The following is a 243793-nucleotide window of genomic DNA, read 5'->3' on the forward strand; positions in this document are numbered from 1 at the left end:
CTCTGGAGTCATCTTACCTTATCAAGTCACAAGCCCCTGAGTCACCTCCAGTCCTGGGGCCAGCTCCTTGGCTTCCCCACCACACTTCCCGTGGCCCTCCGCCCGCCCACCCCACATTGTTCCCTGCCCCGCCACATTCAGGGAGTTTTGTCTCCCCGGGTCTGGCGACTGCGAGCCGCTGGGAACAGGAACTGCTGAGAGGCCCCTGACCATTTCCAGGAAGTGCACCAGGATGGAAGGGAACGTGTCAGGCGGCAGGACTCTCTGCCCAGCCTGGACTCCAGCTTCCAGCCACTTTACAGCCCGTCCCCTGCACCCCCGCCCACCCATGAGAGAGGGCAATAACAAGATGAGAATTGCCCACCCAGCCTCGGGGCCCCTCCTGGGCCTTTTATAGTCACAATGTTCACCCACTATTCTAGCAGGGTCCTGGATATGCTGTTAAGGTTTCTGGACATGGGAAGGTCCAGGGGCTGGGGAGGGGCCAGCTAGTCTGAGTACCAGAGAGGAGAGAGGGGCACGGATACCAGTTATTTAAAACACCAGTGTAAGTGCATTAGTATTTTAACTGTTCTTATGGTCATGCCCAATGCATGCCAGCTAAAGGTCAGCCCTGCACGCTCAGCCCCCTCCACCTATTAGGGGTATCACCCCTTTCAGGAAGCCCTGCTTGTCCCCATAAGCTAGGATCAGGGACCCTTTCCAGTGGCAATGTTTACCCCTGTCATATCACTTGTCAGACCACGATCTCCAATATCTGTCCCTTATCTGTCTTTCCACTGAGATATTCTGGGGAGAGGGGCCTGGGCTGCCTCTACCATCTCTCCCTCCGTGAAAGAGGTTGTACTTTTTGTTAAATGAATAAAGGGTTTTATATATGTTCAGAACCAGTCAGACCTGAGTTCAAATGTCTGCCTTCCCTCTCACAGTTACGTGGTCTTTGCTGTATTTATAAACCCCCTTGTGTCTCAGTTTCCTTCTATGACAAATAAACTAACAATGGCTGTCTAAAGTGTCATTGGAACCATTTAGACAAGTGTCTTCCCTCTCTTTTCACTAACCCTTAGATGTAGCTTGAGCCACCAAGTGCCAAAGGCCCAGAGAAAGGGGTAGCTTTTGGCTTTCTGTTGGAGGGGGAAAGATCTCAGAGACCTTTCCCTCTGAACTTGGCTGCTGCCCAACCCCTCCTAATTCTGCTAAGTGCAAGGCCCATCCCCCCTTCTTAACTATCAGGCCTTGAACTGTGCACGTGCTACATAGGAAAGGGTCACTGTCATCCTAACGGGAACAACATACATTGACCAGCAGCCCCCTGTAACAGCGATAGTGGGTGCATCTTTGTGCAGAGTTGGTTCTGGAGACCCACAACACACTCGCTGCTGGTGGGGTTTCAGGCAGCTGCCACTGTGCTGGAGTGGAAGAGGGAATTGAGGAGTGGGACAGGGGCTTTCCCCAGGCTTTTGAAACTTGATCCCACAGGTGACCACGCCTCCTCTACCCACAGTTAGACCTGGAAAAGCAAACAAGCCCTGTGCTCTTGCTGACTCCTTGGCCATGGGAGGACCCAGGGAGAAACTTGGCCCCGACAATATACCACACTGGCTCTCCACCCTTCATTTTTATAAGTTCAGGCAAAAGAAAAGGCCAGGAGAAAATCTGCTACTAATAAGGAAATCAATTAGTTGGTGTGCATGTCACGAAATGCTTCAATAAAGATCTGCCTTTCGGGGATTTTTTCCTCTCCCTTTAATTTTTTTCCCAAAGAGACCTGGCTGGGGCCAGGAGGCATTTCCAGCATCCTCCCGTGGAGCGGGGAGGGGGGCACGCAGCTGCGTCTGGAGCAGATTAGCAGGGGGATGTGCTCGCCTACCCTGCTGGCACTGTGGGCAGCTATGCCTGGCAGGGCCACACCCATGGGGGGTCAGGGAGGAGGGGTCGTGCCCACCCCAGGTCCCAATAACCAGGCTGCAAAGAGGCTTCACGGCCCTCCCCACACAGTCACTACAAATCACCCACATATAACCTCACACACACGTCCACAAACACATATAATCTCTCACAAGAACATACAGGCAGCTCACATACATGCACACACAATTACACATATACACTCACCCCAAACACACATATACAAGATCACCCTTCTCCACACACATATATAAGCACACACACACTAATCATACATATTTACACATATACAATGATTCACTCATAATCCACATACGTATACTCTTACACACGTAATTACGCTCCATACTCACCACCCCCCACATAGAACCACACACCTAATCATACAGCCACTGACATGACCACATACCTAATTCCCTGCAATTGTACATATACACGTGATGTGGAAACTCGAGACTACCTGAGCTAGGATGGATCTTCGAGTCTTCCCCTCCAACCCCTCCTCACCCGACCAGTGAGGAGACTGAGGCCCAGAGAGAAGGCATGACCTGCATCACTGGCACCTCTCTATCCCAACCTGCTCAGGGAAAGACATTTTGGAATGAAACACAGTGACCAGCAGGTCGGGGTGGAGAAAAGGTGGGAGAGAAACTCCTCTGGAGCCCGGCCACCAAAGAACTTCAGCCATATCTCTTCTAATAAGGAAATATAAAAGTAATAATCAGGAAGGACTCCGCAGAGCCCTGTAACTCCCCCGCCCCTGCGCAGCCTTGAGAACAGTCTAACTGCAGAGACTGTGGCCTAACTGGGGAGACAGATCAGGCTTTCCTGAAACTTGGCTTTGCCTCTCACATGCTGGGCGAGCTAGGGCAAGGTACTTCAACTCTCTGAACCTCTGTTTTCTCAGCTATAAAATGGGAGTCAAACGGACCTCACAGGATTGCGGGGAGGGAGAGCGAGTCCATGTCTTCAGAGCACCCAGCCCTGTGCCCAGCGGGTGGCAGGCACTCAGGGAATCCTGCTCCCTCTCCCCTCAGTCCCTTACATGCAGGTCGCAGTTTTGTCATGTGAGCTGTGTGAGTCCCTTCCCTCTCTAGTTTCTGGCTTCCCCATCTAAAGAGATCCCTATAGCCGTCTAGCGATTGAACTTCTTGGCTGAGGGCTGGTGTGCAAAGTGGGCCCAGGTGGTAACTAAAGCGATGGCCTGGAATTTGCCCCGGAGACCCCAGGCCTCCAGGTTCGAGGGGAACAGGGCCACTGCTCTTTGGAGAAACAGCTTTTAGGGGAACTCAGCCTTTGTCAGCTCCTGCCTGGCGAGGCTGGTATTTGAAATATTCTTCTGAGTGGTTGAGAGACGCTGGGAGGTCTCAGGGCAAGCTGGGAGGAGGGATGCAGTTGCCTAGGAAACCATGTGTTTCCACTTTTCTGAGAGGGGGAGCCTGAAAAGGAAGGGCCTGGGGTGCATGCAAGGGGAGGAGAGTGGGGGGAGTGTGTGCCCTTGGGGGGCAGGGTGAGGGGGAAGGGAGGCAGCCAGCCAGGAAGGGGCTCAGTGAGAGGCTTAAGGGAAGTTTATGGTCCCCAAATGACTGAGGACAAACAGCAGGCTCAGAACCACCAAAATGCTTGCCAAAACTACAGATTCCTAGGCCCTGCCTGGGACCCACAAGTGGGAGGGTAGGAGACTGGGCATGAGGATGAAAATCTGTTATTAACCAGCTCCTGGCCTGGGAACACTGGGAAGGACAGCAGCCGTGTCAAACAGGAAGAAGGAAAATGAGATGAAGCCTGGCCCCTCTTGGGACGTAGGTGTCTTCATCCATAAAAAGATGGTGACAGCGGAGTGGAACGAATGGCACCGAAGGCCTCCCCACGGCTCCATTCCCTGGAGGCTGCGCAGGAAGGCTGCGTTCAGCCTGGGCTTCTGCGACAGGACGGTCTGGGCTCAAATTCCAGTTCTCCCAGTTACTGGCACAGTCTTGGCCAAGGCATCTCCCGGACCCTGAGTCTGCTTAGTAGTAAGATGGGTATAACACCTGTTATTATTATTTATCATTTCATTAATGTGGTAAAGTAACATGTAATATGAAACCTGTTCTTCTGTCCTTGCCTTGAAGTTTAAGAGCTTCTCAATCTGGCCCCAGCTTCCCTTTTATCTCCACCTCCCCCAAACACCCTACGTCCTTCTGCTGTACCCCACATTCTCACAAGGATCCCCTGGCCTCTGCCCATCTGGGTTCTCCACCTTCTTCCTTCTAACCACCCAGACCAGCTCAAACATCCCCTCCTGGGTGTGCCCTGGCTTCTCTCCTCACCCAGGACGCCCCAGTGCCTGCCCCATCCCCGCCCAAGCTCTTTGCCACTGCCTCTCAGTTCAGCAGCCCCCAGCCTACACAAGGCACTGGCAGAGGGCAGAGTGGGGCTTGTGGAGGGGGGCGGGGGTGTATATGTTGGGGTGGGGAGGCCATTTGGTGGCAGCACACCTCTGGGCTCAGACTCATCTGCAGGTGTCCCCTGCAGGGCTGACCCACCTTACAGCCCCAAAGAGCAAGTTACACCACCTGCCCCTATCCCAAATGTCTTCACCTGTAACCACCTGGGTTACTTCAGACCACCTGCAGCTGGGAGGAAGCGAAGGGGTGGCTTTTGTCCTTTTCAAGTGTATGGCTTCTAGCCCGCCCTCCCCCCATCACCTACAGGCTGAAGGTGGTCTTTGGGTGGCACCTTAGAGAGAGAGGATTCCCATAAGCTGAAGTGAGGAGGGTACTTGCCCTAAGCAGAGGGAACAACGAGAGCAAAGGGGGTCAGTGTGGTTTAGAATCGGGAGACAAAGATAGGAAAGGGGACTTGGCTGACTCCATCCCTCTTGCAAAGGAACCCAGTCATTGTTGCTGGATCAGGGCCTGAGCCCCCACAGGCCTCACTAGAGGTTGGCACCTTCTAGGGCTCAGCTGGTCGCTGCCTCTGCCACTGGCACCCAGGCTCTGGGAAAGAAAAGCCTTCTACACCCAGGATGGGGAAGAGCTTGACAGGCGGTTGGGAGAGGGGGTGACTTTGGCCAGTTATGTCCTTCTCTGGGTCCCAAGTATCTTTTCTATAAAAGGGGGATGGGGCAATCACCCACAAAGGTCCTCCCGGTTCCAAGTTGGCCAGTTCCTCCCACATCAGCTGCCAAGGGGGTGATTAGAGCCTCCTACCCTTTGGAGGGCCTTCTGGGGGGAGGCCTTCCACCCACCAGCAGCCCCACCCTCTCCCACAACCTCCCCAGGCCCAAGGGACTGGGGGCAGGCCTCCTCTCTGCTCTGCAGGACACTCCCACCCCAGCTTTGCCCTGGGGGAGACCAGAGGGACCAGCCCGCCAGTGTGGAGCCTGAGCCGGAGCGGGTGTGGGGAGAGGCCAGCCCGCCGGGGAGGCCGCCGGCAGGAGACAGCACGGAGACAGGAGCGATAAGCTGGCGGCTCGGCAGGCTGCCCCTCCCGTCCCGCTGGGTCACAAAAAATGAACTCCAACTTCCGGCAGGCGGCACAGGGAGGGGGGACACACTCTGGTGGGTGGGGTGCATGAGACTCCCTTCATGGTTTTACCCTGTGTAGGACACTGCCCCCCCTGCTCCAGGAAGCTGGGGGGCTGGGGAGGTCAACCCTACTGTACCCCACTCTGACAGGCTGTGGACCAGGGGCTCCCCGCCCTGCTCTTACCCTTGGAGGCTGTGGGGTCCAGGAACTTGGGCAGTCAGGGGCTGCTCTGAACTTGGAATGGAACATCCTGGAGCCACAGGATGCTACCCCACTGCCAGTAGGCTTTTCTTGTCCTGTCTGGAGAGTCTTTCCATCAGGGTGGGGTCAGGAGTGGGTGCTTCCTGCCCTGGGGGACCACCCATTCTGAGTTGCTGGTGCGCAGGACTTAACCCCCTGCCCAACAGGAGCTGCACTTTGAGACTCCCGAAGGGGGTGAGGTCTAGGTGTCATCACTTACTGATCACACACCGTACTGTATACCTAACAATAACCATTATTATCCTGTAAAATAGACTGAGACTGGCTCAGCTTGGCTAAGGCCCCTGACCCCTCCACGTATCACACTCTACTTTTTACAACCTCTCACTCAAACCTCTCAATAGCCTGCACTTTCTCCATGCAGGTCCTTTAATCCTACTGCGTCTGTGTTTTCATTCATTAGCATGTACTCATTCATTAAAATTCACTAGGCCCTTACTCAAGGCCAGGCACCAAGCCTGGTGTTGCAATTTATGGTTGCAAGCCTCTGCCCCTCACAATACTTCATATTCTAAAGGGAAAGATAAAGAGCACAATTAAAAATTTATTGACAGCTGTGGGAAGTATTCTGTAGTGGGTACAGTGTGTACAAAACAAATTTTGTGGAATGTGTATTGGCGAGGGGGGTGGTGATTAGGGACCTTCCTTTACAAGGCAGTTTGCCCAGTGATCTAAAAGCAGGGTAGAACCAGGTGAAGGGGGTGAGGGTGTGGGTCGTGGGGTATCCCATGTGGAGGTACTAAGGCCAGAGGGGATTTTTGTAGGTCAGAGAAGCTTCAAGCAGGTGTCTTGTTCAGAGCAGGGGCCCAAAATATGAATGGGAATGGGGCAGAGGCCAAAAGGTATCGAGAGTGGTGGTCCACAGCAAAGATGGCTGTGGGAAGGTAAGAGAGCACTAGACCTGGGTGCACGGTGACCCAAGTGTGCTTTTAAAGGCCCCACAGCCACTGTGTGGTGAACGGACTCTGGGGTTGAGGACAAAGCAAGAGACCAGAAGATAAGAGGATGTGGCAGCTGCTGCATGAAAGAGATGCCGGAGGTTTGGCCTCATCTGGTGACCTGCATTTGACAGGTTGATCAGGGATCTCCATGTAACCAAATCCACATGATCCTGTGTGCTGTTGGACCAGCTGGCTGCTCTCTCACTAAACCGTTCCTGTCCTGGCATCTTGAGGCCCATACTCTCCAGTCCCTCCCCGCTGCACATTCTGACCACTTCTGCTCGGGTTCCCAAAGAAGATCCTGTCCTTCCACACTGCCCCTAGTGTCAGGACACACTGGCTTCAGGCTTACCTTTCTGTCCTCACTCTCTCAGACAGACTCATCCACCCTCACAGATTCAACCACTACCTGCACGCAGGTGACTTTCAAATATCTTCCCCCTCTGCTCCAAGCACCTTCGTCTACTGCACTTGACACCCCACCCAGCTTTTCTTGGGCTCCCTGAGAGTATCCTGCCCCCAAAGGACATGTTTAGAGTCCCCTGCACTCCCCCAGGCAGAAACACAGAGCCCTCCTCAACCCCTCCCACTCTCTCACATACCCGGCCCCACCTGTCTCCCTTCATACCTCAAACTTATCCCCACTTCTCCCTCCCCATACAACTGCTTTTCTAAAACAGATCTGTCCTCAGCTCCCCTCCATGCTGCTTCTCTGGTTCTCGATGAGCCTCAGAACAAGCCCAGGGTTCCTAGCACAGTTTCCATGGCCTCCAAAGTCCAGGATTTAGGGTTTCATCTCCCAGCAGCCCTCCTGCCTCACACTGCCATTCTCTAGACACACTTTTTCCTCCCCCTTTTCTTGACAGAGAGGGAGAGAGAGATCAATTTGTCGTCCCACTTATTTATGCATTCACTGGTTGATTCTTGCATGTGCCCTGACGGGGGAGCAAGCCTACAGCCCTGGCATAATGGGATGACGCTCAGCCAACCGAGCGACCTGGCCGAGGCCCAGGCACCGTTTTGCACAAGCTATTTCTTCTGCCTGGCCACCTGCAGACTCTGCACAGAAATTCTCTCCTCCAGGGAACCTCCTTGATTCCTAGTCTGCTTGTCCCCTGTATTTCTCCTACTTGGTGTGGTAATAGGTGGTAAAGACAGACTTTGCCCTTCCTATGTGATCAGAACTACCTGGGGAAGAGACCTGGCCTAGCATTCCTGGCTCCAGCAGTCACAGCCACGGAAAAATAGGACATCGGGGACACAGAAAGCCCCAGGCTAGATCAGCAGAACAATTGCAGGGGAGCCTATTTAAAGATGGGAAGACCCCTTAGGCCTGGAACCCTTCATACCAACTGGACTTGGCTCACATGAACATAGTCTCAAGAAGGCCTCAGGAAGACATCCGACAGGGCCCGTCTCCCATCCTTAAAATCCCCTTAGATTTCTACTCCTTTCTGATAAGCATTATCCTCCCATCTTCTCTGGCCAACTACAAATACTCCAAGAAGGGCTATATACATTGAACAGCCACTTCTTGCTAGATCTCCTTTAGAGATCAACCATCCAAACCTGATAAGCCAGCAGCAGTGCAAGCCTGTATTATAGCAGGGTACTTTTATGTTTCAACACTGTGTACACAGAAGCAGGACCCTGATAAACTCTCTGTTCACAAACACATATTAGAGGGATTTCCTAGGAGGCTGTTTCCCAGAGTGGGTGGCCTACTTTGCTCTATTGATAGCTCAGTGGATAAGTTATTTGAAATTCCTAACATTATAGAGACATGGGCTAATTTGAGGTGCCTTCAACTCTGCCCCCACTGTGTGGCTGACTCAACACTTGAAAACAGGACCATTTGGGTAGGAAGGGTCCTCAGAGCTCACCTGGCACAACCCCTTATTGACAGATGGAGAAACTGAGTCTCAGAAGGAAAGGGTTTGCTCAGGGCTACAGAGCAGGGCAATAGGTCAGAGTTCAAGATTCCTGATTCCCGAGGCAGTGCTCGCCCTGCTGCCTCAGGGCCTAGGCATGAAAACGTGCCAAATTTAGTGGGAACTGTGTTTTCTAAAGAGGCCAGTGACTTTACAGTGTGCTCTGGGGAGGGAAGCCTGAGGAGCCTGTCTTAATATGTTTTGGAGTCAGGCTGCTGCTTAAAGAACAGCACAGCTGGCTTGGGGCAGGGTGTACAGAGCTGCCTAGAGACAGAGCTACATGCATTCCTTGTGATTAGTTAAAAATCAATACAACACACTTACACATACAAACTCATACAAAACTCCTGTTTTCATTTAGCTGAATTTGCAACACAAGTATTCCATAGTCACTGAAGACAAATTAGGAAATACAGATAAACAAAAATCAAGTAATGTAATTCATCCACAAATCTACTTTGAGCAAGGAAGAGGCGGTTTTGCCAAATGGTCAGAAGTCCAGGTACAAGACCACCTAAACCTGAATCCAGTTCTGATTGTACTGCTTAGCAGCTGTGTGACCTTCGACAGGTTGCTTCACTGCCCAGAGCCACAGTTTCCTCATTCACTGGATGAACATATTCTACAAGTGGAGCGTTGGCCTTATGCTGCACGTTAACAGCTAAAAAACAAAAGGCAGTTATATGGCGTGTGGCCTTCCAGAAACCACGCCCATTCTCAAGGACAAATGTAGAAAAAGTAATGCACAGAGCTGGGCTGCATCTCCTCTGTGTGCCCACCCCCCCCAACACACACCCCTGGCTTCAGCTTCGACAATTCTAGCACATTGAAAATGCGCCCTGGGGCAGGGGCTTTTTAAAAAAATCCTCACCCAAGGACACGTGTACTGATTTTTTATTTTATTTTTTTAGAGAAAGAGAAAGAGAAACATCTACAGGTGAGAGAAATACTTACAAGAGAGAAACATCAGTTGGTTGCCTCCTGTCCACACCCAAACCAGGAATTGAACCTGCAACTTATGTATGTGCGCTGGCCAGGGATCGAACCTGCAACCTTTTGGTTCACAGGACAATGCTCCAGCCAACCAAGGCACCAGGCCAGGGCTGCAGGGGCCTTTTTTTTTTTTTTGCCTCTAGGCCTCAGTTTCCCTGTCTGTATTCTAAGCTCAGGGCTGGAACAGCTATTCTCAGGAGTTATTTCTGACTGCTGGCCAGGCCTGGTGGCCTCTATCTCTGTGCCCTGGCCCCTAGAGATATGCAGATGGCCAGGAGGCTGGCCTAGGTGGCTGGTGACTCTGGCAGCCGAACGCAGGTCAGAATCTACAGACCACAGCAAGCCTTCCTTATCCCGCTCCCCCAGACTAAGGCAGCATCGTGCACTGTGACAGGCTGAACAGGCCAAATGAGCGGGTACCTGTGCTTTGTCCAGCCTTCCCAGCTGAGCCACATCAAATACTAACTGTAGGCTAATTACACCAAGAGTCTGACACAGACTGTAGAGAAGGCATTCCAGGCCACTGACTCTTAGGGGTCTGGAAGGAGGCCACATGCGTAGGGGTGTGGAAGGAGGTACACAGAGATTCATCTACTCATTGACTCACTTATTCACTGGTTTGTTCATTCAATAAACTCACAGGGCATTGTCTAAAGGTCATGCATTGTGCTAGTGTGGAGGATTTAGATTGAACAAAACAATCTTAGGTTGCTCCTGGGCCAGCAAGGACATAATTCCCAGAGGTGCTGTTGAGATGCAAGCACTGTAAAGTGAGGTCCAGAATAAAGCATGAGCCCTTCTCGTCCGCGAGATCAGGGAAGACTTTCCAGAAGCAGTGGCCTTTGAAGCAGGCCTTAAAGGAAGGAGGGTGGGAGTGGGCCAGGCAGAAAAGAGAAGTAGGACATTCTGGCAGAAGGTACAGTGTGAACAGAAGCTGTGACTGGTGAGTTACCCATGGAAATCACAGAATGAACACTGGAAAAATCCAACGAGATCAACTTGTCCCATCCCCTCATACTACAAAGCTGGAGACTGTGGCCTGGGCAGAGCCCAAGTGCAGCTAGCAATGCCTTGCAGGAGGAGGGACCTGAAAACTTTGCTGTAGGTGATAGGAGTCACCAGGCTTAGCTGTCCAAAGGCTTGAGGTTCAGGTGCAACTGAAGACAGAGGTCCCAGGCAAAGGCTGTCTATTGTCAAAAAACCTGCAAGGAGTTGTTTGTGTGCTTGTTTTTTGGGCCGACCTTTATTTGGTTAGTTATCATTACTATCACAAGCAGCCAAGAACCTGGAGCTCTTTCTACTCCCTGGAGTTCTTTCTACTTTTAGGTGGCACAAAGAGCAGGCTAATACACACTTAAGCTTCTGCCAGAGTTTTAGAGTAGATGTGAGGAAGTACATTCTGAGGGCGGACCAAGTTGGGCATAGGAACTAAGGCCAGAGAAAAAGCCCCATAGTATACCCAGTTTTCTCCTAGCTTGGAGCTCTCTCTCCTGTCCCGCACTGGCACCCACCCTCGTACTCCCTAAGGAGCTAGCTGTGTGTCTTCCATGAGAAGGGCCCTGAGCTCTGGGGGCTATTAGAGACCTGCAGAAGTTCTGATTTGGGGCGTGGATCTATTTGGGAGTCTAACAAAGACTGTCGATCTGTCCCCAAAAAACTCTCCACCTGTCCAGATTTTGCCTATAGTCTCAGCAGTTCTCAGAGCCTCGAGGCCTGTCTGCAGTCTCCAGTGTGGTGCGAGGAGGCTCCGACACCCGACAGGTCCGAGCTCTATGGCAGGCCCACAACTCACCAGACATGTGACCTTGAGTCACTTTACAGCTCTGGGCCTCGATTTCCCCACTGCGAAAAGGAGGAAATGACTACCCTTTCCACAGAGTTGGGCAGGAAATTGATTAATGCATGGAAAGCAGTGAGTACAGCTCTGGGCTCTGAGAGAGAATAGGGATACGTTTGTGTGCCCTTCCCTCACTGCTGAAGGGCAGGCTCATCCCAGATAGCGGGAGATACAAATTCAAGAGACAAAACCTCCTTCACAAATTCCCTCCGAAGTGGAAGACAGGGGTGTCTACTCACTTCTCAAGGCTTTCCAACCTTTCTACAAAGAAGGCACATGATTTGTATATAAAAAGGACATTCTAGGGAAAAACAGGACCAAAGAGGAGGTATGAATGAATAAGGTTGCCCTGTGAAGATGCACAGGGGTCCTCGGACCCCCCCACCTTCTCTCCAGGGCACCGTCCCACTCACAGATCTCAGACACACTCTGCATCTGCGTTCAGGTGGTTTCCTCTACCTGGCACTGGCTTCTGCTCTTTTCCACCTAAGAAACTCCTAGCCATCCATCAAAGACCACCTGAAATGTCCCCTCTTCTCTAAACTGGACAAGCTTGCCACCGTACCGAGCCTGCCCACAGGGCTTTGGTCTCACATCTAGCATAGGCTTGTCGCATCCCCCGCCCCCTCTTTGTCCTGGCTATTGGATGACAGCTGGGGCCCAGGTTGTCATTTCCCACCTTGCACCCTGCACTGAGAGGTAGTTTTGTGACCTTGGGCAAATGTCAAATGAATGAATTTTCCTATGTCAAAACCTGGGGGATCCCACCAACCATTCTCAGGAATTTTATTATTTTATTATTTTATTTTATAGAGAGGGAAAGGGATGGAGAAAGGGAGAGAAACATCAATATACAGTTTCCTCTTGAATGACCCCTACTGGGGACCTGGCCTGCAACCCAGGTATGTGCCCTAGACTGGGAATTGAACCTGCCACCCTTTGGTTTGCAGGCCAGTCAGTGTTCAATCCACTGAGCCACACCAGCCAGGGCATTCTCAGGAGTTTCTGAGATGAGCATTACCTCATTCTTGATCTTACTATAAAGCCTATGGCAGGTGGGGCCAGCCAGAGAGGCAAGGGAAAGGCTGTGCAGAGGGATGAACTGAGCTCTAACTCAAGAGCAGTGATTCTCAAACTTTTGTCTAAATGTCATGCTTGTACCCCACCCCACCCCACCCCACCCCTGACCCCGCCATGAGCCTTTAGAGACAGTTTTTTTCCTACTCACTCCCCAGTACAAAAGTCTAATACCCCAGGTATACTATAAATCTATTTAAGTTCTATGTGTATATCCATGACTTAAGATTTTGTTGATGCTTCCTCCCTGAACCAATTTTTGCCCCTTGTGGGGCAATGGCGCCCCACAAGAATGCCTGCTCTAAGCTAACGTATCACCTCCATTGTTTCCTCCAGCCTTCAAACCAGCCCGTGAGGCAGGCGCCATTGTCCCCTTGTACAGGTTTGTAAATGGAGGCACAGGTAGTAGTAAACTTGTCCAGCTAGTGAGTGGCAAGGCTGGGATGCACAGCCGGCACTTTCAGAACACGGGTCCCTTGACTTGCCAGTTCCTTGACGGAGACAACAGGCAGCTCTGTGCGATGGGGATGGAGTCCTAAACTAGGAGACGGGCCCTTCCTGCTTCTGGGCTTCCGTTTCCATTCTCCTAGTGTGAGGAGGGGGCCTCGGTGTTCCCTAAGTGCCCTAAGTACCCCAAGGCTTCAGGCCTCTGAAAGGAGGCTTTGGTGGCCTCCCTGTGCTGGGAAAGGGGCTGACCACCAGGCCCGAGTTGCTGGGGTCAGGTGGAAGGAGGGGAGGGCTGAGCCGCCAGCCCCAGAGACTAAAACGTCTGCTCCTAGCTGGCGGCCTCCCAGGGGTGCTCGGCTGGGAGCCTGGCTGGCCCCGGCTTTCCCCAGGGCCTGATAAACCAGAAAAAAGAAAGCGCGCTGCGAAGGGAAGGAAGCACCAGCAGACAAAGGAGGGAAGGGCACACTGATTCCATCGGCTCCAAGCCTCAGCCGCCCTGGCGGGCTGGGCAGGGCAGGACGTGCAGACGGGTAGCCTGGGGAACTGGCGGCAGGATGCTGGGAGCCAGCTACCCAGCGATCACGGTGCCTGCCTATCCTGGTGCCCAGGCTGGCTGGGGTGGGGACTGGGACCAGGCCAGCGGGGACAGGCTCCACGTAGCACAGGTTCTCACTGGAGCCTCCCCACAATTCTCCCCATGTATAGGGGTGTCTTGGAGCCCCTGACGAGGCCAAAGTCACGCAGCCAGTCACTGGTGAAGCCAGGTCGGGACCTGGGTCTCTGGTTCCAAACTCCAGGCTCTATCTCACCCCACACCTCACTCTGTCTGCCAAAGCCTGAATCTGTTGTCTGAGAAAGCAAGGAACTACTCAGAACAGAGAATGTGAACAGACCCAGTTCATGATGTACTGGGCATTGGCTTAATCTCACAAGGGTCCTGCAAGGTTGGCTATGTTATTGTTCCTACTTTACAAATGAGGAAACTGAGGCCTAGTGAGGTTGCCCATGGAACTGAGCTTGGAATCAGAGCCCATGTTCCTAATGGCTGGGCCTCTGCAAGGCCCTCTTAGGGCAGCCAGCTTTCCCCTTGTCTGGGGTAGGGACAGGGGTGCTCCAGGCCCCTGAGATGCAGGAAGGTAGCCTCTTAGGTCCCTGCCCTGGAGCTACCAGGCCTTCCCTGAGGACAGGGGAGGGGTAAGGGAGGGAGTCTCACTCCCATCTGAGAGATGGGAAAGAACAGCTAGATTTTTTCCATTAAATTAGGAGCCAGAAAAGATACTCTAAAACTTGCAAACAGACAGAGAAAGTGAAGCCTTGCTTGGCCCTAGCCTTTCCCTAGGGTCCCAATGGGATGACTGATGCCTGAGTGGACCAGGAATTTGCAAGTGGGGGTTCAGCACCCAGCTCGGGTGTTCCATCTGGCCGCTCCATCCATAAGACAGGGCTGTGCACCCCTAGCTCTCAGGTCTTAGGGAGGGAGTAGAGAGTCTGGGCGGAGGCTCTCCGCAGGGCTGGGCTTTCCCTCAGGCCCCAGCTCCAGGCCACTGGGCTTGGCCTGAGGTGCTCAGGCGTGCTAGCTACAGCTCACACACTGACTGTGATCTCTGAGGGCCTTTTCCGAAGACTCTGGCCTCTCCCAGATGTCCTCCAAATTCAGAAATGAGGACTGGGATGAGTGGAACAGGGGAGGAAGGAAAGTCAACCTAAGGGTATTACTGAGGTAGCCACAGCTGTGAACAACTGGGGTTGCATCCTGCTGGGCCCCAGGAGGAGCTGTGTAGAAAGCACTCAGGATCGGTCCCCTGCAGGGTGGGAGGGGAACATTACCTATTGGTTCTCATCATCCCAGGCAGAAAGTGAGCGCTAAGCTGGGCTGCTAGGCCAAGGGCCATCAGCATGTACCTGCACAGAGCCAGTTGCCTTAGCAAGAGCTGGCATACGAAGATGAGCTGAGAGGATATGATATGGGCTTGAGAGGCGCCTGACACCATGTCCGGTGAGGCACATCCCTTCTCAGTCAATGGTCCCCAGGCCAGGGATACCCAGGAATGAGTCAGACCTGATGCCTTCCCTCTAGGAGCTGACAGCCAGTGAGGATGCCTCATGTACATTCTCCAACCAGGAGATAATGACAATGAAACCCACCCTGCACTTAGCACTTCCTGTGTGCCAGGTGCCATCAGCAGCCCTACAAGACAGATACTACTTCTGTTTGAGAGAAGAGCACACTGAGGCTCAGGGAGGTTAAGGACCTTCCCAAAGTCTCATTCCCTCCAAGCCTGAAGCCTTCCCAGCATTCCTGGTGGGGCCAGGAAGTACTGCAGGGCCTTAGAGAAACGAGGCCGCTTGAAGGAGGTGGCGCTTGGTCTGCACTTTGGAGGCTGAGCACACGTCACCCCCTGCCTACTCTCAGTCCCCTGTGTCTTCCCACAATCACCCCACCTGGAGTCCCCAAGGATACCTCACCATCACCTAAAATCACAGCTCATCAGGCTGGGAGGCCTTCAGGGGCCAGTTTACTCAATTCCTCCCCAACCTTCCTGTGAGAAACCTGAGGCCCAGAGAGGGGCATCATATGCCCAAGCTCACACAGCATGAGATAGAAAGCCAAGATGGGAGCCCAGATCTCCTGACTCTCTGATTCAGTGCCCTCTCCCACACAGGCAGCACATGCTAGGCTCGCCAGGGTCCCATCTCTACTCTCAGGAATAGAGCTCACCAGGGTGACTCACATATACCCTATTCTATGGCTGCATCTCCTTCCTGGGGTATGCTGAGCTCAAAGCAGAGTGCTGTAGGGTGCCCAGAGACTCTCAGCTTGGGCTGGGGTAGAGGAGGGGCTATGCGTTAAAAGGAGGCAGCAGGGAAGGGCTAAGGGACCCTGAGTATTACAGCCAGGGAAAACGTATCAGGCTCCTCCCTCCTCTCCTGCTACCTGAGTGCCCCAGCCATGGCGTTATGCAGAGGGGACCCCTCAGTCACTCAGGCACTGGAGTACTGCAAATGGGATTAGCGTTGAGCCTGGGAGACCTAAAGTGCCAGAGATAGGGGCTGGCGGGGGATCCAAAACACAAAACAAACACAGAACCGCCCCCAGAGGAAAAGTCCAGAGTCTGAATTTTAAACAGGAAGAACTAGGCGTCAGACTCAGAGGAAGATAACAGGGGCTGGCTGAGCAAAGAAACAACAGAGAAAGAACTGAAGAAAGCTGGAGGGGGCTGGGAGGGCAGGGTGTTCCGGCCCGGAGCCTGGGACCTACACAGATCTATCTCCTTTGCACCCGGGGTGCAGGGTGCTGGGGTGCCAGCTTCCACACAGTGACAAGGGCACGAGCTCCCTCAAGGCATCGTGGAAGGCCTTCTTGGAGGAGCAGCAGAGTATGCAGGGAAAAGCCTGTGGTGGGCGCCGGGCAGGCCAAGAATAGAATCCATGGGCAGGTGACCTTCCAAGCCTCTATTTTCCCCTCTGAAAAATGTAACTAAGAATAGAATACCTATCTTGCAGGTTACAGAGGACTAAGGGAAACAGGACTGGCCAGGAGTGGGCACACAATAGGACTAAGTTTTATTATCCTGCAGACCCAACGACTAAAGCCTCTCTGCATTTCTGGAAGATCTGGGGTCACATTGGTTCTCGCCCTCAACAGGTCCCGGTAATCTGGTGAATCAAAGATGGTCCTTCCAGGACCAAGCAGACATCTAACCCAGTAGTCTGCCAGGGCTGCCATTACAAACAACCATTAAGCCATACAGGCTGGGTGGCTTAAAAAACAAATTTATTTTCTCACAATTCTGGAGGCTATAAGCCTGAGATCAAGCTGTCAACATGGGTGGTTTCTTTTGAGGCCTTTGTCCCTTGGCTTATAGATGGCTGTCTTTTCCCTGTGTCTTCACTTAATCTTTCCTCTACATGAGTCTATCCTATCTCCTCTTCTCTTAAGGACACTGTGATATTAGGTAAGGGCCCATCCTAATGAGCTCATTTTAACTTAGTTACCTCTTTAAGGATCCCACCTCCAAATAAAGCCATATTCTGACATACTGGGGGTTAGGATTTCATCATCGGAATTTTGGTGAGGACACAATTCAGTCTGTAATATCCGCCAAGTTCCCATCTGCCCAGCTGTCCTTCTCTGGGCTCCATCCCAGAATCCTCTGCTTCGGCACTGGGAGGAGCTATAACTGTCCTGAAGTCCAACTCCTGTTTTCCGAGAGAATGTAAGTGGTCATCCTCTGTGACACATGAAGAAAAATACTCATAAAATGTAGGCTCCTAGAGGAGAGCACATCCAGGAAGGAGACAATCCCAAGAATACAATCTCAAGTCCCTCAGCTGAGGGCACCCAAAAGGTGACATCCTCATGTCTGTGGGTTCTGCCAGCTCAGAAACTTTGGGACTGAAGACTTTGGTGAGGGCAGGGACAGGGCCACAAGTCAGCCTTCAATTTTTCCTGAGTGCCAGAAAGCAAACAGCTGGCGTTTATGAGCACCTGCTGTGTGCAGGCACTGTGCAAAGTGCTTTACATGTATTAATTTGTTTTAGCCTCACATCAATCCTATGACATATGTGACAATCTGTATAACCACTTTAGGGAAGGGGAAACTGAGGCACAGAGCCGTTGAGAGACTTGCCCCTTGTCACACATCTGACAATGATGGTGGGTGGCAGTGCCCAGGGTTCAGTACCAGGGTGTCTGGGCCAGGAGCGCATCTCATCAGCAATGCTTCACTGTAGGTGAAATAGTCGGTTATCTGGCCTGGCACTTCTTTCACTTGGAGTGGGACCTCGGCCCTCAGTGTCCCCACCTGCCATGGGGCAGGTAAGAACAGATGACCCTTGACCCCAGGCAAGCTACCCCTTCCCTCTTCCTTGCCCCTCTGAGGGCCCCCTCAGGTGCCGCAGAATTATCTCTGGTCTCATTGCCATGGAACAAAGTTGCTACTCAGGGACTGAGGGTCTGGAAGGCAGAGTAGGGAACAAGACAAGCCCTGGGCCATGACTGCCTCTTTGCACCCCCCCCCCCATAGGTGCTTGCCCACACTGGGGTGGCCCTGGCTGAGGGGCAGCACTGCACTGGCTCAGCAAAATGGCAAAACCTATTCAGGGGATGCCACCTTCAGCTCTGCAAGATGCCCCAAGAGCAAGCAGAGGAGGGCTTAGGTGCCGGCAGATCCGTGCTCAGCTCCTACAGAGCTGGCCCTTCTCCCTCCCTGGCCTCGGCGGGAAGGCCTGCTGGGCCTCCCCCTTCACTCCCAGACTCAGACCCAGGGCACAGCCCTGGGGGTGGGAACCTTGGGGTGTTACAGTGTCTGCACTTAAACCACTTGGACCTCACCGAACTGCAGTGTACACATCCAAGACCCTTTGCACTTCAAGGGGAGAGGGCACTGGAGACGGACGCTCATTGACAAGGTGGAATGTTATGAAAATGTCGGGAAGTGGGAAAAGGAGCAAACTTTATAAAAGCGTAAAATATGGTTTTAGAGTCTTTAAAACCCATACACATACAGATATTTTGAAATACACGCCTAGAAGAAAGAAGCCCTACCAAAATGTTACTGTGGCTTCCCCGGGAGTTGGTGTGATGGATTCCCTCTCTCCCTGCTTCCCTCCTTGCCTCCCTCTCTCCTTCCCTCTTTCCTTTCCTTCCTTTCCTTTCCTTTTCTCTCTATCTCCTGTTTTGGAAGCAATAAAAATACAAATTGACTATACAAGCCAATGTGAAAAGCAGAGTAGCAATGATACATACAAAGGGTTTGGCCGCCTCCTGTAACAACCTCTCTCCTTGGACGATGTACATCTCATCCATCTTCCCCGCTGCCCCAGCCCTCTCATTTTTTAAAAACCTTGTACATGCCTTTCATTTTATAATTTTCAAAGAAAGTTACATCCATTATATCGGTCCTCAGGGGAGGAGTGAGGCCAGGGGTTGCCATTAACACACTGTGCAGATGAGGAAGCCAAGACCCAGAGAAGGGCTGTGCCTTGTTCCAAAGTCATCCTACAAGTGAGAAGCAGAGAGGGCTTCTCCCCTGCCTCTCAATCCCTCTGGTCTGAGGCTGTCCTCAGGAACTTGGGGTGCCTGAGCCAGAGCTTTGGAAGTCAGGGGCTGAGAGCAGAAGGTATTGGTATGGATTCTTCTGGACCCAAATGAATTGCTTTTTTTTTTTTTTTTTTTTTTTTTTGAGAGAGAGAGAGAGAAAGAAAAAGAAGCAAGAGAGACTTAGAAGCAAAAGAGGCCCAGCTGACACAAAGTAACAAAGTGTGATTTAACCAGTGTGTGTGTGTAGGCGGGGGGTGGTGCCTGGTGACGCTGAAAGGGATGGTGAGAACTACAGAGTTAAACAAGGGCTGGCTGGGTAGGAAAATGAAGTCGCATTAAGGAGTTTGTATTTTATCCAAAGGCTGGTGGGAAACCATTCACTGGCAGGGAAGTTACACAGCTAGTTTTGACTTTTAGAAGGGTCACTCTCTCCGGAAGGTGAACAGCTGATTGGCGGCATGGAGAACAGGCAGGTGTATATTGCCTTACATGAGGTGAAAGATGATAGTGGTGTGAAATAAGGTCATTGCCCTGGTAGTGGGGACAAGTGAATGATTTGACAGCTCAGGGTAAGTGACAGAGAAGGCAATATCAAGGTTGACATTTAGGTTTCTGGCTTCAGCAACTAGCTCAATGGTGGTGTGATTTGCTGAGTTAGACGAAGAATACGATGAATTCTGTTTTGTGCATGCTGAGTTTGAGGTTACTGTAAACTAAGTCCAAATGTCCACTATTTGGGTGGACACATGGGCTTGTTGCTCGGAGCCAGAGATACCTATTTGGGATGCAGCAGCAGTGTAGTGAGTGGAGACACAGCTGTGAATAACTTCACAGGAGGAAAATTGGGAGAGAAGATTGCTTGGAATATGAATCACTAACTTGCTCTGAAGTTTTCCGCCTGTTTTCTCAACTGCAGAACAGCAAGCAGTTAGTTCCCCAGTGGCAGGAAGACCAAGCCTGGCCTTCTCCCTGTCCACCCCTCCGTCCTAAGGTAGCTGGAGAGACCCCCTCCTGTGATATGGTCTGGGGCAGAGCCACATCCTGTTCTCTGTTTTGTGCCTCAGGCCTGGCCCCCAGAGCCATCCCCTCCCACCCCTCTTCTTGGCCCCCAGAGGGCCCTGGCTCCCTCACGGAGGTGCTCAACAAGCGCGCTGACTGAACAGAAAGGCAGGGAGGGAGAGTGCACACAGCACTGGCCCAGGCACAGGGCTCTGAGGCCCTGCTCCCATCTGGCTTACCCGGACCTGTCAGCCGTCTTCCTCTCCCGGCCTCTGTTGAAGAAGGGAGTGAAAGCTGCACCTCTGTGGTGCTGGCAGAGCAGCATTAACTGAGCACAGGGCCTCGCGGAAAGAGGTTCAGACTAAGTGCTGGCAGCACCTCTGCTGCACCGTGGACACAGACGAGTCTCCAGGCAGCTGCTGCCCAGTGTCTGGAAAGACCTCTCAGCCAGCACACCCCACTTAACAGTGGGTGACAGTACTTCTCTAGGCCTCAGGTTTCCTCCGTGTAAAATGGGAGGTCAGGTGAGAAGGCCCTGAAGGGACAACTATTGAAAAACAACCACCACAAGAACAACAGTTGTTTTGGCTCTACTTCTGGCCTGTGAGGTGGAAAGCCAGCGGCAGCCAAGAATAATATTGGGTGTGCGTGCGCCCAGGACTTGACAGGTTGCACCGTGTCCCCAGACACCCAGTGTGATCGCTGCCTCCCCAGATTCGCCAAAGCGTGGGTGCTTCTGGCGAACAGACGTGAGGGGCAAGTTTCAAGGAGGGACATACAGGGTCATATGGGAGCCTGGAGCACCTGCCCCCAGACCAGTCTGGTCTGCGTGGCCCCGGAGCCTCCCTCCAGCTCCATGACGGAGCAATGCGACCACAGAGTAGTAACAGGGGCATCGATAACAACCAGCAATTACAAATCTCTCACCTTGTGCAAGGACAGTAAGTGCTCTACTTGAACTAACTCATTTAAACTTCAACCAGCCCTACAAGGGAGGCACTATGGTCATCCCCTGGTTTGCAAATGAGGAAACTGAAGCACAGGGAGAGCAAGCAACATGCCCAAGGTGAGGCGGCCAGCTAACAGCAGGGCTGGGACTCAAACCCAGGCAGCCTGGCACCAGCGCTGACCCACTTTAACCTCTGAGTTGCACTGGCTTCCAGGAGAAGGGTCCCAGATACGTGAGACCATGAATCCCTGTGTCAGATGCGAGCCTTCCTGCTGCTCCTTGTCTCCCCCCAGCCGCCCAACGCCCCCAGACAAAGCACTCTGCAGCCCCTGAGTGAGGCACAACAGGGGGACACTTAGGAATGTAATACCAGCACTCCATTGTTAGCCTCCCCGCAGAGGACTTTCAGGCTGACTTAGGGGAGTCCCACGACATGTGTAAACAGCACCTATCATTCACTCCTGTTCATGTGAAACTGAAAGGACACACAGCTCTACCTGCACGGAGACATGGCTGGGGGCCTGCTCCCCTGTGACAACTGTGGCTGCCTCTGAGCAGTCAGGTTCGTGGCCCCCCTTTATACTTTCCTATACTCAAACACACTTTTTTAGACTCACTCGCATCATGCCTATCAAGACTATGTCAGATTTTACAAAGCATCTCAGGGCCACAGCCAGGTTGGAACCTAGGTCTGTGGGGCTCCAAACCCTCAGCTCACTGCCCTCCTCCGTCACATGTCACTGAAGTGCTGCTGGCTGGTGGCCGGGCAGGCCACTCCTGCAGGCGGAGGCTGGGGCGCTCCCAGGGCAGAGCCAGCTCCCATCATCGCCGGGCCAGCCACCTCCCACTGCCCTCCTTTGGAGAAGGGTGTAGCTCACACATTCAGCCTAAACAGAATGTGTAATTTGAGGCCCTCTAATTTGAGAATATTTACACCCTCAGTCCACTGCCAGTGCCTTAAACCCCACTGCTAACACTTAATAATAAATATCAATAACCAATAATAATGGGCAAGGGAAACACCAGGGGCTTTCCCCCTTATCTCTATATACTAATATTCTGGTACTGATCATACTGATTTGTAGTAAAATTAAGTCATTTTTTTTCAAAATCATACAATTAGCAGAACTCCAAGCTTTGATTTTTACCCTGGAACATAGAAGTTTTCTCCTTTTCTTTCTCATCTCCAGTGTCAAGGCTCTATGCTGCACACTTCACATCCATTATTTAGAGTCCTCAGGGATATACGCACATAATAACAAATATCCTTTCAAGAAAAAACTCCTGTCTCCAGTTTTGAGTGGAGAAGCTGAGGCTCTGAGTGGCTACAAGGGCAGGTGACCTGCCGAAGGTCACCTGGGGGGAAGCCACGCAGTCTGGGTTCCCACTGAGCCCTGACACCCCGATCTGGACTCCCCCCCTGAGGCTGCTCCTCCACGTCCCGTCACCACCTCACCCCTCCCTGCTTTCCCTTCCAATCTGCCCGGCAGCATCTGCCAGTCCACCCTTTGACCGGAGACCACCGCAGGCGGAATTGGTTAGCGTCCCTTCCATCGGGAGCCTGTAAAATGCTTGGGTCCAGCCAGCCACATCCACGCTGTAATTAGAAGCACATTTCTGTGGGTCTGTGGTGCCCACACCAGACCTCGGGCCCGCATCACACTCCCGTGTGCCTGCCAGGAATACCCACCATGTAATTTCTACCCTCTTGACAAAAGAGGCTCTTTTTCTTTCCCAAATCTCGCTCTCTCACACACACAAGACCCTCCAGGGGGCAGGGCCCAAGCAAGGCCAGCATCCTACAAGTGGGAGGAATGGACCCACGGGAAGGCAGCAGGGTCTGGTGGCCCCGGGCTGGGCTCAGAACCTGGAACAGAGACATGGGAATAGAGCTGAACCCAGATCCCTCCTCACTTAGAAGCCAGAGAGAGGAAGGGAGGCCAAGGCCACATACTTTTCAGGGCCCAGTGGAGTCCCAGTTCTCCTGACCCCCTTCCCAACTCCATTTTGTGGAAAGCACATTGGCCAAGCACATGCTGGGTGCTGGGAACACTGAGATGAAAGACCCGCCCAGTCCCACAGAGGAGACAGACACGTACTTGTACATCAGAGCCCCTCCACACTACCTGGCCATGTGTGCTGGTATGTGTGGATCCAAAACTGGGCAGGGCCTAAGGAGAGGGTCAAGAGTGGGGCAAGGAGGAGCTCCAGGAGAGAAAACAGCAGGGCAAAGGCATGGGGGCCTGAGAGAGCCCCCGACGCCAGGCTAGAGGGCATCAGCAAAACTGAGACAGGCAGGGTGGGGAGGGGGTAAGCTGACAAAGTAGATGAGTGGGGCAAGCAAGGGGGTGCCTCAAAGGCATGAAAAGTAGTTGAACAGTCCCTCTAGGCAGTGCAGAGCTATTGAAGGTTTTAAATAGGGGTGTTAAGGGTGCTTTTGGAGCTGGAACTTGAGGAATTCTGGAAAGAAGTATGAATGAGCGTTGGGGGGAAGAGTGAGCAAGGCTGGGCACAGGGAGGCTTGTTGGGGAATTGGGGTCAGGGCCCTAATAGGAAGAAAAGAAGCTGAGCCACTCAGGGAGAGCCCCTCAGGCTGAGGAGATATTGGGGAGGAAGGAGTCGGAGGACTTGGTGACTAGCTGCCCCTGGAAAGCGAGGGGCCAGCAGGACACCCAGATCCTAGCCTGGGTCCAACGGTGGTGCACCTCCACCAGAGCTTCAGCAGGTCTGGAGAGAGCTGATGGTGTTGGACAAGCCTCGCAGGGGTGCCTGTGGGAGCCCTGGCAGCAGTGGGGCTCAGCCCCAGACCTCCCCTCCACCCTGACTCTATCCCACAACTGCGACCTCCACCTCCCACCTCTGGCCCCCACCAGTCTCAGTCCAAAATACCCCATGGCTACAGTGGGCTTTGAAGGCCCCTCTTCCTTCGCTCCCTCCCTCCCCGACCCGGTACCAAATCCAACCCTCAGACATGGGTTTGGCTCAGCCAGGCCTACTAGGCTGAAGTCTGGTCTCTCTGGACAAGAAGGCAGGGGCAGCCGGGCGATGCCAGGTGTGCCGCTGTATCTAGGGACCCAGACCCAGTGGGGATTGCCAGGCTTTGTGTGACAAAGGCAGAGGTTGGGGACAACCCTCAACACCCCTGGCTGACCCCCAGAACAGAACCTGGAAGCGACGTGAAAAGAGGAGGAGCCTCTGCCCCTTCCTTCCTCAGCACAGAGTCCCTGGCCCACCCTCACACCTACCCTGAGAGCAGGGCCAGGACATCTGACCCGAACGCTGGGCGAGCGCCCTGAGGCCCAGAGAGGCTGGGGGATGCTTTTCTGATCCTATTCTCCTCTGGCCTCTGTGTCCCCACCTCTCAACAGGAAGCACTGCAGGGCTCCTGGAAGAGAGGGGGAAGGTGTCTTGCAGCCACCTCTGCCGCTCCCCTGCCTTGGGGTCTAGAACAAACTCGAATCCATCTGGGTCTCAGTCTGCTCAACTAGAAAACGAGAACTGTGGTGCCCACCTCCCCAGGGGCTGGGGGTTGAATGAGGGCAAGCATGGAGGATACAAAGCATGGCTCAAACCTGCACCCAACAAGGGGGGGGACTTGTAATTCACATACTGATTATTTTATAAGGAGAATGCATTTTGGGATCACTTGTATAATTTTAAAATAACACCAAAAATTCATTTTTAAAAACTGTAAGTCTACAGCAGAGCAACTCCTGGGCCCCAGGCCTGGCTCTACACACTCACCAGAAAGCCCCACCCCAGGCTGATCCCTGGGAAAACAACCCCCCAACCCCGGTTCCCCACCCTGGACCAATGCTGTCCCTGGCAAAGGGCTGGGGGCCACTTTCCCAGCACTGGGCTCAGCCGGGTGGGACATAGTGGCGACAGCTGATAAGAAGGCCTGTTTAGTTCTGTCTGCTGCAGGCCCCGGAGGGAGGCCCAGGCGGCAGACAGGGTGGCTGTGGCCTCTTCCCCTTCCTGGGCCAGCTTGGTACCCTCCCCCCGCTGGAACCCCTTTGCCAGGGGGTCCCGCAGCCAGTCTCCAGAGCCCTGACCAGCACGCGCTGGGCACAGGGGCGAGCACAGGCGTGCACGGTGGTTGGTTTACATGACTTCATTGTTGGCGCAGGTGTTACATCCTCTTCGTTCAAAAAGCTTCCCAGGGCTCCCGCTCTTGTCTCCACCCAGCGCCCCCTCTGCCAGTGCTCTCCCCAGAGGCTACCCCTGGTGCAAGACTTATAGATATACAAGCAAATATGTGTTGTCCCTACCTTGCTGCCCCCTGCATCTTCCCCCGAGCACCTGCAGGAGGGTGTCCTGGGCACATGTGCCCATGTCTCTGGGCAAACCTTGGCCTGTACATGTCACACTCTCACTGGCCACCGGCTTTGCTCTCAGGCCACTTCTGTGCCTGGAACACTCTCCTCCCCTCTCCCCCTGCCCCTCACTCCCTATACCCCTGATTCCCAGGCTTTTATCCTCCCCTGCTGGGTGCTTCCATGACACCCCAAACTTTTTTTTTTACCATCTCTCCCTGAAGTAGCTTGTTTAGTTACCTGTCCCCTCACTAGACAGAGGTCAACTTGTCCCAGTTTACCATAGACATTCCCAGTTTGGGCACTGATAAGCCCACATCTCAGGAAAGCCCTCGGGCCCTGACAAATGAGGGCAGTTGGTCACAATGGCAGACACTAAGTTTCATAAGGACTCTGGGTTATCCATCCCAGTCCCTCCAGGGTCCACAGGCTCCATAAATATTTGTTGAATCATAAAAATGACACGCCCACTTATGTAGCAATAACTCTGTGCTGGGCACTGTTCTTAGTACCTTACACATATAAACTCATTTAATCTTCACAACAACCCAGTGAAGCAAAAGAAGACTCTAGAAGATTAAGGCATTTGCCCAAGGCCACACAAATGAGGGGTGGGACGAGGATTCATGGGTCTTTGCCCAGGCCACTCCAGGTCACCCAGGCTGACCTGCACGGGCTCCCACTTAGGAACCAGAGTTGGCTCAGAAGGAGTCCCCAGACTCCCACAGCCCTGCACAGGGCGACACTGCCTGGGACACAGGACTGGCTGGAACCTGAGGAGACCTTGCTCTAGACCTGCGCTGCTGCATTGGAGGCCCCCTAGGAACAGCCCCATCACCCCTAATGCCCGGAGCTTTGCTACAAAGTTGCAAATTCTCTCTGCTGTCAGCAAAAGGTGCAGGCTTGGAAAGAAAAATTAGGGGAATAATCACTGTCCCCATTTTACAGGCTTGCTTACAGAGGATTGATTACCTGGTTTCTAAAGGCCTAGGAGCTCTGCAAAGCTGCCCCTTCCAGAAAGGATCCCTTTTGTTTCAAAAAGAAGTAGAAATAGGAGGAGGAGGAGGAGGAGGAGGAGGAGGAGGAGGAGGAGGAGAGGGAGGGAGGAAGGGAGGCAGGCAGGCTTTTCTACACAGGCAGCCTCCTCTTCAATATGTAGTCCTGAGGCCTCAGTACTGGCTCAGCTTTCTTTTCACCTCAGCTGTGTGTCCTTGGGCAGATTTCTAAACCTCTCTGAGCCTCTTTCCTCATCTGTAAAGTGAGAATAATAATACATATCTCATAAAATTCTCTGTGGAGTCAATGAATATATAAAGTCCCTAGGAGAGTCATGATGCAGAGTGAATACTCGGTAAGTAATGACTGATGTTATTTCATTTTTATGCTATGCCACCCTCCTAGAATGCCCGTCCCTACAGCATGGTGAAATCCAATGCTCTGCAAGGCTTTCCTGCTCCTGTGACTCACACCTGCCTCTGTGTGTATGAGATCAGGGGACACTCGGCACCTTGGAAGCTATAGCCTCATCTATCAGTTGTAATTAAAAAAACAACAAGCCACCAATCAAACCTTAACTTAACCAGTTACAATGAAACAGTCATCACAGACACAATGACAAGGACTGTGGAGACCTGGACTGAGTGGCTTCTATCAAGAGATTTGAGGATGTGAGTCAGGAAGAGGAGCTGAGCAGAGCCTGGGGTGGTGTGTGGTGATCAGGAGCACCCACGGTCAGGGTCAGGGAAGGATCCCAGCTCCTTTATTAGCTGCATGTGTGATCCTGAGCTCAGAGCCTCCTGTTCTGCATCAGGAAAACCAGGAACAAGCCCCATCCTCACAGTGCTGTTAGGAAGATGCCTTCAGGTGATCCCCGAGAGGCGCTTTCCTAGGACCATGAATGGCCGTGATAGGTGCAGCTGTACATCTTCAGGCAGGTGCTAGCCCTCTAAGCATCAGTTTCCTCACCCAAAGATCTACAGATGAGGAAACGGAGGCAATAAACCTAGCTCAGGCCATGGCTGAGGGCAAAGTACCCACCAGGGAGTCTGGACGATGGTAGGTGTTGCAGACAAGGTGTTTCCCTCCTTCGCTTCCTCACCTCCCCAAGGGTAGGGAGGACTAGATTATATGTCCTTCCAAAATGCTTTAGGCATGCCACCCAATTCAGCTGGGCTGGGATAGGGAAGAAAGGAGAAAGAGAAAGAAATAAGGGAGTGAAGAAAACAGGGAGGGAGACATGCGGGGAGGGAGGAAGGAAGAAAGGAAGGAAACCAGAGAGTAACATTACCCCATCAGCCAGCCAAGATGGGTCTGGTGTAGGCCCAGGAGACCAAGAGACACAATGGTAGAGGGCTAGGTGGGCAAACGATGCCATCTGCTCAATCTGTACTAATAGGAGCTTCCCAAGGTGGGAATCCAATTCTGTCTTCTTCCCCTGGGTCTTCCCAGCCAGCTACCCAGGGAAAACAGTTAAAATTTACTTGATGGCCCAGACTGGTGTGGCTCAGTGGATTGGGAATCATTCTACAAGCCAAAGGTCACTGATGTGGTTCCGCATCAGGGTGTATATGTGGGCTGTCGTCCAGGTCCCTGTTTGGGGCATGCTAGAGGCAACCTATCAATGTTTCTCTCACACATCGATGTTTCTCTCTCTCTTTTTCTCCCTTCCTTCCCCTCTCTCTAAAAATAAGTAAATAAAATTGTTTTTAAAATGTAAAAAAAAAAAAGAAAAGAAAAGGTACTTGATAGAACTCTGCCACATTAAAATACAGGGGAGGAAAAAAAGAACAAAGTTGGAGGCCTCACACTTCCTGGTTTCAAAATATATTACAAAATGACACTAATCAAAACTATATGGTACTGGCATAAAGTCAGACACACACACCAATGGAACTGAATACAGAACCCCAAAGCAAACCCTCTCATATATGATCAGATGACCTTGGATGAGCATGCCGAGGGTACATAGTGGGGAAAGGATAATGTCTTCAACAAACGGTGCTGGGAAAATAGGGTAACCACATGCAGAATGAAGTTAGATCTGTACTTTATGCCATATACAAAAATAAATAAAAATGGATTGAAGACCTAAATGTAAGCCCTGAAAATATAAAACTGCTAGTATAAAACACAGGGGAGAAGCTTCATAACATTGAATTTGGCACAATTATTCTTGGATATGACACAGGCAACAAAAGCAAAAATAAATAAAGGGGACTACATCAAATTTAAAAATCTTTCACATTGCAAAGGAAACAATGAACAGAGTGAAGAGGCATCCTACAGGATAGGGGGAAATATTTGCAAGCCATGTATTTAAGGAGGGATTAATATCCAGAATAATAAAGGACTCCTATAACTCACCAGCACACAAAATAAATAACCCAATTTAAAAATGGGCAAAGGACTTGAATAAACACTTCTCCAAAAAACAGATACACATGACCAATGAGCATTTGAAAAGATGTTCAACATCGCTAATCATCAGAGAAAGGCAAATCGAAAGAGCAGCGTGATTTCAACTCACACCTGCTAGGATGGTCACTACGGAAGAAACTGAAAATAGCAAGTGCTTGTGATGCTGTGGAGAATTTCTTCAACGTTGGTGGAAATGTAAAAGGGCACAGCCACTATGGAAGACAGTATGGTGGATCCTCAAAAATTAAAAATAAAATTACAAAAGACTCGCAGTTTCACTTCTTGCTATATGCCTTTGTCCATACATGGGCTGCAAAATAAAAAGTACTACAGAGTGGGTGGCTCGCAAGCAACAGAAGTTTATTTCTCGTGGTCAGAAAGGCTGAGTGTCTGAGATCAGGGCGCCAGCATAACCAGCCAGGTCCTAGTAAGAGCCCGTTTCTGGGTTGCAGACTGCTGACTTCTCAATGCAACCCCACCTAGTGGAAAGCAGAGAGCTAGCTACCGCTCTGGTCTCTTCTAATAGGGGCACTAATAACATTGATGAGGGCCCCACCCCATGGCCTAATTGCCACTTAAAGGCTCCACCTCCAAGTACCATCATGTTAAGATTAGGGTTTCAACATGTGAGTTTGGAGGATACGAACATTTAGTCCATAGCAGTGTGTATCCAGAAGAATTGAGAACGTGATCTCAGAGCTATACTTCTGTATCTATTTTTGGTGCAGAATTATTCATAATCACCAAGAGGTGAAAGAAGCCCAAATGCCCACTGAAGGATGAAAGGATCAACAAAATGTGGTATACACATGCAGTGGAATGTTATTCAACTTTTATAAAAGAAGGAAATTTTGTCATAAGTTATAACATGGATGAACCTGAGAACATTATGTTAAATGAAATGTCAATCACAAAAATACAAATACTACATGATTCCAGTTACATGAAGTATCTCAAGTAGTTGAACTCACAAAAATAGAAAGTAGAATATGGTTTCCAGGGGCTGAGGGGAGGAGGAGCAGGGCAGTTAGCTGTTCAGTGGGAGTTTCAGCCCTATAAGATGAAAAAGTTCTAGAGATCTGTCACAAACAATATGCATGCAATTAACACCACGGTACTGCACATTTAAACATCATTAAGGTAGTAAACTTTATGTTATGTGTTTCTTACCACAGTAAAAAAAATTAAAAGTACAGCCCTGGCTGGTGTAGCTCAGTGGATTGAGCACGGGCCTGCAAACCAAACAACCATGGTTCAATTCCCAGTCAGGGCACATGCCTGGGTTGCAGGCCAGTTCCCAGCAGGGCATGCACAAGAGGCAACCGCACATTGATATTCCTCTCCCTCTCTCCTTCCCTTCCCCTCTAAAGATAAATAAATAAAATCTTTTAAAAAAATTAAAAGTACAAATCTAAAGAAAAAAAAACTAAGGAGAAAGTCCCGCTATCCTGACCCACTGTCTGGTTCTTGCCCACCTCCCTCTCGGGTCACAGAGCACAAACTCCACTGTATGCTTCAGGGGAAAATACGCTATTGTTTTGTCGTTGCAAAAGTAAAAATGCTCTTTGTGGAAAATGCAAACAACAGGGACATGTAAAAATAAACACCCACATCAACACACCCCGTGGCTCCGAAGTGCCCTCCCACGCCAGCCACCTCCTTCCCAGCCTCCTTTCGCGTCCGGCAAACACAGACCCTTTCACACAAATGGAACCACAGGTTTAGTTATCGCCACTTCTCTTCTTTGTTGTGTGTGGTCAAACCGACTTAACTGCCATTCCCCAAACTATAACAACAATGAATGTGCTGCCACAAGCCAAAAGTCACTGAGATGGGGACCAAGAACATGCCATCCCTTTCTCTTCCCACCACCAGTGACCATCCAGAACAGGCTGGCAGAGACCTTTCTTCAGGTTCATACACAGGGAAGGAACGGTTCTTACCCCTCATATGTACAACTTCTACAAGCAAAATGGGAAAAAGTCAAACTATCAAAAAATGGGCAGGTTGGTGTTGCCAGAGGTGGTGGGAGAAGCAGGTGCAAAGGTGCCAGTGTCCAGGTATAAGATAGGTAAGTCCTGGGGATTTAATGTACAGCATAGTGACTGTAGTTAACAGTACTGTATTATCTACTTAAAAGCTGCTAAGAGAGTACATGTAAAGTGTTCTCATCACAGAAAAAAACTTGTAACTATATGAGGTGATAGACATTAAATTTATTGTGGTAATCACTTGACACTATGAGGGGGTCCCCAAAAAACCGGGATTCTCCTCTGCAGGGCAGGCCCCTTGTAGTGCAGGCTTCCCCGCTAGGTGAGTGTTCTAGGAACCCATCTGTATCAGTGTACCAGCTGGAGTTGTTGTGAGAGGCTGTATTTGGCTTCAGTGAATTCTGTCACACACACACACACACACACACACCTTTTTTTAACACAAATGGGATCAGACTTTACACATTCCTGCACAATCACCTTTTGCCACCTAACAGAATGTCATAAACAACAATGAAATTCACTGCATGTAGTTTCAACAAACTCATTCTTGGGGGTCCACCATATTCCCCAGTATGGGTGTAACCAAATTTACCCACCCATAACCCTAGAGGTGGGCACTGAGATTATCACTATGAAGAACACTGCATTTTTTTTAAAAGTTTATAGATAGATTTTTATGGGTAAAATTCTGAAAGTGGGATTGTTGGAGGAAAGGGCATGCCAGTTTCTGTATTAACGGTGTCTGGTGAAAACAGTGGTATTCTGTCTATATTTTTGTTTGCACTTCCCCAGCAGTTGGGGAAGTCGTGAGCTTCCCCACGCTCGCAGTCCTCTTCTGCTGAGTGTCTTGTCCATTTCTGCGTTGTCTGCCTTTTTCTAATCATCTGGAGGAATTCTGTAGGAGGTGTTCTGAAGGATATGAGGCATGAGGCCTCATCCTATACACAACAAATATTTCTCCCCATCTGCCAGTGTCTCTAGACTTGTTCATAAAGTCTCTTATCATGTTGACATTTAAACATCTTATATGATCTAATCTGCCTTTTCCTTCACGGCCCTGGGTTCCTGGCTTGTTTGAGAAGATCCTCCCTCTACCCAAGATTATATAAGACTTTTCCTAAATATTTACTGTATATTTTACTTTTAATTCTTCATATTTAGGTCATTCATCCAGAATGATACAGCTTTGTATCTTTACTTAGTGTGTGCATCCTTCCTAATTAGATTACACTGATTATCTCATCTTTCTAAATGCTACGTCGTAGGCCACTGACAGATACAGTAACTTATTTAACTTGGAGTATTTTGGGACATTGAAGTTATTTCCGGTTTTAAATACCCATTAATAATAGCTAGCATTATTGAGTGCTTACTACACACCAGGCGCCGATCTAAACACACTGCACGTATTAGCTCATCTGACCCCCTCAGCGGTTCTGGGGTAGGTTCTGTGGTTGCTCGTTGTAGGTGGGGGAGTGCATCGTGTCAAGATCACACAGCTGGGTAATAAGTGCTGGAGCGAGGATCCCACCCAAGGTGAGAGGATTCAAAAATCCCAAGCTCTTAGCCACCACATGCACTTTCTCCAGTATTTACAAATATGACCTGAAATACCCCATAGTTTCGTTTGTGTAAGGACAGAAAAGGGGGGGGGGGAGTAAACATTTTTTATGTTCTTCCTTTACCCCAAACCCTGTATTAGAGGCTTTCACAGGTTGTCTCCTGGAATTCTTACAAAAGGCCTCTAAGTGGTGGGCTCACTTTAAAACGAAAACTCGGGAGGCTCAGCAGCTCCCCCAGGTTTGTAGGTGACTACGGTGGGTTCAAGCCCAGCTCCACGCAACTAGTGTCTTCCAACGCTCCCCTCGGAAAGGTACGTTCACTAGCTGTACAACGACAGGCTGATGAACCCGAGTTTTGTTTTTTCTTTTGGTGCTGCTGGACTATTTCCTTGGAATACATTCCCAGAGTGAGTCAAAGAGGATGAATACTTTCATGGCTTTCCATCTATACTGCCAAATTGTTATTACAAAGGGCTGCACCCACATTCTCTGCCACCAGCACGGTGGGGAGCTCCATGTCCTACAGATTCAAATATTCAGGTGGGGAACTCATTGAGCTTCCAAGAAGGTGCCACATTTAACCCGTTAAGCCCAGAGCAGGAGCATTTGAGAGAGATCTGGTGGATAAGCCTGCCTTTTCAGGAAAGGGCAAATCTGACAAAAAACCCTTTTCTGATGTGGTACCCCCTTGAGGAAAGCGCCTCCATCAGCCGGCCGGGATGAGGGAAGCCAGGGGAGTGGCCAGCCCACGGGGGAAGGGGTGGGAGGTGGGGAAGGCGTGGGCCCAGCTCTGCCCCATCCCGGCGCCCGCCGAGGCGGTAGCCCCTGCGGGGGAGGCCGATAAGGGGGAGCAGCCGGTCACCGCGGTGGCCACGGCCAGGCGGGAAGGGGCCCAGCCAGGCGAGAGCAGATAACGCGCCGAGAGCTCGGGCTGCCGAGACTCGGAGACGCCGCTGCCGCGGGAGATTGAGGTGCCCTGGCTCGGGCGCGGCTCCGGGTCCCGGGTCCCGGCGCCCGCAACCCGCAGGCCTGGAGGCGGCGGGGGCTCCCATGGCCAGCCCAGGAGGCTCCAGGGACGCATATGTCAGGGGTCGCGCCGCGGCCTGGCCACCAACAGGCCCCGATCAGCAGAGGGACCCTCGCCCCGGCCCAGGTCTGCCCTTGTGACCCCAGACGAAAGTTTTCTATTCGGACGTCAGTTCCCTGGGCTGTAAAACTGGGGCATTGAGGAACCGTCACTAACCCCTCAACCCAGGGCGTGCGGCAGGCGTTTTGCAGTGTACAAGGACCCCTCTCTTATTACCGAGCTTGGCTCTCCAAGGGCGCTAGTGGAAGGTGGTGGTGACGTTACCCCTTTCCGCAGTTGGAGGGTTAGATCAGGACAGGGCCCACAACCCAGAATGCCACACTTGTCTTCCACTGCCCCAGAGAGGGGCTTCTCCCCCTTAAAGGCTGATGGCAAGTCTCTAACAGTGGCATTGCATTCTGCCTTTTCAAATTCCTCAAATTCCCCACATAAAATTCAGTTGACTGCCAGACAGCCAGGGAGGAGGAGAGCGGGGAGAGGCCACACAGGGGCCGCCAGGAGCCATTAACTGGCCCCAGCCCTCCACGCAGAGACGACTTTGGGGGTGGGTGGAAACTCTCACACATGGGGAACGTCCACTTAGTCACTTCACTGCTACAACCAAACATCTCAGGATAACAGCAAACCATTCCGACTTCTGTGCCTGGCATTCAGGGCCCTGCCCGTGCTGGCACTGACCCTCCTGGACCTTCCAGGTCTCCACAGCACCCCTGCCCCTGCACAGTCTGCCTGCTGCAATGTCCCACTTGCCTTTGTGGCTCCTTGGCAATCCTAAAACCTGCTCTTTCTCCCCTACTCACCCCCGTAAGGGCGTAACTCTTCATGGCACCTTCCTAAGGGATTTCCAAGGGGAGGTTCTGGGGGGTTTTGTTTGTTTGCATTAAATGGCCTTAAGAACCATATCCTCTGTAACACAGCTCTGGTTGACGGCACACCTACTGTGTGCCAGGCAGTTTCAAACAGTATCAAATTTTGTCAACAACCCCGGGAGACAGGTGATATCACTCCCATTTACATGGGGAAAACTGGTTCATGGACTTGCCCAGGGTCACAGAGCCAGGAACTGGGTTGGCCTAACTCCAGATTCAGGCAGAAGATAAGTAAAAAGCAACTGACTAGGAGACCTTGGTTCTGCTAGCTATTCTAGCACTTACTCAGCAAGTCCTTCCCTTTCTCTGGGCCTCAGTCACCTGGGAGAAAAATGGAGATGATGATGGGCAGCTGTAGGGCTCTGAAGAGAGAAGGGTGTGAAGCTGGGCCCACAGGCCAGTGCCTTCTCGGGGAGATACCGGGTTTATAGGTATGTCCCTCTCCCCTAGGTTACAAGCACCAACTCATGGAAACTGAGTTATCTGTGCCCCTTGCAACCCAGGCAGGCCTCTCCTGGAAACGAGTCTCCCATTTCCTTCTAGGGCATGGATGGGCAGTGTAATACCAGCAGTCTCTCCGGCCCTCGGCTTCCACTCTGCGCACACTCCTATTCCTTCCTCCTGTCCACTCACAGGCTTTCAGAACCCTGCTCCCTCACCCCTCCCCCATTCAAATTTGCTCAAGTCACTCCATTAGTTACAGTCAGTCAAGTATGAATGAGTTGAAATTACTAGAACACTCTTCCCAAAAGATGCATGTTATCAGCCCAGGATTCTGGACAGTTGCTAATTTGGGGTAACATGCTCTCCCTCTCCTCAGGCAGGAAGGCTGGTCCTGCCCAGTGTATCTGGAATTTCATATTTTTATATTTTTATTGGTTTTTTCCCCTGCCCTCCCCCCACATCCTGAGCTGGGAAAGAGGGTTTATATGAGCTCACTAATTAACAGAGAACAGAAGCCTTTTTATTTCATAAATAAAAGCATAGATACACTGTATGAGCAGAAATGCAGAATGTTCCCTGGAGAGTGTTTAAATATTTAAAAATATTCCCCCCAGGGTCTGGGCTGGTGGCCCTTAAGGGTCTTTTCCATGGAAGACCTTGGGGGGATGGGGGAAGTAGTTGTCCCTCAGGAGAAGGAACATCCTTGGGCTCTGAGCTGGCTGTTTTGAAGCATGACCTCCAGCTCACACGGGCCCCTGTGTAGTGATTCCTGCCCAGGACCAGCCCTTCCCTCCATGGGCTTCTTTGCTGGGCACTGGGCAGGGGTGAGAGAAAAGTGAACAGCAGCTGTTTCCAGGCACAGTGGAGCTGAGTTCTGGTGTGGTCAGATGGCTCTGTGGGACCCTGGGCAAACCACTGCCCTCTCTGGACTTTCCTCCATCCGGGAATGAAAAGTGCACATGAGATGAGCCTCCGAGTCTCCTCCCTGTCTGAGGTCCTGTGCTGCAGGTCAGAGGGAAACCTGGAGCTCACCTGTGTGTGGCTGGTCTTAGGCCTGCAGGCTTAACGCCTCAGATTACTTCAGGCGTGGGCCGGTGTGCATCCTCAGGACAACACCCAATACCCACGTCACAGACTTGGAAGAGGTTGAGGACCGACACCCAGGCCCTGTGAAGAAAGCTGGGCAGAAACAACTACCTTTCTGCAAACTTGCAAACTGAGGTCTAGACCAGCGATTTTCAACTGGTGTGCCACAAGAGTTTTTAAAATATGCATTATCTGACTATTTAGTTAGGGGCACTGACCTCTTTTCCCTTAGATTGTCAAATTAAAAAATTACAAAAGCCAACACAATAGCTGTCCAGTGTTAATGAATCAATATTATAACTATTTTTTGTCAGATTGGCATGTATCTTTTGGTGTGCTGCAGAATTTTAGTAATTAGTTTATGGGTGCCATGAGATGAAAATGGTTGAAAATAACTGGTCTAGGGACACAACTCTGTCACGGTCCCAGGGCCTTGCTGAACCAGAGCAACCCCCAGTGGAAGCACAGAGCGCAAGTTGAGTGGCCATGGCAGGTTGCTGCCCCTCCTGTGCTCAGCTTCCCTGGCTGTGACCTAAGGTTAATGGATGGGATGGTTGTGTGGAGGGAGTGTCAGGAGGGGCAGCAACCGGAGAGGAGAGAGGCCACTCTAAAAGAGACACAGGATGAGACTGGCTCATCTACCTCCAGACTGCAGTGGCCTAGGTGGGGCCATCTGGTGGCCAGGCCTCATGGCTGCAGGAGCTCCAGAGGCTGGGAGGCTCGGGGTTTTCCAGTCAGATTTCCCAGTTTCCAGAAACGATCTGCAAGCGTGTTAAGCCCAGACCACGATGCAGCTGGAATTCAGAGGAAGCTGGTTTGGCTGCTGGAGCAGCTTCCACTCTGGCTCTAACACAGGAAGGACTTATTCCTATCTGGTCTCCAGGGATCCAGAGTGCCGGGCTGCTGTGGAAGCATCTCACATCCCACCCCAGAGATCCCTGTGCCCACAGCACGATGGGGACAGTGAGGCATTAGGAAGTTCAGCCTTTGATTGCAATCACACAGCTAATAGGGAAGAGGGCAAGCTCCAGGAGTAATTCAGTGCCTAATGTGTGCAGCAAAGTCTAGCTTGCTGTGTGACCTTGTGCAAATGACACACCCTCTCTGAGCCTCATTTCATTAGAAAAGGATTGATGTTGTGCAGATCAAATGACATAATGTGTGTTGCTTTGCACATAATGATGAACTATGCTTATCGTTATTATTCCAGCAGATATTTCCCCTGTTATTTCTCATCTTCTCTCCAGTGAGGGACCCTCTGAGCACCACTCATAGCGGAGGACACAGGACTAGAGCAGTTTGCTCTGGAATACACTGAGTAAGTGGTCAGTCAGGAATTCAAACACTGGCTCTTTCAGGAAATGCACACTGAAGACAGGGGGGCGCAGAGGTATGATGCTGGAAGACTACTTTCAGCTGGTTCCAAGAAAAGAAACAATACAGGCAAAAGAGATAATGAAGCAAAATGGGACAGAACATAAACAGTTTGTGAATCTGGCTATACAGGTTATACGGGAGTTTTCTGCTCTTGTTTTGTAACTTTTTCATAAATTTTAAATTATATCAAAAATGTTTTAAAGCCCAGTTGTTTCAAAATTCTAGTTTCCTGTCCACATTCCTGGGGAGCAGATGATGAACACCCAGTCCTCTCAGAGGTCCTTGCTTCAGGCCGGTGGCCCAATTCCCCAGTTGTCTGGTGGAAAACGTGACTGCTGGCAACAGCTTTGCAGCCCCTCCGTAGAAAACCATAGGCACCGGGCCCAGCAGCCAGCATCATCAGGTCCCCAAGCCTTCTCAGGGCCCCTCCTCAGCCCCCCACCTCATTCTAGCCCAGGTCCCGGCAGGCTATGGTGCAAGGCAGAGGTGGGGTTTATTTATAAGTTCCCGCTGATTGTGAATCACTGGAGGAACTGCCTGCGGGAGACAAAAGTCTGGGGCTGCCTGGCCAGGAGGAAACACTCTTTACATTCGACTTTCCCTTTGGCATAGGACTCCCTGTGCTGGGCCGGGCCAGGCTCTGCCAGCCCCTTCTGTTCTCAGAGGCAGAAGTCCTGTCGGCCTGTCTGCCTTGCTGTGTAAACAGGACCCAGGGATGGTGGCCCAGCCCCACACTGGAAATGAGCCTGCCTTCCGCAGCCCAGCTACTTCCTTCTAGCATCCGGAGACTCCTCAGGGTTCAGATGAGGGCTCTCGAGCAGGAGCAAGGAAAAGCTGGGGTTTTGCCCTCTGTGGTCTCCAACAGCCCTGATGGCGGGATCGATAGACAGATGGAAGAGCAGAGGACTCAGGCAGCCGTCAAAGTCTAGCATAAATTACCTCTGGGAACCACTCCACCCTGGGTCTGCTCCCTATTGTAGTTTATAGGATTTTTTTAAAAGATTTTTTAAATTTACTTTTAGAGAATGGGGAAGGGAAGGAGAAAGAGAGGGAGAGGCAGGCAACCACACATTGATGTGCCCCTTATTGGGGACCTGGCCTGCAACCCAGGCTAGTGCCCTGACTGGGAATCGAACCAATAACCCTTTGGTTCACAGGCCTGTGCTCAATTCACTGAGCTCTGCCAGCCAGGGCTAAAAATCTTATTTATTTATTTATTGTTAGAGAGAGGAAAAGGGAAGAAGAAAGAGAGGGAGAGAAACATCAATATATGGTTGCCTCTCATGCACCTCATACTGGGGACCTGATCCACAACCCAGGCATGTGCCCCGACTGGAGATCAAACCAGCAACTCTTTGGTTCACAGGCTGGCACTCAATCCATGGAGCCACACCAGCCAGGGCTGTACTTCATAGTTTAGTTACATTCAGTGAACATGTACCGACCACCTACTATGTACTAGACTCTGAGTAAGATGCCTCTGAGGCAGTGGGGGGGGGGGGTGGCAGGAATAGGGATATCTTATTCATATCATCATTCATTCTTTTCACTTAACTGTAAGCTTCGTAAGAGCAGAGTCGATGTTTGATTCATGATTTATTAGATCCTACAAAGTGGCTGGTATGGTTCCTACACATCGTAGAAGCACGAACGTTTCTGTTACACTGACCTGGATTAAATTAGGGCAGGCCAACTAGAAGGTGCCCAGGTTCCAGCCCACCCCCATTTCACGGTCTCTGTCCCCACCCTGCCTTGGCATTCTGTGACCTGGGAGCCATATTCTTTCTTGGAGTAACCTGGTTTCCCTTTCTGAATATCTGAACCAGATTTCTATCTGAGTAACAATGGAGGTGATTTGATTTTAGGAAGTGCTAGAAATCTTCACCTCACCTCACTCAGAAACAGCACCCCTACTGCTCTGAAATGTCACCAACTTCCAGGCATTCTTCTGGATTGAGCGTTGCCCTCTCTCCAACGAGTCATCCATCGGATAGTGAATCTCTCCTCTGGTGGGCTGCACCTCTGGGTGAATGAAGGGAGTTCACTCGGGTTGGTTGGCACTGCATCCCCATTTTACAGGTGAGGAAATCCGTGATGTAGAGAACTGACACCCTCATTGGGCTGATTCAAGAGAGAATCAGCCTATGAGCTCTGCTCTGTACAGTCAATGCCCAGGATTCTTCACACAGACAGAGTGAACTGTCTCCCCTTTATCTGATGCCATCTTCAAGTAGGAGGGAAGGGGGAAAGCTATGTCTCCTTGGAAGAATTAGAGTCAAGTCCAAAAGCTTGCTATGCCAACCATTCCAGGCTGTCTCCAGGGTAGTCTTCTTATCACTCCATTTATCCCCATTCAAAAAGGGCAAAACTGAGGCTTGGCAAGGTTGGGATGGACTCAAGGTCGTCAAGGTACTGACAGCAGCCAGGACCCTGACCAGGCCCCCAGTGCTGTCTGGACATCCTGGGGTTGGTGCAACTCCGTGGAAAACGCAGCTGGCAGCCCAGGGCCCATGGCTGTCAACCCAGGTCAGGCTGTGGAGCCTGCAGCAAGAGGGCTTTAGGGTGGATGTGATTCGGGACTTCCTTATACAGACAGCATGGGAAAGAGGAAAACATCTGAAGGGTTTTTGTTTTTTTTGCTTTTTACAGTGGCTCCTCTTTTACCTCCCTCAAGGCTTTCGCAGGAGCTGCACAGCTGTAAAAAGCAAGGCCTTCTTCTTTTCTCAATGGGGAGCCTACTCCCTCCCTCCACAGCCTGGCTCTGGAAGCCCTTCCCAGAAAAGGTGGGTTTGCAAGACAAGGCTTAAATCCCACTCACTTACTAGCTCTGTGGCCTCCGATAAATCTGTTCAAGAGTCAGTTTCCTTCTCTCTTCACATGCAAAACAGGGATGTTAGCTATGTTTGGGATGAAATGAGTTAGAATATAAGACATCTTCATGAAGCAAAGTGTGAGCGAAGAGATGGTGGCCTCCACCAGTCTCCCTATTTCGCACGGGATGGTTCTTCAGCCCCCAACACCCCGAAGCACCTGAGGGAAGGCAGGAAGGGTGACAGGGTGCTGCGTTCTATTCCTTATCTGTACCTTCCCCTCCTCTTGTTTCTCCCCGTCTGTCCTAGCCCACTATGCCAAACAAAATGGTATGTGCTGGTCAGTTCTTGCTGGTGACCTAGGGTGACTTGACCTGGAGGCTGAGGCATGGGCTCAGGGCTTCTCCAGATCCTGTCTGACCAGAGGATTCTGGGAGATGAAACCCCACTGAACAAGGTCTCCTACAGCCCTTGCCTCGGCCAGTGGGCAGAGACTTTTACATTCACTTAACATTACAACAGTCCTACCAATTAGACACCATAAGCCCCATTTCACAGATGAGAAAACCGAGGCTCAGAGAGGCTAAGCTGATTTCACGCTGAAGGCAGGTGCTCTGCTGAACTAGTTTCAGTAACTGAGGTCTTGGTGACTAGGAAAGACCTGGGCCTGAATACTGGCCCTGACTCTTAGGAACTGTGTGGCCTGGTGCAAGCTCACTCCCTGAGACTGTTTCTGTAAATGAGGACAAGACACCCTATTGGTTGTTCAGAAACTTAAACGACACAAGAGGTGCAGACCCCCAATCCAGTGCTTGGCACACACGAGGCCAAATTCATGTTCGTGGGCCCTCCCCCACACCTCATGCCCACCCCTGCCCTGGAGTTCACCCACTCCAAGGAATCTTCCTCGTCAATGATGACCAAAGTGTCCCAACCAAAAGAGCAGCAAGGAGGTTTGCACCAGCTCCAGGCACTGGGGGCCTGGCTGGAAAACAGGCTCATTAGCCACAGAGCTCCAACGTTTTTCTGTGTGTGCTGGTGCCTGGCACAGTGCCCACACAAAGTGGGCGCTTGGTAAACATTGTTGAATGAATGGATGTTGTTTGGATGCTGAAAGGTCAGTACTGCCACCCATTCGCTGTTCCCGGGGACAATAGGATGGCCTATTTGGAATAGGGGGCTGTCCCGGAATGTCTGAGGGGTGAGGTCACTGGGCTCGTGTGCACTGCTTACAGGAAGCTTGCTAGCTCGAGAACGCCTGATGCCAGCCGGCAGACATTTCCTGACTGGCAACAGTCTGCTGCTTCTTCCTCCTCCTCCCCACGGGCACCCAGGCCTGGCTCCAGACTGGCTTCTCTCCTTGCCTCAAGTCGCACCCTAGGATCGGAATGCCTGGGGGCACCTGGGATCCTTACGTTCCTTTTCCTCCTAAGGACCCAGGACCACCTTGATCTCAGCAGTCAGGGGAGACAAAGCTGCTCTCCTCCACAAGGCCACCTCCTTCCTGGGACCCCACTGAGGGAGGGTCCCCAGTTTGACCCCTTCCATGATGACTGGACCCGCCTAAGCCCGGTCCTGGGGCGCCACCTCAATCGACCCCTGAGTTATCCCATGCAACAAGGGGGCCACGTTACACAAATGGTACCCAGGCGCTTCAGAACCCAGCACCCCCAGCAGCCCTCACTGTGACTGACATAGAGGGTGAACCTGAGGCCCAGCTTGGTTAAAACAGTTTTCCAGGACTGCCCAGAAGTCCAGAGGGGACTCCTGCCAAGGGCTGGGACTGGCTGCTGCTTCTCCACAGCCTTTGGGCAAAACCCTCTTCTGGGCTTCTTTTTCCTCCTCTGAAAAATGAGCAGAGAGGGTTGGACAAGCCTTCTGCCCCCTCCAGCCTCCTGACTAGAAGTGCATCTTTCTTCCCCCAACACACCCACCCATACCCTTGTGGGTTACTCACCAAAGCCCCTCAGCCATGCTCTCTCTGCTTCAGTGACAGAGACGTGGGTATAGCTCAGCAGTTTTAATAATCCCTGACTTGCATGCAATACTTCATTTAATTTTCCCTACACCCCATTTTACAGATGAAGAAACTGAAGAACCTCAGAGGGGCTGTTCTTATAGCTGGCCAGTGGCAGAGCTGGGATTCAAACCTGCGCTAGGGTAGGGGCCGAGTCTGACCCACCCTCCCTGCTCCCTTGGCATGGGCTCTGGGCTAGGCACAAACCAGATGCCCAACAAACCTGTGTGGGCACGCATTAGCTCTTTTAGGGTCCAAAGTGCCCACTTAAGTGGGGTCCTCTGGAGATGAAGCCCCTCCCAGGAAATGGGCTGGACCTTCAACCCATAGCCAGACTAAATCAGAAGGCACTTCTGCCTTCCCATGTGCTCTGGTGGTCACCAGAACTAGAGAGCAATTGTCTCAGTTTCTCCATCTATAAAATGGGAATAATAATCATACCCTTAGGAGATGGTGTGAGAACCTACTGGTGCCAAGTCGCCCCCCTCCACTGGCCCAAGGTGGCTGGTACCTGCTAGGTTCTGGGATTTAAAAGTAGGAGCTGGCCCTGGGCCACTGAGGCAGGCTGGGAGCCCACACCCCCAATCTCCCAGCCTCAGCACCGCTCACATCAAAGCCCAGCCACTCACCCTGCCAAACCCCAACCTGACTGACTAGAGGGGCTGTCGCCAAGAAAAAGGCTGAACCCGACAGGGAATATTTGCTGTCCAGGGCTCAGTGATCATGGTATAATGACCTCGGTGGCCAGCAGAGTCAAAGGGGACTCTGTTTTCTGAAGCCAGCACTCCCCCAGGGTGGGTGGGAGATAGCTACCCACAGCCTGAACTCAGCCGACAGAGTTGCCAGCCCTGGGCCTGGCACGGCCTCCGTATTTCACATGCATGACCTCATTCAATCCTGTGACAACCCTGCCAAAGTGGTTTGACTATTTGCATTGAACAGACACACACACTGAGGTGCAAGGATGAAATGACTCATCTATGGTCCCACTGCTAATGAGGAGCAAAGCAGGTCTGTCTGCCCGCCGCCCCCCCCCCCACTGTCCCCACCCTAGGCACAATGCAAGGCCACGCACCAAGACCTGGCCATAACCCCTTTCACAATGAGCCCCCACCAAGAGCTGGTTTGGATCGACTTGAGCACCTATCACGTGCCAGGCTATGTGCTCTTCTTAAACGTTATTTGACCTGAAATTGAATAACAGAGAATGGGGCACCACTACCCCCACTGTACTGATGAGGAAACTGTGGTTCACACCAGATCCACTTCAAATATCCATAGGCCAGGGAACATTTTAGTAGCTGAGCTGGACCCCTTCACCCCCTTTCCTTCCATGTTGGAAAAAGAGCAAAAGCACCCCACAGCATTATCCTCTTGACTCTCCAATAATGCCCCTATGAGCACCCTGTGCTGCAAAGAGCAGCTGTATCACAGTTCCTCATCCTTTTAGGGTCTAAGAAGACTTGGTCCGGTCCCTTTTTTCCTTGACAAGATCAGAAGCCTACAGCTCAATAATTATCAAAAAGTGAATACAACAGTGTAACCTACAAAGCCCTGCTTCTGAAAGTAACCTGTTCACCCAAGCAGCACAGCAGCACCTGGGGAAGCCAGAGCGAAGGACCAGGCTGGGACTCAGAGCCACTGCACTCCTCAGGAGCTGCCCGGTGGTATGGGCGCTGCCAGCCTCCTGCTGACAGTGGGGAACTGAATATGCACCATCAGAATTCCCTGAAGCTCGTTAGAAATGCAGGCTCGCAGGCCCATTTCAGACACACCTACCATTAGTCAGTTTCAAGTATTAAAAGCTATGCCGGCCCCACCTCCAGAGGTCCTCATTTCATTGTCCTGGGGTGTGGCCAGGGCCTCTGTACTCCTGGCTGTTCCCTCTGGACAAGAATACTAGAGGCACATCTGAGGGTCGGTGAAGGCTGGGAAGCTCAGTTGTGGAGCATGCTTCCTCAGTCCGGTACCATCACCCTGTTCTAACTCTGCTGTTTATGGAGCACAAGAAATAGTTTGCAAGAAGGGCAATGACCTACCTATCTGACGGCACATCACATCATCACGTATGAACAGACTTATCAAATGTTAAAGCAGGAAGTGACCTTGGAATTCAACCAATTCAATCCCCTCTTTTTGCATTCAGAGAAACTGAGGCCAAGGGAGTGCAGGGCAGCCATGGCGGACACTAAAATCTAGGGCTTCTCTCCATCCCGCCATGCTATCTCTTGGCTGCCCTTGTTTCCCTCCTGATATCAGATTCCAGATCAGGAAAAGGATAGGTCTCTCTGCACCTCTCAATCTCTGGCTACAAATAGCAAAAACCCTTTCTCCCCTAAATCTCAATACGTAGATTAAGGACCTTCTCACTACTCACTGAATGTAGTATTAAAAATGCAACTTGGCAAGAAGCCAGGACTCCATTAAGAAAACACTGATAATTGGATTTACTCAGATTTTGGACATAAAACATACACAAAAACATTAAGAAAAATATATGCCAATAATTATGACAAGCCAAAGATTAATTTGATGATGTCCTCCATATATAAAGCACTTTGCAATCAATAAAAAACCAACAACTAAAAAATGATCAATGGCCCTGGTTCGTGTGGCTCAGTTGGTTGGAACGTCATCCTGTGGATGGAAAGGTTACATGTTCAATTCCCAGTCAGGGCACATACCCAGGTTGCAGGTTTGATCTCCAGGCAGGGTGCATACAAGAAGACAACCAACTGACATTTATCTCTTACATCAAATCAATGTTTTCCTCTCTCCCCCCCTTCCTTTCTGTCCAAAAGCAGTGAAAAAATGCTCTCTGGTAAGGATATTAAAAAAAAGTGAGCAATGGATACCAGAAAAGTTATTTTAAAACCCACAAATATAAGAAGAGGTGTTTGATTTTACTTATAGTTTAAGAAATGTAAGTTTAAAAACACTGGGACACAACCCTCGCCCACCAGGTAAAGATTTAAAATGACTTGGCCGTGGCGTGGGGAAGGAGGTGATTGCACGCGTGGCTTGTGGGCATTAGAATGCACAAAATTTGGTTTTTGCAGTTTGGTGACATCTACAAACATTTTAAACTCATATACTCTTTGACTCAGTAAATACCTTGCAGGTAAAGTCATGCATGTGCACAAAGATCAGGTGCAAAGTGTCATATCAGTGCTGTTTGCAATAATGGAAAATTTAAGTGACCCAAATGCCCATTAGTGCTGTCACTCAAACACTGAAGGAGGGTCACGTCTTCCGACTCAGGAGGCTACATATGTTGCAGAACAGCATGTAAGTAATGATCTTGTCTGTACAAAAGATGATGTAAATATCTGCACAGAGCATATATTTCTATGGTACACTATGCTGTTAATGCTAAAGGTGAGTCGGAGAGAAAGGGAGAGTTTTCACTTGTAAAAAAATTTCATAACTCTGCAACGTTCACCCAAAAGCACATAGTATCTTTTAAAGATTTATTTATTTGTTTGTTTGTTTATTTATTTTCAGAGAGAGAGGAAGGGGGGAAAGACAGGGAGAGAAACATTGATTGGTTGCCTCTCATGCACCCCCAAATGGGGACCTGACCCACAACCCAGTCATGTGCCCTGACTGGGAATCAAACCGGTGACCTTTCGGTTCACAGGCTGGCACTCAATACACTGAGCCACACCAGCCAGGACACTATTTTTGTTATAAGTAATTTGCAATGCAATTGGGTTACACTTAGTACTAGTTCAATGGTTGCTGGGATAGTGCTGGTTTGAGGTGGGGGCAACATGCTAGAACTTTATTAGGACACACGGAAAATCTCATTTTAACAATCATCAGTTTGAATTAAATGATAAAATACATCTAATTATATGTCCAGATATGTCTTTCTATCAGGCTATAGGATAAAAGTAATTACCAGCTCACTTAGAGAAAAAATTCAGGGAAAGAATACAGAGAAAGGGGAGTGGTGGTAGGGATTAGTATCTAATGGCTTACAATAGCACAAAGCTAAAAGAAAGCTTCACTGAGTCACCCCCCCCCCCCACCGTCTCTCCAGGGTCCAGGGGGATATAAGGGGCCCAAGGGGTGGATCAGCATCCCAGCTAGAGACAGGACCTCCTTACCCCAGGCCTTGGACCAGGACAGCATCTTGGTGTCCTCACGATCTGCAAACTGAAGAGAAGCAGCTCCTTTGGTTGAGTAAGTGAAAGGCTGGGGCAAGGGGGAGGGCTGGGGAGGGGAAGCTTGCCCCTTATGGGTGGCAGCAGAAACTTGTCCACTGTCCCCAGCTGTCAAGGTCTGCATCTCTCCACAGAATGCCTGCCCATCTGCCATGCCCCACTTCCCATGACATGGCAGCCCCTCCCTGTTCCCTGGACTTCTCATGCCACCCCTCTTCCCTCCATCAAATCCTAACACGGAGGGGGGAGGGGCAGGGGCCATTGCTTCCCAGCAATGCACAGGATGTCAGAACTGGATAGAGCCTGGAGACTCCTTGGAACAATCCCCTCATTTTATAGATAGGAAAACAGGCCCAGAGAGGAGAAGGGACATGACCACGGTCATCCAGAAAGTTGGTGGCAGAGCTGAACCTGGGCCTCTGAGTGAGAAAGTCACAGACCCTTCCTACAGTTTTCTGGATATGTTCCGCTGCCCTTCTTGATGGCTCCATCTGTTATTCAACAAATACTTACTGAGCACCTGCTATGTGCCAGGTAGTGTTCTAGTCCGAGGTCACAGCAGTGAACAAAACAGACAAAACCCCTACCCTCGTGGAGCTTACGTCCTAGCTTAATTACACTGCTTTCCTGTTACCTGTTTGGAGAGTACAGTGGGAAGGCCGGGTCAGCAAAGTGTGCTCCACCCAATCTCTGCTCCGCAGGACAGAGGGCCTTGTCCCTGGAGAAGAAGGACCATCATCCAGGAGAGGCCCCAGTGGACCCCGGACCCAGCTGTGCAGGGGTAACAGGCCCCCACCTGTGAGAATCATCTCCTTAGGTTTTCTGGACACCCTACAAAGGAGGTATTCTATCTCCATTTCACAAGTGAGGAAACTGAGAAGGTAAATACACCAGGCACACGAGCTGCAGGCCTGGGCTCTCTCCTGCCCTCAGACAGGGGACACTGCCCAGGCTGGAGCACGGTGAGTGGGCAGTGGGAACAGGGTGCATCTTCTGTCAGGCTCCAGCTTTTGGAGAGGAGAGTGGGGGACTCCACTGGCATTTTCTCAGCATGCTCAGAGAAAGCCACATCGCCTGCCCTGTCCAAAGGTACAGGACCTGGTTCAGGAGGCAGCACCCCCGCCCTGGGACGCTGGTATCAAGAGCAGAGCTCCTAACCATGAGGGGTACCAGCCTTTTCTGTAATGTTTAGTGAAAACCATAGCTTTCTCCCTAGAAATATTCTGTACAGCGTGTGATCTGCTCCCAAGGAGAGTGGAAGGCTACCTCACACCGTGTTGCACACAAATTCCCTGAAGCTCATCCTTGCCCCACAGGGGAGGCCCTCAGTGGAGCTCTCCCCTTGGGCACGAACCACATCATGGAGCTGGAAGTCCAGTCCCCACCCCCACCCCCATATAACCTGCCCCTCCAGAACATCTTAACTAGGGGGCCTGCAGATGGTCCTGGGAGGTGTCTCTGGCCAGAATGTGCTGCCCAGATGGGGTGTGAGTGCCCCCTGGGGGTGGCTCATCCAAGTGTCCCAGGAAATTTAATGCCAAGATTTCGTCAATAAAAATTGTCATTTAAAACATTGTTTTTAAATTAAATTTCTCACAAAGAAGTGTTAGAAGGCAAACTCTGCTTTAAATGTAAGACAAAAACTCTGAAGCTACTTCAGCCTCCTGGGAATAGGAGCTTGCCTTCCCCTCTCTTCAGTGGAGTGGCCATGTGATAGTATTTACCTTTTTCTGCCAAGTTTTCTCATCTGTAAAATGGCCATAAAAATACTCCCTCTCCCACAGGGCTGCTGGGAGAATTGTATAGGTGCAAAGCACTCAGAACAGAGCCTGGAACAGCACCGGCTCCCAATAAATGGAATCTTTTATTACTATTACTACTTTTGTTATTATCATTAAAGGTCTTAGATGTTTAATTCTAAGAACCTCAGTTGGAGCCAAGCCCCTGCTAAACAGAAGGACCCAGCTTCAGACCCCACACCTGTTAGGAACCCAGGCTCCACACACCCCAAGTTCCCCCAACTGCTCCCCACTTCGCAGCTCCACCCCATTCTATCAGGGCACCAGTTCCAACACATTCTTCCAGCAGCTCAGAGGTGACCACAGCCCCATGTCTGCGGGGTCCCTATCTAAGTGCTACATGTTCAGAAAGCTAAGGAATAGGGTGTGCTGGGCAAAACGGGAGCAAGGAGGTAGGAGACGTTCTGTGTGAAGAGCACTTGGTAATATGAGTGATCCTGAGAAGGGACCGAGACAGCCCTGATGAGGAGCCAGGAGATTGGGCACCTAATGCCCAGTAGGTTGCCCACTAAGTCACCCACTAGCTGTGTTACCTTGGACAATCCACTTTCCCTCTCTAGGACAGTTTGCTTCTGGCAGTGAGGAGAGTTGGACTCGCTGGATGAATCCAGGCTCTGGGAGAGCCCTGCCTCCAGCCATCTGATGCAGGACTAATTTCTTTCTTTGTCTAGGCCGATGGAGCAGTATCCTAGAGCTGTATTCCCCAAAGCCTAGTAGCTCAAGCCTTTGGCCTCCTGCTGGGGTTTCCAGTGCCAAATACAGACGGAAGCGTCAAGGCGCTCACCTGTGTGGCTTCAAATAAGTTGTGAGAGCTGGAGGGGGTTTAGTCGACCACCTACATCAAGCCTTCCATTTCATAGCCAAGGAGACTAGAGGCCGGAGGAAAGTGTAGTGACCTGCCGAAGGTCACAGAGTGAGAGGGGATGGGCCCAGGGGCTCTGCTTCCTGGCCCTATTCATTCATAAGCCCCTGGGACAGCCTTCAACAGGAGGCCAGCTTGGTAGTAACCTAGCATGGAGGCAGGGGACACCAAAAATAATTCTTACTCCCTTACTGGGGGTGGGCACATGGGAAGCCTGGAGCTGGTCTCACCAAGGAGTCTCATCCCCCCCCAGATCAACCTCTAAGGCCTGCCTGGCATTCTGGCCCAAGCACAGAACATAAAATGGAGGGGGCTTTGAACCTGTTCTCTACTCTCCAGGCCAGCCATACCAGGATAAGGACAGGGGAGGGAGGGGGAGGGGGAGGGGAGGGAGGGGAGGGGAGGGGGAGGGGGGGAGGGAGGGGAGGGGGGGGGGGAGGGGAGGGGGAGGGGAGGGAGGGGAGGGGGAGGGAGGGAGGGGAGGGGAGGGGGGAGGGGAGGGGAGAGATGGGGTGATAGCTTAACTCAGTTTACTTAAGACTCCTACTTTTCTTAGTCCCAGGAACTGCAAACCAGGAATGGACAACTCAGAGCCACCCTCTCGCTTGCAGGAAAGCCAGCCTGCACCTCGTTCCTGAGCTTGATCAGGGAAATGAAGCCCAGAGGACTCTTAGAGCCTAGCTGGGTCACAGAACCCCGTGGCTCTGGGAACTCATGGTTGATTTAATGATGTCAGAGTAGTATGTGACCTGCTCCCGGAGAAAGAGAACGGAAGGCCATCTTGATCCTCAGAGACCCCCAGAACACTGGGGCTTTGATCCCATCAGCAGAGCTGCCAGGGACCAAGGTGAGTGCTCTGCCCACACTGATGGGCAATCCCCAGGAGCCTGGAAGACCACTTCTCTTGTCCACCCAGCCCCAGCCCCTGGGTTGCAGGGTAGGTAGATGATAGAAGCCATCGATGAAATCTGAGATACCCTGAGAAGGGTCTAGGCACCACGGAAGCCTCCCTCAGAAGGGGAATCTCTGGGGCAGTATGTGGAGACACATAGGGCTGTGAGCACATCACAGAAGTTTCTGGGTCCCAGGGAGGCTTCAGAACAGGCCTCAACAGTGACACTAAATCGGGAGAGAGCTGCTGATTGAACTGAGACTGCCCTTTGAGGGGGTGGGGTGGGGGGAAGAACCCAAACAGCCAAAGACTAGATTTGCACCACTTCCCCCTTCCATTTCCCCTCCCCAAGGAAGGCTTGACACAACAGTAAGGGAGTGATGGAAAAGCTCATTTTTATTTCTTGCTCAGCTGAATCCCTGACCTGATACTTAGTCCTGCTGCACTGCCCAGTTCACACCCCGAAACCCTCCCTCCCTGTCCCCAAGCCCCTCAAACAAAGCCCTGAAAGAAGGTCAGAGAAGCTGAGAGAAAGATGAACCTCATCAGAAGGCACAGATGCATTATTGTACTGGGGTTTGAATACCTGCCCTGCCACTTGCCAGCCACAAGCCTCTGCCAAACTCATAAAGCTTCTGAGCCTTATTCCCCCCCGTCTATAAAATAGGGTCAACAAGCCCCACACCAAAGACTTTTAAATAAACGAATTCATGTAGAGTGACCCTTAATTGGTATCCATTTCCATCTTCTACCTGGCGCCTTAGCACATCTGTACCATGAACAGGTTGCTCCCGCCGGTCACCTAGGTGGCCTTCTGGCTCTAGGGTCATTGGTTCAGGCTGACTTTCTGTTACCCACAGAGGGTTCCAGCATGAAACACTGACCTCTGCCAGAGCACAACTCCAGCTTTCAGGGCTGGTGGGGCCCCTCCTGGGCCCCACCAGCCCTGATTAAATCCTGCTGAAAGCTCTGGTTGGCCCTGGCCAGGCCAAGCACCCAGAACACACCTGTCAGGAATGAATGACCCTTTATACCAGATCCGTCCTACAGGTCCCAGTAATCAACCCTGTGCCCCAGACAGCCCCCTACACCACCCTCTGTCTGGGAGTCCTCCTTCACACACTCACACACATTTTATGAGTGACTCTGGGTGGAAGGGGCTAGCGTTTGAAGCCACAGACAGGTGGGTTGGGCTGCCTTCCCAGTCACAAGGCACAGATGGGGGAGGGGCCACCCACAGGTGAGGTCAGGCCTCCAGGTTGATGGAATCTATCTTCTGCCAGCCTCTTCTACCAGCACGCCCTGGAGCCGAGGGAGCCTGGGCACTCAAAGAAGGAACAGGTGATACAGCCTTTTCACTGGGCACCCACTTGATTAACTCTGAGGCAAGGAGAGGAAGGGGACATGAGAGAAAAGAATGGAAGAGGTGCTGAAAGGAGAAGGGAAGAGCCGAGACTCAGACAACGCCCTCTTCTAGAAACACTCCCTGGGACTTCTGCCAAGATGGAGGCATAGGTGGAGACGCCGTGCCTTCTCACACAACCAAGTTTAGAGACAACTAAATATTAGCAACAGAAAACACAGCCAGAACACAGAAAATTGAACTTTTCGGAAGTGTGTTAACAAATTCTTCAGCCTGACCAGTAAGGGGTGAAACCGGCAGCTGGCGGAGCCGGGTAGCACAGGAAAACTCGATCAGACAGACTCAGGCACGCAGAATCCAGGCGCAGGACCTAGTGAGAGACCCAGCGACTGCAGGGAAACAGCAAGGGAGCAGGGCTGCGGGTTGACTATGGTCGTGCATTCGTGTGTGGATAGACAAGCGAGGGAGTGGCCATTAGACCGAGACCCAGCGGGTCCCCACAGCAAGCGGCAGCGGAGGGCACCGCCATTTCCCCGCTCTGACCCTGCCTCCACATACAGAGTCACAACCCAGTGACCTGGGAGTCCAAGGCTCCGCTCCTCACACTTAAAGGGCACGAACAGACCAAAAAATGGCTCAAGAAGATCTCAAAGCCCCAGAGCCTATAAATCTAAGTGATGAAGAAATAGCAAAACTCTCAGACGCACAGTTTAAAACACTGGTCATCAGGATCCTCACAGAACTGGTTGATTATAGCCACAAATTAGACAAACATATAAAGGCGAAACTAATTGAAATGAATGGAATTGCACAGGACACCAATAGTGATGAAAAGGAAACTGGGACTCAAATCAATGGAGTGGACCAGAAAGAAAGCAAATAATGGCCAAACAGAAAAGAGTCAAGAAGAATTCAAAAAAATGAGGAGAGGCTTAGGAACCTCCAGGACATCTTTAAATGCTCCAACATCTGAATTATAGGGGTACCAGAAGGGGGAAAGGAACAGCCACCAGTGAAAAACTTATTTGAATAATAAAGGAGAATTTCCCCAATCTGGCAAAGGAAATAGACTTCCAGGAAATCCAGGAAGCTCAGAGAGTCCCAAAGAAGTTGGACCCAAGAAGAAACACACCAAGGCACATCATAATTATATTAGCCAAAATTAAAATGAAAGAGAGAATTCTAGAAGCAGCAAGAGATAAGGGGACAGTCACCTACAAAGGAGTCCCCATCAGACTGTCAGCTGATTTCTCAAAAGAGACCTTACAGGCAAGAAGGGGCTGGAAAGAGGTATTCCAAGTCATGAAATCCAAAGACCTACAACCAAGATTGCTCTATCCAGCAAAACTTTCATTTAGAATGGAAGGACAGATAAAGTGCTTCTCAAATAAGATCAAATTCAAGGAGTTCACCATCACCAAGCCCTTATTATATGAAATGTTAAAGGGACTTACCTAAGAAAAAGAAGTTAAAAAAAACATGAACAGTGAAAGGAGAGCAAACTCACAGTTATTAACAACCACACCTAAAACAAAAGCAAACTAAAAGGACAGCTAGATCAGGAGTGGAAACATAGAAATGAAGATCTCAAAGAGGGTTAGCAACAGGGGAGTGGGAGGAGGAGAAGGGGGGAGAAGGTACAGAAAATAAGTAGCATAGACAGTAGATAGAAGATAGATGGGGGGGCAAGAATAGTAGGGGAAATACAAAATCTAAAGAACTTGAGACACATGGTCATAAACTAAAGGGGGGTAATGGTGGGGATGGGGGGGTGCAGGGTGGAGGGGAATGAAGGGGGGAATAGAACAACTGTAACAGCATAATCAATAAAAAAATAAATTAAAAAAAATTAAATGTGCTAATACAAGTAATGTGGTTTTAGAACAACACCCAGTACACAATAAATAATTAATGTTAGTAATTAAAAAAAAAAAAAGAAACACTCCCTGCCGCCCCAAACAGGAAGTGGCTGCCCCAGCTGGGGCTCCACAGGGATCCAGAGCTTGGACCTGACAAGAGCCCACTGCCCTGTCCTTCTGGGTAATGAGCTGCCCATGGCATTCCCAACCCTAGTGCAGCTACCTGGCTCTCTTCTGGGGACCCATGTTGCAGCTTCTTTTTGACCTTCACACACAAAGGGCTGTCAAGACTTAGTAGAAAAGAAAGAATATAAAAAATCTCATTAATAAATTTTATATTGACTACATGTCAAAATGATAACAGTTTGGGTATAATGGGTTAAAGGAAATATATTATGAAAATCAGTTCTTCCTATTTCTTTTTACTCTTTTAATGTGGCTACTAAAACAATGCAATTACACTCGTGGCTCCCATTGTATTTCTATCAGATGGCACTGGGTTGAGTATTTCCTCCCTGCTGGACTGTGAGCTCTTTGAGGGCAGGGAGGGCAGTACGGGCCAGCACAAAGCCTGAGACAGGTCATGAGGAATCTCGAACACCAGATTGAGGAGTCTGGAGTTGCCTTCTCGGCACTGGGGAGCACAGAATCTGGAAAGTGGTTCTCATAAGGCCAGTTCCATATACCCAGCATCCAGAATGGTGAACTCCCAGCCCCATAACACTGCCCACCTCCGGGGAGGAGGAGGAGCCCTCTGAATGGGGAGGGAAGGGAGACAGGCCTTCTAGGGGGAGGCAGCTGTCTGAACAAAGGTTCGGCAGTAGTAGAGTCAGGTACCAGAGGGCAAGAGGGGGGAGGAAGAAAAGAGGGTTGGGAAGAGGAGGCTGGCCAAAAGTAGAGAACAGAGGAGAAAAGAGTACGGGCCAGCTCATTTAGGTCCTCCACACTCTCAGGTAGGTTTTCAAAGAAAATCTCCCAGAGGAAGGAAGGCCCCAGCTGGCACTGTCTGCCTGCCCCAGCAGCCCCTCTCTGAGCCTGCAGGCCCCTGACACTACCCTAGCTGGCCCTGTCTCACACTGGACCAGAGGCAGGCCTGGAACTGGTGGAGGACAGGGCAGAAGAGGGGCAGCCTTGGGGCCAGACTTTGCCCATCTGCCCCAAGACGGATGCCAGATATGCCAGGGTCAGGCCCTTGAGAAGACCTGCTTCTCTTTTCACAAGGAGCTGGGTCTTCAAAAGGCCTGGACTTAATAGAGAACAGGGCCCTAGCCTGCCCCTTTCCCTTCCCTTCCCCTTCTATTCTGGGGACAAGCATCCAGACACAGGGGCAGATGTTAGCATCATGGCCATTGGCCTCTGGCAGGCAAAAACCCAGACTGAAGAAGGTGCTGGTGCCCACGGTACCTTTTCTGGTTACAAAAGATTTCAAGGGGTATTTGTAGAGCCTATGAGCTAAGAATAGTTTTACATATTTCAATGGTTAGGGGAAAAAATCCTAAGATGAATAATTCGTTACACATGAAAATGATCTCAAATCCAAATTTCAGTGTCCCTAAATAAAGTTTTACTGAGACAGAGCCACATTCACTCATTTATGGATTGTCTATGGCAACTTTCACAATACAACATGCAGAGCTGAACAGCTGTAACAATCTGTGGCCCACAAAGCCTAAAATATTTACTTTCTGGCCCTCTATAGAAAGCATTTGCCCATGCAAAAGTTGCTATTTTGAGGATCTGCTGTAAATCTGGGTCCCAGGTCCTGGTCAGACAGACCTGGTTTGAAATCTAGCCCCTCACTTCCTAATGGGGTATGTTTGGAGACTCTCAGTCACCTTGTAGGGTTGCTGAACGGGTTAATTCATGTACACACTCAGTAAATGTTAGCGATTGTTATTATAATATGATTCCTTTTAAGTGGAAGAGTCTGAAGAGCCTCACCTGCTCAGGCATCAAGTTCCATTGCATATGCCACCCTCCACCTGACCCTCTGAACCCCCAAACCTGTTCCTTCTCCTGAGCACCTACCATCTTGGCTGGTGTTGGAAATCGTGGGGATAGTTGTCAAATACCTGTCACTTTGACTTCCAAATACCAGCAAGTCTGGGGTGGGCAGCTCACCTCTGCAAGCAGATGAGCCAGGAAAGGCTTGGCAGCCAGATAATAAAGGAAAAAAGAGATGAGAAGGCCATGTGTGGCACTGCCCTTGTGCCAGGCAACCCTGATGGTCTGTACGAGGCCAGTGGTATTATGGCCATTTTACAGAAAAGGAAACTAAGGCTCAGAGAAGCCACATGACTTGCCTCCAGTCACACAGCTACGAAATGGCAGGACTAGGATGTACCATATTTTGCTGTGTGTAATATGCACTTTTTGCCCAAATTTTTTATGAAAAATAAGGGTGCATATTATACATGGGTATAATGATTGCATACCATGGATATAATAATGGAAAATATAATCCCAGGAAGAATGTGCACAAAAACTATGGGTGCACATTATACATTGCAAAATACAGTGTGTATAAAACATTCACATTATTTGAAATTCCAAAAAAATAAAAGAATACAGTAAAAAGTCTGCCCCACCCCTAACTCAGCCACCAAGTTCTCTGTCCTGAAAGTAAATGGCCTGTATGTCTTCCCAAAGATATTTTATACATATATAAGCAAACATGAAAAAAATACACACATATATTTAGACAGATAGATGTAGATATTCTTCTCTCCCCATTTTAGTTCTTCACCCAAAGGATAATAAACTATACACACTGATCTGTGTATTGTTTTTAACATTTATATCTTAGCGATTTTTCCACATTAATATATAGAGTAATTTCATTTTATTTCACATAGGATATCGTTGCATAAATATATCAATTTATTTACCCAATGCTATGATGATGGGCAGTTGGGTTGTTTCAGTCTTTTGCAACTACAAAAGTAATGCTTCAGGGAATAGCCTTATATATTGCTTCATACATGTGTGAGTATATCCGCAAGATAAATTCCTACAAGTTGGATTGCTGGGCTAAGGAGTAAGTGTGTTTGTAGTTTTGATAGATAATGTCCAATAATCTGCACTAGAGATTGATCCAGTTTACAATTCCACCAGCAACAAGTAAGCACAAAGTCAGGGTTTAAATTCAGGTCCAGCTGGTTTCACAGCTGTGACTTGTTCTGCTGCACTGTGGCCATCGCTGCCATCACACAAACGGTTTTCCTGGTCACTTAGGAAACTTCCTGGCCACCTCCAAGTCTTGGGTCCTCCTGCTTACTCACCTGGGATGTCTGCCTTCTCCTCTAGGAGTGCTTGGTCCTACCAAATGCCCCCAGGCCTGAAGGTGAACTCTGCTTCCCCTGAAACCCTGTCTGCCCACCATCGGTCCTAACTGACTTCCAAGCATCTAGCAGCTCTCTCCTTGCATCCTAGGGGTTACTTTCCCCTCCAGTGCCCCTGCGAGGACAGAGGTGTTGCCACACATCTTCAGGCATGGTACCTGCCATGTTGGTGGACTTAATGTTTGCTGAATAAATGATCCTGATGTTGATGCCAGATACATAGACGGTATCCCTGATTCCTCCTTCTCCTCACCCTCAACACTTAACTAATACCAAAGCCTACTGGTTGTAGCTCTTGAATAGTTCTTGAATCCTTCCACTTAAATAGATTTTGGTCTGGACTGGGTTGCTGACCCCTTCCCAGTCCAGACCATCATAATTTCTCACTTGGATTACTCCAATGGCCTCTACCTAGTGCCCCTGCTTGCACTCCCAAGTTTTCCAATTACTCTTCTTCTTTATTAACAGAACCCCTGTGTTTGGACTGGCACCTTTCCCAGCCTGCCTTGTAGCTAGGTGGGACCATGTGACTGAGCTCTGGCTCCCTGGGGTGAAGCACTTGTGACAGGCAGAACTTCCATCTACCCTTAAAGGGGAGAGGCACCTTTTCCATCCCCTTCTACACTTCCCGCTGCTAGGATGTGACAAACAGTCACCTTTAGGCCTCGAGATGGAGGCGAGGCAGAGCCACAAACTGGAAGGACCCTCGGGAGGCCTCTGGGCAAAGGGCAGGGCACCTGACAGGGACACTCCAAACAGGAGTCCCAGCTGACATACCAGAAGCACAGCCGACCCTGTCTCAGTACCTGAGATTCAGCCAGCCATCCAGCCATCCACCCATCCAGCAAGGATATGGCAGGAAGCAAAACCCTAAGTGTCTTTTAATTTAAAAATTTCTTAGGAGTTGACTTGGAGCTCAGCCATTGAAATGTCACTCTCCTGGGTTCCTGCTATTCACACACTCACACACACACGCACACACGCACGCACGTGCTCACGCCTGGCAGCTCTCTGCTAGGAAAGAATGCAACCTTTTCCCTTTCATCCATCATCACTGTGCTTTCAGACAGACTGCATTCCTCCTCCCTGAAGTCAGCAACCTCTCACTCTGGGCAGTCACAGAGAACCTACACATACTCAGAGATCCCTTCTGCCGGGCCAGTTGTCTACTATCTGGGCCAAAGGAAAAGCGGCACAGACAGTCTCCAAATAGGGGATCAGCACATGCACAGAGTATGCCTGTGCAAATAGACCCTTTATCTACAACCAGGGGCATCCACTACGGTCCATGTGTTTGCTGGATTCTACTGGACCCATGCACAGGGAGAAGCAGCCTCCAGAGACAGGAGGCCAGTATCGGTGACATCGTGGCATTTAAAGCACAAATCTATGTACTGCCCACCCGTGTTTCACAGGCTGTGGTCCCCACCTGCCAAGGCCACTGGTACAATCCCCTGCCCACTTGTAACTATGTCTTAGGTTCCCACAGCATATTCCACGTAACTTCACAGGAAAGAGCAGTTAATAAACATGAGTTTTTATCTTCTTTTTTCTACTGTAGCTTTATAGTAAGTTTTAAAAACAGGTAATGTGCATCTTCTAATTTGTCTTCTTTTACAAATTTGTTCTGACTTTTCTAGTTTCCTTGATTTTCTGTACAAGTTTTAGAAGCAGCTTGTCAGTTTCTACTGCACAGAGCCTGCTGGGACTGTAACTGGAATTTTATGTGATCAGTTTGGGAAAAGGTGACACCATGCCCACCTGGAGTCCGCCAGCCCACGAACACAGTGTTTCTCTCTGTGCTCGGGTCCTCTCTGATTTCTTTCATCGTTTTGCAGTTTTCAGCACACAGATCGGGCACCTAAGCATCTCGTGGTTTTTGGTGCTGTTGTAGGTGGTGCTTTTGAAAAAACGTACTTCGATTTCCAAATGTTTATTGTTACTATAGACCATTAGGGTGGATGTTTTTTAGGGGGTTTGTTTTTGGTTTTTTTTTGTATGGTGATCCTGTATCCTACTATCTTACTAAATTTACTTATTACTACTGGTAGCTTTTTTGTAGATTTGAGAGGAAAATTTTTTTTAAGATTGTATTTATTTTTAGAGGAGGAGGGGAGGGAGGAAGAAAGAGAAGGAAAGAAACATCAATGTGTGGTTGCCTCTCATGCGCCCCCTACTGGGGACCTGGCCCACAACCCAGGCATGTGTTCTGACTGGGAATCAAACCAGTGACCCTTTGGTTCACAGGCTGGTGCTCAACCCGCTAAGCCACACCATGCAGGGCTGGGGGGGGGAATATTCTATGTACACAGTCTTATATGTAAATTGTGCTATTTCTCCTTTTCCAATTTATGAGCCTTTTTTCCCCCTTGCCTTTTCCCATTACCTGAAAGTCCCACTACAATGTTGAAGAGAATGTAAGAGTGAACAGCCTTGTTTTAGATATTGCCCTGGTGCTTCGTCTCAGAGTCCTCCAGCACCACACTGCTGACACTATTCATTCGTTACTTGCTAGCTTGGGATGAGGGGTGGAGGTATTCACATTTTCCATTCTCAGTGACACTGTCCTTCTCAGCCATCAGGGCTCTCTCGTTAGAGCCCTTACTGCTGAGACCTGGACCCATTCCTTTTTTTATCTCTCCCCCATGGATGTATTTTGGTGGGTTTTTTTTACTATTCCTTTCCCCCAGCTGCACTGGGTCTTCCCCTGTGCCCTGAGCACTGCCCTTTCTTTCTAAGTAGCTGAAAGCTTCTGTTTTATAGCAGAGAGAGGGTAGAAGCATGGAGGGATGGGCTTTGTTTCTTTCCTGAAGTAGCTACTATACATCTGCCCCAGGCCTCCCAAGAGCATTTTCTACTCTCTCAAAACTTCTCTTTTTCCATGACCTCCACTGGCCAGAATTAAGAAGCCCACTCACCCAGTGAGTCTCGCAGTGCCCAGATGCCCCCGCCTCTCTGAGAGCCAGGCTTTGTCCTGGGCCATGTTCCTCAGCCAGACTCCTGTCCAAGGAGCCTTCTCCAACCTTATGTAAGTAGCCCTCAGTGCCCTCTCCACAGCTGTGCACCCAACAGATTTGTATCACAGTTCGCTCCAAGGACCCCACTGCAAAAATACCACCTCCCATTTCCTCCACGAGGAAACGGGCTCAAAGTGACTGGCTCCCCCGTGGTCACACAGCTGGTGGTACCAAAGCCCACAGTACTCATTGGCCACCACCAATGATTCAGTTGGACCTCTGTGAGGAGGGGTGGGGGAGGAATGTTTGGGACTGGGGAAACAGAGAGAGTCTTTGAGTTTGGGTGAGAGCAGGTAGTGTAATAGGACTGGGGTCGAAGATTCCAGAGAGAAGATGTGGGGAGAGGGAGGCAGATGTGGATTAAGAACTCGTTTAGGTTAGAAGAGCAGGGAGAGAAAAGGAAGAGCTTAGGGCCCTAGAACCACAACTTCAAAATGGAAGCCTCTATCTCGACCTCTATTTCCTCCAGTGTTGGGATGCGGCAGTGCAGGGCTCAAAGCAGAAATTTGCATGGCTTCAATCAGCTTCCTCCTCCTCAGGCAGCTCTCCCTAGCTGCCCTCCTAGCCTGGGAGCAGGAATGGAGATAAACTACAATCCCCAAGTGGAATGAGGTAGGGGAACAAAGTGCTGCAAGAGAGGGGCAGGTCAGACTGTGGTTGCCCAGAAGGCTCAAGTCCTGATGCAGACAGTCAGGGAAGACTGCCTGGAGGAAACAGACCCAGCACATAGAGAGCAGTCAATAATATTTTTTTATTTTAAAAAATTATTTTAATTATTGTTCAAGTACAGTTTTCCGTCTTTTTACTCCAATCCCAGCCCACTCCTCCAGTGCTCCCCACCTCCCTCCCATTTCCACCCCCCTTACTTTTTGTCCATGTATCCTTTATACTTGTTCCTATAATAACAATTTTTTTCTTAATTTCTTACAAGTACCACATGCTAACTGATTACACCACTGGAGCTTCTCTAAATTTTTTAAAATATTTTATTTATTTATTTTTCAAGAGGGGGAGGGAGGGACAGAGAGAGAGAAACACCAATCTGTGGTCGCCTCTCATGTGCCCTTCACTGGGAACCTGGCCTGCAACCCAGGCATGTGCCCTGACTGGGAATTGAACTGGTAACCCCCTGGTTCAAGGGCTGGCACTCAGTCCACTGAGCCACACCAGCCAGGGCTCTAAATTTCTTTAAATGTCCCAGGAGACTGTGTGGACGAATTTCCTGAATCCCCAGTGGAGATGCTGCCGCCGCTATCCCTTTGCATTCCTGAGCTCAGAGAGGCAACTGTGTCCTCCCAGGGCGGGAAGCTGTCTGCCAGGCAGCAGAGGCAAGAGGGATGGTAAAGGCATGGGAACTTGGGAGACGAAATGGCCTCAGTGTATGGGCTTTCAATGTCATTCTAAAGCCAGTGACTCTGACAACTGCCCGAGGAGACTGGACGTCAGACGTGCTGCAGGCACTTCATGCACATGTTGCCTGCTCCTGCTGTGTCTGTGGCTGTATCTCCAGTGCCCAGAACTGTGCCTGGCACAGAGTAGGTGCTCAGCAAACGTTTAAGTGTGTGCACTAGTAAATGTAGTCCTCACAATATCCTCTTGGGACATAATTATCCCTACTGTGCAGAGGAGGGACTAGAGTCAAAGGTGGGACTAGAGACACAGCTTTCATGGGAGGCAGAATTCTAAGCATGACACTCAGTGACCTTGAAGGTTCCCTCCCCTTTGAGTCTGGGCAGTATTTGTGAATATGATGAGATATCATTCCCATAGGTATGTCGTTTGGCATGATAAAAGGGAATTGTATGGGTGGGCATAATCTCATCATGTGAGCCCTTTAAAAGCAGAGTCTTCTCCAGCTAGCAGAAGAAGTCAGGTATTCCTGAAACAGCAGAAGGATTCCATGCACTGTTGCTGCACTTGGAGATGGAGGGGCCACGCGTAAGGACAGAGAGTGGTTTCTCGGAGCTGACTACCCGCTGCTGACAGCTGCCAAGGAACTGGGACCTCAGTCCTATAACCACAAGGAACTGAATTCTGCTGAAACCTGAATGAGCCTGGAAGTGGATTCTTCCCTGGAGCTTCCAGAGAAGAGCCCAGCCACAATTTGACTTTAATCCTGCAAGAAGACCCTAAGCAGAAGACCCTAAGCAGACAACCCAAACATCTCCAACTGCACTTCTAACCTACAGAACTGTGAGCTAATCAATGCATGTCGGTTTAGCTGCTAAGTTTGTAATAGTTTGTTCTGCAGCAATAGAAAATGAATACAGCCCTGTACATGACACAGAGAGCACACAACACCACACCACACGTGGCATGTGTGGCTCTCATGGGTGCTACAACCCCCCACTCAGCCCAGCCTGCTCTTCCATCAGGGCCACGGAGGTCACCCCCACCTCTCCATTCCCCCAACGGCCCCCGTGCTCATGTGAAATGTGTTAGTGCAGTGCCCACCACAACGGCCCATCGTTAACGATGATAACAGTGATCAGCTCAAATGACCTTTTCCTCCTCTCAGTCTAAGGCTGTAGAAGTACTACTTATCCTTTACAATGGCCCAAACCCCACTTCCTCTAGAGGCCTGCGATGGTTAACTTTATGTGTCCACTTGATTAGGCTAAAAGATGCCCAGATAGCTGGTAACACACTATTTCAGGGTGTGTGTATGAGGGTGTGTCAAGAAGAGATTAACATTTAAATCAGGAGACCAAGTAAAGAAGGTTACTGGTTACTTTACGCCCTCCCGGGTGCTGGTGGACCTCATCCAATCTGCTGAGGGTCGGAATAGGACAAAAAGGCAGTGGAAGGGCAAATTTGTTCTCTGCTTGAGCTGGGACTTCCATTTTCCCCTGTCCCTGGACATCAGAGCTCCTGGTTCTTGGGCCTTTGGACTTGAACTTGGACTTACACTATTAGCTCCCTCAGTTCTGAAGCCTTGGGATGTGGACTAGAACCACACCAATGGCTTCCCTGGGCCTACAGCTTACAGATGACATCATGAGACCTCTCAGCCTCTATGACTGCATGAGCCAATCCCTCACACTAAATCTCTTTCTACAAATCTATACATTTCCTTTTCTCTGAAGAACCTGACCGATACAGGGCCCTCCCAAATGATCCCAGCAGTCATGGTCCCCCCTTCCCAGCACACGGTGACACAGTTCACCAACACGGTCCATGCGTCACAGGTTGGGTTCACTGAGAAGACTCTAAGATGGAGTTTAAGGTGCAGGGTGTTTGTTAAGGAGGCCCTTGGCATCACGCCTGTGGAGGGGAGGGAACGGAGCAGGAGTAGGCAGCGGGGGAAGCTTAGCTGTGGCGCAGGTCCAACCCCAGGGGGGCTGGGGAGCACATGTGCCCTCCTAAGGTGTCACGAGTGGGGCTGAGATGCCCAGGCCTTTATATTCCTGCCTCAGTAGGTCAGTGGATGTGGGCCATCTGGGGAAGGGGTACACCTTAGGGAAGCAGCTCTTAGTGGCTGGGGCCACCCCTGGAGGCCTGACAGTATTCCCAAAAGCTGGGGCAGCAAGTCCTTCCTAAGAGATGGATCCTGGGTGCTGTACCTCCCTGTCCACCACAATTTGTCCTGTGGCTGTCACCTCCCCCATCTGCTCCAGACAGGTCCCTAGAGGGGAGGGAACCTAGAGGCTGAATCAATTCTGTATCCTTTGCCACCTTCCTCCCACTTCAAGTAAGCTACAAGGCTGTCCTCTTTGGCACAGACCCCGGTGCTAGCCAAGTTCTAAGGGTGTCTGTGAGCTGGGGAAGGGGCAAGCCTAGGTTGCAATGCAAGCTGGAAGCCAGGAGCTCTGACTTCCCTGTGTGGCCTCCTGATGCTGATCCTCGGGGGGCAGATACTGCCCCTAGGACAGCTTGTATAGAGCTGTGGGTCATGCATTGGCTGTCACAGTAATGGGAGGAAGCGTATCAGTGGTGGTGAAAAAAATCATCCCAGGTCCCATATAGGTGAAAAACTTGCTTATAAATCTCCAAGTCTAGAACCCAACTCTGTTTTACATATAAACACAAGTATTTTGTTGTATGGCTTTGATTAAAGCATATACTGGGATGCAAACACTCTGTAAATCAAAGGAAGACAGGTACTTTGTTTAGTTTGGAATTTTATCAAGAAATATTCCTCTTTCAGAAAATCATGCCAGGTATTTGACTCACCAGAACAACACCCTGTATCCACCTGCCCTTCACCGGTCACATGCTCAGGGCTTCTATTTATAGCGAAAAGCTAGAGGTACTGAAAAATCACAAGGTTTTTCTAGCGTACCCATGCTCGAACATTTACAGGTTGAAATACATTGTATTTTATTCTCAATTGCTTTCTTTTTATTTCTCCCATATTACAATTAATTAAGGCAGTATATTTGTTTCTTCATTCTGTCTCCAGATTGGTGGCACTATCTGTGAATTTTATTTCTGGGTGGTAAAGGGGGCGTCTGCAACATTTTATATTAGGAGGGCAATAGATCTGACAGGTTAAGAACCTCTGACCTGAGTGAGTGTCTTCTTTTTGGTTCTCACCTATCTCCAATACACCACCACCACCATCACTGCCACCATCACAACAACCATGCAGGTGGGCTCTGAAACCTGTGGGGGAAGGGCGCCCTCTTCAGGCCTAGCCCCTTTATGGGGGCAACTTGCCAGGCTTCATTTCCACTTACTCTCCAAGGTTTCCCCAGGAAGTTGTCTTGGGACTAAGAAGTAGGGCTGCCAGGTAAAATACAGGGTGCCCAGTTCATGTGAATTTTAGGTAAACAATGAATAATCATTTTAGTACAAGTATGTCCCATGTAATCCTTGAAACATATTAAAAAAAGTATACGTTCCTCATCTGAAATAGAGATTTAACTGGACTTTTTCAATGTAACGGGGTGAGTATGTGGACACTGTGTATGTATGTGGGGGAAGGGGGAGGAGTGCACAAACCCCAGAGTCACCGTGGGAAGGCAGACCTGGAGAATGATACTACAATGAACGCCAGGCCTGAAGTGTGCGCCTATCAAAGAAAGGGGAGTGGTCAGGACCATCCCATGTGGACCCATCCCTGAGTCCTGGGCTTCTAGCACAGCAGTGCTCAATCCCAGCGGGGTTCCAGGGTTCCCTGGGTTCAGATTCCCAGGACTACTGACTCCTCCACACATACATACAGATTCTGGTCTAGGCTGAAGCCTGGCTCTGTTTCTCACACGCCCTTCACTGGGATGGTTGACAGTTTTGTCATCAGTGCAATTTAAGGCCAACCTCAGGGCCTTAAGGAGTGGGGAGCAGGCAGGGGACTTCCCAAAAGTGAGAGGGCTCCGACCACTGTGGATGCACTGGCTGCAGCCTGACTTACCTTTTGATGCCGGGGGTCCAACCTCCTGAACATAGTCCATCCTCCCTGCTCTCCCAGGGGTCTCCTGCCTCCCTGTGGAGAGGAAGGTTGTAGTATGAATGATACTGTTCAGATGAAGACACTGAGGTCACAAAACAGGGCTGGGACTGGAACCCAGCCTGCTGAGCATAGCCGTAGGCTGAGGGAAGCACCAGCCCAGATCTCCTTGCCTCTCCACCGCGGGCCCTTAGGCATGACAACCATTCACTCCCGTTTTCCAGCCTGGCCAGGTTCGATTTCAGTCTGTGTGCTGCCCATGCATTTTAAATTCCTGACCACACCCTCCTCCCCACCCTCTCCACCATGAGGGATAGAGGATCGGCACCACTGCCGTTCCTGCTCTTACCGCACCCTCTCATGATTATCTGTGGCTCCCCCTGCAGGACAGCACTTTGAGGGTGCAGACCCACCCCCATTCACTGCTGCGTCCCTCCACTGGGTGTTCTGGGAATGCTTGAAGACTGAATGCAGGGGAGCTCTCCCCTAAGTGGCCTGCAGAACTTTTACTACTGTCCCCAATTGCCCAAATATCATCAGAAAGCCCAGTAGCTGCAGACACCACCTTCCAAGAAGCTAGGACCGTGAGCTGTGGAAAGTGAACACTGTCTGATTAGAAACAAACCACACTGCTTACATCACTAAGTGCTTACATGGCCACAGGGAAGGAGGAATTGTAAGGAATATAACTCCATGGCTTCAGTGCAGTGTGCTGGGCAAACACAACAGCATATAAAATGTGGAGCTTCCATTTATTCAGTAATTTTATTGTTATGGTCATTCAAAAGTCCTTAAAGTTCAATGGAATGGATATTTACATATCTTAAAATCACATGGAATTCAGAAGTCTTGGGGTTAAGTAAAAAAAATTATTTATATAGTATATTAATTTCCTACTGCTGCTGTAACAAATTGCCACAAACTTGGCTTAAAACAACACAAATTTATTATCTTACAGTCATGGAGAACAGCAGTCCCAAATGAGTCTCACTTGGCAAAAATCAAGGTGTGAGCAGGGCTGAATTCCTGCTAGAGGCTCTAAGGGGGTATCAGTTTCCTTACCTTCTCCGGCTTCTAGAAGCTGCTCTCATTTTTTGGCTCGTGGCTCCCTTTCAGCCAGCAATCACATCACTCCAGCCTCTGCTTCCGTTATCACATCTCTCTTTCTGCCTCCCCTACCTCCCTCCTTCCTCTATAAGGACCTTATGACTACACTGGGCCCCTCCGGGTAATGCGGAGTAATCTCCCCATCTCAAGACCCTTAACTTAATGACATCTGCAAAGTCCCTTTTGCCATGTAAGGTAACAAACATGTTTACAGGTTCTAGAAATGAGGATGCGGACCTCTTTGGGGACGGGTGAGTTTTATGCACACCTAATTTAAGATTCAATGTTCAACCAGACTACCAGCCAGAGAGGAAGCTGCACTAGAAGAACTGGGAAGTGTGAAGAAAATCTGGCACGAGCATCTGGGCTACTTGACCCTGATTTCTTCTCAGCATTTGTTTTTATTTATTTTTATTTATTGAATTTAATTTACTGGGGTGATATTGGTTGGTAAAATTATATTGGTTTCCGGTATACAATGCCTGAAACCAACATAATTTTCTATATGTCCATCATCTACATGTATTTGTGTATTGTGTGACCCTAATGCTTTTGTATTAAGAGAGCTCTGTACATATTTGGAACTCTATAATGCTTGTAATATATAAGATAATTCGGTCTTTTAGAATGATGGCTTTTTAACTAATAACCGAAAGTGTATAACTGAATAATTTAAACTGAAGGTTTTAAATTGAACTCATACTGAATTTATATATAATATTAGAACACATAAGAGAACTGTAAATTCACCATATTTAAAATTTCAGTATTATTTAATTTCTGTTTTATAAATATTATTTAAGACTCAGGAAGCAAGTCTCATTGGTCTTCAGAAATTGTACTGAAATAAAAAGTCTAATTTTTAAATAAAGATTAAAATTTTTAAAAATATTTGATTAAGTTTATAAACTAGGATAAAAACATAATTCAAAGAGCTGTCAAAGGAGATTGTTAAAATTTGCGATACATAAATAGAATAGTATTTTCTATTTATGTACTTTCTATCAAGCTGAATCTAGTCTAGAAGGGAAACTCCCAGCTTTCCTGCCCCTGGTGGTGGTAGCTGAGAGGGGCAGGGTGCTGCCCTGCAGGGGCCAGCTGCCCGAGGGGAGGCTGGAGTGAGGTCCCAAAGGACTGCACAGACCCAGGGCAAATCACATCTGGACTGATGCTGGGGGTTTTATTGCTCATATTGGTGTTGCTGTTTTGAACTCTTGTGTGTGTTGTCAGAGCAAAGTAAATAAGCATTTATTTTTTGACATTGTATTTTCAATTCAAAAGAAAAAAGGGTATAATTATAAGACCAAAAATTAAGTAGGAACACTATCATGTTAGAATCAAAGTGGAGGGGACCTCTACTTTCAGTAAAGGCAGACTTACATGCCTCAGACCAAACTTGCTACTGAAGGCAACTTTAAAAAACTGGCCACAATACTGTTATTATCTTAAAAGCAATGGCTTCTGGCCTAAATGGAGGCATAGGTAGATACATTTTGTCTCTTCAAGGAACCAAAAGAAGGACAACAACACATTTAAAAATAACTAGAACTGCCAGAAAATCAAACTGTATGGAAGTTCAACAACCAAGGAGTTAAAGAAGAAATCATCACCCAGACTGGTAGGGGAAGTGGAGATGGGCAGCCAGGGCAAAAAGGACCCGTGGCCAGATAGCTGGAGGACTGGACAGGCAAGGTGGCAGCCAGCAGACCAGGTGACCTCACATGTGCGTGAAGATAAACAGGAGGAACAACTAACTGGGGAACAAGACAGACCTCCCAACCCAGGGTTCCAGCATGGAGAAAAAAGCCTCAAAACCTCAGGCTATAAATACCTGTGGAGGTTTCAGTGGCAGGAGAAACTGCCAGCCTCATAGGAGAGTTCGCTGGAAAGACCCACAGGGTCCTAGAATGGACACAAACCTGCCCCCCAGGGAATTAGCACCAGAAGGGCCCAATTTGCTTGTGGGTAGCAAGAGAGGTGACTGAAAGCCTCTGAGAGCCAAGCAAGTGGCATTGTTACTCTCTGACCCCTCCCTCACATACAGCGCCACAATGAAGCCACCTGGGTTGACCTGCCCTGGTGAATACCTCAGGCTCCGCTCCTTACAATGTAATAGGTCCACCTGAGACAAAGACATACAGCCCAAATGATAAAACGGATCAAAACTTTAGGAAAAGAACTAAGCAACAAAGAGATAGCCAATCTTTTGGATGCAGAGTTCAAAACACTGGTAATCAAGACCTGGCTGGTATAGCTCAGTGGATTGAGCACAGGCCTACAAACCAAACAACTGTGGTTCGATTCCCAGCCAGGCACATGCCTGGGTTGCAGGCCAGTTCCCAGCAAGGGACGCACGAGAGGCAACCATACACTGATATTTTTCTCCCTCTCTCCTTCTCTTCCCCTATAAAGATAAATAAAATAAAAAGTAAAAAGCAGGAAAAAAAAAACAAACACTGGTAATCAGGATGCTCACAGAAATGGCTGAGTTCCCAAAATAGAGAAAAAAGTGAAGGGTATGCAAAGTGAAATAAACAAAAATATACAAAGAACCAATAGTGAAGGAAAGGAAACCAGGACTCAAATAAACAATTTGGAGCAAAAGGAAGAAATAAACATTAAACTGGAACAGAATGAAGAAAGAGTAATTCAAAGTAAAATGAGCCCTAGCTGGTGTAGCTCAGTGGATTGAGTGCATACCTGTGAACCAAAGAGTTGACAGTTTGATTTCCAATCAGGGCACATGCCTGGGCTGTGGGCCAGGCCCCCAGTAGGAGGTGCTTGAGAGGCAACCACACGTTGATGTTTCTCTCCCTCTCTCCTTCCCTTCCTCTCTCTCTAAAAATAAATAAAATCTTTAAAAAAAAAATAAGGAGAGGCTTAGGAACCTCCGGGACAACTTTAAGCACTCTGACATCCAAATTATAGGGCTGCCAGAAGGAGAAGAAGAGGAGCAACAAGGTGAAAACTTATTTGAAAAAATAATAAAGGAGAATTTCCCCAATTTGGCAAAGGAAATAGACTTCCAGGAGATCCAGGAAGCTCAGAGAGTCCCAAAGAAGTTGGACCCAAGGAAGCACACACCAAGGCATATCATACTTACCTTACTCAAGATTAGAGAGGAGAGAATTTCAAAAGCAGAAAGAGAAAAGCAGACAATTATCAACGAAGGAAATCCCACAAGACTATCAGCTGATTTCTCAAAAGAAATCTTGCAGGAAAAAAGGGCCTGGAAACAAGTGTTCAAAGTCAGAAAAGGCAAGGACCTACAACCAAGATTGCTCTATCCAGCAAAGCTATCATTTAGAATGAAAGGGCAGATACTGTGCTTCCCAGATAAGGTCAAATTAAAGGAGTTCATCATCACCAAGCCCTTATTATATGAAATGTTCAAGGGACTAATTTAGGAAAAGGAAGAAGATCAAAACTATGAACAGTAAAATGACAACAAACTCACAACTATCAACAACTGAACCTAAAAAGAACATAAACAAATACAAAGTAAGCAAACTAGAACAGGCACAGAATCACAGAAAAGGAGATCAATGGAGGGTTATCAGTGGGGAGGGGCCATGGGAGAAAGGTACAGAGAATAAGAAACATAATTGGTAGGTACAAAATAGACAGGGGGAGGTTAAGAATAGTGTAGAAAATGGAGAAGCCAAAGAACTTATATGGATGACCCATGGACATGAACTAAGGTGGGGGAATGCTGGAGGGAGGGGGTGATACAGGGAGGAGGACAATACAGGGGAGAAAAAATGGGACAATTGTAATAGCATAATCAATAAAATGTATTTTAAAAATTTTTTTAAGTATAAAAAAGCTAACAGGATACAAAGAAATCACCAGGGCAGCAAGCCTGGCATTGGGAGGCACTTCTGCAGTGATGGAGTTGGCCAATCAGGGTGAGGAAGCTGAGAAGCTAAGCAGAACCTCTGAAAGCCTTGATGGAGTCAAGGAACAGAACTTAGGGCACAGCACTGAGACATCCGAGGGGCTGCAGTCTACAAGTAAAGGTGAACCAGAGGCAAATTGACTCTTGCAAGGTCTATACTCTGGCTTTGAATTATGTGGGTAAGCCGCAAGGTAACCTTTCAAACAAAGGTCCATTTTATAATCAAAGACAACCAGACACACAAGATGGTAAGACAGCATAACCGAAAAGCAGCTGAACAATAATATCAAAAACAGACCCATGAGACATGGAATAATCATGCTGTAACACAAGTGTGTTTGTAGTTTTTTATAAAAAGAGTCCTACAGTATGTCCCCATACGTATGTTCCCCAGAGGAAAAGGCTGGAGGAGAATGCTGGCCTCTGCACTTTGGCCTTCTGCCTGTCCCATCCCCTCCATTCCCAATTCACACCCCCAGGTGACCCTGGGAAGTCTTGATTGCATTTGCACTCCTATCTTTATGCCTCTGTTGCAGGGGTTCCCAGAACCTACTGGAGCCCCCTAGGATGAAGGCCATTCCCTCCAGGAAGCCTCCCTTACTCCCTCCAGCCAAAACACATCTCTTTCTTCCCTATTATCTTCCTTTCCCAGTACCTTTTTATCCCTCAGTCTTGTATTTTGAGCTGTTGTATTCTGCTTCTCTCCCCTCTGGACCAAGAGCTCTCTGGGGCATGGGCCTAGGGTGCCCCTGCTGTTTTCACCTTGTACTTCCTCTGCTCAGTGCTGGGCACTCTGGAGGACAACCACAGTGGGCAGTAAACAGATTTGCTCATCATGCTAATCAATATCCTGTTAATGTCCTACCACTGTTATCTCAGCCAGGATTCTAAAGGTTTAGGGAACCCTCAGGTTAGGTACCCCAGTTCCACCCAAGCCCTACCATGGGTGGACAAATAAAGACTTACTACACTAGTGCTACATTTTCAATGTGCCTGAACACACCCAGGGTCACAGTTGTCTCTCAGCAGCTGTGGAGAGGAGGCATCATGAGCTCTATTTGACAAGCTAGAGACCGAGACTTAGGGAGTGACTGGCCCAGTGCTTCTCAAGCCTGAACCGTACTTTGGAATCGCCTGGGAGCTTTCAAAAATTAAGTTCAAATCACTTGGGGTAAAGCCCAGGTGTCAGTACTTTTTAAAGCTCTCCAGGCAATTCTAATATATAGCCACACTTAGAACCATTGGACAAGCTCAAGGCCCACAGCAGAGCTGTGGAAGCAGAGCCAACTCTAGAATTCCAAATCTCAAAACAATGTTCTTCCTTTTATCCAAAGAAGAATCTGGGAGGTTCGTGGACCATTAGCTATTTGGGCTTCCACAAGCAGAAAGACAGTGTTGGAAGAGTGGGCCCCACACAGTCCTGGCTTCTATGAGGCCAACCTCTTCCCCTCTTGTCCTTCCCTGACTCCAAAATTTAGGCCCAGACAGCCAAGGCCCATGGGACAATGGGTGATTCAGATGCTTCCTGTTTTCTTGGCCACAGTGATAGGGGGGTGGAAATAGCCTGGGCGGGGGTTCATGGCCTAAGAGCCGGGCCCTAGACAGAGGAGGAGGCTGAGCTGTGGGGCCAGCCTGCCCTGAGATTCGGGAGGAGTGAGCTAGGCAAAGCGGCACAGGTGGTTTATTGGCTTCAGTGGGTGGGGACAAGGTGGTGTGTTGGGTGGCCAGGTCAGCAAAGGGAGGAACGACTGGGGGCCAGCTTTTCTTGAAATGTGGGTATTTTCTGAATCCTTGGGTTGAAGGAGAGACCTTCTTTCCTCCTGGATATTTAGTTCAGGCAAAGCTGGCAAGCTGGTCAGCTGTGAGTATCAAAGGAAGGAACTCTCTCCTGGAGCCTTCTTTATCTTGTCCAAGCCTCGCCATGAATTACCGCATGACCCTGAGTAAACCCCTGCTCATCTCTGAGCTCCCGCTTCCTCTCCTATGACACCAGGAGGCAATGGGGTTATAGGAAAAATCATAACCTCTCCCAGCCTTACAGAACACAGTGCAGCCTCTAGGGGACTTCTCATTTACATGATTTTGATTTCAAGTCAGACGATAACCCTGAGGGTGCACAGGGAAAGTAACATAATTACCTGATTGCTGTTGGTGATATTAATAATCAGGAACACTAAGAAAATGCTGGCCAAGGGTATGTGAAAATGCAGGCCTGGACACTCCATGTGACCCAATGTGGTCACTCCCATCCTTGGAAGACAGCAATTTGGAGATGTTTATGAAAAATCTTACATGCTCCCATCTTGGTCTCAATCATCTGCCTGCTGGGGTCACCCTCAGGAAATTATTCCAAATTCAGAAAAGACTTATAGGACAAGAAGATGTTCACCAAATAATTTTGTGTTAATAAAAAATTAACCACAGTCCATATATTCAGCAATAGGAAAATCTAGACCATATAGAATGTGTATTAGCTACTGATTTCTGGGTAACAAATTACCCTCAAACTCAGTGGCAAACTCAGTAACTTAACAAGCATTCATTATTATTGCCCAGTTTCTGTGGGTCAGGAAGCCAGGTTCAGCTCGGCTGGGTGCCTCTGGCTGAAGGTCTCTTAGGAGGCTGCAATGCAGGTGTGCGCTAGGGCTGCAGTCATTTCAAAGTTTGAATGGAAGGCTATCCACTTCCAAGTTCATTCACATGGCTGTTGGCAGTCTCAGGTCCTTGTTGGCTCTTGAGAGAGTTAGTTCCACAACCTGTGGGCTCCTCCACAGAGCAGCCACAACATGACCTCTGGTTTCCCTCAGAGCTAGTGAGCAACCTGAAGGCTCACAATCTTCCTGTAACCTGACCTTGGAAGTGACCTTCTCTCTTTTTAGCTATACAATCATCCCTTGGTATCAGTAGGGCATTGGTTCTAAGACCCTCGCAAATACCAAAATCAAATGGGGTCTGGGTGATAAAGCACCTTTATAAATTGGGTCTTTTGCTTTTCAACACATACACTCATTTATGCATACCTCCTGCCCCACAGTTATTTATTCGCCAAACTTAAGTAACTATTTTTCTGGCCCTGGGAGTCAAGGGGCTATGTAGGAAGGAGTCCAGGCCCACCTTTGGTCCCTGAGCCACTGGAGCAATAGAAAGCTACAAATTCTCATACTGGGACAGCCTCGGGGACCTATTCCAGGCAAATTCTGACCACCTCTTATCTCATTGCACATTCCTGGATTTACTGGAGCCTGACCAGTGAGCTTTGGGGGTGATCCCGAGGGCAGCATTATTTGGGGAGGATCTGGTTGAAGAGGGCGTGGCAAGAAGTGGGCAGTCAGAAGAAGTAACCCATAGAGAAAAAGCGAAGGAGCTGATACACAGTGGAAAAACACCGGAAAGTTGAAGTTTGGGCCTGCCAGTCACTTGAATGTGAGACTCATCCAAGGCTCAGTTTTCTCATCCATAGAATGGGATGAAAATAAGTAATATTTCCTTCCTTGTTCAACATGATTAAATGAGATAGATTATGCACAAAAATACACTCTGTAAACTATAATGCTCTGGACCAATGTAGGTTTCTTTGAGGATTAACTAGAGCAAATGTATCTCCCTCTTACCACTGAGCTCCTAGCAGGTGTCAAGGCCTTCCCCAACCACCACATCCTGAGCCGAAGTTCCATTATCATTTTAAACTATTGAGTTGGCTAAAATGTCCATTTAGCTTTTTCTGTAAAAGACAAGACAAATTTTTCACCAATAACTTTATTGATCTGGATATTTTAAGTATGTTGGCTACTCCCTCAATAGGCTTCTAGTGGGTAGAGAGGTCAGGGATGCTGCTAAACATCTTCCAGTGCATAAGATAGTCCAACAGCAAATAATTATTTGGCCAAAATGTCAATAGTACCAGGAAACTTTGCAAACTACTTTTGACTCATTCAGTCAGTCACAGCACCTTCTCCATATACTGCACAAAAAAATTTTTTTGGTGTTTCGGTTGCATTTTTACTTTTCTTGAAATGATAAACCATAATATGCTGAAAATATTGCATATTTCCTTCCATCTTCAGTATTAAAATGGATGCACAAAAATTCACCAATTTTGATAAGTCCTTTTTAACTGCAAGGTGACAGCTGTCACAATACAATCTAAAAAAATTGTTTTGAATAAAGTTAAAGACAATTAAGCACTACTAGAGCCATTCTATGGAAAAAACTTAACAGACTTTTTGGCCAACCCAATAATTATGTTGGATAAATGTTGACATTGAATATGCTTCAGTTAAAAAGAACGAAGTTACCTCTAATGAAAGATAATTTGGCAACATTCATTAAAATCACAACTGGCCCTGGTTGGTGTGGCTTGGTTGGAGTGTCATCCTGCAAACCTAAAGGTCAAAGGTTTGATTTGGGTCAGGACATATGCCTAGGTTGCTGGTTTGGTCCCTGGGAGGGGCATGTAGGAGAGGCGATCCAGATTTCTCAGATTGATGTTTCTCTCCCTATCTCTCTCTCTCCTTCTCCCCCCCTGCTTTTCCCTGCTCTGAAATCAATCAACAAGCATATCCTCAAGTAAGAATTAAAAAAAAAAAACCCGCACAAGTGACTCAGCAATTCCACTTTTAAAAACAGATGCACACACAGGTATGAAATGACATGTACGGGCATATTCATTGCAGCATTCTTTGTGAGAGCAAAGCATTGTAAAGAAAAGAATATCCACTCACAGGAGACTGGTTAGGTCAATTATCAAACATCCATACAATAAAATGCTGTGGAGCATTAAAATGAATGAGGCAGCGCCGGGTGAACTGATCCAGAAAGATTTCATAAAAGAAAAGACAGCAAGTTGCCAAACAATATGACCTATCTATCTCCACTAACGAGGGAAATCAAACCAAACTACATATGTATATGACATGATTTGTATGAAAATACAGAGAAAATTCAGGGAGGGATAGGCCAGATGTCAGAAGTGGCATCTGGGGAGGGGAAGGGAAGGAGAGGGACAAGGGCCTTACCCTTTTTAATGCCATCTACTTCAGGAACGGTTGCCATTTCTTTCTTCTTTTCTTCCTTCTTTCCTTTCTTCCTTCCTTTAAAGAAACTGTTTAGTTTCCATCAACCTTATTCCTAGTCTTGTTGAAGAGTCTGGAAGAACGGCTTAAGACCACTCAGTGGTCCCTCCTGCCATTCAGAGGCCTGAGCAGTGGGGTCATCAGCAGGTAACAGCTGAACAGGCACCGAGGGCCCCCTCGTGCCTCCAGACCCAGAAGCAGTAAATCTGGTATCGGGAAAAGTCTAGTCCTCCTGAAATTTTTTCTCAGGCACAGCCTTCTCAGCACCGGCCTAATCTCTCCTTGTTCTCTTCCGGAACACGCAGCGCCTCCCGAGGGTGCTCATGGGAGATGGTGCCACGCATGCGCAGAGCTCCCCTGGCCAGCATCCGCCACCATAGCCCGGAGGTGTGACTTGCCCTGTTGCAAGGGGATGGCAAAGTCCACGTAGCGCAGAGGAGAGTCTTTGTTACACAGAGCGATGGCAGGCAGGTTAACATAAGATGCCTCTGTGAGAGACTGGGGTCAACCCAGGGAATCAGTAACCACCGGAAGTGGCGTCTCCCGGAAGGCTGTCTGGAGTCGGTTAGTGCCAAGTTACAGGGGTGAAGCCACCAGCAATAGGAGTGGCTCCAGGGCAGCAGCAAACTTTAGCATAGCCACTGGCCGCCGGTTGGTATTGCTGAAGGATATGACTTTGACATCAGCTAGTTTTCTATGTCAGGGATGGCACGAGCTGCCAGCAGCAGCTTCTCCCGGGCTCTCTTCAGATTTATGATGTAGTTGCCTTCAGTTTTCCTTTTGTGAGTGAACTGCTCCTTTTGCAAGTCAAGGAACTCACACCTAAGTGAGTTCCTGTTGCCAGAAATTTGAGGACATCCTCCTACTTCGTTTTTTAGGACCTCAGTGGCTCCAGTCACTGCGGAAGTTTCCCTTTAAGTTTTGAACGGAAAAGCAGAAGGAAGCGTTATGGACGACCTCTCTGGGGAGCATGGAAAGGGGTTGCCATTTCTTTGTGATATGAATATATTAATATATTTTCTGTGTAACTTTTAAAACTTAAAATTTATATATAAATGGTAATTTTTTTAACTTTTTTTTATTGCTGTTCAAGTACAGTTGTCTCCATTTTCCCCCCACCCCAACCATCCCCACTTCCCACCCTTGATCCTACCTTCCTTTGGCTTTGTCCATGTGTCCTTTACACATGTTCCTGAAAACCCTTCCCCGTTTCCCCCCATTATTCCCTCCCACCTCCCCTCTGGTTACTGTCAGTTTGTTCTTACACAATGTCTCTTGGTTATATTTTGCTTGCTTGTTTGTTTTGTTGATTAGGTTCCACTTATAAGTGAGATCACGGGGTATTTGTATCTCACCGCCTGGCTTATTTCACTTAACATAATACTCTCCAGTTCTATCCATGCTGTCGCAAAGAGTAGAAGCTCCTTCCTTCTGCTGTGTAGTATTCTACTGTGTAAATGTACCATAGTTTTTTGATCCATTCATTTACTGATGGGCACTTAGGTTGCTTCCAGTACTTGGTTATTGTACATTATGCTTCTGTGAATACTGGGATGCATAGGTTTTGGGATTGGTGTTTCAGGGTTCTTAGGATATAATCCCAGCAATGGAATTGCAGGGTCAAAAGGCAGTTTTCTGAGGAAATTCCATACTGCTTTCCACAGTGGCTGCACCAGTTGCATTCCCACCAACAGTGCACTAGGGTTCCTTTTTCTCCATATCTTCTCCAACACCTGTTGTTTTTTATTTGTTTATGATGGCCATTCTCACTGGTGTGAAGTGTATCTCACTGAGGTTTTAACTTGCATCTCTCTGATGGCTAGTGATGCTGAGCATCTTTCCATATGTCTCTGGGCCCTCTGAATGTCCTCCTTGGAGAAGTGTCTGTTCAGGTCCTTTGCCCATTTTTTAATTGGGCTGTTTGTATAAGTGGTAATTTTTATATTTGAATTTTATGTAGTTATATTTGTATTGTTTAGTTGAATTTTATACAATTATGTAAAATCTTTCGATGTCTTTATTTTTTAAAGATTTTATTTATTTATTTTTAGAGAGAGGGTAAAGGAGAGAGAAAGAGGAAGAGAAATCTTGATGTGCAAGAGATCAGTTGCCTTTCACAGGCTCCCAAATGGGGCCTGCAACCCAGGCACGTGCCCTGAATGGGAATTAAACTGTAACGTTTTGGTTCACAGGCTGGCACCCAACCCACTGAGCCACACCAGCCAGGGCAAAAATCTTTCACTGTTGTTAAAATGTTTTTTAATATCTTATTTATTTATTTTTAGAGAGAAGGGAAGGGAGGGAGAAAGAGAGAGAGAGAAACTTCAGTGTTTGGTTGCCTCTCATGAGTCCCCCACTGGGGACCTGGCTGGCAACCCAGGCATGTGCCCTATTTGGGAATCAAACCGGCAACCCTTTGGTTCGCAGGCCTGAGCTCAATCCACTGAGCTACACCCACCAGGGCAAAACTTTTTAAGCCCTGCCTATTGTTCCAGAAAACTTTCAAGATCTTCATTAGGCCCGAGAATACTTATTCCTGAGGACAGAGTCGTCTCTCTGTAGAAGGACCTAGGCTCCTCTCTCCCAAGACGGTGCCTCCTCCCAGATGAGGGGCTGTCCGTACCTCTGAGGCTCCTCAGACCAGGACCCCAGGACCCCTGCCCCAGGCCTGCTCCCTACCCAGGAATGATCCCTTGAGCTTGTTCTCTCACCATCTGTGCAGGGATGAAAGAAAAAAATCCTTAATTCATTCCTTCCTTAAATAAACAGTGTCACCTTGGGCAAAGCCACAGATATTCAGTGCTGAATAACAACAGACAGGATCAGAATCTGGTGGAGTGAGACTCTAATCCAGCAGCCCCTAAGTAAAAATGAAGTGAGGTCTGTGATGGGTGCTCTGGAAGACAGACCCAGAGAATGTCCTGGGGAGAGAAAAACTGAGGAGACTTTAAAAAAATTTTTTTGCTTTTTTGTGGGGTTTTGTAGTTTGTTGTTTGTTTTCTGAGGAGGCTTTCCCCCCATTTTCACTGAGACTGTTCCCCTCTCCCCACCCTGCATCTTCATCCTTCCCACCTTTCATGAACTGGAACCTGAGGATTTGGCTGTTATCTTCAGCAGCCACCCCTGGGACTCCCCACAAGAGGAGGAGAGGCGGGAAACACAAGGTTAGACCCAGGAAAGCGCAGCAGATGAATTCAGACCAAAGAGCCCTGGCGGGGACGTGCTGTCCAACACGGCAGGCTGGTTCCAGACCTGTCACCATCATCATCTCTTGTTCACAGACGCCGGCCTGAGGCCATCCAAGGCCACTATCCAACCACCACCCTCTCCCTAGCCTCCGCCCTCAGGGATCCTGGGCAGCAAGGCTGCTGCTGAGTGGGATCTTTCAGTGTAGAATGGATGGTTTCACTACCAATGCCAGGATCTGGACTAAGAAGGGAATTCCTGTGTGTGTGTGTGTACACACACTGCATACTATATACACAGGTTCGTACTCCGTGCATAGGGTGTCAATTCATTCCAGATTTACTGGAACGGCCTCAATTTTCACATATTTGGATACCACAAACCATTGAAATATCCTGAAAATTCCAACATGATTATTTATGCAGCACTCCTTCAGTCTCGTTCCAAAAAAAGGATTTGAGAACCAGCTTGCAGAGTTGTATATACTTCAGAGGACTGAAAAATAACAGACAAGGGAATCGGGGAGAAGAGAGAATAAAATGACACTCAGAAATGCTTAACTCAAGTCCCCTGTGCCTGCTGGAGGCAGGCCACAGATGCACCTCTCAGCCAGGGCTAAGAGGGAGACAAGGTGGCATGAACCCCCGCTGTTGGGGCCTGTGGGAGGTTCCCCCAAACCCTCAGCAAGATGCAACGTGACTCAGTCAGAAAGGAACACATGCGTGTTCTGCATCTTAACAGCGGTTTGGTGGCACAAAGGACTGCATCTGTCAAACTCACAGAGTAGTGCACTTAAGATTTGTGCGTTTTACTGTCAGTAAACTTTATCTCCCCTGCCCCAAAAGAATTATAAACAAACAGTTAATGATATGCCTGCTAAAGTGTTTAGGGGTGGACTGACATCTCTGCTTACTTTGAAATGCGTTGGAAAAGGGAGGTGCATCACTGGGTGGAAGGAAGGAGAGAGAGACTGACATACAGTAAAGCAAGTGCCGTTGCTTTAGTCTCAGTGGCAGGCCGACAGCATGGACTGTACAACTCTTCCAACTGTGCTGTGTTCGAACATTTTTGTTCGAACAGGCTGGAGTGTCTGAGACGTGGACAATGGAAGTGACCATTGATACCCAGAAAGCCAAAGGCCCCGAGTTTTGTTCACAAGAGCCAGAACCAGCAGCCGACCCCCTGGGTGCCTGGCCCATGGGCCATGACGGGGCCCTAGGGAGCCAAGCTCCAGCTTCAACGGGGGCAGGGAGGCCTGGCTCCTGCAGGGCCCACAGCATGGCGGGGTCTTGGCCTCCCCCAGACAGAGTGCACAGATCATGGAACCCTCTTGTCAGGCCATCAAGGAGCAGCTCTCCTTGGAGGCGCTATGCCAAGGGCAGAGTTGGATTTCAGCCTTGACAATATGGCAACGTTGATGACGGGGATTATTTCCTGGGGCTTTTCTCTCTGCTGGCACTGTATTAAGCCTGTACATTTACATGTCACTTAATGTTTAAGTGACCCTGTGACACAGGTACTATTGTCATTCCCATTTATCTGTGGAAGATGACTTGGAAAAGTTCAGGAACTTGTGTGGAACGCTCTGCTGGCAAAGGCTGAGCTGCGGTCTAACGTTCCATCTGACTCTGGAGGCTTCAGTGCTAACCCTGCCCTCTTCTGCTCCAGAAGCTGCTCTCCCCTACCCTTCCACTTCCTTTCCCAACCTCTCCCCCGAAGGCTTGTCACAGACTAGTCTCTGCTCTGGCCTCAGAAAGAAGGTCAGGAGAAAGTCTGGCTCAGGCCCAGAGTGCTCATTATAAACCAAATACCCCTCTCCTGCCCCTGAACTTCTGCTCCCCAGAAAGCTGTTCTGACCAGCCTCCCTGCCTACCACAAAATCAACACCCATATAGTTGAAATAGCCTGCCACCTCTTTAATAGAATCCAGAGCTAAGGAAGACTTCAGACAGATGATAACTGGGCTCAGTTTTTGCGGAGGAGGAAAAGCAAGCACAGAGAGGGACAGTGGTGGTGCCAGTGTCACACAGTACACGGGGACCAAGCCTTATCTCCTGGGGCTTGTACCCGTAGCTCGGGCCTGGCAAGGCTGAGATGGGCTTCAGGGCTGTTGCAGGGAGCAGAGCTGGGGTGAGCAGAGGCCGTGGGTGGGACCTAGAAAGCACCTCCCCCCCAAGAGAAGATAATATCTATGGCCAGGGTGAGTATTGCTGAGCCCTGCACTGTCAGCCAGGACCCTGAAAGTGTGACTTTCATTTCATAGATGGGGAGATTCAGTTCCAGAGAGAGGAAGTGCCTGTCTCTGGATTGCCACAGCCAGTTCCTGGCTATGTGGAGGCAGGAATCCATTTTCCTGAATCCCCAGTGTCCTTCCCACTTCACCTCTCTGAAGGATCTTGAGGCCCAGTGTAGGCTCAGAGGGCCTGGTGAGTCCCTGAGCTGTGCCCCGCCCCCATGTCCATCCTTGCATTCCTGGGACCCATCAGGGCTCCGCAGGACCTAGGACCAGACACCTTTGGCCTTTACCAAGTCCCTCCCAAGAAGTCACAGGTCTGGGCCCCACAGAGATCCCCCCTGCAGCCTCTGGAGGGAGGGAAGAGGGGGAAACTCTAGGGGTTTAAGAGCCACCCCTTCCACAGCACAGCTCCTCCCAGCCAGACCTGGCCCAGGAACTTCAGACCCCAACCCAAGAGAAGGGTCCTGCCCTGCTTGCTCCAGGCCTCAGGGCCCAAGCAGCCCCTGGAGTGTGTATATGTGAGGGAGGGAGTCACTAGGGGTCACCCAGCTGTGAGGCCCACATCCTTCCAGCCAGAGCCAGGCTCGGAGCCATGGAAGAACAGGATCAGACGGTGGAGACTGAGTCCACAGGCAGACCCCAAGCAGCCTTGGCCATGCCAGGCCGACCAGTAGACCCTCCAACACAAACACTGGGCCCCTGGCTCTGCGAGAAGGGGGCATTTTTCAGAGGTGACATCAGCTCTTAAAGTTTTATGTTTCCTGCCTACTTTAGCCCAGCGAGTGGAGTCCCCAGGGCCCATGAGCCTGGAGGGGCAGGCACCAGCTCCAGCGCAAAGGACACCTCACTGGCTATGAACACTCATGACAACCCACCCACAGGAAAGACAGCCAAGATGGTGGCTGTCCAGCAGACTGCTCACCCTGAGGACACAGCCCTGCCTCTGCAAGGCATACTTGAAAGAAAACCTCCCAGGTCCCCCAACCCACCTTGGGGCCTTTGCTCACACTGTCTCCTTTGTAACTTCCCCTGCCTTCCTCACTCTTTGCCATCTAGCAAACGCTTCCCATGCTTCAAGTGTCATGTCCAGTGCTCCCTCCCCTGTGAGGCCAGCCCCAGCTCCCCAAGCCTCCACAGCATCCTATCCATCTGTCATTAGAGGATGACCACTCTGAACCGTGGTCAGAGCCACCTCCCTTTACCTGTCCCCCGCCAGACCAGACCTACAGGAGGGCACGGGCCTAGTCCCATTTCACCCCAGGGCCTCTTGCAGCACTTAGCGGGACTCAGAAAGTGTTTGAGAAGGAAAGGATGGAGAATGGTGGGAGATAGCACTTCTCAGCAACCCCCATCCCTTCATTGCATATTTGCCAAGGGACCACCCCCGACATCCCCTCCAAGAAGCAGTTTCTGCCCCATGAATGTGCCTGGGGAGCCTCAGAATCTAGGAGGAGAGAGCCTTAATCCCCGCACCACAGACTTTGGCGATAGAAGCCCAAGGGAGCCAGCTCCAGCCCGTAGCTGGGCCCCTGGGGTAAGGGAGAGGAGAAGCCAGAGGGAGAGCAGCCCCTGCCTGTGTCCAGACACCTGTCCCCAGGTCTGCCTCCACGAAGCTCTGGACAGTTGCCAGGGTGGGAGGCCTGGAGGAGCTCAGAATGGGTCTGGTAGTGGTGGAGGCCTCAGAGCGGGGCCACCTCCAGGCTGGTGTCAGGACAAGAGGGGCTGCTTCTATTTGCACAGCAGTCCAATCCTGCCCTTGCTGGGGGGTGGAAAATCCACACCCTCTCCCTTCAGCAAGGCTGAGGCTGCCTCTGCTGCAAGGGGTGCTGGGAGGATTAAAGGACTCAATATGTAAAAACACCTGGATTGTAGGAATCATCTTTAGGATAATTATTGTGTTAAATATTTTATTGATTAGAGAGAGGGAAAGAGAGACAGAGAGAGAAAGAAACATCAGTTTGTTGTTCCACTTATTTATGCATTCACTGGTTGACTCCTGTATGTGCCCTGACCCAGGATCAAATCTGCAGCCTTGGTGTATTGGGACGATGCTCTAACCAGTTGAGCTACCCGGCCATGGTAATTATTGTGTTATTTAGACTCAACTACCAGGACTGAGTGCCAACTAAGTGCTAGGGGTAGGAATGCTGGCTAAGCAAGGCAGGCAGGTCCCTGCCTCCCAGGAGCCTTCAAGTGGGCAGGGGACACAGATAAACAGCAGACATGGATGTGCAGGGCTGGAAGGGTGAACCCACAGCACCCAACCTGACCTGGGGGTGGGTGGGTCCTGGAAGGCTTCCTAGAGGAGGTGCTGCTGCCTATAGGAGAGTTGAAGGATGAGTAGAAAGAAATTAATCAACTAAAAGGGGTAAATTCCTCCCAGATGAGAGAGCCACAATGAAGGCACCGCTAAAGGAAAGGAGGATGCAGGTTGAGTAAGGTGAAGGGAGCTGCAAAAGGCAAGGTGGGTAGGAGGGGGCACTACAGTGGGGGACCTGGGCAGCCATGGTAGGGAGAAGGAGGTGCTGAGCCTCCAGGGAAGATATGTTCTAGCAGACAGTCCTGGTTGAATGAGTGAAGGAATAAGTGAGGCATCCAAGGCAAGGTGGAAAAACCAGCTTCACCTTCTACAGTGAATTCTCTCTGGCAGCAGGAGAGGTCAACAGAGACAGACACCCACACACGCTGATCCCACCCCTATGGACCTACCTTAAGCTTAGCAGGCGAAAGCATGGCACATCAGGCCCAGGAAGGTCAGGGCACTGGGTCACTGCCCCTCTGCCCTGGCAGGAGGCTGACTGAATTCCTCTGGACCCAGGGCAAACTGCCCAGCTGCTGACTCAGGCCCCACTGTCCAGCTCAGCATTCCTGCCCACACCACTGAATGGGGATATTGAAGGTCTTTGTATGGGGGGTTAGGCCACTGACCACACCCCCAACCAGAGCCTTCCACACAGCTGGGGGCTTTGCTCTCAGGAAGCAGCATAAGCCCTGTGGCTACCAGGTGCTGCTCTGGGGGTGTCCGGGACCAGCAACAATCCTAGGTAAGCAGGAGAGGCTGGCATCAGAGAGGGGATCCCAATGAGGGGAATTGCTCTGACCCTCAGGACTGGAGGCCCCTGGACCGCAACCCTGCTCAGGGTCCCCGGTTTGGGTTGGGGTATCTGTCCCCTCTGCACACACCAGTGTGTAAGTGGGGGTGTGCCATAGCTCCATAGTTGTCCCACCTCCCCCATCAGACTGGAGCTTCTCCAAGGCAGAGGTGGTTTCCCCATTAGATCAGGGCCTCTCACAGGGTATGGCCTGGGTTTCCCCTATCACACAGTGAATGGGGTTGGTTTGGAGCCTTCCCCACCAGACCCAGAGCTCCCAACCCCAGTGTTTATCTCCTCCTTAGTGTTTAACGCAGGAGTTATACCTGGTGCCCAGCCTCAGCCTGCCCTCGGCAGAGCCAACACCTCTCTAGATAAAGTGTCCCCTCCTCCTCCTGCCCTCCTCCGGTCTTCTTCCCCTTCTGGCCTTTGCCCAGCTGGGGCCTGGCCCCCAGCCCGGGCTGCATGGGCTTCTACCTTCCAGGTGTGCTTTCCCACGAATGGAGGAGGGCCAGGTGCCATGAAGCCAGTGCAGTTTGTCACCCTTTGGTGGGTGCTACTGCTGGTGTCCAGGTCGGGGGCCACCAGGAAGAGATCCCCAGAAGAGGCCTCCTTCTACTACGGAACTTTCCCACTTGGTATGTCCATTCCTCTGTTGGTCTGTCCATCTGTCTGTCAGCTTGCCCACCTTGGCTGGCTTGCCAACAAGTTTTGTGTTTTAGCTTCCTGGATGGTAGAATGTGGAAAATAACTCCATGTAGTTGTTCTAAAAATAAAAGAAGTTCCTAACAGATTTTTAGAAGTTATTATACAGATAATATGCTAATGGAACTAAGATTGTACCAAAAAATATTTTAATGCACTGTCTCCCCCCATGCGCCCCGAATGTTCCCGGTCCCAGAGAGGCAGGGACAGGCTGCTGGGAGGGGGCTTGCCCTGTGGCCTGGGAAGCAGAGCCCATGGTCCCAGTGCTGGGCAGGGGGTGGGAGGGCCCAGAGCCCAGCTCAGAGTCTCTACTTGCAGGATTCTCCTGGGGGGTGGGCAGTTCGGCCTTCCAGACGGAGGGCGCCTGGGACCAGGAAGGGAAGGGGCCGAGCATCTGGGATGCCTTCACGCACAGCGGGAAAGGAAAGGTGCTTGGGGATGAGACAGCAGATGTGGCCTGTAATGGCTATTACAAGGTCCAGGTGAGTGAAGGGTGTGGGGGGTGGGGGGTGGGGGGTGGGGGCGGGGCAGGGGAGGGGGAGGAGTTTGAGCACACAGCTAGCTGGGAGGTGGGCAGTGACATACTGGGGGAGTGCAGGTGACAGAGTTAACCCAGTGCTCCACTAAACACTCCCCACCAAAGGGAACGGGGCCAGCTGGGACTGGGTCCTGGGGGTGTGTGCAGGTTGTGGGAATACAGATGTAGGGGGGAAAGAAAGCAGGGCCAGCCCTACCTGAGCCAGGGGCCTCTGCTCTCAGGGCACAGCATAAGCCTTGGGGGTCAGCCTGAGAGCCCTGTGGGGCAGCGGAGTGATGGGTAGCTGAAGCACAGATGCCACGGCCCAGGGCCTATAGGCTGCAGTGGCCTGAATCCCTGATCCCTGCATGCACACCAGTCCCTGTGGAGGGAGTGGGGCCAACTCATCCTCAGTCCCTCTGCTCAGCACCCACTTTCCTCTCTGGATTGACTTTTTGGGGAATTCATCACCTAAGTTTATTAGGAATACCCCGAGGGCCTTCTCAAAGTGCCCCATATCCTGTGTTTTATTTGATTCTTCGCATACCCTCAGGAAGAAGCAGGGCAGGTGGTAGGCACCTATTGTACGGATGAGGAAACAGCTGCTTCCTCACCCACTGGGAGTATGAACATGAGTAAGCCTTGGCCTGGGAGCCCCGACCTGCCCACCCCAGGGTCCCAGATGACTCTGCTCTGCCTCCCACCCTCTCTGCCCAGGAGGACATCATTCTGCTGAGGGAACTGCACGTCAACCACTACAGATTCTCCCTGTCTTGGCCCCGGCTGCTACCCACTGGTGTCCGAGGTAAGCCAGGGCAGCCCCTCCTTAGCCCAAGTGTGGCCCCTTTAGGCAACTTTAGCTTTGTGGGGACATGACAGTCCTGGGCAGGGAGACCACAGAAATGGTTTCTTCTGGCAGCAGCTTGCACAGGCTCCACAGGCAGCTGGGCTCCCAGGAGTATCTATAGCACTGCTCCGAGGCCCCATTGCTGGTGGGCTGAGAGAACTTCAGGCCTATGAATGCCACATTTCAGAAGGCCAAGGCCATGGTCCTCATCAAGCCCTCTTTCATCTCACCTTCAGGTGACCATGTGAACGAGAAGGGAATCAAGTTCTACAGTGACTTCATTGATGCCCTTCTGAAGAGCAACATCACCCCCATCGTGACCTTGCACCACTGGGATCTCCCACAGGTGAGGGCTGTGCAAGCTCAGCAGCCTACAGGGAGCTCAGCTTGGCAGGAGGGAGCCTGACCTGGACACCTGGGGCGGCCAAGGTGGGGCAGGTGGGCCTGGACAAAAAGATGGGAAAGAGTGAAGAAGAAATCTCTCTGGCTCACTCATGGCAGGGAGGTTACACTGTTTTAACTGATTTCATAGTAAGTGGTAAGTGTGCATTCTGATGTTTTCCCAAAACATTTGTCCCAAAAAACCAACTCATACTATAAAGAAAAAACATCTTTTGAGTAAGATCTGATGACATGGTAGAATAACAAGTTTGTTTAGCCTTTTCTTCATTTGTTTGAGCCAGCACCATATGCGCTCGTATGGGAGCCCCACCCCTCCCCAAGCAAAGTCTCAACATGCTTAAGAACATCACTATTAGACATCCCCGTTCAAGTGACTTTTCTCATTCATTCAACAAGTCCCACAGAGATCACAGCCTGGCTGGGAGAGAAACCCTGCACGTAACTCTCTGTGCACAGGGTGGCAGGAGGTCAGGGGACAGGGACATGGCTTCAGGGAGGTATTGAAGAAAGATGAAATCTGACTGCCCCTCTGAAAGGCTGGGGCATGAGTGAGAACATGGCAAGGAGGTGGGGAGGGGCTGCGCAAGTGATTTGGCTTGAGTTTGGGGGGCAGGCAGGAGGGGGACGGTTAGAGATTGGAGGAGTAACTCGGACGGCCTCAACTGTGGGGCTGACGGGTTTGTTCTGTGGGGAGGGGAGTCACCGGAGGCCTCCAGGTTGGGGCTGGGGGCAGAGGGCAGGCTTTCCTTGGATAAACTGGAAACAAACCCTCCACTGCCTGCACTTCAGCATCCCCTCAAATCCACCACGGAGGGCTTGGTAGGTAATATGATGAATCTTGGGAAAACCTGCCCTCAGCCTTGGGGTGGGAGGGAGCCCTCTTCGGAAGAAAGCAGAATCCACTCTCCTCATAGAGGTCCCTCTGAGGTTGCGGACATCCGCATGGCCCTCAAAGTCCTAATCGGCCTTTCATGCCCACTACCTTACTGCTTCAGAATGCATATTCAAGATTCTTCCCTCACGGTCAGACCTGTTTCCCTTGGCAAATTTTCTTAAATATTCACCCTATCAAGTTCCCCTTAAGCAGGAGTCTCACACTGTCTCCGCTCCCGGTCTTGTTTGGGTAAGGTATGTCACACAGGTCACCCACATTCACGTCCTATCATGGTTCCTCCCTGTATCTTGGCTCCCCTCTCCTCTAAACATCCTCTGCAGCTGAGATCACCCAGGGTTCTCCCATGCACTCGGCAAAAAGCTCCATGTCTTTTTTCTGCAGACAGACCCTTGGGGCACCTGCTCCTTTCTCCTCTTCTCTATTCGCAGCTGCTCCAGGTCAAGTATGGTGGGTGGCAGAACGCAAGCATGACCAGCTACTTCAGTGATTATGCCAATCTGTGCTTTGAGGCCTTTGGGGACCGGGTGAAGCACTGGGTCACTTTCAGCGATCCTCGGGTAAGCAGGGCCCCTCTCTGGGTGAGAAAACCCACTTCCCAGACGGAAGCGCACCCTGCCACTGCTCACGGGTCCTTCAGTCCCCATTTGCCATCCCTGTAGACAATGGCAGAAAAAGGCTACGAGACGGGCCACCACGCGCCAGGCCTGAAGCTCCACGGCACAGGCCTGTACAAGGCAGCACATCACATCATTAAGGTGAGGCGGGTCCTTCTGGGAGGGGTCTGGGTTCGGTGTGGAGCAATGAGCCCCAGTCAGCTCAACCTGCCCCAGGGTTCGGAGCCTGAGTGCAGTTCTCTGCTGCCCCACGTCGGAGCCAGCAGGTCCCACAGCACTCTCACACCACCCATTTCCTTACACGGGACTGCGGTGGGAGCACCCTGCCATCCAGTGCTCCGCTGGACACTGCGGCTGAGATGATATGTAGTGGCTGCTCTCTGGGGCTTACAGTCTAGCCCAGGGATGGAGCACAAGCATGGGAAAACTCGTCACCTATAAGTCTAAAGTGCATTGTTGCAATGGTGATAGGAGGGGGAGGGATCTCACCTGGATTTCTAGAGTTAGGACAGAAAGGCCACGTCCGTCTGAAAGAGAGGAGACAAGTGGATGGGTCAGACACCTTTGATGAGTCCCTTTCTCTCTCAGGCCCACGCCCAAGCCTGGCATTCCTACAACAACACATGGCGCAGCAAGCAGCGAGGTGAGCGTCACCACCTCCCATGTGCAGGGAACAGACAAGTGCCCAGAGGAATGATCTCATTCCTGTCACCCCTTTTTCTCTCTTTTCCTTAAGGGCTGGTGGGGATTTCATTAAACTGCGAGTGGGGGGAGCCAGTGGACATCAGTAATGCCAAGGACATAGAAGCTGCCGAGAGATACCTACAGTTCTGCCTGGGCTGGTTTGCCAACCCCATTTATGCCGGTGACTACCCCCAGGTCATGAAGGAGCGTATTGGTGAGCTGAGATCCATTTTCAAAGTCCAGATACCCCAGCAACTGTACTGAACTCATGTGAAATGACCAGAAGGCAGGGAGGTAGAAGGCACTGGGCTTGAGCGAGGCACCAAGGGATAACCTCACCCCCGAAGAACTGAGAACTGGTTATTTGAATTAGGGGTGTGTGTGAATCCCCAGAAGTAAAACTTAGCAATTCTCAGCTGCTCTCTTGTGCATCCAGCTGTCCTGTCTTCCCCATCCCACTCCATTTTAACTAGTGAAGTAGGAGAGAGAAATCAAAGACAGTCATAGGTAGTATGGGTTCTATTGCCAGTTCTTTCTGACCCTTAGGAAATTCCCTCCAAGCTCTGGTTTCCAGTGTCAGAGAATAAAGATAGGTAGAGCTCACAAGGATGTGTTTAAGTGCCACCTAGTAGAAAACCCCAACTAAAGTCACTTGGAAAGTAGGGAATTTATCATCTCACCCGAGTCCAGAAAAGGATAGTCCAGGGCTAGGTTAATCCAGCCCTCAGGGATGTCTCTGGGGACTCAGGTTCATTCCATCTTTCCACTCTGGCACCTCAGCTTCTATGGCCACAAGATGGCTGCAGCAGCTCCAGGCATCCCATCTTTACACATCAACACCCAAGGGCAGAAAAAAGGAAACAGCTCTGTCATATCTGTTTCTAACAAGGAGAATCTCCCCACGAAACAGCTTCCACCCAAAAGCTGCTTCCCCTTCATGTCTCAAGGGACAGAACCACATGCCCTGGAGTGCCCTAGACCACCAGGACAAGGTCTCCAGAGGCCAGGACTCCCATAAAGGATACAGGTCCTTGGAAGAGGGCACAGAAGACAGGCATGGGACTACTGGACAGGCAACCCGCAGTGTCTGGCCATAGGAATGTATTATCTCTGTGTGATTTGGAGGTATCAGCCCACACCACACTAAAAAATAGAGAGACAAGAATGATATTGAAATAGGTTACAATCTCACTCAACAAGGCTATCCTGGATGTTTGAGAACTGACAACATGTCAACACTTTCCCTTTCTGAAGCACCATTTATCAGGCTGACCTGGTTCCCACTCTGCCACTAACCAGTGACAGGACAAGGCGCTTCACCTGTCTGGGTGTCAGCTTTATCATCTGAAAATGAAGGATTAGACAAACTCTCTAAAAAATCTTTTGACAATAACCAGTTGTGTGGCGTGTCTATACACACGCACACTCAAAACCTGGGGAACAATTTCCTCAAAATGCACAAGGAAAAAGCCCTTGTGACAAGAGACAATGCCTGTGTTCCCGTAGGCACAGCCCATCATTCGCAACGTGTGTTCACTTGCCTGGGGCCTCAGAGGCCATTGCAAGGAGCCACACAGGATTGCACTAAAAGCTCAACAGATTATTTGTCATAGAGCAGACCTTGGCTAAAGGCCAATCCCCCCAGACAACTCTGTGATAACTCAAGTGGAAACTGGGCTGAACTTTTCCTTTGTACAAAGAGGAAAGAAAGATCCTCTGAGCAGTTAATATTTTCTTTAGTAGTGAAAGCATCTGCTTGAAATCTTGTTCACAAATTACTTCCAGGCATCTCAAGCACCCTTTTATCCACAACAAACATGAACAAAAGTAATTCTAGACCAATGCTGACCAACTTTGGTGATGATGGAAATGTTATGAATAATGTATATGTATACAGATGATATATACAGATACACATTATGCAGATAATGTATATCTGTGCTATCCAACGACAGCCTGTAGCCATTTTTCTATTAAAATTAAAATAAAAAATTCAGTACTTCAGTGTGACTGAATTAAAGATGCAGTCATACTATCTTTAATTCAGTAGCCATATTCAAAGAGTGACATGTGGCAAGTGGCTATTGTATTAAAGACAGTATAGTGGTGATAACTTGTGGTTTTTCTCAAGTTACTAAATTTAACTGAAAGTAATAACATGCTAATAGTTTAAAGGTATTTAATAATACAAACTGTTCATTTATTTAAATCAATAGCCTCCATGGAAACATTTTTATGGTTATATTTTATATCAACTCATAAAAATGTTACTTTTATTTATTCATTTAAAACTTTTTGCATAGAGTATATGCAAGTTTGCATGTACAACATGCATGTTTCAAGTATTTTAAAGTACAATAAAGTACAAAGTCAGCCTTCTGCCCCGCCCCCTCCCCACTGCCCTCTCCTCCCCAGGAGGGGGCACACTCTGGGCATGGACCGTGCGCATGTGAGCAAAAGCACTGCTGCTAGAACAGTATAGGTTATCGTGCTCATTGTAGGCAACACCGTGCATCTCAAGTTTCTTTCAAGCACATACCTTGGCATTCTTTCCATGTTGGTATCCAAAGTACTGCCTCGCTCATTCCAATGGCTGCAGTGTTGGGCACTGAGAGACATCCCATCATTTATTTGAGCAGTCTCTCCTGGCAGACATTTAGATTGTTTCTAATCTTTTGGTACTCAATCTACAGTGAAGATCCTGGTATGTATATTCTTTTACATGTGTGAGTAAAATGTAGGGCACACAGATTTGTAATTGATCAGTGAAAGGACATATATTTTTATAATTTTGAAAGCTAAGCAAAATTTCTCAGTACAGAGGTGTGCCAACTGACTTACCCTACAACAAAGCACGAACACGACCATACATCCCCCCCCCCCGTGCACAGGCCTCGCAGTTCCCTTCCCAGAGGCAGCCAAAGTCACCAATTTTTTATGTAATGAATAATACAGGAATCCAACTCTACTATTTTCCAGATGGCTACACACGTCTTCATACCACTTACTGAGTAATCTATGAAAGTATTACTTTTAAGCAATATAAACTTTAAAAATTTTGGACAGTATTCAAATGTCAAAATTCTGGTTTGAAAAGCTAAGGTTATATTTTCCACACAAATAAATCCTAAAGCCCAGGATTTGGATGACAGGTTTTATGTCAACATGTCAGTATCATCCTCATACATAAAATGATTGTGAGAAGGTAAAACTTTGTTAAATTGTTTTTCTCTTTCAATAGGAAGAAAGAGTGCAGAGCAAGGCCTGGATATGTCAAGGTTACCAGTGTTTTCACTCCAGGAAAAGAGCTACATTAAAGGCACATCTGATTTCTTAGGATTAGGTCATTTTACAACTCGGTACATCACAGAAAGGAACTACCCCTCCCGCCAGGGGCCCAGCTACCAGAACGATCGTGACCTAGTAGAACTGGTTGACCCAAACTGGCCTGATACGGGGTCTCAGCAGCTATATTCTGTGCCATGGGGATTAAGGAGGCTCCTCAACTTCGCTCAGGTGATCATTACACTGAGCTATTTAAGAGGCATTTCTGACCTGAACTCAGGGTCATAAGAGCTTAAGCTCAAGTGCTTACATTTAAAGTTAACAAACTAAAATCCACTTAGTCACACTTCAGAGGCTGATTTCAACCTTATAGACTAATACCTACTAGTCATTTATAGTAGACTAATGCCTACTACAAATAACCATTTCAATGTATGTAACTGTAGCTAAAAGTCTTACCCTACATTTAGTCATTCTGCTGCCCTTCTCAGCTGAAATGGAATATGTGGGAAAGAACAAGACCCGAGGTACATTTTCTCTACAATGATGCTGATTTATTGAGAAATGTATTCTTTCATATGAACTTGCCCCCTGCTTGCTTGCATTCATCTCTAAATAAACGTGTGAACTGGCATTTACTAAAAACACATGTGGTTAAAATATGGCAGGCTTGAGCACGTGTCTATATGTACCTCAGACTGAAAAACCCACCCATAAGCTGGATTTTTAAAAGATATTTATTACTATGACTCACTTTCAGACTCAATATGGTGATCCTCCCATATATGTGATGGAAAATGGAGCATCTCAAAAATTACACTGCACTCAATTATGTGACAAGTGGAGAATTCAATACCTTAAAGGATATATAAATGAAATGCTAAAAGGTGAGATACAAACCAACACGGTCTTCATACACGTGACTGACTAAAATGTGTTTCTAAATGAAAACATTTATCTTCCCAATACTATTTTTCCAAGTAAATGAAATTATTAAATATGAAATTAAATGTCTTTGCAGCTATAAAAGATGGTGCTAACATAAAAGGGTATACTTCCTGGTCTCTTTTGGATAAGTTTGAATGGGAGAAAGGATACTCAGAAAGATACGGATTCTACTATGTTGAATTTAAAAACAGAAATAAACCTCGGTATCCAAAGGCTTCAGTTCAATATTATAAGAAGATTATCACCTCCAATGGCTTTCCCAATCCAAGAGAGGTAGGACTAATCTTCCATCTTACTCATTCTGGATTTTAGAAGAGCTAGGCAGCTGGGGGGCACATAGTATGGCAAGCACCTCTCTCCCCTTTCCTCCATGAAAGAGGACAAGGGTATGTGGGAGCATGGCCCTTTGGTCTTTTACCCTAACTGGTACAACCTATTTGTTCATTTGCCTAGAACAGGGTAATAAGCACATCTTAAAATTTATCCCTAACATGCAGAATATTAAGGGCAGACTACAGTAATGCGGGAGTCCTGTTTGTTTGGGTTAAACTAGTCCATAAAGACTTTAAGTGTTATTCTAAATGTTGTAAATATATTGCCCCTATTGTATTTTTATAATATATCTTTTTATTGATTTTAGAGAGAAAGAAAAAGAGAAAAGAAACATCGATTTGTTGTTCTACTTACTTATGCACTCATTAATTGATTCTTGTATGTGCCTTGACCAGGGACTGAACCCAAACGTTGGCATATCAGGGCGATGCCCTAACCAATTGAGCTGCCTGGTCAGGGCTAAATATTGAATTTTAATGTAAACAAATACTGCCAATTCTTCAATAACATACAATTTTCTCTACTAGCTCTCTATGTTGCTAATGACAATAGAAATTGTAATTTAGAATGTCTTAATAAAAATAATTACAAAAATAAATTTCACTTATTTACCAACATTCTTTTAGGGTTACTCCAGTGAGACTACGGAAGCTATTAGGCGTTCACTAGAACAGCACTAGATTATAAACTCCTCAAGAATACCATTTTTTTGGACCTCTTCACAGTGATGCACATTGGTGTTCAATAAATGTTAACTAATTTAATCGACAAGCAGATTAAAAACAACATTAATCACCAAGTGGTTTTTTTATTAGGTGGAAAGTTGGTACTTCAAAGCCTTGGAAACTTGCTCTATCAACAACCAGATGCTTGCTATAGGTGAGTATATTTTAATTCTTCTCTTTGATAATTAAACCACATAATCATATAGAAATGACATAACCAAAATCTGAAAATGAGGACCAACCCTAAGTCAATTGTCTAAAACCAAATAATTAAAAATGGTTTTTTCTTTATATTGAAGCAATTTCAAATTTCTCTTATAAGCATTTAAATAATATTTTAAACACCTACAAAATAAATATTTTAGCTACTCTATTCTTTTTTTCTTGAATTATACTGTAAGCTTATAAATCCATTATTTTGTTATAGTGGGCTTATGGAAGGAGGGAAAAATTCAACCATTATACCAAATAAAATTAAAAAAATTAAAGAACACTCGAGATATATTTACTCATTCAGCAACTAATTGTTAGCACCCACTTTAAGGTTGGGGGGATGTTCTGAGCACTGGGGAAATAGTAATAAACAAACCAAGGTCTTTGATCTCATGGAAGGCATCATTTCTTATGCAGTGGGATCTAAAAAGCTCAGAGATGTAGAATAACAAAGACACAACTACATATCAAGAAATGCCAGCACATACCATTTGTTTCTTTGAATTTTGTCTTTATATCTCTATAAGGGCAGTAAGAGAAATATATTTCCTTTTTTAACAAACACATCTTTAATGGTATCAGAGGTAGAAAGTGCTAAACCAAACCCTGCCGATTCAGCTATTTTTATAAGCCAGTATACCACTGTGCCTACCCCTCTTCCCACATCTAAATAAGTAGGTAATATTAAGGATGTATATTCCATCAAACTAAAATAAACCTTTATCTTGTGTAGACATGATGGAGAATTTATTGTGGAGCCTGTGAACCCAGTTAGAGCAAGGCCTATACCTTATTTACCTTGGTAAGCAGGGTCCCTGGAACAAACCCTAAAGGCAGGTTTTAAATCAATGTCCACTACTATATTCATGTACATGAAATATGCTTAACATTTAACTCTTCAGGACTATTACTTAACTATGCAAGAATTACCTCGCAAGATTTCAATGTAGAAACTCCTATACTTCTTAAGATACACAATAACATCTTAGAAAGGTTGGAAATGTTTGTCAAGGATTTTTCTTTCACAAATCCCTTCAGTGAAAATTATAAAAACCATATGACATAGCTGCCAATATTTGGAGATTAATTATGGTAAACATGAACATTAATACACATTTAGACTTTATTACAGTACCTATGGAAGAACCAAATTTAGGTATTCTTTATCCTATGTTTTCTGAAATATTTTCCAAAGCCCTCACATACTTTTTTTTTTAACATTTAATTCTTTTGTAGCAAGTGAGAATAATTAGAAATTGTGATCCCATTTTCCAAGTTTTTCCAATACAGGTAAAGCTTTCAGGATGAAACTACTTGCTAAAATGATCACGTTCCCATTTGTTCTGGTGTTCTCTCTCCCATTCCAGAGCCTTTGCTAAGCCACATGCAGATGGCAACGGAGATCGTGGTACCTACAGTCTGCACCCTCTGTGTGTTAATTGCTGCAGTTCTCTTAATGCTCCTCCTGCGGAGCCAGAGCTGAGACAGGGCTACCCCAGTTCGCAGCTTCATCTTTCAGAGAGAATCTTCCGATTTTCATCCATTTTATACTTCAAAGATTTATATACATTCCTGTTTCAGGCTTTGTAATTGTTTTTTCTTTTTGGGGCTTATGCTGGGATTTAAGAATTAGAAAACAAAAATAAGCATTTAGTAAATAAAATTAAAATCTCCCATCACCTTACCCTTCTCAAAGTCAAAGTTAATATTTTGCTGTATGTTATGAATCTATTTTCATTTTGCAAAAAGAAATCACAGTGTACAAATTGTTTTATGACTTGGTGTTTTTTCATTTTCCAATCTGCCCAGAAACATGACTGTGAAGTACGCATGAACACCATCTCAGCACTGTCCTACACACGAGGGGCAGAGCCAGTCACCTACAAACAACAATCCGTTCAGTTGGGGGTCTGATCATGCACCAGGCAAAAGCTTATCGGGTACCAAGCAAATGAGCATATACACTTCCTAATTCCAATTCACTTCACGCAATAAAATATCTTAAAGAAATATAACTAATTTATATATCTTTTCTGTAATTAGACATTTTGTTTTTTGAAATAAGGATTCACTTTATTCTTAAATATGCTAAAATTAACTAATCTCCATTTATCTGAGGACAAGACACAACTTAAGGAGGAATAATATCAGGCATTTTACTCATCTGATTCTACTTAATGCTGTTTCTGAAACAACAACAAAAATAGTAAGATAATAGAAAATGCTATTCCATTAATCCTTTTGGTTGGCTAATAGCATTTCAAATTAAACATTTTTAAAAAGGTATTTACACCTGAGGCTTTAGTCCTACAATTGGGCTGGGGTTAATTGCTTTTAACAAGTCTATTTCAATATCAAATCGATATACCTGTTCAGGGCTTTTTCTCTTCCATCAGTATTTTTGAAATCAAACTCTCTACTCTACATTCAGATTTAAAGTATAAAGATATTACCACTCAAAAAAATGTTTTGTTTCCCTGGTTTTAGGATTAAACTGAGCTATTAGGTTGGCTACAGAAGGAAGAAAGGAAGTTAAAAACTTGCACAGCCCAGTAACATCTGGTAAGCCTTTTATGTGATTACTGATATGTAATCAATATCCCTAATGTATTAAGTCATCATTTTGTTGCAGAAAAACTAAAACATATGGTATTTAACACATTACAAAGCATTCAGAGGGAACAAAAAGTGAACATACTACCTGATAGAGGACCAGCACACTTCACTTGAAATGCACCTGGCTGCAGGTAACCATGTTAGTAAAGGATATCCTTTCTTCCAGGCTACTGTTTAATGTTAATTCAGAAAAATCTGTAACTAGAGAGATGGTGAGATCAGAATTGTTTACCATCCTACTGGCTTTTCTATCCTGTATACTGCTGAATTTTACAATAAAAGAAAGGAAGGCTGAACGATATATCTTTTACTTTAAGAGAATTTGTTAAGACAAAAATCAGCAAGGACAATTCCTTTAAATAGTAACCCTCTTGTTGCACTGAAAACATGATAAACAAATTAAAAGGGAAAGCAGATTTTTAAAAAATTATGTATTTTTGCCCTGGCTGGTATAGCTCAGCGAATTGAGCATCAGCTTGCGAACCTAGAGGGCACCAGTTCCATTCCTGGTCGGGGCACAGGCCTGAGTTGTAGGCCAGGTCCCTGGTTGGGGGTGTGTGAGAGGCAACCACACACTAATGTTTCTCTCCCTCTCTTTTTCCTTCCCTTCCCCTCTAAAAATAAGATAAAATCTTTTCAAAAATTATATATTTTTAATTTGCTTTATTTTTTTGTGCCTCATCTGCTACAGTTAAACAACTTTTTTCCCAATCTTAACATGTACTTGTTAACAATCTACCTAGGATATGTATGTAGTCTCAGGGTAAGACATATCCATTTTTTTCTCCCGAGGTCTGTTATTTCCAAATAAACAGTACAATTACCATTTAGATGAGATTAAGTCTACTTCCTTGTACGTTGACATTTTGATTTCCATATTCTCACCATCATCAACAATTATTTGAACACCCCCTGGGTGAGCAGCACTCTACTGGACACTGTTTTACTCCCCCACTAACTCCAAATCATTATTCTCTCTTCCCATGGCAGATAAAGGTATGCTTTTCTCTCTGAAATTGTCCTGCTTTTGATATCAAATATTTTACTCAAGAGTATTATACCACTAAATACCTTGAAAAACTAGTATTCGACCAAAGTGTTCAGTCCAATGAAATAGGAGGTCTAACTTCTTAAATGTGTATGATCTTTCATTATTGGGCTTTAAATTTATAATCAGGGCTTTGTTTGAATATAAATGAGGTCCTTCTTCAACAGCGGGTCTTGTTGTGAGCCAAAGGTAGTAAATAGTTTCTAGATTAACACATCAAGAATATATGATGGACAGGACAGGTTATAATACCCAAGCCAAAATGGAGTTTGTGTATTTTTTAAATTTTTTTATTTTATTGATTTTAGAGACAGAGAAGAGGAAAAGAGGGATGGAGGGAGGGAGATAGAAACACTGATTGTTGTCCCACTTATCCATGCATTCATTGATTGATTCTTGCACAATTAAGAGCCTTGTTTATAGGTCTTTTGGCACATGTAGTTATATGTGTGAAATAAATTCCTATTAAAGAAACTGCTAGGCCAAATTCATATTCTTTTAAGATTCTGGTGAATATCGCCCTCCAAAGAAGCTGTACACAACTTTATACTCCAAACAGCCTGTTCCCCCATGTCCTTGCCAGCACTGTGGCACAAACTTTTCGATCTCTGTGAAACTGACAGGTAAAAGATGGTACGTAACATGACGTATAATATAAATTTGCATTTTTCTGATTATATGTAGAGTTGAGCTTTTATTTTTTTAATTTTAATTGTTGTTCAAGTACAGTTTTCTGTCTTTTAATCCCATCCCAGCCTACCCCCCCTAGTCCTCCCCACCTACATCCCATTTCCATCCCCCACCCCTAGTTTTTGTCCATGTGTCCTTTATACTTGTTTCTGTAAATCCTTCCCCTTTCCCCTGAAATTCCCTCCCCCCTCATCACTGTCAGCCTATTCTCTATTTCAGTGTCTTTGGTTATATTTTGCTTGTTTGTTTGTTTTGTTGTTTAGATTCATATTAAAGGTGAGATCATATGGTATTTGTCTTTTACCACCTGGCTTATTTTGCTTAGCATAATGCTTTCCAGTTCCATCCATGCTGTCACAAAAGGCAGGAGTTCTTTCTTTCTGCTGCATAGAATTCCATTGTGTAAATGTACCATAGTTTTTTGATCCATTCATTTACTGTTGGAAGCACCTAGGTTACTTCTAACACTTGGCTATTGTAAATTGTGTTGCTGTGAACATTGGGGTGCATAGGTTCTTTTGGATTGGTGTTTCAGAATTCTTAGGATATAATCCTAGCAGTGGAATTGCTGGGTCAAAAGGCAGACCCATTTTTAGTTTTCTTAGAAAATTCCATACTGTTTTCCATAGTGGTTGTACCAGTCTGCAGTCCCACCAACAACAGCACCTTTCATTTTTAAAATGACATTTGAATTTCCCTTCTGGTAAACTGTTCATATTGCTGATCATTTCTGAGCATTTTTCTATTGAATTATTAATATTTTTCTTACTGATTCGAAATTTCTCCACCAGGGAATGTAGCTCCTTTTATGAACTTGAGCTGAAAATTTCTTTTCCTAGTTAGTCATTTATCTGTTGTTTTGCCTCTGGTATTTTTTGCCATGCAAAATTTTTTTTTTTTTTTTTAAGAAAATTCTTGCTCTGGCTGGTGTGGCTGAGTGGATTGAGTGCTGGCCTACAAACCAAACAGTCACTGGCTCAATTCCCAGTCAGGGCATAGTCAGGGCACATGCCTGGGTTGTAGGCCGGGTCCCCAGTTGGGGGCACATGAGAGGCAACCAATAGATCTATGTCTCACACACTGATGCTTCTGTCCATCTTTTCCCCTCCCTTCCCCTCCCTCTAAAAATAAATAACATCTAAAAAAAAAAAGAAAATTGTTTCAGTTTCTTTAGGACTTACACAGTTCAGCCATATGAATAGAGAAGTTTCCATTATGATTGAACTAAAATATAATTTGGGGAAAAAAATAAATATTTTCTGGAAATAATTTTGAAAGGTATCAATCACTTGAATAGAATTATTTGTATTCCCAGAAGTAGTTAACTACAGGCTTTTGAAATCTTCTTGGATTTTGTCTTACAACTACCAGATTTAATTTTGGATAAGGCTTGCAATATTTGAATGCATTTAAGACCTATGTAAGTAAAAGATGATTGTACCATACAATCCACATGAGCAAGGAAAACAAGTTTTATAGGTGCTCAGTGAAGGAGGAAGACTTGGTGGGCTAGATAATTACACCAGGAGCTAAAAAACATTCTTTGACCAAACTGTCTTTGACAGAACACCAGAAATCTCAACCTTTATTCCAGACACAGAGAAGACATTTGGGCAGAAACATCACTATTTTAAACAGTGCACAAAAATGTGAAATATGGCATTTCAATCTTTTAACCTATTTTTAGTCCTATGTTCCTACTGCCTGATCTCTTTTAATAGAAGTTCCTCTCTCCGGGATAATGAGAAAAGGTACTCTTTCATGATTTTTTCAGAATAAATGTTTTACACACAGGGTTTAAGAAAATTATTTAAAATTGGGCATAAGAGCTATAATAATGATTTCTACCAGTAAAATTCTATTTTCATTTTCAATTTATCTAAACAGATCACAAAACATACTTACCAGGTTTGTGGCAATTCAGATGGTCCACAGGTAGACTGTCACTCAGTTGCCACACTGTTTTCACCTTTTTTTGACCACTATTTATTTCCACTCTCCATTTCTGTGGCTTCTCACTAAGGAAAACATCAAAGGAAAAAAACCCTAGTTATTTCCTTCTTTTTTCCTACTAAAATCATTTAGTGACATCCTTATATGATAAGCACTAAGGAAGAAGAGATGAAGAGGTCACAATTCTAAACTTAGATTTTAGAGTTTAAACTGCCTACCTACAGGACACTGAAGCTGGGCGTTCACAGCTAACAGAAACATGGGTCTGAAGCTCAGGAGAAGCCAGAGGTATGGGTTATGAATTATCATTAGACAAGAGGAACTGAAGCCTTGAGTATGAATATAATCACCCAGGGAAGACAGAAAGTAGGAAGAGAGCAGAGAATGGAGTTATGGTGAAAACCCTTATAAAAGGCAGGCAGAGGAAGAAGAACTTGATAGAGAGCTATTCTCAGTCATGGAAGTGGACCAGGGAGGTAGAATTAAAAGTAAGACTGAATTCTATGTCACAGAAACAAAGAAAGGAGATAGGTTCAAGGAAGCAATTGTGTTAAATGCCGAATCGCCTTATGAGGGCTTATAAGCTTGAAGGACTAATTGGTGGACCCTCTAATTACACCAGGAGCTAAAAAATACTGTTTTACTGAGAAGTATCCACTGGACAACTGATGATCTTTGCCAAAGGCCACTGCTTAGAAGACAACTTATGACCTTTGCCAAAGCAGGTTTATGGGCATGCTGGGATTTCAATAAGAGAGAACTAATTACAGGGAGGGTTCAAATAGAGTGACTTAGTATGAGAGCAAGTTCAAGTGTACGAGATGCTGAGGGGAGACCATCATTTGCAGCAAACTGTATGTCCATGTTGATGGCCAATCTGTCACCTTAGCCTCACAGTTCTTCCCTGCCCCAAATTCTTCCCTCACTCTCACTGCCATACCTTTGACTTTGTTGTCATTACCCTGATCACTCTTTCTCCAATCTGTCATTTCCTTTAAGCTATACAATCCCCCCTGTTCAGCAAGGGAATTACAAACTGAGAGAAAAAAATGAAAGGTTAAAGGCGCAATGATCCAAAGAATAAACAAAAGGGCTGGGAGAAGGCAGAGGGAGAGCTCTGCAGACTGTGGCCACAGAGGGGGTGAGATGATCCAGGTTTCAGAGGAGAGGCAGCTCTGTCATGAGGTCCCCATGGAGCAGATACCAAAACTGCCTAGAATCAGGACTGGACTTAAAGTTCAATTTATTAAATTGCATACCTTTGATATAAGTTTTTTACAGCAGTTGGTCTGACTGGCAGCTGAAAAATGTGTTGTTCATCAAGAGGGTTTTGTTTATAATATTTTATGCAGGACCTATAAAAGTAAAAAAAATGAACCTCTTTAAGAAAGGGATGCCATTGGAGATATAGGCTTCTTTGGAAGAAGTCTAAAACTCATACAGTAAACATTTTATTGAATACCACTAACCACAACATCAACAACAGAATAATTTCAGGGACACAAAAGTAAAAAACCAACACACAATACTCCCGCTCCCAACAAAACATTGGTCATTTCTTTTTAGTTGAAGAAAATATCATCTGCTTTTTAAAAATCAGTAATAGATATAGAATACATTTTAATTGAGCCCAAATAAGGGCTTACATGAGGAGAGAGAGCTATCAGAGAGAAAAAAAGCCAAGAGGCAAAAGAAAAAGATGTAGTCTCCATGGTTTTCAGAGTCTGGGGAATTAAAGTTATTTATATTACGTATCTTTAATGGAAAAAAATAAGTTATTTTCCATTTACAATCGAGGCAAATTCTAATTTTGGAACAGGCAGAGATATACTTCCTTTCACAGAGAAAAGAAATCCAGTCCTGCCACTGCGTGGTTCACTTATTTCCAGTTTGAGACTCCCATCACACATAAGATACCAGTGATGCACAGATGAGAGTTATTCCAAACTAATTTTAGTCAAACTCATTGGCAGAAATCTCTAAAATTACAGCAATACTGTTGATAGAGGTCCGGTCATATTAATTCCATTCAGTTACCATACAAAAAACTGGCAAGTAGTTTGAACTAGTAAAGAAAAGGAACTATCATTTACTAAGCATATATTAAGTGACAGGAACTTTATATACATTACATCATTTAATCTTGACAACAAACAAATAAGGTTATTAGATTACTTTTATACATGAGAAAACAAAATGCAGTGAAAGGAAACTTCCTCTAGAAATTAGGAAGTGCTAGAGCCAAGTGTTAAACTGATTTCTTTTGAATTCAAGGCCTTTTCCTTCCTATGACAGTGACATAGAACCATTTTGCTACTCTGAAGATGGGGTGCACAGATTTTGTTCTAATTGGTAATAAAATAGGCATATATTTTGGCTGCATCTATCTCAAAAGAGAATACTGTTACATAAGTAAAAACAACAGAGAAATACTTACTGTGTTAAAGAAAAGAGGAGCTCATGTTGAGGTTTAATAAAAAGCTGACAACTGACTATTATTTCTAAAATATGGTGGAGTTTTTGAACACGATAAACTTGTTCTTGTATATCTACTGATGGACAAATGAAATATTCCTAGAGAGAAAAAAGTATAAGCAAGATAGGGAGTTAATTAAGGAGAATCTCTAGAAAGAATATGGCTCTGCCTGCTAAACCTAAGTTTGGATAATTCATTCATAGGGGGAAATAAACAGGAGGCAGCTAGATAGAATTTACCACCTTTTAATACTATTTCTCTAATCTGTAAGTAAAGTCCTCACTGAGAATATTCTAAGGAAACCATTCTACATAATCTCTGGTGAAGGCAAATCACAGAACTGCTTCACAAAGGAGACCCAAGTGGGTGACTATGCCACCCACCAACCTCTCCAAACAGAATAAACGGCAAATCCACAAGATAATTCTTAACTTCAATACTCTTGCTAGGTTGATGGAAGTGTCTACCTTTAAAAATAGGTAGTAAATGTGAAGTACCAAGAAATTAAGCAAGTGTATTGATAAGATTCCACTCACACATATTATTGGTAAATTAGTACAACCCTTCAGAAAAGAAATTTGGCAGTATCTGCTAGGCATCACAAAATGCTCAGACCTTTTAACCCTATTTCTGAGAACACATCCTAAGAAAATAGGCCATGGTAAATATGGTAGGTGGAATTCAACAATGGTCCTCAAGATTCCCGCTCCCTGCAGTGCCCATCTTGTATAATCCCTCCCCCTTGAGTGAGGCCAAAACCTCTGAATGTGATGAGATGTCACCCCTGTGAATAGGTTACTAACTGATGAACTGTGAATCAATGAAAAGACAGATTATACATATTACTATGACCTAATCAGGTGAGCTCTGTAGAAGGTGAAGCATTAGAGATGCTATCCCATTGGGTCTGAGGAAAAACTACCTGTAATGTTGTGGACAGTGCCACATAGCAAGGACCCACAAGCAACCTCTAGGACCTAAAACTGATCCAGGGCTGCCAGCTAGAAAGAAAATGGGGACCTTTGTCATCAAGACACAAGAAAAAGAATTCTACCAACAACAAATAAGGGAACTTGGAAGTGGATCTTTCCCTAGTTAAGCCTCCAAATGAAAATGCGGCAGGATGACCTCTTGATTTCAGCCTTGTGAAACCCTGAGCAGAGAGAACTCAGCTAAAATTTGTAGTAAATTGTCACGCAGTAATAGAAAACAAATATAGTAAGGAAAAACATCAGTTATTTAGAGTAGGAGATGGCTTGTTTATAAAGACATATCATTGAGCCCTAGACCTACGGAGTCACTGGGGCTTAGGAATTAGCATTTTAACAAGCCTTCTAGGAGACTTTCAAGTTTAAGGACAATTGTGTCAGAAGTTTGGAGTCAAATCATATTTTTTTAAAAAACAGGCATATAAAATGACTACAGGGGAATTCATAAAAATTAGAGTATTCATATTTGGGTAATGAGAGTAAGGATACATTTGCCCTCTAAAGTATTCTAACTTTCAAAAATCTTATTATTTTTCTAAGTTTAAAAATATGTATCAAAACATTTCCCTCTGGGACCTCCATTAACATATATATATATACGTATATAGATGTTACATATACATACAGGGTCTGGCAGAAGTAAGGCTTCCTTGAGTGTAGTTGGTAGAGTACGTAAAGGTCTCACACGAGATAGACAGCAATTTGAACATTTCATCTAAAATGTCATATGGTGTGCTTGAGTGATATTGTTGTTTTACAAAATTACATGCTTATGATTTTGTAATCAAAGATTTATATGAAATTAAAAAGGGGCGTTATTTGTGCCAGACTCAGTTTATATGCTATATATATAATACATATTTGTATATTTACAGTTGTTGTTAGAGCATGTTTCCACTAAAGAGATATAGAAAATGTTTAAAATTTGAAGAGCAAAAATTAAACCTCAAAAAAATTCAGTTGAGTCTTACTTTGCACAACAGATACAGTTATAGTTTTTGGATCTTGTATTTTTATAAGACAAATGACAAACAAGTTGATGCTGTAGATTCATTTTCTAAAAGCATTTTCCATCAAATGCCAAGGGTCAGTACAGATGCTGTTCAATCTCCTAAACTTTCTAAAGACACTAGAAAAATACAAAAGCTTGTAACCATGACCCTGAAACCCAGAAGTTTGTCTTTTGTTTATTGAATTTATTGGGATGATACTGGTTAATAAAATTATACAGGTTTCAGGAGTATCATTCTATAATATACCATCTGTATATTGTATTGCATGCTCACCACCCCAAGTCAAGTGCCCTTTTATCACAGAAGTCTCATTTGAAGCAATATATTAAAAAACATTATAAATTCTTTGGAATTTGTGTATAATATGAATAGGTCAAGAGAGTATAAAACAAAAATTCCTTTATAGGGCCTATCAAAGAAAGGCATTCCCTAACCACTTTAGATAAATGAGTTGTGGGAATACGTTGGCCTGAGCAGGATACAGCTGTATGTCAGTTATCGCAAATTCATAGAGAATGATAAATGACACTAAGATGGGCTTTTTTGTCTGTCTAGTTACTAGGCAGCAGTAAATATGGGTATTGTCTCATTTATCTGTTCCTTAGGGCCTAGGACACAGGGGCACAAATTAGGTACTTAATAATTATATACAGAATGAATGAATAAAAGAAAAATCAAGTTTTGATTAAAAAAAACAAACTTACCAAATGATTCAAAGATGCAAGTTCCTGACCTATTATGAAAAAAACATGAAAATAAGCTTTAGGTATTATCGATTCCAAGTTAAAGAATCTAAGTAAAAATTTTTTCGTAGTTCATACATAAAAGAGATGCTCGAGCTAAATAGTTGACCAGAAGTAGTCAAATTTTCTGGCACATTACACCATAAAGACATACTAGTACTTATTCTAAAAATGATGGCAGCCCCCCGAGAAACAAGAGACCAACATATATCTCTCCCTCTCTCCTTCCCTTCCCCTCTAAAGATAAATAAATAAAATCTTTAAAAAAAAAAAAAATGATGGCAGCTTGCTCTAATAAAAACAACTACATACTGGGTATTAAAACGGCACCTCATTAAGGCCCTGGCTGGTGTAGCTCAGTGGATTGAGCACGGGCCTACAAACCAAAGGATCACAGTTCAATTCCCAATCAGGGCACAACATGCCTGGGTTACAGGCCAGTTCCCAGAAGGGGACCAGTTCCCAGCAGGGGATAACGAGAGGCAGCCATACATTGATATTTCTCTCCCCCTCTCCTTCCCTTCCCCTCTAAAGATAAATAAATAAAATCTTAAAAAAAAAACAGCACCTCATTAAAGGGTTTTTATTTACTACATTATCCTCATAGAATCTCAAAATGTTTGAACTAAAAACAAACACTATAAGAATCTTTAATCTAATACCTACATTGAGGGAGAAACTAAAGGCCCAGAGAACAAAAGTGTTTGTTTCACAGTGAACCAAGGGCAAAGCCAGCACTCCAAATGACTAGGAACGAGTAGAAAGATAAAATCTGAAAATATCTATGGGCTGACAACTATGATGTACTTTTTAATTTTTTGAGCTAGAAAAGGGACTTACCTATGAAAAAACTGATATAATCTTTCTTTAGTTTATCCAAGCCAACTTCCAAAAGCATCTGAACTGGAAGAGTCCCACTGAGAGAAACTGTGTCCATGGTCCCATGGTAAGACTGATGAATGAGCTTACTGAGTAAACTGTTACTTCCACTATGGAGCTAGAAATCAAGAAAATTTTACAAAGTCATGAATAAATCCAATAAGCAAAACAGGAGCACACTGCATTAGCTACAAGCTAAAAATTATTAGCTTGCATCTTTAGTCTCCTGATACTTTAACTGTTTGAATAAAATCCCCCAAGTCACAAACAGAGTTTCTCTGGTGTCATTCCTACTTCATTTGCTCAAGTCCAAAGCAATTAAGAAGGGTTTAAACTTATCACCCCCAGGTGCAATTCCACCAAAAAGAAGACAGAGTTGGTCCGCTGAAGCTCTACAACTAGGAATTCTCTTTCCCTGGTTAAGGGCTACTGAGCATCTTTGCCCAAACATCTTCAACTATACTGAAAATCTGCTGCGGCAGCAAATTCTCCCTTAATGGTCCATGCATGTGTCATAGGGAGCTTCTTACTGGCTACACTATCCAACACACTAACTTGATCATTTGCAAATTGTAAAAGGCTGTGAATTTACGGATCTAACGTATGTTTTGAATGTTAAACAATTAATTTTAAACATACCTAAAATATTTAATATTAGCTCGCTATTGTCTATGATCTCTAATTTTCATTATAATCTTTTGCATTTTATTATTTTTATTGATTTCAGAGACAGACAGGAAGGGAGAAGAAGGGAGAGAGACAGACAGAAAGACAGAGAAACACTGAGTTGTTGTTCCACTGATTTCTACATTCATTGGTTGATTTTTGTATGTGCCTGACCAGGGAGCAAATCCATAATCTTGACATATTGGGATGACACTCTAACCAACTGACCCATTGGGCCACGGGGGCCAGCACCATTTTTAGCAACTATTACATGTGCCATTATATGGCTATATTATTATTTACTTAATCATTTCACTAATAGTGGAAATTTAGGTTATTCACAATTTTTGCTACTCTGACTGAAGCTCTAATGATTATTCTGATACATAAAATCTCAATACACATTTCTGTGTATAAGCTTAGGATGGACCCTAAGAAAAGAATTATTGACTGAAATGGCATGACACATTTTCAGGATCATTATGAAAACCGATTTCTAGAGAGTGTTCCAAATTGTACCTTCATCAGTAATATATGAGAATTGTTATTCACAGCAATAGTAACAATGATAACATAGTAGCTTACAAATACTGAGCACTTACTATTAGCTGGGTGCTAAGAGCTTTAGATAAATTAATTGTTTAATCCTAAAACAACACTCTGAGGTAGGGATTATTCCTGTCACTACTTTACAGATGAGGAAACCAGCTCCCACAGCAATAAAGGCATCTGCCCAAGTTTACGCAGCTAGTAAGTCAGTCACAGAACTGGAATTCAGCGTCAAGCAGTGTGCTCCAGAGCCTGTGCCTTAACCACTGTGCCATACTACTGCGAAAACACTGAACGAAAGCCACTAAACCTACCCATGGCTGTATGTCACCACGCTGTAGACTCTGGTAGATCAATGTAAAACACTTCACCAAGTCTTGATACGAAATCACACCTTGAAAAACAAGTCAGGAACATTATTTTCATGGTATTTCTGAAGATCAAATATGTCATTAATCTTAAGGCCACACGAATGAAGATAAGTATCTCTACTGTATGGATGGGGAAAAGAACAAAAATGGCAAAAAGAAAAGACAATGCATTTTTAAAGAAACAAATTAAACTTATTGCCACAAAATAACACACTTAGTAAAATACTGAGAAATATCTTTTCCTTTCTCTAATAATTATAATTGCACTAAGGTATATGTTTTGGTTCATATAAACACAGCTTAAGCCCTGGCTGGTGTAGCTTAGTGGATTGAGCATGGACCTGAGAAGCAAAAGGTTCCTGGTTCGATTCCCAGTCAGGGCACAGCCTGGGTTGCAGGCTAGGTCCCCGGAGGGGGACACATGAGAGACAACCACACATTATGTTTCTCTCCCTCTCTATCTTCTTCCTGTCCCCTCTAAAAATAAATAAATAAATAATTTTTTTAAAACACAGCTTAAACCCCCCCCAAGTCTTATACTTGAGGAAGATGAATAGATTCTACCAACTGCCTTATATGATTAGCACAATTCTTGAGTAGAATGTGCCAGTGCATAAGTTTGTGAAACCGGAACTAGACTTACACACAAAACTAGTAGTACACACTGTATCATTCCCAAAAGACTTAATTAGAAGTAAACCTTGACCCTGGCTGGTGTGGCTCAGTGGATTGAGGACGGGCCTGTGAAGCAAAGTGTTGCCAGGTCCATTCCCAGTCAGGACACATGCTTGGGTTGCAGGCCAGGTCCCCAGTGGGGGGTACGCAAGAGGCAACTACATGTGATGTTTATTTCCTTCTCTCTCTCTCTCCCCCTTCGCCTCTCTCTAAAAATAAATAGTCTTAAAAAAAAAAAAAAGCAAACCTTGGTGCACTCTCCCTCCAGGGAGCATGCCCATGCCTCTCCCCTCCTCTTCTTCTGCCCCAGCCCCTCATGCGGTTACCTTCACCTTCCTCTCTCCTAAGCTCCAAGGGCCCTACTTTTGCCCCTATAAATTGTTCTCTGAGTCCATGTCTTCTATAGTTAGACCACTTTTACCTCTGTGACTTTGTAAATAAACATTCTCTTATAGTTGAAAGAAAAGGCAAACCTAAGAAGTAAAAAGAAAAAATTTTACTGTCCAGTCACGACAGACACCTACTACTACTCATTTTGCACCACAGCTGTTCAGCAAAATCAAGATCACACCGCACAGTGAAAAGACATTCGATGGAACGGTCCAGCGCAGCACTGTCCTGCTTCACCATCTGAAAAAGTGTCAGAGAATACTCAGTGTAATTTTGTTTAATGAAATAATTTAAGGCCAATAAGCTTTCAAATGCTGCTCTGAGAAAATGTGGACCCATGAACGTACACAAAAAAAGATATGAATGAATTTTCTACAACTTCATGCACTACAGGGAGCTACAAATCGATAAACAACGAAGAACTGGGCCACTAAAATTGTTTGTAATGCCTAAAAACAAGCACCAACTTCCCTTCATGTTAAAATATTTAATTAAATTACTATCATTTCCATTTTCCCATGCATCAAATGACAACACAATTAGCTTAATTTAGTAATACCATCTCTATCTAGCACATTAACATGTCTTATATTAATACACTAAAGTAAAACCATGTTATAGTTTTTTAACATATTCATTTCTAATTCTCTGCACTTGAGAAATAATGCAAATGTATTAGTTCAGTTAAAAAATATTTGTCAGCCCTTAAGAAAAACAATCACCAGGGCTGCCATCATAGACCAAAGCACTGCTTCTGCTGTACCAGGTCCACTTGACATGGATAGCACAGCATGAAAGACAACTAACTGTACAACCACATTTTAAAAGCTATTTCAGTGTACATTTCTAAATGCTAACAGTCACTCACCTCTGTGTCTTTTTTTGTTGAATCACTAAATCCATCGAGCTTATTTAAGTCTAGAAAGTGGCAAAAAGCTTATTAATTCTGGATATTATTTTCCTGCTTTCAAAATTATTTCCATTCTAATTCTATTTGCAAGTGGTAAATGAGGACAGTAAAAGTATAACTGGGGATTTTAGCACATTACATAAGTCCCCAGTGGAAGTCATAATAGATACCCACTAGGTAGGGGTGTGAGGATGAACTGAGGTAGAGGGAAAGCTCCTGACGCACAGTATTGCGTACGTGGTAGGTGCTCTAAGGTTACTGTTCCATTCCTCTTCTCCTACAATCTCACATATGGCTGTGGTATATAAATTTTAAATTCAATCTTACTGTTAAAATTCCTTAGGCTGTTACCATCAGCAATTCAGAATGAGAGCCAACCTTGTGACCATGACAGACTTCGTAGTTTATATATCACAACCGAAACAAATATTAAGCCTAAAAAGACAACTTATATTTAAATATAGCAAGTATATATTCCCAATTAAGAAAAATAAACAATGTAGAAGCATGAATTAGGAAAACAAACACCATTCAGAAATTCCTGCACAAGGTCAACAGCGGATTTTGCTTCCAGAGGCGCAGGCCATTCAGTTATACCAGTCCTTAAACCATCAGCCAAAACCTATGGGAGATTTAAAAAACCCAAAAGCTTGTTAGCAGAAAGCAATTTAATCAGTAAGGATATATTTAATAACACTAGTATTTCTTGAGTGTTTAATCACATGCCAGAAACTGTTCTAAGTGTTTCATATGTAGTATGTTACTGTCTGCCATGATGAAGTAACTGCTTGAGCTAAAGCTGACCCTGTAGTATGTTATTTAATCCTCACAAAAACCCTATGAGGCAGATAATACCACTCATCTACACTTTACTGTAGCTGAGAGAGGCTAAGGTAACTTGCTTCAGGAAAAACAATTAGTAACTGACAGTGCCAGGACACACATCTAAAGACGTGTTCTAAACCACGGTGCCATGTGTGCAGATGCTACAGGACGCAAGGCTGATGAGCCTGCCCTGAAGATGCTTGTAATTTTGGTTAAGAAGGACTGATAATACAGATGAAATAATTGAGAGCAACAAATGTAAAGCGAACTGAAGTTTACATAAAAATAATATAAATGTACATGTCCATATGTGCAATATTTAAACTGAAGTACTAAGGAAAGGAAGTCAAGATATGCTGGAATAGCCAGGGGAACAACTTGAAACCTCAGCTCAGATCCAAATGGGAGAACCATCGGCTCCAGAGCAGGGAAGGAGCATGGAATGAGATGAAGAGGGTGGGATGATTCTAACCAAGGAGGAGACACCACCTAGGGAACACGAGAAGATTACAAAGAAAAGGGGATTCAGGGGAATAGTGACCTTAAAACTTGGAAATATTTTTTATTTCATGTGGAAGACAATAGCCACTCAATTTTTTGGCAAGTAAATGACACAATCCAGAATTCCTCCATCAGAAATACCCAGGATTGAGTCAAAGGAAAAGAGAAGGTAAAACACTTCTCAACAGAATTGACCTCATCCTCTACCCTCATAGGGCATTTGGAAAAATATGCAGATCGTTTCTGGTGTCATGATATCTGGGGGTACAGGAGCATCTTGAGCACTTAATGTGATAGAGGCCAAAGACGCTGAACATTTTGCAACGTGTACAAAGGTCCCAAACCACAAAACATGGTCCTACCCAAAACACCAATAGTGTCCCTGCTGAGAAACAATAAATGATCATTAAAGTGGTCCAGGAGGGAGGTGATACAAGCTTTAACTAAGATGGGCACAGTGAGTGAAACTTCAAAGGAAGAAAAGAATAGTATATACCAGGAAAAGAGAGAGAGAGAGAATGTATGTGCAATAAAAGAAAAGAAAAAATCCTACCCTTTCATTACCATACAGAAAACTGAACTTGGAGAGGCTATGTCCCTATGCGTATTTAAGATTCTGTGAATTTATAAGAGAGATTATAACAAAGCATGGACTTTTGGGTCAGACAGACACATATTCAAATGAGTTTTGAACCGGGTCTTTCACTTACCAGTACTGATGCCTCAGACAAAATAACTAAGCCATCTAGCACCCCATGTTTGGCACAGGGCAGAGTGGCAGCTTCCAGCCATGGTAGTAAGTGGCTGTGGCATGGATAGTTCTTACTTAAGTAAAATACAGTTGACCCAGGAACAATAGGGGTTTGAACTGCATGGGTCCACTTATACGCAGATTTCCCCCCTGTAAATACAGCAAATGTATATTCTTTTCCTTATAATTTTCTAAAAATTTCCTTTTCTCTAATTTTATTGTGAGAATATAGTATAATACATATAACATATAAAATGTGTTAATCAACAATTTATGTTATTGGTAAGGCTTCCAGTTAACAGAAGACTATTAATAGTTAAGTTTCAGGGAAGTAAAAAGTTATGAACTGCCAAACATGCTGGGGGTGGACCCCAAGTTGTTCAAGGGCCAATAAATAAGTGAAATTGAAGGAATAGTGGAACCACACAGAGGTTCCTATTCTGGAGATCTAGTTTGGAGATTTCATGTTTCACTTTAGACATACTGAATTTGAAGCAATAACCCTCTACTGGAATTGTAAATAATTTGGTGGAAGAAGAAAAGATGGGAACTAGAATCAGCTTAAAGAAGGGATCTGGAGTTCCCTCATAAAGGCATTAGTCAAATCACTGAATGTACAAGTGATCTGTATATCTCACCAGGTGCAGAGAGAAAGGCAGAGAAAGGAGGGTAGAAAGATGATGGTGGCCCACAGGAATAATCCTGGAAGGGGAGCTTTCAAGAAGAAAAGTGAGAAGGGAAGAAAAAGTACCAAGTTTTGCACAAATGGGGAAATAATAATAGGAAGAAATAATGACAATAATAATGATAATAATAATAATAGTACCAAGCTATTTAGAATGCTTGGTACTAACAGGATGCTAAAGGCACAACAGGGTACTTGGCACTGAAGTCTAGTAAGAAAGAAAGATGAGACAAATTACTGTGATTGATAAACACTCTGACAAGAGTTGTTGGAGTTCTATAGCAGCACAAAGCAAGGCACCCAAGCCATTCTAGGGGATTAGTGCAACCATCCTAAGCAAAACATTTCACAGAGAGCTCACCCAGAAAGAGGTGAGAGAAGGGCGCACCCAGTGGATCAAGACACACATGCACCAGAAAATGACAAAGTATGACAGGACTGGAGCTACTACGAGCATGGGGCTCAATATGGTGAGGGTGGGGGCGTTCAGTGGAAGTGGAAGTAGAATGTTAGATTAAGCTAAAAAAAGGTAGCTGCCAATAGGGACATGAAAAGATACTGAAAGTCATTAGCCAACAGGGCACTGCCACATAACAAGATATCACTTCATCCCCAATAAGATGATTATAAACAAAAACAAAACAAAAGCAGATAATACCAAGTGTTGGCAAGGATATGGAGAAATTGAGGCCTGGTACTCTGCTAATAGGAATGTAAAGTGGTGCAGCCACTTTGGAAAACAGTTACAGTCTGCAGTTCCCCCAAAGGTTAGTGTTAACACATGACATAGCAAATCCACCCAAGACGTGTGAAAAGATGTCACACAAAAACATGTACATGACTGTTCATGGCAGCATTACTCAGAATAGCAAAAAGATAGAAACAACTTAAATGTTCATCAGCTGATAAATGTATAAACAAAATGTGATATATGTATACAATGGCAGCTATTCAGCAATAAAAAGAAACAAAGTACTACTGAAAGTACAGTAGTGGTTGCCAGCAGTTGGTGGCTGTGGGAGGTAACTGCTAATGGCTACGGGATTTCTTCTGGGGGTGGTGAAAACGGTCTAAAATTAAAGATGGTCATTGTTATATAACTCTGTAAGTATACTAAAAACCACTGAATAGCCCTGGCTGGTGTGGCTCAGTGGATTGAGTGCCAGCCTGTGAACCAAAGGGTCGCCAGTTCAATTCCCAGTCAGGGCACATGCCTGGATTGCAGGCCAGGTCCCCAGTTGGCAGCATGCAAGAGGCAACCACACATTGATGTTTCTCTCCCTCTCTTTCTCCCTTCTTCCCCTATCTCTAAAAATAAATAAATAAAATATTTAAAAAATCATTGAACAAGTGAATTTTATGGGATGTAACATATTTCAATAAAGTTGTTTTTTAAAAAAGAAAGAAGTAGGGCAGTGATCACCTATAACTGACTTTGTATGCCAAGAAGACACTTGGAATTACTACTGCATTAAAATGAGGCGCCTTCTTGAGATTCAATTTGTAGAGTAGAGCTAAAATTACTGACACATAAAATTCTTGAAACACATGCCCATTAATCTTTAGTATCAATCAAAACACAACTTATTGCCCTGGCCAGGTGGCTTGGTTGGTGACAGGGTTGTCCCACACACCAAAAGGTTGTGGGTTTGATTCCCAGTCAGGGCACGTATGGGAGGCAGTCTATCAATGTTTCTCTCTCTCTAAAAATCAATAAACATATCTTGGGTGAGGATTAAAATATACATGTGTATATTTTTCAAAACCTCAAGTTATCAACAAGCAGATTACACATGCATTTGAAATAAATTGGCAGCTAACCCACCTGTAAAGAGGGGAAGCCATCACATAAACAAAAGCAAACACTCCAGTAAAAAATGTCAGAGAACTGTAGCTATTAATGATCTGACTAGTGCTCCCTTTAAATGTTAGGGTAACTACCACATAGAAAAGTTAAACTGCCCAAACTGCCAAGCATATCCAATGCATACACGACATCTGGAATAAATTTTGAGGAATGCAAAACTAAACAACAATGATATTAGCAAACATTTTTATGAAAACATGAGATTTAATGGAAGTGACAAATTCCAGGAGGATACTCACAAGGAGAAATTTCAGTTCTCTGTGAAGATGACTCAAAGGACTTCTGGGGTCTCCCGATTCCACTTTAATATTCTAGAAAGTTCCCAAAATCAGTTTTCACTGGTAATCTCATGTTCTCAGCATAAGGGTCATAGTTACTTACATTTCAAACTACCCGTGTGTTAAAAATACATATTTCATAAAGCATGAATAAATTGAAAATGTAGGGCAAAACCTCACTTAGAACCTCTCACACAATTACCACAGACCCTGCCCATCCCAACACAGTGACCTAAAGTCAGGCCACCAAATGCCGTTTCTTCCCCACAAGTGCACCTGCGCGGAACAGCTGCTCTCGTTACACACTCCCCTGCTCCCTCCCACTGGATTTCCAAAGGACAAGTAGGAGAAATATGAATATAGCTCCAGACTTAATGATAAACTTAGCATTACCACACACCAAAACTAAAACCTCCCTATAAGTATGTTCATTAGACTCTAATGAAACCAACCATGTACAAAACCTACCTAGAGGTCAATGGTTACAACCCTAAGATATTATTTATAAAAAAAGGGGAATAAAAAAAAGAAAAATTGATTCTGTTGTATGTGAATACCTACTGAAGGAAAAGAAAAAAATTAAGAATATGATTACCCACAACCTCACTACTCTGAGGAACCATTATTAACACTATCCAGGCTGCTCTGTACATTTTTTAAAACACAGCTGAGCCCTGGCTGGTGTAGCTCAGTGGATTGAGCGCAGGCCCGTGAACCAGAGGATCTTGGTTCGATTCCCAGTCAGGGCACATGCCTGGGTTGCAGGCCAGTTCCCAGCAAGGGACGCACGAGAGGCAACCATACATTATTATTTCTCTCCCTCTCTCCTTCCCTTCTCCTCTAAAGATAAATTAATAAAATCTTTAAAAAAACATAGCTGAGATTCTACTATATGTTCACTTTTGTACTTTCTGCTTTTTTCTGCTTAACAATAAGCATTTCCTATTATTATTAAAGATACTTTAAATAATGATTTTTAAAGAATGTGTAACATTTCTTTTTTTATTGTTGTTCAAGTACAGTTATCTCCATCCCCCCACCACTTCCCTCTACTCCAGCCATCCCCAAGAATGTGTAATATTTCATGATAGAAATCAACTGTAGTCTTGTCTATTGAACATTCAGGTTGTGCTTTTAATATTTTAGAAACACAGGTATATCATTGTGAATAGCTTTGTACATATATTTTTGTTAGTAATTGTGATTAATTTCCTAAGGCAGATTCCTAGAAGTGTTATAAGGTGAAAAGGCTTACTAGTATAATAATTCTTGATGCATTGCCAATATAGGCACTCTTTTAAGACTAGCACAGATGATGGGGATGAAAAGTACAGCATAGGGAACACAGTAAATAATATTGTAACAATTGCGTATAGTGCCACGTAGATACTACATTTACCAGGAAAACCACCTGGTAAGTTTTATAAATGTCTCACCACTATGCTCTATACCTGAAACTAATATAATATTGAATGTCTGCTATAATTGAAAAATAGAAATAATAAAAAGAGGAGCAGAGAGGAGACATTTTGATCATTTCACTTGAGTCCCAACTCACAGGACTTCATTAATCACTGGAAAATTTTTAAGTTACATAATTGAAGTGTTGTGGGCAACTGATACATCAGATCACCTGGCAAAACCTCCACTGGCTTCTCTGGGTACTTCAGAGGCAAGCTGTCAAAGAAGGGCTGGGGCTGGAGCTGGAAACATGCAGCAGCAGCAACGAGCAAGTTAAAAGTAAACCTACACTGAGGAAACTCAACAAAAAACAGGGCTCACTCCTACCAGAGTTGCAGTTGAAGAGAGTGGAGGGGTCTGAAGAATCTCATCCACAGGACTCCAGGAAATATCCAAAGTGATCGTAGTTTGTGATGCAGGGACCGTATCATCCAAGGTAGTGGACTTCAGGAGCTCGTACTGGGCAAAGCCCCTGGCTGTGACCTGGAGAAGTGCATCCAGCACATCAGCAGCTATGCTTTCACATAACCAAAGCCCATTTTCAAAACCACTTTGATTCTTTTCCCAAAAGAAGAAAAAGTGCCATACTTTCATCCCAAATGGAAAAATAAGGCAATAATTTTTAAACACAAAGATTAGCAAAAAGGCAAGAAGACACATATTTTAATTTTAGTCATTAGCTGATACAAAAATAAATACAAACATTTTGATACTATAGAAAAATATGTAGTCATATTAAGGAGTAAAAAACCTTTAAATTAGAAAGTAGGTCAGTAACAGTTTGAAGAAAGTAATATGAGAAGAGAAATACTTACAGTAGACAAGTGATGTCTTTTCTTATGTGAATTTTTTAACTCTTCAAGATTTATAGAATAATTTTTATCAACTATGGGGCATGAAAGAAAAAAGAAAAAATTTACAGTTCAAAATTACATCTTAGTGCTAGAAAATTCAAATTCTGAGGGTACCACAACCTAACATTAATAATAGCTGAGATTAAATTTTAAATCATAGGTGAAAGCAATGTTTATAAAAAGAATAAAAGTGGGACAAAGGTCAATACTACCACCAAAAATATAACTATATGCCTACTATGAGATTGGAGTTATACTGTCACTATATTCAATTTTTTTATCCTCTAATGTAAATTCTCAAAAATATACAAATCAAATGAAACTAAAACAAAACAGCCATAAACTCCTGCCCAGACTTTTGGAGATCTGTTTCTGGAATGCTGCCAACATGCTGCAAGTTACACACTGGAGTAGATTCGTTCGTGGTGGCTAACACAAGTTCTATTGTGTGTGTCTCCCCCTTAATGATATCAACTTTCAATAAAAACCACAGAACATATAACTACCAAATAAATAAATACACACATACACCCATTAGAGTAGTACGAGTGAGCTCTCACCTCTACAACTGACCGCATACAAGACAATTCCTGTAATGCTGTTATTTGTTGTGGTAAGCTCGGCTCCTAGCCAACAGGTCCCTTCGGGGTCTGAACTGTCACACCTTACCCAAAGGGGAGGAAGGGCAGTAACTGGTCGATTAATCTTCAAATGGGTCATATTAGGATTGTGGGCCATGGTGTAAAGTCCAATTAACTGCCTTGAAAACAAGAGCAGAAAGTATGAATTATAGGTATAGATTGCCAATCAGTCAAGGATTTTCTTTCCCAAAGATATCACTTCATGAAGAGTCTCCCAGAAATAAAAACCTGAAAATTAAGTGGCAGAATGCACATAAATATTACACCCAACGAAGAAGTGAGAGATGGGCACATGAAACAGATCAAGATTCATACACCAGGAAGTGACAGAGTGATGGGAGCTATGAGCAGGGAACTCAATACAGTAAAAGCAGAAGTATGGTATGAGATTAAGCTAAGGAAATAAGCAGGATATGTCACTCTCTCAGTAAAGCTGGGGGGAAAAGGAAGTAGGAGCCAAAGAGGAAGTAGGAGCCAATAAAGATACTCCAAGTTATTAGTCATTGAGACACATTAAGGAAATGAAAGTGAGTTAAATAATAGTATTGTAACAATGTTACATTACCAGATTTTGATCATTGTTTTGTGGCTATATAAGAGAATGCACTTGTTAAGAAATAGATAGTGAAACATTTAGGGGTAAAGAAGTACAGTATCTCCAACATACTAAAAAAATGGTGTGTGTAGGATGTATATACTACATAGATAGTGTGAGTTGGGGAGGAGGAGAAAAGAGAAGAAGGAATAAAAGAGTGGCAAAGCAGATACAGCAAAATGTGAACAACTTGTGAAACTCAGTCAAGGACATACAGAAGTACCCATATTATTCTTGTGACTGTTCTGTAAATTTGAGAGTATATCAAAATTAAGTTACTGAAAATGTGGTTTAATTTCTTTTTAAACAGATGAAAACCAAATTTATTACCAACAGATGTTCAGGAAAGCAATTTCTAAGGGACTGAACTTCAAAAGGGAAATACAATAATCCCAGAAGGAAGGTCTGAAATGCAAGAAGAAATAAAGAGCAAAGAAATGATAAGCATATGTGTAAATCCCAACAAACAATGGCTGGAGAAAACAATATAAACAAATGATGTTTAAGTTGTGGGAGAGAAAAGAAAAAAGGCCAAATGTGACTTAAAATCAAGATGCCATGAAAGAAAATGCTGATTAATTTAACTACATAAAAATGTTAAAAGCTTCTACATAGCAAAACAAACAAAAACCATCATGAAGGAAGGTCACTTCGTGAATATTGTTATACAGTCGTTATTCTCTAAATGTTATTATTTTTATGACTATATCCTCCAGAACTCCTTGATGGCAAGGACTTTTTGGTTTTGGAGCTAGGGGAGGCCAGGCAGAGAAAAGGCAGGAAGTGAAGCTGGCAAGGAAGGGCGGCCAAAGGGTTTCCAACAGGGTAGGATATTCCTCACTGGGCCAGAGAACCCCATGCATTGCAGGATGTTTACTATCCATGGCCCAGGCCAGTAGCTCCCCTCAATCATTATGGTGACCAAAAAGTACCCCTGAAATTTCCAAATGCCCACACTGAGCATGGTACCCGTGGTGGAAGACCACTAGACTAGACAAGGAAGGCTCCTACGTGTCACTCAAAAGGAATCTGGATGTTATTATGAGGCAGTGAGAACTGCTGAGGGATTTATAAGCAGGGAAGAAACTTGATCAGACTTTCTTGGCAACACAGAGGAAGAAAGACTGGAGGAGAACCAGATTAGACACAAGGAAAACATTTAAGAAGCAACAGCAAAGTATAGGAAACTGGAGAGAGGGGAGATCGCTGCAGCCTTCTTGGTCATGTTTGGGACGGTCAGTGGGATATTCAGTAGACCTGGACATACATATATGGGGGAGGAGGAAGAAAGCAAAGAGGGACCTGTGTTAGATATATCTTTTCCCCAAATGTTTATAAAAATGCTTCAGTTTAAGGTCCTACCCTCCACCTCTATTCCTATCCTGATACTAAGAAAAAACTTACCTTGCCCTCCCAACTGGTAAAGCAAGTGGGCCAACATTCTCCCCAGTAGAGAAATCAGAAATAGCAGTTTCCTCAGATTGTAGCTCTTCAACATGACTTGTTTCTTCCTTTTCTAAAGGCTTTAAAAAATGTTTTAAAAAAGTATTTAGCCAGGTAAAAGAACATAAAAGTCAACTTTTCATTATGCTAGAACATAATGCATTGATTTCTAAAACTTTAAGCACAAATGATTTGGCTATTGCAAAAACCATACCTACAAACCAGTTTGGTACCAACATATCTTGCTATCAGAAGTATTTCCTATTAGAAGATACTGCTCTGAGTTGCTACTGATGAAGGAACCATCTGATGCCAATAAGAAAAAAAATGCTCCGACAGTACTTAATAATAAGCTAAAGACCAAATACTAGGGGAAACTCCCTGATTTTGTTGGATTCCTCACTAACAAAATGCAAAGATTCCTTAAAGCTATTTCTGTTAGGGCTATCAACTCTCATTTGTTATAGGATTCTGATATCCAAGTGTTTAACCAGATAACTAGCTTAGTCTTGCCAATAACAACAATTATGAGTTAACATTTCCTAAGCATAACTAGGTGCCAGGTACCACTGTCGGTTTTATTTTATTCCTCATAAAAGCCCTGAGATAGATACTATTATTAACCCCACTTCAGAGACAAGAAAATAGGCAATGAGTGGCTAAATAACTTGCCTAGGATAATAACAGAGCCGCTGAGTGCAAAGCCAACATTTGAATCTAGGCAGTCTCTTCAGCAGTAAGTCCTCTGCCGATTTAATAGGAATCAAGCTCAGATGCTACCTCAACTTTGAATTTCTTTTGCCATATTCTAGATTTCACTCCTTTCCTGGCCTGGCTTTCCAAGAAGTTCCTAGAACTAGAGGTACCCAAGAAATATCATTTTTCCCCTCTGTTCTACTTTTCAACAGTTATGTATCTAACACTCATGCATTAAGCCCTACTGACTTTTGCAGAAACCAAGGCCATTTTAATTATTCCCTACCCAAAAATGCCAGGGCCTCACTGAATTCCAGTTAACTCCTAACTCCAAGCTGCATTCTCCCCAGTATCCTAGCCCAGTTTTCCACAAATGCCCTCTGTTCATCTTTACCCTTTTCAAGATAGTTTATCTTCATCAGATCACCTTCATTTTTTTTCAGCTTTTGCTTTATGTACATATATTTCCCCTTCTCCCCATAACACAAGTCTAAATTCAACCACATAATGCACTTATGATTATATAAGTGAATTTTTCCTAGCATTTGTCCACCACAGATAAGCACTGATAACACCCATGCATTAACAAAAAAGACAAAGGAGCTCCTCCTCAGAAAAATCTTCGTGTGTGTATTTAAAATAAAGAGTTTGTTTGTTCACTACCATGCCTGTTGAGACAGCATGAGGGTTCTAAAGGAGACAGAGGTGGTCCTTGTACAGGAACATCCACTTTCCCCTATTACAGCCTATTCCTATCTACCTCAGGAAATGATGTAACCAAAGGAATGGTTGCCCTAAGCAACCCTGTAATGTGACAGCATTATCAGCACTCAATAAAAACCACAACTGCCAATCAGTTACCATAATTAAAACAAAAAGGTTTAAGGTTGTAATTATAAAGTGATACAAAGCAAGAAATTCCCTCTTGTTACAGTTACACAAAATTAAAATAGAACTTCATGAGTCATAGCTACTTGTGCTGTGCTATTCAATACACAATAGCCATTAGCCACATGGCTATTGAGCACTTGAAATGAGATACACATGTAAAATACACATTGGATTTTAGAGACCTAGTATGAAAAAAAAGAACTTGAAATATTTAATGAATGATTTTTACATTAGTTGGGTGTTGAAATTATAATTTCAGATATATTAAAATAAAAAAAATTACTAAACCTAATTGCACACTCAGCAATCCCACACCTGAGTACTTACTGTAAAGTTAAGCGCACATAAAAATCTGAACAAAAATTACCATAGTTGCTCTTTTTGGGATAACTGAAGACTGAAAATACCCCAAATGTCCTTCAAAGGGTGAATAGGTAAATAAACTGTGGTATATCCATATCATGAGACACCACTTCACAATTAAAAGAAATGAACCACTGATACATACACAACCTGGAAGAATCTCAAAGGCATTATACTGAGTGAAAGCCAAACTCAAAAGATTACACACTGTATGATTCCATTCGCAAATGTTCTTAAAAGTAAATATTATATGATATCATTTATCTATTTTCTAATGAGGCTACCAGGAAATTTTAAATTACATATGTGTTTCACATTACATTTCTATTGAACATCAGTGTACTTATTCCTAAAAGAATTAGAATCCACTTTTAAATATGCTGATAAAAAAATGCATACACTTGAGCTCTGGCTGGTGTGGCTCAGTAGATTGAGCACCAGCCTGTGAACCAAAGGGTCACCAGTTTGATTCCCAGTCAGGGCAGATGCCTGGGTTGTGGGCCAGGTCCCCAGTAGGAGGCACGTGAGAGGCAACCACACCTTGATGTTTTGTTCCCTCTCTTTCTCCCTCCTTCCCCCTCTAAAATAAAAAAAATACAATCTTTAAAAAAATCTATATTTACACTTGAGGTTATTCCCACAAAACCAAATTAACAATAAAACATGACAAAGGCCAAGAACCACTTACCACTCTTTCCAAGATGAATACTACATCATTTTCATTTAGAATATTTTTCAAAGGATTTGGTTGACCTTTGCTGATCAACTGCACTTGGACATCAGCCTAGCAAAAACAGAGGATGTCAAGCAATGTTTTGTGTTTAATATCTGTACAAATATTTAAAATAAAGACAAATTCTATGCAAGTAATTTTTTCCCATATTATTTCTCATCTTTAGAAAATGTAGCTCATATCTATACCTACACATGCTTCAAAGCCCACCTAAATTGCACTCTGCCTTATGAAGTCTTTTTTTTTAAATTAGGATCACACTGACTGCCTTATCCTCTAATCATTTCTGAATTTATTGTTATGTACCACAAAATTAAGCCTTTATAAAAATATTATCCTTTCTTCTGATTAGAATATGGAATTTAAAACTTTATCGGTTTATAGGAAATATAGTCTTTCATCCCAATTACAATACACATTTACTATAGAAAAGTCTGAAAATAGCAAGCTAAAAGAAATGTTTAAAAACTCATCTATAATTCCACTAGCCAGGGTCCATTAGACTTTTGCCAGCACTTTTTCCAGGCATATAAACAATCTATGTAAATAAAAATGTATCCATTTATTTAGCTATCTAGATAGGATTTTGCTTAATAAAAATAGGATATTCCTCTCCTGGCTGTTGTGGTTCAGATGGTTGGAGCATCGTCATATAACCGAAAGGTCATGGGTTAGATCCCCAGTCCAGGTACGTGTGATCCCTGGTCTGGGTGTGTATGGGAGGCAACCAACTGATGTTTCTCTCTCTTTCCCTCTTTCTAAAAGCAATGAGAAATGTCCTTGGGTGAGGATTAAAACAAATTTTAAACATATATGTCATGAAATTTCATGCCATTAAATGGTCTTTGGCTGTCCAGTATCATGGCTCTACCATCATATAACTGATTTCACACTGTTTGACATCTAGGTAGTTTCAAGTCATTTACTATAATAAATATTAATGGTCATCTTGAATTACTTCCTTAATATGAATATATAAAATCATATTGATATTGTCAAGTTGCCTTTCAAATATACCATACCCACATATTTGTGTTCTGATCACTTATATCAACACTTGAGTATTTTCATTATTTTTACCATCTCATTGCAAAAAATAGTATCCTGTTGTTTTAATTTTCATTTATTTGATTACTAATGAAGGTGAAGTCTCTAACATGCTTATTATTGACAAATATCTCTCATTACTTAAGTTTAATTTCTTATTTTGGATACTGAGGCATTTAGATACTAATTTCAGAGAGTAAAGGATTGTGAGAAAGCACCAAAAGCAAGGAGGCAAGGAAAGGACCTCTCCCAGAGCCTTCAGTGGGAACACGGCCCTATTAACACCCTGATTCCGGACTCCTGGTCTCCAGAACTGTTAAGAGAACACATTTCTGATGTTTTAAGCAAACCAATTTGTGGGACTTTGTTACAGAAGCCCTAGAAAATTAATATAGATATCAAGTGGCAAGAATTCGTATAGGGAGGGATTAATACATTTACCTGAATCTAATGAATTCCTGAGTTTGGTTAGTGAGAATTCAGACAGTGAAGATAACTATATTTGTATTTTTCTTCCTGTGATTATTTGTGTCCTAATCTAGTTGTCTTTTTCTTATTGATTTTAAAGAGCTTTTTGGTTTTTCTTAGCATATATTATGCAGTCACTGAATATATATCAAATGAATGTATAAATGATATTTACTTTTTTAATTGCTTTATTATGCCATTACTGTTGTCCCAATTTTCCTCCTTGCTCCCCTCCACCCAGCACCCCCCACTCCCTCAGGTAATCCCCCCACCATTCTTCACGTCCATGGATCATGGATATAAGTTCTATGGCTACTCCATTTCCTACTGTACTTTATATCTCCATGGCTATTCTATGACTACCAATTTATACTTCTTAATCTCGTCATCATTTTACCTATTCCCCGACACTCCCCTCCCATCTGGCAACCATCAAACCTCTCTGTATCCATGATTCTGTCTCTGTTTTTCTTGTTTGCTTAATTTTTTAGATTCAACTGTTGGTAGATATGTATTTTTGCCATTTCATTGTTCATAGTTTTGATCTTCTTTTTCCTAAATAACATTTGCCATTTTAATTATGATTTTTTTGAAGTCAGCCTTTTTGTAGCCATCTTATTTGGGACTCTCTGTGCTTCCTGGACTTGCATGTCTATTTCCTTCACCAAATTAGGGAAGTTTTCTTTCATTATTTTTTCAAATAGATTTCCAATTTCTTGCTCTTCCTCTTCTTCTGGTACCCCTATGATGCAAATGTTAGACCTTCTGAAGTTGTCCCAGAGGCTGCTTACACTATCCTCATTTTTTTGGTATTCTTTATTTTTCTCATTGTACTGATTGGTTGTTTCTTACTTTCTTATATTCCAAATCATTGGTTCTTGACTTCATCCACTCTACTGTTGTTTCCCTGTAAATTGTTCTTTATTTCAATTAGTGTATCCATCATTACTGATTGGATCTTTTATGCTGCCGAGATCCTAAGTTCCTTGAGCATCCTTATAACAAGTGTTTTGACACTGCATCTGATAGACTGCTGATCTCCATTTCATTCAGCTCTTTTTCTGGAGTTTTGATCTGTTCTTTCATTTGGGTCATGTTTCTTTGTCTCCTTGTTTTGGCAGCTTCCCTGTGTTTGTTTCTGTATATTAGGTAGAGCTGCTATGGCTCCCTATCTTGGTAGTGTGAACTAATCTGATAGGTGTTCTATAGGGTCCAGTGGCACAGCCTCCCCTATCACTCAAGCTGGGTACTTGAGGTGTGCCTTTCATGTTGGCTGAGGATACCCTCCTCCTGTAGTGGAGTCTTGGTTGCTGTTGGCAAGTCAATGGGAGGGATTTACCCAGGACAGTTAGTTGCAAGGACTGGCTATGACCACTGACCACCAACCTCCACTCTCCATGGAGTATCAGCCGTGCAAGGGCAAGGTGGTGGCGCTCTGACATGGTCTGTAGCTGTCCACTGGGAACACAGGCACTGGAGTTTTCCAGGTGATGCAATCTAAGGTCAGCCACCATCTGTGTTCCTGCCAGGGCCACCCTGCCTGAGATATAAAGAAATCTTAGATGGCTCCCACTTTTGCTGGGCTTGGAGATTCCCAGGCAAAGCCAAGCTGGAATCTAGGCTGGCTGCTGCTAGTGCCTGGCCTGGGGCCACTTAGCAAGAGGTACAGGGGCTAGGTGCTTAATGAGGTAGGCTGTTGCTTTTTTGATAGGGTTCAGGAAGCTGTGAAACATGAGCCAAGACCAGCCATTTATATGGAAAAGTCACGGTTAATACTTTGGGTGGGTCCATAAGTTGGGTGGCATGGAGTGTCTGGATCTCCAGGGCAGGGCAGTGTTAGCCAGAATTGGCACCTGCCTGCTGGCTCTGTGGCTCTGTGGGCTGAGGGCTCTGAAAAGGGACAACTACCTCTGCCTGCCTTTCTATCTGGGACAAAGCTGTCCTCCAGCTCCCACCTTAATGCCAGACACTTCGCTTCCTCCCTGTATGCCTTTCAAACTGCGACCCTGGTGCTGGAGCTCAGAGGGAATGAGTCTGAGTAAGTCCATGTGTGGGTTCTTTAAGGGGAACTGCTTGGGACTTCAGTAGTTTCTTCCACTGACTCAGTCCTGCTGGTTTTTGCAGCCAGATATTAGGGGACTTATTTCCTGGCACTGGAACCCCGGGCTGGGGAGACCCCCTACTCCTGATATCTCTCTCCTAAATATTTATCCACCATGTACGGATGTGGGATCAACCCGTTCTGCATCCCCACCCCTCCTACCAGTCTGGATGGATGTGGTTTCTTTAATTCTGCAGTTGTCTGATGTCCATTCAACTTGATTTCTGAGAATTCTGAATGATGGCGGTTCCTTATTTTTATTGTAATTTTGATGTGGTTGTGCAAGGAGATGAACCATATTTACTTATGCCATCATCTTGACTGGAATCATATGTTTTTTATATATGGATATTAACCCTTATCATATATGACTATTTCTCCCCAGCTTATTTCTTTTTTAGTGTATAATTTACTTTTACTAATTATTTTATGGGTTAATCTTTATGGGTAGTTTACCTATGGAATGGTTGGCATATGTTAGATGCTTAATAAATCCGTACATGTTTATAGTAGCTTTATTCATAGCTATTAAAACCTGGAAACAATCCAAGTGTCCATCAACTGGTAAATGGATAACCAAATTGTAGGGCATCCACACAATGGAACGCTTTTCAGCAATGTAAAGAATGAACTACTAATCTATATAACAACAGAGATGAATCTCAAATGCATTATACTCAAACCCAAAAGGCTACATACTATAGGATTTTATTTACATGAAATTATGGAAAAGGCAAAAAAGAGATAAAAAACACATCAGTGGTTGCCAGGGCCTGGGAACAGAGGAAAGGGTTACCTATAGAGGGACATGAGAACATTTTTGGAGATGTTAGATATGTTCTATATCTTGATTATATCACTGAATGCATTTGTAAAAACTCATAGAACTACACTCTAAAAAGATGAAATTTACTCTATGTAAATTAACTTCAATAAACCCTACTATTTAAAACACAACTTTAGGATTATTGAGTTACACTGAAAACCAAATAAGTTTTTCATACCTCATAGATAAATGGGTCTTTACAGATTCCTTTCTTTTCTTCATCAAATTCCCTGGAATGCAGAACTACATGTGAAAAATAGAGTTACAGTATTATCACTTCAACTCAAATGCTAGTAATCATTTCATCTCTATGTGGCAACAGTGAGGAAAGCAAAATGCAAAAGTAGTCATGGCAGTCCTATGTTGGGAAGAGAAGTGAAAAAAGCATAAAAGAGTATTATGTTAAGGAAAAGAGAGAAAAAGGAGATGTAGTAGAGATTAATAGACTGCAGCCCACAATCGGGTACAACCGCTTCTAAGAGACAGTAGTAAATAAGAGTACCTACTTCTACTCTTTTTTTAAAACATATTACTAGCTACTACTAAAATGTAATTTACCACAAAATTTTTAGGAAGTAAAAATGCCTGGATTCTGACCTGCCAATGAATTAGCAGGCCTCCACAGTGAAGCTATTTAAGGGTCCCAGGTCCTAGATTTCCATGGCTAAAATGGAAGCATATATTCTCCCTCTACATTTGTGAGCTGTTACTAAAACATTAGTACATTTGATAATGGTAAACAATTTTCTTTTAAAAATGTAAGCAAAACCCTGTAGAATATCATTAATAATTACCATTTCAGTCAAGGAAGTTTTAAAATAGCTCTGGCTGGTGTGGTTCAGTAGACTGAGTGTGGGCCTGCGAACCAGAGGGTGATGGGTTCGATTCCCAGTCAGAATACATGCCTGGATTGTGGGCCAGGTCCCCAGCAGGGGGCACCTGAGAGGCAACCACACATTGCTGTTTCTCTCCTTCCCTTCCCCTCTAAAATAAGATAAATAAAATCTTTTAAAAAAAGTTTTAAAATAGTGGTCCCAAAGCATGTCAAACTATAAACCATCAATATACCGAAATGCACATCAGCTTGCTCTACACTCGGAAAAAAGAATCTTTAGAGACCTAAAGGAACCCAAAGGAATTGTTTCAGGATACCATTTACTATTTTATCTACTCTATGACTTACTAAAATAAAAACAGGAGATACAGGCTTGAGACTGATTCACTTTTGCTCTTTTGGACTTGTCTTCAATGTATAACTCAGGGATGTTAGTCAATCACTCAACAATCATTTTCTCAAGCATAAAATGAAATATTATACAGCAGTTAATTGAAAAAAAAAACAGACCTATAGGCTCTCATACTGAATGCTATCCAAGACATTGTTAGTAAAAAAAAAAAATCTAGAGTTCATTCTATTAATGATCAAAAAATTGACCAGAATGAGCACTTTTGTAAGCAGGACAAAAGCAATAAACGATGAAAATTTATAGCATTTAGAAAATAAGGGGTTAGATTATACCAGTGGTTCTCAAAGTGTGGTGTCAAGCCAGCAGCATCTGCTTCACCTGTACTTTGTTAGAAAGGCAAATTGTTTAGCCCCACCCAGATCTACTAAATTAGAAACCCGGGAGAGGGGTCCCAGCAATCTGTTTGACAGCACTTGCGTTTATTCTGATGCACGCTCAAATCTGAGAACTACTAGATTCAGTTTTTACTTGGATGCAGGAATAGACGGAATCCCCTTTGGTTCTGGGACCTTACTATGAGAATAAATGCAATCTTAGAGCACAGTGAAATAAAGGTGCTTTAAAAAGTCAACACACCATCCCGTTATCACTGTAACTATGGCTCATATGCTAACTATCTTGAATAGACGACAGCAAGGCTTTTAAAAAGATGAAGGATGCCAACATGTAGTTTTCCACATACTGCAAGGTGCCTATAGCATTGCAAGTTGTGTGCACTTTCACAATGAATACACTACCTCTTGGAAAATTGTCACCTTCCACCGCGATCGATAACGTAGATATTTTCTCTTAAACTAGACTACAACCAAGCCTCCACAGGGCCAACCCCACACTGACGGAGTGGATAATCGGCCTCTGCCCAACTCCGGGACCCAGAAAAGCTGACTTAGTCTATAAAATATGCGGCACTGAGTGAGAAGTGACCAGGCGCCAATCCCCAAGGCTGCGGCAGGAGGCTTGAGGGAGAGAAATCGAGATACCCGGAGGGAGTAATGGTGTTCGCGCAATCTAGCCAGCAGGAAGGGCTACAACTCACTGCAGGAGACGAGTGTAAAACTCCTCAGCAGCTCGGTTCATCTGCGACCACATCGCGCCCGCGCCGAAGAGCAGATCCGCTACCGCCAAACTAAACTGCGCGCCGGACGCTGACGTCCGGAGTCCTGACCCCACCCCCGCCGGAACTACTTCTACCGCCCCACAACAGGTCCAGTTTGTTCACAAGTTAAAGTTTTCTTTTACAGCCCACGGCGGTTCTCCGTATCCCTATAATTTTTTCTTTTCCGTAAGAAAAAGTTATAATACGTTACAGTAGTTGAAGGGAGACACATCTTCTCGCGAGAGTTGACACTCCCACTTATGAATTATTCCGCGAAAAGGAGTCCCTTGTTTCTAAGCGCTTTTGTTGATTTTGGAAGTCAAGTCACTGTAGTGTGACCCATATGAAGAAGTAATATTACATTTTTAATTTTTTTTATAGTGGTAGAAAAAGATTTTGTGTCTCGGGATTGTTCTGAGGCGGAGCGGATGGCAGACGAGTTGAAGGTTACATATAGAACAAGGAAGTGCTAAGTATTTCCTTTTCCTGTGCGAGCCGCCGGGCTGAGAGGAGCGTGGTCTCTCCTCTCAACGCCATGGTGAGTAGAACTTTTCCCTGCTAGTCGTTCCCCGTCTGTTGGGCCCGGCAGGAATGGATTGAGGGTTCAGGGCATAAAATCTTATGGAGGGAAAGCAGGGGAAAGGAGACGAAGATCAAATGCATCTGTTTGTTGAGGGGAGTTCGGGAGTGCGACCATACGGCGGCCATCTTAAAGGCAACGTGGGCCTCCAGGCGCAGGGCGCTCCTGCTCCTGGAAACAACGCAAGACACCACATGATGCTCTGGCGCAGAGGGTCTTTCGAATTCTAGCTTTCCTTGGTCTTAAAAGGCACAAGCTGTACTGAATAATTCGAAGTCCTTGAGTCCTGAGAGTTGTGGTGAGTCAGTTTAGGCCTTGTATGTTTTAAGTGCTGATTAGTAAAGAATATTTCATCTTTTGAGGGAGATTTGTTTTTCAACCATTCATCTGAATTCTTGACTGTTCACCTTAAGAATCTCCTCTATCAAAAGTGTCTACTTCCCTTAAGAATTTTATTATTTGGTGTCCCCTAAATCTTTTAGAAATCAGCCAGGTTATAGTACGGCTAATGAACAGAATGGGAGAAAACTGCCTGCGTTTCTTAGATCGTAATTGATGTAGGTGTAAAATTCATAGTATGTTTGATAGTAGTGAGTGCTTTGTACATAAGGAATTGGAAAGGAGGCAGTAGTTGGGCACTAAACAATCAGAAACCTATGGAAGGTACCCTGAAGGAGGTGAGGAAGCATGCTGAGAGTATCTTTCGGGAGAGAACTTGGTAACACTGAGGCAGGAGGGTGAAGAGTGCCCTTAGTGTATCTGCAGCTAGTGGGCAGGAGGTTGAGCAGATTGTATAGACCATCCTCCGAACTTGTAAGTTTTATTTTCAGGAGGTAAGTCTTTGGAGAAGGTTGAGCAAAAAGTAACTGTTTTTAGCAAAAAGTAACTTCACTAGTAAGTTTTGGAAAACGGGTTTAGAATGGGATGAAGGGCAAGGATGGGAGTTTGGAGAAATAGAGTCGTAGACAAGATTTACTGACATTTGGGGTGAAAGTTTAGATAGTGGTTTTAACCTGCATTCTCAATCTTAAAGTGTTTCGATCATTTCACTACGTAAACCCTGGTTTAGAAAGTTATGTAGTGCAACTTGATTCTAAGTGTTCTTCAGGTAAGAATTATTGAAATTAATAGGTAAAATGTGTTTGTAACGTTGCAGCCTTTTTTTAGCTTTAGGCAATGTCTATCTACTTCACCAAACTCTAGACTCTTGGAACTGTGGGTTTAATGGCATTGATGGCACGTGAGAAGAGTGCTTCTGACATTTCTTGTCAGTATAAATACCTTTTCCTTTTTCCCAGGCGTGTGCTCGTCCTCTGATATCGGTCTACTCCGAAAAGGGGGAATCATCTGGCAAAAATGTCACTTTGCCTGCTGTGTTCAAGGCTCCCATTCGACCAGATATTGTGAACTTTGTTCACACCAACTTACGCAAAAACAATAGACAGCCCTATGCTGTCAGTGAATTGGCAGGTATGGATTTGGATCTTTAGTGTTTTAATGTTTTAAGAGCTGCTTAACAGCAGTGATGAAATTCCATTCCATTGGTCCGTGTTTCTGAATCAGATGATTTTCCTGGATGTTCTGATGCTGTTTGCTGCCATGCATAATTGTCACATTGATATGGTTGGGTTAGTTAAAACTTTATTTCTTTACCATTTCAGGACATCAAACCAGTGCTGAGTCTTGGGGTACTGGTAGAGCTGTGGCTCGAATTCCCAGAGTTCGAGGTGGTGGAACTCATCGTTCGGGCCAGGGTGCTTTCGGAAATGTATCTTTTTTTGTCGTTACCTACTTCTCAGCCACCATGGAATTTAGCAGGCTGGTCCTGGTTTATTCGTGTTAGTAGTTTGAAAATTTTTTTGTCCAAAATAATAATAGTGTCCAGCTAACTCTAGACAGACTTGGAATCTGGAAGATTCTAACAGGGACTTTGCGTTAGAAAATTTTACTTGCAATGATGTCGTAATTTGCGTCTGACTCTGTTCTCGGCGACAGTTGCCTGCTGTCAGTAAGCTGGTTCAGAAGGGTGACGAAAATTCTTACTGAGCAAGACAGAACCTTTTTTAATTCTTGACATTTGAGAAGTGTGATTCTTAACTGAGAAAAATAGATGTGTCGTGGGGGCCGCATGTTTGCACCAACCAAAACCTGGCGCCGTTGGCACCGCAGAGTGAATACAACACAGAAACGATACGCCATCTGCTCTGCCTTAGCTGCCTCAGCATTACCAGCACTGGTCATGTCTAAAGGTTTGTCATATATTTTGTATTACAGGAGTGGTTTAAAATACCCATGTTTTCCTTCACCTGAACTTCTTCATTCATGTTAATTATAACCTCTGTAAATTGTGTTCATCCTAGTGGCTAAATTTCCTTCTACCAAATACTCTGTTCAGTCTGACAAATCAGTCAGTGAATAGAATGTAACATACAAATAATTCAAATATAGTGATTTAGTATATTGGAAAACTTTTCACTTCGTGTTGACTGTTATGTTTTCAACCGTCAAAATGATGAGATTCCACTTGATTGGTCCGTGTTTCTGAAACACATGATATTTGTGAAAGGTTCTGATTTGGCAAATTGTACCATTTTGCTTTTGTGGGTTATATTAAATGTTTCAGTTTTTCAAAGGTTTCAGGGTAACCAGCTCAGTGTTAATTGGCTTTGTCAGGTCATCGTATTGAGGAAGTTCCTGAACTTCCTTTGGTGGTTGAAGATAAAGTTGAAAGCTACAAGAAAACCAAAGAGGCTGTTTTGCTTCTTAAGAAGCTTAAGGCCTGGAATGATATCAAAAAGGTAGGTTTGATGTTGGTAGATCTTCACGCAAATTTATCAGAATTTAATTTTCAAAATATTGCTGGCCTTGGCCGGATAATTTCATTGGAACACTGCCCTAGTACACCTGCACATTGCATGTTCAGTACCCAGTCGGGGCATATAGAAGAATCAATTAATGAATGTGTCCATAAGTGGAACAACAAATTCATGTTTCTGATTCTTTGTCTTTTTCAAAACTAATTTTTTTAAAAAGTACGGAAGGATGGTATTAACTACAAGGCTTAGATATGATTACATATGACAGCAAGTACTCTGGAGCCATATTATAGTCATGCATTGTTTAGGTGGTTTTTATCCTCATGTAACTCAAACAGATGGAATGTAGCCTACTTAACTACACACCTAGGCTATATGTTATACCATTGTCTGTATGTGGTTTTTGACTCTGAAGATCTCTTATAGGGATCATCTTAATCAGAACACTAAACCTTCTCACTTCATAGGTCTATGCCTCTCAGAGAATGAGAGCTGGCAAGGGCAAAATGAGAAACCGTCGTCGTATCCAGCGCCGAGGACCCTGCATCATTTACAGTGAAGACAATGGTATCAACAAAGCCTTCAGAAACATTCCTGGTAATTCTTTTTTACTGCCTGTGTGTTTGGTAGCCTGAACTACGGAGATTTACTCAACCTTTATATGATGAGTTTCCACTTTATGGTCCGTGTTTCTGAAACACATGATTTTGTGGAATGTCTGATTCTTGGCTAAATGAGTGCACTATTAATGGTTGAAACTTCGTAATTACAGTTCTTGGGTATCTTACCTAGTAGTACATAGGCTGTCAAGACAATTTTTGTTCTATTGAAATACACATGCCTTAATTCTCCTTTCCCTTTAAAAGGAATTACTCTGCTTAATGTAAGCAAACTGAACATTTTGAAACTTGCTCCTGGTGGGCATGTGGGCCGTTTCTGCATTTGGACTGAAAGTGCTTTCCGCAAGTTAGATGATCTGTATGGCACTTGGCGTAAAGCAGCTTCCCTCAAGAGTAACTACAAGTGAGTGTCTTCATAATTCATATACTGAATGTAGGTGTTTAGTCTATGTTCACATTCTGAATTGGTTTTTGGTTTTCATGTTTTAGTCTAAATAACACTGTGTTCTGTTATTTCCCGTTATGTACAGATGCAATATGTTGAAATGATGAGATGCTCTGAGGAGTGATAGGGTAGTTGGAAGTTTTCATTGAATTCTGAGGGGCTTTAAGTTGTTAAACGTTGAGGTTCATTTTAATCACATGAGAAATGAGAATTCATCATCCGTTTTCAACATTTTCTTCATTTTTCTTTCAGCCTCCCCATGCACAAGATGCTCAATACAGACCTTAGTAGAATCTTAAAAAGTCCAGAGATCCAAAGAGCCCTCCGAGCACCACGGTAAAGTTCTGATATTTATAGTAATTCTTGCCCCAATAACATTGTAAGTAATTTGTTATTTGTAAAATGTGATGTAAGGTAGCCCTGGATGGTTGGCTCAGTTAGTTGGAGTGTCAGTTCTGTATACCAAAAGGTTGTGTTGTAGGTTTGATCCCTGGCCAGGGTGTGTGTGGGAGGTAGCCAGTTGCTGCTTCTCTCTCCTTTCCTCTCAAGTCAATTTTTTTAAAAGGCATATCCTTGGTGGGAGTTTTAAAAATGTGGATAATGAGATGAAATACTAATATACTGTCTTTTATAGCAAGAAGATTCATCGCAGAGTCCTGAAGAAGAATCCACTGAAAAACCTGAGAATCATGTTGAAGTTAAATCCATATGCAAAGACCATGCGCCGGAACACTATTCTTCGCCAGGCCAGGAATGTAAGTGATAATTTGGTTTTTTTGCAGATGTGATAAGTCTTTAGAAAGATTTGATTTTTTTAGACTTTCTTCTTTATTTATTGCAGCACAAGCTCCGGGTGGATAGAGCAGCAGCGGCACTAAAAGCCAAATCAGAAGAGAAGAAAGTTCCAGGCAAGAAGCCTGTGGTAGGAAAGAAAGAAAAGAAGGTTGTTGGCGTTAAGAAGCAGAAGAAGCCTGTGGTGGGAAAAAAGGCTGCAGCTACCAAGAAACCAGCAGCTGAGAAGAAGCCTGCAGAAAAGAAACCTACCACAGAAGAAAAGAAGCCTGTGGCATAAACTTAAATTTGTTTATTCTATAACGGTCAAGTCACTATGGACAGCTAGTTTTGAATAAACATGTCAGAGGCAGTGATAAACATGACTTGTTGCATCTGTTGTGTGAATCTTGGTTAGAATTGTTCTTGTAGACACATTGTTCTTCATAACTCCAGCCTTTCGTTTGTTAACAGTCTGAAGTGGATCTTGGATTTATACAAAATCCATGCTGTTGAACTGTAGGAAGGATGCTCCATAAAGACATATAAAGTCCAATCCATTTTGTAAGCAGTGTTTTGAGAAAAGAGATGATGGTGAGAAGGCTTGGATCAGAAATACACAGAAACTTAAAGTATAGTTGCAACTTCTCCCCCCAAAAAACCCTAGAGAATTTCATAAAGGTTTGACATTCCCAATAACCACAAGAGGGCATAATCAGAAGGCATATTTGAGATGCAGCAGTGAGAAATACGGTTTCCTCATAGAAACACTTTACAATCTGGGACAGTGCTGTTAGGAGGGTGTTCTTGCCACCCTGGATATTTTGGCTCTTGGAATAGTGCCAGAAGAAGCACTTAAACAATTTTGTGTGTTCTGGAATGTGTATGTTGGTAAAACAACAGTATACCACGGCATGTTTCTTTTAGTTTGCCATTGAATTACCCTAGAGTTGACTTCATGTTAGGACCCCCCCTCCCTTTTGTATTGGCAGGCAAATCCATAGCACACGTGTGATACATAATCCATTTGCAGATTCAGAACATCTTAGTTCCCTAGCATGTACAGGCACCATCTTCCAATTTGTTAGCTGCTTTATTTTCATGCTCACTTCCATGGTCTGGGGAACATTTGCATGTAACTGGCAATACTTATCTCTGACAACCAACACTAGAGCTTGTTCTGCGCCGAACGCTACTGATAATCCCTGTCTTCAAATGCAGGTTTTATGGTGGTAACCACTTAATCCTAGACGGGTTGCTCCACTGGCTAGAAAGTCCCCATACACCAAGGTTGCACTTGGTCCCCAGGGGACATAAGAATTGACCATTGAATGCACAATTAAGTGGAACAGTACCGACGTTTCCCTCTGTAAAATCAAATTTGAAAACTCCCATCACATTAGAAGTGCAATACAGTGAGTACTGTTCAACTCGCATTTGAAACTCAATAGTTGAGCAGTTTTCTCTTCCGGTTCTGTACAGTTTCAAAGCCCCGTTCTTTAGGAATCCTATTCGAGTCCAGGCCTTACGCTTTAAAACCTCCGGGTACTCCCGCCAGAGAGGGCAGGAAGCGCCCCGCCCCACGTGCAGTCCACCTGCAGTTCTGTTTCCGGGACACGGGGCCGTGACGTCACCACAGAGCGCCCGGCCAACTGGGCCTTACGAGGAGACGCAATGCTGAGCAGGCTCCAGGAGCTGCGCAAGGAGGAGGAGACGCTGCTCCGTTTGAAGGCGGCACTGCATGACCAGCTGAATCGGCTCAAGGTGATCCAGCAGCCCCCACCCGACCCCTCACCTCACCCCCTTGCCACTGCCCGGAGCTCGGCTCTACGCGGATCCCAGGCGTTTGCAGTGCAGCATTGCTGCTGGTAATCCCTCCTTCTCCTGGCGGTTGGGGTGCTGACCTGGTGGTAAACAAGCCCCGCGTGAGCTTGTTTTGGTATTACGGTCCCAGCTCAGAACTTGGGTCCTGTGTGTCGAGGTTGAAATCCGGCAATCTGCACGTTTGGCGAGTTCATCCCATACCAGACCTCCCGGAAATGCAGGTGGTTCCCACGAGAAGTTCGACCTTCTCCGCCCACCGACCCCTTCCTCCCGAGCTCCTGCAGGTTTTACTAGCCACTATTTCCAGGCTGTATTGCTGCTTGAAGTAGCTCTAGAATTGAAAAGTTAGAAGAGCCTTGCACATTCCCCCATGGTGCGAAGAAGGACAACGAGGCCCGAGTGAAGAGACTTGTCACAGAGTTCCCAGTAGTTTGTCTTTCCACAGCGGTTACTGACTCCACAGCCTTAACTGGGAATAGAGATTTACGCCCACCGGAACCCTTTCCCAGACCTGGGCATTACCATTCACCCTTCAGCCCCACTGCGATGATCCTGATAATTTCTGCTCAGCACCTTTCTTCAGGATCTTTAAGTCCAAATGAGATAAGGGTTATGAAAGCCCATTGTAAACTGAAAAGCATTGTACACAAATGTGACATACCAATGTAATAAGCACATTTCCTCAGGACAGTTGTCATACCCCACACTTAGGTTCTCAGGGCATCATAGTACCTGTACAGGTACCTAATGTGAGTGAGTTGATGATAAACTCCAAAGCCTAAATTTCTTTATGTTCCTGAGAACACTTTCATTTCCCATTCTTCCCACCTTCCATTTCTCTTTACTAGGTAGAGAGCTCAAACATAAGGAATCTACCGTTTGTGGAATCAGAAGATGACACTTGGCTTTTTTTAAGGACTCACTCTTGCTTTCTTCCCAGAGCTGCCAGGTCTGGGGGAGTGGAAGCCCTGGCTCAGCTGGAGCACCTGTACACCCAGGGGGAAGGGACTGGAGGATTCTACCCTGCTCTCTAGCACGGCACAGAGATTTACACTGTTTTTGCTTCCTCTTGATGGCATCCTTTTACAGCATGAACAGTAAAATTTGCCCACATCAGTAGCCCAGTGAAAAAGTAAGGAAAATATCCTTAACTCTTTTTTTCTAGGTTGAGGAACTGGCCCTCCAATCAATGATTAGTTCCAGAAGAGGGGATGAGATGCTGCCTTCTCAAGCTGCTCGTGAACATGATGTAAGCTTAGTGAAGTGTGGGGGTACGGAGGGAATGCAAAGCCCATCCTGCTGTCGTGATGTTTGGAGGTCAAAAACTGTTGTAAATTACATTATGAAGCCCAAGGGACTCTGGGAAGTACTGATAAGAATTTTCTAGTTTTATAAACTGGGTATTCAGTATTACTGTTTTAGACGAGAACAGCCCAGCTGGTTACATCTTGATTGATGTATTCATTAGGTACTTATATTGCCTACACCATCCCAGTCGTCTGTGTTCTGTTTACTTTAATGAGGGCAAGGAGAGTAGAGATCTTTGCAGGGACATGGCAGACCTCTTGCTCTGTAAGTTAGTTTGGGGTTCAGAAGTAGAAGATAACTTCAATTGCAAAGCATGGTGCTAACAAGTGAGTTCTAGTCTTCATTGTGTCCTCCCTCTTACCAAATGCCCTCCCTTAAATCAGTAAAATCATAGTCTTTCTAAATACATGATATTTGAGCAGTTCTCTCAGTTGAGTGAAGCCTTTTAAACCCATTCGAAAGTAGTACATGTAAGCCAGTGTAATTCTTACATAAGAACCATGTTTGTAAATCAGGTGATATTCTGTCAAATCTAGTGCATTTAACTTCCATTTTAGCAATGCAGGTTGGTGGGGAGCCTGGGGTAGAATTTGGATAAATAGGAAAGTGGTCATACCTCTTAGTTGGTAAATACTGGGAATGAACACACAATTGAGATTTGGATTAAAATTTGCTGGTTTTGAGGCCAGTGCCCTCCCTACTAATCCATGATGTCCTTGGCTAAAGCAGATATCGGTGCATGTAGACAATGAAGCATCAATCAACCAAACTGCACTGGAGTTGAGCACAAGGAGCCATGTGACAGAAGAGGAAGAGGAGGAGGAAGAAGAATCAGATTCCTGAAGTGGCAAAAGAGCTAGGATTAGTTATACAAATTCAATTTCAGAGTCTCAGAAACTTCCTTCCAAACATTCTTGCCATGGGCCCTACAGCCTGCGTTAAAGAGAGTGAGAACTTCAGGAGGAGGATGTATACTTGCGAAACTGGTTCCATCAGTAATTCGTTTCAGAATGCTTTACCAAAAATCAGCAGCACGGGGGAAAGGAAAGATGCAGTGTCTGAGCATTGAGCAATATGGGTGGTGCTGTGTCTGTATTCTGGTCAGATCCAGTAATTGTGTTCAAAACAGAACATTTCCTCTGAAGTGCTATTGAGAAAGTCTGACATTTGCCAAAAGGGCAGAGTGTAAGTACAAGCCAGCCTTTCTGATCAACAATGCTTCTTGTAAGCTAGTCAATGTAAGGCTGTTTGCATACCATTGTACCCTCGTAAACATAGCCAGAGTCTAGGGAAGAAAAAAGATGAGGACAGAAGGCCACTTGAGGGCACAAGCTGTTGCTACCTCTCAGTGGTGTCTCGAAACGCTGTCCACTACAGACTGTTCTGTGTGGCTGTCATCACATCTAGGTTGAGACGCCGCTGATAAAACGTGCTTAGAAATAAACTAGACGAATAGCCATCGTGCAGCTGCTGGTTTCCAGATAGCAACGGGAAACGGATCGGTTCCTCCTGGGGAAAGGAGTATGGCAGGGTGGTTTAAAACCCACTTCTTGACTTAGGAGGAAATGTGTTCTTAGGGAAGGAATCACTCTGCTTAGGAGATTGGACTTTCATAATAAAGAGATGATAGAGTGTTCTTAAAACTCGGTATTGGAAGTTGAGATTTATTTCTGCACACTTGCCCTTTGCCATTGAAGGTGCTAGTTACCTGACTTCATAAAAGTAACTTGCCCTGTCCATGCAACAGCAAAGCCGAACACAAAGAACCTCCTCAAGCAGAACTTATGTAACTGTTCCAGACAAGAGAACATGTTAATAATTTTCATTAAAGTTATTTTGAGCTACTCATACAGGAAGTAGCAGGAAGTTTAAATGAACATGTTTCTTGGAAAACAATGTGAAGATAATTTTGCATCAAGGTTGTACATTTTGGGGTCTGATTTAAAATATGACCATGGGTTTGTAAGAGTGGAAAACTGGCTATGAATTCCAACCCTCTCACATCTTTGAACTTGCACTTTTCTGTCAAATGAGGGTATTCGTACCTGCTCTGTTTTTACTGGTGACTGTGGGATGCTAACGAGATAACTGAAAAATCCAACTAGTGTCAGTGTTTCAGAAATTTGAGGAAGGAATTTGACATGAGGAACTCAACATAGCAAGACTGATGCAGGGAACATCATTCTGGAGAACGAGATAATTCTTAGTAATTCCTGGGGAGGAAAAATCTTCTGTCTCTTGAAAATACCTTTAGGTATGAAGAGAATTTAGAAGCATCCCTCAAAAGGTAGTGAGCATGAAAGTGTTCAGATCCAGATTTTAGATTCCAGTTACACCATCCCTTTCTTCTCAGGTGGAATTTGCCCAGCTTAATGAGACATTCTCAGTAGCAGTGGCACTGTGTTAGTGAAAGACAGGATGAGGAAGGTGTGGTATTAAACCTTAGCCTGAATGTTTGTATATCAGAAAGTATGATGACTTGGACATTAGCCTTGCAGCAAGAAAAACTGACTCTGATAGCAATACAACACTGACCAGTTTTAAAAATCTTGGCTGTATTCCAAGCTCTGCTGCATCCAGAGTAGAACTACCTGCTCAGGAGATTTACCCAAATTCTCTTTTTAATTTGAAAATAAAATAGGCATTTTATTTGTTAATATATATTTACTTTGGCTTTCTATAACCTGTCCTCTCAAGGAAGAACATGAGGTCTGAAGAGGCACTGACCAGGCAGCCTCACTTGGAACCTTAAGTTCCAGAAGCCATTTCAAAGAAAGAAAGGGTACCAGTGGCCAGATGAGACATGGCTTTGCTTTTTGTGATCTCACAGCCATAACAAAACTGGCACCAGGCATATCCCTCCTCTCCAGAAAGGTGTAGGTAAATAGAGCAAGTGGAAGGGAAACCAGCGCTCAGCGGGGCAGGGCAGCACGGATGGACTGTCCCAGGTGGGGCTCCAGTGCCAGCCAGGCACTGCCGACCACCCCCACCCACTGCTGCTCCGTATGTAGTAGGAAGGACCTTCACAGGTCCGCAGGAAAGGTGGCTGGAAGATTCAAGGACAAGGGCGTCTGCTGAGAAGAGTTGGACAAAGTCCACAGTTGGAATTTCAGGAAGCCCCATTAGTCCAAAGTGTTGCACTTGTCCTCACGGCATTTCCACCATCCAACCTCCCTGTCCTTATCTTTCCCCTCACAGTAATGCTCAGCTAAATCATCTGATTCCTTGTTAAGAGGCGCTGAATATCCTAACTCAAAAGTAAAAATACTTTTCAGTCTTTTAACTTGGTAGTATATTTATTAGAATAAGAGGTTAGATTTGTTAAACATTTGGATTAAAGTTGTTAAAAGGATTTCCATACAATTTTTAGGCACTATACACACTTGTTTACAATAGCATCAGTATTTGGATTTGGGGAAAGATAAATCTCATACATTTTAATGCCTTGATACACTTGTGACAGTCAAAGTAACTCCACCATTTTAGAAACTAATCCAAACTTAGAGACATATACCACTAAATATCCCACACAGTATATTTAAAAATAAATATAGAAATACAACCAGAAGTCTACACATCATCAGAGTAGATATACTGGTGAAGCCCCAATTATCATGGCAGTGAAGGGCTCTGGCTAGATTTGGATGGAAATTGCTGAATTCTACACCAACGGCAAAAGGATAATAAAATAACATGATACACACTTTCTGATGCTCATTTTCGTAGCAGCAAAGCATGCTTCACATGCACTGCCTGTGAAGAATCTTGCAAGGCTCCTTCCTCCAGTACAGAAGGTACGCCTGGCAAGAGTGAAGTACCACCAAGTGTGAGAGAATCCCCAGGATCCAGGTGGCCGGCCAGCCAATCCTCGTGAGGGACAGCAGTGCAGTTTTCAGTAAAAATGACTACCCACAGTCACCGAAGTTTCACACTAATTCAATGTTGCACATGATTTGATCATCACCATACACAAAAATAGCCCCAAGCGCAAAGCCAATCCACTTAGGGGAATAATAAGAGTAAAGACAGTTGTATTAAAAATGACACAAATAGAGTTTTGGCACATGCTGTGTTCTTCATTCTTTGTCATATGTGAAATGCATGTCTGAACAGAGATGTGGGAAATAGGCCTGAAAGCAACATAACACACCACTGGGCAGGGGACTTGCTCTTCGCTGTTTCCCAAACATCTAGACACCAGCTGCGTGGGTTGGTGTGCTGGGCTGGTTAAGGCCAATGGTGGAGCAGAGCCAACCTGCAAAATCCACTTCCTCGGCATCAGATCTCTTGATGAAAGCATGAACCTGCATGTGAGGAAACAGAGGAAGCAATGTTAAATAGCCACGAAGAAGGGAAATTCAAAAGTCCTGGTAGGTCAAGGGCTTGTGCCACTTGGAAGTAGCTCCTGGAGCCCACCCTTGAGCAGCAGTGGGGGCCAGGAAAGCAGGTTCAGCTGCTGGACAAAAGACCAGCTCTCCCTGGCTCTGGGCAGCTGGCTCACTTCCCTGAACCTGCTCTCTCACCTCTGACATGCGGGTGGTAGTTCTGCTTTCAGTGCCTCACACAACTGTTAGAACAAAGGAATGGATGGAAGTGCATGTTACACTGTATAGGCTCTATAAGACATGGAAGCCCAGGTATTTATAGTATTACTTCTCAGTGCCCCTCTACCACCACCACCACCAAACAGGAGGCAAGTGGAGAGTGGCTTGGGGAGGGAGCTGAATGTAAAATGAGCTGGTCGGTAATAGAAAAAGACCCTGTCCCTGTGAACAGGTGGGCTGGCCCTTTCTTTCCCTGGACTCAGGGCTGCAGGGCCATTCCAGTTTTTCCTTTAAACTGATGGGAGGACAGGAGAATGGTATCTGGGATCCTATGGCAGGGCCAGCAGGACTCAAGGCAGAGCAGGGATGGACTCAGGAAGTACTAGATGGATGACTGACAGGAGAACAGATGAATGAACAAGTAGTGTAAGAGTGAAATAAATGAACTTACCATGAGTTGCTTCAAATCTGCTCTCTCTGCAGGGTTTTTAATTAAGCTTAAAGGAAGAAAAATAACATGTGAGCTACTGCCTGGAGCTGCTTCTACCTCCAGTTACTTAGGTTTACCTCCCTGTCCTCCCCACACTATATATAGGCTCTGAGGCGTGCCTGAGCCTTATGCACTTCCCTGTTCTTAGCATAAGGCCATGCCCACAGCAGGTTAATAAATGCTGAACCGAGTAACGTCAAAAGTCAGCAGCTACTTTACCGACTGCAGTTGTCAGGTCACCTAAGAAGGGCAGCAGCCGAAAGGATCAGTGGAGAGGGGAATGGACAAAGCCAAGATGGGGTGGGGAGCCTGACAAAAATGGGGTACTCTTCCATATAATAAGGAGCCAACTTACCATTTATTCACAAAATCTTGAAATTCCAGACTGAATACTCCACTGGGCAGTTTCGGAGGAGGCTGCAAATACATGTCGGCACATGAAAAATGCTGGGCTTCCTGCCCCAGCCCTCTCTCCTCCCTAACCCCTCCAGGCAGTGCTGGTCAAGTAAAGGCCAAGGGTGGGAGGCCAGTGGCTGGCTGCTGCGTCACTGTGCCGGAACCACTGGTCTCAAACCACAGAACTGGGGCCAGGTCAGTGTTCTACCACTCACTTGGCTAATTACTAAACAGATCACTGTTCCCCTTAAGCCTCAGTTTACCTTTCTATGAAATGAGGGCCTAATGACCCTTTCCAGCTTGCACTCTACACCAGAAAATCTTGGAGTGTGGCATGCAAACCACGGGCAGTTACCAGTAGCGGCAGCTAGGGGCATATGCAAACCACCAGGCACAGCCCAGCCCAGCCCAGACAGCACTTGTCGAAGTCACAGAAGGCTAACTAGCTAACTAATGAAATACGTATCCTCTTTCTAAGCCCCGAAGGAAAGAGAAAGGTTAATAAAACATTAACTGGCAAAGGGCTGGGTCTGGAAGAATGTTAGCTGCACACTCACTCCAGGAGTGAAGCAGGCATCAGAGCAGGAACACTGGCCGCGGCTCTCATTTTACCCAGGTGCACAGTGGCTACCACACAGGGCTACTGAGGACAAGGCTCTGCAGTCCACACAGCTAAGCTCCACACAGCTCAGGAAATGTGATCCACCCCTGTGACCTGTGCAGGGACTGTGCGCAGCTTCCTTGTGAGCTTACCTCCAGACTCTGCCCAGGATGCCATTGCTCTGATGTGTTGCCCAAATAAACAAGTAATTTGAGACTAAAAGTTAAATATCGACACTACCAAAAAAGCTCAGCCTAGCCCTCTTCCCCTGAATGCCTTATAAAGAATAGCAGGTGAATAAGTCTAATCTGAGGTCCAGGATTAAAACCCAGGTCTTAGGCCCAACCTGCAGACGGTCCCCGCTGCTTAGGGGAATATGAAAGGAATATCCAAGGGCAAAACGAGCAGCCGGGCCTCCATCCCAGTCTGAGTAGGAGGGGCCAGGCAGGGGGGAGGCCGTGTGCCAGCACAGTGTGAGGTGCATGTGCCCGTCCCCATGCAGCCCAGCCTCCTGGGAGGTCCAGGTTGACGGGTGGAGAGAGGGAGGGAGGAGGTGGTAAGGAAGGAATAGCAGTAGGTGGGGAGAACCTGAGCTTTCATCCTAGGGCCTCGGTTTCCTCACCTGTATGAAGAGCATACTACAACCCATTTGACCCACCTGAGCAGTGCTTAGAGACCTGATTAGGAATATGTGAAAATACGGAAGAAAGCAGTACACACTAGGTGACTGGCAGCTGCACATACAGCCTCAGGCCATTTCTTCCCTTAACATGGCTCCCACCCAGCACCACTCAACTCAGGTCCCACAAAGCTGAACCCATGAATATGGTGGCAGGAGATGGCTTTCCTGACTGCCACAACGCAATGCACACGGCCCTCCCTGAGTCCTAAAGCAGCCATGATCAGGTCCTGAACTTCTTTTCTATGTCCATGGTGCTTAGCTTAACACTGTGCAGTCAGGAGAGAGAGGTTGCTAACCTCTCTGACCAACTGTGACCCAGTGACAGTGGCCTAGTAACTGCTGGAGTCACCAGGATCTTCCCTGTTGAGTTTATAATAGATAAGGGGACCTTTCTGAGCTTTTTGGGACCTGGTTTTAGAGAGCAGTAAGACAGCATGAAAAGTTATTCCACTAGTATCTTGAGAAAGAAGAGAACAGGGTGATGCCCTTTATCAAACACCCAGGCTGAGTGGGGGCTTTCAGCTGCTGCCCGACCATGCCAGAAACCTATCCTGGCCCACTATCCACGCTGCCCTGGGGCCAGGAGCGCTGGCCCTGTCATCAGAAATCCTGTCCTGAGGCCTGCCCCACCCCTCTGAGCAACTGTGGTGCCAGCCCATAGCTTCCCATTCCCCTCAAACCTACCCCAATTCGATGAATGCTGATCAGTCTCTTCCTCCCTTGATCCATTTTTTTCCATTTAAACATACTGATATACATATTACATATAATATGTGTTCCTTGTAAAAAAAAAAGTCAGCTAACAGCAATAAACAAACCTTTAATCACCTGTAATTCCATCTGTGGTATATTAGTTTCCAGACTTTATATGCATATACGGGCTATATACATACATTGTTTCTACACTGTCACTTTTTATGTTCATTGCTTTTTAATGGCACAAGACAAAACCCAATATTGCAGATATAAATGCATTTGCCTCGCCTCCCCTACACAATCTAAGAGTCTTCACAACTAGGGACTTTGGATTTTCCATCTTTGGATATCCACCTCATTCCTGCCACCCACAGTGCTCAGCACATAGTAAGTGCACAAGAAATGCTTGATGAATGAATGCGATGTAAGTGGGTAAAGTGTCAGTTCCTGAATCTGAGAAAAGAGGAGGGACTCAAGAGTTACCTAAAGATGTTCCTGGGGAAGGGACTGCTGCAGCCTCTAAACCAGCCACACAATTCCAAAAGGGTGATGCACAAAGCAGAACCCATGGATGCTGAGGCCCAAGCAGCCCATTCAGTGTGAACAACTCACAGCTTTCCCAGTCAAATCAACTTTTTTCTTAAGAGGAGCAAATAGATTTCACGGTCTAGGAAGTCATGCAGTACTTACCTCATTGACTATGTAATCCAACAACTCAAAAATTGCCATGGGAGGTCGGCTGTCCATTCCATAAGCTAGAGATTTTATAAAAAGAAAGAAGAAAGCGCTTCTCAGAAAGAGACAGGATGACACTTGCCAATAAGGGGCGAGATGTTGAACATGGACCCCAGGGCCTGGAACAGGGCAGTGGACAATAGAGGCTGGGCAGCCACAGGTCAGGCCTGGACGGAGGGGACCAGCAAAGGACACAGAGTAAGCTGGCCATGGCATGAATCCAAGTTCTGACACATCCAAAGTTTTTTACTTTGGGCAAATCAATTGTCACTGGGCCTAGTTTTGAGTTATATAGAGATAGATAATAATTATATCTGCTCTTTCTCCCTTCCTTATATTGAGAGAGAAACAAATGAAGTAATACTAAACAACTAAAAAACTTAGTTTTAATTATCCCTGAACTTGGGTTTCTTCCTTGTATACCCCAGAGTCATGGGTCACAGCCCCCAGCCCCTTCGATGCTTCTCCCTTCGTGCACGCCCGCACCCACGTGGGCCTCATAAGGGTGAAGTCCAGCCCTGTCTCCTAGGTCAGACGGGACTGTTCTCACAGGAACTATATTAGAAGATGGCTGGGCCAGAAGCTTCTGAGTATCAGCTTCCTTCACAGTATTCACATTCAAAGAGGCAGGCACAGTGCTCACCACCTTGGAGTCGGACTCGGCCACTTACAAAGTAAGTATACATGGTCTGGCAAGTCAAGTGCTCTGTGCCTCAGTTTCCTCATATCTAAAATGGAGATTATAATAGTGCTCACACACAACTGCTATTAGAATTAGATAATGGTAGGCAAATGCATGGAGACAGAAAACAGATTAGTGGTTGCCAGGGATGAGGTGGGGGAGTTGGGAGTGAATGCTAATGGAGGTGAGGTTTCTTTCGGGGGTGACGGAAGCATCTGGAATTATATAGTAGTGTTAGCTGTGCTACATGGAGAATATACTAAAAACCACTGAATTGAACACTTTAAAATGTGCATTTTAAGTTACATAAATTTTATCTCAGTAAAAATATCGACCTAAAAAAAGAAAATGTCATGATTTAAAAAAAACAGATAATGCACATAAGTACAAAGTGTAGTGCCAGGAACACAGTAGGCAGTGTAGTGTTGGGAACATAGTAGGCTCTCAACAAGTAGCAGAAGTGTCAGTCAGAACAGTGATTTCCTGCACCTCCCTGGACACTTCTGCTCTGCTTCCCTCAGCCCCAGCCTGGCATCCAGAGCCGGGGAGTCAGTCTCGGCAGAGTGTACAGAGAACCAGCCCTCCAGAAATGCCCAACAGTGAGGGACCCCCACAGCCCAAGCTCCAGCACACCAGGACACTCACAGCTAAGGGGCCTCCCAGGGGTCCTTGGCCTGGGTGGTGTCTCAGCCGCATCTCCCTCCACCTGGCACCCAAACATCAGCTCCAGCTCCTTGGCATCTGGAGGAGGGATGGGATACCTCCCAATCGCCATCTCAACCAGAGAGAGCCCCATGCTCCAAATGTCCGACTGCACTGAGTAGTGAGTCCCCTGGAGTCTTTCTGGCTGCAGGAGAGACAGAAACAGTTACAATCGCCTGTGAGCTAACCTGGCCCGAGCAGAAGGAGGTGGAGTCCCCAAGGGTGCTCAAAGGGAGCCTCAGGACTTCCTGCCACTTTGAGACTTGTCTGCACTGCAGGGGAGTAGGCTTCCCCACAGGGCCCTGGCCCTGGGTCTGCTGATGGACTTTATTTTCTCTCTCTGGAACCCATTTTAAGATCTCCGCTAACCTCTTAAACGTTGCATGTTGCCTGTCCCCAAACACTGTGCCCACCGAGTCCTAGCCAGTCCCATGGCTCCGACCTCTCCTCAATTTCCTGTTTCCCCAGTAACCTAAACGGTACCCCACCCAGCCAAACTCTGGTTGTCGCCTCAGCTGTGGTTCCAGTTTTGCCTGGCCTGGCCACTGTCTGGCATGCATGGGGCAGCCTGTCCAGAGCTCAGCATGGGAGGCTCATCTTGTTACTGAGTCTGAAGCATGAAGCTTCTGGTACACAGGCCATGAATGAGATGGCGCAGTGGGCAGAAAGAAGTTCTAAGTCCAGCTCTACCACTGACGCACTGTTCCTGGATAACACCAATGGCGAGAAGGCAAAGGATCTGGACTTAGAAGACCTGGGTTCAAATCCGAACCCTGGGACTTCTAAGCTCCACGATCCTGAGCCTCCATTTCCTCATGTATAAAATGGGGGTGATGATGGTGATGTCACAACAGTAAGAGCATAACAAAATATCTGCTCTACTCAGTAGAGTTATTAAAAAGGTCAAAGCAAATGAAAATGTGTGTTGTGTGTTGCAAAATGCTGTACAGATGAGTTATTGATGGGAAGAAGCAAAGGAAAAAGCATACAGTGCTAGAGAAAAGCATTTGATATATCACTTGTATTTCAGGGACCCTATTAAAAAATCCTTATGACCATCGTACATTTATTTAGACATCAAATTATTTCTCCTATAGGATTTTTCCCTAACTCCAAAACTGGACTATTTTTTTTTAATCTTAGATTTTATTTTATTTTTTTAAATTTTATTGATTATGCTGTTACAGTTGTTCTATTCCCCCTTTCATTCCCCTCCACCCTACCCCCACATCCCCACCATTACCCCCATTTAGATTCTATATTTCCCGTGCTATTCTTGGCCCCTCCTTCTATTTTCTATCTACTGTCTATGCTACTTATTTTCTGTGCCTTCTCCCCCCTTCTCCTCCTCCCACTCCCCTGTTGCTAACCCTCCTTGAGATCTTCATTTCTATGTTTCTGCTCCTGATCTAGCTGTCCTTTTAGTTTGCTTTCGTTTTAGGTGTGGTTGTTAATAACTGTGAGTTTGTTGTCCTTTCACTGTTCATGTTTCTTTAACTTCTTTTTCTTAGATAAGTCCCTTTAACATTTCATATAATAAGGGCTTGGTGATGATGAACTCCTTGAATTTGATCTTATCTGAGAAGCACCTTATCTGTCCTTCCATTCTAAATGAAAGTTTTGCTGGATAGAGCAATCTTGGTTGTAGGTCTTTGGATTTCATGACTTGGAATACCTCTTTCCAGCCCCTTCTTGCCTGTAAGGTCTCTTTTGAGAAATCCGCTGACAGTCTGATGGGGACTCCTTTGTAGGTGACTGTCCCCTTAGCTCTTGCTGCTTCTAGGATTCTCTCCTTCATTTTAATTTTGGCTAATGTAATGATGATGTGCCTTGGTGTGTTCCTTCTTGGGTCCATCTTCTTTGGGACTCTCTGAGCTTCCTGGATTTCCTGGAAGTCTATTTCCTTTGCCAGATTGGGGAAATTCTCCTTTATTATTTGTTCAAATAAGTTTTCCACTGGTGGCTGTGCCTTTCCCCCCTTCTGGTACCCCTATAATTCAGATGTTGGAGCATTTAAAGATGTCCTGGAGGTTCCTAAGACTCTCCTCATTTCTTTGAATTCTTGCTTCTTCACTCTTTTCTGTTTGGCCATTATTTGCTTTCTTCTAGTCCACTCCATTGATTTGAGTCCCAGTTTCCTTTTCATTGCTATTGGTGTCCTGTGCAATTCCATTCATTTCAATTAGTTTTGCCTTCATATATTTGTCTAATTTGTGGCCATAATCAACCAGTTCTATGAGGATCCTGATGACCAGTGTTTTAAACTGTGCGTCTGAGAGTTTTGTTATTTCTTCATTGCTTAGATCTATGGGCTCTGAGGCTTTGAGATCTTCTTGCGACATTTTTGGTCTGTTTGCGCCCTTTAAGTGTAAGAAGTGGGGCCTTGGACTCCCAGGTCACTGGGTTGTGATGCTGTATGTGGGGACGTGGTCAGAGCGGGGAAATGGTGACCCCCTCTGCTGTTTCTCACAGCTGGGTGAGGAGCAGCACCTTAGGTGGTTCACCTGGGCCGGGCCACTTAGAGTCGCTGGGTTATGACACCGTATGTGGAGGTGGGGTCAGAGCAGGGAAATGGCGGTGCCCTCCACTGCCACTTGCCGCGGGGACCCGCCGGGCCGGTCCAACTGCCCACTCCCTCGCCGGTCCACCCGCGCACAAATGCGCGACCACAATCAACACGCAGCACGGCTCCCCTGCTGTCTCCCCCGCGGTCGCTCGCCTGGTCGCTTGCTCGGCCGCTCACCAGGTCCAACCCTGTGCCTGGGATCCACACGCCTAAGTGTGTCTGACCGAGTCCTCCTGTGCAACCCCGCTCCACCAGCCGGTGGTTTTGCCCCTTACCGGTCAGGCTGAAGAATTTGTTGTTAACGGACTTCTGAAAAGTTCAATTTTCCGTGTTCTGGCTGTATTTTCTGTTGCTAATATTTAGTTGTCTCTAAACTTGGTTGTGTGAGAAGGCACGGCACATCCACTTATGCCTCCATCTTGGCGGAAGTCCCCAAAACTGGACTATTTTGGAAATGACCACATAACCACAAAAACTCAACCACTACACAAACCCCTGGATCAATAAGTCCCAGGGCCTGTTAACTGATTTTGAATTCGAGAGTCAGAGTTGAGGGGCCCAGTTTTTAGACACGCAGAGAGGAAGCAATGAGGGGATGGCAGGGAAAGAGCAGAAGAAAGCCCCGAAGGGCCCAGGGGTTCACTGGGGCGGAGGGTGGAGATGTGGGGGAGCGCCGCTGAGGGATGACGACCGTGACTGGAACCGTGGTGGGGTGGGGTGGGGCAGGCAAGGAGGAGTGAAGACATGGACGTGCCCCGCCACACGGGGAGGCTGGGAGCCGCTGACACCCACCCGAGAAGCACGTGAGTGCGTGCTGTGGGAAGGGAGACTGACCGGGAGGAAAATCAAACCTTCAGTCCTGGCTCTGCGAGGTTAAGTGAGCAGGTCACTGAACCTCCCTCAATCTAGATTTCCTCATCTCTAAAATGGGAATAATCTTTACTTCCTGGGACGATCACATAGATCAAATGAGGTCACCCAAAGATGTGAAAGTGCTCGACACAGAACACATAACACATCCTCTATGCACAGATGCCCTGAGCCTCCGTGCCCGGCCCCTGCAACCCAGGCCTGCACTCACGCCCACCCCCGCAGGGACCTCCGGCCCTGCTCAGCGCTCATCCAGTCAAGTTTCCCCCTTTCTGAATCACCCTAAGGGGTGTGCTAGCCACTTCCCACCTGTTCAGTCAACCAAATATCCACCCACTCACCAACCACTCCCTGAGCAGCCACCACGTGCCAGGCCCCCAGCCAGACCTTAGGGACAACAGAGAGACACCTATGCTCCTATCCCTGCTCCCAAAGAGCTTGCTGTAGGGGGAATGGAAGAGAACAAGCTAATATCACCATGGCGTGGGCACAGCCACACACAGAGCTCTGGTGGCAGGGGGACCACCAGAGTTGGCAGCAGGAGGAACACCTTTGGGACGGGGTGTCAGCTGAGCTACAGCAGAGACTCCAGCAAGGAGACGTGGTAGGTGGGCTGTGGTGAGAGGCAGGGGCAGTTAACTGGGAGACATGCAGTGAAGAGGGAGAAAAGAGGCTGGGCTGAGGACACAATGCTTAAAGACTCACAGGAGCTGGGGAGGTGGGAAGGAAGGTTAATGGCTGATGCTCACGTCTCTGCCTTGGGAAACCAAGGAAAGAGTAATGCCATTTACTGCTAATGGGAAAGACAGGGCACCCTGGGGTGGGGCCACATTTGGGTGTGTAAGATTCAAAGTTTTGAAGACAACCAGAGAGAGGTGTCTAGAGGGCAGCTGGAGCTCACAATCTCTTCAGAATGGAAGCCCAGCTCTAGAAACATCTGAGTACTGGCAACAGACTGAGCTGCGATCGGACAGCCTGTTCTGGTGGGAAGAGGCCCAGGAACCCAGTTATGCTTCAAGGCCTGTGAAGGCGGAGACCATCTCTGTATGTACTGCGATCTCCTCAGGGTGGGGTCACAGGGCTTCACTGACCACCCCCCACCCTCCATCACCAGGCTCTGGCTCCACAGGAGAGGCACCCACTTGCTCCTAACCCTAACCAGAGCAGGAGCTCAGGAAATGGAACCCACGGCTCATACCGACATGTAGGACCTTGTGCCCACGAAGGAGTTGGCCATGGAGTCGATGAGCTGCCCGCTGACCCCAAAGTCACAGAGCTTGATCTCCCCACGGGAGTTCACCAGGATGTTGGAAGGCTTGACATCTGCAGGGAAAAGAAAATTGAAAAGTGGGGAACTCACTCAGCCAGGATTGGGAAGACAAGAGTCAGTGCTCCACGGACAGACTGGCCCTGACCGCAAGCCCCAGGACACCCCCGCCTCGCCACAGAGCCAGCCCGCAGCTTGCAAATACTTCGTGACTGGAAAATTGTAACCCACCCCATCATTCTTTCCACATTGTTTCTGTAAGTGCTGACTCTAATATGTGACTTGGAGGTAAACAGTATGTTTGTCTAAGAATCCTAGGAACTAACTTCAGAAGATAGACTCTGACCTTCAGGCACGCTGGCTCTGCAAGTGTTGTTGATCTTCCACCACGGAGCCAGGATGATGTGAAGCTGGGAGATGTAAAACCAGGACAACTAAACCAGGATGACGCATACCAGACCACCACTGGCTGTATCAGAATGGACTGCACGCGTCCGCATGTAGAGAACTTTTCAACCACTTCCCTTGATCACTTTGCTCTGGTCCCTCCCGCTCCTTATAAAAACCGCTGCCTCCTCTTAGAGGTGGAGATGGACTTTGGGACATGAGTCCCCCGTCTTCTAGATGGCCAGCATCTGAACAAACCACTTTTCTTCATATCAGCACCAGCCTCTCCAGTTTTGGCTTTTGTGGGGACAGACAGCCAGGCCTGCTTTCAGTTACAACTTGACACTGAGACCCCTTATTCCCCTTTGTTCAGGGTTGAAGACTATCAAGAGAGGAAATGACAAGCTACTGTAGAAGCAGAAAGAAGAACCAGCAAATGTCAACTCTTTAGGAATCCAGACTTGGCAAAGGTGACTCATGAAAGGAGTCAGTTACTAGGAATAATCAAGATTTCGAAGTCTGCTGTGGATGGTGTGGCTCAGTGGACTGAATGCAGGCCTGCAAACCAAAAGGTCGCTGGTTCAATTCCTTGTCAGGGCACATGCCTGTGTTGTGGACCAGGTCCCCAGTTGGGTGTATGTAAGAGGCAACCAATTGATGTTTCTCTCCCTTTCTCTCTTCCTTCCCTTCTTCCTAAAAATACATAAAATCTTTAAAACAAAAGAAGAAAGATTTCAAAGTCTGTTGCTTCAAGCACCCCTAATGGCAAAACACAATTAACTACGGGTGGATCATAAGGAAGAAAAACACCAATAATAAGACCTGTATGCTTGCTGAGGCTACAGACCAAAGACTAAAGGGGGATGGAATGGAGGTTAGACTTCCTACTTTTGACCTTGGTTATAAGCACAGAGCATGTGGGTTTCATGAATGATAGGTCTGTCTGGAAAAAGTCCAACCATTGTTAATATTATGAGAACAGCCCACACAACACTGACATAACCAGGCAGCCAAGAAGAGTGGACTGGAATGTGCGTGTGTGAACAATGACGACTTCACTGTACTAGTCGGTGGGGGCAGAAGACACCGCTGAATGAGCGTGTGTACTGTGTGACCACTGTATTCAAAATGACTAGGTAGATAGAGCAGGGTGTCAAACTCATTTTCACTGGGGGTCACATCAGCCTCGTGGTTGCCTTTGAAGGGCTGAAATAATTTTAGGATTGCATAAATGTAACTACTCCTTAACTGTTAAGGAGTTGAAATTACATTCGGCCCTTTGAAGGGAACCACAAGGCTGATGTGGCCGCCAGTGAAAACGAGTTTGACACCCCTGGAGTAGAGCAACGAATCTGCATCAAATTTTATATTGAACTTGAACATTCCTCCATGGAAACCATTCAGGTGATTCAGAAGGCCACAGCTATGGGCAATTGGTCATTGGCAGCTTCATCAGGACAACACACCCACTCATGCATCACATCTCGTGCAGAGTGGTTTGGCAGAACATCAAATCACACAGGTGACTCAGCCCCACTACAGCCCAGACTTGGCACCCAGCAACTTCTGGCTTTTCCCAAAACTAAAATCACCTTTGAAACGGAAGAGATTTCAGACCATCGATGAGATTCAGGAAGATATGATGGGGCAGCTGATGGTGACTGGGAGAACTGTGTGAGGTCCCAAGGAGCCTACTTTGAAGTGGACTGAGGTATCATTGTTCTATGCACAGTGTTTCTTGTATCTTCTTTAGTAAATGTCAGTTTTTCATATTACATGGCTGGATGTTTCTGGACAGACCGTACGTGTGGCAGTGGAGTAGGAGTTGTAGGAGTGTAGGAGTTGACATGAGTCTTCCACCGAAGTTACTCCCCTAACTGCCCACACAGTGGTGTCTACCTGTTAGTCAAGGAGGGCCAGAGAACCAGGAGAGCCAGAGAAACTGCTCCTCACAGCGGTCGAGGCAGTGCTGGCAGTACCAGCCCCGCCCCCCTTCCCTGCACACAGACCTTCCTCACATCATGCCCTGGCTGCTGTCACCAATGCTAGGCTACTGGCCACTCCTTCTGCAGAGAGAGGTAAACTTCCAAATATTTTCTTCTACCGCCTCCTCTGATTCAAACAGCTGCCCTATAAGTGGGCAGACCAGGGCCAAGTATTATTCTCACTTACGGGTAGGAAAACAGAGGCTGGGACTCAGTAAAAGTCCCCAGGCCAGGACTTTGTGGGCAGACATCAGCAAACATGAGACCCACTGGAGCAGGCCACATGTCAGGGATAAAGTCATAAACCATGACAGGGAATCTTTCATAGAAGTAAACAGACCCTATACAGAACATCTGTAGATCAGAGTAAACAAAACTCTCCATAATTCCAACCTACAAGAACTGCTATTAACATTTTATTTTTCCCTTTAATACTCCCAGGTGAATGGATTTATTTTTAAACAGATTCTAACAGGTCTATCCAAGAATCCTTCCAAGGGTAAACTGAAGCAAAACAAAACAAGCCACCCTTTCATATCCCAGTAAGTCCTCCCCCTGCCCAGCCCCCACCTACCCTCTCAACATCCCCAGCCCAGGGCAGGGGTCATAACCATGGCTCCTGGCCAACTCCAGCCCCTCGCTCCCTACCATCGGCTCCAAGAGGGAGGAGTGTTGGCGATCCGCCTCACCACTGCACCCCAGCATGAGGACAAGCCCCAGCACACAGCAGGCGCTCCAGACACTGTGAACGATGGGTCTATGGGTGCATCGCACTGATGCACACGCTCTGAGCCGTCTGTGCAGTCTCTGTGAGACTCACCCTCATCATGTCACAGGACACAGGATATGAGACCTTTCCAGACCCCTCAGCAATGCTGACTCCTACAAATAGATTTTCAGAATGTAGGCATTGGAAGGCCTTAAAGAGCATCTGGTTCCTCCCCTTCATGGTGGCAATGAAATGTCTAGGGCCAAAGGGGTCCAGGGACTTGCCTGAGGTCACACAGCAAAAACTGAGTAAAGTTGGAATCAGAATTCAGACCTTCTGTTGCCTACACTGGTCCTCTTCCCACTCACCTTGCTGCCATATTATTCAACGGTTTCACCCGTTCACCTGTGTTCACTGAGCACCTACTACATGCAGCTACCAGGGGGACAACAGTGAGCAAACTGATGGAAGTGTCCAGGGTAAAATGAAGCTTACATTTTGGTGTGAGGAGACAGACAAAAACAAACTGAGTAAGCAGTGTGTAACGTCCAGTAGTCTCAAGTACCATGAAGAAAATAAAACCAACGCCACCATGAAAAAGCATGGGCGGGGCGGGGACTGCTGCTGCGGCAGGGCTGCTGAGGGAAGGCCCCGCTGCAGAGATGACCCTTGAGCAACCACCTGTGCGACCTCTTGGAGAATCAGTCCAAGCACAAGGGGGTATTACAAACTTTAGGAGGTCAGCGGCTAACTTTTGTTTCTTCCCCAAACCTAACATGAGGACAAGCCCAGACAAACGCCTTCAACGGAGGAGGTCCTCCTCCCCACAGTACCGAGGTCCCCTCACACAGGGCAGAGGGCCGGGCCCTGGAAGTCAGCGCTTATGTGTGGAAAGTGATGCTGAGTAACAGGACAGAACTGGGAGAACCGGGCACGTGACAGTGCTTGCCGGGGCCTGACGGGGAGGGCAGGCACATGGAGGCATCCGGCACGCACCTCTCGTCCCCACTCCCACCAAACACCATGGCACGCCTTCATCCCTGCGCCTGGCCACGAAGCCCTCAGCCCCCTAGCCTTCCAAAGGCTCCTGTGGCCGATTCAGGAGTGGCCTGTTAGGTTTTGTTTTAAAGCAAAAGAGTGGAAGTGACGAAAGGGACAAGGCACTTGTTTGCAAATCCTTGGCCCTGCCACCTGCTGTACGTGTGGCCTTGAGTGAGCCACTTCACCTCCCTGGTCTCGGTGTGCCTGTCAGGAGAGCAGCTCTCGCCACCTCACCAGATGAAGACCAGCATCAATGTAATGAAGTGTGGGTATTTAAAAAGCAGACCAGCCCTGACTGCTGTGGCTCAGTGGGTTGGGCACTGACCTGCCATCCGAAAGGTCACCGGTTCAACTCCTGGTCAGGGCACATGCCTGGGTTGTGGGCCAGGTCCCCGGTTAAGAGCAGGCAAGAGGTGCTGATCAATGTTTCTCACATTGATTTCTCTCCCTGTCTCCCTCCCTTACCATCATTCTAAAAATATTTTAAAAAATAAAATAAAAGCACACCATGTTGCAGGAACACAAAGAATGATTCTTTCACAAGCTGCCCTCCAAGACAAGACAGCGGCAGTCCCTTCCCCACCCCCAGGGCCCGGGGACGCCTTCGCCTGCTGGCTCAGACTCGTCTCTCCAGGCTTGTAGCTGCTGCTCAGGCGCGGCTGCACTGCCTCTGTAGCTGTCCTTGTATCTGATTTCTATTCACATTGCAAGCAGGCCTCCTTTTTTTCAAACTTACGTAACACATTTTCCTCCAGCCTTAACTGTCAGCTCCGCTTCCCCCATCTGCCCCAGGGAACAGTGCTGCTTGGGAAGCTGCAAAGATCCATGATGGTGGTAGAGGCAGAGAGGAGCAGCGGGGAATCCCGAGGGCACTTCCTTGCTCGGACCACGTATCCTGGGAGCCAGAGGCACTACACATGGCTGTTCCTGGTGACCAGGGAAGCCTGATAAGAAGCTGCTTGGAGACCTGACAACTCCAGAGCTTGTGGCTGAAGCAAGCTCCTCCCTGGCAGCCCCAGCCAAGTCGGGCTCTTCTCTGGGGGCACAAGAGGTGCATGTCAGACTCTCTGTCAGCATCCACATTTGCTTTTTACAGCTGCGACCCCTCTCTCCTCTGTTTCTACTTCTGATATCTTCCCCCTTCAGCAGTACAGCCCCTGCACAGAACCTGCAGTGGCTCCCATCTTCCTTAGAGTAACAGTCCAAGCCTCTTGGCCTGCCTTTCCAAGCCTTCCATGGGCCCTCCTTACCTCTCCAACATGTCTCCACATCCATGTTCTCCCGGCTCAGGCTTGCCTGCCTCTCTAACTGTGCTGGTGTTGCACTTGTACCTGCATCTAAAGCATCCTCCTTTACCACTCACCCTTCTCACCTCCACTTCTAGGTGCCTAGTTCTGAGTCCCTTTCTGAACGCAGAATACTGCTGTGCTCCTGGAGCCCAGAGTTAACTGGCTTCCTCCCACATCTTTCTAGCAGCAACCTCAAACATTTTTCAAATCATAGGCCCGTCTCTCCCTACTTCCTGAGGCCTTCTGTGCCTTGGGTTCTCTTTCTGATGCCTTGATATCAAGAGGGTGAGGCGAGGAGGAGCCCCAGCACCTGGTGGGTTAGCCTGCATTCTGGAAGGGGCTTCTACCACCCTCCTAGGCTTACAGGCTACAAGGTCCCCTAGGAAATTCGTAAGATGTTAAGGTTTCATCCTTCCATCCTGCTCAGCCTCTGCAACAGTGAGGATGGGCAAACACCCCTTCTACAAAAACTAACAAGGAACTTTTTGGAAAAACTAAGTGGAAGAAAATATGTTCTTCTCTGATATTTTCTGCCCCAGAAATAACTACTGTTCAAATCCCCCTTTCTTGCCCCCAAGAGCACGTGATTTTAACTAAATTTCTGAGCATTTCCTTCCTCTCTACAACAAGAAGTTTGAATTAAATAAGTCAGCAGGTCATTTGTTTATTCTGTAAACCCTTATAGAATGCCTGTACTGAGCTATGAATAAAACGGACCCAGTCCCTGTCCCTGTCCTCAAAGTCACTGCCATTACAGGAGACAGAATCAAGTAAGTAACCAGAATGTGTGCACATGTGCGTGACAGTAAGGGCAAAGACAGAAACGGTCAGGGCACTGCAGTCTCAGCTAGTCCGATTTCTCCCGACCAGGTGGGGTCGGTGCCAGCCTGACTAGGGGGCAAGGCCCGGTCAGGCAGGCGAAGCAGCTGAGCATTGGCCCCCACAGGCTTCTTCTGTATTTGAGTAACCTCATTATGCTTGGTGTAGGCTAATATCACAAGATGTATTACCTATTGCAGGGGGTGGGGAAGGAAGGCAAATGGAAGAAGGCGGAACATGGAGGAACAAAAGGGCAGAGGAGCAGGAAAGGCAAACACAGAGTAGAAGAGAAACCGAGAAGAGCTCTTGGAGGGATGGAATGAGGGCCCTAGAGAAGCAAGCTGAGGACACTTGGACACCAGATTCTGGCTCATCTGTGACAGACTGAATCCAAAAGTAAGATGATCTTGGATAAGTGAGAGTTAAAGGTTAAAGAAAAAAAGGCAAATGAGATATTTAAATAATGACTCTAGGCGTCGAATGACCTCTTTTAGCAACCCTAGCAGAGCCTTAATAACCCTTCTCTAAAAATGAAGAAACAGAAGGGAAAGGTAGCTGACCCTGGTAAGTCGATTAACAGTCTCCTCAGAGTCACCGCCAGTTTGTGGCCTTGGGGAGCTAGTTAAGTAGCAAATGTAATCAAAATTCAGAGAAAATCCCAAACCCCTCAATTAGCCAGGAACTATAACCTCTTTTTCCCACCCAACCTTCCCCAGGGACATTAAAAAGAGGCCCCAACCTTCTCCCCTCCCTGCTACTACAGAAAATGAATGCAGCTGAAAGACTGGGGAGGGAGGAGGGGTGCCAGCAAGCCCAGCACACCAAGGAAGACCCCACAACAGCTCCAGGTCATTGAGCACTTACTATGCCAGGCCCTTTAAATATATGGTACGCTCTCACAATACTGTGAAGCAGGCATTACTGGGGATGAGACACACTGCAGCCCAGGGTCCAGGAGTGACCTGCCAAAATTACAGTGAACTGATGTCAGAGGCTAGAGTAGAGCTCATAGCCTCTAGACTGATTATCCAGAGCCTAAATCATCTGGGTCTAGACAACAGATCAAATGGCAAATCATAGTGAGTTGTACTCCAAAGTTTCAGAAAAGTCATCTAAAGTGGGTGAAGGTGGTCAAAAGGTGTAACCCTCCAGTTATGAAATAAATAAGTCCTGGGGATGTAACAAACAGATTGGTGACTACAGTTAACAATAGTGTATTATATATTTGAAACTTACTAAGAAGAATAGATCTTTAAGTCCTCATCAGAAGAAAAAACAAAGGTAACTATATATGGTGATGGATGTTACCTAAACTTACTGTGGTATCACTTCACAGTATATACATATACCAAATCATGCTGTACACTTAAAACTAGTACAATGTTGTGTGTCCATTGTACCTCAATTTTTTAAGAGTAGTGGTTGGGAAAAGTGGTTATGTCACTTACATAATAGGGAATAGGATCTGACTTGGGGCAGGCTGAAATCCTTGAATCTGGTTGTGAGAGAAAATATTTCTCTAGTTTAGTGAGCATGTTTCCTTCTGAGTTCCAGCTCATTATCCTCCTTGACAAGTCAAACTGCAAGACACAGCAGGCACTAAAGGTTGTTTCCCACCTCCTTCTGATTAACAATGAGTTCAACAAAGAGCCTTCAAAGCAGGCGTGCCAGGTCCTAACAAGCAGCTATTTTCTCTCCTCACATGCAAGATTATTGCAACCAAGTCTAGTAACTGCATTTAAAATATTTTTGTAGAAACACTTATTTTTTTAAATACATTTTTTTATTATGCTATTACAGTTGTCCTTTCTTTTCTCCCCTTTATTCCCCTCCACCCTGCACCCCCTCCCACGAGCATTCCCCTCCTCAGTTCATGCCCATGGTTCATACAAATAGGTTCTTTGGCTTCTCCATTTCCTATACTATTCTTAACCTCCCCCTGTCTATTTATGTCTACTATGCTGTCTACCACTTATACTTATTCCCTATACCTTTTCCCCCATTCTTCCCCTTCCCTCTCCCCCTCCTTGCTGATAACCCTCCATATGATCTCCATTTCTGTGATTCTGTTCCTGTTCTAGTTGTTTGCTTTTGTTTTTTTTTTAGGTTCAGTTGTTGATAGTTGTGGTTTGTTGTCATTTTACTGTTCATAGTTTTGATCTTCTTTTTCTTAGATAAGTCCCTTTAACATTTCATATAATAAGGGCTTGGTGATGATGAACTCCTTTAACTTGACCTTATCTGGGAAACACTCTCTCTGCCCTTCCATTCTAAATGATAGCTTTGCTGGACAGAGTAATCTTGGATGTAGGTCCTTGCCTTTGATGACTCTGAATATTTCTTTCCAGCCCCTTTTTGACTGCAAGGTTTCTTTTGAGAAATCAGCTAAGAGTGTTATTGGCACTCCTTTGTAGGTAACTCTCTCCTCTCTTGCTGCTTTTAAGATTCTCTCCTTACCTTTAATCTTGGGTTATGTAATTATGATGTGCCTTGGTGTGTGCTCCCTTGGGTCCAACTTGTTTGGGACTCTATGAGCTTCTTCTTAAAAAAGAAGATTAAGGAAGTTCTCTTTCATTATTTTTTCAAATAAATTTTCCATTTGTTGCTCTTCCTTTTCTCCTTCTGGCACCCCTATGATTCAGATGTTGGAACATTTAATGTTATCCCAGAGGTTCCTAAGCCTCTCCTCATTTTTTTGAATTCTGTTTCTTCATTCTGTTCTGGTTTAATGTTTATTTCTTCCTTTTGTTTCAAATCTTTTATTTGAGTTCCAGTTACCATCCTTCACTGTTGGGTCCCTGTACATTTTCCTGTATTTCACTTTTCACCTTTACTTCTTCCCCTATTTTGTGACCATACTCAACCAATTCTGTGATCATCCTGATTACCAGTGTTTTGAACTCTGCATCTGACAAGTTGGCTATCTCTTCATCGCTTAGTTGTATTTTTTCTGGAGCCTTGATCTGTTCTTTCATTTGGGCCATTTTTTCTTGTCTCAGCAGACTCTTACATAGTAAGGGCTGGAGCCTTAAGTATTACCAGGGTGGGGCAACCCACATCACTGTGTTGTGATGCTATATGTGGGAGAGGGGTCCAAGAGGGAACACCACCACTTGCTCAGCTCTCGGCTGGTTTTCAGTCACTTCCCCTGCTACTCACAAGCAAATTGGGCCCTTCTGGTGCTGATCTCTAGTGGGTGGGCTTGTGTACACTCTAGGACCCTGTGGATCTCTCCAATGAACACTCCTGTGAGACTGGGAGTTTCTCCTGCTGCTGCAACCCCCACAGGTTTTTACCGCCAGAGGTTTTGAGGCTTTATTTCCCCATACTGGAACCCTGGGTTGTATGGTCTGTCTCACTCCCCAGTTGTCCATCCCAGTTTATCTGCACGTAAATGTGGGACCACCCACTCTGCCCACTGCTGCCTTGCCTGTCCTCCCTGCCCAATGTCAGTCTCCACCCCTCTTACCAGTCTGGATGAATGTTTCTTCTTTAACTCCTTGGTTATCAGACTTCCATACGGTTCAATTTTCAGGCAGTTCTGGTTATTTTTGTTTTTAAATTTGTTACTGTCCTTCTTTTGGTTGTATGAGGAGGCGAACTGTATCTACCTACACCTCCATCTTGGCCGTAAAATATTTTTCTTCCCTCCAAAGATTCATTAGTTTTGAAATGCTTTCATTCTCTACTTTTGCACACTCTTCTCTGCAAAATTCACTACTCATTTCTGACCAAATGCTGACACAAATGCTGACAATTAGAAGAGGATATTGCAAGTAAGGATTTTATTTTCATTAACAAACACCATTCTGAGAAATGGCCTAAAATTTTTAAATAGGATGTAACAAAAGCCAGAGCAAAACGTATAGGGATTACACTAAAGAGAGAGAGAGAGAGAGAGGAAGGAAGGAAGGAAAGAAAGAAAAGAGGCACAATTAAGGAAAATGCTCACTGGTCCTAGATTCCCTGATCTCTCATTTCTAATAACCCATAATATTTGGCAGAGCAGCCCCATTTTACAGACACAGAAATAAGGCTCGAGTGGAGTTCCTTGCCAAAAATCATAAAATAACCTTTCCAACTGAAGGACACGCCTTAATGTAGTGTATTTCCCCCTCCAGACTACCTAGGCTCCTTCAGAAGACAAGTAGATATGTCATCCATCACAAAGCCAGGCAACCCCAGTGGGCAGAAATGCAATGTGGGCTACCTTGGATACTCATCATCTGCTATTCATGAAAGGAAAATTATCTGTTCATTTTTAAATGGAGTGGGAGAAAATTCCTAGTAACGCCACTGTATTCATGGCAACTCAAGCTGCACCAAAGTAAGACATCACCATTTGTGCCTGGGTCATGTCTCAACATGATTCACCACAGAAGTCTGGACAGGTCAAGAGGCCACTCGCTAGTCGTCATTCACACCTCAAGTCTGGGACAAACTCCTAAAGAGAAGCCCTCGAAGAACGTGTTTGCCAATTTCAGGACAAACGTAAGCCAAAAGTAATGGACATTCCTGTGTAGTTTACTGAGGAGACCCTCTCCCCACCACACACACTTCGGAAGAAGTGTTCCTTCCTTACTCCAGCCAGCGCCTCAGATGGAAACCGAAAAGGGCCCGAGGGAACATTCATTCCCCCGCCTCCAACACGTCCCAGCTGCCTCACTTGAAGAGCTAGAGACAAACTCATCTCGAGCCATAATAATCATCACTGTGGGTCTGGCAGCTGAGGTAACTCTGGAGAGAATGTGACTCTCATTTCTCAAGAGACCAGCATGCTGGATTCCAGCTACTAATTAGCCGCTGTTCTCCCCATGTGTAAGGTGGGGCAGTCTAGACAGGGTCCAAAGGAACTGGTCTCCCGGTCGATTCACTGCCACCTTGAGGCTGTCACCTCACGGCCTAGGGGATGACACAAGTGGGCAAAGGAAGAAGAGGTGCAGTCAGGACCACCTCCAGAATACTATGGACTGATTTATGGACAAGGGCACCATCAATATCTAGACACACACAGAGACACTACCCAGGGCAGAACCCCGTCCACAGCCTCAGGGACAACCCTGAGTTTCTGCTCTGGGCAGCTTGGCAATACACCAGAAAAAGTTTGGCATGCAGGAAGTGCCTTGTAAGGGTTGCAGAAGCTACTCAGAAACTTATTACACGAGAGTCTGCTACCAACAGCTTGTAAAACAATCACAAAACAAAAACAATCACAGGCCACTGCAGATCTTGCCTATCAGTGCTAACAGCAGGTCTGACAGAAGGGAGAGGAGGACTTCAGATGTTGAAACCTCGGCCATGGCTGAGGACCCGGTTCTTCTGGAGGCTGCTGCTGGGATATCTGTGAGGTAATATGGAGACACCCACCTGTCCCAAGGACTAGGATCCAAAAACATTCTTATAGTCCCCAAAGAAACTACATTTCTTCCTGACCTGAGAGCTCTCTGTTTTTACAAAACTCTTTATCTTGAGCAATAAAGAACTCTTCTGGAGTGGATTTCAAGCAGAAAGGCCCCAAAGCATAAACCACTCCAGCTTTGAAGAATGCCATAGAGCTTGCTCCAGTTACAGCTCAAGAACCTAGGCCGGGGGACTTCCGCCAAGATGGAGGCATAGGTGGATGTGCTGTGCCTTCTCACACAACCAAGATTAGAGAAAACTAAATATTAGCAACAGAAAACACAGCCAGAACACGGAAAATTGAACTTTTCGGAAGTCCGTTAACAACAAATTCTTCAGCCTGACCGGTAAGGGGCGAAACCAGCGGCTGGCGGAGCGGGGTTGCACAGGAAAACTCGGTCAGACGGACTCAGGCGGGCGGAATCCAGGCGCAAGGTCGGACCTAGTGAGCGACCGAGGAAACAACCAGGCGAGCGACCACGGGGGAGACAGCGGGGCACCGGGGCTGCGTGTTGACTGAGGTCGCGCATTTGTGCGCGGGTGGACAGGCGAGGGAGTGGGCAGTTGGACCAGGCCGGCAGGTCCCCACGGCAAGCGGCAGTGGAGGGCGCCGCCATTTCCCTGCTCTGACCCCACCTCCACATACAGCGTCATAACCCAGCGACTCTGAGTGGACCGGCCCAGGTGAACCACCTAAGGCGCTGCTCCTCCGCACCCAGCTGTGAGAAGCGGCAGAGGGGGCCGCCATTTCCCCTCCCTGACCACGCCCCCACATACAGCGTCACAACCCAGCGACCTGGGAATCCAAGGCGCCTTTTCTCACACTTAAAGGGCCCGAACAGACCAAGAATGGCGAAGGAGGATCTCAGAGCCCCAGAGCCAATAGATCTAAGCGATGAAGAAATAGCAAAACTCACAGACGCACAGTTTAAAACACTGGTGATCAGGATCCTCACAGAACTGGTTGATTATACCGACAAATTAGACAAATATATGAAGGCGAAACTAATTGAAATGAATGGAATTGCACAGGACACCAATAGCAATGAAAAGGAAACTGGGATTCAAATCAATGGAGTGGACCAGAAGAAAGCAAATAATGGCCAAACAGAAAAGAGTCAAGAAGCAAGAATTCAAAGAAATGAGGAGAGTCTTAGGAACCTCCAGGACATCTTTAAACGCTCCAACATCCGAATTATAGGGGTACCAGAAGGGGGAAAGGAACAGCCACCAGTGGAAAACTTATTTGAACAAATAATAAAGGAGAATTTCCCCAATCTGGCAAAGGAAATAGACTTCCAGGAAGTCCAGGAAGCTCAGAGAGTCCCAAAGAAGTTGGACCCAAGAAGGAACACACCAAGGCACATCATAATTACATTAGCCAAGATTAAAATGAAGGAGAGAATCCTAGAAGCAGCAAGAGCTAAGGGGACAGTCACCTATAAAGGAGTCCCCATCAGACTGTCAGCGGATTTCTCAAAAGAGACCTTACAGGCAAGAAGGGGCTGGAAAGAGGTATTCCAAGTCATGAAATCCAAAGACCTACAACCAAGATTGCTCTATCCAGCAAAACTTTCATTTACAATGGAAGGACAGATAAAGTGCTTCTCAGATAAGACCAAATTCAAGGAGTTCATCATCACCAAGCCCTTATTATATGAAATGTTAAAGGGACTTATCTAAGAAAAAGAAGTTAAAGAAACATGAACAGTGAAAGGACAACAAACTCACAGTTATTAACAACCACACCTAAAACGAAAGCAAACTAAAAGGACAGCTAGATCAGGAGTGGAAACATAGAAATGAAGATCTCAAGGAGGGTTAGCAACAGGGGAGTGGGAGGAGGAGAAGGGGGGAGAAGGTACAGAAAATAAGTAGCATAGACAGTAGATAGAAAATAGATGGGGGGGGGCAAGAATAGCATGGGAAATACAGAATCTAAAGGACTTGAGACACATGGTCATAAACTAAAGGGGGGTAATGGTGGGGATGAGGGGTAGGGTGGAGGGGAATAAAGGGGGAATAGAACAACTGTAACAGCATAATCAATAAAAAATTAAAAAAAAAAAAAAAAGAACCTAGGCCGGCTTTCTCTCTACATGACAGGCCCAGGCCACTAATTCAATACTGTGCACAGACACCACGAGGGTTGCACCACAGCTTTATCTGATAAAGGGAAAGAAAAACAAGTTGAGGCATAATTTAACAATGTTCTTGGCCACTTATTGATCATCAGCCAACAATCCCAAGGCAGAAATAATTTATGGGTGAAGCTGTATGAACTCCATATTGATCTAAATCATGTGATGCTTCTCTGAAAGCATTACCCCTGAAAGGGTCTTGACCAAAATAAAACCTTGGTAAGTCAAGTGGGCTAAGAAGAATGGTGGGCTGCCAATGCAAATCACTGCTTTAAAGGGCAGGAAACAGAGCTGTATCCTGATCTCAACCCCCGCCCCTTGCACAACTTCCCTAACACGCGATCAAGTGAGCGCACCCACACACATATACACACTTTAACTCAGAACCTAACCACTTGGGGTTCAGCTTTGGATGAAGTGGACCTACAACCTCCTGCCATAGTAAGAGGAAAGACTACACAGAAACCTTCGTAGCTAATTTCTTTTGGAGCTCCAGGGTTGGGGGGAAATGCTCTCTCCTACCTATGCCCTCGTCAAGAACTTAGGGCTGATAAACTTAAAGCTGAGTTTTGTGATTAAATTCTAAAGTTTCCTCAGGCAGGGGGGATTCTCTTCCCCTTAACTCAGTGGTTGGGAAGCTTTTTCTGTAAATGACCAGAGAGCAAGTATTTTATGCTTTGAGTGACATGAGGTCTCTTTCACAACCTTTGTCTTTATAGCACAAAAGCAGCCACAGACAACACTTAAACAAATAAATGTGCCTGTGTTCCAATAAAACTTAATTTACAAGCACCTAAATGTGAATTTCACACCACTGCCACAGGTCACAAAATTCTGAAAAACAATTCTTAGCTTGCGGGACATAGAAAAATAGATAGTGGGCCACATTTGGCCTGCAGACCACCAATTTGCCTACCACGGCCTTAAGGGCTCAATTATTGTCTTGATTTTTATTAGCAGTATTTTTGTCTTTCTGATCCAATGCTTAACAGTATCTATAATGAAAAAAACTTTTTGTTTTAATTTGCTTGCTTTCAGCATTCATTCTTCCTCCTCCACATCTTCTAGTAATAGAAGTGCTCTTTTTCATTTGGGATATGCCCCTCCCTGCAAAACAAGTGTTTCTGTTAGGATGTCAACTAGGTCCCATCTATCTGGCCGCGGAGGTGGGTTTATAACCCAGGATCGCCAGCCAAACCACTCTAGTCTCCTGGACACAGTGATTGGTCTGGGAGTGGGTGGGCACTCCTATCACAGTCAATCAGTGGTCTACCACTGGCCTGGATGCTAGGAGCATGGGGGGAGCTCTGAGTTTCCATCCAGCATGGAGACATTTGAAATGTCGGAAGCTATCATGTGCACACCCAAGGCAGTATACCTCACTAGGACCAAGACACACTCACCTAGTTGAAAAAAAGATAAAAGTAGTCCCCAAAGGACACCTCAAAACAGTTGGTCTCTACCCAAATACCATTTACTTTCTCACAAAAGTCCATTTTAAGTACATAGGTATGCCTAGTTTTGCATCAATGACATATTACTAAAAAGAAATGTTTGAATCAAATTGATTTGCTTGCCTTTGTGAAGATTTTATGAAAACTTACATTTGAAAGACCTTGTAATGAATGTATTTTAAAAAGCAAAGAATTGCCCACGGAGCAACTTGTATTGTAAGTTATTTTTGCACATTAGTTTTACTTAGAGCAGGGCACACTGAGAATCACTTTCAGCCTAATAATTTAAAGTCCCAAGTGTCTCCCCTGCACACTGATGGGGTGCTAACCTGCCTCCAACACTCAGCAGGAGGGCTCCGTGTCCCTTGATGCTGACACCTGCATGATGGCTGTGGGAGTGTATGCTGCACAGCCACTGACCCCTGACCTCTGGGAGGGGCCTGAGCCCACAGCCCACTCCTCACAGAGGCTGACAAGGGCCAAATGGCCCAGTAGTAGTCCCCTGTGGTAGGTGTGGCCTTGGGGCAGCTGCTGCTCTGCTTGAATGACCCAGCTTCCCAACCAGGGCAGCCCTGGTCTTTGTCCTACCAAAGTCTGTGGATTCAACTTTTCAAAGAATTCTCTGATCTTTCCCAGGATCCTTCCAAGGAGTAAGTTTTGAGAAGCTAAAACCAAGTTAGGCTGGTTTCTGTTGCTGGTAATCATAAAAACCTCTACCAATTCATCTGCTAAGCAGCAGCTAATGTTTATTAAGTGTTTACTATGTGTCGAGCACTATTCAAGTGCTTTGCAGGCTTTATCTAAAATAATCCTCACAACCTTTATGTGGGCCCTGTTTTTTTCCATTTTCCTGCAGTTTGGAAAAGTTAAATAACCTGCCCAAGTCAAGGTTCAAACCCTGAGCTTTTATCACTGTGATAGGAGAAAAACTGGCTGTAATATTTTGTAGCTCCTTCCAACAAGACAGTCTATTGAGCTACTCTCTAACTTGGCTTGACCACATGACGTGCTTTAGCCAAGAAGCAGGAATAAACCTGACATAAGCAGGCACTGACTTGGTGGTTGATACTGGGGTTACCTGCTCTTGGTACTGAAATCCTAAGACCACCATGGGAAGGTAAATGGGCTTCACCCTCCCAGAGACTGAATGAAAACATGGGGTGACAGGCCATGCCAACCCAAAGAATTACAGAAAGTAATGAACTGCTGTTGTTCTAAACTACTAAGTTTTGGGGTGGTTTATTAGATAGCAAAAGCAAACTGATCATCACTAAGCTCTCACCAGCAAATCAATAGCATCAAGTAAGAGTTAGTAAAACTTTGAGGCAGCAAAAACGCCTCTTTATATTTCATCTTTCCTCATGGACAGAATGAGAAGAACAGAGTCTATATTTAATCAGGAATGAAGCTACAATCCAGAACAAATAATGCCCCTTTTTTATTACAAAACATAAACATGTAATTCTGTAGCACAACAATATCACACTCAAGCACACCATATGGCATTTTAGGTGAAATGTTCAAATTAAAACTATAAATTACTACACCCGTATTATTACTCTACCAACCACACTCAAGCAGGCCTTACTTCTGCCGGACCCTGTATGTGCAACAGAGGCAGAGCTTACTGGCAGCGAGGACACCTAAAGACAGAGGCAGGAGACTCACTCCTTCTTATTCTCATCCTAACTAAGGTTTCCAGGAATTATCAACTCATTGCGCTTCTTGCTCAGGAATCAAGTTGTGCAAGAAGGAATCAAGTTGTGCAAGAAGTCAGGCCTTACAGCATATTCTCTCAGAACTTCTGGAGAAGACCCACAAACGGCAGGAGTCTGAAAAGCTGACCAGCCAGGCCAGCCCACACACACACAGCTCACTGGGGCACAAGTCCTTCTAGTTAGTGACTTCTCCTTTTTTGGCTGGGCAAGCAGTGAACTCTGCACCAAAGACATCTATCCAGAGACCTGTCTAGTTAACTAAGCACTCTTTAAGCCAAAGAGCAATACCTGGTGAATCCAGAAAAGAAATTCCTAGGAAAGTGGGAGCAGCGCCTAGGCCAAAGGAGAAACCAAGCTTGTTATTCCAGGAGTAAGCTGAAACCGTCCTTCCTCTCTCCAGAATGGAAATATGAGTTAGACTCAGAACTTTCTGTCAAAGCCACAGAGAAGGCGCACAGTAGAAAAAAAACATAGGATTAGCTTAATGAATATGTTAAGAGTGGAAGACATGGGTTCTTAGCCCAGTTTCACTGTTGGTTCCTGTCCTAATAATTCTTTAAAGGAGAAGCTATCTTCTACAATTATGTTAGGGACTGGGGATACAAAGGCACATTAGACATGTTTCCAGATTTAAAGAAACTCAAAGACTAATGAGAAAGCTATAAGCTCTGTGAGTTTTATTTCCACATGTGTAAAATAAGAAAAACATACCTATACCTCCTGAACAATAAATGAGAAAAATAGCATAAAGCACATAATACAGCACTTGTTACATAACAGGCCCTCAATAAATAATGATTACTATTCATTACAATAAGAATGAAGTGGATACTGTGCCAAAGGAATACAGATGGAGCATACTTAATCCATTCTGGGTAGGGGGTGGTTCATGGGAAAACCTCTCAGAAGAAGAGCTGTCTGAGTTAAATAATAATATTACTAATAGCTAAAATTTATTAATGACTTATGAGGGAGACTAATTCTCACAAATACATAAAATAAAAGTACGTAATTCACAATTATCCCTCGTTGGCAAGAATTATCCTCATTTTACAGATGAATGAATAACTCAGAGAGTTCATACACCCTTTTATATAAGTGAGTCAGGATTCGAACTCCAACTGGCTGATTCCCCAGCCTCAGTCCTATACTTAAAGGTCTAGCAAAGGTATCAGTATGAGGAGGTTGGGCGGGGATGTGGGAGGAAGCACTCCCTGGAAAAGCAGTAGTAAGAGCAAAGGTGAGGTGCACACAAAGGTAGGGCTCATGAAAGGAATTTAATATCACTTGTCTCAATTTCCTCACAAATTACATAAAGGAATAAGAAAGGCAATTAGCATTTGTTAGGGCCTTGTATGTGCAAAACACTTCACCAGTTGCTTCCTTTTGTAGTATCAACAATCCTCACAGCAACCTAGAAGTAGACAGGAGGATTCCATTTTACAGAGGATGTAGCAGCTTTACTCTACCAGATCCCTCTGACACTGACTTCCTGGGTTTCTGTCAGTGAGATTACATGTCAATCACAGCCTTGGAACATAGCCCCACGCTCAGGAAATGTTCATCCTTCCTCTCCTTTCACCTGCTTCTATTTCCTAGAAATTAATACACTAAAATATTCTAACACGGAACTCAGATAAAGGGCCACAAACTCTCGGAAAACTGCTTTCCCTTTATGGAACGCTTAAGCCATAACATACCTCTTACTGACACTTGGTTAATTATCAGAGGTAAGAGGACAAAATGGTAACTAGCCAGTGCAGTTAGAAAGCAGAAGGCTTTCTGTATTTCTGCATTTTAAGTGTATAACTTGATGCACTTTGAAAAAATGCACAATCTGTGAACCCACCACCAAATTCAACATTTAATATTTTCATTACTCCAAGAAAGTCCCCTCTTGCCACCCCACACTAGCGTCCCTGCCCTCAAGACCCCGCGGCAATCACTGGTTTACTTTGTTACTGTGGACTAACTACTTCTGTCTGTCCGGGAATTTTACATACATGCAATCATAAAATATGTACTCTTTTGCATCAGGCCTCTTTCACTTAGCATATTTTTGAAATTCATCCAAGTTGTGTTTATCAACAGAGTTCTTTCTTATTGTTGAGTTCTTTTTTCTGTTGTTTGAATATGTCAAAATTTGTTTACCTACTCATCTGGTGATAAACATTTTGGTTGTTTCTAGTATGGGTATATTAGGAATAAAGATGTTATAAACTTTTGCACACAAGCCTTTGTGTGAACAAATGTTTTCATTTTTCTTAAGTTAATACTGAAAAGTGGGGGTGATAAATTCCATGGTTTAACTTTTAAAGAAACTACCAAACTGCTTTCCAAAGTGGTTGTCCCTCTCTCTGGCTGCTTTTAAGAAATCTCTCTTTATCACTAGTTTTCAGCAACTTGACTCATTTTTTCTTTTTGCTTTTTTATAGCTTTATTGCCGTACAATTTTAATAAAAAGAAATCCATATAGAGTATTATCATTTAATGAATATATATGACCATCACCACAATCAAGATTACAAACACATCTACCTCCCAAACTTTTCCTCATTCTCCCTTACAATTCTTCCCTCCCTCCCCTTTCCGCATTCCCCATGTAACTATCCATCTGCATTTTGTCACTGCAAATTAGATTGCGATTTCTAGAATTATATAAATAGAATCACATAGTATGCAGCATTCTTTTAAGATTCATCCATATTGTTCCATGTATCAATGATTTCTTCTTTTTATTGCTAAATAGTATGTTATTTATAGACATAACACAATTTGTTTATCCATTCAATTGTTGAGGGACATTTGGGTAGTTTTTAGCTATTACAAATAAAACTACCATGAACATTCAGGTACAAGTCCCTGAATGGACACACGCTTTCATTTCTTTAGGGTAAATCCTGGGAATGAGATGGCTGAATGTATGGTAGGTTCATGCTTAACATTTATGAAACTGGTAAGCTGTTTCCCAGTATAATTGTACCATTTTACATTCCTACCAGCAATTTCTAAGAGTGTCAGTTACTCTACATACTCAATAATATATAGTCAGTCTCTTTAAAATCTGGGTGTTTTCTGATGTAGTTAAAACCACAGCCTCATTGGGGTTTTAATTTACATTTCCCTAATAACTAATGATGTTGAATATCTTTTCATGTGTTCACTTGCCATTCACATATCTTTAGTAAAGTTTCTGTTCAAATCTTTTACCCATTGTAAACCGGGCTGTTTATACTTTTATTATTCGGTTGTAAGAGGTCTTTATACATTCTAGATAAAGTCCTTTGACAGATATGTTTTGCCAATATTTTTTCTCAGTCTATGGCTTGTCTTTTCATTTTTGTCACAGTGTCTTGAAAAGCAAATGTTTTTAATTAGATGAAGTTCAATTTACTGATTTTTCTGATAGTCTGCACCTTCATGTCCCATTTAAAAACTCATTGTTACAACATAAGCCGCTAAGAGTCTCCTATGCTTTCCTTGAGAAGTTGTATAGTTTTTCACTCTTACAGTTAGATTTATGGTCAAGTGAGAGTTCATTTTTATATAATGTAATACAGGTTCATTTTTGTGCACAGGATATCCAATTGTTCTAGCACCATATGTTGAAAAGATTATTCTTCCCCTACTGAACTACCCTGTGATGTCTGTCATAAGTGACTACATGTGTCTGTTTCTCAGCTCTTCACTCTGTTCTATTTGATCTATTACTTTTAGCTTTACACCTATATAACACTCTGTTACTGTAGCTTTGTAACAAATCTTGAAATCAGGTAGTGTAAGTTCCACAACTTTTTCTTTTTCAAAGTTGTTCCAGCTATTCTATATCCTTTGCATTTCCACATACATTTCAGACACAACTTGTCGCTTCTACGAAAAAGAAAGCCGCTGGATTTTCAATGGGCAGCCCTGGATTTAAAGCAAAACTGGCACCTTAACAACACTAATGGTGGTGATGGTTGTGCAACAATATGAAATGGATTTAATGGCAGTGAACTGTACACTTACACCTGGTTAAAACAGCAAATTTTATGTATTTTTTACAACTTAAAAATTTTTAACTAACCGCCAAGATGGAGGTTTAACGTGGATGTGCCTGCCTCCTCACACAACCAAGTTTAGGGACAACTAAATATTAGCATCAGAAAACACAACCAGAACACGGAAAACTGAACTTTTCGGAAGTCCGCTAACAACAAATTCTTCGGCCCGACCGGTAAGGGGCGAAACCGGCGTCGGGTGAGGAGTTACAAAGGAGTCCACCCGGGCGCGGAATCCAGACGCGAGAATCCAGTCGCACGGGTTCCAAACCCAGGATTGGACATAGTGAGCTACCGAGCGGCCCACCGGGTGAGCGGCCCACCGGGTGAGCGACTACGGAGGAGTCAGTGGGGAGGCGGTGGCAGCGAGTTGACTGAGGTTGCATGGTTGCACGCGGGTGAGGGAGTGAGCGCTTGGACCGGCGGTGGCGGCGGCGGCGGCTGCGCCATTGCCATTTCCCCGCTCTGACCACGCCCCCACATACAGCGTCACAACCCAGCGACCTGGGAATCCAAGGCGCCGCTCCTCCCACTTAAAGGGCCAGAACAGACCAAAAATGTCACAGGAAGACCTCAAAGCCCCAGAGATAAATCTAAGTGACGAAGAAATAGCAAATCTCTCAGACGCACAGTTTAAAACACTGGTCATCAGCTTCCTCACAGATCTGGTGGACTATAGCCACAAATTAGAGAAACATATGAAGGCTAAATTAAGGGAAATGAATGGAATTCCACAGGAAAACCATAGAGATGAAAAAAAAACTGGGACTCAAATCAATGGAGTGAACCAGAAGGAAGAAAAAAAATGATCAATCAGAAAGGAATGAAGAAATAAGAATTCAGAAAAATGAGGAGAAGCTTAGGAACCTCCAGGACATCTATAAACGCTCCAATATCCAAATTATAGGGGTACCAGAAGGGGGAAAGACACAACCACCAGTGGAAAAACTATTTGAACAAATAATAAAAGAAAATTTCCCCAATCTGGCAAAGGAAATAGACTTCCAAGAAATCCAAGAAGCTCAGAGAGTACCAAAAAAGTTGGACTCAAGAAGAAACACACCAAGGCATATCATAATTACATTAGCCAAAATTAAAATGAAGGAAAGAATCCTGGAAGCAGCAAGAGGTAAGGGGACAATCACCTACAAAGGAGTCCCCATCAGGCTGTCAGCAGATTTCTCAAAAGAGACCTTACAGGCAAGAAGGGGCTGGAAAGAAATATTCCAAGTCATGAAATCTAAAGACCTACAACCAAGATTGCTCTACCCAGCAAAACTTTCATTTAGAATGGAAGGACAGATAAAGTGCTTCTCAGATAAGACCAAATTCAAGGAGTTCATCATCACCAAGCCCTTATTATATGAAATGTTAAAGGGACTTATCTAAGAAAAAGAAGTTAAAGAAACATGAACAGTGAAAGGACAACAAACTCACAGTTATTAACAACCACACCTAAAACGAAAGCAAACTAAAAGGACAGCTAGATCAGGAGTGGAAACATAGAAATGAAGATCTCAAGGAGGGTTAGCAACAGGGGGAGTGGGAGGAGGAGACAGGGGGAGAAGGTACAGAAAACAAGTAGCATAGACAGTAGATAGAAAATAGATGGGGGGGGGCAAGAATAGTATGGGAAATATAGAACCTAAAGGACTTGAGACACATGGACATAAACTAAAGGGGGGTAATGGTGGGGTTGGGGGGGCAGGGTGGAGGGGAATGAAGGGGGGAATAGAACAACTGTAACAGCATAATTAATTTAAAAAAAAATAATAAATTTATTTAAAAAAATTAAAAAAAAAATTTTTAACTAAAAAAAGCAATGCCTATTTAGAAGTTTAGAACTTATCACCTAATATATGATCACTCATAAATCAGCCAGTCAATCCCACCAGCCTGCTTCAGCCCAGTCCACTCCTTCTCAGCCGTCCCTGGTTCTGCCTGCCTCCGTTAGCACACTGTGGCTGAAGGGACATGGTCTATAGCACTTTCCATTTCTCTTCACAGCTTTTTTTGTTTTTTAATAAACAACTGAGGTATAATTTATATACTATAACATACAGCCACTTTAATGGAAAGTTTGACTTTTGATAAATGCTTGTACCCATATAACTACCACTGCAATCAAAATACATTTCCATCATCCCAAAAAGTTACCTCATATCCCTTTACTTATTTTTTAACCCTCACCTGAGGAAGAGAAAAAGACAAGAGAGGCAGAACAAGAGAGATGTTGATATGAGAAACATTGACTGGTTGCCTCCCCTTTGTACCCCAACTAGAGACTGACCCCATACTCTAGGTATGTGCCCTGACTAGGAATCGAACCCACAACCTTTCAGTGCATGGGGACCATGCTCCACCCAACCAAGCCACACTGGCCAGGGCCCCTCACTGTTGGGAACCACCCTGCCTGGTTTCAGAAACTGTAATCCCCCACAGCTAAGGCTGAGTAAAAAGACCTTGGGACCATAAGCCACTAAGGAGGCAAAGCTTATCTTCCTGGCAGGGGCGTAGCCTCTGGTCCCTTTGCTTCACCCTGCTTAGCCCCAGGTGGATGACTGGTTAGCCAACGATGAGTAAGATTCCTCAAGGGAGGGACGACCTAAGATAGGCTTGGTCACTATGGGGTCCTCAGGGAAGGCCTTAGGGGACTATAGAAAAAAGGAGATGATGGACCCTCACTCCTTGGCTTTGACATAGCCTGAGTCTTCATTTTGTTTGTAAAAAGTCTCCTAATCTCTTGGCTGCCTTACTTCCCCTGCCTGACTTAAGCCTGAAACAATTCCAGAGGACATGTGACCCTGTGCTGGAAAGGGCGGTTCCCCAGGGCAATCAGGCCTAAGAAAAGAATGCATAAAATCCTGTGAAACCTGCTTTGCTAAGAATAACCTCAATTTAAATGATAAGAGTCCAAGCATAAAATGAGTTTGTTTCCCAAAATTCTATGGCCCTTTGGCAGTCACTCTAGCTATCTGATCCTGACTCAGAATGAGCTCTCATAGTTCTTTGAATGCTGTCTGTTGTTTGATCATTACTGCCTGACAATGACTGAACTTTACATATACGCCCTGCCTTCCTATGGAAAATAAACCCAACAAAAGCCCATTGAGGAACAGGCTCAAGGCACTTCTCCTTTGAGAGATTGGCCACCTTTCCTCCCTAGGCAGATCACGTCTTGGTAGACTTATTCTCATCCATGATGGGCAGGAAGGGTGGGGAGGATTGCTGGACAAAGCTCCCCACACCTCCCATCTCTTTAAAGTTATCCTCTAACCTCCCCGGGCAACCACTGATCTACTTTCTGGCATAAATTTGTTGTTGTTTTCTCTAGAATTTTATATAAATGGAAACAGTTCATACTATTTTGTGTCGGGCTTTCATATAGCATAAATGTTTTTGAGATTAACCACAGTGACACGTGGTTAATGTCACATCAGTATCTTATCTGTTTTCATTGCACTGCTGAATAGTATTTATTGTATGGAGATGCTACAATCTGTTTATCTCTTTGCCTGTTGAACATTTTGACTGTTTCTACAATGACTACAGTTGCTTTAAGCATTTGCACAGGAGTCTATGTGGACATGTGTTTAAATATCTTGTCAGAGTGTTATGGTCATATGGCAAATGCATATGTACCTTTATTAAAATAAACCAGAGTTTCTTTTATAGTCAATCTCATATCCCGGTGGTCTGCCGTGGCTTTGGGACTATGGATAATCTAGTCCAACAGGCAAACAGTGACACAGGGGCCTGGGTAACTACATTCTAGCAGAGCCTCTGGCCTGGGCTGGCTGCCCTCTATGCCTGTTTTGGCTCCAGGTTACATGTGTACCACAGACCAAGAAGGTGGAACTTGCTGCTCCGGCCATCCAACTAAATAACCAAAGACTTGTAATAAAAAAATAAAGATACTATCAAATGACTTCTACACCAAAACACAAAAGAGGATATAGCAACTTTTAGATTTGGGCTAAAATTTAAAATATAACAACTAGCAAGTAAGTAATTTCTTTTCTTTTTTCTTCCTTTTTTTTTTATCCTCCCCTGAGGACATACTCATTGATTTTATAGAGGGGAAAGGAAGGGCAAGAAAAAGGGAGAGAAACATCAATGTGAGAAACATCGATCGGTTGCCTCTTGCACGTGTCTAGAATAGGGACAAAACCCTCCACCCTGTTAACGGGGTGATGCTCCAACCAAATGAGCCACACCAGCCAGGGAACTAGCAAGTAATTTCTTACCTCTATGCATAATCTTGTGCTTCTCCCTCAGATATGTCAGGCCTTTTATTACCTAGAGGAAAGAGAATGTAAAAAGTTAGGAAATGGAAATAGCAGTGTTTAGAAAAGACTCAATGTCTCTAATTTAAAACAATCTAGAAAATATTTTATCTAACATCATAAACTTGCCTCCTTCTCTTTTTTATTCTTTCTTTTGTATTTTTTACCTTCCTTATTAAGAAACCATCTCTTTTACATGGCATACAGAGTATTATTTTTAAGTAAAATTGATTATTACAAGTTTAAACATTTAAAAAACACTATTTGCATCCATTTCTTTCTAAATCTGCAATCTAAAATGAGGCTTCTTGATGCCACAAATGAGAATTCTTTTAGACACAGATTTTAACACAGAGTAAGTCACTTTTCTAGTTTTAATAAGAAAGAAAGAATCTAAACAGGAAATATTCCAGTGAGTAAATCCCATTTTCTTACCAACTTTCCCTCACTGACTTCCTAGCTTCTTTCCTTGTCTACTTCCTACCGACTCAGTAACTTATCAATAGGGAAACTTTAGGGGGAAAAAAAACTTCACAGTATACTCACAGCAATGCTAACTTTTCCTAAAATTTGTTCAGGAATTCTTCCAGCTTTCTTCAGGACTTGATCCAAGGAACCCCCATCCTAATAAAAAGAATACCGGCCCATTTAGTGACAATGTTTCTAACTATTCTTTCAAGTGTTAAACTTCATGAGGAAAGTGAATCTCACACATGGCAAATCCTCCTAGAAAAATACCCTTTAGTTTGTTCCAGACATCAAATATTATATGAATGCGAAACATTGTGGGGGGTATCAAATAACTAGTAACTCGAATCCTATGAATAATCATCAAAGAAATCATTAACTCAATGGTCAGAATAAGGGCCTGATTTGCACTGGACTGAAGACAGCTGGAGGCAAACTGTCTAAGTTTGAATCCCAACTGTGCTGCTTACTATCTAGGGGACTTTGGCCAAGTTACTCAACTTATAAATTGGGAATGATAATAATTATAAGCCTACAAAAATAATCATAGGGCTATTGTAAGTATTAAACAAGGTAATACGTAGACAGCAGGAAGAGCAATCTCTAGCATATAGTAAGTGCTCAACCGGTGTCAGCCCCTATATCACCATCATACGTCACAACTCGCATTTGGTGTCATCCTAATAAATCATGATTAATAGAAACTTTTAAAATGTTATAGAAAGCAATAAATTCATTCCACAAATCCTACCAAGTACCATGTTAGGTTCTATGGCAGACAGAGATATGAAAAAGACCTAGTTCCTGTTCTCAATAAATTTACAAACTAGTAGAAAAAATATACACCTCTTAATAACGTATTATAAAAATGAAAATAATGTATAGAAAAGTGTTGTAGATATGAAGAACAGAGAAGTAATTCTGACTTCACTTAGAAGAATGGCATTTGAGCTCAAATCTTGCTCAAAGAATAAGTATGATTTCTATACCAGGACCAGAAGAGGAGCAAGGGGAGAAAAGAACAAGGTATTTCCATGAGATCAAAAGCACAGAAGCATTAAACTGCATTGCACTGCTGGAACACCATGTGCTTCATTTCACTGCAGGCGCATGAAGAAATGCAGTGATGGATCAGGCTGGAAACAACCAGCTGAGGCCAGATCACAGAGCCCCACCACGGAACCAAGACTTGACTTGATGGAGGCAGAAGGACAGGAATCCCACGGAAGGACAGGGTGTTTTAAGATGGCAAGAACTTCACTTGAGAGAAAGAGGCAAGGCTATCAGCAAGAAGCAAATCATGGGACAATGACATGGGCTGGACCCTGGACAGAGGTAGTGGAAAGGGAAAGAGAGAATACAAGTATGGTGTGAAGCCAGCCTCTGCAAGCCTCACACACCAGGCAGGGCCTTTCTGCTCATGGAGCCTACATTCTCACCTGGGATCTTGAAGAAATGCTTCACTCAGGGAACCTCCATGTTAAGACAAATAGTTTGTGCCCCTATGGCTTCAGGGGTAACCAACTGTCAGCCATAACTTAAAATTACCCTCCAAAGGTAAAATAATTCCTGTAAACTCTGACTCATTTTATAAAGTATCCTGTCTACACTGAATATCATCACCTATCATTTATGAATTACCTCTGAGTAAGGCACAGGGATATGTAAGAAACTAGGAATGAAAAAACTGTAAATACAAAAAATCCCACACTCTGCTTGGGGAAACAGGACATATTCATAACTAGGCAAAGCACCTTAAATCCTCCTCTGAAACAAGGCAGGGAACCAATAGTTGAATGAAAAGAACAGACATTGCTACAGGTGTTCAGAGGAGGAAATGATCCCAACTCAGGGCGGCTCAGGGATGGACTCCCAGCAGGAGTGACACAGAAGCTAAACCTTGAAGGTGGGCAAGACCAAAGAGATGTTCCCTCCAAAATCACAAGCCTCTATGATGCAGCCATGGAATGGGAAGTCACAGGACAATGCATAACATGATAAACTAAAGAAGTAAAAAAGGCTCTGTATACTCACACAAAACCAGAACATCTAAAATGTTATCAATGGTTATTTCCAAGTAAGATTATTGGGGATATGTGTTGCATGACAGTTTCTTCTTTTGTGCTTTCGTATTGCTTATAAATTTTCTACAATGAATAAATATTTTACCCTTTTTAAGTACTGAGCTCATTTATAAAAGTGAAAAATTAAATCTACAAATCAATGAACTGAGCGTCCATTTTGTGCAAAAGTACTGTCAGGTTGATACAACACTGCTTCCTTTCTAAAGGAGGTCAGAAAATAAGTGAGACTCATTCGGGGTAGAGACCTCTCAGAAAAATGTTACCTAAAACAATGATAAAAAAAGATCATCAACTTAAAAATCCTATGCTTATAAAAAGGGATAGTTCAGACTAATCACTACCTGTCACGTCAACTCTGGATCATGGATGCAGATGAAAAAGAGGAGTACAGGTGTGGACTCTCAAAAGCACACTAATACCCTTAAATATGTTTGACTTCTAATCATGATAAACGCCCTGGCACAACTATCTAATGGTGGGTTGGTCCACCAAAGAGCATGATGGAAGATTCTGAAATTAAGCCTACAAATCAAATGTGCATAATCTCCACACAGGTACAAGAGTGGAATTAGGAATCTAGAACCCAAGAGAACTCCCCTATAAGCACACTTATTGTCCAAGAGCACTTGGAAGAGCCCCACGCAGGCTGAGGTTTGAGTCATCATGGGAGCCTGGCTGCTTTCATAACGCCACTAGCTCCTGAGGACCAAATCAGGACAACACAATAACCCAGGTAACCACACCCAAGCCAGCCAGTACCTCTGAATTACCTTTACTGACAGGAAAAAAACCTCCCGTGTAGAAAGTTTCCCAATCATTTCTTTTTTGCTTCCAACTGAATGTGGTTTCAGATCCTGTGTTTGAACGACTTTTCCTACTTCTCAGGGAGGACTTAAAGCAAGATAATAAAACAACTGTCAAAATCTGATTCAAATCAAGTAGAAAAGCTGACTCTGTGGTGCTCAGGCACCAAGAGGGCAGCCCAGCCACCTGTTTCGGTCTGCACTTTCTCTGGGGGTTATGGTAAATATTTCTAATGAAAAAAAAAGAAGCCCTGGCTCTCTCCCCTTTAACCTCCTGCTAAGCTATAAGCAGTTATGGTGTGAACAAAGGTGTTAACAAGACTGAAGAAACGTGAACCACCATCAGGGTTACCCAGAGATGCCTGCCACTCACCTCACAAGTTAAATGCTACTTCACTGTTGCCAAGGACTTGCCTTTACTGACTAAAGCTGCAGAAACAGTGCTTATTTTTAGAAGCCCATTATTAACTAAATCAATGGTGCTTTTGTGAAGGTTTTCTATAGAAGAGATAAGTTGTGTGTGTGGGGGGGGGGGGGTGAGAGCTCAAAAGCTTTTACTCCTGCAGGAGAACCATCAACTCTGAGTCCCCAGTCCTCTGGTTGCCCAGCTACCCTGAGCAGAAATCTACTTCCCTGAAGACAAGAGCACTCCTGTTCTGTTCAGCGAGCACTCATTTCTTGGGTGGCAAAATTCAGACTGGGCAGTGCACACACAGCTTATTTCTAGGAAAGGTCAGACCCTAGCCAAGTGCTTCAGAAGACTGAGCTCAACAAATGGTAACAATACAACTTACTTTAAAATGCATCCAAAAACACCGATTTGAGCAATGAAGAGATGGACAATATGTGGTAAAGCAAATATGGCAAAATGTTCACTGAAAATCTAGGTGATGGGTTTACAGTGCACTTTATACAATTCCTTCCACTTTGTTTTCAAATGTTCATAATAAGCATGGGGGGGAATGTTAATGACAAAAAATATCATGTGAAGATGGTGACACAGAGAGGACCAAAGAGCCTCAGAGGTTGGGATATGACTAATGAACATAGCTCTACATGTCAACACCTTTGAAATGCGGAATCTGGAGCAAAGCAGAAATCCCAAATAGCAGCCAGCAGTCAGAGCCTTGCCATCCAGGTAGCTGGTGCAGGACCTCTCCTGCAGGAGAATCTTCTTAGGGACCAAGAAAAGGGTAAGAGTGTCCAGGGCTGGAGCAGAAAGCTACTCTGGTACTCATAGCTGTTTGAACTTCAGGTCACAACTGCTTCCCTATAGGGTCCTGTCTCTCCCCTAATGTTAACAGACTGATCCAGCTGCCTTCCAATCCTATGTATACTCAGGGACATGCTGGGGTTTAGCCTCAGCAGGTCTCAGAGTCCTGGAAGGATGGACAGTGCAGGCAACGAATAAAGAGTCAGACACCCAATTGGATGCCAGAGAACAGCCATCCTCTGTGGGTCAGACCAAACTCAGAGTTTGATTTAAGCTTTATTTTTATAGAGATTGTAACATAATAAGTACATGGCATGACCACTTAAGCAGAAAAGATTAATGCAGAGGTAACTAGAAAAAGTACAGGAAATTCCATAGATCAAGTTATGTTAAACAAAGGTTATTTTGAGCAGGAGAGTCATTAATTAGACAATTAGAACTAGCTGTATGTACAGAGCTTTAGATGTCTTATTATTTATTAAAGTTCTTATAATTAGGCATGGGGCAATTATTTCTACATGCTTAGTTTGTAATAGTTAATTAGCTTGTCTTCTTTTATCTGTCTAAATTCTACTTGATATATATTTTTGCCCAAGATAGAGGAGGGGCTGTTACTCCATCAACTTTTAGATATTCAGGGGCTATTTCATTAGGGGGGATGTTGTTCTCTGGCCAAGAAACTATTTGGTACAACTTCATTTGAATTACATGGATAATTGGGCCTGAAGTACAGGTGTCTAAAAATACCACCACCTATTAATCAAAAAAACAAAGATGCAAGGAGAGATAGACAGAACGTCCAGCCACAGTTGCCTCTGCTGTACAGATGCATCTCATCTGTTCTGTGTCAAGGGACGGCTGCTGGTTGGCTCCCGAAGGAACACACTGACCTACTGCTGACTCCAGAGTCCCTCTCCCACTGAGCCCAGGCCTGACCAATCCTTCCCCTATTCTGGCCTTCCTCATTCAATTGTTCAACACATATCACCTAAAAGGTGCCAGACACTGTGCTTGGCCGTCAAAAAGTTTTAACCCACCCAGCTCTGACAGCCAGTTTTCCAGGCTCAGGCTCCCCAGGATAATTCCAGAGACATCTTCTATTTCGGAGACTTGTGTGGGATGATCTCACTATTTCCACAGAGCCAAGTCCATGGGGGTAGGGTGGGGGATGACCTGCAGATACTGGAAATGGGCCAAGAGAAGAAGCCATCTCTTGTCATTCCCATGTCCTCTTTTCCTCCTGGAAGGGGAGGCTGGAGGGAATGGGGGAAGACAGGGCAAGAGGCACAAAAGTTCTCTGGGAGTTCACTGAGACCAGACACTGGGCTCTAATTCCAGGGGCCAGGGCAGGTCTAGAGAGTCAGGAAGGGAGTAAAGAAGTTGCTGAGGGACACTATGCTGGACTGAAAGCACAGCAGTCACAAGGTATGGAGATCAGTCACATCAGCCTGTATCTCAGAACTGCTGGCCCCAGTGAAAATAAAGCAAAAGCTAATGTTTGCAAAAGACATACTCTGAGTCAGAGTGTGCTGGAAGACGTACATCTGTTATGATAATTAATCCTCGCCACAACAAGGCAGGTGTAATAATGGCGATTTTACAGGTGAGGAAATTGACAATCAAGATGATAACTTGCCCAAGGACATGGATGAGACAGTGACAACCAGTAAACAAATAATTACTGAGTGCCTGCTGTGTGCCAGGACTACTCTTCGGAGGCACAGCGGCAAACAAGACTGAGTGCCTACTCGGATTTTTGTGGAGAAGGGAGCTATGACTAAACATCTCAGATTCCAAAGTCTCCTGTGCCATGCTGCCTAATGGCGACAGGAGAAAACAGCAACCATGAACCCAGCCCCTCTCTCTGAAGCTCTAGGCATCGAGAAGGAAACAGGACCCCAATCACTACACAGTGGATTCATCAGAGTACAGGCACTGAGGTCAGATTGCATTAGTTTAAATTCTACAATACCACGTACAGCTGCATGACCTTGAGTAAGTTATTCCATTTCTCTGAGCATGTTTCCTCATCTGTAAAATTGGGAAAACATACCCACACAATCAGATTGTTGTGAAAATGTAATAAAATATTAATTTTCTTAGGGCAGTGCTTGATATACCATACATCCAATAAATATTAGTTTATCACTAGTAGTATTGCTAACATTATTACTGTTATTGTTATTGCTAATCACTGGGGAGAAAAAAGTGACTCCAGACAACTAATGGTAAGGAGACTGGCAGCTCGCAAACATGATTAGCCCGTCAATGCCTTTTCACATGTTCTACTGTGCATCAGGTAGGATTACTTCTCTACTCATCCCAGCCTTCAGGCTGCCCTTAAAGCAAATTATAAACTCTCAGAGGGCAGGGACTGTCTCACTCGTCTACATAACCCCAGAACCAGGTACCTAGCACACAGCATTGCATACAATGGATTTGAACTATAATAACCAAACTTTACTCACATCAAAATCTTAGGGTCAAGAAGACTGGGAGATGTGCTGTGGGCATACCCGCCAGGGATAACCGGGTGCTGCCACCTCTCTGAAGAGAGGCAGGGATCTAGGAGGAGGCCTTCATCTTTTGGCTATTACAAACTCTACAGCCAGGTTTCCCAGATGCCCATGAGAGTACAGGGATCCAGGAAAAAGCAGGGAGCAGCTGGTTACCTCTAAGACTAAGTTTTAGCCAAGAGTCACCCAACTCTCAGGCTCCAGAGGCCAACAGGCCACATACCATGTGCTCCATGCAGATGCTGATCTCTCCATCACTGTAAAATGCACCATAGAAGCCCACGATGTATGGGGAGTTACACTCATGTAGAACCTGCAGCTCCCTTATGATCTGGTTCCGGATCGCAGGTTTGATCTCCAGGTGAATCAGCTGGGGAAAGAAAGGTGGGAGAAAGAGAGGCTTTAAAAACTATTATTATAAATACATGGAGAGATGGATGTATGCATGGAAGTTTTCTTAAATGCTTAAGCTCTTAAAGGTAGGATAAGAAGAAACAGTCAAGTTTAAGAAACAAGTTTCTGCCCAGTCAAAGCAGTACATGCCAGCACACCAAGGCAGGTATTAACACCTGAGGACCTGTAAGCAGGGGAGGGCCAGCTATGCCTCCGCTCCTAGAAGCCAAGACTGAGAAAGAAAAACTCATTCCTCCCCCCAAAAAGCTAAATGAAGGGTTTCCTCCCAAAAGACCCATGAAGCTGAGAGATGAAGGGAAAGTGGTCTTGAGCACTTGGTTAATACTAAAGGGCTATAGGAGTACAAAGAAACGAGGAACTGGGTATGCTGAGCTAAGCTGCCCAAGAGATTTCTCTTTGACCTCAGGCACCTAATGTAGTTGAGATTTAGTGAACTCCTCAGGTGCCAACTTATATCCTCCTAATTTGTCCCTTGTTTCAGCTGAGGAGACAGGTAGCATACATGAAATGTTTCCAAATAAGGCCGAACTTCTAAAAAGAGCCACAGACAAGGAGTGCCAGAGGACATGGAAGCAGTGGTCACCAGTGTGGGCTGCAGCAGTTAGTGCAAACTAGGCGAGAGGTGGGTCTTGAAGATGCAGACTCTTTGAAAGATGAAAGGAACAGCACAAGCGAAAATGTATAGACAGGAATGAATATGGTGTGCTGAAATAGCCCAGCTGCACGGGAGCAGGGCACTGTGTTCAAAAAAAGAAACCAGAGGAGACAGGAAGGGAAGTCTGGCTTGAAGCTGACACGCCGTATGGTGGGGAGCTGAGATGTTACACTGAAGGGAAACGAGGGAAACAACTGGCAGGGCAGAAACATGGGAAACATGTGAAATGCGTGTGCTGTGCATCCCTGGGGCTGGGTGAACGAAAGCAGCTTCTCCCGCACTTGATGAACTATAAACATGCACCCTAGCATTCTTTCCAGAACACACAGAACATGAACAAAGAGTCACATGGTATGATTTCCAGTCTGGGAAGGAGATAAAGTCACTAACACGCTACTAATGTCTTTACCTATAATCTGATAAATCACATGAATTTGAAATTCAAACAGCACAAAACTTACTGAGTGGAAAGTCAGTCTTCCTTCCACTCTTGTCCTCAGGACCCCAGGTCTTTTTTTTTTTAGCTTAACTCCTTTTAATTGTGATGAAATATACATTACAAAGGGGTACCCTCAAAAAACAGAATTTATAAACAATTGTGTATTTTTACATGTTTAAACTTCAGTCACCTGCAAAGTACTCTCTGTTTGGCGCAATACACTTATTGAAATGTTTTTTCCACTGCTCAAAGTGGTTTTTAAACTCATCTATTTTGGTGCCTCTTAGTGCTTCTGCTGTTTTTTGTTTCACCTCTTCCACATCACCAAAATGTTTCCCTTTGGGGACTTTTTTCATCTGAGGCAATGAAGAATTCTTATTTACCAGAGCTAAGAACTTGAACATTCATTCATCTGTGACTACCTATATGCTTGTTACATGCAGCTGTACATCCTACGGTTTAATCATCCTCTGCAGTGAGTTCTTGGAAAACATTCATTATGACAACCACCACTCATCCTCAGCCCACAGGCTCTGTTGCATCTGGAAAAGTGTGCCGATGGGCCTGCGGGCGCTGCCGCCGATCCCGTAAGAACCACATTACCGATACGACTTCATCCACCACCAAGTAGAAAAACAAAAGTCTTTTTTTCTTAAGTGTTACATAAATATTTGTTCAGACTTTTTCTCAATCTTCTTCATCCCTTCAGCATAAGCCATAAATTGAAGGTCTGTTCCAAAAATTCCACCCCACCATGTAAATGCTGAAGCATAGTTTCCAATGACGTCCAGGTGGTGAAAATCATGATGCTGAGGAGCAGCATAGAAAGGGATGAGATTTAAAGGGCTCAGAAGAATATCGTAACCATTGTGGACATCAATAGTTTCCAGCAAATGAATGGTCATCCAATGCCCAAAGAACTACATGATTACATAAGAAAATGATTCCAATGAAAAAATCCAGTCCCGACTTCCGCCAAGATGGAGGTATAGGTGGATGTGCCGTGCCTTCTCACACAACCAAGTTTAGGGACAACTAAATATTAGCATCAGAAAACACAACCAGAACACGGAAAATTGAACTTTTCAGAAGTCCGTAAACAACAAATTCTTCAGCCCGACCGGTAAGGGGCGAAACCGGCATCTGGTGAGGGGTTGCACAGGAGGACTGGTCGGAGGGACCCAGGCACGAATCCAGACGCACGGGTTCCAAACACAGGACTGGACCTAGTGAGCGACCGAGCAACCCACCAGGTGAGCGACTGCAGAGGAGACAGTGGGGAAGCGGTGCTGCGTGTTGACTGCGGTCGCCTATTTGCGCACAAGCGGACAGGCGAGGGAGTGGGCGGTTGGACCGGGGCCCAGCGTCCCCGAGGCGAGCGGCGGTAGAGGGCGCCGCCATTTCCCTGCTCTGACCACGCCTCCACATACAGCGTCACAACCCAGCGACCTGGGAGTCCAAGGCGCCGCTTCTCTCACTTAAAGGGCCAGAACAGACCAAAAATGTCGCAAGAAGACCTCAAAGCCCCAGAGATAAATCTAAGCGACGAAGAAATAGCAAAACTCTCAGATGCACAGTTTAAAACACTGGTCATCAGGATCCTCACAGATCTGGTTGATTATAGCCACAAATTAGAGAAACATATGAAGGCTAAACTAATGGAAATGAATGGAATTCCACAGGAAACCAATAGCGATGAAAAGGAAACTGGGACTCAAATCAATGGAGTGGACCAGAAGAAAGCAAATAATGGCCAAACAGAAAAGAGTCAAGGAGCAAGAATTCAAAGAAATGAGGAGAGTCTTAGGAACCTCCAGGACATCTTTAAACGCTCCAATATCCGAATTATAGGGGTACCAGAAGGGGAAAAGGCACAGCCACCAGTGGAAAACTTATTTGAACAAATAATAAAAGAAAATTTCCCCAATCTGGCAAAGGAAATAGACTTCCAAGAAATCCAAGAAGCTCAGAGAGTACCAAAAAAGTTGGACTCAAGAAGAAACACACCAAGGCACATCATCATTACATTAGCCAAAATTAAAATGAAGGAGAGAATCCTAGAAGCAGCAAGAGCTAAGGGGACAATCACCTACAAAGGAGTCCCCATCAGACTGTCAGCAGATTTCTCAAAAGAGACCTTACAGGCAAGAAGGGGCTGGAAAGAAGTATTCCAAGTCATGAAATCTAAAGACCTACAACCAAGATTGCTCTATCCAGCAAAACTTTCATTTAGAATGGAAGGACAGATAAAGTGATTCTCAGATAAGATCAAATTCAAGGAGTTCATCATCACCAAGCCCTTATTATATGAAATGTTAAAGGGACTTATCTAAGAAAAAGAAGTTAAAGAAACATGAACAGTGAAAGGACAACAAACTCACAGTTATTAACAACTACACCTAAAACGAAAGCAAACTAAAAGGACAGCTAGATCAGGAGTGGAAACATAGAAATGAAGATCTCAAGGAGGGTTAGCAACAGGGGAGTGGGAGGAGGAGATGGGGGGAGAAGGTACAGAAAATAAGTAGCATAGACAGTAGGTAGAAAATAGATGGGGGGCAAGAATAGCATGGGAAATATAGAACCTAAAGGACTTGAGACACATGGACATAAACTAAAGGGGGGGTAATGGTGGGGATGGGGGGGCAGGGGGGAGGGGAATGAAGGGGGGGAATAGAACAACTGTAACAGCATAATCAATTTTAAAAAATAAATTTTAAAAAAAAGAAAAAAAAAAAAGAAAAGAAAAAATCCAGTCCCAAGAATCAGAGTTTCCAGGGGATGTGCATATTCAGCTTCCATTCCAAATGGAGCCTGAAACTCATGATGAACTTTATGAATATATCTATATCTATATCTATATCTATATCTATATCTATATCTATATCTATATCTTGTGGTGTAAGAGCCTATATAGGAAATAGCACCAGGTATCCTCAATCACTGCATAACCAAAGCGCCTTGCCAAAAGCATATACCATCTTGGTATACTTTCCCAACCATAAGGAATATTGTAATACTCTATGAAATAATAAGTTCTACAAATCAAAGGAAGCTGGATACAAAACTGGTTAAAGAGGAGTACTTTAAAGCTTTTCCATCGGTTTTCCTATTTCTGGTTTATCCCTTTGAAGTCCGCACTTTTTCATGTAAGATATAAATTGAAACAAAAACCCAGGTAAACAGAACAACAAGTAAAGGGCCTTGTGAACTCTCAGGGATCCCAATGTTGCAATCTGGAGCTCTGCATAGTTGTCCAACATACAGTTCCAAGCATTTTTAAGTGGTTCTTGCAGAGGATTCTCAGGTAAAAGTGAATCTATAGACTCCATAGCCAAGGATGCTGAACTAAAGATGCTGACACTTTCACTTGTTACCATTTTTCAAATCTCTGCACACGGCCTTATAATTCTGGATGCTTGCAAGGAGAATGCCACTACTCACCACCACCCAAATTCAGCCAGGTGCTACAAGCCAGGAAACGCCTCTCCCAGCTGAGCTCTCCCCAGGTCTTCTAAGAGATAAACCAATTACCTATTTACCAGACAAATTTGATCCAGTCCTTTTCTTAGGCAGCCTCACCTTTCTGGCCATAACCAGGCCGGATGGCTTGTGGGAGACCTTGAACACCACACCACCATTGCCAGCACCCAGTTCGCTGATCTTCTCAAAGTCATCATCCTTCAGTTCCCCCACCTTCTGCTTCTGGGTAAGAAAGGCCTCAAGGCGCTTCCGCTGCTGCTCATCGAGTTCCAGCTCCTCCAGCTTCTTCTGCAAAGCCTCCAGGTTGGTCCTGTCCCAAAGGGGGAAAGAACAGGTCAATACTGTCACCAGACAAGTCCACCCAAAGAAAGGCTAGGGGGAGAGGTTCCATCACAGTGGTTCTGCCCTCTTCATTCCACTACCCCACACAATTCACCACCGACAAAGCCTTAGTTTCCTCATTCGTAAAACAAGGGAATTAAGTCTCTCTCAATACACTGTGAGTCTACAAGAGGAACCAAAGAACCTACTAAAATAAAGGTGGCTCCAGAATGAGCTTCCTTAATTTGCTTTAAAACCCCAACTTCAAAAGCCCCACTAGTGTTGGTTGTATTGATATCATATACAAAGTAAAATCTATTACCAAAAACTACTAAGCTGAAACCAAATCAAGTCATCAAAAGAGGCTCTAAACTGAATCACAAGAATAGAAACTCTCTTTTCAATGTGATCGAGTCAGGAACTAGATAAATTAAAATAAAGCAAGAAATCTCAAAAATATATACCTAAAATGTTTTATTCTTGCATAATACATATGAATATGCATTCGTTCACCCATTTTCTACCACGGGGCAAGGCTGTCTCTTTGCATAAGGGTACACTGGTAAGAGCCTCACATCATTTTTCTTACATGAACCAAAATATAACACATTGCCTATCATTTCCAATTCCTGATTCCTCAACGTGAAGTAAAAATGTAGACACCGAGTTATATCAGAATAAAATTCTAAGACTTTTATGATTTCCTCAATGTTAATGTTTATCCAATTGGACGGCAGTAATTTTTTTAGTGACTTGAACTTGAGCCTTTCCACAGATTTTAACTAGTATTCATAGGAGCAAAAAATGAAAACCATCTCATTTGCAGTCATATTTCATCAGTTTTGTCTAATGTTTAAATACATTATTACTTAATTATAATACCAGCCAAAACTGCACAAATAGCTTTGGGAACAAACTGGCTCTTGGTAAGCACATAATTCAACCAGCAGGTGCTGACGCGGGTGGGTAAGGCAGAGAGCAGCCTGCGAGCTGTGCGTTCAGCATGCGGCGGGTATTACTGAGTGTGTTTTACAGAGAGAACTGAAAAGTGCTCATTACTCCTGGGAGCTTGCTAAGAGGAGGGTGGTAAGGAGAACTTCCACGGTGTTTCATTTTATTTCAGTCTCTAATCTACATGAACAACACAGGTGACAAGACAGGCCATCATCCCACACCAGGATGCTGGTCCCCTCTGCACCCACATACACGCACACCATTTCTGGGCTTGAGGGGCAGGAGTAAGCATAACCTTCTACTCTTCATTCATACTCTATTCCAATCTTCAAGACGACAGTAAGACAGAGACCTAATGCCTCCCCAGTGTGTGGGAAGATCCAGCACTGACTTACAAATAACACAGCACATGGAGCCAAACAGGACACAAGGCTGCTTTTACCAATTTTCCTCACTGGGTAACTGGGAGGGGAAAAGCTGATGCTATGGACTGATGGTGCCCTAACATTAGTCCCCTCCCCATTCATAAGGTGAAGCCCTAACCCCTAAATGTAACTATGCTTAGAAGTAAGACCTTTAGGAGGTAATTAAGGTTAAATAAGGCCATACAAGTGGAGTCCTATCCAGACAAGACTGGCGGCCTTATGAGAAGGGAGGCGGCCCCCTCCCCCTACACCTCTGCACACACTGGCATCCTTACCTTGGAATTCAAGCCTCCAAAACTGTAAGAAAACAAATTTCTGTTGTTTAAGCCACCCAGTCTATGGTATTTTATTATTCAGCCCAAGCGGGCTAAGACAGCTGGTCAATATTCTCATCTTGCTAAAATGTTCAACAAGTGTCAGCTGCCCCCAGACCCTCAGGTTTGAGGGTCCAGAACAGTGTGGCTGCAGTGTACAAGTACACCCCTCTGCTTGCCTTTCTTTCAGGTCTCTCCGCAAACAAGCCCACTGATGGCAGCGTTTAGAAACACATGTCAAATGCTGACAGACCTACAGCGAAAACTTGTTGAGGTTAGAGCTGCCTGGAGGACTCACCAGGCCGGCCAGACATGCAATTCTAAAAGACACTGTCAAACACACACGCGCTGAGTGGATGAGAGGGAGAGAGGACAGAGGGTTGGATCAAAGGAAAACCGCACTCTTCATGACACCGTGTATTCTTCTGTTTTATATGCACAAATACTTTTAGTCCATAATCCTACAATTACAACACACAGCACACTAAAGCACAGGCATGTGAAATGATGTATACAACGTCACAAAGCGAGTAGGTGACAGAGCTAGGATACAAACCTGGGCAGAAAGAATTTCTCATCTTAACCATGATGCTATAATAACCTCTTCAAAAAATTTGATACCTTCAAGGGAGGCAAGCTGCAAACATGAATAAGGTCCTAGTGTGGGTCACTGAACACACCAGTGTCAATCAGACATGAAGACGGTGCACCTACATCAAGAGCCTGCTGCCCCCCAGATGCAATCCTGTTCCCCTGAACATCTCCGGAACACTGCCTTGCAAGTAACTGGCCACAAGAAACCCCACCTAGATAGATAGCTGTAGGTATGAACAGAACTTGAACTCCATCTGTGTCCTGAATTTAATTTCATTTTTTAAGTTTCGTGTGACCTTTGACCAACTCACTGACCTTAGGAAAGCACATCAAAGCTTTCTAGTTGATGATTATCTGTGTTCCTTGAGATGTAGCCATACATATTTTTACTAGTAATAGCCAGAATGGCATGACAACTGAGCCAAAGTTGCCAACCGACTGATGGCAGTGGCAATGATAAACAATCGTGTGTCATGAGACCACCAGGAGAGATGGACCTTGGTGCTACTGACGTCTTTTCCCTTTGGGTCATTAGTGTCCTAGTTTTACTGTTTTTAAAAAGTACTGTGACAGGGGTCTGTTCACAGAGAATAATCTGCTTCTCTACGGAGCCAATCTTCCCATAAGTAAATCCCCCTACCATAAACCCTGTTATGTTCTGTGGAGTTGCCTGCTTGGTTTGGTGGTCTGAAGATACCTTCCGTTTACAGGGGCCACTACACCTTTACCCCACTGCGGGACACCACCCATTTGGGAAAAAAAAAGAAAGGGGAATTGCTGACTCTGTGCATTTTCTCAATTCTCTGTAGAAAAAGTAATTCTCCCACCTTTAGGGAAGAAAACTAAATCTGGGCATCGTGCCACCTTCCTTCCTCCCCCACCCCCTACGCTGTACTGTCTAAACGCCCAGCCCATCAATAAGGGACTGACTGACACGGCAAAGACTGTACTGTAAGCTGTGGTGACGACTCTCCTAATGACTAGGAACAGTGTTGCTAAATAAACAAGTCAACAGTAATCTGAAATCCTGGATTCTTATCCCAAATTGGTGGTCATCAACTAACTGTGTGACCACAGCTGAGTTATTTAACCTGACACACCTCAGTGTTCTCTCCCACAGAGTCACAACTCACACTCGCATTGCTAGTGGAGGATTGAAACAGAAAACTGATGGGAAGAAACACTGGAATTTTGACACATTTCTACGCTAATGTCAGGGCAGGTGGGGGCAGGTCGGAGGATACGGAGCAGGAGCCAAGGCAGCAACCGCAGGATCCAGAAATAACTGCCTTTCCCTGAACTTAACAATTCTTAAAACCTTCTAAAAGTTTTAAAAACTTTCAGAGAATAAAAGATACAAGGTTTTATCTGAAAGCGAAAGAAAAATTCTGGCATCAAAATGGCTTTCAATACTCACTAAAAAGAAATCGCTCAGTAATTTAACAGTATTCAGTATTACTGCCTCTTGCGCAGGGAGTCAATGATGTTCAACAAGGGTCACTTGCACCTCCCCGAGATGAAATGTCCCAAGCAAACAAAATAGAAAGACAGGGAACCTCAAGCCCAAACCACACCACAAATCTCTAAAACTCAGAGGGCAAGAACTTACCTTCTTCATAATTTTTGGTTTCAACTGAAAAACAGCACAATAAGAACTAGGGATTGAGAAAAGAAACCAGAGCCCAGCACAATAAATCTCTGACACACACACACACACACACGCGCACACACACTCTCTCTCTCTCTCTCTCTCTCTCTCTCTCTCTCTCTCTCAGCCCTCCCCAGGGACTGGCTGTGATGAGCTCTGCCCCCATCAAATTCACCACAGCAGAGAGAAAACCAAACACTGAAATGGGAATTTTGCACCACGGCTGTCTTACAATAAATACAAGTTCATTGAAATAAAAGGAGATTATAGGCTTGAAATGGGAACACAGAGAAGAACAAGGAACATGGAGAAAAACTAGGGTTGTCACTTGTGTTCTGAAAACACCCAGGGAGGCACAAGGAAGTGGGTGGGGAAAAGACAATCCTATGGGCAAGAATATCTCCTTCCCTCTCATCCTGCGCATCTACTAAGCCTAATTACACCACCACCACTGGAATCTTTCATTTGTGGTTCGGTGGTTTAAATTAAGAAGCAGTATAATATGTAGCACAGGAAGGAACCTTAAAGACAGCCTGATCTAACCCATTTTACAGGTAACACAACTGGGGTCCAGAGAGTACAGGTCATACAGCCTACTGGCAACAGGTCTCCTAACTCCTAGAACAGTGCTCCTTTCAAGGCTCCATACTGCCACCTCCAACCCTCACAGTCACTGAAATGGGAAGCTGACCTAAAGAAGTGACTGTGCCCTGGCTGTGGCTCAGTGGACTGAGTGCTGGCCTAGGAACTGAAAGGTTGCCGGTTTAATTCCCAGTCAGGGCAGGTGCCTGGGTTGCAGTCCAGGTCCCCAGTTGGGAGCTAGCAAGAGGCAACCAATCGATGTATCTCTTACATATCAATGTTTCTCTCCCTCTCCCTCCCTTCTTCTCTCTCTAAAAATAATAAATAAATCTTTAAAAAAAAATGACTGAAGGCAGGGTAGGGAGATGATGTCCAGACAAAGGAACAGGGTCCTCAAATTGCCACACACTGCAGAGAAATGGGCCACAGCTGCATGCTAAACACCAGCCAGCTATCCTCGCTCTAACAAACTTAAGCCTTGCTCTAGCTTGGCAGCCCGTTTCTGCCAGGAGGAACACAGGGAAGAGCAAAGCATGACAACCAATCACTGTGCTGGAAGGAGAGAAAGGGTCCAGTGCAGATGGCTGTCCTCACCAGGGAACCCAGGGAGTAATGTTCTTTCTACCCCATGGCATTTGGCAAGCAGGAATGCTACTGGGCCAGGAGGAGGGAAGGAAAGGCAGAAAGGCCCAAGCTAAGAAGTAATAGCACCCAGAGGCTAAGGCCGCAAGCCCTCAATCCACATCCCCCTACACCACTCCCCACTACTGAGATCCTGGGCAACTTACCTCCCTTCTGGTCCTCAGTTTCCACACCCATTAATAAAAGTATATGGGGAAGAGGACAGGAGGGGGGGAAACAGTTGTCTAAATATACATATGGTCCAAACTTCTCAATATGACAGCCAGCTGAGGAGCTGCAGAATACGGCTGAGGTGTGTTCCTGCTGAGGGGCTGAGGAGCTTCCACAGGCAGTGGGAAATGTGAGGAGAAAAGAGAACCGGCATAGATAACCCAGAGCCAGCAGGGGATGAAGGGTGGAGGTGGTTACAGGTAGTGAGGGAGGAAAGGAATGTGGTCTTGAAGGAGGAAGGCAAAGAAGGCCAAAGACGCAACTGACCAACTTCCCAGACTCTACGTGAGGCTAGCCCATCTGTGTGGGAGGATGCAGATGTGCAGACTAGGGCCAGCCCCAGACAACACGAAGAAGGGCCTCTATGCCTGCGCCAACACCTCAATTCTGCAGGCCACTATGGGAAGGGCTGGTCAACTAACTAGGCAACAAAATTCCAGGATGATACATACAGGCTCTGTGAAAGAAGCAAGATGCCAAAGAATACATACTATGTTGTTCCATCTACATAAAATTCAAAGAAAGGCAAAACTGATCTACGCAATTATATAGTAGGAAAACAGTCACCTTTTTAAGTGAAGGGCAGTAGTTAGAAGGGGCAATGTGATGGTTAATTTTATGTGTCTATTTGGCTAAGCTACAGGGCCAAGATAATTACTCAAACATTATTCTGGATGTTTCTACGAAAGCAGGTTTTTTTGGGGGCTGAGGTTAAAATTCATATTGGTAGACTAAGTAAAGCAGCAGATTACCCTCCATCGTGTGAGTGGGCCCCATTCAATCAGTCAAAGGCTGTAAGAGAACAAAGGCTGACCTCCTTGAAGAAGGAGAAACTCTGCCAGCAGACTGCCTCTGGACTCAAACTACAACCCTTCCATGTGTCTCCAGCCTGCCAGCCACCCTGGGAATTTGGGACTTACCCAGGCTTCCACAATCACATAAGCCCGTTTTTTTAAAAGTCCCAGTCAGTATCTGTCTGTCTCCTCTCTCTCCCTATGGATGGATGGGTTGATGGATGGATAGATGCATAGATGTAGACAGACAGATAGGTCAATCAATCTTAGATGCAGTGTTCTGGTTATTTTTTATTCTAATTGTTGTTCAAGTACAGTTTTCTGCCTTTTCTCCCATCCCAGCCCACCCACCGCCAGCCCTCCCAACCCCCTCCTGTTTCCACCTCCCCCTTGTCCTGGTATCTTTTAATTTTGCCCTTTTATGTAATTCATTTTGGATAATTTTTACTGACCCACCTTCAGGGTCATTGATTCTTTCCTTGGTTCTGTTCAGCATGATGAGTCTGCTGACCTCTGATGTTGTTTTCTTTTTTAATTTCTAGCATTTCCACTTGAATCTACTTTTACTTTGCATATCTTCTAAAATTCCTCATTTGTTCATGCGTGTTATCCACCTTTCACATACTAATCATGGTTTTTAAAGCCCCTGTCTGATAATTCCAAAATCTCCATCATACCTGGGTCTGGTTTTGTTGACTACCTTATCTCTTGGTAAGAGGCTGTTTTTTTCCTCCCTCTCTCACTTGATTTTTGTGTCTTGTAATTTTTGACTGAATGCTGGACATTATCACAGAAGAACACAGACTGAAGTAAATTGTCTTTATGCTTCATAACGGGCACATTCTTCTGTCATGCTGTTAGTGCTAGTTAGGAGTTGGGTTGGATTTGGGTTTTCTTGTTAATGTTAACACACCAAAGCCTGCAAATTTATCCAGCAATGAGTTTTATCTTGTGCTAAGAGTAGTATCGAAGCTGTATGGTTTTCTTCTCAGTGTTCCTACTCTTCCATCAGCTCTGAACTGTCCTGTAATGCCTGTTCACAGAGTGGGGTCTTTCTCTATGCTTTGTCTCTCCTCCAGGGCAAATGGAAATTACTTTCATCTGGTGCTAAGCTTATGGCAGGAACAGGTAGAGGGTAGTAGGTTCTCTCTTGTCCTGATTCAGCCTCAGTTCTTAAGCAGGCCCCGTGAGCACGACTTGCCCCCCTCTCCATGGCAGCCAAACTCTACCTTGTGTCTGTGGTGATCTTGGGCAGGAGGAAGTTTCCTAGACCTCCTCCAGCTATAATAGGCCTTTGCAGACCTCTGCTTATGGGTGCTAAGACCATCTTTAGGCTTAGATTCTTAACCAACTGTGGGGAGCCATGCTTCAGTGCAATCATTGTTTGGCAGGGTTCATCCTGTACTTCCCTGAATGTAGCAGAGGTATTTGTTTCCTTTTGCTTGATGAAGCTGCTCACATGTTGGCTGCTGACTCTCCTGTGCCTAATGACAGGTATGTAGGTGAGAAGAGTCTTACAGCCACTGTTCTTGAAAGCAGCCCCCAACCCACTTCCATGGCCAGAGATACATGCAGGAAGTCAGCTGATTCTGGGTCAGCACAGAGCTGGTCTTTTACAATGGCACATGAAACTACCAGAAAATAGAGAAATATGCATGTGGCTGGCAGATACTCAGGAAACAGGTGTGAAGGCTTTGGGAGTCAGAAGACCTGGGTGCAATTTTGATAGTTACTGCTCTGTGAACTTGTGCGAGTCACTTGCTCTCAATTTTCCTCATAGGTAAAATTGGGGAGTTAAACTAAGTAGTATTTAAGGTTCTCCTTAGTGCTAAAATTCTTGAATCCTAATAATATCAGATTCCTCCTGTAACACTCCAAAGATAGAACTCTGCTGTTAAGTACCACACATTTTTGCAAGCATAGTGGTTAGCTTCCCATGGGGTACAGTTTGAAACCCTGGTCTTTATTTCCTGTCCACATACAAATCCCACTCAAAGTTATCTTTGAGACAGCATTTTCCTTTGAGACTAAAGTGACTGCTTCATCTTCCCCAATGTTCTCTGAGAATGTATGTACTTCAACACCAGAAGGCCAACAGTGAAAGGAATATAGATTAAGACAATGATGTGATGATAAATAAGCGGTGGTTATAGAGAGTGGATGTGGGTGTAATGTAAAAAGCTAGAGTCATGTTGAGTGCTGAACAAATATTAAATATTGTTTTTCTGTTGTAGCTAATTATTTGTTAATAAATATAACATTTAATAGTACCTGCCACTGACTTATTACAGACCTGCTCTGTGCCACATACACCACTAACTGTGAATGAGCTCCTTTAATTGCCTACCACCACCGGGTTATTACCACCGTTAGCCCCATTTTACTGATGAAATTCCTACCTTTCACATTTTCATGCAATAAATAAATAATCTGAAAACAATGTACAATTTTGTTACATGCTACCTTTATTGCCTTTCATTGGTTTCACCCCTACTCCCCAAAATGACTGTGGAGCAGACTGTCCTACAGTCCCCCTAATTCTCACAAGGGTCCGAGGACACAGGTGGCTCTGTAGTTCAAGATACGCTAGAGTAATCAGACTAAGTTTTGTGGGAAAATGAGCCTCAGTTGGTCCAGAACAATACACAAAATTTAGACAGATGTTGAATTATAATCCTGTACAGTTGAAAATTATATACTGTTATTAACCAAAGTTATCCCCAATAAATTGAAAATTTTTTTAATTTTCTATAGCAAAAAAAGGAAAAAGGGCACTCTGCTACAGAGCATTGTCTGCTCTGTAGACAATGGTGTACAACTGGGTTAGGAATATTAAAAGCAAAGAGCAAGGGTTGGGGGAATAAAACAAAAGTAAAGATAAAAATGAAGACAGATGTTTATCTTTAATTTCACTTTAAATCAAGTGGCTTCCAAGCCAATGAACAAATGTTTTTAAAAGTGAAGCAAACCAGTTTAAAAAGAGACAAATAAGAATTACATATTCCTATCCTTAAAAAAATAAAATCAACTTACTCCTTGGACTCAAACAGGCTTCTGAAGTCATACAAATGACCTCTCCATGGCAGGTTTCCGCACAGACTCACTGAAAAACACATGCCTGCACACACGCAGAGGAACCTCTGGAGGGACAGGGTGACCCACAAACACAGACCCTTCTTAACACTGAACAGTGTCCTGAATCAGAGAGGGGCGTCAGATTGTTGCTTTGAAGAACTCACAGCCTGTAGTTCCTTTTGCCTCAGTGGGCAAATTGTTTCATATTAACCGCCTATGAATTAATTCCCAAGGGTCAATCTTCCTAGAAATATAAAAAGGAATTTGGCAGGAGAAGGAAAAAAAGATCATAGACGACAAAATGGAATATCCCATTTCCTGGATAGGGGCAAAAGAGGGTCGTGACAATCTGGTAAAGAATGAATTTAGATGCACGTAGGAGATGAGCTTCCTAAATGCCATCCATTAACTCATTTAACCCTCACAAAACATTTTTTAAAAATAGGTATGTTGTTCCCATTTTACAGATATGAAAATGGAGAGCAGGAACAATTAAGGAATTTACTACTCAAGGTGAGGGCTGGAACTCCAAAGCTTGATTTTCTCCTACCACACTTTGCTGAAGAGCTCATGTCCTTCACACAAATCCCCCACTAGCTCATCTCTAACACCAGGTGTTTACCCATTAGTGACTCATTCCTTTGAGGTAGAGAACTGTGTTCTGCTCAAAGGGCAAGGTTCCTGAAAAGACAACAAACTGAATCGACCCAAAGAGGAACTCCCTTCAAGGGAACATCCAAAGCTGACATATGTTGATCGGGCTGGGAGGCGAGGAGACACTGCCCGGGTAAAGCACACTGGTAGAAGCAGTGAAAATCCTGGTGGCCATAAAAACAAAACAGGGCACTGCTGAGGGAGGGAAGGGTAGAGAGGAAGGGCAGGGAATGTGGAAAGGAAGAAAGTCCCACGGACAACCCAGCCAGAAAGTCCGATAAATGTGTGGTCATCATGAGAAAAAACACAAGGGGAGCCTTGGGACTGGTGGTGGCCACAGAAATGGGTGTGGCTGGCAGTTTCTGAAAGGACAAGCTGACTGACTGTGGCCTTAGATGAGGCATTTGACACCACCCATTCCCTGTTCTTGAAAACCTGACCTTTTGGAAACACCTATGTATGAATAATGGTGGTGACACCACACTGCTCCGTGAATCCAAGATGCAAGTTGCTCTTCAATGCGGAGTGGGAGTGCGGGGAGGGGTACAGGACCCAATGTGACCATAATCTTAGACCTCATAACCCAAAACCATGAGAACAATCAAGTCCCCAAGACAAGATCAACAGCCAGGAAAGTGCCTGAAAGCACAGCCAAGGGCAGGAAGATGTAGTCAGAAGAATCACAGCACTCAGAACCTCTCCAATTCTAGTCAACACTGAGGAATCTTAATTCCTCAGAACCGTTTCCTCCCGTAAATACAAAAACAACATGTTTGGCCCTTCTCCTTAACCAAAGTACACAAAGGCCGGTTGCGCAAACCTCACCTCCAAGCACACACCACCTACGGGGGAAATCCTACTCCCTGGATCACTCTCTAGCGAAGCTCAGGGAACCCTGCTCTCCGATTCCACAGCAGGGCTCACCTAGGCACTCAACTCCTTAATCTGGAGCGTGGAAGACTACCAGTCAAGTCACTAAATCAATAGCAGTTAGCTTAGTAAGGTCAAAACCTACCCAAGTAGAAGTAATATTATGAACCAGAGAACACAAAATGTAATTAAAACCAAAACTGATAGTGCTTGTTTCTGTCTTCTGAAAAGAAGGTGCAAGGTGGGGAAATAAGTGGTTCATCATGTACTTCACTGGGGGGTTGGTTTGTGCTAACCAACCCCTCACAGCAGAGGCCAGCAGAGGACAGGAGGCTTGCCAGTAGTTTGGAAGGGCCTGCTCCTGATCCTTGCAGAAGCAGGCCTGAGCAGCAGCACGTGGAGTTAGAGCTGGAGAGCTGAATTATGTTGCTGAATAAAATGAAAAAAGCTTGTTTTAGAAATGGCTGTGAGGTAGCAAGAGAGGAAGAAAAAAGTGCACCATGGCAGAGTGGCAAAGGCTGTTTAAGACAAAACTACCTAATACTAGTAGATTTTAAGTTGTCTTTATTGCTATAATTCTCCTGCCCAGACCTTAAATCCAATTTGCCATGGACACAAATAGCTTCACATGTATTTTGTTCTTATTGTTGTTTGTTGGAAAACAGGAAAAGGGGACCAAACTTCAAACTGGTTAAACACAGAGAAAAAAGAAGAGAAAAACCACAGGAAGGGAACTGTGAGTCCCACAGAAACAGAAGTGACCATGAGAATATAAACCACAAAAATTGCTCCAAACTAGAGGGGGGCCATGGATAGGGAACTGGAGCAGACATCGGTTTACGCCTAATTATGTTTATAGCTGTGAAAATGCAACACAGCTTTATGATGGAGCAATCCCTGTGTGACGAGCACTATCTATGGTGGAGGCTAGGATGGTACACATGAGGAAGACAAGGTCCCTGCCCTCACCAGGCAATCTCAGTTTGTGTGTGTTTAAGAGACAGGGAGACAGAGATACAGAGAAGAAAAAGAGAGAAACAGGGAAGGATACTAACGAGTATGGCAACAACTGCGGCATAAAGTAGATCATAATGCTGAAAGTGAGGTGGGTACAGGGGGTTATGGGGACAGAAAAAAGACCCCAATTCCATCTAAGATGAGGAAGGAAAAATGAAAATCAGAGTAAGTAATGCCCAAGCTTAGTCTTGGGATACCAGTTTTTCCAGCAGAGAAAAAAGCACCTGACTTGGGCATCAGCATGAACAAAAAGGTACTGAAAGTTACAAGCTTTTCCAAGTGGCCAGAAAGTAGATACATCCAGAAGAATGCCCAGATGAGGCTGGAGGTAAGCAGGGGCTGGACCACAAACGGTGCAGTACACCATGCCAAAAAATTAGGTTTTGATGACATGTTGGTTGAAGGGCACAAACTTACAGTTAGAAGATAAACAGGTTCTGGACATCTAATGCACAGCATAGTGATTATAGTCAACAATATTAAATTATATACTTCAAAGTTGCAAAGAAACTGGATCTTAAATGTTCTCATCACAAAGGAGAAATGATAATTATGTGACACAATGGAGGTGTTAGCTTATGCTATGGTGGTAACCAGATTGCAATACACAAATGTGTCAGATCAGCACATTGTACACCTTAAGCTTACACAATGTTTCATGTCAATTATATCTCAATAAAAAATTAATTAAAATCTTTTTAAAAATATTTTTTAAATTTATTTTTAGAGAGAGAGGAAGGGAAGGAAAAAGATTGGGAGAGAAACATCAATGTGTGGTTGCCTCTCATGTGTCCCCTACTGGGGACCTGGCCTACAACCCAGGCATGTGCCCCGACTGGGAATCCAACCAGCGACCCTTTACTTCACAGGCCTGTGCTCAATCCACTGAGCTACATCAGCCAGGGCTAAATTAAAATCTTAAGTGGAAAAAAATCTAAACGGATGGCTGCAGCACAGCAGTCTAGAATGCCTCAAAATGGATAGGGTTTTCAGCAAAGAGCAGCTTGGCATCTTAGCTTCTAAAAAATGTCACAAGAATATTTGTTTTAGTACAGGGATGAGAAAAAGTAGTTTATAGTTGTTCATATGGGAAATAATACAATAATTAAATAATCATACAAGAATAAATTGTGTTTTACATACTCACATCTGTAAACCTCCGTTTGCCTGTCGCTGTGTTTAAAAATCTAAAATAAATGCAAGACAGCATACTTTGACTAGGATACAATTTAAGCATACAGTTTTGGGACCAAATCGCCCATGATGTGCTTATGCAATGTCGACATTTGGATAAGTGAAAAAATTCTCATTCGAAACCTTCACAGAAATGGAGTCAGGAGGTACACAACTCAGGAGACAAAGCATATATAAAAATCTGAAGTCTAAAAACTGCAGAGCTCAGCTTTCCAGATCCTTGGAAGCCCACTGGGATCTTCGCTTTTAGATAATTAACCTCTCACAGACTGCTCCAAGGAAATAACCCTGAACTTGAAGTCAGGAGATCTGGTGCCCTCCATCAACTATGCTGACAACTGGTCATCTAATCTTGAACATCCCTCATCTGCATTAAATGGAAGCATACTCCTTCCAAAAATGTCATTTATATACTCAATATGTTCCTGAAAATATTTATATTGATATTAACATTTCGTAATACTATGGCATTTTACTAATGAATTTTTTTGTAAATATATGGTAGCTTTTACATTAAAAAACATGATGAAGTTGAGGTCTCTGCTATAGTCAATCCATCTCCCATGTTCCACACCTATTAAACCTGTATCTTACCTGCAAAAATATACATAGGGCTATTTGCACATAATTCATACCCATATCCAATAACCTCATAAACTATTTTCCGACCATTAAAGCACGCATATGTTTAAGTTTGAAAGGAAATGTCAGATGAATGCTTTTGAAAATCCCACTGCAGATGAAATCTCATCAAACTGCTGCTTTTCCCTTACTGTATACTTTATGAATTGCCTCATCATAACCCCAACCACTGAAATTAATTACTTCAGATGATTTAGAAATTGGTCTTCTCAATTCTTCTGAAACTTGTTGAGATCATCACACAAAAGCTGGGGAAAAGGTATTATTAATAAAGCAAAAACAGTCTTTGAAAAATGGGGAAAAAATAAATCAATGGAAGCACACGCTTATCCTGCCTCACAAGGGACTGTTATGAGTACCTGCAGAGAATGGGTGAGAACGTGTTCTGAGGTACACAGAAACAGGTACACAGATAAACACACTGAAGATATACTTATTTTTAATGCCTTTTTTGGTTAGAAAAGAGTGTGACTGTGGATGACATCTCACATTAACTGTGAATCCTTGAAGAGCATTAAAGAATAAACCAATTATCCAGATTACAAACAAAAGCTACCAAGATAATACTCCACTGCATATTAAACAAATGTACTAAAATTGAGCTTCGGAGGAAAAACAAGACAACTGCAAAACCAGCATTATCAAGGATTGGCCGGACCTCAGTCCCTTGGAGTGAAAAGCCTGCAGGCTCCGCCTGGCATTCATAGGTGACTGCATGCTCTCAGAGCAGCACAGAGAGATCTGTCCACCACGTTCTTCTCTTCGCTTCTCCCCACCTACTTCCTTTGCTTCCAAAGGAGAAGGGCTCTCATTTACCCACTGGTTTGCCACATCCTGCCTCTGAAGCTACTTCCTAGGAGTTGCTTGGACTATTCTGAGAGGAACTTTAACATCTTTATGCCCCAAACCAGCGATTTTCAACCAGTGTGCCACAAGAATTTCCAAAACATTCAGCCCTGGCTGGTGGCGCTCAGTGCATTGAGCATGGGCCTGTGAAGCAGAAGGTCGCCGGTTCGGTTCCCAGTCAGGGCACATGCCTGGGTTGCAGGCCAGGTCCCTGGTAGAGGACACATGACAGGCAACCACACACTGATGTTTCTCTCCCTCTCTTTCTCCCTCCTTTCCCCTCTCTCTAAAAATAAATAAATAAAAACCTTAAAAAAAAAACAAACAAAAAAACCACCTCCCAACTTCCTTCTTGCCAGACATTGAATTTAAGCACTTTACCTGCAATAAAGCCAGGTAAGCACATCTCGGTTCCATCTAGGGCTCCAACTAGCCCAGCTCTTGCTTAATTATTAAAAAAATAAAATAAAAACATGAAGAAGAAATGATTCAAGAATGGTTATCAAGAAAAATCAATGCGCACAACATTGTATTTGATATCAGTGAAAATCCAATACAGGCATACTTTGTTTTATTGTGCTTCGCTTTACTGGACTTCAAAGGTGTGTTTTTTTACAAATTGAAGGCAAGACCCTCCACCAGCAAAAACAATTACGACCCGCTTTACTGCAATACTCATGTTACTGTGGTTGACCAGAACCGAACCCACTATATCTCTGAAGAACACCTGTAGAGAAAATCTGTCCCGCATGAGGTCTGTAAACTGACCCCAACAGTCATTCATTCCACATTTAAAGATCACTTTGCCAGGCCTGGACTAGGGACAGGGCATGGAGACTGAACTCTCGATCTCCAGTGGAGGTGGTGAAACACAACACATGTATGAAGATCACCGCACATACACGCACAAGTGGTTTGTCTCCTGAGTAGTTACAGACAGTCCCACTGGAGCTTTTCCAAGGCAGGCCAGGCGAAGTTTCATGCTCAACAAAATATCTGAATTCAACATTAAAGGAGAGGTAGACTCTCAAACATTGGCAATAAACTTGAAGGAGAAACACCAAATGAATTGTAAATAGCAGGACATGTTATTGAGTATTTACAGTGAGTGATTTAGGAGTTATGCCAAAGACCTTTAACCCTGAAAACAACCCTATAAGTCAAGTACTATCACCTTCACATTTACTGGTGAGGAAGCCAGGTACGACTGAGGTGGAATAATGAGCCCTACTGCCATGCCTTGTTGAGGAGTGATGCCAGGACTCCAACCTCAGCTGTCTGCCTCCACAAATCACTACTATAACACTAAGAGCCAGAACTGAGTTTTTGTCTGTGGGAGAGCTGGTACTTGAAGAGGAGCAGGGCATAATTATTCCTCTTTTCCCCTTAAATAGACTGAGATCTTTGTAATCAAGAAAGAAAGATTTTTTAAACCAAGAAGCCTATCAACACTGACTACCTACTATCTGTGAGATACTGTGCAAAGAATTATTATCTGCTGTGTTACAGCTGGACTTCCTGCTACAGACATCACCCCCGTGCAGCTTAATCAGACCCCTCTGGCTGGCCAGGCATGTGTGTCCCTCCCAAAAGTCCCCACCTGAACAAAGGGTCTGCCCACCCACAGCAGGGGAGGCCCAGAGACCAGTCCATGGCATGCCAGCTGCTGAGCTCCCGCGCTTCCCCAAGTCCATTAGCTGGGAACATAGAACACTGAAGCTTCTATGACAAATGAGAAAGATTGTTTTATTTCAAGTTTCAAACTTGGACCTATTGCTGCATTTATATAATCTACAGCAGTCTGAACACCAAAATCTGATGATTTTTAAAGCCAAGGAGCCAAAGGTATACTATTAAAAAAAAATTAACATTATTCTTTCTCTCCCTTTATATATACTTATTATCCTTCCCTCTTTTTCTTTTTTCCCCTAAAAGTTAAATCCTATCAGTCAAATCCACACAGCATTACCCCTGGGCTGCAGCTGACTGTACAGAAATATGTCAAGACTTTAACAGCCATTACCAAAGCTATGTCAAAGAAAGTCTGTGAGGATTAACAGGAAATTAATTCACTCTGTGCTTTGAGCCTTTAACAATGAAAAACTGAATAAAACAAACAACAAAAAAAAATTTTTAAACAAAAGAAAAATAACAACAAAAAAACCTAGTCGCCTTTATTTATTTTGAACTCAATATAAAAATTCTTCCCTTTTTGTAAGACGGATCAAAGGGCAGGGAGTAGGGCAGGGAGAAAACAGGAGCCGCGAAGTCAGGGCCCTGGACCTCAACAGAGGCCTTCACTAGCCATTTAATACTGAATAAGCTGCCCCACCTCTCTGGGTCTCAGTATCTTCTTGATGCTCCCAGCAGATAGGAACTATCAAGATCTCTTCCATTCCTAGCAGTTAAAGATGGGCAGGCAGCTGTACTCAGAAGAGAGAAAGGTGTTGGTGGTGAAAACCATGATTAATACAATTTAATGCTATCTTGGGTCCAGAAATAGCCTGCCTGGCTTAGCGTTACATTCACCTTATCAGCCTAGATTTATCGAGAAGGGGGAAGGGTGTAGGAGGACTGGTGGGTGGGAATTGCAGCCACCTACAGTGAAATTAGACTCTGTTCCCAAATGAGTTCTGCTGAAGTGTGATTTATCCAGAGTGTTAAACAACTACCAGCAGCATGAAAACCCTGTTACTGAAATTGTGTTACCGCACAAACTTAACTTTTTCCCCGAATGCGATTTGCAGAGAGGATGCAGAGCTGACAACCCCATGTCTCTGGCCATCTGTCCTATCTGAGTCCCTGGAGAGGCGTGGGGGAAAGTGTGAAAAGCCACAGGTGCCATGTATATTCAGCCACCAATGTCACATATTTATTAAGGAGCCCAGCATTTGCTGGGAATAAGTATTCAGCTCAGCGTGCAAAAAACGCCCATCCTCCACCCAGCCCCGAACATTCTCTGAGTCTTCTCTGTGCCAGGCATGGGGCTGAGGGAACACCACAGAATGTCACCACCAGTTTGCCCTTTGGGCAATTAGTAAGGGACTATTGGCTGAAAGGGCAGTACAGAGGTCTACAGGCACTCTTAGCTGCCTGTATGACTTGCACAAGGCCCTTAACCAGAATCAGTTTCCTATCTATGGAGTAAACACACATCCCGAATGTCTCATGTGGATGCATGAGGAAATAAAGGATGTACAAACTATGAAGAGCATACAGAGCCTTGAAGAAAAAATGTTGTCACCACAACACTGTGACCCTCTTGGGCCAAGACACTATAAACTGAAAATAATCAAACACCAGTAATCCCTTTGCAGGGATTAGCAGAGCCTTGATCTTTGGAGCAGAGCATCTCCTGCCCTGCCTTTATTGCCATCTCAATACTTGTTTAGTCATTCCATGAAATTTTACCAAACCAGACTCCAGGGAACATGCTATGCACTGGACATAATGATGATTAGGACCCACCAGTCCAACTAGATAGAGTCACACAAACAACATAAGTGTGGTGGGACATGCACAGAGCGCTCGGAAAGCAGCAGCAGGTGACCAGTGCCTGGAACGGGTGGAAGAGAGGTCTGCGGCAGACCCACAGAGGTGCTGACCTACAAGTTGCGCTCCAACGTAAGGTCAGGATTTCAACATGCACTGGGAGTGGAGAAAGAAATCCCAGAAGACACCGCACGAGCAGAGGCCAAAGCCCACTGGGGAAGACGTGTGGATGAACCACGGAGAAGCTGAACCCAAGATCTGCCTAGAACTGATCCCCAACATCTGGCTAGAGCCTCAGGAAGGGTGTGTTACCATCCCTTTAAGTCAGTGACTACCACGCCCTATTCCTTCCTACACACACACACACACAGCCCAGGAAATCCTCTTTAAACTCTTGAAGAGGAAAGCTGAGTTTCCTGGGTGGTAGTGCAGTCCCGGAGAAGCTGGGAGGAGTCTATGTTGGGATGCAATGTGCAACAGTTGTTTCTTGGCACCTTTGGCAGCCTCCTGTTCACAGAAAATAATTCTGTTGCTTCCTGCACATCCCCCCAAATTCCAAGTATGTCTGGTATTGTCTCCACTCTAAGTTTGTACAGATAAAAGAACAGGTGAAGAGCCCCATCACTGGGAGTTCTTTGGGAGGTTAAGAGTTTTCTCTCCGTTTCACCTGAGAGAGAATAAGGAACCCTGGGCTGGAAACCTGGTCCGGCCCTTACCATTAGTCCTATTAATCAAAAAAGCAGTTTACATAATAGCTATAAATCCTTTCTGCTAGGCAGGTGTTATTATGCCCATTTCATAAATGTGTAAATAGACTTAAGGATCTGAAAGAAGTTGGACAAGATCACTCAGTAAGAGACAGGGTCAGAAATCAAACCCAAGTCTGCTGGCTCCAAAGCCTTTCCACTGAGCCACACTGTCTCCAGGCCACACCTTCTCAAAAGTCACAATCACAATTCAAACAGCACCTGCTGTGTGATAAGGCCAACTATTCTCAACCCTTCTTTCCAGTCCTGGATTTTTTTTATCTGCCAAAAGATCTCCAAAATTCCTTTCAACAATAAAACTGAATCTACTTAATATCTTAGAGCTCAACGTGTGCTCAGTGGTGACATATGTGATTGTGTGGAGTTCATTATATAAACCCAAAGGCAGCAAGCAAAGCACTGCCACCGCCCCCACTTTGCAGAGAAGCAGCAGGCGCAGAGTGGTCATGTGGTGAGTTACCAGTTGCACCAGGGAAGGAGCTCAGATCACACATTTTTCCTCTACACAAGGCGCTGTTATTCAAAGGCAATGCAGCCTAAAACCTCTAACGCCTGCAGACTCGCCTGCAGACTCGCAGACCCCTCTGGAATACAGGATGGGGGGGGGGGGGCAAACAGACACTGTCCTGGATATCCTGCCGTCATTCTCATTTCTGTTTTCACTCTCTCTGAGCATATTCATGCATATGACTTTAACATTTCTTTAGGAAAAAAACCCCAAAACTTTAATTTCTCAGTTTCTGAAAGACAACTTTCTAAATAATGAGCCTATTATAATGAAATCAAACATTACATGTAGGCTTCCTAAAAATATCACCCCGGCACAATGCCTCCTTTTCATTCCCACACGCCTATCCCCCAAACACACACACATACACTTTAGACTGTCATTAGATGCTGGAGTGTGTAATTTAAATGCCTTTAATAGCATCTACTAAAGGGACATTTGCACATGAGTCTTCAGTTTACTTTAAAGCTATGATCCAAACTGGAGCTTTTACTTAATTTCAGGACTAAGTAAGTAAATATGTGGATGGCAAATACTGACAAAATTCAGACAAGAATTTAAAGTGCATTCAGTTTGCCCATAACATTGGCATCCTTTTCAATTGTGAGCAAGAGTCCTTTTTGTCCATCTCTCAGCTCAGTGCCTGGTATATAGCAGGTACACCGGTACATATCGGTTAAATCAATGTTAATACATCTTTACCTTCTTAACACATAAGTTAGAAATCTACTGAAATGTCTGTCATAATCTAAATCTATTTGACCTCAACACAAATGCCATTCAAATCAACAGCAAAAAACAAGCAGCTGCTCGCATTCAAAGTATTCGTACTTCTGTCACTTGACCTGTTTTGAAGTTGTCTTCTTATTCAGGGGACAAATGGTTAGCAGCTGCAAGTTCAATTACAAAGTGCTTGGTAGGAAGTCAGAGGAAGAACCAGAGAAATCAGAGTGTTATTTCATATACTGAGTATGGAATTTCTTTCCAACAAACATCTTTCATTTCCCTAGGGAAAACCAATCCAGACATGCCCTTTGAACTTAGGAAAATGCAGAGCTGTACTTTGGGAAGAACCTAGTTTAAAGTCCAAGCAAAGTTTGGAGAATAGGGGAGTCACTCCTTTTGCATTTGTATCTCCGTTATTTTTTTTTTTTTCCTTAAGGGAATGTGGAGCAAAGGAAAAGCCACCAGTCCTAAGGCCTGGATTAATTAGATGTATGACAATGAACAAGTTACTTCCTGCCTTAGTCCTTCATTTTCTCCTTCACAAAATTAAATTGGCTTTGTCCTTGCTGATAGAAGCATCAACCCCACAAAGTAACAGTGAGAATGGCAAGGATTCTCTGTATGCGCAGGGAAAGCAGCATTGACAGGAAGCAGAGTGGCTATGGTGGGCGGGCTGAGCCGTCCGCAGAAAAGCTAAAACTACAAAGAAGATCATGCTGAGGACTGACTGCACTGAGCCTAACTGCAGACCTTAAGAGAATGCTGGCTATTACGAGACGCAAGCATTTTGATCTAGGAGGAGATAAGAAGAGAAAGGGCCGAGTGATACAATTCTAAACTTCATATTTTGTTTTATTATGTGACAATAAAATCCTGAGGATATGTTCACTTAAAAAGAGGGGAGGGGGGGCCCAGGCTGGTGTAGCTCAATGGATTGAGTGCGGGCCTGCGAACCAAACAACCCTCGTTCGATTCCCAGTCAGGGCACATGCCTGGGTTACAGTCCAGTTCCCAGAGGCAATCATACATTGATATTTCTCTCCCTCTCTCAGTAAAGATACTTCTATTTTTAAATTTTTTTAAATAAAAATTTTTAATTTTTTATTTGTTTGTTTATTATTTATAGAGAGAGGGGAAGGATCGAGAAAGAGAGGGAGAGAAACATCAATGTGTGGTGTTTCTTCACTTCCCCTCTAAAGATAAATAAATAAAATCTTAAAAAAAAAAAAAAAAGAGGGGAGGGGGGCCAGGGCGGTGAAGTCAGACCTGGCTGGATAGCTCAGTTATAGCGTTGTCCCAATACGACAAGGTAGCACATTCCACCCCAGATCAGGGCACATACAAGAAGAAACCAAGAAATGCAGAAATAAGTGAAACAACAAATCAATGTTTCTCTGTCTTTCTTTCTTCCTTCCTCTGTCTCAAAAGTCAGTAATTTTTTTTAAAGGGTAAAATTAAGTAACCTCTAGACACTAATCAAATTTTCTGCAATGATGGAAATGTTCTCATCTGAGCTCTCCAATACAGTAGCCACTAGCCATATGCGACCACTGGGACCCTGAAATATGCCATGCGAGTTAAGAAATGACGGCCCTGGCTGGTGTGGCTCAGTGGACTGAGTGCTGGCCTATGAACCAAAGGGTTCCCGGTTCAATTTCCAGTCAGAGCACAGGCCTGAGTTGTGGGCCAGGTTCTCAGTTGGGGGGCATGTGAGAGGCAACCACACATGGATGTTTCTCTCCCTCTCTTTCTCGATCCCTTCCCCTCTCTCTATAAATAATAAACAAATAAATAAATATTTAAAATTTTTTATTTTTTTAACTTTAATTTTCATTAATTTAAACAAATAGTTACATACAGCTGGTAGCTACAGTTTGGAGAATGAAGCTCTACAAAGGCCTCCGGCACTTGATGCAACCTCTGCAGGGCGTGTGGGGAAAGCGTGGGTGTTAGACTAGGACAGACCTGGGTCTAAACTTAGTTCCAGCACTTACTGCTGTGCAGCCTTGCACAAATTACTTAACTCCCTGAATTTCATTTTCCTTATATGTACAATAGAATATTATGACCTTTCTTGCAGAATTTTAATGCAAATTCAAGATAATGGATGTCAATAGACTGACAGTACTTTTTCCAGTTATGATGTCCTTCAGGGAGAAAAGTTTCATGTCTTTTGACTTCATCCTACTGTTCCTTCCCAATCTAGGACCCATACTTAATTATTGCCCTACAGAGTAACAGCCGTGGTCCTACAGATGTGGCTACAGATGCAGCCCCTGTCTTTCAAAAGGAAAGAAACCTGCTCAGGAATCATTCCAAGTTCTCAACCACGGGTGAGCCTTCTGTAACCCAAGTCCTCTGAGCCTCCGGAACTGCTGATTTCCGCTTACCCTGTGTCCCTTCCACCTCACACCAGCATCCAGGAATTCACAAAACTCCTCCCTGTGATCGCCTATCAAGCTGAAACTTGATTCAATGCAACTAAAACACCTGTTGGTGGTTTGCGGTACTTTCCTCACTAACTTTGACTTCCCCTAATATTTTATGGCCTTCTTAAAGTTTAGAAATGCTTATGACTATCTTTTTCTTTTTTTCTTTTTGGTAATTTTTCAGTATACTCAGAAATAGAAAAGCAGCAAACTACATTTATGGCTAACCCAGCATTACTTTAGATACCAAAATAAAACAAGGCAAAGGAGTCTGTTTTAGGAATATTCCAGTAAAATAATAAGTATTACAATCTCATCTAAATTAATATACTGTGTTAAGAGCCTGCTCCAAATGTTCATTCCACTAGTCCTTCCTTTGGTAAATGGAATCTTTCCATGGTTTAAATGACCAAATTTACACCAGTGAACACAAATGGCTCAGGTAAGCAGGATAAATTTTCTAGGACTAATAACTGTTGGACTGTTAACTTGCTCTTGTTTCCCCACCATTCCACAGGCTGGGCAGGGCATGGGGAGGAGAAGGAGCAGAAAAGAGGGGCCGGGGAGAGGCGGACTGAAATGCAGGCTGGCATCCGGTAGCATTTCAGTCTGCATCTGAGTAAGCCATTAGACAAAGGTTTACATTTAGCTTGGAGTCCATGCGAACATCTGAGGCCTCCCTCAACAAGGACATTCTTAAGTATTTATTGAAGGGTGTATGAAATCAAACAGTGCAAATAATTTTGACTCTGGACTCTCAAATATAATGAAGTTCTCATCTAATTTTTCAGAACTGACCTGGATATGTAAGTTTAACTCAGTAAAGAAGGAAACATAACCTGGATCAAGACAAACCTATGAATATGGCAATATGACTGGCTAATCAGTCATGTCTTCATCCAACTCCCCAAATTTCAAGACTTAACCTGAATCTAGAACCCAAGTGGATCATTCACCTAACTCAACTGTGCACTTAAGAGCATTCAAGATTCTGAACCTTTCCTGGTAACAGTTAAACTCAAAATAGGTCAATTCCAGAAAGGCATTCATTTCAAGAGGACTTTTGTCTGCGGTTATTTTGAAAACCACTGCTTTTAAAACTATCATTCTGAAGCTTAAAAATAGGCTCCCTACTAAGGATCCTGGACTATAATATTCTTTCCTCCCCCCATTTCCTTATTTCCCTTTTCTCTCAAACACCTGGGAGAGTGGTAATAGAGAGGTATGTTCTCCACAGCTTCAGATTATTACTTGAAAAGATGTTTTTAGCTTTGGCTGGTGTGGCTCAGTGGGTTGAGTGCCAGTCTAAGAAATGAAAGGTTGCCAGTTTGATTCCCAGTCAGGGCACATGCTTGGGCTGTGGGCCAGGTCCCCAGTTGGGGGTTGCAAGAGGCAAACAACTAATGTATCTCTCATGCATCCATGTTTTTCTTTCTCCCTTCCTTCTCTTCTCTCTAAAAATAAATAAAATCTTTAATTTTTTTAAATAAAGAAGTTTTTAAAAAATTATTTTTAGAATAATTGGATAAGGTTACCAAAATTCAGCATTGGGTAAACTGGGAAAATTTTCAAACCAAGTAAATGTCCCAAAGGAAAAAATGTAATACATACACCGTAAGAAAGTAAGTGGGGATGAAAGCTCAACCCCGTCTCTTCCCTCTTCAGCCGTGTGAACTGCCAGCAAGCTCCTCCCCCTCGCTGGGACCGGTCTCCCGCACTCGACTAGACCTAGGAGGTCCCCTAACAGGCTCTACTTCTCTAAAGCCGGCAGCTGCTTCCTATGTTCACGGCTCCTTGGAAAAAGCAGAAAAGTCCTTGGCCCAGAAGGTCCTTGGGAAGCTTCATTATACTTGATAGTGTTCCCTTGGAACACAAGAACTGCTATTGAGAGCAATTAAAGGTGAGACAGCTATAAAATATAAAAGGTGCTGAGAGGAAAAATTGTGTTTTGCAGACGACACTAGTAAATCTAGAAATGCAAATATAGTCAATCAAAAATTACTAGATATAATATGTAAATTTAACAAAGCTGCAGGAAATAATTCATACAAATCAAACCATAGCAACGATGGAAAGACAAATTTTATCTTCACCCAAGGAAATTTTTTTCCCATTGCAAGGGAAAGAGAGAAACGCCAATTTGAGAAACATCAAATGGTTGCCTTCTCATACATGCCCTGACTGCAAACTGCGTATGTGCCCTGACCGGGAATCGAACCAGTGACCTTTCAGTCCATGAGACAAACAAGTCACACAGGCAAGGGCAGAAAAACAAATTTTAAAAGGTTCAATCACAACAGCAGCAAAATATTAAGTATCTGAAATATTAACTCAGAACACAAGAGAATTATTCAGAAGAAACTATAACATTATCACAGGAAGCATTAATAAATGGAAAAGTATACCATGAAAGTTTTTAAAGTTTTAACCTAATCTTATCAAAATTTAAAAACAATAATGCTACCAAAACTGCATAAAAGTTAAAATTTTAGAAACAGAACAAGATGTCATAAAGACCAAATAAAGATAAACTTGAAACTGTAACAGATGGATAAATAAATCATGTTTAATAAACTCCGGTAAGATACTAGAACTCATTGTGGAGAAAAATTAACTTAGACCCATACCTCATGCCAAGTACATTAATTCCTTAACTGCACATGGGACAAACAGTTAACCATTTAAGGGAGAGAAAAGGCTGGAAGAAAATGAAGCCACATACTCCTGCTAGTTATGAAGAAATGATAAATGTCTAAATACTAAAGAAAGGTAAGCTATCCCATAAAAAAGACATGCTTTTGAAGACTAAAATAATTTTTTTGTTAAGTAATACAACATAAAAGGATAATATCACAATGGGGCAATGTAGTAACCACATACTATATAAAACTTCAAAACACAAAGCACATTGACCTATTGCCTCAATAAGCTAGAAGACAAGTAATTATACAGTACGTGGATTAACAAAAGATATAACCCAAGGAGAAAAACAAAATACAAAGCATATAAAAACTATTGAGATATTTTTTAAAATAGCAGGTAAGAAAGGTTTACTTGTAACTTTTCAGACTGTCCAACCAGCACCACAAAACTGTCCCACCTACCTCTCCAGCTTCATCTCCTGCGACCTGCACCGATGCTCCAGGCACACCAGACTCCTGGCTGGCTCCTCCAAGCATCCCAAGCTTTCCCACTTGTATAAAGTGGCTCATTTTCACTCTCTTCCTGCCTCCTCCCTCCCCAAACATTCCCATGGAAATCCTAGCCATCCTTCCAGACCTAGCTTAAATGTCATCTCCCCCATGAAGGCTCTCCTAATCCCTTCCACTGCATGTGCGTCTTCCTCCTCTCAGTGAGCTCCGACAGTACTTTCTTTGTACCTCTTCTTTTAGGGCACTTTTCTTACTCTACAGCCACTTGTTTCCTTCTTGTGCCCTTGCAACCTCTTTCTCCTATGTGAGATTTTCAGATCCTTGGAGGCAAAAACAGCCTTACTCACCTATCTGCAGCTTCCAGCACAGTGAATTACATTCAGTGAGCAGTCGCTACATATGAAACTGAACCGGCAAAATACAGAAAAATAATCCCATTTCAAAAATACAGCCTGGCTAACTATTTAAGTAAAGCAGACTGATCTTTAAAGGAGCCCTTGTACTGCCTATTAAACTACCAAAAAACGCTAAACAGAAAAAAGAAAAAAACCCTTCCTGAATCTTGAGGAAACAGTTGAAATATACATTGCAAATTAGTTGTATATATTTTTGGAACATATTCTGTTAATGTGTAACAAAAGTGGTAACGGTTCACTGCCTCTGATTCTGTGTGTGAAGTAATCTAAAAGCAGAACAAAATAAATTGATCCAAAACATTTACAAGAGTTATCAATAAATAATAAAAGTCTGGAAGCCACCTAAATAATTAACAAAGTGTCAATTGTGAAACCAGACCCTATCAAAATCTACTCTTCACCCCAAAATAAATAACAAGGGTTTATGAGGGTTATGTGCCTGTGTAAAAACTGGCAAAGGGGCCTCCCGGTGCTTACCACGGGCTGTGGTCTTACACCACCTGTACAGAAAGAGGAGGAAGAATGGACCCACCCCATATACACCTTGGCCCAGGCCCTCTGCCTGGTCTGTGTTGTGAATGGGAGAACATGGAAAAAAACAAAACATGGGATTATATTTCTGTATCGTGAATGGGGGGACATGGAAAAGGGGGAGGTGGGGGAGTGGAAGACTCATCAATTGATCACAACTCTCAAATATGTACATACGGAAAAACCGAAAGTTAAACTAGAAATCTTAATGTCTGTAGGTTCTTTCTTTAAAAGGTATTTGTATATTAAAATTTCTTGAAACTTGTGCTTAAGCAGGCAAATACTCAAAGAATCGGTGAAGGGAAAAGAGGTCACTCTATCCTTGTCCACTTTTTCTTCAACTCCCATGAAACCTATTCTTAATCTGACTCCCTTGCTGACATCAAAGTAGAATGCCCCTGGGATCTACCCCACAGAAATTAGAGGCAGGATCAGCATTTTTAGCAGTCCCTGCACGGGATTCAGAGAACACCTGCTACTTTAAAACAAAACACCATTCACTGGGGGAGGTGTTAATTTTGCAAACAGGTTTATGAGCCTCCAAACGGTTCTGGGTTTCCAGCAACAGAACCAGGACACAGGACATAAAGTAAAACCACAATCAAGTATCAGTAAGAGACCAGGATGATTTTTCAAAATTGGCAGCTTCTGGAAGGAAAACAACAGGAACAAAACCCAAGGCTTTCTTCTTAGGCTCACCTCATCTTCCCAGCCTGCAGGGTCTCCAGATCGGTTTTCTCAGCATGTCAGAAAGATTCACCATCACTTGACCTATGCTTCCTGTGGATGGGCTGGAAATAACTACCAATTCATAGAGACAAAAGCTAGCAAGAAGTTGTTTGTTTAGGCATTATTTTGGCTTTGTCCACTCAACCCAAAATTATTCACTTGGTATCAATAGTTTTAAAAGACCCAAGTTCAAAACAGTATGGTTCCTAGTAATCAAGAAAGCATTTATGATTAAAAATGATATTGCATTGTTTATTATAGTGTTAGGCCAGATATTCAAAATGACAGAAATATGGGTTAATTAAGAAGGGCATAACACTTAGGATAAATTTTGTTCTTTGGGTACTTTTAAAAAATGTATTATGAATTTTTCCAAACACACAGGAAGATGGAAAGACTGAAACAGTGAAACTCATAAACTAACCAATTAAAATAAACGATTGTGAACATATGCCCCATTGGTTTTATCCACTGTAAGTGCATTTTTTGCTAAACCATTTCAAACCAAGTTTCATGCATCACTTATTACAATACTCTCCTACACAGTCATAATACTAATATGTCTTAAAAATAACAATAACTCTCTATTCAAATTGCCCTAATTGATGCAAGAATGCATTTTACAGCTATTTCGATTTTCGACCCAGGACCCTGTTGAGGTTCAATCCATTTGGTTGGCATGTATGTTCCTTAGCCTCTTCTTCCAGAACAGCACCTCTGCCTATTCCCCACCCAGCCTTTTTCCCCATGCCACTGACTATTTAAAGAGACTATGAATGTTCCACATCCTGGATTGGTCTGATTGTGTCCTCCTAGTGTCATTTAACTTGTTTCTCTGTCCTCGACTTGCTGTAAACAGGAAGTCAGATCTCAAAGCTTGATTAGGTGCAGGACTGGGTTAGATTTTAAAGGATGGACAGCATATAAAATGTCCAAATCAACATGATTTATCAACATTTGTAAATGTGGTAAAGAACGAAGGGCAAAAGTCAGCTTTCTGAAAAGGAAGAAATCACAGCTGGCATCCTGAACAACACGTGCCATTCAGACGGCACCCCAGCAACCATGGCAGTGCTTTCCTACACATGGTTTCAGAGGATGCTCGCCTGCCCACCTCCCAAGTTTGTCGTATTGGGCTGGCCAAAAAGCCATTTAGTTCTTTCCGTAGAATAAAAGACACATTTTTTCATTTTCACCAATAACTTTAATGACTTGGATATGTTGAGTATGTCGGCTATCTCCTGCGTGGTATATCGTTGATTGTTCTCATTTAATGTCTTGATTTGATCACTAGCAACTTCTACTGGTCTACCCAACTGTGGAGTATCATCCAGCAAGATATCACCATGCCCTAGCTGGGGTGGCTCAGTGGATTGAGCACCGGACTGTGAAGCAGGGGGTCGCTGGTTTGATTCCCAGTCGGGGCACATGCCTGGGTTGCAGGCCAGGTCCCCAGTAGGGAGCGCATGAGAGGCAACCACACAGTGATGTTTCTGTCCCTCTCTTTCTCCCTCCCTTCCCCTCTCTCTATAGAAATAAATAAATATAATCTAAAAAAAAAAGAGATATCTCCAGCATGAAACTTTGCAAACCACTTTTGACACATTCGATCAGTCACAGCATCTTCTCCATACACTGCACAAATCTTTTTGTGTGTGTCAGTTATATTTTTACCTTTCTTGAAATAATAAAGCACAGTATGCCAAAAATGTTGCATATTTTCTTCCATCTCTGATATTAAAATGGCTACATACAAATTCACCAATTTTGATGTCTTTTTTAAATGTACGCTGACATGACAGCTGTCACAATACAATCTAACAAAACTGTTTCAAATGAAGTTAAAGACAGCTAAGCACTACTAGAGCCACTTACCAAATTCAAGTGATCTTTTTGGTCAACCCAATATAATCATTCTTACTTTACTAATGAGGAAAACCGAGGTTAAGATGAGATTTATGCTATGTGTTGAAAGATGGGTCACATTCATTTGTTCCAGACACTGTGCTAGATGCTGAGGAAGTACCAGTACACAAGACAGTCGTGGTCCTTGCTCTCACAGAAGCTACAGTGTGGTGGCAAGTACAAAATAGAAATAAAATCACACAGGAAAGCAGAGGAGGTCATTCCAGACAAAGGAAATCATGTGAGCAAGAGTAGGCAGAGGTAAGAAGCAGCATGCAGAGACCAGGAGGAACACAAAGGGATTCTCAGTGTGGACCAATGCAGGTGAATTGGGAGAGAGAAAAATCAAACTAGATGAGTGTAGCTGCTCTGCTACTGAAGTGTTTTCTCCCTTTCTTTCAAAGTGTGTAAATTAGTGAAAGTAGAATTTTGTGAGTGTTAATGTTCAAACAAGAGCTCCGTGAACATCTGTCATGGGCTAAGTCATCTTCATGAACCTTTTGCCATTCCTTTATCTGCTGCAAGGAAAGACATTCTTCCCAAAGACATGGATTTCAGCTGGACTTACTTTTCACCAGCAACTGTTCTCAAAAGACAATACCACCGTTAGTTATTGCAACAAACCGGTAGAAGCATCCAAGTTCAAAACTACAAAATCAATTACAACCACTTCAAAAGCTCCTAGTTATCATGAAAAGACCATTCGAGAACCCTCCCTGCCCCCAAAAGAGAACATCAACCTATCACAACCTTTGTATTCCCTTCCTTAAAGGCCTCACATGCTAACAGACGTGTGTCCCTTATAAGCCTGGCAGAATTGCTCATGCTACAAACTATGCTCTGAATACAAAGATTCAGTAAGTTTGAGTGTTTCAGGGTTACCCTGAAACAGTTCAAAATCCAAAGTCTAGAGATGCCACCAAAGCCAAGTAATGTACCCTCCCATTTATTCAGCACCTTACAGTTGTCAAAGTGCTTAAAGTATTTTAATCTTCACAATACTCCTTTAAGGTAGGAATATTTCATCAACAGATCCCTACGGAGTACATTTTCAGATACCGTTCTACGCACGCACGGAGCAAGAAACAAAGCCAAGCCTCCACCCTCATGAAGCTTCCATTTTAGTTGGGGAGGGGCAGATAAATACTCGTACACAATGCAGTGCTGGTTAGTGGCAAGGGCTATGAAGAAACAAACTGCAAAGGAAAAGGAGTAGAGAATGATGGGAAGTGTTATATTAGATAGCGATCAGGCTGTCTTCTGTGTGGAGACACTTTAAGCAAGAGGTCTGAAGGAAGTGAGGAAGCCAGTCGTGTGGGTATCTGGAAGGGCATTCCGGGCAGAGGGAAGGGCAAGTGCGAAGGCCCTGAGATAGGCACGTGCCCACCCAACTGCGGTACAGCACAGAGAACAGTGCGGCCAGACAGAGTGCGTGGAAGAAAACAAAGGACCTGATTAGGTAGGGCCTTATGAGCCATTAAGGTAAAGATTTTGTAAATTATTATCTCCACTTTACAGACCAGGAAACTAAAAGTCAGAAAATACAAAGGACTTGCCTAAGGTCGAACATTCCACAGGGAACTCTCACAAGGATCCAAAAGGAGCAGTGGCAGTCAGGGCTGCGCTGTCTGAGGCAGCAAGGAGCTGGAAACGTAAGCGGTCTAATCCCAGAGGAGTGAGTAAAATGTGGCACGGGCACATGACTGGCTGCTCTGCCGCCAGGAGAAGTAATGAGCTGGATACAAATAAAGCATTATGAATGAAGAGCTCAGAAACATGCTATGTGGCTTTTAAAATTAAAAGGTAAGACACTCAAATAAAAGTATGGGGTGATCACTGCTTCTGTTCAAATATCCTAGTTCCAAGAAGACCCCCACCTATAAAGATCAGTGTGGCCATGTGATATGCTTTGGCCAATGAAATGGTTGCGAAAGTGACAAGTGCCACTTGTGGGCAGAAACTTCTAAGAGCCAAAATGTGTTTCTCAAGATTCCCTTCTCACATAAGCATATTTCTGAAGGGTACTGCCATCAGTCTGGTCCCTGATGGATTCCAATCAACAAAGTTTCCCACTGACTGGCAAGTGTGTTAAATTAGTAAGATTTTGTGGTTGTTACCTCCACATAACCTAGTTTATCCTGACTAATGCAGATTTATAGTACAATAGCATTTTTTATTTAAAAAATGAATATATTTAAGATATACAAGGCGGTGATTTGATAAATGCATATACAGTGAAATGATTACTATAGTCAAGCTAATTAGCCATATCCATCTCCTCACATAATCAATTTTGTGTGTGTGGTGAGAGACCTAATATCTACTCTCAGTGAATCCCCAGGACTCGACACAGCAGACTGACCACGCCCTTGTGCTTTACTTCAGGTCTTTGATGTACTCACTCTGCACAAGTGCGTTCTGTACAGAGCACACACCTGACCAACGTCCCCCCATTTCCACCACCCCTCCACCTGATAACCATCTTTCCATTCTCTCCATCTGTGTGCTCCACTGTCCTAGATTCCATATGTAAGTGATAACATGCAGGATTTTTCTTTCTGTGCCCAGTCTGTTTCACTTAGCATAATGCCCTCCAGATTCATCCACGTTGTCACAAATGGCAGGACCTTCTTTTTTTAAGGCTGAATAGTAGCACAAGAGCATCCAGCACTTTAAGCACAGAAATACACAAAACCTCCCAAAGGTACACATATACCCAACGAATGGGTAAATCCATAAGAATCTATTATATACTATAGAGTAGGTGAGTGGTACCTCTGAAAGAAAAGAAAATGGGGATGGGGAAATGAGAGTAAAACGGAAAATCAAAGAAAAAGTGGAAAGATACAAAAAGTTTTGTTAAACATATCACACAAACATTACAAACTTCATTCACTCACTGATTCACTCAACAAACACTGGTTTGTTTGAGTTGGTTGGTACAGTTACTATGTGTTGGTACAGTTATTTAGGTGTTGTATTCTAAATACTACTTACAGAGCAGTGAATCAAAAAATGGCAGCACTATGCTTATAGTTTATGGTGTAAAGAAGTGATAGATATTTAAAATACCCAGGTAAAAAATTATGTACAGTGAAAGTGAATGAGTGTCACTTAAAAATGAGGTGACATGAGAAAAAGGCATCTACTTTAATCTAGGTGGCCTGTGAACATCTCTGAGGAAATGACATTTGAGAGAGGTGAAGACTGCTTCCTTCCTAGCTTGGGAAGAGGAAAGGATGATTCAGTCCAGGCAAAGGGAACAGCATGTGCAAGGGCCTGGTGGGAGCAGACCATCCCCTGGAGGAAGTGAAAGAGGACCAGTGTGGCAGAAAATAAAAAAGCGGCAGGAAATGTGAATAAAGAGATTGGTGCGGGGAGGAGGGAGTGAGCAAATCACCCCTTGTCTAATATAAGAGGCATAAGCCCAATATAAGAAGTTTGGACTTTATTCTAACTGCAATAGGACCACGAAAACATTTTAAACAGGGAAATATGACCTTATTTCCAACTTATTTCATTCTAACACTTAGCAGCCCTGCAATATGATCACAAGTTTTTGCAGAACTTGTGAAGTAAATATTTTTGCATTCACTTTCTTCCAGGACCTCCCAGAACTCGCATAAACTTCAGGTCCCAAATAACCCAGCTCCACCTGAATGGGGTAAATGCTACATTTGACTTAAATCCCAAGGTACCAGGGAGCCACAGAGGAGAATCAACCTTGCTAATTCAGTATCAAGAGTTTTTCCCTGTCAATGGTTGTTTTTCTTCTTTAGTTTACAGTGTACGATAGGTTCAGCACTGTGCCCTGGTCTAATTACAGAACTCACGAGAACAGTAGCTCTGCTTGAGAAACACTCTTGAAGGTAAAAGATGAAGATGTGTACATCTCTGCCCCTGTTAGTGCCAGGAAGCTATGGGACAGTCCCTGTTTGTATCAGGCAGCCTACACAAAGATGCCTCCTATTGTAACGCAGCAATGAGTCATGGAGGTAGATGCAAATGGTGCAGAAAACTAAGCAAGGGATGGTCGTTTATCCAGAAGCAAAGGCACCTTATTACACACACCAGGAATGAAAATTACCTTCCAGTTTCCTTCAGCCTTCTCAACATTTACCCAGTAACAAAGGTACCAACAGCTACTGTCTATGGGATATTTACTATGTATTAGCTTATTTATTATTTAATCTTCAAAACTACCCTAAATCAGTTGTATCATTAGCCCCATTTTTGCAGATGAAAAAACTAAACCTAAGCCTTAGAAAGATTTGTTCAAAGTGACAAAACCACAAGTAACAGAACAAGCTTCCAACTTAGCTTGACTTCAGAGTCCAACCTCTTAACCACCCAGATTTTAGAATGCTCCCAGTCCCACCCAAATTTTTCTGACTGAATCCCATCTCTGGGACTTTCCATCTATTTAAAGGGGATAAAATTTTTACAAACTAAAACTGAACGAGTATCTGCAGAACAATACACTGACCTGTATAAGTCACTTAACATGCAAAACAGACACTACAGTATGAAGAGGGTTTGTTGGGAGCAGGTGTGAGGAAACTGGCTGAGCTCACACCACAGGTTCGCCAATGGCCTCATGATCAAGAGAATGGACATTCGCCAAGCCAACAGGTCCCTGGAATATTAAAATCCAGAGAGGAAGGTTACTGACATCACCAAAGGGCAGAAGGTCCAGGTCTACTCTATTCATTTCATTAGGCAGTTTCCTAAAGTCTCCAGTGTTCCCTTAAGAGATCAAAAGCCAAATTCTCCAGCTAGGAGGATCTGTCTCCCCCCACAGTCTTTCTTGTCTCTTACCCAAAACCCCAAAGAGTTATGGGAACTCAGAAACCCCCATAAAACAATCTCATCATTATTTAATATGTTGGCTCCTGAGCAACACTGGAAGCTACAAAGATGGAGCACCTTGTGTGAAGTTTCCATGGCGATGGTGTTCACGTCTCAGGTCAGGAGTTTAGGGCTCAAGGGCAAGATGAGGAGCGATATGATTGATGGATGGATGGGTGGGTGGATGGATGGATGGATGGATGGATGAATGAATGAATGAATGAATGAAGTCAGATGAAGAAGCCGCTCCCTATAAGCCCTGATAGTTTCCAAGAAGGGCAAGGACCGGGAACCCCCCAAGTCGTCAATGAAAGAGCCACCGGGGTGTCGGTGTACATTCACCCCCGCTGGCCAGGCAGGGGGCCAGCAACAAAGCACTCCCAGCCCACAGGTGTCAGGCACGAAGGCGAGGATGCTGCTAGCTGCTCACAACTCCACTCCGCACTCTGGGCCGATTTCAAAGAAGCAGATGAGATCTTCGTTGTTTCCAAGACATTTGTCCCTCTCCCCATTACAGGCCAGAATCCCAGAAAATCGCATTTATAAAACAGCTGACGACGGGCGGTGGAAGAACCAGTTTTCATTTTCTTGTGGCCAGGGGTGACCGAAAGGGTCAGAAAAGGAGGAAAAATAGAGACTCGCGAGGTCCACTAACTAGTCTGAGTCAGGAACCAGTGCTTAGTCACCGATACCTCGGCGGCCAGGAGTTCGCCCCTGCCAGCCCGAGACGTACGTGACGAACTCGAGCGGAGCCCCGCGCGCGGCGCACACCCGCTCTGTTTCTGCACCCCAGAGGGGGCCTCCCCATTCCGGCCGCGCGCTCGCCGCCCACCCCACACTTACTCCGCTGAGCTGGTCCCGTTAACCGCGGAGCCGTCTGGGGCCGGGTTCAGCTGGATGGGCGTCGGCTTCTTCTTGGGCATTTTGAACCTGGGAAAGGCGCTTCCAACTCCGAGAGGAAGGCGGCCCCTCTTGCTTCCTCCCTCTACGATGTCCCGCGCGCGTCGCGCGGGGCCAATTCGGGGCCGCGAGCGGGGGCTGTCTTTGGGGGGCGGCGCGCGGTCCAGTTGGCGCTGATGGACCAGTGGCGGTCTGGCGGGACCCCCGCCCTATTAGCCCGGGACTCGGCTCGGCGTGCAGAGAACCAAAGGGCTTCTCAGCAGGCGCAGTTGAGCAGCCCGAGATTCCTTTTTCCCTCTCTCCCACAGTCAACGAGTCCCTCGGGCTCCAGTGGCTCCGCCGCTCGCGCACCAGAACCTTGCTCCAACCAGAACCTGAAAAAGTGCAGCTGCCGCCGCCACCGACGCCGCCCTCCCCAGTAGCTCCGCGCAGCGGTCCCTGGGAGGGACTGGAGAGTGGGGGGAGGGGCGAGAAAGGGGACCGCTGCCTTCACTAGGGACCCACTAGGCTCCGCCCCAATTGCCTCTCAGGCAGCCAATGCAAGCAAGCCTCAGCGGCAGATGACGCGGAAATACGTCACGAGGGCGCGGCGAGCAGCCTTGAAGGCGGAGTCTGGCGGGCTGTACAGCGGGCTTCACAGCGCTCTCTACTGGCCGGAGGCACCCAGGTGGACCCACCGGGAAAGGAGATCGTGCGTGCATCCTCTTACTCATCGGAGCAGAGGTGAGTTTGTCCCAGCCAGGGTTACCGCACTGTCTTCTCCTCTAGGGTGACTGAAGTCCTCCGGGCTGCGTTACGTTGACAGAGATTAAATAACAAAATAAAATAGGAAAAGGACCCCTTCTCTCATCCAAAGGAAAGGCAGCGTGGAGGAATAGAAAACTTTGTTTAGAGACTACTTGCGCCTAATAAACTGGAAAGTACTTCTGATCTGCTGACGAGGACATAGGAAGATGGATGGTGCTGATGAGGTAATATATTGGGGCAACCTTTTAGACAGCAGATTGGTAATATTTTTTAAAGCCTTAAAAAAACCCCTTTCATCCAGTAATTCCAGCTCTATGAAACTTGAAGTATTAAGACGTGAATAGAGAATATCTGAATAAATATCTTAAGACATTTATTATATCTTAAGATATTAAGATATAATATCTTAAGATAAATAAAAGAATATCTTAATAAAATAAAAGACGCACAATGGCTATTCAAAATGCACATTCAGTTTTCCTCATCACCATCTGTTTGCTATTCCTAAACTATTGAGTCCTAAAGGCTTTACCTGTGCAGAACAAAAGTAAGCACCTACACCTGGTGGTCCGGAGCAGGATGTTAGCCACCCAGCCGGGAAAGAGGCTGTAGAAACCTGAGAGGTTGAAGAGGGCTTGCCCTACACGGGCCCTAGGGCCTAGTGGGTAGGGCAAGGCATCCTAAAGGAGGAGCATGGCTGCTTAGATGGGAGTCTAAATATGATTAAGGATAGTAGACACAGGTCTCTCACTGCGGGAAAAAGAAGTTTCAAATCAAGAAAGGAAGGAAAGGGACAGGAAGAAAACCTTGTGGTGTGGTATTGGAATTGGAGGTATTGGTATTAACTCACAGTTTTCAATACATAGGAAGAGATAATATGTGAATGTGTATACGTAGATGTGATCCTGTATTTATGCATATTAAATGCACAAACTTTTATATCAGATTAAAATAATAAACATTAAAAATTAATTGAAACTAACTTTTTCAGAGCAATGTATGCTGAGAGACAAGACAGGCTATCTGAAATCTGGTACAGTTGTATATTTACTAGTGCAAATAAATACCAGTAGGATTTTAGCAATTAATTTTCAAGGCCTCGTTTTCACCCTGTGAAAAACATGAAATTTCTCCAATACTGAAATATTAGGATTCTATGAATGCTGCTGAGGGTCAGCCTCCACTGAGTAGTGTTCCTAAACATTCACTATAGCCAGAGGAGTCTAGATCAGGAAGCCCTAGTGGTTACCAGAATGGTCCAAAATAGGAGAGTTTTCCTCATTTCCATTATAGATAAGCTTTTATTGATCCTGTTTACTTTTCCTGAGTCCCAGACATGAGTGCTGATCATACAGACAAGAATAAGACTCAGGTATATATGTGTGAATTAGTGACTACCATGTGATAAACACTGCATATTAGGTTGGACCATATGAAGTTGCCATGTTTGCAAATAAAAAAAGCTTGAATACTGACAATTTCATTTGAATCATCCCATAAGCACATAGCAGAATGAGATTACAAATGTGAGGAACCAAGAAACACACGGGCAGCCAATGATGAAAATGTACCATGAACAGAGAACTAAGTATTTAACTCAATCCTCTCTGGGGTCCAAAATTAAATAAAACAGAACAGAGAAAAAAGAGCATGAATTTGAGACAGAAAAAACCTGGGTTCCAGTTCTGCCTTGCACTGATTACTTCTCTCTGGGCCTCAGTTAATTCGCCTATAAAATAAGAATTGTAGTACCTACTATAGCAGATTGTTGTGAACATTCAATGAAATTGTGAAAGAACAATGCCCAATATACAGGAGCTAAATAAATGATGTGGGTGGTGGGTTTCATCATGTAAACACAATCTGCTGGAAGGCGAATTGACAGGGGCTTTCTGGAAAACAGTTTGGTTTTCAATAATATTCATACACTTTGACTCAGTAACCCCATTTCTATGAATATCTTGTAAGGGAATTATGGCAACTGTAAAAGAATGGTATTATTTAAATAGCTAAAATTTGAAACCACCTAAATATTCAACAAAAGGGAAATGATTACATCTTGTATGATACACCCATATGATGGAATATTGGGCAAGAAAATGCCTTTTTCTCCAGAGATTTCAATCATTAGGCAATTTTTTTAGCAATCCTCTTGAGATCTAGTCTCTTATCAGGAAAGAGAAAAAGTGACTTGCTTGATGTCAACCTCTGTTTATGTCAACACAAAGAAAAATGAAAGCAAAATAAGCCAGCACTGGACCATCACTATTATTGGTAAAATTTGATAAAATATATAGACATCTGGGAAATGTCCAGGACTTTAAATTACACAGAACATTCAATAAAGAGTATAGGGACAACTGGCTGGGCATTTGGAAAAGAAATGAAGGTGGATCTCTACTCCTATGTGAGAAAGAATTCCAGGCACATCAAAGACGAAACTGTGAAAGTATTAGAAAAGAACATGAGAACATAGTTTTTAAAATTTGGAATGGGGAAAGCCATTTGGGGAGACATAACTCCCCAAAGCCATAAAGGTAAAATATTGATAAAATTAACCTCAAAAATATTTCACATTTCTCCATGGGGAAAAAATGTCATATACAAAGACATAAGTGCACAAGCTGAGATACCAAATGATTGCAACATATATAAACAAAACCTAATTTCTAGAGAGCAGGATGTCCAGCTTGCGAGCAGGAACTTCTGTGTTTCACGAAATGAAAGAGTGATTTTAAAATGGGTGATGTCGAGAAAGGCAAGAAGATTTTTGTTCAGAAGTGTGTCCAGGGCCATACTGTGGAAAAGGGAGGCAAGCACAAGACTGGGCCAAATCTCTATGGTCTGTGTGGGCAAAAGACAGGTCAGGCCCCTGGATTTTCTTACACAGATACCAACAAGAACAAAGAGATCACTTGGGAAGAGGCTACACTGATGAGTATTTGGAGAATCCTAAGAAGTACATCCCTGAAACAAAAATGATCTTTACTAGCATTAAGAAGAGTTCAGAAAGGGCAGATTTGATAGCTTAACTCAAAAAAGCTACTAATGAGTAATAGTTGGTCACTGCCTTATTTATTACAAATGTCTCATGACTTTTTTATATCTACCATATTTAAATGATCTCATATACCAGAATTCAGACCATGAATGACTGATAGAGCATTTCTTTTGAGCAGTTCTGATTTAAATAATACTGGCTTGCAGTTAAATGAATATGATCAGCTTTTTGAACTTTGATGGTAATTTTGGTTCAGCAACTGCTATCACTATTTTCCCCTTCTAAAAATATGATTGGACTTGGTTTGTAATATTCACCTTTTCACAGAGATGGTGAATGCTGTCTCAAAACCTGTAGGAGATTGGTTTTTTATTTAGATTTATGTAACTGGTGATATAAACATTTTAAATACTGAGAATATCCCTTCACTGTTTATTAGAAAAGCAAGACTTGCTTGTGTTTCAAATTGTGTTCATTAGCCTGTAAGAAGGCAAGGGCTGAAGAAAAGCTGGCAGTGTCCATTTTATCTTTTTGTCCTAACTATGCCAATTTAATTAAAATATCCTGTATCTAAACTATTGCCTTTAACTTACTGAAAGGCATTTTAGTGTGTTTTGTGTATAATATCAAATAAAGAATATTTAACACTTCTAAAAATAAAACAAAACCAAAAAATCTAACTTCTTCAATATATAAAAGAACTCTTCCAAGTAAAAAAAAAAAAAAAAAAGACCATCCACCCAACAGAAAATTGGGCAAAACACATGAATAAATAGGTAGTTCATAGAAAAAAAATACAGATTTCAAATATATGAAAAAATATCCACTCATTTATTAGAGAAGGGCAAATTAAAATGAGATATCACCTTCCACTTATCCATATCATGTATGTGGGGGGAAGAAGCATTCTCAGACACTCACTGGGAATGTAATTGCTGCAATCTCATTAAGTGGCATTTTGGTTTCAGATCCCATAATTGACCCAGCAATGCTATTGTTAGGAATTTTTTCCTACGAATTTACTTAGACATGTGTACAAAAAAAAAATCTTTAAAGGCATGTTCACTGCAGCAATATTTAAAATATTTCTAAAAACTGTTGTTAGCCCAGGCTGGTGTGGCTCAGTGAGTTGAGAGCCTGACTACAAACCAACAAGTTGCCGGTTTGATTCCCAATCAGGACTCTCGCCTGGGTTGTGGGGCCAGGTCCCCAGTTGGAGACCTGTGAGAAGCAATGGATCAATGTTCCTCTCACACACCAGTGTTTTTCTCCCTCCCTTCCTCTCCTCTATCTCTAAAAACATAAATTAAATCTCTAAAAAAAACACAAAACACTTTTATCAGTTCGCCCCAGCCAGTGTGGCTCAGTTGGTTGAGCACCACCCTGCAAAGTGAAAGGTCGCGAGTTCAATTTCTGGCTGGGGCCCATGCCTGGGTTGCCAGTTTGGGGTCTGGTCAGGCCACATACAAGAGGCAACAGATCACTGTTTCTCACATCAGTGTTTCTCTCCCTCTCTTTCTCCCTCCCTTCTCCTCTCTCTAAAAACAAATAAATAAAACCTCCTCGAGTCCCTCCCGGTGCCACAGTCATGCGTGAATGAGTAAATATGGCCGAGACATGCTGGATCTGTTTGGGGAGGAGGAGTGGGCTGCGGCCAGTTTCTCTGGGGAGACAAAGGCCAGCAGCTGCCAGTTTCTCTGAGGAGAAGAAGGCCCTGAGCCCCTGCTCCATAGCCTTTTATTGGCTGTAATACACAGGAATGCAGGGCGGCAACAATCAAACAGTAGATAACATTTCAAAGAGATCGGAGGGCTTCAGACTTTGAGTCAGTGTCTGTTAGGAAGAGAGTTACAGAAACTTTAGGAGACAAACTCATTTCCTCTCGGACCCTTATCATATGAGTGAAAGCACTCTTAGCAGAGCAGATTTCACAGGTTTATCAGCAAGTCTTTGTGATGCCAGATTTTTCCCCAGGACACGCTCTAGCAAGGCAAGGAGCTGCACCCCTCCCCAACAGGTATTCAGGCTTAAGGGAATTAGAGCCAGGAAGCACTTCTCCCAGAGAACATGGGGACTCGGGCTTTGTCAAAGCTGGGGGGGCGAGAGTCCATTGCTCTTTGTTGAAGGGCCCCCCCCCCGCCCCGAGTCCTTCCATGAAGGCCTCCCAAGTGATGGAGTCTGGCTTAGGTTGCCCCCTGCTGTGAGGGGTCTTACCCATCATTGACTTCCGACCAAGCTTTGGGGGCAGGGAGAGGAACTGAGGCAGCATTTGCTACCAGAGACAAACTTTGTCTCCTGCGGCTGGCATTCCAAAAGTTGTCTCTTGCCCTTAGCTACAAGGGGTAGAGATACAATTCCTAAAACTAGGCAGAGCGGTCTACAACAAAACCTTTTAAAAAACTGTTTACAAATTTGATTATCTATCAAAAAAAGAGTAAATTATGACATGCAATTAAATAAATTTAAAAACATTTATACAAAGACATACTATACAGTCATTCAAAACAATTAGGTAAACTTAGCTATGCTGTTGTAGAAAGATTTCCAAAATGTATTATGTTAAAGAAAAAACCAGAGTGTGACAGTGTAGGATAGTCTTCTTTGTTTTAGGAAAATTGATATATTTAAATATATGCTTATATATAATGTAAAATTTCTGGAAAGATACAGAGGAACTGTTAATAGTAGTTGCCTCTGAGGAGGACCCCTGAGAAGTCTAGAGGCAGAGTAAGTTTTCCTCTTCATTTTGTAGCCTTTGGTATTGTTTGAATTACATATATATCTTATTCAATTAAAAACAACATTAAAATTTATACAGTTAATACATCCTGACAATTCCAGTCCTAACAATATACTCAAGAAAAATGAAAATGTACATCCATATAACAACCTATACACAAATGTTTATAGGCATTTATAGGCAAAAAGTGAAAACAACCCACATGTCTATCACTGATGAAGGGGTAAACAAATGTGGCATATCCATACAATGGAATATTACTAAACCATGAAAAGGAACGAAGTGCTGATCCCTGCTGCAGCATGAAGGAACCTTGAAAAACAACTTACTAACTGAAAAAAAGCCAGTCACAAAAGATTTCATCTGATTTCATTTACATTAAATGTCCAAAACAGGCAAATCTATAGAAACCAAAACCAGATTAGTGGTTGGTTAGTGCTTGGTGGGGCAAGTGAGTGACAGATAGTAGGATGATAGCTAAAGGGTATAAAGTTTCTATATGAAGTGATGAAATATCCTAAAATTGTGGTGATATTGCACATCTCTGTGAAGTTATTAAAACTATTGAATTGTACAGTTTAAATGGGTGAATGTATGGTATATGAATTTTTTCAATAAAGCTATTGTTAAGACAACATTAATATGAACAAGAAAGTTCAAGGGAAAAACAAAATAGTGACTAGCCACAACAGTGTTACAGAACAAAGCTGAAGGATTTGCACTACCAGACATCAAGACCCCTCTAAAGTTTGAGCATTAAGGTGATGTGGCACTGGCATAAGGATGGACAGACAGACCAGTGGGATAGAACAGAGAGTCTGAAAACAAACCCACATGTATTCAATCACCCAGTTTATGATGAAGATGATAAAATACAGCGTGGTGGGGAAAAGGTCTTTTATATCAATGGCACTGAACCAATTAAATATCCATACAGAGGAAAATAAATATTGTCTCCTACCATTCATTGTATATAACAAATCAACTCTAGATGGATTATGGAACTAAGTAAAAGTTTTAAGAGAAAATATTGAACAGCTTCATGACATCAGATAGGCTAAGATTTCTTTTTTTTAATTTTTATTTATTTTTAGAGAGAGGGAAAGGGAGGGAGAAAGAAAGGGAGAGAAACATTGATGTGTGGGAGATATAGCAATCAGTTGCCTCTGGCACGTCCCCTATTGGGGACATGGCCCACAACCCAGGTGTGTGCCCTAACTGGGAATCAAACCAGTAACCTTTTGGTTCACAGGCTGGTGCTCAATCCACTAAGCCACACCAGCCTGGGTGGCAAAGCCTTCTTAAAGCACAAAAAAAAAAATAATAAAGGAAAATATGACAAATTGGACTACATTAAAGTTAATGACTTCTGACCTTTAAAAAAGGTAGAAAAAAGACATTTGCAATGTATATACTAGAAAAAGAACTCATATCCAAAATGTATAAAGAGCTACTGTATTTTTCAGACTATAGGATGTACTCCCCCCCCTCAAATTTGGGTGGAATAATGGTTGGTAATGCTATTATTGAGTTCTGTTTACAATTATATTGGTGAAATATTATGTTATTTATGTTATTAAATACTTTACCACATTTTTTCCTTCAAAAGTTTTTTTCCTATTTTCCTCCTCTAAAACCTAGGTGTGTCTTATGGTCTGAAAAGTATGGTACATGTTAATAAGAAAAAGACAGACAATCCAACAGAAAAATGGGCAAAGACTAGAACAAGCACTTCATAAAAGAAGATATCCAAGTGGTCAATAATCTTGAAAAGGTGCTGAACCTCTTTAGTTATCAGGGAAATGAAAATTAGAACCACAATGGGAGTGTGTAATGCCACTAAATGGTATGTTGGAAAATGGTCAAAGTGGTAGATTGTTTGTCATGTATATTTTATCACAATAAAAAAATCCGCACTGTAGTGGAAGCATAAATTTGTGTGACTAGTTTGGAAAACTGGCAATATTGATTAAGACTGAACTTACATTTACCCAAGACTCAGCAATTCTACTCCTAGAAATCAGTATATATGTTCATCAAAAAAACATGTACAATGGACAACCAAACTATCCTTTGATAGAGGACTGGATAAAAAAGATGTGGTACATACACACATTGGAATATTACTCAGCGGTAAGAAAAGATGAAATACTGCCGTTTATGACAACATGAGTGGACCTTTAGAATATTATGCTAAGTTAAATAAGTCAGTCAGGAAAAGCTCAGAACCATATGATTTCACTCATATGTGGGATATAAAACAAACTCATGGACACAGACAACAATGTGGTGAGTACCTGAGGGAAGGGGGTTGGGTGGGGATGTCCTGGGGGCTAATTATGGTGACAGAAGATGGTTTGACTTTAGGTGGTGGGCACATGGTGCAATAGACAGATCATGTATCATAGAACTGTACACTTGAAACCTACAGGATCTTATTAACCAATGTTACCCCAATACATTTAATTTTTAAAAAGTACAAGAATGTTCAAAGCAATACTATATATAATAGTTATTAGAAAAACAATCCAAGTATACATCAATAGTAAACAGATAAATTATGGTAAATTTGTACATGGAATGCTTTGTAGCATTGTGAAAAATATTCAATAACTACTTCCAATAATATGAATGAATGTCACAAACATCCTCTTGAGTAGAAGAACCTACATGCAAAAAGCAATATGACTTTACATACCAATAAAACACAGGTGTGTTCCATTTATGATTTATGTACTTTTCTGGATATGTGTTACCCTTTCAATAAAGCAATTACTATAGAAAAGAAACATAAATTTACAGTAAATATTTCTTTCCCCAGAAAACAGGGCAGAATGACCAAAATGTATTGTTATTTGCTCTGCTTTTCTTTTTAAAGGGAAAGAATAATATAAGCCTTTCTTGCATTAAAACATTTACATCTTCTGAACATTTTGATTTTGTTTCAAATTTTGCTGATTAAAAAAAATTATATAAATAATACCAGCTTATTACGTGGGGAAAAACTAGAAATGATGATAAAAACCATTCTTGATATGCTGCTCAAGGGTCACTTTCATTTAAAATATGGAGTCCTGACTTCCGCCAAGATGGAGACGTAGATGGAGGAACGACCTCGCCTCTGTGCACAACCAAATCTAAGAACAACTATTTTTAACAGCAGTCACAACCAAGTCACACGAAAAATCGACAATACGGAGTCCAAAGGACAACTAGATACTCAGCTGGACCGGTACGAGCGAGGCCAGCAGCGGAGCAGGTTAGCAAGAAAAAATTCCCGGGGCGGTGCGCGGTGCACGCAGGTAGCAACCGAGGGCGCTGATCTCGAACGAGAAGGGAAGCCGGCGTGGGGCAGCAGGCTCGCACAATTCCGATCGGATAAACAAGCCAGAGGCGCGTGGAGTGACTGGACGGGCTGGGTGAGCGGAGGGGACCGCCATTGCTCCCTCTCTGACCACGCCCCCACACACAGCATCACAAACCAGCGACCTGGGTCTCCCCGTCCTGGTAAACAACTAAGGCTTCGCTCCGCTCACTTAACAGCACGAATAGACCAAAAATGGCTCTAGGACAACTCAGACCCCCAGAACCGATCGATCTAAGCAATGAAGAAATAGCCAATCTTTCAGATGCACAGTTCAAAACACTGGTTATCAGGATCCTTACAGAACTGGTTGATTTTAGTCACAAATTAGAGAAACATATGGAAGCTAAACTAATTGAAATGAATGGTGATACAAAGAATACCAATAGTAATGGAAAGAAAATTGGGACTCAAATCAAGGGAGTGGACCAGAAGGAAGAAAAAGATGATCAAACAGAAAGGAATGAAGAAATAAGAATTCAGAAAAATGAGAAGAAGCTTAGGAACCTCCAGGACATCTTTAAACGTTCCAACATTCGAATTATAGGGGTACCAGAAGGGGAAGAGGAACAGCCACCAGTGGAAAACTTATTTGAACAAATAATAAAGGAGAATTTCCCCAATCTGGCAAAGGAAATAGACTTCCAAGAAATCCAGGAAGCTCAGAGAGTCCCAAAGAAGTTGGACCCAAGAAGGAACACACCAAGGCACATCATAATTACATTAGCCAAGATTAAAATGAAGGAGAGAATCCTAGAAGCAGCAAGAGCTAAGGGGACAGTCACCTACAAAGGAGTTCCCATCAGACTGTCAGCTGATTTCTCAAAAGATACCTTACAGGCAAGAAGGGGCTGGAAAGAGGTATTCCAAGTCATGAAAACCAAAGATCTACAACCAAGATTGCTCTATCCAGCAAAACTTTCATTTAGAATGGAAGGACAGATAAAGTGCTTCTCAGATAAGACCAAATTCAAGGAGTTCATCATCACCAAGCCCTTATTATATGAAATGTTAAAGGGACTTACCTAAGAAAAAGAAGATAAAAAAGATGAACAGTGAAAGGACAGCAAACTCACAGTTAGTAAGAACCACACCTAAAACAAAAGCAAACTAAGAGGACAGCTAGATCAGGAGCAGAACCATAGAAATGAAGATCTCATGGAGGGTTAGCAACAGGGGAGTGGGAGGAGGGGAAGAGGGGAGAAGGTACCGAAAATAAGTAGCATAGACAGTAGATAGAAAATAGATAGGAGGGAGGGTAAGAATAGCAGGGGAAATACAGAATCTAAAGAATTTGAGACACGTGTTCATGAACTAAAGGGGGAAATGGTGGGGGAGGGGTATGCAGGGTGGAGGGGAATGGAGGGGGGAATAGAGCACATGTAATGGCATAATCAATAAAAAAAAGTTAAAAAAAAATATGGAGTCCTGCATTTATCGTAGTCATACTCACACACAATTGGTATTATACGATCATTTAATTTCATATTATCAATTTATGAGCTTTTAGAGGCAAGTCCATATTTGCTCCTTATGAATTAAGATCTTCTTTTCTCTCATTATGAAAAATTCAATTGGGATATTCAAAATAAAAAAGTATCTAGTTATTGTTAACAGAAGTTATTTCCTATTTCTCACTTTAATACTGTATTTTCCAAATCTCTAGTCATGAGAGAACTCTGAATCTTTATTGAATGCTTTACTATTAACTCCCTTTGCTTATAATTCATTCTGTTCAGGGTGAGGCTGAACTTTTAATTGTTTAAATAAATAGCTAAGGAATCCCTTGTCTAGGTTTTTAAGCTCCTGTGAGTTGGCAGCTGTTTCAACCGAGTAGCTGTGTGAGGGGTAACACTACCCCTTTTCCCCTTCGGAGGAGGTACATCCGCTTCCTCCTTTCTGGATGTCAGACATTCTGAATGCAGTGAAACCACTGCGTTATTTTGGGAGCCACTTTTAATGGTCACTTGCCCTTCATTTAAAGGAAAAGATGCCTCAGCAAGGTGAGGAATGATACTATTTCAGTTGCTCTCTAAGGATGTGACTTCAACCAGAGAGGATACAGATAGGGCACTTTTTTTTCTTTCTTTTTTTTTTTTAAGGGGAGTGAGTGGTAGGGTCCTTGCCTTGGCTTGGCATTCCAGAAAGGAGATGTAGTATTTTGTTTTTGACCCTTGAAAGAAGATATACTTGGACATACCAGCTTCCTAGACAGCAGCTGTGGAGAGGGAAGTCTTAACTTCCTTTTGAATCACAGTCCAGGGTCCCGGATATTCTTATTCTCATATCTGGTCTGAGATTAAACAAATCTCTTTCCCAGGACATTCATTTGAATTCTTGTTATCATTGGTCTTTAAATTTTTTTTAAAGCTTTCTCACTTCATTGGAAAACCCCTGCATGATCCTTTTCCTGCCCAGTGCTTTGAAAGATGACGAGCAGGAAATGTAAAATGCCATCTGAACGACAGTGGTCTGTGCTCTGCGATAAGAACATATGGGATGTACACATACAGAGCCATCTTAAATCTATCCATCATTTTCATAATTCACACTTGTGCTTAAGGGCCAGGTCAATTCACAGAAATCGAAGAATTAGCTGGAAGAGCTAATGATTAGCATCATCATCTTCAATGATGAACTGTAAATGACACGTGGTTCTGGGTTTATGTATACTTTAAGATATTATAAACTTTATCAATACATTGGTGTGTTTTGTGGTTTTATATACTCCTGGGAAGCAAGGAATCACTTCTCTGCAATGTGCCAGATTGTTTTAATTGTATAGCTTCATAAAGAATTGTTATGATAATGATATCTTTGTTGTGTCATTATAATTACTACTGAACCATATGGTTATTTATCCTTGCTTTTGTGAGTGCTTTCACTGAATAGAGAGACCTTTATAGCTAGATCAGGGAATGGCATATGATGTGGGGCTTCTGCATATAGAGAAAGACAGAATTCCTTTTAGAATTTTAGACTTGGACTATAAATGTCATGATGTCCAATCACCCCATTTTGTAAATGGGAAAACTGAGCCTCAGACAGTTTGATGGTGTCCTTCGATATCACACAGCTACTTAGGGATAGAACAGGGACATATCTCCCAATTCCCAGGCCGGTGATCATTTAAATAGTCTTGATACCTTGCCAAATAGTTCGTAAGTAAATTTACTTTGTCTGATATATACCAAGTAGATGTGTTGGTCATGACATGTTCAAATATCTTTAATTATAAAGACACCAAGATCTTGGTAATGCCATGAGTAACAATAATATAATTATTTTCTCTTTATCTATCACCCCTTTCTCTAATTTTCGTACTTACCATCAATTTCCAGTGATATCAAACCATATTCAACATAAGTTCAATAGATTTGGATGGCTTATAGTCCAGTTCTTCTGAGCACCGTGAATTTGGGGCCAAACTGAAAAGCTGGCAAATCTAGATGCCATCAAATTTAGTTTATAAACTGTTTTTTTTCTAAGGCAGTTTTATATAATGTCCATAATGCGTACAGTTCAAAGTTAGGAATTTATCTTAGGAAAATAATCAGAGATATGTACAAAGATTTATATACAATAGGGATATTTATTTCAGCATTACTCATAGTAAGATGTAGACACAACTTAATTTTATACTCAACTTGTTTACTCTCTTATTGAATTCAATGTTCCTCTTTTCTTGGAAGGAACTACAAGATTTTGTTAACAGTAATTACCTTTGGAAAGAAAGAAATGCTGAGTGGGAAGAAAAGCTTTCACTTTTCATTTTGTAACTTTGTGCGTTGTTTGATTTTTCTGCCCAATATACAGGGTGAGGTAAAAGTAGGTCCACAGTTTTTCATACTGAAAATAATATAATAATTAATAATAATAATGCAGAATAAACCCTGTGTTTCTCATACTCACAACTGTGAACCTACGTTTACCCCACCCTGTATTTGTACTACTTTTATTTTCGTCAAAAACATCAACAGATATTTATTTCCTAGGTGGGAAGAGGATGGCATTTTTGGTTTCCTTCTACTGAGCTCTCTGTGTTAAAAAAATAATAAATTATATTATCTTAAAAATTAATGTCCAAAAATAGGAGATTTTAAAAATATATCTATGTGATGAAATTCAATATATTAGTTTTAAAAATCTCTTTAAAAGTGTAATGGTAATGGCATGAGAAAGTGTTCTGAAAATAATAAGTGAAAAAGCATTTATAAAAAGTATGTATTATGGCCCTGACTGGTGTGGCTCAGTTGGTTGGGCATCACCCTGCAAAGTTGAAAGGTCATTGGTTCAACTTCCAGTCAGGGCACATGCAAGAGGCAACCAATCTATGTTTTTCTCTCACATCAGTGTTTCTCTTCCTCTCCTTCTCTCCAACTTCCCCTCTTTCTTTGAAAAAAAAAAAAAGGTATTATTTGCAAGTGCCATTATATTATTAAAATACAATATAAACACATATGACAGAGAGATTTAGACAGAAGACAAAGGAAATCTCAAAATGTTGACAATGTTTATTTCTAGAAGGTGAAAATATGGGTGAGACTATTTTTTATTTTGTGTTTTTCAGTATTTTTCTTTTTTTTAACTTTTTTATTGATTATGCCATTACATTTGTTCTATTCCCCCCCTCCATTCCCCTCCACCCTGCATACCCCTCCCCCACCATTTCCCCCTTTAGTTCATGAACACGTGTCTCAAATTCTTTAGATTCTGTATTTCCCCTGCTATTCTTACCCTCCCCCCTATCTATTTTCTATCAACTGTCTATGCTACTTATTTTCTGTACCTTCTCCCCCCTTCTCCTCCTCCCACTCCTCTGTTGCTAACCCTTCATGAGATCTTCATTTCTATGGTTCTGCTCCTGATCTAGCTGTCCTCTTAGTTTGCTTTTGTTTTAGGTGTGGTTGTTAATAACTGTGAGTTTGCTGTCCTTTCACTGTTCATGTTTTTTTAACTTCTTTTTCTTAGGTAAGTCCCTTTAACATTTCATATAATAAGGGCTTGGTGATGATGAACTCCTTGAATTTGGTCTTATCTGAGAAGCACTTTATCTGTCCTTCCATTCTAAATGAAAACTTTGCTGGATAGAGCAATCTTGGTTGTAGGTCTTTGGTTTTCATGACTTGGAATACCTCTTTTCAGCCCCTTCTTGCCTGTAAGGTATCTTTTGAGAAATCAGCTGACAGTCTGATGGGAACTCCTTTGTAGGTGACTGTCCCCTTAGCTCTTGCTGCTTCTAGGATTCTCTCCTTCATTTTAATCTTGGCTAATGTAATTATGATGTGCCTTGGTGTGTTTCTTCTTGGGTCCAACTTCTTTGGAACTCTCTGAGCCTCCTGGATTTCCTGGAAGTCTATTTCCTTTGCCAGATTGGGGAAATTCTCCTTTATTATTTGTTCAAATAAGTTTTCCACTGGTGGCTGTGCCTTTCCCCCTTCTGGTACCCCTATAATTCGAATGTTGGAATGTTTAAAGATGTCCTGGAGGTTACTAAGACTCTCCTCATTTTTTTGAATTCTTGTTTCTTCATTCCTTTCTGTTTGATCATTTTTTTCTTCCTTCTGGTCCACTCCATTGATTTGAGTCCCAATCTCCTTTCCATTACTATTGGTTTCCTTTCTATTACCATTCATTTCAATTAGTTTAGCTTCCATATGTTTCTCTAATTTGTGACTAAAATCAACCAGTTCTGTAAGGATCCTGATAACCAGTGTTTTGAACTGTGCATCGGAAAGATTGGCTATTTCTTCATTGCTTAAATCGATCGGTTCTGGGGGTCTGAGTTGTTCTAGAGCCATTTTTGGTCTATTCGTGCTGTTAAGTGAGCGGAGCGAAGCCTTAGTTGTTTACCAGGACGGGGAGACCCAGGTCGCTGGTTTGTGATGCTGTGTGTGGGGGCGTGGTCAGAGAGGGAGCACTGGCGGTCCTCTCAGCTAGCCCAGCCCGTCCAGTCACACCACTCACCCCGGGCCTGTTTATCCAATCGGAATTGTGCAAGCCTGCTTCCCCGCGCAGGCTCCCCTCCTCACTGGATTATCCCCACACAGGTGCGCGACCGACCGCAGACAGCCCGCCGCGCCTCTTCCCTGTGCGCTTCCGTAGCTAGCCCGCGATCTGCGCCTTTGGCTGCTCGTGCACCACCCATTCTCGCACCACCCGTTCGGGGATTTCTTCTTGCCAACCTGCTCCGCTGCTGGCTTCGCTCCTCTTACCGGTTTAGCTGAGCATTTAGTTGTCTTTGGACTCCGTATTGTCGATTTTCTGTGTGGCTTGGTTGTGTTTATTGTTGTTAAAAATACTTGTTCTTAGATTTGGTTGTGCCCAGAGGCTAGGTGGTTCCACCTACACCTCCATCTTGGCAGAAGTCCTCAGTATTTTTCATTAGTGAACATTTATTAGTACCTTTTTTGTCTTCACTCTCTGCTTTGGTGACTGTACCATCTACAATACATATTGCTAAGCTCCCAATGTTATTACTTCTGGCTAGACCTCTCCTCCTAAGTTTCAGACACACATGGCCCACTGCCTCCTTTGAATTTCTCCTTGGATATATCAACAGGCTTCTCAAACTCAAAACACCTAAACTAGAGCACTTGATTCCACTCCCTGACCCACTGGAACTGCCTTGATTCCTCTCTATCCAGCTCTATCCACATCCACCCTATCATAGAATTCTGAGGCCCTGTTCTTGGCGGTAGCTTCTGAAGCTCCACTATGGTCCTTGTCTGGTCACATCCCTGCCTGCATCATGAGGTCCACAGGACCAAGGGGCCAGGCTTGCGTGGAGCCTGTGGTCTCCCTTCTAGACCCATTCCCTGGCCACCCAAGACTCCAGAATTTCATGCCCAAACAGTACAAAGCTTGCTTCCAGGGCCTTCAGGGGCCTCTTCCCTGGTCCATCCTCCCGAGGGCAGAGTGACACCCTGCACTCAGGCATAGCCTCCTCTAGCCCCAAGAGGTGAGCAAAGGACCTTTTTACTAAGAATGTGTGGACAGAGCTTGGCTGGTGAACTGGATTTCCACACACCTTGGGTGAAGTTCCTTGCAGTGTGGAAAGGAGTTGGAGGTGGGAAGAGAAGAGGGAACAGGCAGAGGAAGGAAGGCGAGGGGCCAGCTCTCCCTTTGTTCCATTACAGCATTCCAAGGAATCTGAGAAATCTAAATTCCAGCCTGGACTTCCACATTGTTATGAAAGTATATTTTTCAAGATAGGAGGATAGAAGATATGTTATTTAATGGTCTGCAGCTTAATTTATAACTCACACATATAAGCATTTGGGTTTGGGCTTCCATTTGTTCTCTTGACCTAAGCCGGGGGTGTCTAACTCATTTCCACCAGGGGCCACATCAGCCTCGCAATTGCCTTCAAAGGGCCGAATGTAATTTTAGGACTGTATAAATGGAACTACTCCTTAATAGTCAAGCGAGACCATTGGTGCTGCCACTGGGTAGAAACAAGGTGCCGGGCCAGGTAAAACAAGGTGAAGGTCCGGATTCAGCCCACGGGCCTTGTGTTTGCCACCTGTGCCCTAAACCCTGCAACAATCGGTGTTGAGTCTGACTTTAAGTTCTATCTTCCAATACATAATTTTAACCAGCCCTCTGCTTTCCTACTAGCCTCCTGATGGTCCATTCTCCATACAACAGAAGATCTTAAAAACAAACATTAGAGTAGCTCTCTCCCTCCAAAGGAGTACGCCAGAGCCTTTCTTCTCCCCTGCCTGCCCACCCCCCAGGTACATTACCTTTACCTTCCTCTCTCCTAAGCTCCGAGGGCCCTTCTTTTGCCTCTGTAACTCGTTTCCTGAGCCCATTTCTTCTACAGCTCTCTTTTTCCACCTCTGTGACTTTCTAAATAAACTTTCTCTTACAGTTGAATCTTGACTCTGAATTGTTTCTTAGCCAGAACTCAAGTACTAAGGTTGCTGAACCAAGATCCAATATGCCCCCACTGGTCTAACACCTGGTGCCTTTCTCACCTGCTGCCGGCAGCTAGCATATGGTGGTGTCACTATTTCATTTTATCCATTCTGATAGGAAAGAAAAAGCAAAAACAAAAACCAAGCAAACATTAGTGTACTGCTTAAGGTCCCCCAGTGGATCCATCTGCAAAATCCTTATCAGAACTTTCCAGCTCTGCCTCCTCCATACCTCACTTCATCCTACTTCCCTCCCTGGTCACCAGACTCTTGCCACTGGATCTTCTTTCCCCCTTCTGAACAGTTTGCTTGTTCTTGCCTCGGGGCCTTTGGGCTTCTTCCTGTTGTCTCAGTTTGGTGCAGTCTTCCCTGAGCCCTTCGCTTGGCTGCCCCCTTCTTGCTATAAAGACTCTGCCCAAATGTCACTTCCTCACTCTTTCTACATTGTTCCTCTAATCACTCTCTGTCATGTTGCCATTTTATTTTCTTCTTTTATTATCTTTATTTATTTACTTATTTATTTTCTGATTCCCCATCGTAAGAGACAGATCTCATTTATCTTGTTCCCCTTCTCATCGCTGGCTCTGAGAGCCACCTGGCACATAGACAATAAATATTTGTCAAATGAGTAATTCTCCCCCTTCGCCTTCTGACCAGATCCTGTAAACAATATCTTGAGGCACATTAATATGATCCAGTGGGATTTCTGTTTTATAGAAGATGCTGGCTGCCAGAAAAGATTGGGTTACACTGTAAATCATCTGCAAATACTGGACAGGATCCCAGCCTAGCATCTCACCAGGCCCAGGCTCCTTCCACAGCACCCTGAGCACTCAATTAAGCCAAAGAATCCATCTCCTCATGTTCTTTTCTATATTCCTTATAAAAATATACACTTGTACCATTTTAGAGAAGGAAAAAATTTTAGCAAGTTTCTAAAACTCTGTGATGTGCTATAACGCCCTCTTATAAAAAAAAGTAATCCAAGGCTTTTACTCGGAAGTCTTTGTCACAGCTTTTCACCCTCATTGCCGTGTGTGTGTTTGTGTGTGAGTGTGTGTGGTTTCTTTCCACATGAAATTACTTTGTTTTATTTCAGGCCATTTAGCCAGTTTGCAATATAAACGTAAAAAGAAACAGTCTCACCCCGAAGGATTAAGACTGCTGGAGAAAACAATTATCAAATGACATAATCAGCTAATTGCCATGGCCCTTTTTATTCTTCCTCTTAATGTATTTTTATTGTTTTGTCTTTGTTTGCTTTTTAGTGCAAAAAAATTAAGACAGAAGATAATTACTCATTCAGTTCCTACAAGGTAACAGGTCCCAAGTTCAGTGCTATATATAGTCAGTAACTGGGAACTCAATAAATATAATCAAACTAATTTAAATACTATTGAGGGAATTTTCCTCTAGATTTTAAAAACATTTCTTAGACTAAAACAGCATTCTTAGGGCATCATCACATAAGATAAACGGCACACATTTGAAACTGCAGTTTGAACGGTTTTGATGTATGTGGAGAAGACATCACCACAATTAAGAAAATAAGCACACCCATCACCTCCAGCGGTTCCCTCAGGCTCCTTGAGAATCCCTCTCATCCGCCCATTGCCACCACTGTATTTTGCATTTTCTAGAATTTTGTATAACCGGAATTGTATGTCATGTACTCTTTTCTTTTATCCCCACGTGAGGACATTTTTTCATTGCTTTTTAGAGAGAAAGGAAGGGAGAGACAGAAACTTCAACGTGAGAGAGAAGATTGATCAGTTACCTCCCACAGGCAACCAGACAGGGGAACGAATCTGCAACCTAAGTATGTTTCCTGAGCTGGGATCAAACTTGCAACCCCTGGGTTACAGGACAAAGCTCCAACCAACTGAGCCACACTGGCCAGGGTGGTGATATGTCCTCTTCAATGTGTTCTTTTTCAGTCAGGCTTCTTTCATTCAGCGTAACTGCTGAGGCTTACCCATGTTGTTGTGTATTTCCATAGTCTGTTGATTGCTGAGTAGTACGTCATTATGGTGTTACCACAATGTGTTTCTCTATCACTTTTTGATGGATATTTATGTCATTTCCATTGTTGTTTTTGTTGTTGTTTTAGCTATTCCAAATAAAGTTTCTATCACAGATTTTATTTATTCATTTTTAGAGAGAAGGAAAAGGAGGGAGAAAGAGAGAGAAACATCCATGTGTGGTTGCCTCTCATGTGTCCCCCATGGGG

At 44.6% G+C, this 243793-nt stretch overlaps 5 protein-coding genes, 5 non-coding genes and 2 pseudogenes across 13 annotated transcripts; 9 read left to right on the plus strand and 3 right to left on the minus strand.

The window, feature by feature from the left end:
* The first annotated feature begins 83053 nt into the window (after nucleotides 1-83053).
* LCTL (lactase like) lies at nucleotides 83054-94811 on the plus strand. 2 transcript variants are annotated; one of them, XM_037155679.2, is made up of 14 exons: nucleotides 83054-83112; nucleotides 83645-83798; nucleotides 84184-84347; nucleotides 85100-85187; nucleotides 85466-85575; nucleotides 86955-87083; nucleotides 87186-87281; nucleotides 87729-87783; nucleotides 87877-88038; nucleotides 91066-91340; nucleotides 91870-91996; nucleotides 92131-92330; nucleotides 93206-93269; nucleotides 94696-94811. In XM_037155679.2, the coding sequence occupies exons 2-14, from the start codon at nucleotides 83681-83683 to the stop codon at nucleotides 94809-94811; spliced, it is 1704 nt and encodes a 567-aa protein (XP_037011574.2). In that variant the 5' UTR covers nucleotides 83054-83112; nucleotides 83645-83680. The 2 variants fall into 2 exon arrangements, with proteins under 2 accessions (XP_037011574.2, XP_037011575.2); XM_037155680.2 differs by lacking the exons at nucleotides 83054-83112; nucleotides 84184-84347 and having other exon boundaries at nucleotides 83742-83798.
* ZWILCH (zwilch kinetochore protein) lies at nucleotides 92898-128969 on the minus strand. Of its 2 annotated transcripts, none has more exons than XM_037155678.2 (19): nucleotides 128606-128623; nucleotides 126501-126565; nucleotides 121836-121931; nucleotides 119159-119277; nucleotides 117079-117278; nucleotides 116480-116550; nucleotides 115992-116147; nucleotides 114165-114236; nucleotides 109825-109918; nucleotides 109255-109304; nucleotides 108521-108626; nucleotides 107265-107344; nucleotides 105697-105853; nucleotides 104818-104846; nucleotides 102073-102209; nucleotides 100895-100990; nucleotides 99588-99700; nucleotides 96030-96145; nucleotides 92898-94943 (listed from the first exon to the last, which is right to left on the minus strand). In XM_037155678.2, exons 5-18 carry the CDS (start codon nucleotides 117254-117256, stop codon nucleotides 96051-96053), a joined length of 1434 nt encoding a protein of 477 aa, XP_037011573.2. In that variant the 5' UTR covers nucleotides 117257-117278; nucleotides 119159-119277; nucleotides 121836-121931; nucleotides 126501-126565; nucleotides 128606-128623; the 3' UTR covers nucleotides 92898-94943; nucleotides 96030-96050. The 2 variants fall into 2 exon arrangements, with proteins under 2 accessions (XP_037011573.2, XP_037011570.2); XM_037155675.2 differs by having other exon boundaries at nucleotides 92899-94943; nucleotides 126501-126552; nucleotides 128606-128969.
* Nucleotides 128970-129106: 137 nt separating this feature from the next.
* Nucleotides 129107-134283, plus strand: RPL4 (ribosomal protein L4). The gene is made up of 10 exons (XM_037155681.2): nucleotides 129107-129203; nucleotides 130544-130715; nucleotides 130907-131013; nucleotides 131356-131494; nucleotides 131919-132043; nucleotides 132529-132658; nucleotides 132928-133084; nucleotides 133379-133462; nucleotides 133761-133881; nucleotides 133968-134283. Exons 1-10 carry the CDS (start codon nucleotides 129201-129203, stop codon nucleotides 134196-134198), a joined length of 1269 nt encoding a protein of 422 aa, XP_037011576.1. The 5' UTR covers nucleotides 129107-129200; the 3' UTR covers nucleotides 134199-134283.
* On the plus strand, nucleotides 130764-130834 carry LOC119057147 (small nucleolar RNA SNORD18). Its single transcript, XR_005084013.1, has one exon. It is a non-coding gene; the product is annotated as a small nucleolar RNA SNORD18 (small nucleolar RNA).
* Nucleotides 131196-131294, plus strand: LOC119057148 (small nucleolar RNA SNORD16). The gene has a single exon (XR_005084014.1). It is a non-coding gene; the product is annotated as a small nucleolar RNA SNORD16 (small nucleolar RNA).
* Nucleotides 131750-131822, plus strand: LOC119057144 (small nucleolar RNA SNORD18). Its single transcript, XR_005084011.2, has one exon. It is a non-coding gene; the product is annotated as a small nucleolar RNA SNORD18 (small nucleolar RNA).
* On the plus strand, nucleotides 132718-132787 carry LOC119057145 (small nucleolar RNA SNORD18). The gene has a single exon (XR_005084012.1). It is a non-coding gene; the product is annotated as a small nucleolar RNA SNORD18 (small nucleolar RNA).
* Nucleotides 134284-135531: 1248 nt separating the features above from the next.
* On the plus strand, nucleotides 135532-138879 carry SNAPC5 (small nuclear RNA activating complex polypeptide 5). 2 transcript variants are annotated; one of them, XM_037155781.2, is made up of 3 exons: nucleotides 135532-135661; nucleotides 136887-136970; nucleotides 137756-138879. In XM_037155781.2, the coding sequence occupies exons 1-3, from the start codon at nucleotides 135572-135574 to the stop codon at nucleotides 137870-137872; spliced, it is 291 nt and encodes a 96-aa protein (XP_037011676.2). In that variant the 5' UTR covers nucleotides 135532-135571; the 3' UTR covers nucleotides 137873-138879. The 2 variants fall into 2 exon arrangements, with proteins under 2 accessions (XP_037011676.2, XP_037011677.2); XM_037155782.2 differs by having other exon boundaries at nucleotides 137759-138879.
* Nucleotides 138880-140574: 1695 nt separating this feature from the next.
* On the minus strand, nucleotides 140575-224263 carry MAP2K1 (mitogen-activated protein kinase kinase 1). The gene is made up of 11 exons (XM_037155780.2): nucleotides 223733-224263; nucleotides 188704-188914; nucleotides 183837-183983; nucleotides 177076-177153; nucleotides 176491-176542; nucleotides 151192-151316; nucleotides 146501-146702; nucleotides 145129-145193; nucleotides 142419-142480; nucleotides 142025-142070; nucleotides 140575-141333 (listed from the first exon to the last, which is right to left on the minus strand). The coding sequence occupies exons 1-11, from the start codon at nucleotides 223810-223812 to the stop codon at nucleotides 141220-141222; spliced, it is 1182 nt and encodes a 393-aa protein (XP_037011675.1). The 5' UTR covers nucleotides 223813-224263; the 3' UTR covers nucleotides 140575-141219.
* Nucleotides 187887-188688, minus strand: LOC119057102 (methylsterol monooxygenase 1-like; annotated as a pseudogene).
* Nucleotides 215337-215468, plus strand: LOC119057155 (small nucleolar RNA SNORA51). The gene has a single exon (XR_005084020.2). It is a non-coding gene; the product is annotated as a small nucleolar RNA SNORA51 (small nucleolar RNA).
* A 2979-nt stretch (nucleotides 224264-227242) lies between the features above and the next one.
* Nucleotides 227243-227592, plus strand: LOC119057086 (cytochrome c-like; annotated as a pseudogene).
* The last annotated feature ends 16201 nt before the right edge of the window (nucleotides 227593-243793 follow it).

Source organism: Artibeus jamaicensis, unplaced genomic scaffold (genome assembly GCF_021234435.1).
Source record: "Artibeus jamaicensis isolate MK-2021 breed Jamaican fruit bat unplaced genomic scaffold, CSHL_Jam_final contig_548, whole genome shotgun sequence".
NCBI classification, from domain to species: Eukaryota; Metazoa; Chordata; class Mammalia; order Chiroptera; family Phyllostomidae; genus Artibeus; species Artibeus jamaicensis.

Bases quoted from the DNA above. Each gene is read 5' to 3' on its own strand.
- RPL4 (XM_037155681.2), top strand. The intron at 131,014-131,355 runs GTATCTTTTTTT...TGAGAAAAATAG, and splicing joins GCCAGGGTGCTTTCGGAAAT to ATGTGTCGTGGGGGCCGCAT. The intron at 131,495-131,918 runs GTTTGTCATATA...TGGCTTTGTCAG, and splicing joins AGCACTGGTCATGTCTAAAG to GTCATCGTATTGAGGAAGTT.
- MAP2K1 (XM_037155780.2), bottom strand. From the start codon at position 223,812: ATGCCCAAGAAGAAGCCGACGCCCATCCAGCTGAACCCGGCCCCAGAC. The intron at 188,915-223,732 runs GTAAGTGTGGGG...CCTTTGGGACAG, and splicing joins AACGGGACCAGCTCAGCGGA to GACCAACCTGGAGGCTTTGC. The intron at 151,317-176,490 runs GTAAGAAATTAC...TTTTCCCTGCAG, and splicing joins GCACAAGATTATGCATAGAG to ATGTCAAGCCTTCCAACATC.
- LCTL (XM_037155679.2), top strand. From the start codon at position 83,681: ATGAAGCCAGTGCAGTTTGTCACCCTTTGGTGGGTGCTACTGCTGGTG. The intron at 87,784-87,876 runs GTGAGCGTCACC...CTTTTCCTTAAG, and splicing joins ATGGCGCAGCAAGCAGCGAG to GGCTGGTGGGGATTTCATTA. The intron at 92,331-93,205 runs GTAGGACTAATC...TTTTTTTATTAG, and splicing joins GCTTTCCCAATCCAAGAGAG to GTGGAAAGTTGGTACTTCAA.
- ZWILCH (XM_037155675.2), bottom strand. From the start codon at position 128,658: ATGTGGTCGCAGATGAACCGAGCTGCTGAGGAGTTTTACACTCGTCTC. The intron at 117,279-119,158 runs GTAAGTTTTTTC...CTTGTTTTCAAG, and splicing joins TTACCAGTTGGGAGGGCAAG to GCAGTTAATTGGACTTTACA. The intron at 114,237-115,991 runs GTAGGAGTGAGC...GGAACTTTCTAG, and splicing joins TCTCTTCAACTGCAACTCTG to AATATTAAAGTGGAATCGGG.
- SNAPC5 (XM_037155781.2), top strand. From the start codon at position 135,572: ATGCTGAGCAGGCTCCAGGAGCTGCGCAAGGAGGAGGAGACGCTGCTC. The intron at 135,662-136,886 runs GTGATCCAGCAG...CTTTTTTTCTAG, and splicing joins ACCAGCTGAATCGGCTCAAG to GTTGAGGAACTGGCCCTCCA. The intron at 136,971-137,755 runs GTAAGCTTAGTG...CCTTGGCTAAAG, and splicing joins AAGCTGCTCGTGAACATGAT to CAGATATCGGTGCATGTAGA.